Source organism: Xiphophorus hellerii, chromosome 18 (assembly GCF_003331165.1).
Source record: "Xiphophorus hellerii strain 12219 chromosome 18, Xiphophorus_hellerii-4.1, whole genome shotgun sequence".
NCBI classification, from domain to species: Eukaryota; Metazoa; Chordata; class Actinopteri; order Cyprinodontiformes; family Poeciliidae; genus Xiphophorus; species Xiphophorus hellerii.
The window spans coordinates 28208076-28496433 of NC_045689.1; the positions used below are offsets into that span (position 1 = coordinate 28208076).

At 39.8% G+C, this 288358-nt stretch overlaps 1 protein-coding gene across 4 annotated transcripts; it reads right to left on the bottom strand.

The window, feature by feature from the left end:
- Positions 1-275: 275 nt before the first annotated feature.
- Positions 276-198478, bottom strand: lrfn1 (leucine rich repeat and fibronectin type III domain containing 1). Of its 4 annotated transcripts, none has more exons than XM_032545402.1 (6): positions 198098-198478; positions 197439-197807; positions 91190-91235; positions 51939-52051; positions 5573-6968; positions 276-2217 (listed from the first exon to the last, which is right to left on the bottom strand). In XM_032545402.1, exons 5-6 carry the CDS (start codon positions 6946-6948, stop codon positions 1326-1328), a joined length of 2268 nt encoding a protein of 755 aa, XP_032401293.1. In that variant the 5' UTR covers positions 6949-6968; positions 51939-52051; positions 91190-91235; positions 197439-197807; positions 198098-198478; the 3' UTR covers positions 276-1325. The 4 variants fall into 4 exon arrangements, with proteins under 4 accessions (XP_032401293.1, XP_032401291.1, XP_032401292.1 ...); XM_032545400.1 differs by having other exon boundaries at positions 197439-197818; XM_032545401.1 differs by lacking the exon at positions 198098-198478 and adding an exon at positions 146144-146236 and having other exon boundaries at positions 197439-198016.
- Positions 198479-288358: the final 89880 nt, after the last annotated feature.

Consider the following 288358-nt stretch of genomic DNA (forward strand, 5'->3'; position numbering starts at 1 on the left):
GCAGTTGTGTAACAACAGCTGGCTTCATTTGGATTCAGCACCACGTCCAGTTGGCTTGTCCCTCGCAGTCACACATCCCACTCCACTCTATTGGCGCTGTGACGCTTTCACTTAAAGCCTCCAAAATAGCACCGAAGAATCAAATATTTATCATTTTTGATTCGCGTGTCCCTCTCTCGCTCGCTGCAGTGGACACTGGAGCAGCACAAGGCATAAAATAATCCAACCACAACGAAAAAAAACAAAAACAGAACAAAGAAAACAAGCACTACTGATACAGTTAACCCACACAAAAAATTTAATACCCTTCATGAGGGGATAAATGGTTCAAACTTGGACATACTAAATATTGAGAGGTGTGATGACAGGTTTTTAATGTAAAAACTTGCAGCCAACACCCAAATGCTCTGTAAAAAGTCACGTGACGTATGACTTATTTACTTTACATAGTTAGTACACATACACCAATGTTTTAATATACTTATATATGTCTTTTTTTGTTCGTTTGTTTGTTGTCTTTTATCTAGACCAGCCAGATACAGTACCGATGAATATACAGTCACGTCTGGAATAATACCTATTCAACATCGCACAGTCTGACCGTCCATGGCAGATTCTCACATCAACCCCTTTTTATCCACTAACATTAGAAATGAGCATTCGAAAAAAAAAAGAAAACTCATTTTTTTTGTTATTAATATTGTATAGACTGGTGTTGATACTTGTCCTTGTATCTCGTGTCTTCTGTGCAAAAGTTTTTTTTTTTTCCTTATCAAAAAAAAAACCATAAACATGATTGACATAACAGGGTACCTGGCTGTTCACTTTACAAGTTACTGCTTAATGAAGTTTTTTTTTTTAATGATTATTATTAATTTTTTTTAACAATTAAACAGTCACATCCAAATGCCCCCCCGAGTTGGTGTGCCACAGAAAACGGTGAGAAACCGAAAAGCCAAAAATCAACACTTCCCACCGCCGTCAAGAGTGGGAGGTTTGTGACTACAGTGAGCAGCATCCTCCATTCATACATTGAAAAGAATAAGGCACCGCTGCAAAAACAACAGAAAAACAAAACAAAAAAAAAAACAAAGAAGAAGAGTCATGGCCCAAATAAACCTCTCTGGGAGCACGATGGGGGGGAAGCAGGATGACAGGATACTGTTCTCCTCCAGCAACTCACAGGAAGTCAGCATGAGTACATAAATGTGCTTGTTTTTAATCATCGTTGTGCTGTATGGCATGTAGACGTTTCGTGTTTTTACATGTTACGTTTGTGCCTTTTTTAAACGTTTCTTTGTTTTTTTTTTGCTACACTGCTTTCCTCAAACCGTGCTCTCAAGCATCCACTCAGTGCTGCTGAATGTAACTCTCCTGTTGGCGAGCGGCGATGACTCCGTGTTGAGCTGGTTGGTGGACCTGTGCCACCTCGTCCTCGCTCTGCGCGGGTAACTGTGACTCTGAAATATGGAGTAATCCCCGCCATCGAAAGAGAATCTGTGCCTAGTTCGTGCCAGCTCGTTGGGGAGTAACCCCACGCTGGCCAGGGCGCTTTTCTTGTCCTTAAGCCTGGGAGCCTCCTTAGTGCCGGCATTGGGGCCTATGAGGCAGAGGGACATGGTGGAGCCGGTCAGGCTGCTGTCCGTCTGCGTGTCCTCAGATGGCGGCCCGGAGCGCTGAGCATCCAGGCTGCTCCTTCTCTTCATCTTGTCCGCGTTTGGGGGCAGCTCCACTTCGAGGACCGCAGTCGCGGCCGCCAGGTCCTCCTTCTTCTCGCTGTCCACCCTCAACACCAGAGCCATGCACTCTTTGGGCGCCGGCGCGTCGCCCTCGTCGGACGGCTGCTTGGACGCCGAGCGCTGCAGCCGATGCTGGCTGCCGTTGGTTTGCGAGTGCATGGCGAAGCTGGCCTTGGCCTTGGCATCCACGGGGCTGCCGTAGGCCTTGTAGCGGATCATCAGGATGATGATGAACACCAGCACGGAAGCGACGATGATGCCGCCGATAATGATGATCATGGTGCCTCCCAGGAACTGGCTGTGCATGAAGCGGCACTGGCTGACCTCGTTGGCCGTGTGGAACTGCACGCAGCCGACCACGCGCGTGGCCGTCAGCGACGTGATGCCGTCGTCGTACACGGCCAGCACGCAGAGGTCGTACTCCCGTCCCGCAGCCAGGTCGTTGATGAGGAAGTTTTTGCTGGTGGACGGGATCATTCTGCGGAGGAAGAGAGAAACGGTGCAGTGGTTATGATGTAAAGGCCTTATAAAAATGGAAGCACGACAGCCACGCATTCTGATTTGCATACAGTGATAGAAATCACTAAGAAGTACATTTAATATTCAGCCCCTCCAAGTCTTCTGGGGTGAACCTCTACCTGCTGAACCGTTCTTACTGTCTTGGCAAAATAGTTCAACCCAAGCCAAATCTAGCAATTTTCAAGTCTAGAGAAGAGTTCGTTTTAGGTCAGGACTTGGACTGGGCCATTCAAGCCCATGATAAGCTTTGCTCCATCCCAGCCTCCAACAACATCTCTTCAAGACTTGCCATGTATTTAGCCAACGTTCAGGTCAAAAATAATTGATCAATTCCAAAGAAAAAGTAAATAATGTCCCGTATAATCCCATGTCCAATCAACCTACCACACGATGCGGAAACCCTCATGCTTCACCACAGGAACGGTATTTTCAGGATTATCTGAAGTTAGTACTCTGCCACACAGTGTTTTGTGCAAAGGTCAAAATATTCTTTTTTTTTTTGTCTCATATGACCAGAGAAAGCTTTTTTGTAGATGGAAACTTCTAATCACTTTTGTTTGACTACGACTTTTTTTCTTTCCCCCCTTCCATTAAGGCCAGATTTGTGGCGTTCAAGACTAACAGGACCGCCAGAGTGACCACGGGCATCTGGTTTGGTAGGACTGAAGTGCTACGTTAGATGCTGAAATCCGGTGACATTGTTCAGTAACCCTACATTAAACCTTTCCACATCTTCATCCCTGATCTGTCCGCTGTGTTGTTTGAGCTCTATGAAAACTTTGAGGCATTTCCTTTAGGGGTATCAGAGTAATGCCGACTTCCCTTCCACCTAACCATAATTTGCAACAAAATCCCAACAGAACATACTGAAACCTGTGGTCGTTATGGGACAAAATGTGAAAAAGTTCAAGGGTTATGAATACTTTGGCAAGACATTGTACGAAAAAATAACTTATGCTCTTTAAGGCTTGTTTATAAAATGAAAGCAAAGGTGTTAAAAGTATAAAAACGCTTTATTGTCTCCCTACAACAGCTGCAGGCTGCAGGACAAGTGATGAGTGCTGGGAAGAGGGTGTTTTGTTGTGTGATTACCTAAGGTCAAGTGCAAGATTACGCTAAATACGCAGGAGAAAGGCATTGTCTTCGGGTCAACGTTGCCGTTAATATAATTAGAAGCCTGTTCCTTTTCCCTAACGGCGGACTTTGATGGTTATCATTTTGTGGGCAATAATGTACCACCTAAAGACAAAATAACACTCAGCTCCACGCTGAAACTGAATGAGAAAATTATACAAGAGAGCTCCTCATTATACCTGATAAAAGATTAAAAAAAAAAAAAAAAAAGAGGGCGCGAATGAAAGCATGTAAACCACTATTATTAGTTTGCTCTGCCAAAATGAAATCCTGAAATACAGTAAATTTGTGTCACAGAATTCAAAAGGAACACATGAAGCTTAATCAAAAGACTTTCTGTTGGTACTTTCAGCCCCGTGTTTAAGGGAGAGAGATATTTCTACTCCCGCATAAGCCTTTGTAAGCTGACACTAAAAGCTATTCAATTTTCAGTTTTATCCTATCTACTATGAAATTCAACTCTACATACCTTTTTTTTTTTTTTTTTTTTTTTACTGTGACTAAACATTAGCATTGCACTCACAGTTAGATTGCAGAGAGAAATTATGATTCTGTATTAACATGGCGTTGTTCCTCAAAGTCGTTTTAATCCTATAATTTAGTCGCAGCTAATTGCAAACACTTGGGTCTGAATTTTAAGCGCCTGTGTTGTACTTCGGTAATTACATTGCCTAGCAAAAGTATTCCTACCCATTGAACCTCATCAACAGTTTGTCATGTTACAACTACATACATAGGTGGATTTTTTATTTTATTTCGGGAATTACATATGATAGATCAACGATAAGTTGAGCACCGCAATGAAGTGGAAGGAAAATGTTCCAAGTTGTTTTTTTTTACAAATAAAAACAGGGGGGGGGTGGGGGGGGGGGTGGGGGGGGGGGGGGGGGGGACATGTTGTGCATATATATTTAGTCTTCTTTACTCTTTACTCTTTACTTCTTTACTGAATAAAATTAAATGCAGCAAGATACCTATAGAAGTCACCTTATTGGTAGATAGAGCTAAACTAATAAATGAATAGAGTTAAAACCAATAAAACATCTAGATTCTGAAATGTGATGGGGGCAACATCATTAACCTTTTTATTAAGGTTAAAAAAAAAAAGACTCGAGACTGAGGAACATATTTTCAGATGAAAATATGTCAGAATGTGGAAACAGACTTTTATCAATTTTCCATATTTTCACAAATCAAGCAATTTAGAAAGCTGTATTTAGAAGCATACATCAAAAACTGTACAGCTGTTGTTGCACCGAAAAGTTATTCTGCGAGGTATTTGGCTTCCGATACTGGTGCATGCAATATTTCTATTTGTTAAAAAAAAAAAAAAAAGTCTAAGCTTGAACGTGACAAAGAAAAACATTTACTATTGCACTTTATCTTGGGTGTTTGGGCAGCTTATATGCTTTTCATATCCAACTCAGAAAGCAAAAATATTAAAGGTTTAAGCTTTAATTTGTAACCTTTTGGGCATTAGAGAGAGAATAATACCAAAGGGGGAAAAAAAAGCAATTTGTCAACCTAAAGCTTATTAATTCTCTCAAGGCCAGTCTGTTCTTTCATTGTTTTAACTTGTTACTGTAATGTGATAGTTCTGTTTTCAATTTGCAATAAGCAAATGATGTGAATCCTCTACAACAAACCTCAGCTTTACAGAGTTTTTCTAATTTATTTCTGTGCTGCAGCCAATTATTTCCAATCCTTTCTAATGATACAGTTACATGGAGTGAAATACTTATTGTGCTATTGTTGCTGTCATATTACATTCTAATGATGCTGATTAAGACCATTTTGCTCTTTGGGGTAGTTGGACTTGCAATGCAATATAAGCGTTTTACTCAGTTTTGGCGCCAATGTGGGGAATACACTGAATCAATTTGATGCCACTTGAGTTTTTTTCTTTTTACTGTGGTTGCTCTCCAAGAGTTTTGGACTTGTGCTCTTCTTACTTCGTTAATGGGAAGTTAGTTCGTTAGGGACCGCTGCCATGCATGTTTTAGGTGTTTCTGCAGCACTATATGGCGTGCGGAGGAGGTCAATCATTTGAATCAGGTTTTCTGGAACAGAGGAATCTAAAATACGCAGGGCGGTAGTCCCCGAGGACCAGAATTGAGAAACACTGGTCTACTGGAACACACTTTTCTCTCGCTGTTCATCCCGCCTCCACCCTGGCTTACCTGTACACCAAAGTGTCATCCGCAGTGCTGTTGTACTGAATCTGGTACATCCTGATCCCAGGGATGTGGCGTTCAGACGGCCAGCGGATCACGGCGGAGGACGAGGTCAGCTCCGTGACCAGGACCCTCTTGTCCTGCTTGTCGTAGCCTTTTGTGTCATTGCCAGCTTTGGAGGAAGTGGTGATGTCGGAGAGGCCGGGGTCCTCGCGCATGTGGCCGGTGTTGTTCACGAACAAAGGTAAGGGAATCATGCTGATCTCCACAGCGGCCGTGGCGATGCCGGCAGCATTGGACGCCACGCAGTTGAACGACCCGCTGTCCTTCAGCGTGGTGATGAGAATGTCAAGGGTGCCGTTGTCATACAGGATGGTGCGCGAGTTGTTGTGCACCAGCTTGCCGTCCGGTGACCTCCAGTGAATGTCTGGATCTGGGTCCCCGATGGCTTTGCACTTTAAAGTCACACCCTGGCCCTCCATCACATAAGGCTTAGAGGAGTAGTGCTTGGTGATCAGCGGGGGCTCGCAGATGAACTCCTCCTCCTGTATCGACCAGAAATATTTGTCCATGAGGTGTTCCGGCGAGGCGCAGGTCTCCAGGTCGTCCTCCCGCGTCAGCCGGCGCAGCCACAGCAGCTCACAGTTGCAGTGGAGGGGATTCCCGTCAAAGCTCACCGCCAGTGTGGACGAGCTGAAGCCCTTGGCATCTGACAGAACCTGGGAGTGCTGGAACAGGCTGTCCGGCGGAAGCTTCTGCAGCCGGTTAGAAGTCATGTCCAGGCGGACCAGCTTAGTGAGCAAAGTGAAAGTCCCCGCTTCTATGTGGTCGATAAGGTTATGGTCCAAGGTGAGCGTGTTGATGTTAGTCATTCTGGCTATGGCCTCCCAGGGAAGGCTGCGCAGATTGTTGTTGGACAGATCCAAGTCCTCGATGGTGACGACAAACTCGTCGAAGGAGGTCGAGGCCACCTGGTGGATCTGGTTGTTCCCGAGGATGAGGTGCCGCAAATTGACGAGGCCTTTGAAGTGATCGCTCTTTATGACGCTGAGCCGATTCCCGTCCATGTGGAGCGCCCGGAGCGAGCGCAGGCCCAGGAAGGCGTGGGGCACGATCTGGCTGATGGTGTTGCGGGATAAGGTGAGGTGGACCAGGCTGGTCATGTTGAGGAAGTCCTTCTTACGGATAATGGTGATGAAGTTGTCGGTGAGCCGCAGCTCCACGGTCTTGCGGTCGATTGTGGGGGGCACGAACAGCAAGCCGGTCTTTGCGCAGAGCAGAGTCAGAGTGGGCGAGAGATGCTGGCAGATGCAGCGGCCGGGGCAGCTGTAGCCTTTCACCAGAGCTGCACACAGCAGCACGCACAGAACCAGCCGGTCCATTGGTGATTATTTTCCAGGCACTGTGTGAGAGGCAGAGAGAGGAGAAGAAGAAGAAAAAAAAGAGAGACGGTGAGTTAAAAAATAAAAAGATCTCTGAATTAATAAATAGCATCATAGCCTTTTATGAGAGCCTGCTGCAAACATCCAGAGTCTGACCAAGATTGCTGAGACTGCCAGGGAACCATCAATCACAAAATGAAATAGAGCTTTGCTGAAATAATGGCACCTGAGATGATGAAAGGCTGTGCCTGCACAGTAAGAAGCCTCTGCAAGCCTTTTTAATGGAAATAACAGAATGTTTTTGCTTTTTTTTTGGTTTGTTTTTTTGGAGCTGCATCACCACCATATAATATAGCAGCTTGAGTGATCACAGCGCCTATAACAGGCAACCATACCATCATCTGACAAAGTGTATTTGTTTTTCCCCAGACTGCGTTTTACATCGGGGTGGAGGAATTAAAGCAGGAAAAAGGGCGCTTGTCAGACAGGGCTGGAGGATTTCTATAACCTTTTCACATTCCGCCGCCGGTGCTGCGAAAAATTAGACAGCAACCTGTCATGTAAATCAGAACAACAAAAAGCAAAGGTGAAAACAAAGTGAACAGGGGTTGATTCGAATCCATCTCTTGAAGGACTTTCTAGATGATTCTCGGGTTTTTAGGAATGTTCTGATTCTCTGATTCCCCCTTCATCGATCTCAGCCTGTGAAAGAACTCGCCTCTGGTGACCGGGGTTAAGGAGTGATCCTTGGTTGCAGGAGCAGATGCCATTTTGCCAGTCGTGTTAGTCTCTTTGGCATCAACCTCAACTGCAAATGCCTTAAGCTTCATTGCTGATGTGAGAGCTCGTTAATGCTGATTAGGTAGAGAGATGCCAACTTACTTTGCCTGTCTAGGTGTGCAGCCTGACACATGGGCTTCTGCAGCCTGCCACTCCCTCTGATCTCATAAGGTGATTTTTTTGTCCCCCCCACCTCCTCCTCCAGGTCTGGAGTTCCAATCCGAAGCCATGTTCAGTATAATTATTCTAATTGACCGAGGAGGATTTTCTGTGCCTCTTTCGGGATTTGTGACACTATGTGCCGTAATTTTACAGCGCTTTTATTCATCACAGACGTGGAAAAATTACATTTGCTAAACAGTAGTCAGACCGGATGGAGCTCTTTAATGACCAACGCTTTGTTTTGGTTAGACGTGACACAAACCATGAAGACATACCAAAGAACCTCACGCCACATTATATGTTTTTCTAAAATTGTGCAACTCTTCTATGGTCCCTTCATGGTATTGTCAACTTGGTGTTGGTGTTGTGTTCAAGGATCATCTTTGTTAGGTCATACTGCTGCTCAAAAGGTATGTTTGGAGTGGATCAGTGAGAAAGAATGAGTGTTATGCCAACGATTGTTACCAAAGGACCCTGACCACTGGTCCTGGTCATTAACCCAACGGTTAGGAAACCACTGATCTACAGAGGTTGACCTTAAGAGGAATGCTCCAAGATGGGAAAGCGTCATGAGAGAAAACTGAATTTTGTCCTTTTGGCTAAAGGTAATTGTAGAAAGTATTGATAGCAAAGTTGTCAAAGATTGTGGCCATTAGTGATTTTGTTTTTTAAAAAAAAAAAGTTATTTCATTCATTGAAAGTTTTTCCTCCCTGAATAAATGTACGCAAATGAAAGGGATGATTTTTCAAAGATTTTCACAGCTTCACCCAATGACTGTTGGAGATTGGCATCAGCCCCCCTGCGTCCCCGCAAGGATAAGTAGGTGAGGACGGACTGTATGCTACTGCATAAAATCAAAATGTATTACTTTTACATCCCTTTACCAGAAGTGCTATCAATTATGTCCAGCATACTGAAGGAGTCAAGGCAATAGTAATGAATGCACAGATTGTCAGTAGCTCTGAATATGATTTGAATTCTTGCTGTGTGACTCATGCGGCATTTTAAATGTCACATATCAAATTTCATTAAAAAGTTGGCGTCGGCCAGTTTTCCTTCCCTCTTTCATGTGTTGTCTCTATTAAGAAAAAAAAAAACAATCCGATGATGCAGTGAGACAAATAAGACTGCAAGTACTTTGCTGTCATTTGACTCTCACCTAAATTGAATTCACGAGACGCTGCTGCACTCACACACACATTCACACGCGCACCCATGCTACAACACACTGCAGACTGGATGGCCACTCACAGACAGACAACAGGGCATCTTGTTAGCCACAAAATACTGCCACCCAATCAGAGCTCTCATTAAAATCTGGACTCCTATGATATCATTATCTAAGGCCGGCGGAACAGCTTGAAGCGCAGGTTCAGGCCGGTGGGAGAGTTTTATCAAAGGCTGCTGATCAAATTTACTCAATGCTGGCAGCACTGGCTCGACTTCATCCCACATTTCTCTTGACCATTAGTGTTGAGAGAGGAACTGGAGGCAGACCTCTTCTTGGTTTTATGTGTGTGCACTTTTCTCTCACCTTACTCTGACTCATTGAGATGTAACTTTCTTCAACTAGACCAACATGCAACTGGATATATATACACACACGCACACATGCACGCCCACAGTCGTTTTCTGAAATCAGATACAAATATTGTGAGATTAAGCCTCGTGCAAGTGAAACACACTATTGGAATTGGATGATTTATGAGCCACCCCCTTTAGAATAAATTTATTTGCAACGCTTTTTACCGCTGGCAGCAAAGTGTGACAGAGTGAGCGAGACTTGGGGGAGTATACCTTATCCTTTCTGTGCATTAGGTTCCCTTCAGAAGAGCTGGTTAAGCTGTGTTAAACTTCGACACATTAGTGACCTTGCTCGATCGCGTTAGTATTCCGATGCTAACTAGGACACGAGGCTCATGGTTTCTCACAGGACCATCTGTGCCTGAGCACTTTCTGCCACACCATCAAGGATACTCCACTGAGCTCTCCGCGTCTCTGGGAGAGGGGGGGGGGGGGGAAACTTTGTTGCCACAGCAACTCTCGTTCAAAATGTAGGTCTTTGAATTGCAATAAGATGAAGACGAGCTGCTCAAAATGCGAAACTCCAGCCCTAATGGGTTCAAAGCAGGCTTGAAGTTGACGTGAATAGATGTATAAATGGCCAAATGAGTTAGATGAAAAGGGCAGCTCCACCTCACGTTCCGTTTATTGCTTGATATTAGTGCCGGTCACTAAATCCAATAACTGGAAAACAGGCAAAATGAACCAGAGTTGAGGTTAATTCTTTGTGGCCAGCCACCTGGGGGGGACAAAATCTTACGAATAAATTACATTCAGACACAATTTCAAGTTTGTGTCTGCGTTGTTTGTTTTCAGGAGCTGCAGTGCATTCAGATGGATTGATAGTTTATCATGCTGTGACTACTGTTTCATTGGGAATTTATGTGCTAAACTACACTGAGCAGAGCACAATTGGGAATTGGAAGGAAAACATTCATCCAAAGAAAGTGTCTGCCAGAGAAAAATAACCCTACGCCGGGGGTGGCCAACTTCGTTCCTCAGTTTCCAGTCTTGGAAGTTTCAGATGTTTCTCGTCTCCAACTCAAATCAAACCAAAACTACAAGCAGTTATCTGCGGGTTCCAAGATGACCCAGTAAGTCCGCCCCTCGCATCCTGGTCTGTGATACATGTCTGAAATAGTCACATGCTGGTTAATTTGTATGAAGAGAAAATTATCTAATATTTATGACAGTAGTTTGGCTGTTTGCCCGCACATGCGCCAACGTGGATTCCCAACTTTGGAGAGAATATCAAATCTTTACAAATTGAAATGCGAATACAAATAAGCATTTTTTGGGGAGCCACTTAGACTCAAGGGGACTTTGGTTTTATCACATAAAACTCTAATGATACTTTGAGGTTGGGGTTTGTGACAAAAATCAAGTGGTGTCAATACTTTTGCAAAGCCCTGCAAGTCAAGAAAATTATTAATGCTAAAAATGTAAATGAAAAACAACAACAACAAAAAGCACACTTAGTTTAAAAGGAAATTGCCTTTACAGCTTCAGAAAATACAGTCCACTGTTAGGGCAGTGGTCAAGTCCTTAAGATTTCTCAAACAGCAGCTGGGTGCAGAGACCGTAGCTGGGTGGCTTTTGTCTCTCAGCACCCTTTGGGCTCTGCAAAGACACATGACCTCGCTGATATAATTGATGTTTGCTTCACGGGCTCCCGGTAATGTTCTGGGCAGTCGTAATTACTCGCTGCTGGGGCTTCCTGGCTCGGGCCGTGCACAACCCGAGCCAGGTTTGTTCTGTTTCCAGTGCGGATGCTTTTGTTGTCACGCCTCTGCGCAATTAAAAACAACACACATCGCGACATGGCTCGGCCTCCCTAAGTTTCCTGAGGAAGTACAGTCATTTTTAACAATTTATATAGTGACACATGCCAAACACCCACAAGCATACAGAGCAGTGAAACAAACTGCTACAGACTGTGTCACAACAAAAAGGCTCCTTGTACAATTAGCTAATGTGTAAAACCTGCAAAAAAAAAAAAAAAATCTATAAAAATAACTTACTGTTTTGTCTGAATCTAGCTAGTCATCAGGAAAACGTAAACGAGCAATTTTATCCAAACGAATTTTATGTTGCATTTACACTTTTTCTTGCCTTGTCATGTTTCTTGGTGTATCTCTAAATAAATGTTTTATGTTGATGAAAACATGAAGAAAATAAGGGGTATTATGTGAAATATTAACCCATGTTAGGCAAATGAATCATGTGTGTTGCTATGGCGCTTCTTTGTTATATTAGGTGTGTATTAAGATTTGTGTCTGGACTTTAACACATTAATTTTGATGAATTAATGACATAGATTTTAACACATCAATTATTTTTTGTTAAACACACGAGGTTTCTGGCCGGAGCAGTAGTATTGGCGCGTTTCTGGTAGTCCCTTAGAGCGCACAAGCAACATCCGCAAATAACAGCGATGGACGACAAAGCCGCCTCTCTTGGCCCACTGTGGGTTCAAATTGCCCTTCAAAAAAATCTTGAAAATCAGAATGGAAATTATTGATCTAATTTTAATTAATCATGTAATTAATTGCTTACTTGCAAATTACCTGTGGCTGTAGTTTTGGTAAAATGTGGTTGTGAAAGAAACAAAACAAATATTTGTACTTTCTTTCCACCCCTAAATTATGTACCACTGTTGGTCTGTTACATAAAGTGTCGATGAAATGCCTTGAATTTTTAAGATGAAACTTATTAAGAAATATTTTAAAAGAGGTTCAGAGGTGTGAATACTTTTGCTGGACTTCTTTTTTGCTATTTACTAAAAATTGACAGAGTGGAAGATGAACTGCAGGGTGACGAGGCATCGCTCAGATCCTGCTGCAAGTCTTTGCTGGAACCCATTTTCTGTCTTATTTTCAATACCCAAGTTCATTTTTAGCAGATGAAGTTTAGAGGACAAATATTTCCTCTTTTGTAAGTTTTCAAGGTTTCTCCATGTTTAAGTATGCACGGATTGAAAATCCAAAGTAAAAACTAAAAAAAGAAAAGACCTTCAGAAAACCAGGTGAACTCTTGCCCAAGACCGCTTTTAAAAATATTACAACAAAGTCTACAGAAGGAAATTAGGGATATTTCTTTTGCACTGTATTAACCGCTGATAAGTCTGAAATAGCTATAGCTTCAGGGCCTTTCTCCAGCAGGGCTCATTATGCTCTGATTAGCCTGCAGTGGCTAAGTTGGCAAACCTCAGGAAGTCTTTATTAAAATGTGTCTCCTGATATTGTAAAGTAAAGAGGGGGAAACAAGTCAGGCAGAATAAGAACAGAGGAGAAGTCTCATTCCTTCTGGTCATCAAAACCTTATACAACCTTCTAAGTGAAAAAAAAGATCAACCATGCTTCAGAACTCTTTTATAATAATATAACATATGGTTTTCCAAGGGTGAAGAAGATCTCTTTGACCGTAGTCATCTTGCTAGAGTTAACGCCCCATGATTAACACGAATAACCGCGTTATTCAAATTTTAAAGGCTTTTTCCATCTGATAGTCTGGTAGACTCGGTTGCTACCTTTGCTACACTTTCAACTGGGGTGGTTTGCTTTCACACTACACTGTGTCAAACGAAGGTATGGCGCTAATGGAAACAACATGAAAACATCTTAAGAGGACAACTTCCTTCTTCACGAAATGTAGATGGAGTGGCGTCAAATTTTAGTGGCTGTACGATTTCTCTCTCGTCTCTGGCGAAAGACCACAATCTACTTCTAGCTAGCGCTAGACTAAAGCATTTGTCTTGGTCGTGTTTACCCAGAATGCCCTGCGCTACGGTTCGCTTCCTGCTTTTTGGAGTGGTCTCCGGTCCGCTCGACGTTCCCACATGCATTCGAACTGTAGCAGAGTTCACTTCAACCAAACCGAGACCGAGGTTTTTAGGCGAATCACGGTTATCACGGTTCGATTTTTTTTTTTTGGTCCGCATCGGAGTTCGATTGCGCTTTCACGAAGAGAATTTTTAGACAAACGAATCAGATTTTGATTAAAGCGGAGTAAACAGGACTGGTGCGAACGCACCCTCTGACGCTTCTCAAAATATTTCAGAAATGGATGCTATCCAGAGCAAGATAAAAAGTCTTCCAAACTTCATCTATTGTAAAAGTTGACAAGCTTGGGTGGTGAACGTGATTATTTGTTTTGTTTTTTTAAACCTACTATACAACACCTATACATTGACCATCTGCTTGTATAAATTTCAAGCAAGTTTTACAAAAGTTACATCTCCATATACTTATTTAGCCTATAATGTGCCTCTGGTTTAGTAAATGAATCTCAGTGTAGAGCAGATGGGAGCTAAGCAGGTCTACCTATGGACAGTGGTGAGTCATAACTCTTTCTGCATTATAGGTTTGCTTTCGGGGGTGGAAAAACAAACGCATATAAAATATCTTCATTTAAATACTGGAGGGAGAATGAGAAAACTAGGAGCTTTGTGAAGATGATGCTCACTCTGATGACGGCTCCACAGGGAAACTAATTAAGAATCATACATCTTTTGTTTTGCCCCTTCCACCCTGCCTTTTAAAGATAAGTAATTACTAATGCACTACTTTGACAGTTTGGCCCAGATACGTTTTTTTCCCTTTACCGTGTGGATAATTAAATGTATTGAAAACTGACTGAAGAATGTGGCATCTATCCCCACGAACCCGAGACAAAAAAATATCAGTTGATGACTGGAGATGATTGTTTTCGGTGAAGCGTTGACCTGTTGGTACTGATTTCAGCCGATTCTGGTTCCTCTTTAGAAACTGTAATATCAGAAGAGAAAAAGAACAGCATTGAGAATAGGTTTAGCCTTTCTCCTTCCTGTCCAGAGTAGTTATTAATCATTTAAAGAGCAGAGGCAACATCACTTCACGTGTGTTAGAGGGCTTTCAGGTGAAAACTGAAAGCCCTCTCATTCTTTAGTCTCGTATATTATATCGTATATCGTATATTAGCCTTAGCAGGACTAGCAAGCTTAGCATGGCTAGCATTAGTGGTGTCGCAGTCTTTGTGTGTATACTCCAGAAATTGTGGAGCAGGGTTGTACCACATGTGGCCCAGTGGACATTTCCGACCTCCGGACACAAATGTCCAGAGGTCGGAAACGATGCAAATTTAAGAATTTGTATCGTTTAAAAATGATACAAATTTGGCCCCCAGGTGTTTCAGTCATCTCTGAATCCATTGTCCACACCCACTGATACATGTTGTGTCATGGGGTGATAATCTCCAGTAGCCATTGTGCGCCACCAGTGCTGCCAACCCTTCAGCCATTATACACTAGAAAATGTTGGCGACATTTAGAGATAAAATACAAAGTATTTCATCTCTACATAGCCACGTTTTTAGCAATTTTCTTGCGTGGACCACATCTATCCAGTGACTTTTGCTCAAAAACAGACTTTGGTGCATAGCTACTTTTTATTAACTTATTAGGATTGGCTAGATACAGCAAAGAAAAAGGAACCTAAATTTTGTTATCATTGAGAAACAACATTTTTTTTCCTTTTCTTTTCAATCAAGACCCAAAAGTTGGATAGCTTTCTTTACATAAGAAAAACCTCCAAAAAATTTAATTACATTTCGGATCCATAATAGTTTACAACACATGCCTTTCCTAAAAAAAACAAAAGGCATGAAAAAAAGGCAAAAAAATGACTGCTTGTTTGCTTAATTAAGGTATTGCAGAGTTCGTTTATTGTTATGTAGGTTAAAAAATATCATTATAAAAGTGTGTGTGTGTATATCATATTTTAAAAATTATTAATATTGACTTGTGAGTCCTTTTGACTTGAAGATTTTGTCCCACGTGACAAAAACTGGTTTAGATTCTTTCCCTAACTCTCTTGATCTCTCACAGCCTGAATTAACCCAAAAAAGAAAGAGAGAAAAAATACAGAACCAGAACCCAATCTGGAAATAATGACTTGCTGTACCAGGGCCGAGTCAAGCCCTGAGTCATGTAATAAATTAAAATTTAATCGAATTATGTCAGTAATAGCTTATTCCAATCATGAAATTACTATCACTGAGATTAGTGCAAACCCACATCTCACAAAGTCCCCGGCCTCACAAAGCTTCATGTGAGTCACAGACCAAGCTTCGGCATGCGTTTCATTCTGTCCAGGCCTTACCGTGGACACATCTTTATTAACTGGGAATGCAGTCATCTTTGCTCCAAGCCATACTGAATATGTATTATAAAGGAAACTCTCTTCTGAGCCCCAAAAGTCTTGGAAAAAAACCACATAAGGCATGCAGAGGGCGGTTATAAAAGTTTAAAGGTACAGTCGATTAAGGCAGCCGTCCAAATTTTGTGGAATAGCAACTAAAGTTGGTGTTAAAGATTCTGTCTGCAGAAGAAAAAAAAAAAAAGAGGTTCTGTCTGGGTCAATGTTTTTGGAAAGCAAAAAGATTATGTTAGCGGCACAGCTAACTCCCAACATATCTTAATTTATAGTAGGAAAGGAGAGCAGAAAAAGTCCAAACTGGGCTTTTTCTGCACGTTTAGAATAAAAGTGCAGTATATAAGTTCACATACACTACTCATCTTCCATGGATGACACGCTAATCTCAAAGCAGGCAATCTATTCTGTAAATACGCCCTCAAACACATTCATACATCTTTTATAGTTTGTAGAAAAGCACCACTGAGTGAGACACAGACAAACCAAATGCTTTTTTCACTCAGCTGGATGTCTGACCACTTTTCTATGCAGAATTGGTAGCATGCTGCCATCACCTTCATTGACAGCTGGGCCGATGTTTTTAGGTTCGAGAGCCTCACCTGGACCCTTCCATTCTTCTTCTTATTGTGGTCAAACGGCTCAATCTTTCTTTTTCCGCCTGACCGTAAAGGTTTTCCGCAGAAGACAGTCGGCTCGTCAAAACTTCAGCAGCGCTTCTCTCTTGATAGGCAGCCTCTCTTCCCATTTTAATGTGAAACTGACCTCGCCGTGGACGGCAGCACTCATGTCTCAGCTGTTGCCGATTTCTATCATCCGTGGTGCAAAATCTCAAAGAGATGTTTGACCCAATATCAGTGTCAAAATCCATTGTAAATTAAAACTTGTGTGCCAAACTAGTCTCCTTTTCTTTTCTAAAAAAAAGTCACACTAAATTGACCAAAAAAGTAACTCTAATGTATAAATATGTTGTGATAAATCAAGTTATCAGAAGCAGAATCTGAACTAAATGTCTGTTTTTTAAGGCAATCAGCTGCACCCAGGAATGTGCCTCTTTTTTATTTTTTTTTTAAATTTTATTTGTTTATTTAATTCATTTAGTTTAAAATGAACGTGTGCCATGCTAACAAAAACAAATGTTTTGACCAGAAAGGAGCAGTCTGTAGAAAAAAAGTCTTGTATAGTTTACCGGTTCTCTCAAAATAGTAATAGTAAAATATAGACGCATCTTTAAACACAAAACAGGCAATGTTTATGTAGAGAAATAATAATAATGAAGAAATATAATTTTTTTACTTTGCAATGAATCAATATACTTCACAATACCTTGAGATAATATGATATTCTATTATTTTCTTAAAAGTAAAAATCCAACTTCACCAGTAAACCAAGAACTTAGCATTAGGTAATGAATTCTTATGGGTCTAATAGACCCACAAGTGTCTTAATTACTCTCTTGATCTCTACCTCTGAACACATCTATCACATTTGTATCAATTTAAGAAAAAAAACAACTAGAAAATGCATTTGTATCTACGAAAATGCTAATTTTCACCAAGGCAGCATGTTTTTACACAGAGCACACATACGCCGGTACGTTAAAAGACACACTGCCCACGCATATACACCCTAGAAAACAGCGCATGCATGCACAAGCACACACGCGCACCGCCACACGCGCACACAACAACAAAGTGAGTTGTCAAGAGGACAGAACAGAGATGGGGGAATAAATTAATGCTACACGTGCCTCTTTTAGCTGTGCTTTCAAACTGGTGCTGGAGGATAGCTGCTGTATCTTTAAAAAAAAACAAAACAACCTGTTCCTACTGGTTCACGTATCGTCACAACGGGGATTCGTTAGATTATAAAAGCAGGAATAATCTGGAAACATTAAGCTGCTGGAGTAAAAACGCCTAAAAATAAGAGGAACCCAGCAGGAATCAAACAGGAAGTGAAAGTTGCTGTCTCTATTTATCACTTTGTAGCTGCTTTCTGCCGCCGCAGCCTTCCAAATGGGTAGCATCCAGAGTTACAGATCCGGGAAGACGTGCACCTGGAGGCATCGCTGCTCGTCTTTGAAACTCTTGAAGAATAATAAAAAAAAAAACAGGAGTTCAGGTGTCAATCTTTATCGTAGCGTTCACTGGGAGAAGGAGAGCATGCTTCTTCACCCCTTCGGCTGCAAGCTTGTGGTGCGAGTTCATGTTAAGATGTTTTGAAAATGTAATTAGGGTACGCAAACTAAAAAGACAGAATAAACGCCACGCCAAACAGGCATTTACCAACCCATGAATTCAAGTGGAACAAAGATTTTAAAAAGTGCGCCATCGCAAGTTAAAACATAGTATGTCTTAGTGGATCTTATTGTGATAACATGATCATTTTGAGGGTTTCTTTATCAGCCTTGCTGAGGTTTTTTCTTTTTTAGGCGTTTAAGTTTTTGGTCCTAAAAATTCTAATGTAGCAGAAGAGTTAAAAGGCAGCAACATTTCAACCAACTACGTTTTCATTCTCCTGAATTAAATTTGTCTTTTTCCGACACCACTAATTATCTTGGATTTAATCGACCCCAAAAAGGTAATGAAGGTGTTTCTCTAGAATGCTTTGACTTTGAATAGATCACTAGTGAATAAATGCTTTGCTCTGCAGGCACAAAAAAATACAAATATAGAGACAGTTTTCTCCTTCTGATTGAGGGAGAGTGAAGCAGTGATAAGTAAATAGACTTCTAAAAACTACTTCATTGTTTTTGCTTAAAATTGTGCAAAATTTAGAGGAGTTTGTAACATCATCCATGTTTCTGTCTTGACTTTTTATTAGCTTCAGTAAACCGATTGGTATTGTCCACCCTGACCCACATTTTCTTAAATTATGAACATGTTCTCTCTTCAGTGTACCATGCTATTTACGCAGTGGTTTAGGTATTTGTTTTGTGCCCTTGTCCAGACTGATACCTTCGTAGAATGAAATCCTTCAAATTCTTTGCAAAGTTCTGCAAACAAAGTACGCAAATCTCAAGGAAATCATACACGAAAGGCTGAACTTTATATTTAGTAAATATGTGTGCCAGAGAAAATCTGTGCTACAAAATTTGTTAAAGAGTTTTTGAGTTTTTGTTTCGCTCTCACATCTTCTCACCCCAAACCAGGCGAATGTAACGTCAAACGTGGAACAAGTGTTGAAGTTATTAATCACGACCTAATTTTTTTCACATCACACAGAAAATTGAGACTTTAACAAGTGTTCACACGTACTTTCAGAAAAATATTTACCTGTTAGCAGCTGCTTCACTATAAAGCTAAAATGACATTGTTGCATATTCTCACCTTCCTAAAACAATCCCCCAAATCATTTTCTGCCAGACGTTATTTTTGCCAATAAATCGCCACCTCTGTGTCGCCAAAAAAGTAATTTCATTCAAAAATAAAATCACTTTTGGCAAAAAACGACATTGGCCATTATTTTAGGAGTGTATGTAGAAACGTAAATCTGAAGTGACTCTCTGACAAACAGTGTTGTCCGTCATCTATAACTAATGAAAAACTCATCTGCCTATAGCCGTTCGGCTGCAAGAGCGTTTTCTTGACAACTTTGCCACTCAGGAAGCTGTAAATGCCAATTAGAGCGGGCTGGCAGAGCACAGCTAGGTGCCCTTGTGTGACTCCTGTCAGAGAGCAGGCATAATTATTGACAGGCAGAGTTCATCGGTGTCAGTTCGCTCTCCCACCAGCGGACGCCTGAACCCAGGCTGCGGGCCCCGGGAATTTCTGGTCACATCTCATCACGGTGGGGTAGGGGGTGTTTCAGCAAACAGGAGGAGGATTTGCATGTTATAATTATTTCTGCATGCCAACAGTCTTCTCAATTAGATCCCACAAAGCACTGCGGCTGCATAAACTTTAATTGTGAAAGTCTCCTTGAATGAGGGAAGAGGGGAAAAAAAAAAAGGTCTCGATGGCATTGTGAGCTGTACTTCCACATGCTGCCTGTTGATAGGGTCTCCAGGTTATAGATTTGTATTATATACGTATAAAATACTGCAGTATCATTTTATGTGTCACCTACAGAGGCCTCCGCACTTAGTGGTGCCTTAGCTGAGGATGCAAAGGCGGTTCTCTTGTGAACGGTTCTGTTCCTTTCTGTCGGCCTCCAACCAATTAGAATGAAAACAAAAAGAGATTTTTGTGTGGGATAAAATGCAGAGCAGTCCTGCACCAAGCATGCAAACTGGCTTCCCTATTCTCAGCAGCAAGTAGGGTACGCCTACTGAACATATGCGGATGGCAACTCTTCAATGACAAAATGTATAAATGCAGCAGGAAAATTGTTCAGTGCAAATCTAATAGATTAGTTATATAGAGTATATACTGTATATATACTGTATATATATAAATATATATATATTTTTAATCTGGTGTTTACATATTCATCTTTCAAATGGCACACAGTGCAACATCCCATATGGGAAAAAAATTCATTGTGCATTTATAAAATCTCTGAAAATAAACTGGAAATATAATCAAAACGTTTTTTTAAACATCCAACCTTTGAATAAATACCTTTACTCATCCATCAAAAAAAAAATAAAAAATTGGACGCGCCGTGGTGGCGTAGGGCGTAGCGCGACCCGTATTTGGAGGACTTGAGTCCTCGACGCGGCCGTCGCGAGTTCGACTCCCGGACCCGACGACATTTGCCGCATGCCTTCCCCCATCTCCTTCCCTGTTTCCTGTCAGCCTACTTTCGTAAAAGGGACACTAGAGCCCACAAAAGACCCCCTGGAGGGGTACAAAAAAAAAAAAAATTAATTACCAGTGGCACAATCATTCCAACACATAACAATTCCTGTACGCTAAATGCTAAAAAAGCTTTTTGTCTAAGTTTTAAGTTTCTAGAAGACTCTAACTAGTCAACCATGATTTTGTTTCTGTGAGATTTAAATGTGACACTAATTGATGTCGATCCTCTCCAAAATGAGAGGAAACCAAAAGAACAGGCCATTTCAGTAAGGCAAATATGTTTCAGGAGCAACTGTTACAAGAAATGAACTATTCGCCCTGACTTACATTTGCAGTTCAAACCAACTGCAAATGTAACAGACTAGGATGTAAATTTATCTACAGGTCAAATTGGGAAGGGTATTTTTTTTTCAACTGCCATGGAAACAAATAAGCTTAAAGCAAATTTTTTAAAAGAAAAAAAAAAGAATTAAAAAAGAAGCAGCAACATCAAATCTCTGAAAATAAACTGGGAGGTCTGATAGACCGATATTTAAGAGAGGAACTGCATGTTAGTTGCTAAATGATAAGTAAAATTGGATTACATAGCTGTAATTAGTGCCAGTTTCACCTATTACACTTTCATTAAATGTTTACTTGAACAGAGAACGCCATGACTAAACGAGATGAAAACGCAAAAATTTTGTACATGTAGAAATTCATGTTATATTCAGGTTTCAGCAAGTCAAATTGAAGACTTTTTAAGACCTTAAAAAAAAAAAATCAAACTTCAAACTATAAATATAGGGGATGGTGCGAGGAACTCGCTGCATTACAATCAAACATAGCTCAAACTCTGGACCCAGCTTTGTGTTTCTCAGACTACATATGGCTCTCTACAGCTTTAACCCCCATAGCGCTACATTTAAAACGTTTTTTAGCACCTAACCTTCAATGGGTTGGCAGTAGAAGTCAGCCAGTGGCAAAAACAAACGTATTTCAGCCAACTGCTGATAAATTTGCACCTTCCCATTATAGAGACAAAAAGGCTAGCAGGCAAGCTAGCTAGCAAAGGTCTAACAGTAGCTAGTTAGCAGTAGCTTTAACCGCCTTGAGTCCCAGAACGGACTGAAGATGTTTGGGTGCGACTCAAACTTTTGCTTGACAGCAAAGGCTCTGCGAGAAAATAACACTACATTAAAATAAAACCATATCATTTCCTGCTCTGCATAAAGCCTCATCAACATCTGAATAAGAGGAACTGGCTGCCCGTTCTTCAATGCCTCAGTTTTATCGGTACCTTTGTGTTTTTCCTTGTAGCGTTATGCTAACGTTCTCCTGCGCTCCATTCTTGAATGCGCCTCTCTCTGTTTCACCAGCACGTCACTTCCTGGATTCCTCCGCAATCAAACTCTCGCTCCTCAACCTTCTGGATCGTCAACCACAGCCAGCAGCCACTAGCTTCTCCAACACATTTCCCTCCATCGAGTTGTACACAAAGTTGTTGAAATATCCAGGTGTATGAAAAAAAGAGACAGTTGCATAATCTCACACTAAAAAATTGAAAGAAATAATTTCATTTCATTACGTTTATTCAGTCGGGAAAGGAAATGTGTTTAATGAAACAGCTTCTTTCTGAATTATTGGTATCTCTGCTGTTAATACCTCACCAGAACCATTTCTCCAATATAACGGCGCCAAGTCTTCGCCAATAATCTCTCAAAAGGTTGGAGGACACAGAAAGGAATATTTCACCATCGCTCCTCCTCATCGGCTCACTCCACAGGTGTTGTGGAGGATTTATGTCAACAGGACGGAGACTGCCATATAGAAGGTTGATTTTGGTTCTGGTGAAGAATTTCTTTATTAATATGGCCATATGTTAAATGGACTGAATGTACTGTAGCTTTTCTAGTCACTTTTCTATTAACCCGCTCAATCCGCTTTTGCACTAGAGTCACATTTACCCGGCCAAAGTAATAAAACACTTTCATACATCAACACGAAGATTGAGAATTACGATCAAAATTCTGTTTTTTGATTTTTATGACGCCGCGTGTTCAAACACACCCACGGCAACAGTAAACTCACTGGAAATGCTTTTTCACGTATATCTTCTCTCCTTCACATCAAACTCACCTGGAGTGTTTGCTACTGAGAAGCTCGATCTTAGTCTAATCTGACCAAAGCACATTGTCCCAGTTAAAGCCCAAGTAAAATGAATAAATTCAACACTGCTACATTTGTTGTGGCAAAAAAGAAAATACTTTTTTTTTTTCCCTTTTTCTGGCACTACTTCTAAGCAACGGGTCGGCATGTCCGAAGCGTCCGATGCTAGTTTTCTCACACTGAGATTTAAAGAGTTTTTATGAAGGTGTGCCTTTCATGTGTTCATTTTGATTAATCAATCACAGAAAAAAAAAGACCCATTTCTTTATAACTTTTCCTGCTTCCTCACTTCCAGCGGACCAGAAATACTCCAGTCTGGTAGGGGGTCGTAATGCCTCTAAGGGTTGTTGACCAGACCGTACAAGTAGAAGCAGGTGATGCATCGATTACAGAAGCAGCTAAAGCTCATCAATTAGATGCAAATATGTTATAGCTATTGTTAGCTACCATAGTCCTGGAACCAGGTAAAGCTGCAATATGTCACTTTTATTTAAAAAAAAAAATTTCTTTACATATTTGTTAAAACTGTCGATGCTTTGACAGTATAACACGAGACAGATAAATATGAAAAATGAAGCTTTTCTGCCTCCTACTGCTATTTGCATAAAAACACAACTCTGTCAGAAACGACCAGTCAGAGCCAGGAAGAGGGTCTTAGTGTCATGCTAGCTAGCTTGCTAACGATGCTAACGATGACGGCAGACAAACCATTTTCCTCTAATGGCAAGTTGTTACTCTGCCATAAGCACACTGAGCAGCGCATACCCCACAATGATTGACAGCAAACTTTTTACAGACTGCCTCATACCATGCTGTCATGACGCAGTGACAGTTTTAACAAGTGTGTAAAAAAGCATATTTGTAAAAGTTACATGCTGCAACTTAAGGGCTGAAAAAAAACGTTTATTTTTACTGTAAATGTCTCTTTGTCGATTCACTTGTCAATCAAAATACGAGGAAAGAAACTGGTTACTGTATATAAGTATTATAGTTTGATAAACATGTGGTTATTTGGTGCAAGTTAATTATGAAGCCTCTACTTAATTAGATACCGTTTTAATTGCGCCCTATCACTGTTTTTTTCACCTTCCTTAGCAATTTGATTATTGTGCCTGGTGGCAAGATAATACATGTCCTCATTCAGCCTAGTGGGCAAAGGCTAAAAGAAAAAGCCTGAGTCACATCATATTTATACGCCAGAGAAACAGAAAAGCAGGAATTGCTAATTAGAATCATGGAGAAACTGAGGGAAATTTAAAAGTGAAGTACCGAGGCTTTAAATTTGACAAAAATTTCTTTCTCAACATGGATAATTTTTCTCTCTCTCATCAAATAAAACCACACAAACCACGTTATATTGTTTAAACAGAAACTGAACTGAAACGAGCTTGTAATGCCACTTAATATCCTTGATTTTTTTTTTCTCCACGCATTGTTGAAGCTTTCTCTTCACAAAAGACGTCGCTCCGCGTAACGCTACCTTACAAATGTCAAGCCACTCGAATAATCAAAGGTAAATCATTCTTGATAAAAAAAAAAAGAAAAGAAAAAAGATATGCAAATAATTTCACTTTATGTGAAGTGATTGTTTCTTGTTTTTGGTGTTTTGTTCAGTTTTTTTTTCTTCTTTTGCTTCCAACAGCTGAATGCTGATTACATTACTGTATATCACCTGTACCTTTCATTGAAATAACTGCGCTAATCAGAGGGACTTGTAATGAAATGATCAAATGCGGCTTGTTCCAGTCAGGTACGGTTTATGCACAAGTTGCCTCCATAAACAAGGAGGTTATAAATAAAAGCAGCCTTTTACTCTCCAGCTGCTCGCTGTCGTGATTTGTGGAATCAACAAGACAATGCGATGCCCCCGGATTCACAATGGCCGCTTGCCGACTTCAGATCTGCTTGTGCTGCGTGAGAGGTTTCCAGGGCGCTTCACGCACGAAGAGGAGCCTGGCCTTTTCTGAGATCCACGTGTCGAATTAAAAACCACTGTAGCGCTAAAGCCAGTGACAAACAGGTTTATGTTGACTGATATCCGCGGGGGTGGAAAGATTTAACTGTTTGCCTTCCATAAAAAAAAACAACCTGACGACGAACATCAAAATCATACTTAAATAAAAGCAATAAAATAATACGGGTAGAAGTGCCGTAAAGTAAAAGTAATGGCTGCTTGTGGTGTCACATAATATTTTTCAGTGTTATTGCAGAAGTGCCTTGCGGGGTTTTTTTTTTCCTCCTGTGTTTTCAGAAAAACAATAATCATAGCGGAAAATAACGGCATTGTTTTCGTGGTATCGCAACGTTAACGGCGTCATTGCATTATTACCATTTTATGCTCTGTGACATGGTTCATCTATTGTGGTTTCAGGTCTGTTATGAATGCTTGCAGCCTGCAGCCAAATGCAGATGTATTCATAAGTCGCGTCTAAAATGGGAACAGCATCATTGGAGCTTTCATTCAGAGATTCAGGTTGGAAGTCGCTCAGAGGGAGGATTTACCAGGATTTGGAGGCTGCAATCAACACAGTTTTGCTTTATGTTCTTTATATACACTTGAACGTTGCTATGGAGAGGGTTTGTTGAAGGCAAACAAGCTACAGTAGAAACATCCTGCTGTAATAAACACTTATCCTCTTGATTAATGTATTTGTTAAAGGAAAAGGCAATCCCAGCTGAGCCTATGTGGGGAAATGATTGCTCCCTACACTTGGTAAGCGCTTGTAACCGTCTTGAAATTCTTGGTGGAAAGAACGTCGCTGTGGAGGAATATTATCCAACACTTTTTCGCATCATGTGAATCACATGGCCAACAACCGGACGTTGGCAGAAAACACGAAGAAAAAGACAACAGGAAGTAGCTGGAGGATGACGTCGGCATGATTTTCTAATGACTCGTTGCGAGAACAAACCTATTCACGTGTGATTTGAATTTTATTTCTAGTTTACTGGAAACACCGCAATTGCAAAATTGTGTTTGTTTTTGATAACAGCGTAATATTACCAAAGTTTTGCGCGCATATGTAATGGAAATGCAGCTGTTGATGGGCTTACCGCAGCTTGTTTTAGGCCATGTTACACCATCTCCATCCATTTAAATCTGGACTTGGTCTAGGCTACTCCAAAAAGAGGTGAGTGAAACTGCATATTTTGGTATCTGCCTTATACCAAAGCAAATAAGAAGACAGTATCGCCAATACCGATACCAATACTTATTTATGATGCATCATCAAACTTGTAGCCCTTAGGAGCTTTTGTGGTTCTTCCTTTCTACTTCTATAATTTCTTTATTCTGGGACAAAACTCAGATACAGTTTATAGATGTCTACAGAATATTTTAGTTACATGTTAGCATGAAACACAGAAACGATAGAAGAACAACACAAATTTGTGTGCATTTTTTATCTAAAGTAAAAATATATATATATTTGAGAAGCCCGAATGCAAAAGCAAAATAAAATGTCAAGAGAGAATCTGAAACTAAGGTATCGATCTTACCAGACCCGTATCAAACTGATACTGGTATCCATTTGGAATCGATCTGACATAGTTAAGTATGACGAAAAAGCAAACCCAAAAGAAATCTGTGATGGAGCAAAAACTTTGTGAAAGCGTTATTTATTAACTAGGTGCTTGGAGTTTGATGTTAACTAAATTTAGTGACTACCAAACATTTGGGCTGTCAACAATACAGAAGTGCATCGCCACTCCAAGCTTAAAAGATCTAGGGTTTTGTGAAAGTAATTGCACTTTTATTGGATTTATTGGCACAAGTGTTTAATGGTACGGTGAGATTGCACTAATGCATTCCAGCTTTAACAGCCCTCCTCAAATCCTAACGCTTTTAATTAAAAGCAGGAAGCTGTGTTAAGATAGCTTCTAATTTATTTGTTTACTTCAAACAAAAAGGAAAAAAACTAACAAAAACAAAACGAGAGTCGTGTTTTAAAATGTACATAATGCATTCCAAAGTGGGAGCCATAAATCCTTATTCAAGCTGTAAGGACACCGATGCCTCGCTTCCACCGAGAGCTACGACACGGGTCAGTGAAGTTTGGTGATCTATGTAATCAGGAGATTGTTTCCATTGGCAGGTGGACTCTTATTGGGATGTTGATGAGAGTGTCCCAATGAGACAGACAACTGGCTGTTAAACCCAGTTCTGCCTAACAAGTGTAACCACAAACTTTTACGATTTGTTGCAAATTGCTGTTTTTCTGTCCCCCCAGTCGGTGGACTGTGCGTTGTGACACCATAAGTTCCACGTTAACCATAACCGCACCATTTGGTCCTGTGGACCTACAACGGGGGGCCCAGGAATGTTGCGTTATGGTTTGGTTTGGGTCGCTTTTACAACAGAAACAGACAAAATGGCGTACCAAACCATACCGGCTTAAGCCATACTGCTGAAAGGACAAGAGGCGTAAATGCACAACCAAGAGTTCCTTCATCAATGTCCCATCAGTGGTTCTGCTAAACTTTGACTTGAAGAAACATGTGTTTGCTGATTCTAAATTATTTTAGAGTTACAATTAACAGCACTCATATAAATGATTAGCTGTCTTGCCATGAGCAGTCGCTTATTATTATTATTATTATTATTATTATTATTATTATTATTAATAATGTCTGGAGCAGGGGTAACATGTGAGATAGACAAGTGGCTGTAAAGCATAGTTTTGCTAATATTTTTGATATAAAAACAAAATTATTACACCTTAATTTGTAAAGAATAAAAATAAATAAATACAGAAGAAAACCAATTACAAAAAAAAAAAATCACTCTGGGTGGGTTTGCTTCTACTATATAATTGCAGAAATTGAAATTACAAAAATAAATTAGCAAATTTTGAAAAAGCATTTAAAAAAAAAGTTTTTGCACTGGGATGACAATGTTTTTTGGCTGTAACGGAATTAGTGTATTTTACAAAAATGCAATGGAAACACTTTTTCCGCGTCTCGCGAGTCATGTGATCGACAACCGGATGTTACCACTGGCGGAAACGACGAAGAGGACGGCAGGAAGTGGCAGGAGGATGATGGTGCGGCACGTTTTTTATAATGACTCATCGCGTGAACAAACTAATTCAAACTTATTTTTTATGTAATGGAAACATCGCAATTATGAAATTTTGTTTTTTCGACATTAGCCGAATATCAACAAAGTTTTGCGCACATTTGTAATGGAAATGACGGTCAACACGTTCCGTTTCGGAGCATGTGTTTGACGTGTAACAATGTCGTTAAAAACCTGGAGAAAAGCTGGTTCCAAATTGTAAATAACTGTGTAAATCTATGAAAAATAACACTTTATAGACACTTAAACGCAGAAATAATTCATAGCAGATAGAAAACATTGGTTAATGCACTATTTTTAAATCTTTTTTAGAAAAATGCGAGAAACCCAAAGTGGCTCTAGTCTGATTCAAGTTATGTTAACTCTTTGTGAAGTGGTCACTGCTCACAGCAAATCTGCAAAAGCACATCTGAATACATTCCAGACTATTTAGCATCAAGACACCAACAGAACCGGAATGATTGGATACGCTGGCCAGATTTTTAGCTTAGTAGAGTGACGACTTACAAGGTCAACTGTAGCTGCCAAATTTTCCCAAAGAAATTCCCACACTGGGAAAAAAAAAACCAAGAATCAGCTGTAAACACTTTAATAAAGTCGGATGCTGCAAGCAAACAATTTGTGTAGAGGCAATAAATCTGAGCAACTTGCTAATTTTAGACTCCGTAAGCCTTGGAAACCAGGAACTGTTGGCAACGAAAATCAGTAATTCACAAAACTTCATTATTTCAGTCTCGTCTGTTTGCAGTTTCTGCATAATGTGATCATTTGCTTGTATATTTTCTTCTCCTCTGTCCTCATCATTACATTTATTGACTTGCTACTTTGTTGCTCTTGTTCTTTGGTTCATTAGCAGAGAGTCCTTCACAGACTTTATAGACAGACTGAAAGAGAAAAAGAAACAAATCAGATGGATTTTCTTTGTCGATGCCTCTTTGTTCTGTCACAGGAGAGGAATTCAAACTTAGTTTCAAATCTTCTTTCTGAGGCTCCTATGGCGCATGGGTGCCCTGCTCTGGATGCCTTTTATGTGCCTCAGTGCCACATCTAATTCAAGCAAGTGGCTGATTTACGCCCTATAGGGAGCGTTTATTAAGTGGATAAACTAAGAAACTTTTCCTGCTGAAAAATGAACGGAATTAATTGTACAACAAGGCTCCCCAGCACAGATCTATCATTAATATAAAATGTTTTCTGTAGCGAAGCTGGTTTTCCTTCTGACTGGTTTATTATTCAGCGACTATTCGTTTAATGAATAATGCAGTTCGGTGATTTTTACATCTTTCAGAGCTGCTGAATTTTGCACCAGCAGCCGGGGTTTCTGCATGGTAATTGCAGTTGCTGGCTTACGCCGACCGTGTGCTGACATTTGTATTTACGTAAAAAAACTAAATTTGAACTGAACGGAGGACTATACATTTTAACAGAAACATCACATTATCCTTTCCCCCATCGAAACAGATTAAGTAAGGACACGATGAATACAAATTAGCTAGTAACTAAATGGTCTCTGCAGAGTCTTGGGAGATGTTTTCTGGGGTCTTATGTTCCTTTTTTTTAATTTGTGATATGATAAATCAAAAATACAAGTGTTAGAATTGGGTATACAACAAAGACAAAATAATAAAATAAATAAAAATAAGCAAAACAGGAAAAGAGTCCAGTGTAGTACTTTGGATATTTGTAGTGTTTGTTAATATGATAGAGGTGAAAAACAGGACAATGTTAAAATGACTGATTATAGTTACTACTACTAAAGAAAAAAAAAAGCCCTGATAATAACAAATTATTCAGTTTTTTGTCGATATTTAATTAAGGAAGCGGCTGGGGGGAGAGGACTTTCTATGACGCAACACCAGGAAGTGGAAGAACTGATTAGTATCGTGGAAGCAGAGGATTTGACTCTGGAGAAGATCTTGAAATTCTAATGGGGGGGAAACTTTTATGTGTTCACATTAGTTTGTTTTTGTGCTATAGTTATAGTATTGTTTTGAATTTGTTTGTTGGGTTTTCCAGTGTTGGTTGTCTAACACCCCTTCTTCCTTGTAGGTTCGTTTTTGTGTTTACAATCCTTTTGCTATTCTTAGTTGCATCTTTTCTCATTTAACCCCTTTTCTCGATTTTTTTTTTTTTTTAGAAAATATTTGCATTTCCATGGAGTTCTAAGAATCTTTAGAAAAATTTAATTGAATTTTTGTATATCTTTCTCCTAGTTCCTTGCTGCTTGGTCCCTGACGAAGCTCCTTATAGGATTCCTTACATATTCTTTCAATAGTCACAACACGTTTCATCAGAAACACCTTCGGGCCTGGGAGCCTTAGCGTCTTCAGAGGGATCAGTCAAAGAACTCTCCGACTGCATGATTCCCTCCATCTGCACTCACATGAATGCGTTTTCACGCAACTGTGGGTCAAGGTTGAAGTTCTTGCACAAACACTCAGCAGGGCTCTGCGTTCTCCACAAAAAAAAAAAAAAGAAACGCATACACTTGCATCTTCTGATGCTGATAAGTTGAAGAAAAAATTCTGATAATTGACCTTCCTGCAGCACGGCTGGAAACTGACGGGAGGCGCAGAAAACGTGCAACTCAGAAAGGAAAATTCAGCAAATTGCAAGGAAACGGCCTGGCGCAGACTGTGAGCCGCGTTTAAACAAGGTTTTCCAACGAAAACCTAGTATTTGAATGATCTTTTTGTTTATTGCTTATTAGCAAACACTAAAACTAAAGTTTTGAGTTGGTGAACCTGTTAATCGCATCGTGATGCCAACCTGAGAGCATTAAAATCAACACAGAGCTCGTTTTTTTCCCCCCCTCCCTCTTCCCAACCAGACCCTCAAGATTAAATGACCTCATTTATCATTTTCAAATATCGCAGGCTTTCTCCTTCAGAGTATCATTTAATTAAAAAAAAGAAAGAAAAAAAAAAACAATTGAGATTTATTACTAACACGATCCACATGAATAAATCTTCTGTGCTAACTGGATGCAATAATAGAAAATGTGTACGGCTCTAATTGACGCAGACGACGGTATTTAGAAACCTCGAAAGGCTCTGATGCTCGTCTTTATGCTGTAACCTTCCTGGCAAGCTAAAGAAAGAAAGAAAAAAAAAACTTGCATAAATGTGGACAGTGCAGCTTTAATTCGACACACTTGGGTGAAAAGCTGTCGCAAAGCGGCGTTACGTAGGATATCTTCCAAAACATACGCTGAAGGCTCTAGCAATCCCGTTTCTTTGTCGAATAAAGCACATTGCAATGTCACGTCGTTCAGAGTTATAGTGGGTAAGCAAATTCCCATCAAGTTTTAATCTATGCACTATTGGCTTTCAGAAAATGAACGAATCAAAGTGCTGGCCTTCAGTTATGATCAACTTGCCACCGTATCTGTGCTTATCTAGCCATTGGGGGTGGGAAAAAACCCAAAACACTCAAACTGGTTGTTTGCTTTCGTGCAAACTCGCATACTCAATTTGCATCTTCATGTGAGAATGTTTACTCGAGCATTGGCGCTGTCCTGACCTTGATTTGCTTTTATTTTCTGCAGCACACAGATGTGATGAAATGTCGGTGTGTTTTTTTCCCCCCTGCTACTTTTTATGTAATCTATGAAATAAGAGCTGAATCAATGTACTGTGTACAGTTGGAAGGTTGCAGTATTAAAAAAAAAACCTACGCTCTCTATCCCCTTTGATGTCCTTCATACCCTGACTTTAAAACTGACCAAGTTGAAAATATGCAAAACGTGAGCAGAACATCATTTGCAAGATTCATTTAAAAATATGAAGTATTTTAAGCATTTCGCCAAAACCTCCTGAAGGTAATTAAGGGCTAGAGGCCGCATGAGTGTTTTTGATGAGCTTTTCATGAGGTTCCTTCCATGGGTTTTTGCAGAGTAGATTGTTTCATTTTATCTGCGGTATAAGAGGTCAATATATCTTGTAATATAATTATTCTTTATTTTTCTTTGTCACATGCCTAGTCCATTTAAACCAGCTTTAAATTTAAATGGGCCATTTATCGTATCGTTTGTATCATTTATTGTGATAAATTTCCGAGAAGAAATTTATCTACAAATGTAATGGGGACAGAAATCTGCTGTGTTTTCACTGCTGCTAGGAATGCTAAGTTGAACGAACACCTAAGCTGTGGGAGAAACACACAGATCTGAAGTCACTCTTACCTTATTCCTGCATTTTTCAAAGCTAATGGAAAAAATTGTTCTCTGTGACTGCCTTTTTTTTTTACGAATGTGTTTTCCTGCTTATACTAATACTACTACTCTACTAATATTCCACAAGCAGTTAAAGTTAAAAGCTAAAAGCATCCATTGAAGTTGAAGCACACTGGCCTGATTCCCTTAGGGTGGCAGAGTCACATATATAAAAGAAATATCTACGAGGAGCAACGTTGTGTTTATTCCCAGGAGGTCCGATAGTAACAAAAATACCACCAAAAAAATCTTTTTAACCATGCATGTTGAATAACATTTTGAACAGATTAAGAATGAACAGATGTGTTGTTTTTTTTCTAAAGCATGTTTCTGTTCTGTATTTCAGTTGGGACGTATTGTTTACAGTGGAAAAGTGCTCTGTGTGTCTTTTTTTGTTGTGGCTTAGCAAAAACTGCAGAGAATACGCTAACTTTAACAAATGGGTTTATCTGACAAGTACAATAACATTTTCCTGCTGTGGGACAAAAAGTGAAAACGCAATTTTGACACCTGCCATCTTTGAGTCTGCAGGTGTCACTTGCCATCATTTTGTAAAACTTGGGGTCTTTGAGCAGATGGCAGCCCTGGGAATGCTGCGCTGGTGTTTGGGGGACCAGCAGCTCTGACAGAGCAGAAAGAGTGACTCCCAAACTGTTTTCATCCTATCACCAGATTACACAAACTTTTGTCTTTGGAACCACTTCGTGTCTTTGAGGCAAAGATTCAACAAAGTTTGAGGAAAATTCCTCAAAGATTTCGTACCATATTGACACGATAGCAGCACACCTCTGCTGCAAATTTAACAGCTGCACATTGGTGTTGCTAATCTTCCATTCCACCAGATGCCATGTTTGGAATGAAACCTGGTGACTGGAGGCCACCAGAGTACAGTGAACGTATTATGTTTAAGAAACCAACTTGAGGTGCTTTGAGCTGAAGTTGGTGAAAGTAGCCATCATTAGATGGTAGGTGAAGGCATTTGAACAATGTTCAACTTGTACTAAATGACCCAAATTGTGGGTTGACACCATTACACACCAACTATACAAACCTATATCATTGATCTAAAGAAGAATGGATCAATGTTTTCTTCAATTTATGCTTGAATTTAGCCAATGTTTTTCCAATCTGTCATTAACCGGTTTTTGTGAGACAGTGGAGTTTAGATTTATAGCCCAAGTCGAAATTTGGGCCAGTTTGGGTCGGGCTCGGGCTTTGGTGGTGCACGTAATAAACCTGTAATACACTGCAGAAGTTAATCAGACTGCAGCAAACAGAGATAAAATCCAACCAATCACACATCCCACAGGATTTGCACCTGACTCACCCTGTGGTTACAACGCACGACAAGATGGAGCTGGAAGACGTTAAACAAAAGCTGAAAACAGGAGACGTTACATTGCTTACTTAAATGGTGGTCTAAAAATGAAAGCGTAATTAAAGTTATATATCAGGTTTACTTCAGGCTCAGGAATATAAATAAAGTTAATTAGTCGGGTTGGATAGCTCTCGGACACAAAGCCTATGGGATTAGGGCGGGGCGGGTTGGATTTTTTCGGCCCAATCTAAACTCTTTGACTCTCCGAGCCTCAGGATCCTGTTATCTGAGGACAGGAGTTATGATGTTCTGCTGCTATAGTCCATCTGCTCCAAGATATTTGGTTTTGTCCATTCAGAGGTCGTATTCCTTGGTTGTAAAAGTAAAAAAGGTATGTCTATCTTATTTATTTTTATTTCTAAGCCGTTTCGGTCTGACTGCACTCCTCTGATCCTCTGACATCAACGAGGCATTTTCTTCCATTCACCTGCCACTGCCTGGACATTTTCCGATCATTGGCCGATTGTTCGAGAATTAGTCATGAGTGAAAACCTCAATAGGTCAGCAGTTTCTGAAATACTCGGGCGAGACTGAGACAACCAAACACAAACAACCACAACCCCTTAAATCTACTTCCTCCCTAATTCTGATCATCGCTTTGAACCCCAGCGTGTCGTCTTGGCCACGTTTAGACTCCTAAATGCAACGTTGTTGCTGCCGTGTGATTGGCCGATTCACGATTTGCTGTCCCAAACCTTCGGTTTTTCTAATACTAATCCACCACTTTTGGATACAACAAAGCCGAGTTGTTGCCCTCATCGCATATGTGCTCAGCTTGCGCACATTTCAGAGGTGAGTCAACAACATCCAGCACTGCTGTAATTAGAACAGATGCAACGTGCATTATCCTCTGGCCCAAGTAGATCCTTATATGACATTTTCTGCCTCCAATTACATTTCGCAGGGAAAATGGGGTCAATTTATTTAATCCATGACATATCAGTATAACTGGCAATTATGGGAATGAAATGTTTAGAGTGACTGAAGATAAGCTTGCGCCACACTTGCTGAGTCCCTAATCGCGAACCTGCCAGGCCCAGTATTTGAGTGAACGACGTATTTATCTCTCTCGCTCGCATCAGTCACGTAATTATCTTTTATCAATATCCCTTTTTAAATGGCTTTGTGCAAAAATTAATATAGATGACTGCTGCATAGGGCCGTTTCCTTCAATAACGAAAAGGCCACAGTTACACAAAACAGATTAGCTGCTTTGCAGAAGTGCTGGTGTTTTACTAATTTTACAGCAGAAATGAACGTTAATAAAAGCTAATCTGGCATTAAACCCCCAATCTTAACCACTCTGGTAGATTCAATTTAACTTAATAACTGTAATCTAGTAATAATAATAATAAAAAAGAGAACGGGGCTACTGATGGAAACAATTGTTAAGGATAAAGGCGTTAAATACTGCACATGTAGTGACTTTGCCACCAGCTACAGGAAGTTCATTACTAGTCGCTGTTGTTGTAGCTTTGCTATAAATAATGAGTTCACAACCTATTTGATTGAGGTTGCTTTATCAGCAGTTGCGCTTTATTTTCTGCCTTTAGTTAATTAGTGAATTTGATACATTAGCCGACGAACCAAATTGCAGTCCGAAAGCTATCAAGCTGGAAACAAATTAAGGCTGAAAAATGAGGACATTAGAAAACATTCTGTGGAAGTGAGCTAAAAGGGCCTTTTTTTTCTTAGAGAGGAAATGTGACTTCACTTCTGAGTTATACAACAGGAAGTTTTTTTGTTGTTGTTTTTTCAAACTGTCTCCCTCTCAAATAAATGCAGCTATGACGTTCAAAAGCCAAAACAGATTCAATTAGGGAGATGGCGCAAACAAAGCTGCCTTGAATTTTAATGAATTTCCTAATGAGATTTGATGATAATGTTTCCGCCTTGAACTCCAATGACAAAAAGACAAGGCAGTACTTTAAGTTTGTTCTTGTTTTTATATGTCATCCTCTGGCATTATAAAGTAGGAAATGGACTGAACTCACCAACCATACTGACCACTTGAACCTCTTAACACTAGAGCCGAATCCACCAATTCGCAGTTCCAAACACACATTTAGCATTGATACCGTTTTTTAGTGCAACAAGAGTCTACACCAAGTATCGACTGCATACAGTGAACAGGCTTTTTAGTAGAGTGACATCTTTGACATCAATATATTTTGCATCGATCCGATACCAAGTAAATATAGGGTCGGCATCACCAATACCAATGTATTGTTGATACCGATATCGATAGCTTGGGATATATCATCAAAATGTCATGGTGAGGTCTAATTTTCTTAACCACATGCAGAACACCACTGGAGAACAGAGATCAGCAAAATATAGTTTATTAATGTAAACACAGGTTCGGTGGGTAGAACGACGAACTGTCAGGGGAGGGCTTCTGGGGGAGGCCGGCACACTGAGAAGTAGCAGAGGGAATGGTAAGTTCAGGGGTAATCGGAAATGGGAGCTGTGAGAGTAGTAGCCGATCTTACTTGGGAAAATGATGATGACAGTCCTGGAGGCACTCCGGTGGATACCGGGTCTTGGCTTTCAGTATGTTCGAGTGGCATCCAGGAGGATCGGAGGAGGCTGCGGCAGAGAGCGGGCCAGTGTTTTCTGTGGTGGAGGACAGACGAGGAGCGGATCCACAATCCGCCGAATAATCCGGAAGAGGCTTTGAGATCCGGCCGAAGGAACGGAAACGGGGCTCGGGCAACCCGTGGGTAGGTGGTGTCTCGAGGTGAGTCAAACCAGGAAGGATTCTTCAAGGAGGCCGCTTGGCGTCACGAAGGAATAGCTGTAGGAGGAAAAACAACGAGAGGGATATTTAGAGGATCTTTCTGGAAAGGCTCGGAGGTAGCTCGCTAGGGGCTTAGAGTACCATATAGGCTAACACTCAAGCGACGAAGTACTGGTAGTCCGCTCCTCTTAAGCTCCATGACTGAAGAGGTGATTAAACACCGGTGCGCTGAACCAAGGCCCATCCCTCCAGAGAAACCTCCGCCTGTAGACGCCATCTGGTGGATAAGGGATGAAACAGCAGCAAAAAGGAAACCCCCCAAAACCCCGATTCCCAACAGTACCCCCCCCTCAACGGTCGCCACCTGGCGGCCGGGAAGAACAAGAAGCCCGATAACCCCTAATGAGAGACGGGTCCAAAATAAAAGAGCCAGGGACCCAAGAACGATCCTCCGGACCGTAGCCCTCCCAGTCGACGAGGTACTGCCACCCACGACCTCGCCGACGGGAGTCCACGATCCGGCGGACAGAATAAGCTGGGTGACCATCAATGTCTCGGGCGGGAGGAGGGGGCTCGGAAGGAGGGCAAAGCGTGCTGGTTTGGACGGGTTTTATCTGTGAAACATGAAAAGAGGGATGGACGCGCAGAGAGGCTGGGAGGCGTAGACGAACAGCTGATGGATTAATAATGGACTCTATTTCAAAGGGGCCGATAAATCTGGGAGAAAGCTTCTTGGACATAGACTTCAACGGGATATCACGGGAGGATAGCCAAACCTTCTGACCAGGAGCGTAGGAAGGAGCAGGAGTTCGTTTGCGATCGGCCAGCCGCTTGTTCTGTTCAGCCGTGTTGTGGAGGGCGTGTATTGTGTTCCTCCAGATGTTCTGGCAGCGACGGATGTGGTGTCGAATGGAAGTGACAGCGATGTCGTCTTCCTCGGATGAGAGTAATGGTGGCTGGTAACCTAGAGAAATTTCAAATGGAGACAGACCAGTAGCGGCAGAGACATGGCTATTGTGGGCATATTCCACCCATGAAATGAATTGACTCCAGTCAGAGGGATTAGTTGAGGTGTAACAGCGGAGTGTTGACTCTAATTCCTGGTTCATACGTTCAGATTGGCCATTAGTCTGTGGGTGGAATCCCGAGGATAAAGAAACTTTAGCATTGAGCGCCCTACAGAAGTTTTTCCAGACTTGAGAAATAAACTGAGGTCCTCTGTCAGATAGTATTTCCTGAGGAATGCCATGCAAACGGAAAACATGCTTCACTAGAAGTTGAGCCGTCTGAAATGCGGTTGGCAGTTTACGAAGAGGGATTAAGTGACAGGCCTTAGAAAAACGATCAATAATTGTAAGAATAGTGGTCATGCCATTAGACGGAGGTAGGCCAGAGACAAAATCGACAGAAATATGAGCCCATGGACGTTTAGGAACGGGTAACGGTTGAAGAAGCCCTGATGGAGGTTGATGGGAAGCTTTATTTCTAGCACATACTGGGCATGCCAGAACATATTCTTTAACGTCTTTGTGAATAGATGACCACCAGAACTTACGGTTTATAAGCGATATAGTGCGGCTAACCCCTGGATGTCCAGAAAACTTGGACGCATGGATCCAATTAATAAACCTGGCCCGGACCGCAGCAGGTACATAGATCCTATTAGAGGGGCAAGAGACAGGAGCTGGTTCTGACTGTTGGGCTTGTCTGATGAGATCCTCAATTTCCCACGTTACTGCTGCAACCGTGCAACTGGGGGGCAGAATAGTGGCTGGAATCTTCTCCGAGTCATCCGAAGAATGCAGGCGAGACAGAGCATCAGGTTTGACATTTCGAGTTCCTGGCCGGTATGAAATAGAGAGGTTAAATCTAGAAAAGAATAAAGACCATCGGGATTGCCGGGGATTTAGCCTTTTAGCTGATTTAAGATATGATAGATTTTTATGGTCAGTCCAAACCAGCACAGGATGTTCGGCCCCCTCCAGCCAATGCCGCCACTCCTCCAGGGCCAACTTAATTGCCAGAAGTTCACGATCGCCCACATCATAATTGCGTTCCGGGGAAGATAATCTGCGTGAGAGAAAAGCACAAGGATGAGTCTTGTTATCTAACTCGGAAACTTGTGAGAGTACAGCTCCAACTCCGGTATCAGATGCATCAACCTCGACGATAAACTGTTTTGTTGGGTCTGGTTGGATGAGTACGGGCGCACTGGCAAAAAGGGTCTTAAGTTGTCTGAAAGCCGCATCTGCCTCTGGGGTCCAACAGAAAGAGGTCTTGGTTGATGTAAGGGCAGTTAATGGCAAGGCGGTTTGGCTGTAGTTTCGAATAAATCGGCGATAAAAATTGGCAAACCCGAGAAATCTTTGTAGTTGCTTACGTGTCTCGGGAATCGGCCACGCCAAAACAGCCTTTATTTTCTCCTCCGTAGGTCTGATTCTCCCACCTTCAAGAACAAAACCAAGAAATGAAACTGATGCTTTATGAAATTCACATTTTTCAGCCTTTACAAACAGTTTGTTTTCTAAGAGTCGTTGTAAGACCAGACGGACATGTTTCTTGTGTTCTGCGAGGGACTTAGAATAGATCAGGATATCGTCCAAATACACAAAAACAAATACATTTAGGAAATCTCTCAGGACATCGTTAACGAGTGCTTGGAAGAAAGCCGGGGCATTAGATAATCCAAAAGGCATAACCAGATATTCATAATGACCAATGGGTGTTTTAAATGCTGTCTTCCATTCATCCCCTTGGCGGATTCGGAGTAAGTGGTATGCGTTTCTGAGATCCAATTTTGAAAAAATAGTGGCACCATGAACCGGTTCGAAGGCGGATGACAACAGGGGCAGAGGGTACTTGTTTTTCACAGTTATCTGATTCAGTCCCCTATAATCAATGCAGGGTCGAAGCGAGCCGTCCCTCTTGCCAACAAAGAAAAAACCTGCGCCCAAGGGAGAGGAGGATGGACGAATTATGCCTGCGGCTAATGAGTCCCTAATGTAACTTTCCATTGTCTCTCGTTCTGGTCGAGAGATGTTATACAGGCGGCTGGTGGGTAGTGGGGCACCTGGGAGAAGATCAATAGCGCAGTCATACGGGCGGTGCGGCGGTAGAGAAAGAGCTTTTTTCTTACTGAAAACTGGTGCTAAATCGAGGTATTCAGGAGGAATGGATGACAGGTCTGGAGGGTCTGCTTCGGGTGGTTCTGCTGGTGTCTGAACTGGAGAAACTGCTGAACGGAGGCAAGATGAATGACAGAACGTGGACCAGGATTCAATATGTTTGTCCAGCCAGTTTATGTGTGGATTATGTTGTTGTAACCAGTCAAATCCTAGAATTATGGGGGAATTAGCGGTGGGAAAAACAAAAAATGAGATTAGTTCGCTATGATTTCCTGAAATAGTTAACTTCAACGGTTTAGTTTGGTGTGTAATTTGCGGTAAGGCTTTGCCATTTAGCGCAGAGACTCGGAGGGGAACCTGAAGTGACACTGTTTCGATCGCCATCTGCTGGACGAATGACAGATCTATCAGATTTTGTTCGCAGCCGGAATCAACGAGAACAGACAATGGGACTGGCTGATCTTTGTAGATCAGAGTAGCTGGAAATAAAAGGCGAGGAGAATCCTCCCTCCGAGCTTGGTCCGCCAGCCTCCTCACAACTACTGGCGGACCTGGGAGTTTAACCGGACGGGGCAGTGAGCGATGAAATGACCCGGAGACCCGCAGTATAAACAGAGACGGGAGGTCATCCTTTTATGTCGTTCCTCCGGCGTGAGCCGAGTATGACCGATCTGCATCGGCTCGGGCTCCGTTGGAATCTGTGGAGGTGTTACAGAATGAGTCGGAGCGGGAACTGAATATGCTCTAGCTTGCGGTTCTCTTCGGTTTCTTTCTTTAGTTCGAGAGCGGATCCTATTGTCGAGGCGAATGGTAAGACTTATTAGCTCTTCTAAAGTCTCCGGTTCATCTAAGGTGGTCAATTCATCCTTGATTTGTTCATTTAAAGCGTGGAAATAGGCACTCTTTAACGAAGCCGCATTCCAGTCTGATGCTGCGGCCTTTATTCTGAAGTCGATTGCGAAATCCGCTACGGTTCGCTGCCCCTGTTTCATTTTCCACAACTCCCGTGAAATAAACGTCTTGTCCGACTCTTGACTGAAAATTAGTTTGAATTCCCTTAGAAATTCAGCAAAAGTGCACCCATAGTTGTCGGGGATGGGAAATCTGGCTTCAGCCCAACTTAAAGCTCGACCTGACAGTAACGAAAGGACATAGGCAATCTTCGCGCTATCCTGTTCAAAACTTTGGGGAGCATGATTAAACATTATCGAGCACTGTAAGATGAAACCCCTACACTTGTCTAAATCACCAGAAAATCTTTCTGGTGTAGGTGGTCGGACCTCGGAAAACGTGGGGCGGACCGACTGAACCGGATCGGGAGCTGGTGCAGGAGTAGAGGGTGGAGTTTGTGGAACGGAGTTCTGCAAGAAGTTTGTTAGATCTAATAAGTGCTGGTTGGTTTCGGCCTGACGGGTGCACAGCTCACGTAGGGCGGATTCATGAGATTGAAGTAGGGCCTGTTGTTCTGACAATGTTCTCCTAATGGCATCTGCAGGGTTTGACGGTTGGCTTGAGTGTTCTGTCATGGTGAGGTCTAATTTTCTTAACCACATGCAGAACACCACTGGAGAACAGAGATCAGCAAAATATAGTTTATTAATGTAAACACAGGTTCGGTGGGTAGAACGACGAACTGTCAGGGGAGGGCTTCTGGGGGAGGCCGGCACACTGAGAAGTAGCAGAGGGAATGGTAAGTTCAGGGGTAATCGGAAATGGGAGCTGTGAGAGTAGTAGCCGATCTTACTTGGGAAAATGATGATGACAGTCCTGGAGGCACTCCGGTGGATACCGGGTCTTGGCTTTCAGTATGTTCGAGTGGCATCCAGGAGGATCGGAGGAGGCTGCGGCAGAGAGCGGGCCAGTGTTTTCTGTGGTGGAGGACAGACGAGGAGCGGATCCACAATCCGCCGAATAATCCGGAAGAGGCTTTGAGATCCGGCCGAAGGAACGGAAACGGGGCTCGGGCAACCCGTGGGTAGGTGGTGTCTCGAGGTGAGTCAAACCAGGAAGGATTCTTCAAGGAGGCCGCTTGGCGTCACGAAGGAATAGCTGTAGGAGGAAAAACAACGAGAGGGATATTTAGAGGATCTTTCTGGAAAGGCTCGGAGGTAGCTCGCTAGGGGCTTAGAGTACCATATAGGCTAACACTCAAGCGACGAAGTACTGGTAGTCCGCTCCTCTTAAGCTCCATGACTGAAGAGGTGATTAAACACCGGTGCGCTGAACCAAGGCCCATCCCTCCAGAGAAACCTCCGCCTGTAGACGCCATCTGGTGGATAAGGGATGAAACAGCAGCAAAAAGGAAACCCCCCAAAACCCCGATTCCCAACACAAAAGGTTTGACCTTAAGGGTTTTTTGTTTTTTTTTGGTCGAACCTACGACAAAAATTGGACAAAATTTAAATTCGCCTACAAAATAAATCTGTGAGCATCCTATCTATCTATCTATCTATCTATCTATCTATCTATCTATCTATCTATCTATCTATCTATCTATCTATCTATCTATCTATCTATCTATCTATCTATCTATCTATCTATCTATGCTAGTAGCTGGATATTTTCGACATTTTGGATCTCTATTCATGCTAATACAGGTGCATCACAATGAGCTGATGCACCTGTACTTGCCTGAGGGCCACGGCTCTCCGGGAGCTGGAAGCACAGATTAACTGAACAGACCGTCTGTAAAGCCTGCAATACCAACACTGAATGTGACTGATGGTTTCCAATTGCACAGTTCTATAATTTACTTCATGCACTAACACAAACCATAATCTTAGTCAGCAGGACAACCAGCACAATCCCATTATTGCACTTTAATATAGCTCTGCCCATGCCACTTGTCCATAATAGTACACCCATGCAGATTCATTGTGCTGCCAGGACCACTTATAAGATCCCTGCCTCATGTGCAACTCCCCCACCTCCTCGCTCTCCCCTGCCTATGAGCCAATGCAAATTACAGTAACAACTTGGACGTGAGCATAATCTCAAGTGGTGCGAGCTGGGCTCCACTGCGAGGCATGCAGGCAGATGGAAGCGGAGCCTTTGCCAGGTCTCTCTCTCTCTTCAGGGGTTCGTCCCACTCGTTCTGCAGCACGGTAGACAATGGAAGGAGCCGTAGCTCGTGAGCACATATCGTCTGCTGCTATCCTGCGGCCCATATGCTGCATACGCCGGTAGATGATGTGAAAGGGAGAGGTTCCCCCCCCTGTCACGGCGTCGCTCGGAAGAAATGCGCAGATGGACGCCGTGTAGCAGCAGCAGTGCGTCATGAGCCACTTACAGAGCAGAGCAAAGGGTGGAAACCTGAGGAAGGACGTCCAGATGTTCACATTTGCGACGAAAGTGAGAACACTCAACTTGTACCGCCGTGAACTGGGAGGTAGAAAGAGCTTCGCTCTATGGTGATATGCTGCATATTCATAAAATCGTACTTTGAAAAAGGCAGCCACTTGTGTTCACATAGCCGTTCTAAAGAATTTTAATTTCACTAATTAATTGAATTACTGCTAAATTTTTTTTGTTTTAATCAATGTGTCAAAAGCTTAACATATATTCTTTTTCTTTTTTTTTTATCCCAGCAGCATTTGCCACGCTATGACTTTATCTGAAAGACCCAAGCTTTAAATTACATTATTCATGCAGCAAGGAGAGTAACCCCAAGTTAATATACGATTGATTTTCACAAAAGTAACAGAGAGCGCGGTAGATGGTGGCCATGCTGTTAATGCTCTGCTTGAGCCCTTTTTGCCAGATCCGCAGGCCCGAATGTTTGAGAGCATTTCTGCTGGTGAAAGCAAACGGAGAGAGAATTGACCGTTTCTCTAGTTGCCATCTCAAAATCTAAGTCCTCAAAGGTTAACCTGGTGCAACTTTTAGAGGTGTTTCCGCTTTATCACACCTGCATCAAATCAATTGGTCTGTGTAAACTGACTCCATGCTGAAAGAAAAAATCCACAATTGCAAAGCTCCTGTATGACTTATTTTCTCTTTGACTTAAACTTCTCAGTTGCAAGGCACCAAAAATACCTTCGTATGAGGTGATTATGCTGTACACCGGGGTGTGAGGTATTACTGGGAATGTAAATTTAATTACGTAATCTCACTTTTCTTGAGCGTATCTCACAGGTTTTCTATAGAATTTACATCAGGGGACAATAATGGAGTAATAATAGGCATGTATTTTATAGATGTCATAATGCCATGCACTCTAATTACCATTCCCTCCGGGATGTTGCAATGTTTTTTTTTTTTGTGATTGCAGAGGCCTGACATGACTGATTTTGCAGCACTTTTTTCAAAAGGTTGTGATCAAAGTTGCAAGTTTAAGACTTTATTTTTGCCATAAGATGGTCTTGCAAAAAAAGTTGGAATTGCTGCACCTAGCCTTTCCAAAAAAAGAGACAAGATTTGAAGGAAGTTAACATTTAAAGTGCAAATAACATTTTCAAGTAACTTCCTGAAATAGCAATCGAATTACAATCATGTCCCGAGGAGTTTCAAAGGGCTAAAGAAGAATTCCACATATGATCATTCAAACCAGCAAGGACTGTTTATGTAGTATTACATCTCAAACCAAAAAAGACCAATAAGGCAAGCGTTACTGTTTAGCGTCACACATGTGTTCATCTTGCAGGTTTGGTGTTCAAGAGACCTGGTGAAACGGGAAGTTAAATTAGCATGCAGCTAAGGGGATTGGTCAGAAAGAAGGAAACACAGGAAACGCTAAAGTGATTGGTCAGGTTTGCGGAAAAGTTGCAACGATTGGTGAAAATTGCAAGTCTGTGCAAAATTTGCGCAAAATGAGAATAATGAGTGAATCTACAGTATATTAATAGTTGGAATCGAAACATCGCAACTTCCTGGAGGGACTGAATACGGTTCTCAAAGCCTTTGAAAGAGAAAACACGTCCATAGTTCCTCCTCCTGGTATGCGAGGGATTTTTTTATTTTTTTTTCCCAAAAAACTAATATGCTCAAACTGAAGATTTTAATTTTAAAAAAATTTAAAAGTGAGAAAAGTAGATTTTATTTTAATGCTTTTGGCACATATTTACAAGAGAGATAACAAATTGGCCTACATCAGAATCTCATAGAAGTTTTGACACACACACACACACACAAAAAACCCCACACACTTGAGCATGCGTCTGTCCACTCTGCTGAACTTCTACCACCGACTCTAATTTGCCGGGTCTGAGAGACGAGACTCTCTCCTGCTCTGCAATTTGCGACGCCCCACCGATTTCTGCACAGGCGAATAAAACAAAATGTATGAAAAGTGAGCCACAAGTAGAGAAAAAAAAATCCTATTGTTGCTTTATTAGATGGGAAAACTTGCCTGTTTTTGTATCCAAGCAAAAACAGGCAAGTTTAAATCAAACATTAATCCATATTTGATACAGGATGAATAAACTGGAGGGTTTGAGGATGTCTACACGGATCACACGCTCCTTTTTGTTTCAGAGGCTTGTTTATGCTCTCTAACACTTACCGTGCTATTCTTGGCCATGAACGTAAATGGATTTTTAAAACTCAGTTGTGGGGCCTTGTAACTAATGAGGATACTTATGGGATAAAGTTGCACCTCCACGAGTCATTAGGCACGGCGTCGAGTTTTTAATGTGCAAACCAGAGTGCTCGAAGACAGACACACGTGCAGAAAGCCTCAAACAAAGCCCTTCCCTTCCGCCCTGCACGCAACAAAGATGGCAAAAGAATATGACGTACGAGGAAATCAATGGACAGTGAATCAGCTGCCTGTCAAGATGTGGATGTTTGAGTGACTCAGCGTTCACTGTGTTTGCCAACCCTGAGAGCATCTGCGGCGAACAAAACGATATCTGACTGACAGGGGGGGAAGAAAAATAACAGAGCGCTCCAAGACGGCGAGCACGGCTCCCCCCAGAGCCAGGCGTCTGCTGCGTGCCACTTGGCGCGCTTGCAGGTGTGTCTCACTTTGCCAAATTTCTCCTTCCACCCCCCCATTTAGATTTCCGTAGACGTTGTTGTAAGAGGCGGCAATCGCCCGGGTGTGTCGCTTAATTTCTTCGGATGATTAGAGCCTGCGGTAACAAGTATCAGGTGCAGAGATGGAGGTGATATCTTCTTCTGAAGCCTGAAGAATGTCCCCGAGCTTCCCACTCCACACCCCCCTCTGTCACTGATCTCGGCACTTGGTATTCTGGGAAAGACTTGCCAGCGAAGATTCAGATCGCTTTGACAAGAAAAGTAGACCCCGAGACACGAGACAGGGTTCGGGGAGGTTGAAGACGGATGTGCACTTGAATTTTAAGATAACACCTTGACCCACCTCCCCACCCCTCCTACCCTCGTCATTAAAAATAATAATATTCAAAGCATGCGTACAGAAGAGCGTCTCTGCAGTTTGTAGTGCCATAAATGTGAGCAATGGAGGATAAAGGTGGAGAAGCGGTTCGCTGGCCGCCTTACTGCCCTCAGACTTGACAAGTAGGATAAAAAAAAGAAAAATGCTTAAAAGAGCATCTGGGCTTATGCCCAATGTGTGCACAAGCAAGAGTTGCCTGTTTTCTGTCGTCAGGAAAGGATGAATTTAATTCATCAAAGAAAAACAGACTTAATGATGGAAATAAATGTTTTTGGGGACACACAAACAGCAAGATGTCAAAATATGCAGAGTTATGCAGGCTGTTGTAGATGCTGCTCGTTATGCATACAATGAGGAGGAAGAGAGGGAGGGGGAGGGGGGAGTGTTGTTATGTTCAATGCTGTTACACAAGCTGGGTAATTAGCTTTGCTCTGGTGTTCCCTTTGAACCAGAAGAGGACAAGTGGCAGCCATCATATTTTTCTGTTCAGTCCCTGACCAATAATACCACAGAGGTCCAGACCACAGAGGTTCAGAGGTTCACAGATCATCGAAATTCCTCACACATTTCCCCCGGAGCCCGGGGTATACACTCAGCAACGCAAAGACACTGGAAGCAAAGTGGATCAGATGCAGCAAAAAGGTAACTGTGCAGAACCTGGTCAGAGTACCACGTAGATCAGTGTTTCCCAACCCTGCCCTGCATGTTTCCCTTCTTTGATACACCTGATTCAGGTAACTGCAGTAAATGCCGTCAATGGAAATCAGCTGGGGCCGAAGCAAGGACACACCCAAAACATGCAGGACAGTGCGTCTCGGAAGTCCAGGGTTGGGAAACACTGACATAGATCCTATCCACGTAGTCTCTGTACCTCGCATGCCTACGGTTGCTGTGAGCTGACTGCCCTCCGAAGAGACTGCAAGGATCATTTACTCTATCCCTTCGTGCGCAGAGTTTTAACTTATGATTTTATACCGTACTGTACCATTCAGAATAGAGTTTATCTAGTGCAGCCGGCTTTTCTTTGCATTTTATAGCCAATCTAAGATCAATCAATCAATCAAATTTTATTTGTATAGCACATTTCAGCAGCAAGGCATTTCAAAGTGCTTTACATCATAACAAACACAGAATCACAATGCAATATAGAATCAATCATTAAGTCAAGTTACATCAATAAATTTGTAATTGATTACATTTCAAATACAATTCTAAACAGGTGGGTTTTCAGTTGAGATTTAAAAGAAGTCAGTGTTTCAGCTGTTTTACAGTTTTCTGGAAGTTTGTTCCAAATTCGTGGTGCATAGATGCTGAAAGCTGCTTCTCCTCGTTTGGTTCTGGTTCTGGGGATGCAGAGCAGACCAGAACCGGAAGACCTGAGAGGTCTGGAAGGTTGATACAATAAAAGCAGATCTTTAATGTATTGTGGTGCTAAGCCGTTCAGTGATTTATAAACTAACAACAGTATTTTAAAGTCTATTCTTTGAGCTACAGGGAGCCAGTGGAGGGACTTTAAAACTGGTGTTATGTGCTCTATCTTCCTGGTTTTAGTGAGAACGCGAGCAGCAGCATTCTGGATCAGCTGCAGCTGTTTGATTAATTTGTTGGACAGACCTGTGAAGACGCTGTTGCAATAATCAATACGACTGAAGATGAACGCATGGACGAGTTTCTCTAGATCTGGCTGAGACATTAGTCCTTTAATCCTGGAAATGTTCTTCAGGTGATAGAAGGCCGACTTTGTAACTGTCTTTATGTGGCTCTGGAGGTTCAGGTCAGAGTCCATCACTACTCCCAGGTTTCGGGCCTGATCGCTAGTTTTCAGTTGTAATAACTGAAGCTGTGCATTGACTCTAGATCGTTCCTCTTTAGGTCCAAAAATAATAACTTCAGTTTTGTTTCTGTTCAGCTGGAGAAAGTTTTGGCACATCCACACATTTATCTGTTCTAAGCATCTGTTCAGTGATTGGATGGGCTCTGAGTCACCTGGTGACATTGTAATGTAGAGCTGTGTGTCATCTGCATAGTTATGGTAGCTAATATTATTTCCTGTTATAACCTGAGCTAGTGGGAGCATATAAATATTGAATAAAAGGGGTCCTAGGATTGAACCTTGGGGTACCCCACATGTGACCTTTGACCTCTTTGATGAAAAGTTTTCAATTGAAACAAAGAAATCCCTGTTCTTTATGTAGGATTCAAACCAGTTAAGCACTGGACCGGAGAGTCCGACCCAACTCTCCAGTCGATTCAGTAATATGTCATGGTCAACAGTGTCAAAAGCTGCACTGAGATCCAACAGAACCAGCACTGTGGTTCTGCCACAGTCCGTATTTATATGGATGTCATTGAACACTTTTACCAGGGCGGTCTCTGTGCTGTGGTGAGCACGAAAACCAGACTGGAAGGAGTCAAAGAGGTTGGTTATCGTTAGGAAGATAGTTAATTGTTTACACACAGCTTTTTCAATAACTTTGCTGATGAATGGGAGGTTGGAGATCGGCCTGTAATTCTGCATTAGTGATTTGTCCAGATTGTTCTTTTTTATAAGTGGTTTGATTACTGCTGTTTTCAGAGCCTGGGGGAAAACGCCTGACGAGAGCGATGAGTTTACTATTTGGATCAGATCAGCAGCAATAACAGGCAGGACTTTCTTAAAGAAATGTGTGGGTAAGACATCCAGACAGCAGGAACTGGAGCTTATTTGACTTATAATTTCCTGTAGGGTTTTATAATTAAGTAGTTGAAATTGGGTCATTTTTCCTGTATTTGTTTTGTTTGGTCACAGCATTGGTACTGACTTTATAGTGGATGTACAGATTAATCCTCTGATTTTTTGAATTTTCTCTGAAAAGAAGCTGGAAAACTGGTTGCAGGCAGCAATACATTGGAATTCAGGCGGTAACGTCACAGGAGGGTTTGTGATTCTGTCAACTGTTGCAAATAAAGCCCGAGCGTTGTTAATGTTTTTGTTTATGACATCTGCAAAGAAAGCCTCTCTTGCATGTTTTAGTGTTAAATGATAGTTACGTAGTCTTTCTTTATAGATGTCACAATGAACGTGGAGTTGAGTTTTACGCCATTTTCGTTCTGCCCTACGGCAGAGTTGTCTTGCAGATCTAACTGTTTGTGCATTTCTCCATGGAGATTTCTTTTTACCAGACACAACCTTCATTTTAATTGGGGCAATGGAATCAATAATATCTGAGACTTTAGACTGAAAATCATTTACCAACTTATCTACATCATTACAGCTTAAGGGTGAGGAAGAAGAGTAGATTTGATTAAAAGTTTCTGCTGTGTTTTCAGTGAGAGAACGTTTTGTGATGGTTGCTGTTTGTCCAAGTGGGTTAAAAGATAAAGAACTTTCAAAGATAACAGCGAAGTGATCCGACAGGGCGACATCAGTTACAGAGACATTGGAAATATTCACACCCTTACTGATAACCAGGTCCAGTGTGTGTCCTTGAGTGTGTGTTGCTTGTTTGACATGTTGTGTTAGACCAAAAGTCTCTAAAATATTAGCGAGCTTTTTTACAGTCGGTTGCACAGCAACTTTACATGGGAGCTCATCATCACAGCATATGGATTGAATCAGCGGAAATACGTAGCTTAGGGTTAATAACGTCAACACAAAAAAACTTAACTTAAACCTAAACCTATTGATGTCGTGGTTAATTGTACAGTACTTTTTATAGCAAGTGACTGTCTCTCGAAGCACCGTCTACAAGCAGCCAGTAGACAGCTGCTAGGAGCTATATATTAGCTACTAGCAGCTAATAAAAAATGTTTTTTAGACAGCTGCTACTTAGACTTTTGAAGTTAGTCTCAGTTATTATTATTATTATGCTCAACTCACTCTCTCATATGTGTTTGAGATTCATATTTTGAATTTAAATGTTTTTTAGGTCACACTATTGCACTATTGCATAGTTATTAGCTAAGTTAGCCAATAATGACTATTTAGGTTAGCTAGCAACAACTGGGAGCAAATCCATCGTTGAAACTTCCTCTTCTAAAACCTTTGTATCGCAGAATGTAAGACGTAAAATATGGTGACCAAGTGACAGATAAGATATGATTTATAATTCTGGGAGAATATCATGATTTGCTCAAAATTATCCGCTAACGTTAACAATGCTAACGTTTGCGTCTGCTTTGAAGCTGAACTAAGAGCTATTTCAGTGTCTGGATTGCATTTGATAACCTGTATTTAAGAAAAATATTAATAATTAGACTGATTAAACCATAACTGTGTAATTATTTACTGATTTGTTTATTTGAAAACACGACTAATTATTTAAACCATATTCTCTTATTAAAAATAAGTGTTATCCCAGAATACTGCTCAATCTCATCTTATCTCTTTAATCTAATACGACGAGTCGTCTGCTGAATAAGTGACGCCTTGTTTTTTTGTTCAAATGTTAATTTTTTTCAAATTTTTTCAATCAATAGTATTGATAAGATAAAGTTTGGAAAATACATTACAGGACGAGAAGACAGTCGTACTGTTTTGCCTTTCATCCTATATATAGCATGCTTACATCCCATATTGTTGGACATCGTTTGTTTGTTTGGAGGAAAATCCTTTAATCTTTACATATTTGAAATCTCTCTCAGTGGGATACAAATCTCTTGAAAGCCGGCATCCACAAATCATGTTGCTGCCAAGTTGATGAGACTTCATGAGCAGCTACTACATCAAAATCCCAAAGATTTAAGGATCGCTTTGTTGCTGTTAGTCTGCATCTCTTCCACTTCGGAGCTTTTTTTTTGCATTTCCTTCTTTCGTGAATGCGTAGAAGGAACACGAGCTGTCATAAATCTGAGCACACTGAATCTAGTCTGTAAAAACAAATTGCGTATACGGCATCATTATGTACATTATATGACATACACTCATCGGCATGAATCTCCTAATTAATGATGTGCTTTTGTTTAATTTAAACCATTTTCTTGGGTTCATTAACCAACTTCAATTAATTTTATAAACAACAATTTGGCTCATAAGGTAGATCGATGACTCCCTGCGGCCCTGCAAGGAAAAGCAAGTCTGCTCATCCTGTTAGAATCGATGGACGTCTATTAAGTGAGTTGGTTTCTTGCTGTTGATCTTACTTTTAATCATAGGCCACATATTGGCTTTTAACCTCAAATTATTGAGGTTAGAGTGATTTATTTATTCCAAAACCAGCTCTGATGGGTGTTTGGGCTCATTGTGCTTGGACATATTTTAGTCCATATTGCCAGGAAGGAAAAAAAAAACTATTTAGAAGCAATGGCCAGAGGCATAAAGGTGAAGTTGTAAGACCTGAAAGTGTTGTATTATTAAACGGTATAATGGCAGAATCATGGTCTGTTTTTTTTTTGTTTTTTTTTGCCATGGTTCATTGTGGTTAACTATTAAAATGGAGACTACCACCAACTTAGTTACGAGATAATAAAATGTTCCAGTGAAGCAATTATCCTCAAGCAAACATAAAAACTGATTTAGGAATAAATGACAAAGACCATTTGGCTTTTGGAAACCAAACACCTTAACTATATTGAAAACGTATCAAAAGGGCAGAAAAGACCTGAGGTTGAAATGAATTCTGATATTGTTTTTAATAGAAGAAAATCCAGTGCAAGTTTATATTTGCACAATTCGTTTAGTTTTAATTTACTGTAGTTTTTTTTTTCCAATTGACATTTTGCATTAAATTTCCATCTTTTCAGAAATACAAAAGCAAACCCCAAACATTGATGAATTGCAAAAGAGCAAAACATAACAAGCACTACACGGTGAGCTCTCCAGCTCATGATCTATTAAATCATATGAATCGTCTCCATATATGGTTCATTTTTACCTGAACGTTGTTCAAATTAACTTGATTTATTTTCCGAATAATCAATTAATTTTCTGCAAAAAAAAAAAAAAGGTTAAAAGAAATCAAGAAAAACATAAAACCTCATACTTTTAATGAATATATGAAAAGTTTTCACTGGAACAGTTTATTGCTTCATAACATGAAGGGTAACGCAGCATCTTTTACAAAAATAAAACCAAGCTATAAATTCTGTCTAAAAACAGCTATTTAATCTGCCGTAAGCAAGAAGCATTATGAACAAATCAACTTTAATTAGCCAGATGTAATCCACTCACCCCTCCTAATGCACGTCACTGAGATGTTTGTATTTCAGAATATTCATTTCTGTTTATTGAGCATCTATTCCCAGGCAGTCTCTCGTGTCTGTTTATTCCCCTCGTGTGCACTACACATACTTTCTGCGCCTCAACCTGCTGAGTAACGCTGGACACCGGACTTAAAATTCCAGAAACAATAATTTGACCCACTTCTTCTCGCACCTGCAGTTTTGCTCGACATTCCATCTGAAGTTCCCATACTGTCCCACATGGCACCGCAGCTTGCCGCTGCATTTTTCACTTTTTTTTTTTTGAGCTGCCAGAGCTCACTGTGCACGGGGCGTGAAACCACTCACTGTCAGTGTGTAGATATTCAGACAGAACTTACCAAATATCAAGCTCTTGTGTCCATCACAGGTTCAGCTGCAGCATCCTGAACAGGCAGCTGCCAGACAGTCGGGGTGATGCCAAGGACTCCAAATGTTATGAAAAACAAAACTCCTAAGAGACAAAAACAGGAGTGTGTGATATTCAACACAAACACCTCAACTACAAGAACTACCTTTCCTTCAAGGCCCTTCAAAAGTGTTCCTAATGTTTTTATTTATGATTATTTACCCACCAGAACATCTTATGATGTTTCATAGATTGAGATGATGCATCTCAATCTATGAAACGTGTTTTGTTAATGTCCTTGATTTATTATGCTTTGAATCTCATTGAAATACACATCAATGTTTCTCTTTATGACTGGTCTTACTGTATTTTGCTAATTTAAAAAGTTTTAACGTGTTCATGGTAAGTCATATGTTTTAATAATGTTTACCTCTTATGTTTCTTTGCCTTGTTATTCAGTTGGGTGACTCAGCATTTGAAACCTTGAATGTAAAAACAGCCACGGGCTTTCGAATGCATTTTATCCATAATTATACTTTGTTGACATGCTGGTCTTTCTCTAGCTGGAGGAACAAAATAATATTATCCCATTTTTATTTCTGGTTGCTTAACATGACAAGCTTTATGTGCTGAACTAAGATCTGTCCTTGTTCGACGACCAACCTGTTGTAACGTCTCATCAAATTTTGACATTCAGATCTAGACAATTTTGCAGCACTTGATTGTGCTGCAAAATTGCAGCACAAAATTGCAGGTATAAAAAGGTTGTATTTATCAAACATTACTTAAATTACTTCGCAATTTGACGCCTTGAAATTGGCCTCTGTCTCTTTAAGAAGCTTCTGCTTATTCAAACCCCCCACCTTCAAGAAGTCCTCATAACCATGCCTCTCATTGCTGTTTGCATCTGTTCTTGTGGTGCGTTCACACGGAACGCGTTACGCGCCTCAAAAACGGGTCCCGACGCTACAAGTTCGAGACGCGTGTGCACTTTGAATGCAGACGGTTGACATTTTGACCTACACCTAGCATTTCACTCGTCAGAGGTGTCTGGTGTACATTCAAAGCACATGTGGAGGACCGTCGAGGGCGGGTCACACGCGTCAAAGTCGCTCTAGTCATTGTTTTCCGTTGCAGGCCTATTTGTCGGAAGAATCAAAATGCTTCAAATCGTGCCGTGCCAGATGCGCGAACTGCGACGCGCCTCTACATAGACTTTGAATGTAAACCAGATGCACCTGACGCACGACACGCTTTTGGTGTGAACGCATTAGGATCTTTGAACTCAGAATTAGTTTGTATGATGAGCTCAGCAGACTTGCCGTTCCACCAGGTGTTTGCTGATTGCTGGTAACGCTAGTCTGGAGGAACTGAGTAGGCTGAGAAGGCTGCCATGGTGAGTATTTGTAGTCTTTGTGTTTGTAGACTTGAATTTATGTATGTTGGTAGATAGTCCCTGCTTTGCAAACCTAATAATTAGCACTAAAGAAGAGTAGGGGTAAATAAAGGAAACTCCATTATTTTTCTGTCATCCTTTTACATCATTTGTTATTTATATTGATTTATATTTAGATGTTTTAAATAATTAGTCTTTATTAAAATGTTATTACTTTCACTGTCACAAAATAAATCCTATACTGAGAAATGCACAGAAACCACCACGCTTTCTTAAATGTGTGATTGAATATGTTCAATTCATTTCAGACCACTTTTTTTTTAGTATGTGATGAATCCATTAATGTATATTAATATCATGAACATAGTGGATCAACACCATGCTTCTTTTTAATTTTTTACATAGGGAATAGCTAAATGTGAACAAACCATTATCGAGAGCTTTTTTTTCTAGCTAAGTTTAGCAGGCCTTGAAACGCACTTCCAAACAATATTCAAGCAACAAAGGAGGCCGCATTTCTCAACACACCAGAGATGCTGTCATACATTCATAATCTCATTGACTGAGCTCGCTCCTTTTTCCACTTGGCAGCTTTGGGCGCGATATGAACGCTGATCTAATTATGAAACAACAGGAAAAGAAACATAAGCAGCAGCGGAGGCAGCGGAGAAACACAGCCGAAGATACCACGGCTATGAATGTGTGTCCTGACATTAATATTTCACTGCATCACCGTAGCTATAAGAGAACAAAGGAGCGCGTTGAAAAATGTATTATGTTTTGTTTTTTTTTTCTGTAAAGCTTTGGAATTCATCTGTGCGAAACAGAACGGGCGAATCTTCTGCTCATGATGAGGTTTGTGCCAAAACAAAAAAACAAAACAAAACGAAAAAAAATCGGTGAGTAATGCCTCTGGATAATTACTGCATGCTTTAAAGTGAGGGCATCGCTAGTACGTACACACACTGATAAAGATACTCAACGATCTCTGAGAGAGGTTATTTTTTATTGCAACATTCCTGCTTCCTGTTTGTTTTTTGTTTCTATTTTTGTCTTGCCTTTTATGACATGGAAAGGAAGGTGACTGTCAAGGTCGGTTTCTCACTTGTCCCAAAAAAACCTCAAAACATTCGACATGACACCGTCATGGCTTCACTTGCGTCACGCAATCCATGTGAGATCACCAAATCAGGTGAGCCTTCGCGCATGAAAATACACAACTCTGCACTCAGGTTGAAGCGTTTCTGCGCATCGGTTCGCATTCCGACAGACTCTGAAGCCTCGTCACCTTCCGCTATTCATCCGGACGATGAAGCACTTATGACGTAAAGCCTTTGCTCTTCGATACATCGTCACAGTCCCACTTCCAATTCCACTTCATCTCAGGCTACACTTGTATCGGAAATGAGGAAATTAAGGAGATACAGGGAAAAGCGTGGGGGTTGATGGTGTTCAAGAAAACAAAAGAGTAGAGGTTCCAAGCAAATCATCACTTAGGCAAGAGTGAACGTTCTGATGTTGGTTTGGAAAACACTCGTTCCGTTTTATCTCTGACGTTTCTGTGAGAAACAATCCACTCTCTAAAGCTCTACAGCCACACCATTTGACCTCTCTCTCTCTTTCTCTCTCCTTCCTTTTCCCCTCGCAGGTATATGAAGCAAAATGATCCGCGGTGGCACACAGCTCTGGCCAAAGGACACACTATATCAAGTCATTATCCATCAGAGCGATCCCTTCGTATCTGTGCCAGACAAAGACAGTTGTTAGGGAAACAGTCACTCTCTTGTTCTGTCAGCTGTTACTCAACGTGCCAACGGGAGCGGCTGAGACTTCCGTCTTTGGCCGCGTTCTGTCGCAGGAGAAGAACGGCAGTGGGTGGCATCACAAGAGGGAAAGAGAAGAAACGAATCCAGCAGGCCAGCTGGGCTGGTGGAACAATACTAACTATTTCTTCCAAAATAACCTCCACCTTGAAATTCATCTTCGATATCAACGTGTTTGTTGGACATAAGCAATCCTGACAATGTTTCTGTTGGTTGTCTCTGAAAGTAAATGGAAAAACGGTGAGCGTATTAATACTTTATAGCAACCTTTCCTGGAAAACGCGCAAAAAATGGAAAAGAGCTGGGCTTCAAGACGGACATGTTTGATGATGCAAGAGAGATTAAGCTTTTATCTTAATCTGGTGGTTTTGCTGAAAGAAGAGAATAAATAATTTCACATTTTAAAACACACAAATGGTAAACCTGGAAGATATTTTGAGAACTACATTGTTATCAATCATGCTTTGGAAATGTTCTTTACTCAGGGTGGGATGATGACACAATCTCTTGAATTTAGCTTAAAAACAAGAGTCGGATGCACATGTTTGAATTTGATGTAGGTTTTGTTCCCAAACCATACACACACACGCAAACACACCCCGGCAAACTAACACATACAGGCTCAAATACTCCACTAAAGTTCTGGTTAAAACACAAGTGTCTTACTTTGAACTTACAATTATTGTAGTCATCAACACATCTCTAGCATAATTCTTGCTGGTCCTTTGACCTCTCTCCTTGGCAGAATTGAAAGTGTTTCAATAAACTGGTTCGTTTCCTAGCAGTGACCCAGCACTAAAGCCTGGTAAAAACCAACATACTGTTGTGTGGTTCGCTTCATCCAGAGGGTCTGGACCCTCGGCTATTTAGAAACAATTGCTTCCTGGAAGTGTGGACTCTGTTGAAGTTTTAAATTTTACCCAATCGCTAACATTTGACCGTGACGTATGCAATGCGCCAGTTTGACACGATGAGGCTTACCGGAATGTGCGTGCACTGTAAGCAACCGTCCTTCACTGCAAACAGAGAAGTGCCAGGCTGAACCTGATGGCTGTTAATGTTGGTTCAGTACTTGAAAGCGTGGTCAACATGGACCGAACATCTTTGTTCACCTCCTCCACTGCCTTTGCTAAACTACAATCAGAGGCAAAATAAAATAGTAAAACAGTGTAGAAAATCAATGTCGTTGATCTCAGCAGCTGAAGCTGAACCGGAGAAATCGAATTCAATGGGAGAAATCCCAGGCATACCACTGAAGGGAGATGAACATCAAGTGGAGTTGCATAGGAAGGCAATGGTCAGGCTACACCTCTTAGGCTTTGCCTACAAAATCTGAAAATGGTAAAAGGCTACTCCAAAAACCTAATGTTGGCCTGATTTTTCCATTGTGAAAGACAAAATTGAGATTGTGTTGAATAAATATGAGATCTCACTCACCGTTGTTTCATCTACTGTGTGCAACAGTCCAGCTGGTAGTATTTTTGTTTTGAAAGCCTCACCTTGAGTCCATACTTCACAACATAAACATACTGTGGTTCTTTGTAGTTTGTAGCTGCCCCAATTTTGGCTAGCAAGAACTGTTTGGCTAGCTTTGCTAGCTTGACTGGCAGCTAGTTAATGCTAGCTGAATGTAGCTAGCTGGTACTAGCTGCCAGCCCAGTTAGTTAGGACTAGCCATCTTTTCATGCTTTGTCATTCCAACTTCAACTATACTGAAATTGTAAAGCATCAAAGTTAATTCTTCTAACTCAGGTGAAACATGCAGCCAGTATCAAATACATATAATTTTGACAATGTAGAGGATAGAGAAAATCCATAATAATTCTAAACCTATGAATTAAATTGTTTTATTTTTTTGTAAAGCGTTTGTTCTATGATCATTTCACCCTAAAACAATTTAAATCAATTTTAAAGTAACCAAAGTAATATGAAATTAAAATCTATGAGTGCATGAATATAAGATATCCAAAAATCAAAAGAGAAATTCTGGAGCTTACACCAGCAGCTGGGTAAGCACAAGATGATTTTTAATAAATCACACACAGCGGTATGAGAACTTCATTTTAGCACAGACTCCTAACGAGGTTTCTCTGTTTGTATTACAGGCCTTAATTATTTTTAAACCGCCTGACCGGGAGGTTAAGGTCTGAATTGAAAATTATTATTATTCTTTCTCCACGGAGGAGCTTCGTTCTCCAACTTCAGCGATTGTGGCGTCGAGATAAAGACGAGCAATAAAGCAGGGCGCAGCTGTAACACGCTTGTTAAAGGACAATCTCAATGTCACATCGGCTTTGCGCGCAAGTGACAAACCACTCGGTCAGATAATAGTGACACCGCTCAGTAGTTCAGCACAGCCTGATAGCTTTCATAAGCATGGGGGTTAAAGTCGTCCTCAGCAGATCCGTGAAGGCGCCTCCTGTCAGGCCATTTCCTATTTTTACCAGCTGTGGTCACAACTTCCCTTGTCAGCACTTTGATTAATGGGCTCCTTTTCACATGAGATCATGGCCACTATATGGCAAAGTATCAATTATGCGCTGTACATGTTCATGTTTTCTCCAGCTGTGTACCCGCATTCAATCACTAATTACACGACTAATAGGGTTTTAAGCTAGCAACACCCCAAAACGCCAAACTAATGGGATATATGTCACTTAGTAAATTAGATATATCCTGCTCGCCCTGATCTCTGACAATAAAAACCGAGGCTAAAACCACAAAAGTGAGGTAATTATTTCAGACAAGCAATTGTTTTTCGTCTGAGCTCCCATTGCCCCACAACCATAGATAAAATGGTTTGAAGGAAAATGGCTTGTCGGAGAAGAATAATTGAATAATTAGCTTTTTATTAGCTTCTACAAACCTTTGCCTTTACAGGTCAGGCAAAAATGAATTGGTTCTACGTGTGTGCTTCCCCACCAGACAATCGATACTCATGAATCTGCTGGTGGAGGAAGGAGAGGTTACCAGGAGAACAACAAGGAGGATTGAACTGAAATAAAACACCTATCTCAGTGTTGATTGAGGCTGGTTATTTTATGCTCACAGACCAACCAATTCACAGTTCCTGTGTTGCTGCAGGTGATATTTTGCCTAATTTTAACATACAAGTAGGGGTGGAGGATATGGACTTAAAGTTTTATCCTGATATTTTTGTGGGAGTATTGTTGTAAAAGCGACTATATCAACTATTTATGTCATCTTTTATAGTTAACTGTGTGGTGATGATTGTGTGTCGTAGCAATTATAGTCCCACAAACACAAATACTGCTCTTGAAAAACCTTCCCATTCATAATACGCTTCTTTTTAGGACACCAGTCACATAAAGAAGTATGATTTGTGTCACTAAACACACACAGTAACTGCATTTTGTCATATTTTTAAAATATATTGATACAAATTTGTTGAACAAAATGTGAGAAAACAGTTTTAGGGATTTTAAAACATCATAAATTGGAATTTATTGTCATAACAATAAATCAAAAATCTTATAATGATATTTATCACGATAAATGATAAACGATACGATAAATGCCAATTCCTGTGTATAAGTTTAAGGGTGGAGCCAAAAAGGTGTTGCATGTTTTGATGTGTAAAAAGGTGTGTAAACAACAACCACAGCAAATATTAGGCTAAAAATCTGCAACAAATCAAACAAATCATATGGAAATACAACAATATCAGCACTTCCTTCGTGTGTGCAGCTATGTAGCGAGGCGTGCCGAGAATTGCTGAGGTTTATCAGTTTTCAAACATCATAACTGTATTATATAACAGACAATAGGAGGGGAGATACAAGTGATAACAAATGATGAAAAAAGCAAACAAAATTGTGCATCTCTGCAGAGATATGTTTCAGACATACATAACAATCTAAGATGAAAATACTAACCCTTATTCATTCCCATGGATTACTGCCTCATGTTATGGCGTTGGAGCTGTTTAGCGGGTTCGGGTCATGATGTGGATCTAAATTTATTTCCAGCTGCTGAAAATTCCTGGCATTTTTGTTACCATGGACCAGTGAAGGTTTTATATTTGTGCCAACGATTTAAACTCTGACAATATTAAACTGATATCTTCAGCTGCATTAAGATACTTGTCTTATTGATCAATCTAAAGACTGTTCGCTCTGCTCATATAGTTTGTTTATAAGGATCCTCATTAGCCGTTGCCGTGACAACTGCTGCTCTTCCTGTGGTCCGCATTGTAAAAAACACATTTATTACAAAAACAGTTACACACGTAACATTAGTAGCGCAACATATTAATTCATTCATATGATGAAAACTAAACTGGACTCTTTGAAAAGCTCTAGCTTTTGTTACATTTAAAAAGTTTGAAAGAAGGGAGCTCCATGTTCTCATTCTTCCAGAAATAATAGACTTTAGTCCAGCAATGTTGTTGTATGATGGAAAAGTAAAACAACCTTTTAAAGCATTCCTTGTGTTAAAATGATAGATGCACCGATCCGATGTTATCTGTATCCGTCCCAGTCAGGAAAAAAATTCTAGATTGGTTACCCGGTGACAATTGCTGTGCTGTACAAGTGCAGAGTTATCAAATAAATTTGGAATTCAGCACATTTATGTACGTTTTAAAACAATATATGTTTAAATCAATTCAGCTGCTTTTCTGTATCGGATCAGTATCGACTGATACTGATCTGATGTTGGTATCGGAAGTGACAAAAGTGGATAGGTGTATCCCAGGCATGTCCAAAGTCCGGCCCGGGGGCCAATCATGGCCCGCAGTCAGATTTCATACGGCCCGCAGCTTCAGTCTTATAATGTATTATTTATGGCCCGCCTGCACTGTCAAACAGAATAAATAAATCATAAAACTTGAAACTGTAATTCCTCCTTTCACCAAATGGTGGCAGTACCACTTTAATACTATCAGTCTGCCTTCGTGCAGCGAACCGCTCTCCGCTCATTTCTGCCATGGCCACTGCAAAGAAAACAAGTTAACAGTGAGGGCCGCCGCTTTCAAGAGAGATGGGAATTACAATACTTCTTCACTGAAAATCAGGTCAATTGTGCTTGTGTAATTTGTGAGACGGTTGCCTTGTTTAAGGATTTCAACGTAAAGAGACACTACCAGACTAAACATGCTAACGCATACAACAAGCTAACAGGGAGTCACCGTGCTGAAAAACTGAAGCAGCTCCAAGCTGCACTGGCATCACAACAGCGATTCTTCACGCAGGCCTGAGTCAAAAGAAAATACCACCAAAGCAAGCTACGAAGTGGCCATGTTAATAGCTAAACATGGCAAACCTTTTACTGAAGATACTTTTATCAAAGACTGTGTTATGAAAATGGTGGAGAACATTTGCCCTGAGAAGAAGCAAGAATTTGCGAATGTTTGCCTGGCACGTAACAGTGTGGCACTGAGAGTTGAGGACATGAAATTGAGTATTTTGAACGATAACATCTGTCACTATCAACAGTGAAGAGCCAAAAGAACATTTATGCACTTGGATTTATGGCACTTATTTTTATTAAACTCTTGAGTAAGATTTGGTTATTACTGTTGATGTTATGAACCTGTAGATGTGACACAAACTATTACTTTCTGAAAGATATTGTAAATGACAAGAGCAAAATTAACTTGTTTTAAGATTTAATAATAACAGACAACTTTGCATTACTTATAACTCCTGTTTAAAATGTTCTTGAGGCAAAGATATTTTTAAACTCATGTAAATTTAAGGTATTTCATACAGTTTGTTCAATGTTATCTGACTCTCCAGATATGAAAGAATTGCAGAATTTGTGTTTTTAGAGTTGTTCTCATCTGCCTGAGTGGCTTATATTTGTTTGAAAGATAAAGATAATTGTGACAATGAAAATAGTTTTATAACAGAGTGTATTTGCATGAAACTTTTGTAGTTAAAAAATGTCCGAACAAACTATTGGCCCCCGGGCATCTTCACTTGATCAAATCTGGCCCTCTTTGCAAAAAGTTTGGACACCCCTGGTGTATCCTATCCACTTTTAATTAAAATTGTGTACAGTGTGACTAAATGAAAGTTGATTACACAAAAAAACATTTGTATAAATACTACAATGTTTCTAAAAATATTCGATGGGGAATTCACCAAGAGCCAATGCAGAGATTATAAGGCAAGTGAGACAAGACAGCAGGGTTAATGATGAGTGACATATAAACTGCTGCATTTTGAACACGTTTAGTCAAGATAGATTAGTGCATTTGTTTTTCAACTTATTCATTTCCCTGCCGAAGCTTGTCGTTTTGCCAATCAGATGAGCAGAAGTTCATGTGCTACATCAGCAATGATTTGTTCCTCTATGATTTGTGTTCAAAAGATTGTGAGAATTGATTGTTTTTGGACTCTGTCCCCCTCTCTACATGTGCTTCATGTGTTTTTTGCTCTGACTCATGCTGACACGCTGGAACAAATCTGATTATTGTGAACAACCAATGAGCTGAAGTTAAAACAGTGATAATCGACAGGCTCACTTGTAGATTTTTACGCAAAGATATTTAGTCTTAAAAGTAAGGTGAACACTAAATGCTACAATTGCTTTAACTTTCATTTTAGTTTAGTGGGAAACTGAAAAAACAAAATCAGTTTTCTGATAAGTGAGCGATAGCACTGACATGCTATACTAATTGCAATTGTGATTAACATCTGTTTGTGTGTTTTGATCGATTATACATATATAATTTTGTCTTATAAGCTCAGAATTGAGCAGGAGACTTTGTATAACTTTCATAGTTCAATACTTGTTATATAATACATTACTCTTCAGCAACTATTAGCTGCTTTGATCCCTACCTTGTGCTTAAATCTTTTACAAAGATTTTAGGGTTGGACAACTAATCGACAAAATCAACTAATTGATTAATCAATTTTATTGATTCATCGCTAAAATCGATTAATCGACAAAATAGACAAACTATTTTGTTAATACTGCTGATTAATCAAATTTTCTGTTTTGAACATTTAATTTTGAAGACTTCATTTTTGGAAAATATGGATTTTTTTTTTTTCTCTATCAAAGCCCTTCCTGGCTTTCCAGAGGGATATTAACCATTGAAACAAAAACAAGTATTTTTAAGATATTTTTTGTAATTTGTAATTCTTCTTTAAAGAAATTTTCTTAAAATTGGATTTGAAATTCGGAATAAAACGAAAAAAGGAGCAATTTATTTTTACATGCCATTTCATCCGGCACTAACCGTTTTAAATTATTTCTCAGCAGTGGACAAGCAAGTGAATAGAACTATTGTGAGCAGCAAACCCAAACATGACTGAGAGTGAAAAGTTGTACAACTTAAGGCCTTTTCACATGAATGTTGGTTAAAAAAAAACTTCCCCATCATTTCAAACATCCCTTGATAGAAGCTAAGCTTATAACTCTATATGTCAATTGCTTTGGATTATATTGAGTAAGGGTTTGTAGAGGAAAAAAAAAAAAAAACAGCGAGTGAAATAAAAAACCTTAGATCCTCTCTTGATTATTAAACATGACTACGTTCAGGTCTCAACGCATTAGCGCGTGGCCCGACACTGATCAGTCTGTGAGCTCATAATGAGAAAAGACAGTGCTGATATACTAAATGAAGGTTTTATGACTACCTCTGCCCCATTGAGCCTTAACCAGAAAACCCAAATGGGCTTCATGAAAAACCAAGTGATTTCACGCTTTACCGGATGCCGCCACACATGCATATGGTCTTAAGTTGCAGTAAAATGAATTAAAGTTACCAAGACAACATTACATAAATCCGGAGTTGCTTATCTTCTTAGCTTTTAGTCATATTTAATGCACTTGTGTGTCTACGCGACAGAGTCACAGGCGGCTGCGAAATAGTCTTTGCGATTTTTTTCTTCTAAATACGCGGTACTTTACGAGCTACTTTTCTCCACACAGCCACGCTATATAATGCTGCCACTATTTACAGTGCGCCGAAAAGACACGGCCCTCTGTTCACAAATTCAAGCATGAAGATTACAAGGGCTTAGTACGGCGAGTATTACCATATCCTGATCCATACAAGCCTTTAAGCGGGGTTATGAGAAAGTAGCAGAGCGGGCTTCAGCTGGATGAAATTTTGCACAATTAAATATACACTAAAAAAAGAATGATAGGGAAGGGAAAAGAAAGACAGCTTTGCTGCATAATTCCTTCACAGAGATCAATGGCAGAACAATCCCAAACTGAAAGGTAAAAAAATAAAAGATAAAAAAAACCAACTCCTGGGATTATCTTTGTTATCCCCACTACATCGCCAAAAGTGGGAGGGCGAAAAAACACTATGGAGAATCTTTGCTGCAATCCCCCAAGTTCTCAAAAACGAGCGTGAAAAAACATGTCTGCACACAGGAGCTGGGACTAACTATGAATCATGTGCGCTGGCGACATATTTTTCCTTATTTACCTTCAGCAAATAATGTCAGAGTTGTGCCCAAGGACTGTCAGTGCTGTCACTTTGACAGGTGGTGGGAGGTGGTGGCGCAGCAGTCACTAACAAAACAGGTTTAAGAAAAAAAAAAGGGAAGAAAAAAAAAGCACCCTTTACTTCCTCTCCCTTCAGAAAACATCTCAATTCTCTCCGTGCTGGGTGACACTCGGTCTTCTGTAATTTGTGTTATGTTTTTGGATTTATAGCCAACTACTGTAGAGCGGGGTTTGTCTGTCGCGAGAAAGGGTCAGATCGAAGAGGACAAACAGGGGATGAAAAAAACGGGATGAAATCACTTCCAGTATGTCAACACAGGAAGCTCCTGTCTCAGCTGTGTTGTGTGAAAGGAAGAACAACAACTTTGATTTACTTTCCCCTCCAAACTATTTCAGATGACTATGTGAACTTAATTTTGTCACCTAAACTAACTTCTTCTTCTTTTTCACAGTTTTTTACAGCAATGAATGCAATTCATGTAAAATTTGGCTTTGACTTTATCGACGATGTAAGTCTCGGAAAGGTCTTGGTGTTGCTTGTTTTTTTTAATAAAATCGCAGGACATTTTGACAACGGAGAGAGAAAATGTGAGACAAACAATGCAGTAGAATAAAATGCGGAGCCAGATGTATAGAAAACTCCTTCTGCTTGTGTTTCTTTCCATTTTATGGGGGACTTGGGTAAATAACTTTGAAGCAGATGTCAGATGAATAAGTTGAAATAGATTTGTTGAACACCAATTGACTTAGCAACACAGAAAGTCCCAACAATGTCATGGCTGATTCACTATCTGCGTTTCCATTACAAACGTGCACAAGTTTTTGTCTGGATTCTGCTAATGTTGAAAAAAGTGCAATTTTGCAATTGCGGTGTTTCCATTACATAATAAGTTAAATGAAAATCACACGTGAATAAGCTAGTCAAAATCATGGCAGCAATGGATGTAAACAGTTACATGAGATATATTCATAACTTAGCCATGGCGCTAGTGCTCATCATCAGAGGGAATTGTCAAAGTTTTATTCAGCCGTTGAAGCGACCGACCCGTTATACTTGGCAGCGGATATGTATGCAGCTTTTTAGGGAACTTGTTGTCTACAGTTTTACAGGAGATTCAACATGTTTAAATGACACAAATGTATGAAAAAACATACGTTTTATCGACATTGCCGTTTCCTTTAAGCTCATTTATTTTCGTAGTTTCAATTTGGGCAATTTTATGTTTAATGGAAACTCACTTTGTCACAACCAAAGGCAAAGTGAGGACCACGTTGCTGAAAAAGTTGCCTGTACATTGTAGCAGAAAGGTAACAATATGATAATAATATGTTAAATTGGTCTTTCTAAAGAATCTATGTGCTAAGAGTGAATGTATAACTGTTAATACTCTGTGTGTGGGTGTGTGTGTGTGTGTGTGTAGCCCAGCGGGGGTGATCTGTACAGGGTGTTCCCCACGTCTCACCCAAAGGCCGATGGGGACAGGCATCCGCCCGTAACCCAGCATGGATAAGCAGGTGTCGACACTGTAAGCATTGGCTTGTCTCACATTCTGGTGATATAACAACATTTATTAAAAGTACCATAACTTCAGGGTAATAAAACTTTTTTGTTAAAACAAAGTGCAAATCAAAGCAACATTCCCACTGCAGCTGAAACTAACTTCTTCTTCTTCATTTTTTTTTTTTTTTTTACAGTTATAGCTTAACATTGTTTTAATTTTTTTTATAAACAAACTTAAGCAAGCAATAGAATTAACAGATGCTAATGAGGGAATTTACAAGTGCTTCCTGTGCAAAATATTATAACTTATGGCAGTTCTGCTTTTTATAGCATAACACAACCCAATATTAGCAGGATAATTAATGTGCCTGTCTTCTCATGCAAACAGCCTGCAGTCGGCTGTTTCACAGACACTGTGGTCGTAGCTTCACTACCGACGTTTGTGAGGCTAGTGTAAGCTAACAGTTACACTAGCTAGAGAGTGCAATGTCTATGTCGAAGACTTTGCACATTTTTCGTCAGGTTTGCTCCGAGTTCTGAGGTCTGTTTTTGTGTCTTTAGTCATTCCAGGGACTTAAACGATGTTAAGTTGTTTAATTCCCACAGAGGCTTTACGTAGACCTCACTGTGACATGAGTTAGTGTTAGATGTGGATTGTAGATATTTCATTTAGACAAAGTAAAACGTCGTGGTCTAAAGGTTTAAACCTATCTGTTGCGACATTGCGGCAGTAATCATCGTCTCTCCTTTAGTTTTTGGGTTTGTTGTCTTGTCCGCTTCGGTCTGAGGCCTGTTTTTTAGGGTAGAGAGTTCTGAGTAATTCCCATGATTACTCTTCTTGTTTATCGTCCTCTTTTTAGATAGTGTTCACTGGGTCTCTCTTCTGTCTTATCACCAGCCCACAGTGCCCCCACACTGCAATCGCTCAGCTGCTTTCACTCCACCAATCACCCTGCTCAGTATTTATACTCCTCAGAGAAGTCGTTTGTCATCAGGGTTCTGTGTCGCGCTCCCTTGGTGATGCTGCCTGTGCCCTGGTTAGCATCGCCTCCGCTTTGTTATTTGTAAGCTCTTGTGTTCTTTTAGTCCCATTGTTCAAATTCATGTCATGATCTTCCTGTCATAACTAGTTTCAGACAGAGTTGAGACCAATAGAGGGGCCGGTTCTCAAAGTTAAACGTGGGGCAAATAGAAAAAAGACAAACACCTTACAACAACATAAGAACCGATATTCATTAGGAATCTAATATGGCGTCACATCCTGTCATATCATTGTCGTAATGCGGGAAGAATGCAAAGCAAAGGTAGCTAATGTTTTCCCTGTTCAGTGCTGAGACTGTAGTTCTTAAAGAGAAGACTGTGGGAGAGATTATTTCTGATTAGACAAGAGTTATGAAGTACATTAATGAATAATCTAAATTGCTGCTGTGTCTTACTAAATAAACTCTAACAATATTTGACTGGTGAACTTCCACAGCAACCCAGCTGCAGACTGCTTTAAGGACCAAATTACCTCAAGGGGCTACCATGCAGCTATCATTCGGTAGGAATGCTAGCACCTCAGAAAGTCTGAAATTCGTAAGGTGGAGAGATAAAATATACTGCTCAAAAAAATAAAGGGAACACTTTAAGTGTTAAACACCTGTTTAAGTGTTCCCTTTATTTTTTTGAGCAGTGTATATATTCAATAAGACCTTGAGAAACTCATCTGTATGTTTACCTTTAGTCTAATTCATTACTGCAACCTGGTCTTCAAAGGTATCTCTAAAAATTCAATCCTCCAGCTGCAGCCGTTCCAGAACTCTGCTGCTCAAGTTCTCACTAAAACCAGGAGGACAGAGAACATCAGCCCAGTTCTAAAGACCTTCCATGCAGTAGTAATGCTACTACATTACTACTGTATCCCATCGGCTCCCTGTAGCTCAGAGAATAGACTTTAATATACTTTTGTAATTTAAAGCACCAGTCGGTTTTGTGGTCCTCGAATCTGGATCAAACCTACAGAAAACTGCCAAGACGCTGAAACACCGAGCTCCTGTAGATCAGGGCTGCCTTTAACTAAAAACACCTGGAAAATTATAAAGTGTCGTATGTCTTTGAGCCTGTCATGATTTTCCTTTTACTCTGCCACTGCAGTGCAATGGATTTTTGTTCTTTTTTTGCTGGTCTGTTGTTTTATTTTCCTTCTAATCATGTAGAGCAATTTGAATCGCCTAGTTGCTGAAAGTGTGCTGTACTAATAACCTGTCTTGTCTTGGCATGACTTCATCAAAGACCAAAAAAAATTAAATATTTAAAATAATTTGAATTAAAAAAAAATCTCATTTATATATGACTTTATTAGGGTAAAAATAATTAGATTTGTTTGACATGATTCTCAACTTTCATTAAAATTTCACATGTATGGGTGTCAACTTTCAGACATCTTGATTAATTGAACTGTGGCAAGTTTGACTGCGGCCATAATTGTTATGTTGTTATTTTTGCTGCAGACTGCACAACATTAGATGTGAGCTCTACATCTAATGGCTGAACCTTCCTTTAGCAGGTCAGCTTCTGCAGCGAGTTCATCCCGTTCGTCGCTCGCCTCCAGCCCAGATCCCGTCTGATACCAACTGTAAGGTGAAAGTGGAGCAGAGCGCGACCTGAAAGCAGTACCGCTTCATTACACCAAAGAGTCGGAGGCTGCTCCCGCCCAAAGCGGAGAAACCGACTGAGGCTGCGTATGTAGCGCAGCGGGCAGTTAGCCTGATGAACGCAAAATCAGAAGCTGTCTCTGTGGTTGGACCATTTCTGTCCGGAACAGCTAGGAAAAGAAAGAACTGTTTTATGGAACTTCGATATCAGGCCCATGTTCTTCACTGTCAGGTCTATGTTGAAAGAAAATATATATTTTTGCCTACGTCAATCAATCAAGTTTATTTGTATAGTACGTTTCAGCAAATAGGGCAGTTCATCAAAAAAAAAAAACCCACAAAAATACAAAGTCATTCAGCACATAGTCAATCTGAGGAGTTATATTTTGTCAAGTTAAACATCAGAATGTTGATTAATGTTTCACTGATTATGGTTCAAAAGTAACTAAACAATTTTGTTTTTAGTCTAGCTGTAAAGGCACTCAGTGTTTCAGCTGCTTTGCTGTTTATATATACTTATAATTTAAGGGCCCAGTTTTGCACACTACACCTCTCTACTATGGCTCCAGAACAAGAAGCTAATATCTAGCTAAAATGTTATTATCAATTAAATTTGAGTATTATTGTTGAGGCCTCCACCAACACACACACACGCACACCCCCACACGCATAAAAGAAAAAGGGGGAGACAAAAAAGATTACAATATAAAAGAAAGAAAAAAGCCACTTGGGGCATCTCCAGGTTCCTGGTTTCTGATAGGACATTGGTGTAGGCAGACCAGAGGCAGAGAGGTAACATAAATGTGGAAAAACAGGACACATTGACCACAAAACGGCACTAAACGAACAGAACATCAGACCGGAAAGTATAATAGAAGCTCCTCACAATGGGAAGCAAGAAGCTCCAACACTGAGGAAAAGGAGGGCGGTGTGATAATGAAAGCAGATGAGCGTAAACAGGTGGATTCAGAGCAGCTCTGGGAGAGCTGGACGTAGATAGACTGAGAAAAATAATATAATTAACACAGATAACACAGAAGGAGCTGAACTAAGACACAGAAAGGATGTACAAATCACCAGGGAACAAGACTAACGCTAACGTGAGACAAGAAGCCACACAAGAAATAAGGAACTAAAGGAAAATATTAACTACTGTGGTAAGAACAACCGCACAGAGATAAACTGAATACGGCAACACCTTGCTGACAAAAATAAGCCCAAAAAAGATCAGAACACAAACATAAAATAAAAGTCATCTGTATGGAGGGTTTTCAGAAAAAGGTATATCTGGACTAAGGCATATTTCTTAATTAGCATCATTAAAAAAAAGATCAATAATCACATTTGTTTTGGAAAGCTAAAGACCTGGGTGCCATGTTGTCTCCTAGCCATGCTTTAACAGGTTTTTGATGTTCATTGACTAGCCCCTGAAGGAATTAAAGAAAGAAGTTTTTGCTTAGAAAACATTGCTTTTCACTGCCAGAGCTGATGTCCGGCGTGCGGCAACAGAGGGAACTGGTCCAGGTTTTGAACTGGAACTGGTTTGGTAAAAAAAACAAACACACACAAAAAAAAATAGAAGCTGGCAAAACAACATTTCTTTTAATGTTGATTTACATTAAAAAAACAACAACCATGATGTAAATCACCATCATTTTAAACTTCCATGAGGATTTAATCCAATTTTCAGACACAAAGAAATAAAATCTAATAGCATGTTCAATGTGGACTTCACCCACTAACCTTTGAAGAGATTCACTCAGAGTTACAGAATTTCACAAGGAAAAATGAATATAAAGAGAGATAAATCTTTCAGAGACATGGGAACATACTCTATGGCTGTTCAATAAATAATATGGAGCTTAGAATAAAAAAAACCACACATATATATATAAACCTCAGTAAGTTTAAAATATCTTCATAGCTCCTTAACAAAAATACAGAGCTTCAAAGCCACCAGCCATAAAACATTAAAACTATGTGCTATGTACTTAAAAGTGAAATACTGATAACACCTCAAATCGTCCGCCCGATTTCAGCGACTCAGTCAAAGGCGTCGTGCAGAACCCCGGAGCGTTGACGCAGCCCACGGAAAACTTTTAAGTACTTCACTGTAATCTCCAATTCTGTGTCACCTTATGCTTCAGTGGCATCCTTCAAAAGAAAAGCTCAGCCGTCAAGCCCGTTCATTCCGGTTTTTTAGACAATGCACAACGGCAGTCTTTTTTTTAACCTCTGCTCTCATGTGACGGCATTTCGCGACAGGAAATGTTTTGCATGGTTTTACTCTGCAGAAAGTGTTTGATAGACGCCAAGACATTAATGTTGAAGTACAACAAAATCTGAATATGAGTGGGAAAAACATCTGAATTTGCATAGGTATGCTTCAGCAAGTTTAAATATTATTGGATACATATTTTATTGTAATTCAAATTGTCAAGTGACGGGTTACATAAAGCCTGTTGACATAAGTGCTTCCAATAAATGTTATGGCCTCGTTAAGGCCTACACACAGTCACTGGGAATCCTGCTGACTAAAAAGTTGTTCTGTAGAAAGAAACTGAGAGCAAGACAAAACACAACACAGCTACAGAAGCTGGATTTTGACAGAAAGATGCAAGCATTCTTATGGAAAGTTATGCGAAAGGAAAAAAGTTCAGTGGGAAAAAAAAACGATTCTAGAGTTTTTACAACTAAGTCAAACGCCCACTTGTTTACTCTGTCATATGTCCCTTAGCTTCACACCTGTGGCTCTCACTTCTTTTGTTGATATTTTATTTCTTTTTAAACTGTACTGTTTTGTTTTGGTTATTTTTATCTCATTGTGATTGTTCAGCACTTTGTTTGAAATCGCCATTTGAAGGGAGTGTGCATAAGACTGATGTGACGCTGTCATAAAGATGACATAACTCCTGTCATGAACATGAAGGCGTCTTCATGAACGCTTATGACTGTTGTCATGAAATAAATAGACACTTTTAATGCAGAGTTGACATTTTACCTTACTCCCCCCCCCCTCCAGGGGGTCTTTTTGTGGGCTCTAGTGTCCCTTATATGAAAGTAGGCTGACAGGAAAGGGGGATTCAGGGGGGGGAAGACATGCGGTAAATGTTGCCGGGTCCGGGAATCGAACCCGCGACGGCCGCGTCAAGGACTCCAGGCCTCCAAACGTGGGTCGCGCTAACCCCTACGCCACCACAGCGCACCCTTAACTTACTTTTAATGCAAGTTTTAATGGTACTTTACATTGAAAATGTAACTATTTACCAAACCACACTTCATGACAAGTCTTAAACATTTATGAAGACCCCATGTTCATGACAGGTGTTATATCACGTTCATGACAACGTCATGTCAAGTCTTATGTACACCCATTTAAATAAAGTGTTACCAATAAAGTTATTGATATTATTATTTAATGATAATGGTTTCACTATGTTTGTAAAGCCAGCTAACTTGCCGGATATAAACCCCATATTGTCAATAAACAGCCATGCCAGACTGATCGCCTTAATTCATGCAAAAACGTTTCCGAATTAAACACAGCACATAGACATACAGTAGATTTCAGTAGGTTGATGTTTATGTATGCAAATTAAAGGATGTTTCTATAAGCTTCTGACACTAATATTCAACACTAAAGCAAATGTTTCAAGCATTTAAGTCTCATTTCTGGCAGTTTAACTATTTGATGCACGTATGATGTATTAAAATCTACTTGTCATTGAGGATCAGCTGAATATGAGCGATATTGGTGCGACTTCCCCCTCTCTGCCGTCATCAGCAAGCTGCTTATTTCTCCTGGCTCCCCATTTGTTGCCTTGTTTTTGATCCGATGCACTCGGGCGCATTTATCTCTGTATGTATTATTGATGTTGTTGGGAGAGCTGGTGTAGGAACAAGGTCTTCGGGAGCCATCCAACTTAGATGGATGGCTGTTTTTTTGTGTTTTTTTTTCAGGACTTTTAGTGACTCCTCTTGGTGAATTTGACAGTTGTAAACATATGTATACCACCGCCGAGGTTGAGCCAGCCATCTATTATGGATGCGGAGTAATGCAGGGTGGAAACGAGTCACCTCCAGTGAGGTACTGGGACTTTATAAAATGTTAAAATGGGACCTCTCGAAAATCTGCCTCGCATTACCATGAATAATATCTGGAGCTTGAAGTGTGAGAACGCAATCTCGGCCCGTCTGGCTTTTAGGGATTTCAGGAAGTGACAATGAAAGGCGTCTCTTAAAAGCACGTCACCTCGGAAATCTGTTCGCAACTGCTGTGCTTTACTATTTAATAGCCTAGACTGAATCATTCTCATTTTAAGATGCAAAAATGGCAGCCTAATCATAACCTTTTATATTGCTCTGTTTACGCTAAAAGCTGTTGTCTCAAACTCATTTTTTCACCCCAAAAGAATCTAAGACCTTTCCTTGAGCTGCTGTTTGGGCTCCTGATTTCAGCCCCAGTCAAGCAGTCGACACCACACACCGGGTCATGCAGCGTGAAAGCTGCAAAAAAGTGTTTGTGTTACAGCCGCTGCCTTTGAAACGGATGAGAGCACGTCTCGCTGATAGATCCTTTCCTGCTGCAGGAGGTGGCGTACCCTCCCCACGATGATGCGGCGGCGTGGCGTTTCATTCGATTTGGACGGTTTTATCATCCCGCACAACAGCCCTTAATCAGCATTTGAAATGTTTGCAATATGGCTCTGACAATAATTGGATTATTTTAGAGGGAATGTTCCATCAATGTTCAATATCATTTGGTACAGGACTCATCTTTTACCTAGTGAAACTGAGGGGAGAAGTGAATTGCCTCTAATGCCTACCTCCTCAATTGTTCAGGCCCAATTTCCCCTGTGTTTGCAAGTCGGACCCAACGAGGTGCAAAGAGGTTGTTTTTTTTATTATTATTACTATTTCCTTTGGTTAACAAAGTTGTCTTATAAAAATAACAAAGCAGGTCATGTATTTTCACGGTAATTTCCTCAAATGTATACAATTACACTTGATGAAAATGATCATAGCAAAGGAATTAATCTCATTAAGTGACTTTTAAGGGTCCTAATAAGCGCCATATAAATTTGATGTATTATTAATATTATTATTGTTAGAGATGCATAAGGTAAGAAAATGACTAGGTAATCTGTGATAAAAGTTTTGTTGCCGTCTTTCCATAATCCATTCCAGCCACTTCATTTTTATCAATCGCCTCCATTTGGTCAATACACTAATTCAGTGCAGACCCAACTCTGAGTGTGTCCTATAATAACATTTTGAATGAACAGACTATATTTTTTGGATAGAATTAGTCTAAGTATTACCAAGTACTTTTGGTCCAGTGTCTAGTGCAAATATCATCGTTAAAACTGCCCGGTTGTCTAGTTATCAAGCTTTGACCGTCTGACTCAAACTCAAGCACTTTGTATTGCCTTGTTGCTGAAAATAAAATGCTATGTAAATAAAATTACCTTTGCCTTCCCACAAGAATTTCTTTGGCAAGACAGAAATTCTTTTCCATCTGATCAAAATGACTCTTCTGATGAAAACTAAAATGTACATAGGCCACTAATGATGTCTAAAGGCTAACCTTTTTAATGTAGCTGAAGTAGGCTAAGCTAGCCTGACTATTGACATCTTTTGTTCAAAATTTGCTTTGTTTTAAGTCAATCAGTTCTGTCTTATTTCAATTGTACCAAGATATGTGCAGTAGAAGCTAGACCAAAACTACTTGGTAGGATTTTGCTTTTTTTTTTTTTTTTGCAGTGTAGAATTGTTTCAGGAGCTTATTGATGTGGACAAAAATCCTGTGGTTAATGTGCAACTTGCTAATTTCAGAATAAATTAAAATAGTTGACGCTCTACATTTCCAGCCTGTGTCGTTTTGACAACACATCAGTAAATGGATGCATATTCCCAATTTTTAGTTCAAAGACTTGTTGACGATGTTGCGAATGCAGCTTCAAAAGTGTCATTAATAGGTCAAAACGATGAGCGTATTTAAACGTCTGACTGGTGCTGAGAGGCCTAATCACAGGCTGATGTGCTGCAGAGCAGACCGTGGCTGTAAGATCCTTCTCTTCTGGTATAAAGAAAAAAAAAAAAAAGAAAAAGAAAAAAAGTGTAATGCCTCGGAGTGACGATGAGCAATATATGTGCATGGTGCAGCGAACCATCTCGTACGTGTCACCTGCTGTTTTGCCGGCCACGATTAATTGAAGTCAACATGTCTGGTTCTTGAAGTTTAAGCACTCGAGTTTTTTTTTTTCTTTCTTTTTTTTCTTCTGTGCACACCCGACGAAAGGTCACCTCTTTCTAATTTATTTGCCAAAAGGAGAGCGTGCAGGGGAACAAGCAAAAAGGCAAGAGATTTAATCAGAGTGTTACTCCGACGCCGACACCTGGTTCCGCCTTGCTGAGCAGCCTGCTTCACAACGGCACACACACACGCACACACACCCCCACACACCCCCGCACATCCAAATGTGGGCAGCCGAGCGGGACTAATGATCAATGAGGCTGACAAGAAAAACTCAAATCATAACACGCAGACAAGTTTCGATGACAAACATTTCACTGATTGAGTCGCTTTCAAGTAATGCGTAAGACGGTACGGGCTTTGTCCCACGGAGCCGGGTCTGTTTAAACAAACGGGACGACAGGAGCTCATTTGGATTCAGGAAGGAGCGTATCACAGGCAGACAGGATCAAGTACCGAAAGCAATAAGGGGAGTTATTGATCCATTTATTTGAACAAACTTTCTTGGTACAGGGAGTGAATCTGGCCTCCGTTGGTGTTTGGAATTCCCATAATGTCTGCAGGAAACTGGCTAAAGACTTGAGCTAATGATGCATCTTCATCCTACTTCCTGGTCGGCAGTTTGACATTGCTACTGCTGCTGTTGTGAATTTTGAACATGCAAAAGGCATTTAAAACATTTTTAAATATGTGCAACATTTAGGTTCATTGGTAAGATCTTTGATTCTCTTTCCTTGCTAGTTTACCTTCATCAAATTTCATGGCTGTACAGTTTTGAATGGGAACGTTTTAAATCAGAGTGCACAAATTTAGCCAGCACAGCTGATTTTGATTCCGTTGTCTACTGTTCACTTAATTTGCACGTGGCTAATTAACAACAAACATAATCTCAAGACCTTTTTGAAGAAAAACAGGTTCGACTCAATTCAATCACAATTTCAACCGGTTATCAATGAGAAAAATGTACTAGTAAGATGGAACTTTTGTATTTTTTTGTTAAATTTTGTTTTCCCTTTTGGTACGATTTTGTGCATCCTTCACTGTAAAAACAAAATCTTTCCAAGTATTCTTTGCCTAGTTTCTAGTGCAAATATGTTAGCATACTTGAAATAAGACAAAACTACCTTACAAGTAATTATTCAGCAAATATAGACATGTTGCTGTTAGACGTCAGAAGATCCCACCGCCATGTGGGCCACAACTACCACTGATTTTAGATGTCAAGTTGTCAACATAACGTGCTAATTCTTAAATGTACTCCTGATATATAAAACTATGACAACTATATAACATGGTCAAGAAAAAGTTTTAATTAAAAAGAAACAGGGAATGAGAGGGAAGTAGGTCAGCTATGCTAGCTTGACTTTGACAACCTTAACATGTAGATGTGCTGCAGAATTCAAAAAATGAAAATGAAACAATGTTCACAGTTCTCTAACAGGTAACTTGGTTGAACTTTAAATTTTCCCATAATGTCACGCAAGGAAGCGTCAGGCCTGAGGCGTTGCCTCAAACTACGTCCTCCAATTAACTCAAATATTCTGAATTATCCCCAGTCAGAAGCTTGAGATCTCACAGATCAATAGTGATCGGTCCATATCAAATTGTGAACTGTAATCTTACCATAACTGAACATAAAGATAGTGGAAAAAATTATCGCAAAAGAACTCTCACTAATCTGGCATTAAACAAAGAAATATGATAGTAATACTAACTGGCCGAAAACTGGAAAAGTCAAAACAAAAATCATGTGTTTTTTTTATATGGTGTATGTAAATATGTAATTTAAGCTGAACATAAATATCCTAATTATATCCACTCCAGATGACTGTATCTGAATCAACCCATAAACTTACGCATATACAATCTAAAGAAAAGGAGCAGTCAGTGCAATAAATTGGTTTTAATACTTTCTGACAGGGTACAGATTTAAATAAACAGGATTTTCTGCAAAATGTAGAAGAAATGAACCGGTCCTTTCTCTGTGACTGATGGGTCCAGAGGTGGCCAACTCAGGAAACCACAAATTATCAAGTCAAAACACCATCCAGTCACATCAACCACGTCTTACTTTCTGTTGTTGCTCTGTGGTGTATATCTGATGTGTCTCTGTGCTTGTTTTCATGTCAACATAGGAATAAAGAGCTTAAAGGACATCAATTTACAGTGTTTTATTTTATATTTTTAAAGAATGTCAGGCTTTTATTTGAGCTCACTGCAAAAAGACAAAATCTTACCAATTATTTTCATCTAGTTCCTACTGCAGATATCTTGGTATGCTTGAAATAAGACAAAATTAAAAGAAATAATTCTGCAAGATATAAGAGCTTGTTTTAAATCAATAATTCCTTAATATTGATGAAGAGGTATTAGTTCCTTTGGAAGATTATTTCACTTATAACAAGGCATTTTTGCGATAAGTGAAACAATCTTCCAAGGGAACACGTATTTTTCCGTCAACATTAAGGAATTAACGTAAAACGCGCTCCTACATTTTCCTGAAAAGTTACTTTAGTTTTATAGAAAATATTTGGCATTTTCTGTCCCACGTTAAATAATTGGTTAATAAAGTATCTAGAGGCACAGCCACCAATTTTTCCATTGAAATGTCTTGTGATAAAAAAAAAAAAGAATATATACTGTATATCAAGTTGCTATACACTAACAAAGTAAACCTATTGGAAGAAATGCAAACCCACAGGGCCAAAGGTTTTCAGTTTAATACATTCTATATATTTTTTTATTGCGCCTTATTCTTTTAAAAGGTCTTTCCTTCCTCTTTATTGTGCTTTTTGTCGTATATTCTATTATGTTATTTGGCCCGGTTGCACAGCGCATTGGTCAACTATAGTTGTGTTTAACGTGCTGCATCAACAAAATTGACTCCGGACTGGAAATAAAGTGTTGTCTCCCGACTCTTGGCTATGTTTTTGTTGATGCATTCATCCACCCACTGCCTCCTCCCCTCGCAGAGCTTGCCACTTTGTAACAATGTCACCGCATTCTCCCGCCTTTGCTTACCCTCATGATTACTACAGGGCTTACAGGAGATTTGTTGCCTGGAAGCGAACCGTTCCCCAGCACCTTGTGCTGCTTTCACACGGAGTCTTTGCACCAAGATAGTGCATAAAAAAACAAAAAATCTGCACCAATGTAATTACGAAAGGTGAACACACACACACAAAAAGAGAGATTATTTTCCAACGTAAAAAAAAAACAATGATTGCATCACGGAAGAGTGCAAAACACAAAGTCTGTGCAAGTATTTTTGGTCTAGTTTCTAGTGTGACGTCTGTTACTGGTTTTCACAACTGCTGACTGTCTATGTTTATGTTGTTTTTTATATTTTCATAATGTAAAGCACTTTAAACTGCCATGTTGCTGAAATGTGCTGTGCAGATAAACTTGATTGATTAACTGGCTGATAGCGCAGATGTCTTAGTTCACTTGAAATAAAACAAAACTAACTTACAAGTAACTTTTCACCCAGATACGGCAAATTTGTCAGAGTTAAATCAACACCGTGTCGAGCCTGTTTGGTCTTCGGCAGAATTGGTGTTAATTTAATTTAATTTAATTTAACACGTTCAGAGTTATTTCAACTAGCGACTGAGAAATTTTAACATTTGAAATCGTAAAAGCAACTCAATCTCTCGTGGAAATATCTCTGAAAAAGTTAAATGAACACCAATTCTGAGAAGGACCAAAAAATTTTAAATATTGATGCAAAAGTACTAGTTTCATTGACAGATTTTATAAACTCATAACATGACATTTTTTACGTTTCAAGTGAAATATTCTCCTAGTGGAACTAGTGCTTTTTCCACAATATTGAGGAATTATTGACTTACAACAAGCTCCAATATTTCGCTAAAAAAAAAAGGTTATAGCGCAAGTTATGTTCTGTTGAGAAACCAGACCCGAAATACTCAGTGTTTTTTTTTTTCTTTTTGTCTTTTTTTGCGGCGAAAGCGAACAAAAACACACTACAAGTCACATTTTGTTCAGCCAGTCCTACATTCTCAGACAATCCGCCGTCACCCGCCATTTTCCACCGTCATGAACATCCATCTGGGATGAATTGATTGAGCCCTCAAACGGTATTGGCAGCTCGTCTCGCAGATGCGAGCGTTAAATCTCGAAATAAAGCGTCGCGGAGAAACCATCAAGCATCGTCTCTTTTCCAGGCAGTCACTGCAGGCAGCCTCACAGCGGCGTGATTGAAGGAGCCAGCGGTGAAGAAAAATGACATGCCACGCTGCCCGGTGGGGGGAGGAGAGGGATGGAGATGCCCTTCATGGATTACAGTACGGCAAATCGAGTTATTATCTATGACCACTGCATTCTGTTATTCCTCCCTCGCCTCCCGCCTTGTTTTGACTCGCGCTCTGATGAAGAGGGGAGCCGTATTTCCCCTCGGTATTTCCATACGGCGGTAATAATCCTCGACAGATTCGTTTTGATATTCCACGGTGTTTACGATAAGGGGCTTTTGCTGTACCCGACGCAGGCGGAGGGTTATGAATAAATTAAGACGCGGACGGATGGTGGAGTCCTACTAACTCAGAGGTCACATGTATCTCGCTGCCATTTAAAAGCAAAAAAAAAACAACCAACAAACACACAGTCTGTTGAGGAACACGGCTGGAGAATGCATGGAGTCTGCTCGTGGAAGGAGCGGCTGTAAATGGGCAAGCCATCGGGGAGAGCCTGAATTATTCATGGCTCCCCTTTTTGTTGTGCAACACAACAAAACAAAAGGAATACGATGTTGGCAACAAGTTTCCGCGGCGTCTCCGCGCCACAGATCTTCATTCCGCTTTGATTCGATTTATTTGATCGATCGAGCCGTTGATCAGCAGTTGCGCGATCCAGGATGCCGGCGGTGCTTTTAACGACATTTTCGGGTAGTTTAACTCCGATAAATCACCCTCCTGCAGAAAAGGACGCCCTAACATATCTACTTCTGAAGGTGCAGCGCCTCACTGACGCTGTTCCCAGCATGAAACATTAAATATGGCACTTTTCAAAGACGTCCTACAAAGAGACAGTTCATTTGTTCCTCTGCGGCTACAAGGACAGTTGAACATATGAATTACCTCTTCTGGATGTGCAGTGACTGACAGACATGCTAATCATGACTTTCAAGTGTATCTGTATTCACATTTTGGCAGCCAAACCATCGTGCAAGGCAATAAATATATGTACATATAAATATTCATTTTGTCTAGGTGAAGTACTTGGTGTGAAAACGCACCAAGAGCTTCACTGCCAACGTGGCATTAGCATATTTGAATTTTGTCATATTTCTACTTTTACCTCATGTCTAAATGAATCAGACCGTCAAATAAACTCTAATATATGCAACAGAGTATCAGAGCCGCTGCAGATAGGAAAATAAAAGGGGGAGGAAACTTCTGCCAAAAACCTCAGAGACTTTGAAATTAATTTCAGAAAGTTTTCTAGCAAATTCTTGACTTTTCAAACTCATAAATGTCCAAGTTTTGTCCAGAATAATTCAGAGATATTTTAGTGGAAATTCCCCCTAACCCCTTTTTTATTTCTATCTACAACGGCCCTAATAAGGCGTTATAAACACAAGACAAAAATACCATGAGTAAATACTAATCGCAGTTTAAATTTTATTTGTTGAAACTGGGAAAGCTATTCACATAAATCTGCGAAAATATAATTGCCATTCTTGTTAAATAAAAAATTCCTTTGGCAAAATATTCTGCAAGCAGACGGAAGCTGTGTGTCGCGCCACATCTTATGTAAAACCAGCGCTCTTCACTGGAAAGTGTTTTTATTTTTATGTCACATAAAAATTCCAGCGTCTAATCTAGTAGAGATTATTCTTGACATGGGTAGTGTCATTATTCGGTGTTTTTTTTTTTATCCAAGATTTTTCAGTGCTACACGCATCCGTGAAATCTCTGATTTTAAAATGCAATAAAGTTTCCTCAATATCACATTATCCATGATCCAGAGCAGCTCCAGGTCATAACACCAGCACCCCCAGGTTTGACGCTACTCCCCGAAACGCCTTCGTAAACTCAAAGTGTTTTAGAATAAATAAAAATGAACATGAAAGCCTGAAAGGTTGTCTTTTTTTTTTTAGCGCAACCACCAAATAAAATTTTAAGTGCTTAGAGGAAGAACAAAACATCCAAGGGTTTCATTTGATGATAACACCGTCCAAAACGCCACCTGAAATCTGTATACAGTGTATAGCGTCAAATGGAAAGGAGCCATGGTGCAGGAGAATGTATCCAGATAAGATTGGTGAGTCATGGCATGCTGAAGCCCTTCAGTTATTGGCTTAAAGAGAACGTCCTTGTGAACCCAGCGGGGTTCCTCTTTCGTATCTCGCAAAGACCCAACAGAGCCAGGTCAGAGTAATGTCGCCGTGGGCTTACACACAAGCAGCAAGCATAAAGGAAGGAGTTTTGTGATGGCAGCCTGACTGGCGTCACCCGCCGCCTCCCCGCTCTCGTCGCCTCATACGTCTCTCAGCGACGGATCGTCTTCACCCGACAAACCGACGCGCCTCAGTTAGGGAGAGTCGATGTGGAAGTTGATCAAATCTGCTAGTCAAAGCTTTCACTATCACTGCTGTGTCACGAGCGTAATGTCGAATAATCTAGTCTTTGTCTTTTTTAATGAAATCGGGTGAGTTTGCTCTCGTACGGTAATATATTCACAACTGTATCTCTCGCACGTTGGCTACAAGGGCCCATTCCTAAAATTTGGCAGCGGAAAGAATATTAATGTCTGCCAAAGCACCAGGAGGAGTAGATGCCACTGGGAGTACAATTTGAAGCGACACAAACAAAAGAACTACACCAAACAATATCAGCTTTGTTAGTTAGGATCCCAGAAAAAAAAAAAAAAAAAACAACAAAGAACTGAGATGTTGTTTTTTTTTGTTTGTTTAATTAATTCCCATGCAAGCGAGCACAGTCCTCTTCCTGAACCAAGGCATTTTTAACAAGATATTTAGAAAAGAAAAAAAAAAAAAAGCATTTGTTTTCCTGCAGTGTGAGGTTCTCATAAAGGAAATATCCTAAACATTTTTTTGGGGCTGGGATTTAGTGATTGGGTTCCTACGACATGAACGCATTACAATTTATGATTCTGTTTGTTAGTGCTGTCCCATGTTGAGTCAAAGTCTTATCTGTAGAAAACCTATTGGAGTTCTGGTGAAAAAGCAACTTCAGACGAGGTTAAATTCGTCAGCGTTTTCTAATAAGTTCCACTTTCGCTTATGATGAACGTAAAGACCTTCCAGGAAGCAGCCTTTCAGCACAACATTTGAACTCGTTACCGATGCTCTTCCTTTGTTCTACCATGTGATAAAAAACTCGCTCAACCAAAACATCATTCTGAGATGAATATTCATTGAATACCTGAAATGTTGAAGTACATAATCAGATGTCATTGAAAGCACAGGGACACGATACAAAGCTAGAGTTGATCGTATTTTTCTGACTTTAAAGTTGTTTGTCCTATTTCAACAATACATGGAGAATGTATGATGTTGATCCTTTTAGTCAGTATGCTGCAGTCAGTCTTTTTGTTTTATAACATTTCCGTTTGGAAGCATTCTACATTTATTGCTCGGAAAATAAGAGCGTTGATGCCTTTTGTGTGTGTAAATTTTCTGAAAACTATATTACACTCAAATCATCTGCATAATCTCTATAATTCCATGAGTCCAAAAAGCCTCCCCCAAAATTTTGTGGATTTAAATAAGCTTCAGAGATGTGAACCTTTCAAAACTATTTTGTAAATTAATTCTGTCTTTTAAAGACATTTCATTTCAAAATCAAAGCAATTTAGTTATGAAATGATCAAATTCCACCTGCCTTCAGTGGGTAGTAAATTAGCAGGACACACTTCGCCAAATGGCAAGCTGAATTATTTTCTATGACAAAAGTCATTTAAAGTTGCAGGATGTAACTTTTACAAAAATCACCCGCTTACACGAGGGTGATTGACAGCGCCGGCTCTGATTGGTTGTTTCTGACTGAGTAGGGCCACAGACAGGAGGAGGAGCTCCATTTTTCACAGATTATCCATCTCGTACTATTCTGTGACAACATAGTGACAGTTTTAATAAATATGTAAAAAATATGTTTGTTTTTTTTTTAAAGTCACTTTGCCAATAGAGCAGGTCTGTACCTTTCTTTGTGAAACTAATAAAACAACATTTCTTTTTTTTGGTTTTGTTTTTGCATGTCAATTCTGCCTGTGCGTGGCTGCATGTCTAAAATTCTCTTCTTCTCCGTGTCGTGCGGAGCAGTTCAGTGACTGGAGGTGCACCTCTCGCCAGCGGAAACGGAGAAAACATCCAAGGTGGCCATTTAGGAAAAAAAAAAAAAAACAAAGCACAAGAAAACAAATGTGTTTTTGAAAAAGCATTCAGGGTGGTGAAGATGGTTACACCGCCTCTGTTGCTCCTTGCTGCTGGGTTAGCGTTATTGGTACAGGGGGAAGCAGAATGTGGAAAAGAAACTCTAGTCATTGCCTTCTATCAGTTTCATTGGTTTTTTGCGTCATCCCCTGGGACTGAAACGAAGTGTAAAGTTCCAGGTAATAAAAAGACTCCCCCTCCCCCACCCCCTAAAAGATTTGAACTGAAATGAAAAGAAAAGCTCAGACGGTTTGCAGAGTTTTCTTCTTTTTTGGGGTTTTTTTTTTTTCATCTCCATCTTCAGTGTGATTTACCAAACAACATCTCGCGCAGTTCAAAGCTTTCAGTTAGGGATCGAAAGCGGAAATTATTTTCGAGGCTTTAAGAAACAACTCGTCTCGGAGAGAATCCTCGCTTCGCAGCACTTTAAAGTTACTCGGCATCGAGATGCGGAGCCCAACGGGGACAAGGTGGATAAAATGGCACGCCCGCGGCCGGCCGGCCGTTTCAATGACGTGTGGGATGTAAACAACGCCTCCAGAGAAACACAGACACAGCAGCTCCAAAGTTCCTTCGCATTAACTTGGGTGGCACAACAGTTTGTACACAGATGAATAATCACACGTTGTCCTACGGCGATTGAAAAGAGATTTGGCTCGTGTCTCCTTTGTTCTGACAGCCCTTCTCCCCCCCCCCTGTTTGGAACCCATTTCTCTTTTCCTCATCACTTCCCTCCGTCTATGCTTCGCTGGATGTCATTTCTGATTTCGGCAAAGACGTCCGCTGTTTTTATTCCGCGCCACGCGACAGCAGCCGCTGCCGCTGAATAAAAGCAGTAATGGCATGCCGCACGACAAAAAACAACATAAGTCCCACGTCTGGCGGTGTGTGGAGATGGAACAGCTGGGGGAACGAAGCTCGGCTCCCGAAGTCCCAATAAAATTCCACAGAGTTTATTTTGTTGCTTAGGGAAACTTTGACAAAAAATAAATATATATATATATATATACATATATGTTTAGGAAAAAATTTGCAACACCAAATCTACTTGGGTATTTTTCATTAAAAATTTGTCTTATCCACCTTTAAGTTCTCCATAAGCATCTAAGACTTACAAATAGTCTGAAATTGTAGCAGATATCTAAAGCTAAGCATGTATTAGCAAAGACCGGTGAAAAATAAGTAAAAAACAGAGTCATAGCTAAGTTTTAGCTGTGAGGCGCAAGAAGTCTAAGAAGACAAGGGGGCAGAATCCAACACAATGACTTGCAAAATGATTCACACCTCTTGCACTTTGTCAAGTTCCAACATAAATGTTAACGTTTTTTTTTTTTTATTGGGCTTTTAGGCGACAAAGAAGAACACATCGAGATCCCAATAAAACGCATCGTATTCTGTGGTTGTAAGGTGACAAGGAGTGAAAATGTTGGTTTGTATGTGGAACACTAATATTTCACCCAATACGTTACTGAGTAGAGAGATATTCTGTGATTTCAAGCGTATCTGCTGGTTCACAGATCTCAGTAGTTCCACTTGTCCAACTTGGCTCTTTCTTATGACAGCAATATAGTTTGTGACCAACTTTGGCTTTAAAAATAAACAGTGAGCACGTCGATGAATATCAAAGCAACTGTTGTCAGTTGTCAGCTGATCAAACTTAAATATACTGCGTTAATTGGTCATTAGGGATCAAATGAAGTTCATCCAAGTTGATTTAAGTCGACAAGTAAAACTTCATTCAATTACTTGCGACCAAATTAACACATTTTTTAAGGTTAAAGCGACAGTCTCTTTTTTTCAGTGCACAAATCCCTGCTTTCTGATTCTCACAGATATAAAATCGCAGTCGAAAGTTTTCATCAACACTCGTGATATCTCACCGTTCACTCTGATCTGCATGAACGTTGCCATCCTAAAGAGCTAAGCTGCTAGCATGTTTCTAAGTGCAGCAGCTGAGGGGTCACATTACAAGTGAGGCCGTAGGAAGCTGCAGGTCCTTTCATAACTCACACATCTCAGCAATGTAAACATAAGTTGATAGTCAATGGATGTTGTATGCAATTACCCAATTATTGAAAGAATATCTAAGTTTGATAATGCAATTATAAAGTCGAGAGCTCCCAGGAGGAAAATGTCTTCATTTCTCTTTGTATTCACAGTGAAAACGATTCACCTTTCCCCTGCTGAACGAGGATCCAAAAAGATTAAAATCCCATTTCCCCGTTAGTCTTCTTTGTGAGGCGTAGGAAGTCTGGCTGGACTGTACAAACGGAGGCAAGCTTGCTCACCTCTTCATGGTAAAAAGTGGCTCATTAGAGGGATCAGTTTTCTGCCCCCTTTGTAGCGTTTCGCCGGACCGCTGGCTCTGATAAACCGCCTGAATCGGCGCTCTTTAATAATGACATATGAGAGCAGGTCTGGGGATGGTGGCAGGTCAGAGGATGAGGTGGTGGGGGAGGAGAGACAGGGGATGGATAAAAAAGAAGTAATTTAAAAACTTGTAATGGGAGAACAAGTAAAATAACCTTGAGCTGTTAAATTGATCATAACATTGACTATTGACCTCTATTTTCCTGTGTTTACCTATAATTGAGTGAGTCGTGACTTACACTATTAACAGAACAAAGGAGCAAAGAAGTTAAAAAGCAAACCCTGTTCGTAACCCAACTATTGACGCAGAACTGGTCAGTTTTCCTGTTTTTGTTTAGCCCTACAAGATCCAAGTTTCAATTCTCCAAACGTTGCCACCCTAAAGAGCAAAGCTGCTAGCATGTTTTTGCTTAATTTAATTGTATGCAGTCCTTTAAGTGTCCTGTGAGTAGACATATTTGCCAATTTATCCATAACAACTTGAACTTTCAATATCTATGAAGTTATTTTTGCAATTTAGAGTCTATTAAAAGAGCACCCCTCAGATTAATTTCACTCCCTGCTTTGGCATTACCGTAGTAACCCGAGATTGGATGGAAAGCGCAACGTCCCCTTTTCAAAGACCGTTGGAATTTTTCAGACAGCGCAACGTGTGGTGGAATTACGGTACTGCAAATTTGTCTGTGTCATTGCCAAAGGGTTAATATTATCACAGTTTAGAAGAGTCATGCTTCTGGAACAACAGCGGCTTTTTTTGGTCATATTTTGTATTTTTCCCAATATGCAAAACGTAAATATTTGACAGCATTCAGGAGCTGCTGTTTTACAGCTGATTAATAAATATTAAAACAATATTGCATAAAATACCTAATATTAACTTCTGTTTCGCTGCTTATAATCAGTCATTTATACAGTACTTTGCTTGGAGCTGCTTCATTATATTAATAAATATGTTAATTTATCGGATTCTATACAGACAACACTGGATACTTTCATAACCTCGGGTAATTCTCATGAAGCTTTTGTTAAGTTTTGGAGAATGAGAAGTTAAATAGGCATTTTAGTGTCCTAAAGCAGCCACACTAATTCAATTCAAAGTATTTTTTTTTTTTGCTGTAACCTTTGATTTTTAATTCATATTTCTCTTTTAACTCAAAAACCACTTTGCTTAAAAAGTTGGAGACAAGCATAAATGATAAAGCTATTTAACTAGCTGATCAGTGTGATGCTGGACATGATTCTGTCATATTCTTTATGAGGTTCATGTGTGAGAAAACATGGTTTTATTCAGTAAGGTATTAAATTATTAAATGGGAGTTAAATATGCAATTCTTAAAGAGTCGTCAAAGAGAAAAGTATGTTAATATACACTTCAGCAGTTTTGCAGTCTTTATTATTCCATTTGAAATCATAAGTTTATTAGAAAGCTAAATTTTCCCCCCATCTGGAGTTGCCCTCATTTTTAAACTGAACCCTACTTTTTTCTATTTTTAGATCAGTCTCATATCTTAGGGAAAGCCAGAACTTATTCATTATTCATAACAGGCTAAATTTTCAGGGATTTTTTCCCACTGAAAATATACACATGTTAAAAGTTTCCTATTACTTCTCAAATTAAAGAAAAGAAAGAAAGAGAGAGAAAAGAAATAAAACAACAAATTAAACTGCCAATGAGTACTTATGGGTGAATTAGCTGCTTATATTTTGAAGCAACTGTAGTCAGTAAATTGATAAAAACTCAGGGTACAGCTTCCATCTAAAGAACCATAATTAACATGTAATTACACAGTAAGCATTACAAGAAATGCCATTCAGTTGCCATTAGTCTAAGTGAGTGTCTGCTACTGCAAGCTATTGTCTTAAAGTCTACTAATTACCTACTCAGCATTTACCAGTGAAGCGCTGCTGCATGTTTACATGCTAAATATGGAGCTATTAAAGATATTTCATTAAGTCAGTGTGACTAGTACGGACTAAAATGGCTTTACTTTTTAAATGTAAACAAGAAGGAAACCAGAGCTTGACTGTTCCAACTCCTCAAAACCCAAATAAATGAAAAACCGCGACGACAACTGTTTTCACACGAGAATCTAAAATCTAGAGTGTTTTTTTTGTTTGTTTGTTTATTTTGTCTTTTTTGGGGGTTTTTTTTTTGGAGCTGCCCATTAGACAAGCTCTTCAGAGCAAGAGATTTTGTGGCGCAGATGTGCTCTGAAAGCCAGCTACGTAAATGAGGTGTTGTACGGTAATGGATCTCTTGAGTGCACAGGAGACGGGCCGTGATGCAAAGAGCATGAAAATCACTGTTTATTTCTTTACAACAAGCCGTCAAGAGTGTGGGATGAGGCTGACTGATTGCTGTTTGTGTTGATCAGCGCGCAGACGTGAGGCGCGTCTACGGAAGCAAAATAAATAAATAAATAAATGGGAAAGAAGCACAGCAGGACACTAACTAAAAAAATAAATAATAAAAAAAAAAAAAACAATCCCTGAGAATAATATTTCCCAATTTCAGGCAGTTGAAAGTGAACCTTTACAGACAGAAGAAGCAGCAACCGACTAGCTTAAAATTATGAATTCACACCATTTTCAAACTATGAACACGTTTAAAAAGTATTTACTTTGATGTAATTTATGTTTCATTTGAGCCACAAAAAAAAAGAGATTAAGGGAAGATCCCATGATGGATTATTGCTGATAATCTTGTCATTTATCTATAATCTTTATCTTATTACCTCTATCAAACAAATCAAAGCACAGACTCTGTTTGATGCCTTCTGATATCACAGGAATTATTAAAACTGTACAAACAATTTACATTTTTCACAATTAGAAGCTTTTATGCCATCGCCGCTCCACAGAGCTGCTCCGGTGTACGCTGATGCGATCCTCTATTTAACTTGCAGATGCAAAATTCAGACGAGACCGTAGAAGGTCACGAACACAACCGAGTCCATTAGCACAAACGGGAACATCCCAAGCAAGTGAACTTAAGGTGAACTCCGCTACATTAATTAGTTGTGGTGTTGAGATCCTTTTCTGTGCAGTCGCAGCTTTAAAGGAAACCTGATAGAAGTATTTTCATCAAGATCTCACATGTAGCAAGATGTCAAAGGTGCCAAAATGCTGCTGGGCGCAGTTCATTACTGAGCGACAGCAACACTGACAAGTTAAAAAAAAAAAAAAAAAAAAAAGGGTGGGTGAAAACAAAGATATCATGACCGCTGCCCGGCTGGTGTTTGATTCAACGCCACATGCTGAAATCTTTTGTGTGGAAGATAATTCAGAGAACCAGGTACTCCACTGATGTCATTAAATCGCTATGTCTTCTTTTGTCCATTTCCAGGCGAGTTCAGTAGCTAATTCCACGGTTTTGCCTTTAAGGACTATTTGTCGATGCCCATAATATGGATTATTACCTTTCTATTTGCCATTGTAGCTGCTCTGAGCTGCTGGTCTGTGCACTGCTAAAGTAACAGGCACTCCTCTTTTTGCAAGACGAGCATCCTGCAGGACTGCCGGCTAAAAGCAACGGGGAAAAAAAATCAATCTCCTCTCTGAGAGCTGCGTTATGTAAAGCCCAGTAACCTGACGACGGTCGGGGTTAAAAAAAATTCAAAAAACGCAGAATGTGTTATTCCTGAGCTCTTTGAATGCTTTTCTGCATTTTCAAAGAACAGCAATGCGCTGGCTAGTCTGCACCAATGCATCCCTAACACACACACAGACACACACACACCAAAGTGATATGGGCTGTTGTGTTCCAACTCCTATCACCCTCAGCAGTAACGTTGTCAGTAATGTGAGAGGTCTATCTGTTGGATTAGACTGTACAAGAAAATCTTTGATCCCAACATGCATCAGTGAGCCTTAGCTACTCAAGACCCTGTCGCTGTTTCATCACTATTCCTTCCTTGGGTCTTTTTTTTCTTCTTTTTTTTTAAAATACTGACCTGCTGCAGCCTGGCAACAGCCAAGTTAACCTCTGTCACATTCGAGGATATCCTAAAACTTGCCCGTTCATCCTGCTCCTAACGCATCGACTTTGAGGATAAAAGTTAACTTTCTGACCGATATACCGCTAAAGCGTACAGTCCAATGATGCGCAGTCAGAGGAGGCAGGCGACGAAGTGTCTCACCTGTGATCCTAAAAGCTGCTAAAACTTTCTGTCATCTGGTCCCTACAGTACACAGTTTTTATGCTGACTAGATATTTTAAATTACCAATTGACCCAGAATGCTTTTTTTTTTCCCAGAGGAAACTGGAGTACCAGAAGAAACTCACAGGCACAAACTTGTCAATATGAGCAGCCATCTGCCTTACAGGCAGTACTCACCACCGCGGCTCTTTGCAGTGCAGCACACAATTCAGTTACACAGCAATCGCATTACGGGGCGGCCATGCTGTACGGACGAACGACAGCGATAGCATCACGTTTAGAAGGCAAAACGTGTTTGAATATGTTTTGTCTTTATGCATTTGGGTGACGCAAACTTTATCGAGCAAGCTGTTTTTGCTTCCGTCACGTTGTTTGCTAAAGCTAACTTGGGTGCATTTTTAAGCTAGCACTGTGTGCAACACAAGTTTACCCTGTGGTTGGCGGAGTGGTTGTTGGGGACCCAAATGCATGCAGGACACAGGCAATGTCATTTTGGGTTGAGTTTAGCCAACTAAAACGCTAATTCTAACACAAAGGAAACAGGAAGTACTCCTGAGAATGATTGGAACGGCGAAAACCAGTGAACTATTGCACCGAGAGGGAGAAACAAAGGGAGCAAAAATCTAAACAAAACAAGTTAGAATCAAGAAAATGAAGAAAGCTAAGCCACTAAGGCAGGTATTACAATAATGACGAAACACCAGAATCTAGTAAAATACAAATTCAACCCAAAATGGCACAGAACTCAAGACCACGTCAGAACCAATGGTCTTCATATCATGGCTAATACTTTCTGTCTTGTAATAAGGAGTTGTTGTTTTCCTTCCTCCTATTCCACTTTATTCTGCAGGAATTAGCTATTTAGAAGTAAATTATTATGATTTTTTTTATTAGACAACAGGTAAAAAAGCATTTCTGTCAGTAAGAACAGGTCTGTCAGATGATTAGCATAAAGTGAAACAAAAATTATTAGCATGGTAACGCAAAAACCTTTTCCCTCACAAGTCTGCAACAGGTGACAAATTAAAGCCCACTGCTGGTTTTTCATGACATTTTGACGAGACTGTGAGCGTAGGTCTGTGAAAGCAACCAAGTCTAACTTTCTTTTTGCTACCATTACAGGCGCGACCGTTCGCCACGCCACGTGAGAGGGAATTGGTTTAATCACAAACTATATTTAAATAAAAGAGGAAGAAAAAAAAAAGAAAAGGTAAAACAGTAAGGGGAACAAAAATAATCTCCAAAGTGATGTCACGCCGAGAAGACTTATTTTCCCCTCGCAGAAGTACATTTATGAAAAACTTGTCATTAAGAATACCCTGCTGTTCCATTTTCTAAGAGGTGATAAAGTGCTCATGCAAGACTTTTAACAAGAGGAGCACACACGAGGCTGCCGGTTCACGCTGAGTTTCTGTCATCTGAGAGTTCAGCAGCCTGTCGAAGCAGCTATTGTTAATCTGCAGACAAAACGCGAGGACAACTCTTTGCAAATACATCCGGCGCATCGCAGACATTTGTGGGCTCTGCAAGCGGGCTTCAGAAACCGTTCCTTCAATGAACTTTAATAATTGCTTACTGTACACAGAAAATTCCTTTACCGATCCGTGACCTTTCACCGCGCGTCTTCTCGATGCGCCGCAAACGACAACTTTATCGAGGCGTCTTACTGTATGCGCGCCCGCTCCATGCCCGTGTGCACACGCAGCCCTGGGTGTTTTCTGCTCTCAGTCACACGGTCTGTTTTCCATATTGAGATAAGGAATTAAATCTGCAGGAGCAGAGGACTGCTGGGGCTGCTGCAGGGCGGCGAGGCAGCCGCTCTGATAATGGAGCCGACTCCCATTGAGCGGGCCGTGAGGCAGCAAGTCGTGGCGCCGGGCCAGCCCAGACTCCGTGAGAGGAATCGCCTAGCGCAGGCCCCTTTCTCTTCCTCTCCCAGAGGTTAGAGCGAAAAACGCTTTATTTCCCCTCTGCAGCTCCGTTTGAGTCTGGAAACGTGGGAGCCGAGGCACTGAAAATGGCGGGAACCGGAGGCTTAGCTAGCTCCAGTGATAAATGGGATATTCAAACCCCGAGGGCGATCGATCGTGTCGAAGGACGATAGCGGGCTTTCAGCCAACTTGAGAGGGGTTAAAGTCCTTCTGATCTGCATAATGGCAACATAATAAAAATCACATCCTGTTTCATGTTTGGAGCCTGAATTTCTGGTTATGCAATAGGTAAAATGTAATTCATGTTAGGGAACTCACCCGAACACTGGCCGGTGGTGGATCCGCTCACCGGGTTCTCTTCAGTCTGCAGAGAGAAATAACAGGTCAGAGTTAATGTGAACGCACATTACACTCAGGGCTGCGGCAGTGGGTTTACAGCAAAAGGTTCTGTTCAGGACAAAGTTATTATAGTACACTAACATGAAAACTGAAGTAGAGAACACACTTTCACTTGTTGTACTAAATAAAATTGGTAAATATGTTTTTTCTTTTTACATATTTGTTAAAGCTGTCACCATTTTGTGACAGGATATTATGAGACAGACAATCTGTGAAAAAAACGATCTCCTACACCTCCTCACAGAGCTGCTACTGCCGTCTGAAGAGATGCACCGCTCCAGACCAAACGCAACCAATCAGAGCCAGGAGGACGGTCTTAGTGCTGTCCATCAATCTCATGAGCTGCTGCTCGATGTGCTAATGACGGAGAAACAACTTACCGTTACAGAAAAACTGTTTGTCCGTCGTCATCTCTGGCCATGCTAACTAGCCTGAGCATTCAAGGCAAACTCTGCTAGCTGCAGCTTGCTCTGGGCTAGAGCTGTCAAGAGACCCGCCTCCTGGCTCTGATTGGTTGTTTCTAGATAGCTCTGGGAAAAGGCAGAAGAACTTTTTTTTGCAGATTATCTGTCTCATAACATATTGTTGGGACATAATGACTGTTTCAACAAATATGTAAAAAAAAAAAGTTCCATACTGCAGCTTTATTGGTGAAAAACAATAACTTACTGGAACTATGTTGAGTATTTTTAAAACTAAAACATACTGAGATTATAGACCTAGCATTCTTCATTTTCATGTTTATGAGTCTATATGTTAGTCTTTCAACAAAATTTTTACACACTGTTTGAAAATGGCATCTTCTGTTGAGTATTCATTGCTCAATCGATGTATACATAATCACAATGCAATACTTGCATTGTAAATTCTGCACCTAAAAATTAACCAAAGTATGAAAAAATTGAAGGTACCACTACAAGTAATAAAAACTAAACTAAAACCAAACAATATTTAACTAATAAAAACTGTTAAATACACTCTAAAAACTAATTCAGACTGACTGAATTACACAAACAAAAAGTCACAACGAAATAAAACAACACCATAATGAAAAATCCAAAACTATTATAACCGTGGTTCAGAAGTGAAACTTTGACAATAATTTTACTCGTCGTCTATAAGGAGCTGGAATGATTATTTCTCCCCAGATCAAGTAAAGTTTCCAGGCAAAAATATTGTTTTTCCTTCTTCCATAAAAAAAGTTATTTTCCAGGTTTATATACTTTTCTAATATTTTGATTCACTAGCATAATCACTTTTCTTCCCTTTATTCACTTTGTAAAATAGTTGATCAGATCATTAATAAAGTGAATAATAACAACTGCTCTCATTCTGTCAGCCTGTCAAAACTGCAAACCAACCCTTCAATCATCCAATGAGCAGCATGACAGTATAAAACACAGCACACAAACCACTGAGTGTAAAGGTTTATATATAGGTTCAAGCGATAAAATGAGTGTCATAAAACATCTACTCTCTTTGCTGCAGAGGAACACATGCATTTATAGCCCAGGAAGTACATAACCTGCTCTACATTCAGTGTCACCGTTGGTAAAGACATCTAAAAGGCCTTGAAATTATATGAGCCTTTATTTTAGTAGACATTGTGACACTAAAAGATTGAGAAAAATCCAAACTTTTATTTGCGTACATTTACTTAGAGAGGAAGAAAAATCGGCGTGTCTATTCCAGGGGTTTGCAACCTTGGTCCAAACTAATATTTTCTCCAAAGAGGTCAAAATAGGTCCAAAGACCTTCCAAAATGGCTCCTACTGTAGTAATTTCACTAAAACTACATAGATAGAACCAATGCAGATTTTAGCTGTTTGTAATCTACCACAGCGGTGGGAGACTAGCTAATTTAAGAGTTGGTGTGTAGGTCGCCTTTTTTTAAAACATTTTTTAACAGAACCGAAACACACCGAATTCTGCAGCACATCTACATGTTACGATTGTCAAAGTCAAGCTAGCATAACTGACCTACTACCCTCTCCCTCTTACAGTTTTTTTTAATTAAAACTTTTTTCTGACCTTGTTCAGATCTTAAGTTTCTATCTAGCTGTAGTGTTGACAGTAAGTAGCACAGCACTGCGTCCCTTTTTCTTTTACATATCATATCCTGCGTACTTTTAAGATTTAGCGCGTTATGTTGACAACTTGACAGCTAAAACCAAATTGTAGTCATGGCAGTTTTTTGCCCTCTAGCATGGAGATAGGGGGCGAGATCTTCTGTGTTTATATGTAATTCCTAGGTGTTATCTTCAAGAACTGAACGACCAGGAAAGACATTAGAAACAATTTGGCACACCCAATTTCACCCGATCAGTTTTTGGCACAACACCTGGTTTGTTCCTGCTGTCAGCACCTGCTCCAGACCGGGTGGTAGTTCTTGTGAGGCTAGTGAAAAATTTCAGTTTGGAGAGGAACGGAAATGTTGTTTGTTTTTTCTTCAGTTATATTATGAAACAGGAAATTTAAAGGAAAATTTTAGGACAACGGGGAAGAGGGTGAAAATACGGTAGTTTCCCGGCTACACAAGAAGACCTGACACATATGGTGTAGATATTTATTTTTAAAAAAATTAAGTTGACTTTTCACAACAGGTTAACATGTAACATTTGCGACCCTAAAATTTTATTTAGCTGTACTGAGGTCAAAGGTTGGATGGTAAAGGTTGAAGGCCCCTGGTTTAGGCCAAAAACTAACAGTTGTTAACAACATATAGAGTCATAGTTGATCTTGTCTGATTCATAATGCGATCTGTTAAATTTACTAAAATGATACTTTCAATGATTCCCCCCCTCTTTTTCCCCAGACGGCTGTAAACAGAAATCGAATAACTAAAATATTTTGGACCTTACGTTAAGAAAAAGGCTGTTTTAAAGTGACTGAATTATGTTGACAAATTTAACTAGAACTCTCCTGTCACAAGACTCCATCCAAAATACACTTTAAAATAAAAACTACTAACTCTCTGTCACAGTCTATTCTGAGGTTGGTGTCTGGTTATTTATTTCTACCCTAGTAGATGAAGTGGAAATGCAGGAGAGTAATAATGACCCCAGAAAATTGCTCCTGGAAAAAAGGCTCCTTCGGTGGAAAATCAGCTTTAAATAGAGCTAAGACCAAATTTTACAGACATTTTTCCGTGCAATTGCAATTTTGCAATTGCCGTTTCTATTAAAAAAGAAACTCAAAGAAAATCACACTTGAATAAACATGTTCATGCGATAATCATTAAAAAACACGCCGGCGCCATCATCATCCTGCTATTTCCTGTTGTCTTCTTTGTCATTTCCGCCTGTAGTAACATCCGGTTGATGATCACGTGACTTGTGTGATGCGGGGAAAACGGTGCTTCTTTTGCAATTTTACAAATTGCCTCTAAGGCTGAAATCAAAGAACGTGAGTTTTTTTCAAAATTGCCGCGTCTCCATAAAATTTATTTATTTTATGGTTAATGAAAACATGGTTGGTGATGAATGATGTCATGCAGAGGCCCTTTTCATGTACCTACTCCTCAAAATGAGAAAGATAAAAGAACATTCTTTTCAAGAAAAGTAAGTATGACTTTATCCACATACAAATGGCTACAGTAGAATTTTATGTAACCTGTCAGATGAAAAATTTAAAAAATGAACTGAAACTGTGATAAACCATTTTTTTTAGGCTGTACTGAAGAGCTGTTAGAATCAGAGTTCAGATAAGGAAAGGCCAGACATATAATTTTCTGTAAAAGAAGATTAATAATAATGTGGCAGATCACTTCTTGCTCCGTTTCCTGGCCTTTCCAACCGCTAACAGCATGTTGAGAAAAGCAGCGGTAGGAAGAAGGAAGTGCCAGTTTTCTCAGTCAATCACAGAAATAGAACTTCACACCTGGAATGCTGCGAAGATACACCAACGCAACGCTTTCCTGCCAGGCAGCCTTTCCTTTCAGTATTTTATCTTAATAAACTACGCTGCTATTTGTCATGTGTACTGTGACAGGCCCCCCCACCCCCTTCACCTCCGCGTCAGAACAGTCCGAGCATGATGACGGAGAAAGCTGCCTGTCTTGCGGCGGAGACTAAATGAATTTGTTTTGTGTTGGTGTTTGCTCCGCGTGCGGGCGAGCGAGCGGAGAGAGTCAGCCATTCGGGATCATTTCTGCTCCACCCCTCTGATCCGACATGATAAGTGACAGAGGTGCGCGACGAGACGAATGATCTTCTTGACTCCAAAATGCCTCACCTTGACGCCGTGTGTTCATTTGTTGACTTTTTTTTGTTGTTTTGCACAGTAGAAACTCTGCTTACGGTGATTAAAAAAAAAAGATTTTCCACAACAATATTTGACTTCAAACGGAGGGCAGATGAGAGATAATTTTTTCCTCCTCCAGCGAAACAAACACCAGTTTTGTCTGACAATACCAGCTAATTAAGCACAGGCTAGCTGGATCTGGAGGATATTGTTAAAGAGCGTTAAATATGCATGTGTAGGCCGGCGTTAATTGCATAGGCTGCTGTTTTCATTAAGCAGAAAACATAGGATCCGCAAACACACAGACACAACTGAAGTCACCATTCAATTCAGACTGCAGCAACAATAAGCAGTTGTTGTGGTTTAAATAGCAATTACACTTTGAAATGACTGACGACAGGCTTTTAGTGCAATCAATTAAATGCACTCGGAAAGTTTAGCAAACAAGCTAGCGGAGGTCAAATTGGACAAGAGCTGAGTAAGCATTATAGCATAGCATGGTGATGTGGAGTTTGATCATGTTGTTCCTCTGCTCTCGCTTCTTTAGAACTGTAAACAAAATGTCCTTTATACTGTAGAAACACTAAATTGGAAGTATTTTTTGGTGCAGTTTATACTGTGAATGTCTTAGTGCACAAAAAATAACACAAACCAACTTACAAGTAACTTTCCGGCAAGATATAGAAGCCTGTCTTGGGTCAATAATTCCTTAATATTGATGAAAACATACCAGTTTTCAAGTAAAATAATCTGCCAGTGGAACTTTTTCCACAATATTAAGAAATTATTGATTTAAAACATTCTCCTATTTCTTGCTAAAAAGTTACTTATACGTTAGTTTTGTCTTATTTCAGGTGCAGAAATGCTGCAGACAGAGCTCTGATGAGAATTAAAATGAGATCGTATTTCCAGTTTTAGCTTCTCTTCAATAGCTCCTTGTTTAATCCAGAGTAGGTTCTTTTTTAAAAATTCATCTCAGCAAATGTTAAGTCCTGAATAACAGAACAGAATAACAAAATCATTGCACAGATTCTTAATATTGGCCACATGCAGCTTCAGAGCCACAGGTAGCAGACCGCTGGAATAAGGCAGGCTGAAATCTGCTTCTTGTTTGTTTAAAATCTATAAACAGGTACTGGGGGATTTTTGCAGGCCATAACAGTTTCATTTCATTCCGACGTTCCAATGTGGTCTTGATTAAATAACATCTACTTCTGATATTACTCAATGGTAAGACGGCACTTCTTTCTGTTCTGCGTGAAACTCTCTTTTCAGATCGGCACCTTGGTAATCCGTGCGTGGAAAACGGCATCAGAAAACATTTCTGATGGGGTCTCAGGGCATCAATTGTAGTTGCTAAGAAACTCATATTCCACTCAACCGAACCGAAGTGAAAATATTAGGTTTGATTGAAACCATTTTGTAAAATAATAATACCGCATATTCAGCATGTATTTGACATTTGGAGGAGCAAATAGAATAAAAGAAAGAAAAGAGTTTTTCTGAGATTTTGTGCAGTTTCTTTTAAACACGACTTGATTTTCTCATTATATTAGTAGATATAATGAAAAGTCGCTTCAGCTGGAACATTTCTGGTCATTTCTTGTGCGGTTCATTGAAAAGTTATTACACAGCTTTGAACTTTTTTGACATTTTGTCATGCAGCCCTCACAGACTTCGACGTATTTTATTGGCATTTTAGACAAACACGCAAAGTAGCACATAACTGTAAAGTAGAATTTTTTTTCTTCTGGTTTTTCTGCAGTTTTTACTAATAAAAAAAGAAACTAAAATATGTTGTGTGCAACTGCCTCTTTCTGTGTATGGCTGCAAATCCAATGGGCTATGTGTGCAACTTCGTACTTGGAAGAGACAAAAATCTATTGCTCTTCAGCTCAAGCTTAGTTAGGTTGAATTTTGTAAACAGCAATTTTCAAGCACTGCTGATTTTAAATTAGATTTGGGCCACTTTAACACAAATATGCTTCTCTCAGTGTATCTCTGACTGTTTTTAAGGGTCACTGTAGAAAAGCAGTGTTCGTTTTAAGCCTCTGAAGGCTGCAGCTTTTCGAGGGAACCGTTCCTGTTTTTCTCCCAGCTGGAAAACTGGGGACAAACATGAGGAAATCACAGTTAACTGCAGCTTGTAAGGGGAGGGGAGAAGAGAGCTGCTTTCCACTTCTTTATCTCCCTTAATAATGACAACTGAGGAGAAGCTCTGATTCCCCTCCGTCAAATCTAATTGCCGAAGCAGCAATCTCGATTAGAATCTCAACAGTCCTTCTTTTTTGTTTTTTTTTCTTCTTCCTCTTTTTATCAGCAGCAGCCATTGCTTCGCAGCGTGTTTGTCCAAGTAAGACATATTTACCAACCTCTTCCCGAAGTGCAAACAAGGTAAACCTCGACACCGAAAGCTCTGTTCGGAGTTTGTTCAGCCGGGCGCTGATGAAAAAGAAACATGCCTCCTCCTTCACCGCCGCCATCATTCTCCACCCCCTGCCCCCCAAAAAAGGAACCGGCAGCAAACATTTTAAATCCAATCTTAAAGGGATCCACGATTAGTTGCAACAATACACTTTATTTGAGAAATATTGCTTTTATATGTAAAAACAAAACAGTAATAATACTGTAGGCTGTGTAGCTTTTATGAATTTTAATAAAATATTGTCATATCAATGCATTATGGGTAAATGACATCTAAAGGTCCAACTGCGCTAGCTCCGTCCAGCTAAAACAGCAAAGAGTGACATCATTAAGCTTTTTCAAATTGAACCGGAGCGCGTTGAAATGGATGGAAATGTAGAATATGTGATGAAGATAAGGAAGAACAAACAAGGGAAGAGGATGATGTTGGCCGAAGAAGCTGGTATTTGTGTTGCTGTCATCATCCGCTTCATGAATGAAAGTGAATGACATGGACCTCTGGTCAGAGTGTGCAATCCTATAGAACTCTGGACACAGAGTTCTATAGCTCTGTGTCCAGTCCAGTAACAGCTGTTTAGGGTCCAGTCTACGGTTCGGTGTCGGTCTCTGGTTTCAATTTCAGTACCGGCGGCAGTAGCAATAGCTCTGTTATCATTTCAAAGACTTGCCAGTGCTGCCTGTCTGATGTTTCTCACAGCGGGGTCTAGGCGCTCTGTGAATAAAACTTGTCAGCAGTGCATTTGTTTTTAGCTTGCGAAAACAAATGCAAGTTAGGGGCTTCATCAGTTTGCTCGTACAAATGACTCAAAGTCTTCTGGAGAGAAATGTTGAGATGTAGATCCTTTGGAAGTTGTGTTCGGCTCTTTCCCACGACGCTCTGTTTTTTCATGTGGGAAGCGATCCAGACTCACATCACTGTTTTTTTTTGTTGTTGTGGTTGTTTTTTAATTTACCGCCAATAGCGACACAGTGTAGCAATGTCTAAATTTACAGCAGTCAAATGCAATATGATAAACAACAACTCTGGTAAAATTAGCCTTCCTGTGTTTACTCTGTAGATTCCAGTACAGAACATTGCGCAGTTGAAAAAATGGCAAACTCCATGGGAGAAAAATGTAACAAATGGTATACATTTTGTGAAGTAGTTATGAGATTTGATGCATCACAAACAGCAATTTTTTAGTTAATAGGTCAACATGTTCAACCAATTGTGGATTCCTTTAACATGTAAACCAAGGTTCACGCTGCGCAACGGGTTAGTGTTATGGCTGATCCCCGACACCGGAGTGAGAAGAACAAATTCATGGACGTCACTATTCAACGAGACGAGCACGCCGTGTTCAAGTCCCACCGAAGCCCCCGGCTCTCAGGAATGGATGACTTTGCGCTGTACAAACTCTCTCTCACTTCAGTTTTTCATGTTGCTTTAGCTTCATACTGTGAATCCATGCTAACTGGCCCTTACGCCTACCCATCGGGCTCCCACACGTCAAGCACTTGCACATACGCTCAAATGGAGGGAGAAGACGATGACCGTAGGAGGATTTATAATCCATGTTTGGGTTATTGCTGGGTATCTTTTTTTTTTTTCTTTCTTTTTTTTTTTCAATTTAAAAACGTTAAAGTAGTAGGATGTGTGAATTGCTGAGAAGAGAAAACAGGTTCTGCACTCAAACACAAAAGCAGATTTGTTTTAAAACATCTTTTAAGGATCAAATGTCATGGAAACCCACACGCTGTCTCCTGCTGCTTCTTTATCTCTGCCACAAACACACATGGTGTGCCGCTCTGAAAGCTTCCTCCACTGTAGTTTTAAAAACACATTTCTGAAAATGTATGAATGTATATATATATATATATATATACTTATATATATATATATATATATATATATATATATATATATATATATATATATATATATATATATAAGATTAAAAGTGGTATATTTTGGATTGATTACAGGAACCAATGATTAAAAAGTTACAGTTTCTAAAAGTTTTACATCATCAATTTATCTTAAAGACCTTTCAATGAGACGTCAGAGAGCAAGCCAGACTGATTGGACTTTTTTCCAGTGAGTGAGACTTGAAGTACGCCAAATCTGTTATGGACACCGCTCCCGAACGTTTTCCTCACTTACAAAAAATAAAACTTTGGCTGCTTCCCGCAACCTAGAGTCAGCACAAGGCTTCAGTTATTAAAGTTAGAAACCAGCAATCAGGCCCGAAACCTTGGTGTCATGAAGGACTCTGACCGGAACCTTCAGAGACACGTAAAGACAAAGTCGGCCTTCTGTCACCTGAAGAACATTTCAAGGATTAAAGGGCTTATGTCCCAGCAAGATTTAGAGAAACTCATCCATGCATTTATCTTTAGTCGCATTGATTACTGCAGCACAGATCTAACAAAAAAAAAAAAATCAAACCTGCAGCTGCAGCTGATCCAGAATGTTGCTGATCACATACTCAATAAAACAAAGACAGAGCACAGCACCCCAGTTCTTAAGTCCTCACACTGGCTCCCTGTGAAGCATAGGCTTTAAAAAACAGTTGTTAGTGTATAAATCACTAGCAACAGTGATTAGCAACGCAATACATTAAAGATCTGATGTTGTTCTATCAACCTTCCGGACCTCTCGGGTCTTCTGGTTCTGGAGAAACTTGGAGAAGCAGCATTCAATTTGTATGCACCACAAATCTGGAACAAACTTCCAGAAAACTGTAATATGGCCGAAACACTGAGTCCCTTTAAATCAAGATTAAAAAACCCACCTGTTTGGAGTTGCTTTTGCAGGAATAACAAATTAAACATTGACCGACATATTTGATCAACCTCTCTTCTCAATAGCAAGGGAAGATGTGTTGCTTTATGCATGTTGAAAATTCAACAGCATGATCACAAAACTGAGATGTCGTTGTGCTGCAAAAATGTACCAGTGCTATTAAGCTAACATAAATGCTATCATGATTCCACCGACTTGGCCGAAAAATCTCCATTTTATCTCATGCTGAACTATGCACACTCTCTGTCAGCACAAATGAAGGTTTGGTCACTTTGACGTACTAAGTTGCTTGACCACCAAACTGAGGACTTTGCATTTTAGTTACTACATTTATGCCAAACCCAGACATATTCTATAACCTTTATCATCACTAATCTACCCCAAACCCTAAATTTAATTCACACCTTAGTCCTCAACCTAACCCCTAACCCATCTTCTTCTGGGGTCCAGGCTTTGGATCCTCCTCATAATGTAGTATTTTATAGAAAAATGGGCCTTACAAATGCTAACACACACATACACACCCCGTCCAAAACAGATTTTTGTTTTGAATTCATGAGTAAACACTGATATTTCTGCTCGCTTTGATCATACTGTGGGGACTCCATACATGTCCCATCTGAACTTTTCAAATTAAACTAATATTTTATTAAACAGTCATCCCAAAACATGTCGTCATACATAAAAGATCTGTAGATTTGACTATTTAAGAAAAGCAAGCCAGGGAAGAAACAAAAAAGGGTAAAAATACATTTAGAACAACACACACTCTTTCATATTCATATAGCTGCTGACTTTTCCATGATAAATGATTCATTTGGCAGTGCGGTTGTAAAGCCAGCGTGGAAACCTGGGGCTTCTTGGATGCAGCCATCCTCAAGGACAAACATCTATTTGTTCGAACTGTCAGGACTTCAGAAGTTCAAAGCACAGAATAGGGCAGCCATTTGGGAAGCTGGGAGCTTTTATGTTTTGTTTTTTTTCCCCCAAGACTAACAGAATAAATAGTTTACTTTCTATGCTCTTTCAATGTTTGTTTGTTGTTTTTTTTATCTAGAGGAATATTCCTTCAAAAAACAAATGGTTTCTGATTGAAAAACACACTTCTTTTGTTTCCTGTATCTGGTGCTGGGTGTGACCCAAGGCTGCTGCTAATGTCCAAATCAATACCGTTCTGAGTCAACACATCCTTTAAACCTGGCAGAGTGTCTCTTAAAATGCTAAATCAGTGCTGGTGGATAGTTGCATTAAAAACCACGAAACCATGAAATTCCATCTTTAAAAACAGTTCCTTGCGTAAATGAAGAGAGGCTTCTTCTATGGTATTCTAATTTCTGTAAAGGGAATACAACACAGATGCAACGACTGTACAAATCTGAATATTTATCTCAGCCTCCTTTCAAACAGATGTCCTGACATCACCTGTTTTATTCATTAATGCTGTTTTAAGCAACAAATATTTTCTGTGGACACTTACAATCCGGACCAGATGATCTCTGGTTTCTAACAGCAGAAGGCTACAAATAAGAGTTCAAGGCAACGTTTAGAGCAGAATTTATCGAGGCTTTTTTTGCATTGTAAAAAAAAAAAAAAAAGACTCTTAGTGTTATAAAACCGAGTCAGAAACATCTTTTATGTGATCACAGCACTCTGTCACAAATTCACCTACTGGAGCTATCAAAACGAAGCCGGAGGACGTGAGACAGTGACTACATGATATGTTTGTGTAATTGCAATATTCATTACATTTTCAGCTGTCATGGTTTGCTTTCACACTGCACTGTGCCAAACAAACCAAATCCTTGGGAAAAGCTGTTCACCCCGTTGCCTGTTGGGGCGCTGCACCAAGAGCTGCTAAGGGAAACAACACGAAAACTTCAGAAGAAGACATGAGCCCAACTTCTTAAACAAAAATGGAGTGGCGTCAAATTTTAGTGGTTGTAGGATTACTCTTTGTCTTTGGTAAAACACCACAAAACATTTCTGCTGCTATTGCTAGACCCGTGCGCTTGTTTTGGTTGTATTTACCCAGAATGCCCAGTGCTAAAGTTAGCTTCTTTCTTTTGACGTTGACCAGAATTCACTTTAACCAAACCAAGACTGGGTTTTTATTTTGGTTTGATTGCATGTTCACACCTCCACAAACAAACCGAACCTTCAAGGCAAACGAACTGGACTTTGACGAACGCGAACTGAACAGAGCACGAAAAAACCGTGTTCTGTTTTTTTCATCCTGAGTTCTGCTTTAGTTTCTTCTGAACAAAATTTGCTCCCCTTTTATGTTTGTGATTCCACGCTTTGCAAGTCAACGTACTCTAAACATAAAAAAAAGTGTTTATTTTAAAGCATAATTTTAGATACGGACATCAAATTCATACCATATTTTATCAGTATTGGTTATGCCATCTTTGTGATTTGTATCTGAAGGCAGCGTGTGAACAACATTCACCTAAATTCTAAAAGCTAAAGCTAAAACAAGACATCCAGTCCAATGTTCTGCATGCTTTCCTTTTCCTCACATCTTCACCATCTACCAAATTTCCTCAGACAGTCCTGGTACACGGACTCGAAGGCAGCATATGGTCCTCTTAGCGTGCCCACAGTTGGCACGCTGACCACAACACGCACCCTCAGGGCAGCCAATGTGACCTCCAGAGCTGAGAGAGCTCCAGAAGGGAAAAAAAAAAGAAGCAACAACCCGAGGCAAGGCAGCAGCTAGCTGGCTGGCCAGCCGGCGCTGCGGAGAGGCTGGAACACTCCAGTAAACAGAGACAACAAAGGGAATCTAAAGTAATCAGGAAAAAAAATAATAATGAGAAACTGTTTATCTCAAAAGTGGAAAGTTGTGACTTCTGGGTTAAGAAGGGAAGTATCTGAGAGGTGCAGGCAGTGACCGCCATGACGCTGAGCAATAATACAAGTTGCCTGAGAGAATCACGTCAAATAAGGGATGCTCTAATAATTCCTCTGGTTAAGTAGCTATTTTTAATAACCCAGCAAGATCTCCAAGTTTCTACTGAGACACGGATGAAAAAAGTGATTCGGCCAGAGGGAAAGCGTAGAGTACGGCAACATGTTAGGGCCATTGTAAACTGAAAACAAAGAGGAGTACATTTCTGCCATAAAGCGCAGAAATTTTCTAGAAAAAAAGTTTAAAAAAATAAAAGACTCGAGTCTTTTGAAGCCAAATATTTAAAACTTTAGAAATTCTGAAAATGCCCATGTTTTCCTTTTTTTCTAGAAAATTTCTGAGGTTAATCTTAAAATTTCTGACTTTTGCTCTTTTTTTCCTTTCATAGAAAATTCCAGATGTTAAACTCACAATTGCTGAGTTTTTTCAAACAAATTTCAAACTTTTGCAGCTCAAAAATGTTTGTTTTTTTTTTTCCTAGAAATTTTATTCAGGTTGATCTCAAAATCTTTGAGCACTGTCCAGACATTTTTTGGGACTTTTCCAACGCAGAAATTTCGAGTGTTGCTTTTTTTTTTTTTTGTGAAAAATGTACTCCTTTTTGTTTCTATCTGCAATGACCCTAATACGCCGTCATACGTGAAGAACGAATCGACATTGAGTAAAAGTAATTATTGAATATAGACCAAAACAAGACGTGCTTATGTAGCCAAAAAGGTCAGGTCCTGTTATCCATGAAAAAATACACACAGGCCACGGATCAGAGTTCCCCTCAATTCTTGATGAGTCAGGCCGGATACTCTCTGCTGCTAATGATCTGATGCCCTGGTTGTAAGCTCTTCCCCTCCTTTCTCTCCCCTGTGTGAGCTGCAGTCTCTGATGATGTCCACACAGCTATTTATACACTCCGGCGTGCTCAGCACATTTACCAGCACCACATAAATAATCCGAAGGTAGGAGAGATGCTGCATGAGAGGAAAACGTGTTGGCTTTAACACGGCAACGTCTGGCTTTTTCTTTTTCCTTCTTAATATTTCTTGCAGAGAAAAGCGTCGCCGCAAACGGGGAAAAAAGCATTTCATGGCTTGCGTCTATTTAAGCCTCTGCTTCTGTAAAACCGCATATCTTGTGTCATGTATCAGGCTTACATATCGGTAAAAAAAAATAAATCAATAAAAAATACTGCAGGCACAATCGAACAAACTCCTGTGAGGCGGAGAGAGGGGAGGACTGGAGGAAATTCATGTTTTATTTTGGAGCAAATTTCTTCCTCTACCATTACTTCTCATGCTTTACACATTTTTATTTTAATATGTTATTATAATTCCTGTGCCACACCTATTTTTCACACGCCCGATTTTATTTTATTTATTTATTTTTTTTGATTACACAATGATCTTTGGGTGACTTTCAAGATAAAAGTGGAACTTCTAGGAAGGTGTGTGTCCCATTACACTGTAAAAGTAACAGCATTTCAGAGGAAGGGCGTCCAATTTACAGTAAAACATGAGGGTTAGGGTAGGGTAGTGGGTAAGTGGCAGAGTTACAGTCTGGAGCTGCTTTGCTGCTTATGGACCAAAATGAAATCAAATAATTGGCAGAAAGTTGAATTTGCTGAGGTGGAACGTTCATCTGTGATGTTGTGACACTCAGGAACATGCAGGCTATGCAGCAGGACAATGATTACGTCACTTTCATATTATCAGTGAAGTAATCTGCCAATGAAACTGGTGCATTTTCATCAATATTAAGGAATTGTTGACTTAAAACAAGCTCCTATATCTTGCTGAAAAGTTACTTGTAAGTCAGTCTCATCTTATTTCAAGTGTGTTAAGATATTTGGATTAGAAACTAGAAACAAAAACTACTTTGTGTGTTTTTTGCAGATGAACGTCTTGTCTTCATGATGCTGTTTGAATTATAGTATTGTTTAACAAATCTCTGAGGCCCTCACACAGCAACTCAATTACGTTTTGGTGGCTTGCAAAGGCAACTGTTTACACTGGATTTTATTTGGGGGTGTCAGATTTGTAAATGAATACCAATGTTTACCTCATTTCTTGGATTTTTATAAAACAAACCAAAAAAAAGCATAATTTTTGTTCCACCTTCCCCTTTGTGTTGGACTATTGTTTAAGATTCCAAATATACAGATTTAGGTTTGTGGTTTCAGAAGATACTTTTGAATGCTCTCATGACTCCAGATGATCTCAGGCAAAAACTGTCCTTGGCACTGCTGGAGTAGATTCTGTTGCTCTCTTTGCACGAATGGGACTCGGATCCTAAACGGAAGAAAGCGAAGACGGAATTTACTACGACGCGCCACAAGCCGGTTGCATTGGCTTGCAAGCTCGTGTGTGTGTGCGTTCGTCTCATTTAAAAGCAGCAGACTGCGTCCCAAATCGGCTGCGAGGGGAATCCAGTCTGGCTGCTTCGCGTGAGGAAACCGTTCCTGTGCGGGAGGTGCCAAGACCTGCATCACAAATATACCGCGCGGCTAATGCAATTATGCAGCTCTCCCGCCACGCGTCCTGTTTGAAATCTGGGTGACAGCCTGAGATTTAGCATCTCTTTCATGTAAAGGAAGCCTTCTTACCAGACGTTTAGTTCACAAATGTATGTCCTACAGAACATATACGTGTTTTTTTTTTTCTGAGCGCTTAAAAAAAAGCCCCGACAACATGACGAAATCATCACACATGCATTTTTTTCAACTGATAAAGCTAAGTGTTCATGCGCTTTATTATTATTATTTTTTTATCTCAGAATGTGCACAAGCCTCCTTAATTCTCTTAAAACGAGGTTCTTCAACATCAAAGCATCTGTCTTTACATAGCGGCTGCCAGCATTAATAGCATTTAGCCGCCGATGCACCCCGTGTATCTGTAAAACTACCACTCTTGTTATTTTTAACACATCGTCATTAAATGTCAGAATGACGATACACGACTCATTCGGAGCGCTTGGATTAAAGCGAACTTCACAAGCTGCTTAAATTCGGGTTCAAAACGAGAAGAAAATGAACAAAAAATGTAAAAAAAAAAAAAAGTTATTACGTTTTAATGACTCCAACAACAAAAAAAGAGCCAATTTAATCGACGTGAGTGAGTTGATATAAACTAGCACGGGATTGAAAAGATAAACATCGTTGTGAAAGCTACAAACGAGCAGCAGATTTTATTAACCCTCTATGGCATGGCGTTGCCCTCAGGCAACAAACCACATAGCTGTACCTCACATTGCTCCTTTATTTTATTTTTTGGGGGGCATGATTTTTGACATATTTTTGTCCAAAAAATAGTTCTTTTATGAATATAGTTTTTGTTTGATTTGTATTTCATTTCTCATAATCAGTGTAGACAATCTTGGTGTTCTAGACCAATGTTACCCTGAGGCAACAAACCCAAATCTGGTTCCAGGAGGTGTCAGAGTCCGATTTTATGATTGACATGTAATTAGGGACCACCAAGCTCCCAAAGAATGCAGGAAAATATTTCTTCCCCACAAAAATAAAAAGTCATGCCATAGAGGGTTAATGACTCAGATTTAATTATAATAACCACAGCTGGCGCTTGTAAAATGCGTGCAGTTCATGTCGGTTTGTCTGCGTGAATGAGGGCAATACAAACACTGTTACAACATATTCATCCATAAACACAAATCTGCAAAAACACAAAATCTTACCTAGCATTTTTGGACCTGTTTCAGATTATTTCACTTCTGAAAAAAAATTATTTTCATAAGTAAAATAATGTGGAACCAGCCCTTTTTCATCAATATTAAGGAATTATTTACTTAAAACAAGCTCCTATATCTTGCTGAAAAGTTACTTAGAAGTTAGTTGTGTCTTTTTTCAAGTGTAGTAAGATATTTGTAATAGAAACTGGACCAAAAATACTTTGTAAGATTTTGCACTTTTGCAGTGTAGGCGATGAGTGAAAAGCTGTGTACATTTGTTTTGCATGCCAAATTCCCCAAAACTTTCCAAAATGCAACAAGTTTCTTTTTTTTAATTTTACTTTTGCAATTATCCATTGCCGTGCTAAACAATTTAATTCATCTAGACACCTGCATACATTATTCCTTTTTTTTTTTTGCCTAAAAGTGTCATTTCATTCTGAATGCATAGAGCACATGCTTTAAATGAATGACTGTGATGGTCAAATCCTGCAGATGCTCTGAAAGATGCAAAAAGGGCTTCAGTTCTTGGTTAAGGTAGGTATTTCATGGTTCTCACCTCTTTTTTCCTTTACTGTCCTTAACCTCCGCAGCTGTTTTGGAGGTTTCTTTTACCCACCTGGACATCATCTGAAATGTTTTAGTCACATCTTTCAAACTGTGAATAGCTGTGAAAACACCTGAGGAGGAGGTGTGTGGCGTGTCGGAAATGCAAGGCCCGCCTGTTTAGAATAGTTTTCGTTTTTCTATTTTAACAGAGTAACCTTTCTTGTTGTCTCTCTTCAGAATGTGAACATGGCTGTCGTTGAATTTGTCCTTTTTTCTTAAGATGTAGGTACTTCATTCTACTTAATTGTTTGTTAATATTAATTTTCAATGATGCCCTCGTTAAATAATTATTGTTCTAATGTTCATGTATATATATATGAACGTTAAATCATCTATTTAAGAACTATTTAAGTTCTGTCAACTTAAACAGATGACAGAACTTCATGTTTTCAGGTACTAATGTAAAATATTTCGCATTAAGAAACAGCATCAACAGCAGAATTTAAAAGAGTAAAGATGCGACGTTGTTTTGGTGAAACTGGTGACTAACTTTGTGTTCGCTCCTCTCTGTATGGGTCCAGATGTTTCTGTAATTGCCTAACGGTTCTCTCCATGACAACACAACTTGAACTCAACTCATGTGGATTAGTTTGCATCGATGAAGACTCTGCTTCCCCTCCAGATGATCGATAAGAAATGCTGCCGCCTGAATCAGATTAGACTTGTCCTTCCTCCTGTGCAGAACCATGAATATTCAGGTCCTTCTGAGTGTGCGCATGATTATCACCATGCTGTCCAAGCTGCTGAACAGCAGAAAAATCTCTGTATTCATGAGCCAGATTATATCTCTCAGCTCCTCTAAGCAGAAGCGTGCCATTTAAGATCCATTCAAAAATAAACTCAATATTTAGGTGGAAAAAAATGGATTTATCTTTACAAGATTGACAAATCATCCATTAATTTATTGTACCAAGCTTTTCCATATTTTTTTAAAAATAATTATTGCGATACAGAGCTATTATGCAAATACCATACTGCTTGCCATAGTAACTCAGTGTTCACACTTTATGCACATGAAAATGGCTGCAAACAGATGCACAATTGTACGACCGTACAACTTTGAATATTGACTTGAATATTGCACAGCCACACGGCAAAAACACCAAATCTTACCAAGTCATTTTTGTCTAGTTTCTGGTCCAACTATCTTGGTACACGTGAAATAAGAACAAATCTAACTTACAAGTAAGTTTCCAGCAGGAGATAGGAGATTGTTATAAGTCAATAACTCCTTCATATTGATGAAAACGGACTCGTAAATTATTTCATCTGTAACATGAAGAAAATATTTTTTGTTTTCAAAAGATTTGTGCAAACTGGAATCCTCTTTGGCAATGTGGCTGGGACATCGGCATTAAAAAGTGAAATGAAGCCAAGCATTAAATAATATTAATTGCAAATAGTATTTGCAATTAATAACAGTGATTTTTTTAAACAATATAAGAATGACTTGGAGAATCTGCATGGAGCCGTTTATTGTAGCTGACAACGAAACACTCGTCTTCTCCAGTGGTAAAACCAACCGACCGAACGTCCTCTATATAATTAGTCTTCTAATAATCAAGTGAGCACAGCTCCGCTTTGGTTAGTGAGGGACTGGGCTCTGTGAGGGCAACGCCCGCCCATTGTGATGTAATAATCAGGACATTTTCGAAAGGGCTCGTTTTCCAGACACCAATGAACAACTTAGTTATTGCCAAAAAGAGGTTGGATGGTTTTTAGCACTTGGACTGTTTCTAGAAGCAGTGGAAATCCAAATGGAAGTACAGGAATGTGCAAAAAAGACAATTTTGCATAATAAGTCATTTTCAAAAGGTCTTTAGCTTCTAATTTGTATGATTACTCTGAATGTGGCACAGTCAGCACTACCAACTTTACTCTGATAGATAGTCTGTGTGCGTTGGGCCATGTTGCACTGTCATTGCTGCGTGTTTTACCGGGTATGCCTCGTTAGCATCTAATAAAAAAATTTTTAATCAAGCTGCTTAGTGTTGAAGCTGGGAGTTGTTGAGGTAGAAAATATTGTTTCAATCATTTAGATGAGCTTTTTCCTGATACGTGGTTATGCAATATGCCTATGTTGGTAAATGTATAGCATGTGTTTTTAATTGGCCTTGTTGGGGCAAGTGCTGAGGCACCAAATGTGGGTCCTCATGTTACCATAATTACTGGCATCCCGAAGAATTTCTACAAAGAAACAATAAATGTGTTTCAGATTTCCTACTATATGCTACACTTTTTTATGTTGAAATGTTAGGAAAAACGTTAAACCCTCTCGTGGCCTTCAGAGACGGTTTAATTTGGTTCCCACCAGCTTTTTACTCTTGTGCCGTTCAGTGGGATTGGACTGACCCCGTGTGCGCTTTTAGGAGTTTTTTTTTGTATGGGTGTGGTTTCGGGGACATCAGGACGTCATGGGGAGCGCCTCATCGGGACCGCACAACTGAGTTAATGCACCACCTGCTCTTTCTAAGGGGTATGAAAACGTCCCAAAGACAAATAATAAATATATATGGAGCAACAAGCGGCAGCTAAAAGCAACTGTTTTCAACCTTTTAAGGATGAACCCAACACACGCTCGAATTTCGCCGGTCGCTTGGCTGGAGGAGGGGAAGTGATTCTCGCTTTATGGTGCAACTTCTATGGGTCATAAAGCGAGGTCGCCTCCCGTGTGTCGAGATGTGTGTGGGTCTTTACAAATCCGCAAAAAGCAACAAGGAACGTTGTCAACCTAAAAAAATGGCCAGTCCTGAAGTAAGAGACAAGATTAAACAGTTTCACCACGAGAACATCAGCAAACCAGGCTGGATAAAAGCCAAATCTTGCCACTGTGAACAATGAGGAGAATGGTGAGAGACATTAAAGAAACTCTAGGAGACTTACTGGTAGAGGACTACAGCATAATTTGAGTGTCAGATTGTGCTACTTGAAGAAAAGATGTATTTAGTTTCAGGCTTTTTACACATTCTTTTTTTTTCCTTTTTACCAGGCACTGTTGAGTGTTTTGCGGTTCATTTGTAAAAGGCAACATGTTTTAGGGGTGACATTGTGCACATCACAGCTACAACATCCAACAGACATCCTCCTTAGAAATAGAGAAGCCGTGAGGTGAAATGTCTTACTCTGAGACAGAAAGTCAAGCTGTCTCTTTAGGAGTTATCGTGACCTTGTGTGTCTGCCAACCCACACAGACTGGAAAACCATGCACATTCCACAAACGCATAAAACAATCACTACTTGTGCTGGTAAAATAGCTCAATTTAAAATGAGAAAATGAGAAAATTTCGATGCTTAAACTTTTTCGAGACAAACGGATGGTTGGAGTGAACTTTCCAATACAGATGCCTTCCCGACAGAGAGAGTAAAATTCTAATGTCAAATTTTATCCTGAAGCTTTTGAGCCCTCGAGTCTCACTTTCTGCATTTTGCAGTTCATCTTCCCAGAGACTTTTCAGCACCCGCATACCAAACTTCTTTTCGAGGCTTACCGTCCTTTCCCCTAAACTTCCGCAGTCCAGCCTGAAGTCACAAAGTCGCAACTCTAACTCGACAGAAAGCAGGACCATGCATCACGGAGACAACACCGCATTTGTATTGCCACAAGAAAGAGTCCCCAAGGCAACTTCCTTCCTTCTTTCCTTCACATAGTTGTTTACAGAGGTGAGGGGGGGAGGGAGGATATGATAAAAAAAAAAAAATCTCTCTGCAAACTTTATTTTGACTCAGGAAGTCATTTCCCTGATCACACGTACCATTTAACGTTAAATGTTCCCCATTCCGTGAGAAAAAACAAAAACAAAGTCTCATTACAAGTCTGATGAGACACCGCCTGCAGCACTGTCTGAGTTCAGAGTGAAAAGTCAAAATGTCTCCTTTTAGGCCAGCGGCGGAGGCGAAGACAAAGGCATTCTGAGGATGTTTTTAAAAGAAGCTATTTATTACCCGCAGCTTTTTTGGCACTTATCGAATGAAGCAAACGATATTACTGCTTCAACTTTGCAAATTTCCAAGACATAATCCGCCGTGGCAAATAATCAAGTATGCAAATGCAAACAGGCCAATTATCCTTGCAGTAAAAATGATTATTTTAGTCTCTTATCACCTGCTTAATAAGCACGTCAAACCTCAAAAAAGTAATTTGGATTTAAATAGTAATTCCAGCTATGTTTTTAGTTTAATTTAAACATTTAAAATAAGCTCCATAACTACTGCGATCAGGTTTTTTTTTTTTTTTTATGTTTCCAGCGCATAAGTGCTTTTGCTGGTAGAGCCTCAGGAACGACTATAAGGAACATGGACGGGTGAACAAATTTTAGATACTCCATTTCAAATTTCAAGAGGTCCCATATTCTAATCTTTAAAACATTAGGTTTTATAATCATTTAGGCATCAGCATCCATAACCCGCAGAATCCAAGGTCCATGATGAAGCAGTTGTAAGATGAGACACAATGAAAGTTTAATGAGCTCAACGAAAGAGCTGGGCTGCTGCAGCACCAAATATTGATGTTGGATATAAAAGGAATGTCCTGAAATACGTTTTCTACGACTCGGAGCATCATTTCCTGTATGGTAAATGTAGCGGCTCAAGACACTTTGCAGCGTAAGAGCAACAAAAGCGAGATCGTTTATTTAACTTTTAGCAGCATTAACAACAGTAAATAGCCGCAGAGATTTAAAGAGAGAGCTCAAGACTTTCTAAGTGAGCTTTGCTCGTCCACAGGCTGGAAAGTTTCTGCCGTTCTTTTCAAACTACGTTGGATAGGAGGAGGCAACTGTGAAAGTACGTTTTTGAGTTTTGACACAGAATTAGATTCATGGAGGCTGTCATTTAGTTTATGAATATGCTTGGTTGAAACTATTACTCTTTATCCCAGGTTGTATGTTCAGAGATTTTATTCCTGCTGGAAGTTGAACCTCACCCTCAGTCAGAGGTCAGGCGAACCCTCCAACAGGACCGACTTGAATTTGTCGGACCAACTCCCCTCTCCCTGCTAACGGGGTTTTCCAGCCACACAGAGCTTTTTTAACTTCAGTTGATATAAAGATGCTTTATATATCAAACATGGGAGAGGGCTGCTCTGTAATGAAGAAGCTTGGAAACTGCAGCTCCGAGGAGGAGCTTTGTCCTCGAAGGAGGGGCTAATTCCACCCAGGCGTTTTGCAGAGCAGACTGGTTGCCGTGAAGATCAAAGGTTTTCTCAAACATGCATGAAAGAATCAAGGCAACACTCCAGGAATGTTTTTGATGAGGGAATAAAGTAATGTAAAGCTCAAAAAAGTCAATTTTACATAATACTGCCCCTTTAAAGAAATAGGATTTGGTGAAGCTACTACAATGTTTTTGAGACTGAAGTTTTTAACGTTGTACTCCTTCTCAGGCTTGCACCCCAACTAATCAAGATTAAGATTAGAGAGTTTACTTTAGGAGTTTAGAGACTTTATTCCACCATTTAACTGAACTTTACCTCAAAAATTCTAAGCCATCTCCAATTTCTGTTTCAAAATATCCCCTCAGACATGATTAAACAAGTCTCACATACTCTTGCTTAGTCATGCTGACAGAACATTTTATTATTTTTTTAATGCAATCTCATTTGAAACTTGGGCTCCAAAACATGCAGACAGCAACATTATTTGTTCAACCCTCGAGATGCGCTTGAAGCGTTATCTTTCTATGTCCAATTATTTCCTTCGATATCTGCCTCACGCACGCTATATCAACATCTTTGGGGCGTACACAATAAAACCCGACATGACAAAGTGTTTTATCACCGCCTTAATTGCTCTCTGTTGTTAAAGAGTCGAAGGATCTACAAGAGCCAACAGAAGCCAAACCGACAACAACCGTAAAAGTCAGTGATGAACAAGAGAGAGCCCTAAAATAACACCACATCCAATCCATTTTGCGTCGACGTATTGACATCCTTTGCCGATACCGAAAGGGATTATGTCTCGTAAGTCTCGCTCGCCTGGAGAAGTGTTCCACTTGGATGGAAGCAGATCTTGGTGTGCCAGTCGGCGCCGTTCTGACGTCTTCTTCTTCTACAGGTAATCCCATGAGAAGACAACTCTTTAATGTTTAACATCCCTAAACACGGCTCTCTCTCAATTCCCTGAGTCAGAAATGGCCACCCTGGATGGACGCGCCGTACTCGGTTTTGTGCCTCGACATAGACTTTGCTTCCCGTGCGAACGACGAACACGCACCAGATTTAACCCGGTCACAGTGGAAAGGTATCGCAGATAAGCGCCGCCGGTTCTGCGATGGACACACAATGGCGGAGATGAAAATAGTTCAGATTAGATCCGGGAGTTGATGTGTTATGAAATGTAATTTATTTGCCACTCATTTTATATTGAGTTAAACAGAAATGCATCGCAGGTTCTTTCTTGGTTCAAAGAATAAAAGGAAAAAATACCTGCAGATTTCCATTAAGATAAACAGAACAGTGCTGACAGAAAGGTCAGGAGGAAAAAAGTCCCGCTGCAGTTTTGTAAAAAAAACAAAACAAAAAGAACAGTGCGTGTATATATATATGTATATATATCACGAGTGACTCCTTAAATTTTACAGTTCAGAGTTTTTCTTTGTTTTTTTTAGAGGAAAGGTTGGTACAATCTGAGGCTTTAACCTGATCTGAATCTTTCATGGGACCTTATGATGAGACAAAGGGAAAACTCATGTCCTCTTTTATATGCTAAGTCCTCTCATAAAATGTAAAGTCGAGCCCAGTTAGGACATTTGCGGCAGGCAAAAATGAAAGAGGGGAGAAGGGAGCGCTGTGGGCATGAGTCTGCATGAGCGATTGATATTATTGTCCAGATGCTCTCAGCATGTCCAGCAGATTCTGAGCAGGGTGCAGAGAAAGGCAGCAAAATGGGATCTGAGTTCACTGAGTTTTTGTTCCTTTTTTTTTTTTTTTAAGAAATGTCAGTCAAAATGTGCAGGTGGAGGCTGTTTGATTGCACACTGTGTCCTTTGGAAAGAACAAGTGGTGAAAAAACCCAATATATATATATGTATAAACAAGGGTACTGGTATTATTCTACAGCCAAAGAATCAAACAACAAACAGTTATTAACCAATTATGTAAACGGCTCCAGTTTTAGAAAATTATCAAAAGAGGATTTATGCTATTTGGTACGACTTTTAGGTTTTAGGGCCACGCTAGGAAAAAACAAATCTAATAAAATTCAGAGTATGAAGTCCTTAATTTATGAGAAAAACATCATAATATTAACATCATAATATTACTAGAAAAATGTCCAAATAATACAAGAATAAAGTTGCATGAGAATAAAGTTGTAAAAATATGAGAATAGTCATAATATTTCAAGAGTAAAGATGAAATATGACTTTATTCTCAAAATACTACAGTTTATTCATACATTACAACTATTCTCGTGCAATTTTATTCTTGGAATTATATGATTTTATTCTTTTTCACTTTCCTAATTCTGGCCCTAACACGCCATCGTAATTGGCTAATACTGGGAAAACGTGCAGCTGATCTATTTCTGGCTTGAAGTCCGTCTTCCCCTTTTGTTCATGTTTACATTGATGCGACATAAACCGCACAAAACAGTCGCACAGAACAGCAGGTATTCATCCAGGGCTGCCGGGTCAACATTCTCTCCATCTATGATTGCTTCAATGACAAACAAAGTGCTAATGTTGACACATGAACCTTTTTAAAAAGTTCACCATTTCAATCAGAAGTGCTTTTATAGTCACAGAAAAACGTGTAGCACTCTGGGGGGGGAGGGGAGTCATTAACTATTTGAATAATCTGTGTGCAACGTGTAAATTAAAATGTGTGCAACAGGCATTGATCTGTGACTGATATTAATCAATAAACTAGAATATGCGTACAAATGAGGCCCGTTTATCCGATTAAAAGTACCTTTTGAAAATAACCTTTCAGCAGGTAGTGAACATATATTTCATTAGCCCACTTTTTTTTTTTATTGATCTGATGTAATACTCTAATTTTAAATGTCATATTTTCAATACCTGCAAGTGGAAAATCACCACAATTAACAGAAATGAAGGCTTCCAAACATCCCTCTGTGTGCAATTAATCTACATAATGTGTTTCACTTGGTGATAAAGTTCCTGAAATAAGCAGGTTTTTCAGCTGTATTCTAACTTATTGAAAGTGTCTGTAAGTTTTCAAACAGAGCGGCACTGACAGATATGTTTTCACTGTATTTCACCAGGATTTGGACCTTAAAAAGCTCATCTTTCGGGGCAGTTTATGCCTATTTACTTGAAACCACAGCTAGCATCACCACAAAGCAACCAAAGTTACCACCTGTGTACATTTGCATCATGAAAACAGACAATATGCTCAAACTATAAGGGAAAGATCCATGTTTTTCACACACCGGCCATTTTAATACAAATCCATCATCTTAGGATGGTTAGCATGGCTGCTCTTTGCAAATTTCCATTTTGCTGCCTGATCCTAGAGATGGCTAAATTTATTTATTAAAAAGATGTCGGAGCTTATTTCCTGCCTTATTGCAGGTGCAGAGCGGTGCCACTTGAGCTTTCAATTTTGCAATAATATTGTAGATCCAGGAGGGTTAATATCTGCAGCAGCAGAACGGCGCACCCATTGCAAACGAGGAGAAATGGTTCAATCATATTGTTTGTTGTATGATAAACAGGACGACAATGCACACTTTGGCGAACACCGACACACAACGATAAGTGCAGGAAGCTAAAAGAAAAGAAAAAAAACACTCTCAAAGTGAGGGCCTAGCAACTACTTTTAAAGGTTTGCGTAGATAATTTCCGTGTCTAGCAAAACCTCAAAACATAAATTTGCGATTGAAGTTTAATTTCATCTTTAGGTGACAGCATAATTAGCTGTGCTGTTGACGACTGAGTTCAAATTCCACAGATAGTAGTAGCTGTAAAATAAACACATACTATTTTAAGGTTTTCTGAACATAAATTCATAAAGGAAATCTTTTTGATGCACTAATATTAAATACACTTTCTCTTATGTAGTGTTACCAAATCATGCATACCTCAGGCTTTACCTTTCACCATTTTCCCCCCCCAAGGATCTATTGCAGGAAGACTATTTTCCTGTTGTTGCTTATTTGTTGGATTGCATTTTTCCCCCCTGCTAGAGAAGCTACAGTACGTTATCATGCTCCTGGAGCGAAAATCTGAGTTCTGAATCCTTCGGAAATCAGTACGGTTTCTGATTTCCGTTCAGAATGAAATCATCCAGATGATGTTCATTGAAGTGAAGAAGGAGTTCCCGTTGGTGGGAGTAATGTACACTTAAGGTTTTTTTCTCAACTGCCAAAAAGCCCTAAAAGAAGAAGAACTGAAACAGGAGATTATAGAAAAACATGAGCATATAGAAAAACTGGCAAGGCGGTACAGGGTGTCGGTTTCCAATGTAAGAACACTTAAAACATTTTGATTTTATTTCATGTATTTTATTACACACAGGCAAAGTATATTTGTTAATAAGAAATTATTTTTTTTTTCTCCATAATTTGGAATTATGGAAAAAAGATCATTTTGGGAGATGTTTTACAAGGCTGGAATGGATTAAAATTAGTTAAGTTATTTCAAAACGGAGAAAATTCATTTGAAATACAAATCTACTGACTTGTGAACTTAGTCACGGAACAAATTAAACTCCTATCTTGAGTTTCCACTTGCCTTTGCATGTGGGGCACCCGCTACAAACTGCCTAGCTTTATAGCGAGTTTGGTGAGCCACCTAAAACATTAAAAACACCGATTAACATTAATGATGAAGGATTTGTAGCAACTCTTCATTATGTAAAAGATCTGAATATATTTATTTTTAATGCAAAATGTCATTGTGTTACAGACAATAAAATGTAAAAGGCCGCCCGGCCCAGGTGGAAATACTGCTGCTCCATCAATCCTAGCTGAAAAGATTCACTGCGGATTTGTTGCCGTCCTAAAAGTGCGGTTTGTATTCAGTGCAGGTCTTTATATATTGCCAAACTGTAAGGTGTAATCGGCTTTCCTGCAACCACTACGGTATTGGATCCAGATGGCTGGTGTGATTCGATGACAAATCATTGGCACCAAGAGGAAGACGGCTTACTTATCAGAAGTGAGAGACTGAATTGGGGCTGAATTTAAAAAAATAAATAAAAGGTGATAAATAGGAAATAATAACATATAGGATGAACGAGAAGCATATAGACAGGATTTTTTTTCACCTTTGCTGGCATTTACCTGGTTTATTAGCGTGTTATTTTACTCACCATTATCCCATCCGAGGATTGCTAGCAGCTTTTCACACAAGCAGCTATTTGTTGCCAAAATGGACCCTCATGATGGCTCAGTGAAATGGTGACTGTAAAATAAATTGGCCCCTATTCCTTCTAAATGTTTAAAAGATAGATTAATAATCACCATTAAGATTTGTAGGATTAGAAGCACAGCATTGGTTCCATAAGATCTTACATGACCCATGCTAATGCAAACATGCGCACATTTTTAGCACGTATATTATGTTTGTCGTGGTTGCCATTTTAAACAAGACAAGTCATCTTATCCAGAGTTTTATAAATAATAAACGGATTAATGTAAGAGGCATTGCTCCATATTTGTGCATCACACGCAGAAAACAAACGTTCTTTGTTTTCTACGATTCACAAAAGTAGCACGAAACTGACGTTACGCTATGAAAAATGACTTAACAGTTGTGTTTAGTGCTGGTCTTTTAGTGCCAGCCTCTTTAATCACTCAATGCTTTCCCAAGTACAGTATAAACAAGTCCGGTCCAGTCAAGCTTTTAGCATTTACTGTAATTCATAGCCAGATGTTTCGCCAGATGCTTGCAGTAACATTTTAACTGTTGAAGCAACGAGGCAGATTTCTTCCATGGAATGTGGTGTTTGCATTCACATACTTTTAATTAAGCTTCAAATATGTCTTTATTGCAATGAGGTAAACATTAAACAGCTGATTCAGTTCATTTTGTTTTCTTTTATATTGTGTAAGATCATGACAAAGTGTTGAGATAATAAGCTACAAGATAAGCAGGGACAATTCATTTGCTAATAAATGATCCGGTTCATTCTAAATTCAGTTTACATTCATTTCACTGATTCGTATTATCATAGAATCAGAATAAAAACATTTAAAAAGAGGCGTTGAGGAATCCAGTGCAAAAATCAAGTGAATAGTGGGAGCAAAACACACGCATAAAATGGAGGATACCGCAAGGCAATACACACAGCTGAGCACTGAACCGATGAGCCAGGAGTTTCCAGACTTTCTCTGGAGATCGAAACCGTATAAGATTTGGGCTTACTCTGATTTCTGTTCAATCAAAGGGAAGCCTATGACATGATTTTAAAAAATGTATTCAAATGACCCTTGTTTACCTTTGCTTTCAGCTGCGTTCGTTTCTGCATATTTCGGCTCGATAAATCGAATTTACATGCACCCGCGCTGTGACACCTACGACCACAAAGGAGCCAGAGGTCAGGGCGTCGGGGGTTAAACCTGACAATTTGCAATAGTTAATTGTTCTGGAAACTTGACGTGACTGAGCAGAGAAACGGCTCCCTAATGCCTCCCAGTTAGAGCACAATGATAAGCGAGTGGAATGAAAGACTTTTCGTTCTGCCAAGGTCAATTGTTTCCGCGTCGATTTCATTATGTAGCGGAAAGGAGCCGGGTAATATGCTTTCTTAATAGCCGTTTCTTTTTTCCCAATCTTATGGGTAACCACAACAACAACACGTGAGAATAAACCTCAATTCGCTTTTCCTTTTGGTCACAATAAGCTGCCTTACTTAACAGCGGCCGACCCAATTAGACAATCTGACCGGTGATTGACGGCGTCCATTATTTTTGGCAGGATCCTCTCAACATATTCGAACAGACACATTAATTATCGCGGTTTGTCACTTGCGTCGCAAGTTGCTGGAGGCCTCTTGACCGGACTGGCACAATACATGAAGTGCGTGCACCGAGCCGTTTGTCGCTAATTTGTCATCATTTAAATTTAGGCTGCGGAGAGGAATCTAATTATGAAACCAAAGCCACATTTTATCCCTTCTGAAAGTAAGTGATGAAGAAGAGTCAGCCTGCAGAGTCTAAAAGCTATATTTAAGAATGGTGTCACTGGAGTTAATCCCATTACAGGGCCAAAAAGGAAGCCATGGTTTGGAGGGGGGAAAAAAGCAGAGAAAAGGGGATCAGGGTATGAGATTCAGTCATCCAAGCTTACATAGAGGTGAAATTACAGTTTAATGGATTAAGCCTAGGCGAGTCGTAATGATAACCCTAACTCCGCCTCTGTAGAGGTACGCTCTCACCGCCTCAAAGCTTGACAAATACACATCGGGTCTCTGCGTTTTCTAATTGAATCGCACGAGACTCGAACATAAAGCCCCGTCTAGCACACGAGATAAAACCCCTTGGACGCCCAGCGGATCCATCTGGGGGAAGGCAGATGACTTGTACAACCGCGCCATGCCTCGACTCACAGATGGGAAGCCAGCCCAGGCGGGATTTGTCACCATAACGGGAAGTCGTCCGCATACGAGGGCCTTCCTTTCCATGTGTGTGTGTGTATTCGTGTATACGAGCCTTCTCCTTCTTCCGCATGCAAAGCATTTGCGAGGGTGTCTGCGAGAGCGTACGTACATGTGTGGTGAGACCGTGGTGTCGACTCTCGGCGGAAAGAGGGTGGGTGGAGGAGAGGTGCTTTGACAAGTGTGTGATGCATGCTAGTGTGACGGCAGCAGCCGTGGGAGAGGGCTGGGGCTGGTAACCCGGGAAAGAGAAGTTCGCAGACGTCCTCGTTACCTGATTTCTCAAAGCGGTTTTTGGCGAAGCCTTCCAACACGGATACAATTAGCTCCACGGTGAGACGGTGCATTTGTTTGTCCTCATTAAAATCTTAAAGTGCAAACATGTAATAGGTTGTGCTTTTGGAAGAAGTAGTAGGATGATTGTTCGGAAAGCTGAATAAAACATTTTGCATGCTCACATTATAACCCCTCTAGGAGGGTTACAGGCTCCTTCTCCCATTAAGTCTGAAAGTACCTCTGAGAACACATGGCTTTATCTGGCATGTATGCACTACTCTCAAATACATGCATGAATAAATCATTTTTAGTCATTGTGCTACGTTTTTCTTATGTGGTTTAGTATTTATGAGCTAAAATACAACATACAATACACAGTTGGGGATTTTACTGGTTGGCTTATTCCAGTGAAAACGATTACCATCCTACCATGACCAGTGGAGCTAATTAGTGAGAAAAACAGGCTTAATGTAATCTGTCAGTTTTATGGATCACAATGCAAATTTACATTAATGTAGGAAGAATCGTTTTAGTCTGTAATTAAGGCTGCGGTATGGATTTCCACAAGACTAACACAAACAAACAAAAAAAAAACCTTTTTCAGGAATTTGTCATCACTCATCTTTGTCCATGCTCTCCATGTCTTGTTTTTGTTTTTTGTGAATTTGGTGTTGATTGACTGTCAATGTGATGCCCGAAGTGATCCAATATTAGTTCACATGAACTGATTTACTCTTTTCTGTGTCAAATACCAGGATGACATTAAGGGTGTTTTCACAGCTGATAATCAGATAGACTCAAAATTGCAGCTTTTGTTACATTTTCAGCAGGTGCTCGCTTTCACACTGCGTTGTGTCAAACAAACCAAACCAACTGGAAATCTGTTCACCCCCATTTGCCTGTGGTGGCGCTGCACCAGGAAGTACTGAAGGAAATGATATGAAAACCTCTGAAGAAGAAGAAGACATGCGTGCAACTTCCTTCGTCACAAAATTGAAACAAAAATGGATAGCATCAGATTTTAGCAGTTGTACAATTTCTCTTTGGTAAAAGACATTTCTTCAGCTAGCGCTAGGTTGTACAGTATTTACCCAGAATGCCTTGCGCTATAGTCTGATTCCTGCTCCAGTCAGCACAAGCCATGCAGAGAATCTTGCAAGCGGTCGCCAGTCCACTAGCATCCACATCACTTCAACTGAACCGAGAGCTAGATTTGTAGGTGGACCAGAGGTTGTTTGTTTGGCATCAAAGTTCAATTGACTCTCTCCTACCCAAATGAGCAAAACTTTCTAAACAAACTAGAGTTGAATTAAAGTCGACCAAACAGGGCTGGTGTGAAAGCGCCCTAAGGATCATAATGATCAAGACGTTCCCTAAACAATTTGACAGTGCTTCAGAGACCTAGCGAATGTCTAGTCTCTCTGGTATTTTCTCTGCTATGATATGAACAGGACAGTTTTTAGCAGTTTTGAAACTATACGTTTTAAAAACCTTGGTAAACCCCATTACAGGTAGCCTGCCCCTGTCTACATCAGGCAAAAAAGAAACTAAATTATAAGCTCTCGTGGCAAGAGATATTTATTAATAAAGGAAAAGACTTTTTGGTGCTAAGATAGAGAGCTAATTTATATAGCTGTAAAAACTGACCCAGATAATCCCGCAATGAAGAGTGATTCTGAAAGACACAGTTCAAAGTTTATGCTTTACTTGCTTTTCACCTTAGGATTAGTCAATCATGATAATAAAATGTATGGGAAATGTATGCAATGAACATATGAACTTGTAAAACCTGAACTAAATCCCTGTACACTGGAAACAGAATATTTGTTTGTGATTTGTGAAACATGATATTTTAGATTAATGTGCTGGATGACACACTTTATGATTAATTGAGTGCAAAAGCAAATGGTTCAGATAAAAATAAAACCCCAAAAAACAACTATCTTCAAAGCAGCATCAGTGTCCAGGAATATCATAAATATTAAAGAAAGATTCTGCGTCCACAAGCAAATGGAAGCTGTAAGTTATGTAAACTGGTTTTATAGTGTGAGATATGAGAATTACAAACAAATTAGAAAGTCGTTTGCCTTGCTGTTAATAAAGAGCCGCTGTAATTTCACTGATTACAACATACAGACACTTCATATGGCCCTTTAAATGCCTAATTAATCAGTTCCTCCAGTCAGCACAAGCAATGCAGAGAGTCTTGAGCTGGTCTTTAGCTGCCTGACCTCAGAAAGAAAGTTAAAAATAATTACACTTTTGAGATCTCAGCCGATCACTGGAGCTTAGCATCTACAGTCGACATGAATGGTCGTAACTCAACAAAGACTTGAAATGCTTACAGATGCTTGCAGCACTGCTGCAAAGCTTAAAGAAGCTTAGTTATGTTGATGCAAGTCTTCAGAGAGCCACTGTGGGGACTCTGCGAATGCTGGTCTGCACAAAATACTACTAAGGGAGGATAAACAAGGGCCGGTTTCACTGCATTTTTAATGCCCTCCGTAGCCGAGCAGGAATAATGCAAAGAGGCAGGTTGTAAAATGCACACAGGTTGGAGCTGCTCACATTAGTGTGCAGGAGATAACTGAAAAGCTCATTTCAATAAAGGAATTTGTCGCAGCTTGTTTCACTGTAAGTGACATTTAAAGTGGCTATATGAATTTTAATTCATCACAATTCCGAACGTGCATCCCGAGATACAAGAGACACTAATTCCTTTGTTTCTCAGTAATACATCTACCAGCTCAAATTAAGGCTAAGTTGTTTGACAATTTTTTTTTTCTTTTTTAAAATTTTTTATTTACATATTGTTAAAATTGGGCACAGATTTGCATACGGGTTCTCTAATCATTTTTATTTAACTCAAAACGAAGAACCAGCGGTGTCAGGGCAAATTTACAGTACAAGAAGAGAAAGTGAAACATCTTGTTGGGACGCATGACGATATTCTGTAGAGTCTTGGATCTCCAACATCGCTAGTTGTTTTGGCCCTGATGCCTACGCAAATCATTAAGGAGTAAGTACATGTTGTTCTTCACTCCAAATCCTTTATTACGTTAGGGTAAAACAAAAAATTTGAGAAATGAATAATGTTTCCGCAGCTGTCTTCCCAGACAAATCCCACAAAGGTGTAAGGGGTTGAGGTTTGTCAGGGAATATGATTTGAAATGATGCAACAATGTTACAACTAAAAAAATATTACTCTGTTTAGTATTTGTTTGTCATCCTGATCTGTAGCACAATAGTTTTCCACTAACTCCCTCTTCCAGGTATATTTTCTGTATCACCATGAACCTGCTCAGCTTTTTTGAAGGGCTGGGGAAGTTAATGGGTCACCAGTTAATTAAAGGGTGCAGCTATAGAAAGCAATGCAATCAGACATGTACACATGTTTTGGTGCTGTGGAAGGAAAACTGACTACTAAGAGAGTCCCACACTTGAAATCCCACTGAAAAGCAGAAATCTTTTTGTCTTGAGGCAGCAGTGCAAACAACATGGTATCACGCTGGGCAGAAAACACTTCATTTACACACAACATGCTAATTACAGAACAGTAAAGATGAAGCTCACTGATAACATGAAAACTCCTGGGGAAAGCATTTTTAAATTATTCATACATTATCACAGCTAAAATCAGAGCAATTTTAGTCATAATATGTAGTTTAATCCAAATTATGTCGACATACTCAATTACATACATTCCAATGTGATGAAAACAGGCAGAGTTTGAAAAATGTCTCACTATTATTAAAAGTCTCTAAAGTGATGTTAAATTTTTTTTAAGGTTTTCTGTGTTGTCCTTGCTAGCTATGGCTTTCCTTGCAACACAAACATGTTTGTCAGAAATATATTTGGTTGTATTTGTGATCATGGTCAGGGCACCAAAACAGTGAACCACTCTTATCGAAAACTACAAATAGCTCGGTACAAGTGGCATCTCTGTAGCTAGCAGAAATGCCACTATAGCTAGTCAAACATATGCTCTGCTGGCTACAGTGGCTCCTATGCTAGCTATATTAGCATCTATGCCAGCCACTCTAGAGAAGCTACTGTAGCTATCATAGATGCCACTGTAGCTAGTCAAAAATCTCCTCTGCCAGCTACAGTAGTTTCTCTAGAGTGGGTATGCCACTGTAGATAGCATACATGACACTGTACTACTGTTGATCTAAGCTAGCTCCAGCATAGATGCAACAGTAGCTACAGTGACATCTATGATATGCTACTGTAGCTAGCATAGATGCCACTGTACCTAATATTTAGCAGGTGTTTAAAACTGTATGTTAAAGTATAAATTGTTCTATAAATATAGTTACAAGGAATACACAATAGAAACATTTTAAGTTACATTACTGCATACTATTTAACACAATTGTGTTGTGTGTAGAAAATAAAGGCAATAGGATCAAGCAATACATAATGTATAGTGGCAAGTTCCTATTTGTCCAAACGTGACAAAACTACTCCACAGCAAAATCACTAAGAGTTTTGCTGTAACAGCACCACAAAAAGACGACAATTTTTATTTTCCCTACTTCACTCAGTTTAGTAATTTGTTGAAACACCTGCTATACAACCTTTGTTTCAATTATGATGCAAACTAAATAACCCAGCAGAACGTCATTTCATACTGAAAGCCGGCGTGTGGGAGAACTATTTCAAACTTAAATGCGGATGAGGAGGAATTAATTTACAGCTAACAAGAAAGGTTTCATATCTAAAACGCTTAAAGAGAGCAGAGGATTCGCAAATGCTATTCTGACTGTGCATTCCTAATCTATTATTAACGCCGCAAAACAAGTTCCACTGAATGTCACACACCAAAGACCCTCAATGTAGATTTTGCTATGAAAATATTCCCTTCCTAGAGGGATCTTCTTAAATAAAGGCTGCAAGGACTGGATAAATTTAAAGTTAAGCTGGACATGCAGTGAAAACAGCTACAGAAACACGTTTTTAGAAAACAGCAGGCAGCTTCCCAAAAACATCAAGTCCTCAGTTCCAAACCAAGAATTAGAAAATCAGTCATAAATTCAGAAACTGTCACTCGGTTTGGCACAGAGAGCTTCCATCATCAAATAAAGACACTGAATATTCAGCACTCAGCTTCAAAGAATCAGAGTTTGAATACAGCATAATGCGATGGCAATCAAAGGTTTGGTCATCCCCGGACAAAATGCGTTTCCCAGAATGCAGAGAAAAGAAACTCATCTCTGAAAGGCATAAAGCTGGACTCAAAAAAAGTTGAAGATCTTTTTTACGTTTCAGCGAAATTATCAAATCTCTTTTGATCTTATGTAAGTAGAATAAGTTATTAAATTTTGAATGAAAATAAAAGATTTTAAAAGGAGCCGGAAAAAAAAAAACAGAGTAAACCGGGATTTTCCAGTTTAAAAACTTAGCAAGCAATAAACAAAGGTTGCATTTAGTCATTAGCTTACAATAGATTACCCTCAGATGGCTAAACATTAAGCGATAATTTGCCTTGTGGGACATTTTCCAGTTTTGTTAGCATAATGTATTTTGGCTAACTCTTTAATCTAGAGAAAATCTGACTGAAAAAAACACTTTAAGGATGCAGTTAGCATTCTATCTAACCAAAACAAAAGCCTTTGGAGAAAGAATATAAGGGCTAGGGTTGTCTCAGGCTATTTAAATATAAAAGAAATATTTTCTCTAAAGAAAATTTACCCTTTCTGGAATCCATAGTATGGTAACATTTTACACAATTAAAACTGAAGAATTATCTTTTTGTGTGACGGCATTTTGGTATCAGTTTAGAAAAAAAAAAACACTGTGAAGGAGTGACGGACAAGACAGAAACGTTGTGTAAGTCAGTATTGCTGTTCTGTGTGACGGGCTAACAATGCTGCGCCGGGCGTCTGATTCACAGCTTCAAAACTGTCGTTTAAAACCGTTGCAGTGACGCAAATGAGGACTAAAATATTTTAGCATCCAACTTTTGAAAACACAATCTATGATTTTATAAACCTATATCGTACCAGGTAATACACCATAAAAGTTGATCTCAGTGCTTTTTTTAAGGTTGTAGATTTGAATTCTGCTGCTAAACTTAGGTTCTTTTTCATAATTTTGAAAGAACTTTTATCTGGTTTATTATTTACTGACAAGAAATGTAATTATGCATCATTTGTGATTTATAAAACCTTTATTTCTCAAAGTAAAAAAACTATCTTGTACCAGTAGGATCCTGCTTTAAGAAGTCACCTAAACGGAAATATTATAGACTAAATAAAGCTTCTTTAAAATAGTAATTTGGGATTTCTCAAAAGTTTGTAAAAAGACAGAAAGTAGTTTGAATTTATTTTTTAAACACATTTTTCTGCTCTGATGTATATAATGCTTAATATTGTGTACTATCTCATCTAGTGCTACAATCTATTGCCTAATACCATTTCCTTCAAGTGAAAATAGTACAAAACATGATTTACGTAACAAAAAACTATAATGAATTGGACAGTGAGTTCAGCCTAAAGTAAATTCAATCATGTTTAAATTGCTTTACAGCTGTAAGAATTTCCACCAAACCAAACCTGTGTATCATGTTTTATACGAGCTCAGATTGCTTTACTAAACAAATGAACTAACAAAATATTCATCTTATTCCAGTTCCAGACGTTCATCTTAACCAGGTCCTATGTATTTCTCTAAAAACCTTTTGACGTCAGAAGGACTTGCTCACGGCTTCATTGCAATTAAAGAACCACATATTGCTAGGAAACAGTCGAGAGTTTCCTCTGACTTAGCAGGACTCATTATTTTATCGGTGCCTGACTTGTGATAAGAATGTTTTCCGTGAAGTAAATCTCAGTGACCTCCACAGTTCCAATTTAGAAAACCTTCACATTTTCCCTTCTCACATAGAAAAAAAAAAACAAGTCAGAAAAAAGTTACATGACGTTAATTTATACTACCGCGAACTGAAGGAAGATCTCAAGCTATTTTCAGCATTTCTATTTTAAGAAATCACTCTTCAATCACGTCGAAGAAAACGATGAGTCAGATGAGTATGAATAGAAAGGCTTGAAAAAATAAAAATACTTCTTGTGACCCATGAAGTGACCTGAGCAGCATACTGAAAATGCTGTGCTCTTATTTACTCCCCGCGCTGGCTGCTGCAGTAAATTTTCATGTCTGATAAATGGCCGTGCAGTTTGAATGGACTCGCCACAAAATGAATCTAAACTATTTCCTTGAAATCCCAGTATTTTCAACAGGCCGCAGACATATTTTTACGCCGTGCCCTCCAAACGTCTGGAAAACGGCCAGCTTTGAGTATATTGCGCATTTTTTATTTGATGATTTTATTGCTTCCCCCTGCAGCCATGCAGCTCGACCCACAGCAATGCCGCAGCTGGGCACGGAGAAGGGCTAACATTCAACACAACTTCTGTCTGAAATGGAAATGTAACACAAGTAGTCTCATTTACTATGTATAAGAAAAATTGGAAATTTTTTGGGAACGGAAATGTTCTGTGTTTTTTCACGGAATCCTTACCGATGTCTACCGTAAATGCTAATCTTAATAGAAATTCACGTATTTGATCAAAAAGTTTCATTTGTGGCTGGGATCTTACTGTGTGTCAAAGCTCGTTTTCTGGCTCGCTTTGAATTTACAGTCAACACGGCGCTCCTCTGAAGGAAACTAAAAAAAGAATGAAATTTGGCATCTGTCTGCCATGAAATCAAAATTCCCAGCTCAGGTCCAAAAGCAGGTCTGAAAAAAAAAATATATATATATACAACTTGGAATGGAAACAATCCTCGTTTCTGACTGCTCCTGCGACAGATTCCAGAGGAGCTACAGCATATGTAAATAATGGCAGGGCCCCTACGCGGTGTGTGTGTGTGTGTGGAAAGAGAAGTGTGGGTGTACAGTAGCACTAATGGAAAGCTCCTTTCCATCAGGAAGCTTTCAGTCTCCTTATGAAAGCAACCTGCTTTCATTTTATTCCCTTCTTCTTCCTGCAAAGGTGAGTAAAGCGCCGTGTTTCCAGGAGAACACAAACGGGTTAAGGATTATTATTCCTGTGTTGCTTATTTCTTACAAAAATAATTTATTCTGAAAATATTTATTTTCACATTTTGTGCTATTACAAATCAAACCTGAATGTTTTTTATCGTCTTTTTTTTTTTTTAAAAACTAGTAAATGTGGCGCATATTTAGGAAGTGGATGGAAAATGATCACAGTCACAATGAGTTCCAATTAATGAACCACTAAAATTGGCCGATTGTTATTGCTATTACAAATGTAATGTAATGCAGTCACAGTTACACAGCTACCTAAAAAACAGTAATAAAACGTTCTTATCACTTGTATCGTTATCACAAGATCACCATAAAATATCGTAATAAAACCTTCAGTCCATATCGCCCACCCTCAGTCATCTAACTGAGCTTGAGCTATTTGAGAAACAAAAGAATGGACGTACATTATAGCGGTACGCAATCTATCGCCTACATTTCAAATAAAGTTTACTTAAGTTCGCAGTCATGACGTGTCAAAACGTAAAAAGGTTCTCGGGGGTATGAATATTTAAGGCGGAGTGCATCCTACAGTGTGCTTTCAACCTTGTTCCTGTCTTTCCCTTAGACTTTTGGGAAAATGATTGCTCTGAATAATTGATGATAATGAATCATCCGTAGCTCCGAAACACTTGAATGTGTCACATTTTGAAAGCAGCGCTTTGGTTTTCCTTGTCTAACATCACATATTGTCACAGATACTGCTCATCTCACCATAGTAGCTCACACTGATCACTGGCCCATGGCTGCAAACTCATTCATGACTAGGTGAGCCCAAACAACAACCCTGCACAACAAGAGACATGGAGTTCCTAAACTATTTCTAAACAACCTCAGTTAGCAAATTACTGGCTGGTCCTGGCTTAATATATTTTGACTGGGGCTGCGGCTATCAGTTATTTTAGTAATCGATTATTCTGATTGATTACTTAGTCGATGAATCGTATGAAGAAATTGGGACATTTTGCAAGTTTTTCACTAAAGCACATCAGCTTCTTTTTTTTTTAAATGCAATATCAGAGATACTTTGAAAAGTGCAGATAAACAAGTAATTCAATCCCTTTTCAAATAAGACAACGATCATTTTTATTGCCCAAAATCCAATCAATCAATCAATCAGTCAATTTTATTTGTGTAGCACATTTCAGCAGCAAGGCATTTCACAGTAATTACATCATAACAATAGAGTAGCCCTCCTTGAGAACGCTTGGAAATATCTGCAGCCAAATAAATTCTTCTAACATGGGTGGAAAATACTTGCAGACAATGGTTTTCTTTCATATTAAATGCAAAACTAATATGTTTTTTAGTAGTTTTAACCTAATTATTGTTCCGAGTTTGTTGGCCGTTTCTTGAGTCCGTATATCCCAGTTAGGCCTGTCACAATCATTTTTGTTGGACAATAAATTGTCCCAGAGGTTATTGCGATAAACAATAATATTGTTGCATTTTTAAGTAATGCAATGGTAATAAAACACATCCTAAAATATCAATAAACTTTAAATTCTAATCAACATTTAACACAGAAACTGGAAGCCATTTAGATATCCAAAATAAATTTTAAAAAAAACAACAGAAACAACAAATGAACTGAATTGTAAAGTATCTGGAAACAAAACTGTTCTTGATGGAAAGAAAAAAACTATAAGTCATGCAAACAGAAATTACTGCGCTCGTTTTGACTAATCATGCAATCGATTGATTGTTTTGCTTATTGCCACAGGCCTAACTCCAGAAGACAATTAATCCATCACTAAATTAGATGACGACTGTTTAAATAATCGATTCATCACGATTAATCCAATAACTCATTTCAGACCTACTTATTGAATTGCCTTGTTGACAACGAAAACTACTTTTGGACGGTAAAGAAATAAGACATGAGAAATAAGACCCAATGGGGAAAAACTACCTCTACCTTTTTTTTCCCCCCCAAGCACTGCGAGTTTGAAGTGTGCTACATGCTCTAAATTTATGACAAAGAGAAGGTGAATGGGAGCAGCAGACAAGAAAGAAAGAAAGAGTACAGACAATCAACATAAATATCCTGCAATGGGGTCTGAAGGGAATGCAGCAGCAGCAGGGACCGGACTGTCAGCCAAGGCTCTGATTAATGACAGCTCCACAGTCCGGAGGTGGTGTTTATTCGCAGTCATACAGCTCTTCACTCGGCCCTGGGCATCGCAAAAGTAGATTACTCCTCTGCACATTCACTCATTATAAATCAAACGGCCTGACATTACTTCCAGGAATTATCCTTCCCCTGTCTGCACCTCGGCGGGAACGTTTTGCGAAATAAATATATCACGTCGCGTACAAGACAAATAGAATTAGCTTTTCACATTAATAGCCGGAAGAGGGATGATCCTTTTCATTCCAATAAAAGAGTTGCTCCGTTCTGCCTTCGACGTAAAAAGGGTAAGAGGTGGGACGCCGCCCAGGTAAGCAGGGTCATTTTTTATGGTAGCCACGTATGCTAGCAAGACGAGCTTTTTGGGGGGGGGAAGGGGGGTTTAAGCGTGTAAATAAGGTTCTTAAAACTTTGGAAATCATTTATTGGCATACACTGACATTAACTTGAGCTAAATGGTAGTTAGAATAAAAAAAAAATATTTCTATTTGGTAAATGTTGAGCCTGCCTCCAACGCCAGAAGAAAGCAGTCTAATATTAAGCTAGCAAAATGAGCTAAACAGCTGCACTCTGGCAGAATGGGTTTGTTTTTATGACAGGTAATCATTAAGAATGGATTGCAATTTTCAAATCAAGCAATTTACTCTTGACTGGTGTTTGGGCATATGTGGGCCTCTTTAATGAAGAAAAGCCAGGTTCAGCACTGGCTAATTTTTGATCAATTTTCACAAACTACATACCGTACACCACCGATCCGAGTTCAAATTACACACAGGGTGTTTGGTTCCACCAGGTCCGGTGCTAATACAAGTGTGGAAGTTGTTGGTCCTCTGTCCTCCTCCGGTCTGGCCCTGCTGTTGGCGTGAGTGGATGTGTGTGTGTGCATGAGTGAGAGGAAGTGTAAGTTTTGCCTTTCTGTCCCTGCCATCCCTGCACAAGGTTCCAAAATTATCACAAAATTCAAACACCAGCTGTTCTCGCATTCCTGCACATTTACTCTCTGTCTGTGCATGAACCGATTTTTATGCTCTTATTTTCAATTTCAACCACAAATGAGACAAACAAAAAAATATATCAGTAAACAAGGCTTTCCCAGTGTGTTTCCTAATCACAACAAATCAAAATTATTTGCTTAGAAAGACTTGAATTTTATTGGAGGACAGAACAACTTTTGACGATGATGCAGAGGAAGACATTTATGAATGAAAATGTTTAGTACAGGATGAGATTGAAGATCAAATAATTACCAATTGAACACAAACTAAAAGACGCAGCCACTTAGCAGTTAGCTGCTAACTGTTAGCCACAAAAAGAAGAAGCGCAAACTGATTGTGGATGACATTAATTTAGAAGGATAGCAGAGTTTTGGAAAGATGGAAGTAGAAAGCAATTTACATGTTTCTCATTGCGGGAGAAACATTCTAGCTGGAGTTTTAATGCATCAAGTGTAAGAAATGTTGTGCATATCCAATCATCCTTTGTGTGTTGCATAGGTTGGCATGATGTCCTTCACACAAATCCTTTTCTCCAAACTTTATAGACCCCTTATGCCTCATTTGCAATGAGGCATAAGGGCGGAGCTACGTCCACCAAGGTGTTTTGCACAGCTGAATGGCTGCCACGGGAGATTCAAGTATTTCTGAAATGGTAATGAAGGAATCAAGGCAACACTCCAGGTATGTTTTTTTTTATCCTCCAGGGGGTCTTTTTGTGGGCTCTAGTGTCCCTTATTTGACAGTGGGCTGACAGGAAATGGGGAAGGATAGGGGGGGAAGACATGCGGCAAATATCGTCGGGTCCGGGAGTCGAACCCGCGACGGCCGCATCGAGGACTCAAGGCCTCCACATATGGGTCGCGCTAACCCCTACGCCACCACGGCACGCCCCCCAGGTATGTTTTTGATGAAGTAATAAAATTATAACATGATATAAAGCTATATATATATATATATATTGTATATTGTGTATAATCTGTATAATCTGTGCATATAGCTCCCATATTTATATTTATACACAATATCTATATCTCTTGCTATAACCCCTTATAGTCCATACATACATAGTCTTGTACATCTGTAAATAAATATTTATATCTCGTAGAGCACTTCTGGGTAGATGCAAACTACATCTCGTTGCTTGTACTTGTGACAGTGCAATGACAATAAAGTTGAATTCTATTCTATTCTATATATACAGTACAGACCAAAAGTTTGGACACACCTTTTAATTCAATGAGTTTCCTTTATTTTCATGACTATTGACATTGTAGATTCACACTGAAGGCATCAAAACTATGAATAACACATGTGGAAATATGCACTAAACAAAAAAGAGTAAAACAACTGAAAATACCCCTTATATTCTAGTTTCTTCAAAGTAGCAACCTTTTGCTGTGATTACTGCTTTGCACACACTCTGCATTTTCTTGATGAGCTTCAAGAGGTCGTCACCTGAAATGGTTTTCACTTCATAGGTGTGCCCTGTCAGGTTAATAAGTGGGATTTCTTGCTTTATAAATAGTCATGAAAATAAAGAAAACCCATTGAATTAGAAGGTGTGTCCAAACTTTTGGTCTGTACTGTATATATATAAGGAAGTCAAGAGAAGAAAGTCTACTAGGTCAACTAGAAGGAAACTTCGGCACTCTTTCATTACACATCCTGCTCAAAAGCAGGGCTGCTTGGATTTATATTGGATTTATAGTGATGGGATTAGAATCACAATAAGACCTCTGACACAAACGGCAGATAGCGGGAGAGATGAAGAAGCCTTGTTTTGACAGGCAATTGCAAGAAGCAGCATATTTGTAATCTCTGAGCTGTAAAGTGTTGATATTAAATTGTCACATTAATGCCAAAGTTGTTACAGTAAATGACCACCCTCGAAGCCGTACATTGGCACGGCATTCTGCACCACAATCATTTATTTTTCATCTCTGCAGCTGTCCGTGTTGATGCTCATATCTGCGGGCTGATTTAAAAGCACAGCCTCAAATGTTGGCCTACGCACACTGGAAGAAATCTAAATCCGTATTAAATTACGGCCCTGTTTGCAAACTCGGATCGTTTGTTGTTTTTTTTGTTTTTTTTTCGAAAACGCCATCACCGTCAAAAGGTTTATGACCTCTGTGTTCATTTTACACACTTTTGTCCTTTCAGCGCAGACAGTAGCGACGAACAGCATTTGTCACATAGCCGTCTTTCAAAAGAACGCTCAGACGTAGCTGCGGAGGTTTTTGCTTATAATAATCTGTAGAGTAATCCTACATGAAAATGCTTTTGATTTCTGGTTTTGTTTGTTCCCCACAGCTGCAATTGTGAGATTACAAGAATTACGCACAAGTTCAAATATTAACAGTGTTGAGCTGTGAGAAGCAAAGAACAGTGTTTTGTCCACAATTGCGTATTACGTGTGTCAGCAGTGCTTCAACTCACCTCTTCATCTGTTAATGCCTTTTTTTTTTTTTTTTTTGAAGTTCTTGTAGCTAAAACGGTCTAATTTGACTCTTGGGATCGTCTCTGTTGCTAGAATTTTGAAGCCATGCTGCCTTCCTAGAAGTGTCTCATTGTGTCGCCCGACATTAGCAGAGCTCATTGGCTTTATTTCTGAAATGGCCCCACTACAAAGGCTTCCCGCAGTTTTCTAACAAATCTATTGTTAAACGCCTGAGATGTTTGGCTGGTGCCAACGGGAGCGCTCTGAACGGGTGCTCGCTTGTACTGGAGCAGATGAACAAGGCAGGGAAGAGGGAACACGGCCAAGGATATTATTAATTGTGTGCTATATGGTTTTAGACATAGAAATTTGATTGATTATTGGGTATTCAAACAAGCTGGAGAACCACTTGGCTGAATGAATCGTGGAGGCCACAGTTTTGGCCTCTAAGCAGCGTTTTGTAAAAATCAGTTTAGATTTTGTACAATGTGACACGCCCACATCTCACTCAGTTACATTTACTATGTTTTTCTTTTCCCCAAAAAGTTACTCTATTTTTTTACATATTTTTAAAAGTAGTTTTACTCCACCCCACCTTTTACTTTTACTTGAGTGAAATTTCTGGATACTCTACTCAATTTGAGAAACTTCACCGAATGAAGAACAAGCATATTTTAACTAAACAAGCATTAAAATTTGTTATTTGTCAATGTGCTAATGGCGGAAAATACAACTTATTGTTACAGGAAAACCTTTTCTCCGGCATCATTGTTAGCTATGCTAACTAACCCTAGCATTGTTGGCAGGCTACGTTGTGGAGAACCAACTGTAGCTTAGCAACGAGCAAACAGGAAGGAATGAACATGAGAGTGATTGACAGCAATAAGACCCTCCCCCTGGCTCTGATTGGTTGTTTATGACCGATCAGAACCAGGAGACCACTGGAAGCACTGGGAGAAGAAAGGAGCTTGATATTTTTTCTCAGATTATCTGTCTTATACTGTCACCACAATAACAATATCAACTGCTATGTAAAAATGTATTTTTAATAAAAGTTACATACTGCAGTTTTATTCCTTTCTCCTAGTTGCTTTTAGGTAAAAAAAAAAAAAAAAAGTCAATGATTTTGCAGTTGCACTTTCGTTTTAGATTGTTGTGGCACTCAACTACTTCCACCTTGACGATTCTGGCCCACATGGCAAAAGCGTTTGCACTCTTCTGCTTTAAACGTTCCATTAACATGCAGCAGCAGAGAATAGAGAACGGATGAGGGAGAGTAAAAGCAGACGGGAGCTGGGAGATGGAAAATAGCTGGGAAGGTGGGAGGGAGACCAGGACGCTGCACGAAGAGAGAAACCTGACGCCAACATGCACAACGAACAGAAAGAAACATTAATCGAAAGAAACAAATCCAAAAAGCACAAACAGTAATAACTGCGCAAGTGAACTAACACAAAGAAACAAACTGAAATTGCAAGATCTGGTAATTAAGCAACAAAGAAATAATCCAAACAGAAACCCAAAGTTCAACCGCCCACATGTAGTGACAAAGTTAATCTCCCTCTCTGAATTTAATAACCAGAATAAATAACTTTCTCATTTCTACTCCAATTTATTTAAGCATAATCAATTTTGGAGATACAAAATTAACTTTTTTTTTTTTTTTAAGCTACTCTAACTTTGTTTGTAGAAAAATCGCTCCAGCAGCTGCCTCCGAGGGACCGACAGACGCTCAGCAGCGAGAACAAAAGCCAAGGTGGTGAATGTATTTTTCATGCAAAGCCGTGCCCTGTCTTTCACATGCGCCACTCAGATGCATTGACAGCTCTCTTTGCTCTCCTTAACTCATGAAACATTTAGTGTGTGTTTGTTGTTGTGCGCCGGGGAGATTCAAAAAGGAGTAAGCGGTTGTTGCTGCTCTTCCCAAAACTGTACTGCCGGATCTCTGACATATTTCATTTATCTTTTAATCTACCATTTCTGTTTCACATTTCTGCTTTTTTATCCATTCTTTTTTTTGGTGTTATAGAGAAGTATGTGTTTAAATATCAAATCGAGACGCACTGCAGTGATTTGTTGTCCTTGACTCCTCTAATAAATCCTTCCACGTTCAATTAGCCGGCGCATTTGTTTTGATTATGAGCTAGCTACAAAGCGACGCGGTCAGGACTCCAAACACCTGACCTCAAACTCCAGCCAAAGTTTTTTTTCGTCATGCTCCAGCTTTGAAATTCTCTTTTTCATCTGGCAGCAAACTCTCCCTTTGTGTTCTCATGCGTACGAATTTTGTCCCAAGTTCGACGCTTCTCGTGAGCCGCAGGCCTGTGTAACATTAAACCTGAATTGTTGTCCTCATGTCGGCGCTTTGAAGTGAAAATGGAGAAACGATTTAGAAACAACTTACCATTACAGCAAAACTCTTAATCAGCCATCATATGTGGCTATGCCAACTAGCCTGAGCACTCACGTTAGACACTGCTATCAGAAAAACGCTACAGCGTACCCGAGAGCAAGGGGGAGTGTTTGAGCATGCGTACACAAGCATGATTGACAACTCTAAGGCCCTCCAGAGCCTTTCAAGATGGCTCTGATTGGTTGTTTCTGACCTAGAGGTGTATTTCTCCACATGGAAATAGGACCACAGGGAGAAGGCAGATGCGCTTGACTTTTTCCACAATTATCTAGGGAAAGTTTTAACAAATATGTAAAAAAAAAAAAAAAAAAAAAATATATATATATATATATATATATATATATATATATATATATATATATATATATATACATATATATATATATATATACATATACATATATATATATATATATATACTGTAAGTTACACACTGCAGCCTTAATGGTGCTCGTAACCCAGAGTTTGGTTTTCTGGAGACTTACTGTATGACCATATTTTATAAGGTTTTTCTGGCTTTTGTACACCCAAAGTGAAAGCTGTGTCCGGTTTGTTGGCCCAACATCAGATGAGACCCTGAGGGTTTGCATGGGAGACACCCCTCTCCCTCAGCCGCGTTGCTCATGAACCATACATAGGTTTAGAGATAAGGAACAGCCCTAAAAGAGCCCAACCTTCACTGGAAACAAGTCTTCTTAGACAGGCAGGTTGTTTGGCATCTCCAGGCACTGACATTCAGCTATTACTGGAGCAATCCACACCTGACTAAACGGCAGCCAGGATGAGCTGTCTCCACCCCAGGTGCAAGGCCATGCTTCTTGACCAGAAAACACAGGCCCCTTTAGGGTCGGTGGGTGTTAGTCTCAAGATCAAAGATTTTGGTGCATAGATGCACATCAACTTGTGCCTTTTATATGTGTTGGATACGTAGTAGGGTTGGCTCTGATTTCCTTAATTTTGGGACATCGGTGACTGGCCAACCATTATATGTGAAACCGGTCTTTTCCTCTGATCTCATCTACCTCAACAAAGGTCTAAAAATCAGCCACTGACCTTATTACTACATTTAGCAACGTTTCAGACAAAGAAAACCGGTATCAGCCAAAATCGGAATCAGCAGGTCAGGCTTTTGAAAGATCGGTAATCCGTGATCAGCAAGAAAGTTGCAATCAGTGGACTCCTTATCCGTAGTGCTGGACAAGATCACTGGACTTCAACCGAGGAAAGGTTTCTCAGAAGTAGTTTAAAAAGAAAAGTTGAAAGAATTGTTGGAATTTGTCCTTTGGCATGTCGGTGCTTTGACTGCTGGCCAGACCCACCTGAGTGGGCTGTTTCATAGAAAAAGATACGGTGGTATTTTTTAAAATTCCTTCATCCACAAAGAGTTTGGAGTAGAACTATTGCTATTCTATGATGAAATGAATCAACTGAGAAGGTTCGGGCATCTGGTCAGGATTTTTTTCTAGATATATCCAACTGAAGCAGTGCTTCAATCTGGGGTTCTCTATGTCTCAAACGCAGATATATATATATATATATATATATATATATATATATATATATATATATATATATATATATATATACAGTACAGACCAAAAGTTTGGACACACCTTTTAATTCAATGAGTTTCCTTTATTTTCATGACTATTGACATTGTAGATTCACACTGAAGGCATCAAAACTATGAATAACGCATGTGGAAATATGCACTAAACAAAAAAGTGTAAAACAACTGAAAATACCCCTTATATTCTAGTTTCTTGAAAGTAGCAACCTTTTGCTGTGATTACTGCTTTGCACACACTCTGCATTTTCTTGATGAGCTTCAAGAGGTAGTCACCTGAAATGGTTTTCACTTCATAGGTGTGACCTGTCAGGTTAATAAGTGGGATTTCTTGCCTTATAAATAGTCATGAAAATAAAGAAAACCCATTGAATTAGAAAGGTGTGTCCAAACTTTTGGTCTGTACTGTATATATATACAGTACAGACCAAGGTTCCATCCATATATATGGATGGAACCTCACATTTCTTTGACTTGTGGACAATAAAAATTTTTAACTATGTTGAACTTTATTACTACCAGTCATGCTATGCACACATGCAAAAGACCACCAGCAGTCGTTTCTACCTGCACATGCTGACACCCTTAAAGCTTCCAGCAATTAGCTTTTTATGTCACACAACAGACGGACATTAATGTGAAAAGTCTGAACTTTTTTGCCAGCAGAAAACCGATGCCAGTTACTCGACTCCTCAGGTTTTATTCTGGCTCTGTCTCAGGTGCGGGATTCCTGACACGACGCCGGCTCCTCGAGATGAGAGCCCCGGTTTGATGAGGATGGGAGATATCGCCCCACTTTCTGTTTATCCCCCCACGGGAGCGGTCCTCGCTCTTTCCTCCTCGCCTGGCTGAAAACAGAGAGCCGCTCGCTCGCTGCACGCACGCTGGAACAACTGCACTAAATACAGCCCTGCAGTTACCATAGAAACCAGCCCTGGTGCACCCTGACTAGTCCCACTGTATCTCATTTTGCAATTGACCCAGAAAAACACTGGGAGGTTGATGTTTAGTTTTCTTCGCAGTCGAAATGGTTTTTGGGGGGTGTTTTTTTTTTTTTTTTTTAAAGGAGAGGCGATGCAACGGGCAGAAACAAAGAGCTGGCCGGCGGGATGACGGATCAGCGCAAAGCAAAATGTCTTCTAATGGAGACCGAAGGGGGAGGAAGTTGATGTGGGGGTGTGAGAAGGATAGACACGTATACACGTGAGAGCAAGTGATGAAGCCAAAGACGCTGCAGGGAGAGTAGATTTACACTGACAACAAAATCGAAAAGCGCTGCAAGCCTGGCAATAGCTAAACTGAACCGGACAGCACATGATCACACTTGAAATAAATCAACTTCAACTCCTGCTGGCACCTTTCGGAGGATAAAGGACAAAATGACACCATTTTTTCCTCTTTCTTTTTTAAGAAATTGTGTGGCAGTGCTGTTTTAAAAGTTACATAAGGCAAGGTGCTGCATTGCATCAAAAAAAGGGTTGCTTTAAGCCCTTTTTTTTTTTTTCATTTGTACACGGTTAACACAATATAGTGCTAACAACACAACAAATTTATCGCATCCTTGAAGAGCAAACAGCTTTACCGACAGCAATCTCTGATTTTAACGACACACTTTCCTTTTTATGTTCCTATGTTAGGAGCCCGGAACGTCCAGGCATCTCACAAAGTTACCTCATTCATACTGTGCTCTCTGGTCCACTGGGACGTTATTACACTGTTCAAATAGGTCACAGGCAACCCATTATACCGCAGCCGAGCAGCATTCTGCTAAACGCCATAAAGCATCTGCATCATCGCCGCTCCTTTTACGAAAATAATGCCACGTAATTGTTGTTCGTTTTGGGGGGCTGTGGGGGTTTTAGCCATTTTTGTCTGAAGGAACTGTTAATATTTAGATACATACAACCCGAATGGCAAACAGATCTCTGATCGTTGCCAAATTTTTCATCAAGGAAAGATAGCTTGTGGTTATCAACATCCGCCGCCAAGATTCAACTGTCAATAGCATGTTTGAGATCGTGTCGTATAGTGGTGCGCAATATGGACTTTAAGTTCTATCCTGATATTTTGTGGCATGACTGTGATAATGTTAAAAGTGGCAATAAGACCTTTTTACTGCTATTTTTAGGTACTGCTTTTAAAAAAGATACAATTTGTAAAATGCTTCATCGGGACACCAGTCACATAAAAAAAATTTGATTTGTATCACTAAACTGCACACAGTAATTGCATTTAATCGTATATTTCATATTTATCGATACCCTCATTGAACAAACAGTGGAGAAAATAGTAAAACTAACAATCCACACAGTTTTGGGGGAATTTAAACATCAATAAGTGGCATTTATAAAAACAATAAATCAATTATTTATCACAACAAATGAGAATTGATAAATGCATAACACCTTCTTGATCAATTTAAAGTCCAGGGTTTGACTATTCAACTCGAAAACTTTAATTGATCAACTTTAGCTTGCTTAGCTAAAGTTGAACTTTAGCTAAAAAAAAGCTTTAGCTAGCTTGCGTGGGCCAGTGGGAGTGAGAATCTCCCATCAGCGCATTTTTACAACTGATGCTATTTTATTTTTTACTGAGTAACAAGACATTTGCAGGTAGATGCTCTGTTTTGTCTTCCTTAGGAAACAAACCACAAAGAGGAGAACACTGCACAACAGTCTCTCTTCTTCCACAACACCCAGCTAACCTGCAGATGCTTTCCACTTCAGAACTGCTGCTGGTACATTGCAGTTTTACACTTGTGGTTGGATGGTATTCTGTCAAATGATAACATTGGTGATTTACTAAGTAAACAGAACTCAAAAAGTCAGATAAGATAATAAAAAAAAATTGAATAAGGGAACCCAAAAACACCAATGAGGAACTTCTGGATACATTTTCTATGACAAATGTTTAGGCTAGAAAACAATAACAAGCTAGTAGTGCTGAAGAAAGAATAGCTGCATGTTGCATGAAAGGGTGTTGGTAAAGCCTTCGTTTTGTACACACTCATACTAGGTTTGTGATAATGGAAGCTCATTTGACTTGTTGGCATTTGTATATCTTCAAGACTGGCTGGAGTGTGTTACAAAGCAAAAACTTTGAGATACAAATGAAACAATAAAAAAAAAAAAAAAACGATAGCTTCAAAACAGCAACAATTTTAAATGATTGAGTGAAAACACAGACAAATTTCTAATTAATAGAAATTTGCCTCTATCACCTTAACCAAGATAAGGTACTTTATAAACTTCAGGAACAAAGCAAAGTATGCAGGCTTGAGACTTGAGCCTATATACTAAAGTCCCTAGTATGTAGGCTTACTTTAGTCTATAAAGTGCAGAATGGCAAAAAGTATTGAACTGTGATTAAATTTATCAATTGTTTATTATAAAACTGAAGTCACATTAAATACTAATATAGAATATAATTTTATTTAGTACACTTTTATGTCATATTTTTCATCTAAATAGCCTCATATCCTAAATCTCTCACATTTCTATTCCAGGTTATAAAAGTCCCATCAGCCCGTTTTTATAACTGATGCCATTTTATTTTTCACTGAGTAACAAGACATTTGCAGGCAGATACTCTGTTTTGTCTTCCTTAGGAAACAAACCACAAAGAGCAGAACATTGTACAACAGTCTGTCTGCAAACCGTTTCTTTGGTCTTCTTGTGCAACAGTCACTGCTGAGGAAGAGAAGACGACCTCTCATTCCCTCACATGTTTACAGACACTAAAGGGATTCAAACCCCCGATGCTCTAACCTTTCGCTGCCCACAATTCTATTATCTCTTTTCTGCAAAGAGGAAAATGACTGGCATCATGCACATTGCAGGACTCCCAGCTAGCTGTTGAACTTTCAGACTGGCTATTCCTTTGTTGTTGTAATAGCCTAGCAAACACTGAGCAGCTTTTAAAAGCCACCCAAACAAGCTTTTAATTGATCAAGTGCACTTGCAAATTAGGGTAATTTTCTTCCAGTCGTTTTCTACCATTGAACGGCAAAGCAGCACCATGTTCCCCGCTTTGTTTCTGCCTTAGCAGTGAAAAATGAACAGTGCTTGCCGTGGGTTTTTACCCTGCAGGATGGGGCCAAGCCATTCCTATGCACTTACGACCTGACAGGATCGCATTACACTGCAGGAAATCTTCAGTACTAAGTACTATAGCCTAAGACAGTGGTTCCCAAAGTGTGGGGTGCGCCCCCTAAGGGGGGCGCCGTGCCATTGCAGGGAGGCACAGGAAGCAGTATGGATGAATGAAAAAAACTAAAAAACAAAAACAGTTACATAAAAGTGTTTCACTGTAAAGATGGTTTGTGGTGTGTTTTGTTGCTCGTGTGAAATAAACTTCTTCTGATTGGTTTATTTATCTATTATTTATTACTGGTTCTGCAAGATAAAAAATCTATCTATCTATCTATCTATACATTCATATCCACACATCCACATATATGCTGACTAATTCAATAAAGTTCAATATTTTAGAAAAGTTTTTTTTTTTTAGTAAAACACTGTGTTTAAGTTAATTACACGCAGACAATTCAAAACATGACCGTTACTCTCTACTGTCTTCAGGTGTGAGTTTCTGTGTTGGGCTGTGATGGACTGGCAACAACCTTTAAGCAGGTATTAGGCATTCTCTTCACTAAGCCCACATTTCTAAATAAAAAAAACAAACAAAAAGAAAAATAGTTTTTTATTGGTCTGAAGTGATATTCTAATCCTAAATGTTGTGTTTTCATTTGTTGTAAATAGGAAATTATCATAATTAAAGGTGTGGTATTATGTATTTTCCATCCATTTTAAAGCACCATCAAATAACTTTGTTACCTTCAGTTGTTATGAAAATGTTGTATATATATCAAACATAACTTAAAAAGACAATTCCAATTGGGCAATTTGACCAATTGCCCAATAGCCCAATTTGGACCAATTGGACACATAACAAAACTGCCTTCCCATTATGCCGTGCAGAACAACTGTTCTTAGGAGTGTTGGACTAAGAAATAATTCACATAATGAGCTCAGCAGATGCTCCGTTCCACCAGATGCTTGCTAAATGCTGCTAGTCTGGAGGAGCTGAGTGAGGGAGGCGCAGCTCCAAGGAGGGGCTTTGTGGAAGTAGGTGGAGCTTTGTGAGAGCAAGTGTTTAGATATTCCAGGAATTCTCAAAACACAGAAATGTTTCAGATGATTGATAGAATGTCATTGTAACATGACATAAAGCTCAAAATAGACGATTATATCCCCACACCCAGAAATAAACTCTTGAAAAAATCCATTTGTGTGTAATTAACAACATTTTTGCATCTAGAAAAGACGTTCCTTTAGCCAAGATAACTGTTTATTTTCTAGAAAATGTAGAACTGCAACTTTTTAATTGCTTTTGCCAAAAAAATGAAAATCCTCCTGATTCAGTGTCTAAAAAGATCACAGCCAGCTTTAACCCCAAACCGTAACAATGATGTGAGTAATGTCAAGCAGCCTCATTCTTTCAGTTTCAGTCATTTCAAATCCCAATCACTCAAAGTCTTGATCACAGGATTACAGGGGAGGAAAAAAAGACATTAAGAGCACATAAAAGTGGACATGTCTGTATGGAAATGTTTAATGCTAACTGCACAAGACGGGCACTGACAAAATGAATAAAGCAGAGTTCCATTTAACATAAATACATTGATAAATCCTGCAAAGGTGGGATCCAGTGGGATGTAAAAGTTTCCTCCGGGGCTCCAGAGTAACCTTTCCACTAGTAGGACCAGAGTGCATATAAAGCGTGGAAGAGCAAGGGACACGAAAAAGGGAAATTGTATTTTCAACCACTTTACCAGGCACAGTAACAAGGATGCAAGAGAAAATAAAATAAATTCATATACATGTTATACTTGCGCAATAAACTAAACATCAGAGCTTTTAAATCTTACATCCACAAACAGGTGTGTGTTTGCAGCTTGAGATCTTGTCCTCGGTATTATACCAAGAAAAAAGTAGAAAACTTTTTGTCAGAAATTAGAAGCAGAAACTTTCAGTGATAAAACAGAAATATCCTTAAGTTATTTTTTTCTCTTTTTTTTTCAAAAACAGAATAATTTTCCTTAACACTCTCAAATTTCCAACTAGAGCCCATTTTAAACTACTAAATCTGACAATGATACTTGTTCATTGGAATCCTGAAATCTGCTGACGAGAGAAGCCACTTGATTTCTTTTGTTTTATTTATCGCATTCTTACATAAGGTCAAACATTAATTACCGTAATTCTATTCTTTAAAGATTCCGTCTGAAAAAGTAACACAAAACGCTCACCAATGACTCCCGAGTCTTTGAAACAACCTTGGAAAAATAAATAAATATTGAGAGAAGAACAAATGAAAACTGCTGGTGGCAAAATAAGAAATTTAAGCCATTCCAGCTTTCATCTTTATTTATTACCGAGTCTGCCTATTTCCTGACATTGTTGAGTCATCATGTGCAATTTATCAGGTGACTAATACCTGATCCAACAACACGCACGCTGTGATTATACAGTACACATTAATTCGTGGATTAGATGAAAGCTGTTCGTTGTTGGCTGCTGATGTACAGCATATGGAGTCACAGCAGATATAATTAGCACGGGTGATTAACTGGCCAGGTTAAGCGTCTTGCACCATGAAGGCCCCCATGAATCTATCTGCATCCAGGTATCAAATGGCCTGTTCAGCACATAATGTTATCTCCGAAAGTCAGCGGAGCAACTAGCGGCGGTGACACATCCGCCAACGGCTTGTGGTTACGTGGCTGAACGTGAGAAGACGGTGAGACATGAGCCGGCGTCACCGGAAAGTTCCACAGGACGACGGAAATGTCACAATGCGACCACTAAAGGAAGCTCTCGTGGGTTACATTGAAACTTAATGAGCACAACCCGTCCGGTTAAGTCACGGGAGTGAAAGGATGCAAGTCCTAAACCACTAGAGCAGGGGTCGGCAACCCAACATGTTGAAAGAGCCATTTTGGATCAAAAAAACAAAAAAACAAATCTGTCTGGAGCCGCAAAAAATTAAAAGTCTTATATAAGGTCTATAATGAAGGCAAAACAAGCTTTAAGTGTTTATATTAGCTATATTAGCCTATTATCAAAATGACTAAGTGCATACATAATTAGCATTCATGTTTAAATGTTTATTTTACTGCTGTGCGTCCTGGATGGAATGACGCACCACATGACTCTGTTGTTGTGTTGCTGCTGCCGCTAGTCTGGAGGAGCTGAGAGGAAGAAGGTGTGAGGTAGAGGCGCTCTGTGAGGCCGGAGCTCGACTGAGGACTTAAGCTCCACGGCAGCGTTTTGAGTAAATAGGCAGAGCGTGGCGTTAAGGCGCCCTCTCAATGGTTGCCAAGGGAGATTAAAGGAATCCTTAAAAACGCACAAATGCATCACAGCAATACTTCCGGTATGCTATAACGTGACATACAGCTCAAAAAAGACAATTTTGCAAAAATACCTCTCATTAAGAGCAATGAGAACTATTAAATAGGGTTAAATACACAAATGATATGTTATGACCGAAACCATTATGTGTAAGGTTGCTGATTTGACAGAGGGCCAGCACTTATTTTGTGGCTTTTTCTTACAGGACAGACCACAAAATACCATTGCTATAGAACCTGACTATTCATACAGTGCCATATCCAATCAAATTAATGTAAAGTTTATTGCACTTCATGCTTCACTCCACTTATGAGCTTTGTTAGGACGACAATTTCATTTTCCACTAGGGCGTGGCACCCACACACACTGGCAAAATACCTGGTTTAATGACGACGGTATCACTGAGTCTGACTGGACAGGAAACCTACTGGAAGCCACTGTAAAAGCCATCTGGTATTTCCATTACTGTATCTGTAAGAGAGATGCACAAGGAGGCCTATTGAGTACATATACTAGGCAGCACACTGCAAAAACACACAATCTAACCAAGTACTTTTGGTTTGGTTTCTAATGGAAATATCTTAGTACACTTGAAATAGGACAACTAATTTGCAAACAACTTTTCAGCCAGATATAGGAGCTTGTTTTAAGTCAACAATTCCTTAATATTGATGCAAAAGTACTAGTCCCACAGGCAGATTATTTCACTTATAACTTTGTAAAAATATCTTGTCATAAGTGAAATAATCTACCAGTGGACTTAATATCTTTTCATCAATACTAAAGAATTATTGACTTGAAACAAGCTCCTATATCTTGCTGAACAGTTACTTGTAAGTTAGATTTGTCTTTGTTTTTTCAAGTGTGCACTAGAAACTAGACTAAAATACTTGGTAAGATTGTGTGTTTTTGCAGTGTACATGAACATAATTTTTGGAGTTGGCCAACATTTCTGTCTTTAATATGTTTTTATTGATCTAATATGGCGAGCATTTGAAATTCGGGATTTCGTCACCGGTAAGCCACCCGTCTATGTTTAGAATAAATAATCCTGAGTCGGTTTTTGAATCGAGTCAATAAAATGAACTGACTTTATGGGTTTGATTTTAATCTACTGAGATGCACCTGTGTATGATGAGTGATTAGCTTCTGTGTGTTTTTGGCCTTTTTTTCACCCACATTTCCTTAAAAAAAATTTATGTGGAAACATGATTGCCCCATTAACACAGTGCTGTCCAACCACAAAGTGGAAAGAGTGGACTGCATGTAGAGGTGAGAGGTCACCGCACTGCCAGAGGCTGCAGTGGCAATTTCACAGAGTAATTTCGGTCCAAAAAGACGGACGCTTTCACCATTAGATGGTGCTTTTGTGAGGCTCCTTAAGGGCCAATCGGTGCCTTTAAGTGTCACTGGATACGTTTTGAGGAAAGGTAGAGCTCCACGGCAAAGTGAACTCCAGACTGCTTTTACTTTCTCAAACTCGCTAAACCTCTTAGCGCCTGCTGGTCAATTGACTCCTCTTTTTTTATTTCTCCTCTTTTTTGGGGGGGGAGTGGGGGAAGAGAAAAAGAGAAACCACACTGTCACTCTGCTCTTTCGCTTCTGTGTCTTTTCTGTGTTCCCACTCTTACGTTCAAGTGACTCCAGCGATGAATCCCTTCGTACCCAAAAATCCAACCTGTTCTCAGAAACAGCAGGATGATGAATATGCAACAGGACAATGATCCATTATCTAAATGTCAGTCAGTAAGCGTGCGCTGACAGAGACATGCCTTTCGACGGTGCTACACTGCATGCAGGAGGACCCTTTAGTTAGACTTGAGTCACTCAAAGGATAATTTAATAACCTGCCATAATGGCTGTGTTTTGATACTAGAACTATACTTCTAAGCCTTTGGCCTCTGTAAAAGGACTCTGTGACACTTTATTTTATTTTATTTTTTCTGATTTGAGTAAGAATGAGGACTGGTTTGGATGTGAATGAGCTCATCCATGAGTCCACAGAACCTCAAGGACGGCTGCCAGTGTATCATGGACTGCTACCAGTAAGAGGATTTTGTGTACAAAACAGAAAAAAAAAGGACATTAGGCCAAAAATCACCACAGTACAAGTCGAGCACAACCTCATTAGAAAGCCACAGTTGTGCTATTTATCTTTGAATATTTTATCTTTTTGTGTTCTGTATCAGTATAAATGGAGTGTAGAGGAAAGTGTAGAAGAGAAAAAATAAAAAATAAAATAAATGTTCATGGCTTCCCCATCAATATATTCCTGTCTCTGCACAGCAGTAAAGCATGAATAGCACCAAGCTAAAATTGGAAGCTGCTCACTTTCCACTTAGTTAACCCTTACATGGCAATTAGGCCAAATTAGAGTTAATGACAGCAGATAGTTTGTAATGATCACCAGCAGATGGAGTTTGCCCATCTGTCAGGCCACTTCGTGAATTAATATGTTCTTTCTTTTTCTTAGATATTTAGTTCAGTGCAGGATAAGGACCATTTTTTCCACTCTGCAGGCCTTTGTATGCAGACTGGGTGCTATCTGTTGAGAAAGCCTTTTGCTGAGATAATAATAATAAAAAAAAAGGAGGATGAAGCGTTTGTGTGATTCATTTTAAGTTTAATAAAGATGGAGAAGAAAACTTTTTGTACAGTTTCAGCTCATGTCTAGTCTTGCAATTTGCATATCTAATTGGGCACGCATGAAATATTTTCCATTTTCGTTGGGATTTCTTTTTCCAGTATAGTTCAGGCCTGGTAATGAAGATAAGAAGAAGTTTCAAAATGTCCTCCAGTATTTTTATTTCTTTTTCCTCTTTATCCAGAATGCCTACGGCTCTTCATTTCAGCCATGCAGTTCCCAGAGATGTCAGTGTCCGAATTGGAACATGCTTTTCCCCCGGGAAGACGTTTAAAGAAAAAAAAAAAATGTCAGCAGAAGACAAGTTGAGGAGTGATGAAAGAGCGTCTGAACATCGACAAAGTCGAGACAGCTTTAAAATTTGAGGGATTAAATCCGAACTCCACAAGAGCTGAATTAGTTGTTCAAAAATGAGATTACGTAGCAAGTTGCTAATTTTCAGCTCTAATAGCAGTTATTACAATCACACCTAATCACATATTTTACATCAAGTTTGGCCTGATCCTATTAATCCTATGCACACAATAAAATGAATTATTTTATTGCAGCAATATACTGTATATATATATATATTTTTTACATGCAGTGTTTCTGTAAAAACAGAGAATAGTGAAATCCTCAGCTGAATGCCTGCGGCCTTTTTCTGTGCGGTAAAGAGACCCGTCCTTGGCACGGGTAAGAAAAACACCAAATCTCTTTCTAATACTTAATTTTAAAGTCACTGCTGGTGAGTGAGTTCGGCAGCTCCTGCATACCAATTTGCACAGACGTCGTCCTTGAGAGGCATTTGATTAATAATGGATACAGTGTGACTTTACGCCCGTGGCCGAGGCCAGGCTGCAGAACAATGAACTGCGACATCGAGTTTGAAAACATGCCCTTCCTCGGTTCCTGCATCTAAAACATGAAGCATTTTGCATTCGCTTGGACAATAAATGGAGCAACTAAAGAGTTTTTCATATTCAATTGATTCTCTCTTGCGGTTAACCCCTAACAGGACACAGGGAAGGAAAATACATGTCACTTACGCTACTAATAATGGAGTATATTGGCTAACATGTTCTCATTAATGAATGATAAAGCCCTGATCTTTAGAGATGTTTTGCTGGTATGTTATCAGCAGTGTGAGATTTTTGAGAGAAAAAAATAAAAATCACATTACAGGCTATTTTAATAACGCTTGTCATTCTTCCCCTCTGTGGACCTATTTGTACAGCATGCTGCCCAAGTGCCGCGCATAAATCTGCTCCTAATCCGAATTCATGCAGACGAAAGTCTACAGATAAGAAAATCGTCTTTAAATGCTTTTTAATTAGTGATTAAAATAATGTGCCTCAAACTACGGCTGATCGGTTCTAAAAAAAAAAGAAAATATTTTTTTTTTTTACCCAAAAACATAATTGAATATAAATATTCGAGATGCTCTTATCCCAATATTTGAATTTGAAAGTCTGTGATCTGATATTTTCCAGTTCAGAACAGTTTCAGCTAAACAATTAGTGTTGTTTGTCAGATGTACTGCTGCATTAGCTAATGTTTATATTTGCAAGATTAACTGGAACGGAAAGTGGTTATCGTGGGTTCCTCGCCCGACTCACCAAGATGGACACAAACCAAACTTATTTCATCGTAGATGTGGTGGCAATGCCGAGCAGCCATCAAACATAAGGACTGAAAGCCCTCTGTGTAATTGCAGATTTGCAGAAAACAGTTTTTTTTTTTAAGGTAAGAAGAAGAATGTTCATATACTTTATAATTAGCAAGATCCAATCAAATGTTGCATTATGGAGAAATTAATTCATAACCATGGAGAAAATGGCCTACCCTCATGCAGCCTAGCATGTACGAAAAAAAAAAAAACTGGTTAACATCTAGACTTTTGTACACACAGGTCTGCTCCGCTGTGAGAAGAATCGCTGATTGGCAGTATGAATCATGTGGCATAAATTCAAGGAAAAGTCGGCGATTGGATTAAATTCAACAAAATGGGTTGGTTTGTAAGCTAGCTGTTCAGCCAACACTTAGTGCCAACTAGATGTTTAGTGCCAAAGATTAGCTTAGCGGCAGAGCTCAGAGAGACAATTCAGCTCAACTTGAACAAGTAGAAGCCGTGGCTATATTAGCAAAAGCAACTTGGAAAAATATTGGCAGTTGTTCTGATCAGTAGCGCCGCCCCTCACGTCCGGCGTCCATCATGGCACGTCGTGTGACTAAGGGTCCATACAGTGAGTGTTACAATGGCCCTTGAGTGCTTTTTACACTCTTGCAAGCTGCAGAGCCACAGAATGCGAACTGTAGAAAGAGAGGAGGTGGGACGCACCGTTTCCAACTTAGCAACTTTTCTGCTATTTTTTGCAGGCATTTCAACCTTTCAGGTGACTTTTCATAAAATCAACAACAAATCTAGCTACTTTTTCAGATGTATTGGAGGCTATTAGAGACTGTGACAAGAGAGAACATTCTGTTCTTGCTCTCCTTAAGACGAATTGGGTGTTGCTGTGTGGCCCTTCCCCCCCCCCCCCCGACCCAAAGCACTCACAGTTCTCAAAGAGCCGTCCCTTCCAGCTGCAATCGGGACCCCTCAACATCCTGCAAGTACCTTGCATATGTGCAAAAGTCGGTATTGATACGGACTCTTACCATCAAGGTGGGATGTAAATGTTGAAATGCATTTGTCTAAGATAAATAACAGAATTTCTATTGTGACTTTCGTTAACTATTTAGCAGGCATGGAGTCAAGACAGGTTGTTCTGAGACTAAAACTATGTTTATAGTTCCACTATTTTAGGACATTGTTAGTTTTACGTACAGTAGAAAATGCAAAAATTAATAGAAAAACACTTGCTCAACCAAAACTGATCTACTTATTTGTACTAAAGCAATAATTGTCATAATAAACAAATAATTATATGCAGCCACACATTGATGAACAATGTCTAAACTGACTTCAACAACTTACATTTTACAATTGTTTTATGAAAAAAAACACTGTAAGAGATTAATAATGATTTGCCATGTATGTATGCTGAATGCAATGATTTGCATTCAGCCCATCATCCATCCCTACTATTTAGATTGAAAATTGAATTAGTGTATGGAAAACTGAAAGTTTAAAATGTGGTCAAAAATATTGAAGACTCCAAGGTGGTTCAAGAAGTTAAAAAAAAAAAAAAAAAGATGAATAAAAAATAAACCATTTTTATAAATGAATTTTAAGCAAAATACAAAGTTAACTAACCCAAGAAACAAAATTTGAAGTTTTATGCTTATCAAGTGTGGTTTTTATTCACTTTCTCCTCTCTCCTGCTGCATAACAATTACCTGCAGATGTGATGAAAGTTGGATGTTTATACTTCTACTTTCAGGAGAGCAAATAGTTACTTGGACTCAGTTGCTTGTCACAGAAGCGATAAAGAAAGGTAGCAAAAAAAGTGAAAAGATCAGTTATCTAAAGCCATGTAAACACACAAAAATACTCACATTTTGCTTCATGTCACTTTTGATTTAGACACACTCACTGTTTAAAGTGTGTTATCACCGAGATGTAAAGAAAAACTTTAATATTGATCTAAATAAAGACCTTATGGGGAAACGGAGAGACAACATCTTTGTCTCCACAAATAAAGACGCATTTTATTGGCACTTTGCTGGATGCTGCACTATGGAACGGAGACGGTGGTGACAAGGCCCATTAGCTCTAATGGTGGGGAGGTCTTAATTCTCCATCTCCTGGAAATAGAAAGCTTTGCTATTCTTATTCTGTTTAATTGGAGTAGTGAGCAAATTAGAAAAGCAACTGCACAAGAAAACCGAATTGTAACACAAACCTTTTACTATGTTAGAGCGGAAAAGCATCTCGGTGCTGAAGCACCTTGCAGGTATTTGAGAGAAACCACTGGAAACAGAGAGCTATGCAGAGGACAAAAGGCAGATCTGAAGAATTGGGGCTGCCAACGATTTCCCCCCGCCCCTTTGTGTGCAACCACAAGACTCACAGGTCATGTTGATGTACTGACAAAACAAGGTCCCCTCTTCCGCGTGCCTCAACCCTGGCGAGGAACACACGGCCCAAAACGGGATATTTCACTCTTTGCCGGCGCTCATTTCTCAAAGGTAATGGCTTGGAAAATCTGGAAATCTTTAAAAGGCGACAACGGCGGCGGGCACAAGGCCATTATGCATTCCTGACTTTAAACCCGGCACCATCGCAAGCTGAGACACTCTCGACACGGAGGGGTCACAAGTATATTCACAAGTGTATCATTTTCTCATTACTTTACAGTTCCCTCGAAAGCCAGGACAATCAGAAAGACTTTATTTGCCGTAACGATGGTTGGAAGTTTGAGGGAAATCCTGGGCAGCGACAAAACCAGAAATAGAGGGTGGTGGGTGTTTGTTCAGTCCTTCATATGTCGGGGCATTTCAATACCTTTTGTCTTCAGTTTCAGAAAACTCTTTTGATGTGATGACCAGACTCCAGCGAGCCTACCTACCCATTCTCAAACTATACAGTATCAGCGAGCCACAAAAGCATGTGGTCAGAAGTCAGTGCACAGGACTTATCCCACTAAGCCGGCTTATACTTTAGCTCATAGCACTCCTAAGCTTGTTAAAAAAAGTAAGCTCAAACTGAGCTAATTATTTCCAGAAAATCTCTGGGAAAACAGTCATAAGAAAAATATTTTCACGGGAACATTGGAAACTTTTTAATTACCTTTTCCATAAGATTCAAGTAGAAAGAGAAAGTTTTGTTTTGTTTTTTTAAATTATAAGCACCTTTTCTTTTTCCCAATGGGCAATTTTCAACCACAGTCTTCAGCTTCTGTCTTGGCCAACAAAGCGTTAATTGTTGCAGCTGTGATATCTTGATATTTTTGTCAGCTGGCGTTGGAATTTCTTTCATGTTTTCTATTTCAAAGCACGCTCCCATCCCCAAAGATTTGATAGCTGACTCATGCTGCTAGCTGTTATGCATCTTAATGTGTCTTTTTCCGGGCGTTGCGTTCATTTCAGTTCAGTTTCCAAAGATATAGTTTGCTTCCTTGTGCTTTTCAGCTGGAGTGCCTGCTGTCACCATTAAATGAATCAGACTAAAGGGAAGTCAAGAGTTTATATTGTGACTAAAGGTTTTTAATAAGTGCCTTATTGCATATAAACATTCATTGAATGTTAAGTGCGATGTTTTGTAGCATGCAGGTGCATCCCAATAAGTTAAAATACCTGTGTGAATTTATTTGTTTTAATTAAAAAGCTTCATTTGTACTATACAGATTCATTACAGTGGTAAATTCTGAGTAATCCTCTTTGTTAATTCTGATGGTTCAGGCTCATTAATAAGGGAAACCCAACATAAGATCATTAAAGGGGCGTTTTGATGCATCTTCGAGGCCCATAGTCATTTTATAGCACAATCAAGTACCTACATTACCTTCAGTTGTTATAAAAGCTGTTGGAAGATGCATTTCGACGCCTTGAAATTGGGCCTCTGTCCCTTTAAGAAGCTCCTACTCTTATTGAGACTTTGCAACAATACTCCTCACTGTGCCATTACCAACCTTTCCTAAAAGATTGGTTGTTAACGGGGTGAGAAGAAGTTTGTATGATGAGCTCAGCAGGCTCACAGTTCCACCAGGTGTTTGCTAATTGCTGCTACCACTAGTCTGGAGGAACTTTATGTTAAACTGATTTTTTTTTTTTACATCTACTCCAAATATAAGCTTATTGTGGTCATTTTATCCTCCTGAGACCCAGCAATACATTTTTGTCCTCTGTGGAGGACATAGGTTTTTTTGTTCATAACTCTGAAACCATACATGCCACTGTGTTAAATCCTGTTGGTCCTTAGAGAGGACATCCTGGGCCTCGAAATGTGTTCATATTTGCCACAAGAGAGTCCCGATGTCCTCTCCAAAGGACATACTGTAATAAATAAATAATAACATGTTTTGAAACTTTTTCAATTGTAGTGATGTTTTTTCACTCCAAAGAGTCATGTAGTGAAAAAAAAAAAAAATTCAAAAACTTTTTTTTTTCTGGGTCTCAGGAGGATATTACCACAGTGATGCTACATATTATGAGTTCTTGAATGAAATCATTTAAATAAATTACCATTACTCCAATCTCCCATTTCCATATATTTTTGTATTTGTCAAAGATGGTGCAATCAGTAAATGAATTCTGCTCCAGAGCAGAAAAACAGGCCCATTAAAATCGCTCACTGTTAACAGGAGAACCTCGTTACATTTATATTCTAAATCCTGCACCAGTTCAACACTTTCTCTCTCTCTCACACACACACACACACCCACACACCCTCCCCCTCCGTAGATCTACATTGATTTTTTTTTTTTCCCCCACACATGTAACATGCCTGCTGAAGCATTTTATCACCTGCCACACTGACATATTTTATAACTACATCTCAGTTATTACCTTATAACTGGAAAAATCACTGTTGCATAAAATAAACACGATTGTCTAAGTAAGCCTCTATAGCAGCCTGATGCAACTGGAGAGTGGAAGACAAAAATGATTAAAGTTCGAAAGAAACAATTACGTTGCTCGTCGGAACCTTCTGCCCGTGAGTTGATTGAGAGCGGCCGGTGAAATGATGGAAATCGCAGAGCGCCAGAGCGGTTTTTATGGACGGCATGCTAAATGATGGGAAATTTAATGCAAATGGTATGCAAAATACTAAGGAGAAAAATCAACATCACCTTGCTGTGGAGCATGGCTGGGTATCAAAGCAAACATCATTTGGAAAAGCTTATGTTTGCTCAGAAAAGCAGAGCAAGGTAATAATGTATGAACTGCAAATAAATTATGTACAGCTCATAAAGGGAGGTAAAAAAACACACACACACACACACGCACAAATTTAAAATAATAAAGTTTAAACTTTCATATAATTTCCAGGCAATTTCCAGCTTTAAATATAGAAGTAAGCCAGATGTAAACAGCACTGCTTATGGGTGACACAGTTCACTCTGCGTACATCTGTCCAGGGGCCAGTGTCTTCCACGTGTTGGAATATGAATATGAATCGAGTTGTTTGATGTGTTTCGGGTACAACTGTGAAGAAGCTGAAAAGCAAGAATAATCTTCAAGATGTTTACATTTTGCATCCATCACATACGGAATAAGTTATTAAGTCCAAATCCGCGTGGCAGGATAATTAGAGCCCAAACACGGTGGAGTGAGTGTGAACTACTTTCAGGCAGGAAGAAGACGACCAGGGTCCTGCGGCAGATGGCGAGGGCCTCAGAGCTCAAATCCACAGCCTCGATTCAGATCTATGGCAAGCCCTCCAAGACATTTTGGAACACCTGTCTGCAAGATAACTAGAATCACTGCAGTCTAAACTAGTAAAAACATCTTAGTTTTTTTTTTTTGTTAAACAACCTCCTTTTGTTTTAGTCCCAAAAACTGTAAAGTAGAGGTTTAGTTGACCTGGTTGTGCCATTTCATCTCAAAGTATACACTTTAAAAAGCATGAAGCTTTTAAGACGTTGCTCGGTCGTAGCTAAACATCAACATCACTTTAAACGACAACCCGATCCTTACAAAAATAACTATTAATGTGGAATCGCAGTTACACCGCAGGGAGCGAGTACTGGATCCCTGCTGAGCTTACAAGTTTGCTCAAAAACAAATCAACGAAGAGTGTTTATTATTTATGGTGTAGTTCCATTTCAATGTGGAGAGACAGAATATCAACCAAAAACCTATAAAAAATGTATTTTATGTAAAAATATCCAATTGATGGGCATGTCGTTGAGTTATCAACGACTGGAGATGTTTCCTCATCTCCAGTTGAAGAAACATTTGTTATCGAGGGGTTTGGTGGGACAGCAGTGGCTCATCAAGTTGGCACAAATCTCATGGTGGATTTAATATTACATAACATAACATAACATTTCTGATGGTATGCACACATTTCTGTTATTTAGACAATTTTTATTTTCATAAACTGTAAATAGTCTGGTGTCTTCAATGAAAATACACATGCAAATTTTGGACATTCCTTGGAACAGAGTACGCTCATTTTGATAACTGCACAGTATTTTATGTTATGACCTTACTGTATAGAATATTATTCGTAAGTTTTGCTTTCTATATATTTCAATACTTGTATCTATGTGGGAACCTTTTATGCCTCCATGCCTTGTTGCGTTGCTGCTGTTTCCCCTGAATTTCTCCACTTGGTGACAATAAAGGGTATCTCTATTCTATTCCACAGCTTTCTTGTAACATTTGGTTGTTTCTCTGCCAGAAGTACAGCTGCCTCACGCCTGCAAACTTGAGCTTTAATGACAGCATGTGCTGTGTGTGCAGAGCTGATTGACAGCGCCAAGTCCCTCCTCCTGGCTCTGATTGGTCGTTTCTGTCTGGGAGCGATGCATCTCCGCATATGGCAGTAGGATCACAGAGGAGTCATCTGACTCATGTTATACCGTCATGACGTAGTGACAACAAAATATATATTTATTTTTAGGTTACCTACTTCATTGAGCAAATATCTTCAAGATTTACAAGATAAATGTAATTAAAGTTTTGTTGCTTTGTTTTGCTTTAATTTTAAACGGTGAAATGCAGTCATATTTATTATAAAATACTATTATATATATATATTTTTTTTTTAAATTATTATTATTATTATTTTTCTTTTCTTTTCAGGTATAATAATGTTATCTGAAGCAACTATTTACTGATGTTGTAATTATGGCACACAGTCTTACCAAAAAAAAGAGAAAAAAACAAAAACAGCTGAAGTGATTGTTGTGCAGAATAGTATGCTTGCTGGTTCTTCTGCTTTTTTTTCTGCCTTTTTGGTTTAGATTCAAACCTGTCTTTCTAGTCTTTCCACATCAACATGACCCACCTTAAATATATAAAAACTCTCAGGAGGATACAATGGAAGTTAGGCAGATTGTAGAGTATTCTTCATGAAGTAAAGAAAAAACAAAAACGCACATAATTAAAGATTCTGTATTTGTCATTTTCAGCGTCTCCTCATAGATTTATCCCCCGAAAAAATCTGTATTCAGGAAATAAGAAATGACAAGCAAGGAACATTTACATCAGACCAAAGGGCAGATTTAAGTTGTATTAACGCAAGATGGAAGAAAAGGTCTATACGTGCCCAGAGTCTGGTCAATAAGACGTGAAAACACAGGCTGTCCTGACCTGGCTTCTGTAGAAACACTGCGAAAAGGGTAAATGATGTCAAAAGAAGTGTTTCAAAAAGAAAAAGAAAAACTCAATTTATGGTGTGGCTGTAGCTGCACTGTACAAAACTCAGTGAAACAAGTTTCTGAAGAGAAGTATGAATACAGCAGCCATGGGTGTTTCTAAGGAAACATTTCACTTCATCAGAAAGAAAAACTGCAGATGAACTAACTAAGTAATGATAGAAGGTCTTACAGTCTAGACATTCACTGGATTTATAGCTTATGTAAAATAAAGACTTCACATTTTCAATCTTTTATTTTTTGTGTATTTATGGGAAGTAGATTAACTGACAAACTGTTTCTGAATTCAGCATGAGGAACAAACCTGCAGATTGAGAAATTCTGGCTGGCATCGTTTAAAATTAAACTAAGCCCAACTAAGGACATAAATCACAAATCAGCTTCCATATTTGTCGATAGTTAAAACACTTGTCCTTACAAAGATAAACTACTCAAGAGTTGAAATTGATTGATCTCAGAAATTTTCTAGAAAGAAAACTGTTGAGTTCCAAAAGTCGTACATTTTCAAATTTGCTAGAAAGAACTCCAAAAATGATCAAATCTCAAAATTCCTGAGTTGTTTTTTTTTTTTTTTTTTTTTTTAGAAAATTGACAATTTTTCAAACTCTGAAATTTCCATGTCTTTTTCTAGAAAATTTCAGATTAAATTTTCAAGTTTTCTGGTGAAAAATTCAGTCTTTTACACCGCCCTGATACGCAGCACAGATAGCTTGACTTTAAGAGTATTTTTTTCTGAAAGACATATTGTAAAAAATTCATGTTGTAATATTCTGCATGATACCTTGTCAAAATGTCTAGTCGCTTTACTTTCTACTATTTGTTTTTATGGAGGCTTTAATAAAATTTTTATGTTTTTGTTTAGTGCATTAAACACTTTCCTGAACACCCCTTAATACTTTCCTGTGGGCGTAAACTATCGATACAAAACAGTCAATTTCTATGACTTTTTTAAAAGCATAGAAAACATCAATAAATGTTTGTGCGTGTGGGGGTGTCCGTGTGTGTGCGTGCGTGTGTGTGTGGACCCCTGCCCTCTCTCTTTTTTCTTCTGCCAACAAAAATGTGCTGCTGGTTTCCTTTGCTCTGCGGCCCTTCAGCTTTTTAACTAGATGATCCGGTTGTGTGAGAGTCTTCACCCGTTGCTAAACAGCATGTCTAACGCTCTATTCTGTGCACAAAACCACACATTACTTTTAATATAAAAGAAAAATGGAAAAAGTGAAAAAAGCAGCTCACGGATTGGAGCCAGCCCCTTATCCTTTACACACAAACACACACCCCCGCACAGCTTCCTCTGTGACAAACACCACCTCACAGTGAGCCAGAAGTTTACCTTTTTCTAGCATCTCTAAAGCGTCGCAGATTTGGCAAAGCAGGTTAACATGCTTGGAGCACAAAGGACGGGTTGTGGTCACGGCACAGAGCAGAAGGAACTACGTTTGTACACACAGCGCAGCCAGTCGCCCTCATGAGAATACATCCTTGGTTGATAAGGCCGTTCTCTGCTCTCCAATAGCAGAAAAATGGCCTCTTGCTGAGTTCATTTCTCACTTAAGGCTACTATTTCCTGTGCTGGCTGCTTGCCTGAACGCTCAGATTTCACGTCTGGTTCCGCCATGACTTCACGCCGGTGTGATGCTAGTGCAGGTGCATCACGGGAAATGCCAATAATTTAATCATTTAAAAGGAAGTACAATACAATTATATTAAAGAGATTGTAGATACATTCCCATTTGTAAGTTAATTTCGATGATTAGAATCTCAGAAAATGTAGACGAGATGAGTAAAAGATTTAAAACAGCATGACCTACATTTTCCATGGGGAATACTGCTTACTTGACAGTTTTCTAACAGGCAGTTATTACAGACACCCCCTACAAAAGTGCAGCAATAAAATCTCATCACTTAAAAGTCTGGGTATTTGCATAAAAACGCTTCACTGCATGCTCATAGGTGGTTGAGTGAAAGGAAAAAGTGTTTTGGTCAAAAGGAATAATCAAATCTTTGATTGGATTATAAAGCGCTTTTCAGCAGGATGCATTTCTGTGTAATATTTACAATATTTTATTGTTTTTATCTAATCTTTTTTCTTTGAAAAACTAAGGTTCAAGTTTTGCTGTAAGCTGAACTCTTCAAATAAAAATAAAAAAACCCTGAAATATATTGTCATATGTGCAGTATAATGAATCTATATTAAATATAACTTTCACTTTCTGAATTCTACTGTTAAAATAAATGTACATTTCGGTGATACCCCACAACATTTGACTATGCCCAAAGTTTTAAATGACATGTTCAATTTTAAAAACAAAGTCGGGATGAAAAACTCACAACGTACAGAAGCAACAAAAATAAGGTAATTCTCCCAACTACTTTTCTCGGCACAAAGATTTGAAGGATCAAGAAAAATCATCAAATGAACATAAAAATCATAACCAATATTGATGAGTTTGGACATAGACAAGTGTCAAAACATATTTTTCAATCACATTTTTAGCCTGATGTTGAAAACACTCACCAACATCAGAGTCATAAGCCCATATCCTATTAGCAGAATTTAGCTAACCTTAGCACCTAAGCTAATTTTAGCTTATACACTGTTTGAATGTTAGAAAACCTGCTTTGCTAGTGCTAGTGAGATGTAGAAAATAGGCAGGTTGTAGGTTTTCACTCTAGTGTTCACAAAAAACATAAATTTTTGTGTTGGAAATAAGACAACTCATTCTACTGTTGTATTTTGAGGAGACATTTAAGAATAGTGTGAGAACAGAGGAACATCAGTCCCGTCTCCCGATGCTGAAGCAGTCAGTGCTTAAGCTCAGAGATGCACTTCGAATTTGAAGTAATTTAAAAGTAAGCTAACGTGCCAACACCTCCTCTTATAAAAATGTACATTATGTGAGACTGAAAGGTGAGTCGACACAAAGCCACATCAGCAGAAAAAAAAACAAAAACCAACAACTGTGCTGTTCTCCTAACTGGTCTGACTAACAGCTATGGTGTCGACAAAATTGAATCACTTCATTCGGTCTGGTCATCATAAAGGACAATAATCATTCTCCGCCCATTCCTGAGAGCTTTCTAGTCATAAAGGACAGAGCATGGAAGCCCGCTGTAAAAACTACCACTCACCTCACATAATAACCAAATTTACTACAAATGACCCAACAAAGCCATCACCAGGAGATGACTCCTCATTCAGCAGCTCAGTGAGCTCAATATTCCCGGTTTTGTGGCGCATAGATCCTCTTAGTCACCCCTGGTCTGTTTCCAAGAAGAAATCCTTGGAGTATCCTGGCGTTAGCTCTCCTCTCTGCTACCTTTTTTTCCAGCAGAAAGCTATTATGCGGCTGTGTTCACAGCTGAGCTGTCTTCCACTCACTGTGCTGAGCCCACCGGCGACTTTACGTGAGAATTAGGCTACTTCCGCTTCACTGTCACATTTTTATCAATTCATTTTAAAAGCCAGTGCACCGCCCAACAAGACTGTGTCAAGAGTTCATTCTTGGGTCAAAAACATACAGAACAGTGGATGAGGTGCGTGTTGGGGAGGTTAACGAATTGAAATAAAAGGATTTACCAAATTTAGCCATGGAGAAAACTTGTACAAACATTTTCATTTACACCTGCCTGACTATAACAATTACCAAGAGAAACTATGATGTCCACATTTGGTGTCTACACAACAACATGGCTTTTTTTAGTGAGAGAAACGATTTCAATGTTCGTCATGTCATTCACTGTTTATTAAGATAAATTGGACTCGTTTGCACCATATGCTCAGCAGCCATATGCTAGGACACAGATTAGAATGGAGCCATGCTGAGATTAATGCCATCCGCCCAAGTCAACCGTGTTGGTGTGTTTGCTCTCAACAAGGGTTATTCTACACTTTCAAGCCTCTGCACCGCAAATCTAATTGAAACAGACAGTTGATGCCTTGACAACGAGCAGCCTGCACTGAACAGCGACATGTTATTTCTGTAATCGTCGTTCACAAATATGTGCATTGTCAACTGTGCCAACACAGATCATTTCCGATCCAAAGAGCTTTGCGCTCAACATTCAGCGTTTCGTGTTCTGATCTTGACGTTTTTAAAGGTAATATGTAAAGATGCAATGTTCTCACATTTTTTTGGTCTCCAGCTACATTTATGTTTACAAAATTGAATAAGTTGGAGTTTCACAATAATAATTCCCTGCCTTTATTCACATTTTTGCCAGCTATTTAGTTAAATCTGAGCTGTAGACTATATGTTGGCATCTCAAAGCCTTTCAAAATGAAGACAGTGTTTCTATATAGTTTCGTTCATGCAAAACAGAGGCTAAAGGCTGAAAACCACCATGTCCTATAACCTAGGTTCAGGTTCAGAACAAAAAAAAAAGTTTTCTTTCAACCAGGAGCTTGTTGTGGTGTTAAGGGTTGGTAAAAGAGTGTGAAAAGCGGCAGTGGAAAAAATAAATCACATTATAATGGGGTATTTTTTTGAGAAGCAGTGACTTTGCATATCCTAAGCCAAAACCCATTTTTTCCCTTTTCGGTCTGCCAATTCTAGTTTTCTGATTTTGACTGATTGCGATGACTTTCTCTAATAAAAGTAAGAGGGAGAAAAAAAAAATGGATGTGTTGTAGGCGTTTTGGTTGAAGCAGTAATTTTAAATCTGACAGGAAACAAAAGAATTACATAATGCATCTCATGAATAGGAAAATAGTATCTAGCATGTTAATCACCATAAGAGTAAAGTTAAGGAAAAGTTATCCAAGTATAATTCTAGGTAAATCCAAACAAAACAAATACACTAGCGGGAGAAATGGTTTGTGGTCTTTTACCGAAGACAAAAGAGAAATCCTACAACCGCTAAAATCTGACGCTACTCCATTTTGGTTTACAGTTGCATATAGGAGAAAGTTGCGTCTTCTTCAGTGTTTCTTAGTACAGCGCCACCACAGGCGAGGGGTTTTCCAAGGATTTGTTTTGTTTGGGACAGAGCAGTGTGAGAGCGAACCACACCATCTGAAAATGTAACAAATGTTGCATTTTTGGTCCCCAAATCAAACAGAGTCTACCGAACTATCAGGTGTGAAAACGCCCATCAAAACAACCTTAGTTTTGTTCGCTTTACCAAAAGGCTGTAGATCCTACAAGCTCCACGGCAAATCAAGGATGAAAATTCAAAAGAAAGAAGGAGAGCAACTTCCTCTTATCCAGTCAACCTTCCTTTCGCAGTTGTTCCTTCTCTGTAACGCCGAGTGTTTTCTCTCCGGTCATCATAGCTGTAATAACCCAACATAACTGTCAATGCTATAAATGTTTGCACACAACACATAACTACCAGCTGTCTTGTATTTTCTCCCTGTCATCACTAAAATATCCCCAAAGAAGCTCACGCTGAGCAGCAGACAGTCCACCAGCAGTAGGTTTTTCTAACAAGCTCTGCCTGCATGTTTGAACATTTATTATCCTGGCAAATCCGACAACTATTTTTGACACTGGATTTGAGGGTAGATCAGCCCTCGTTTAATACTAGTCAGCTGTTTTCCTTTGTCTACACCTTCTTGTGTCCCTTCAAATCAAATCTAACCGAAACTGTTGTTCGTACCGATAAAATATGATTGCGCTGATTTCTGCAATTATATTCTCCAAAAATATTTACTCACCATTTTGTTAATTAGTCAGATTAACACAAAGTATGCTCAAGCAGAACGTTTGTCAGGTCTGGTGTTTTCATTCCCCCTCCAACTCCCCTTTGTTGTCACATTCGGTGTTATTGTCGTGATTAAACAGAGCAGGCGGAGAAAGAAGTGATTGTGATATCTAAGAAAGCATCCCTGCCGGATCCAAACACAGCATATCACGATTTTATGACACACACACACACACACACTGTATCCAGCTGAGCCACCGGGATGTCACAAAAAGGTTTGTAGGATGTGCGCAACCATGGCAACACAGCAAATAACACCTATGTGTATTATCAGTGAGCACACAATCGAAGGGAAACCAAAATGCTCAAGCCACCGGGCCACACAAGAGAAACGAGGGGAACGCTTCAGACTGAAACAATGAGGCGAAAACTTAAGACTTCTGTCACTTCAGGTTATCAGAATAAAAAAAAAAAACTTAAACAGCAAGTAATGGCAGCAGATTTACTGACAACTAAAGAAAAATTAATGACTGGAAGAGTGTAAAATTTTCACTTCCCGGGGCAAAGTGTGTGATGATCACAGGGGATCTGAAACCTTTAAATGCGCAGCCGATTTTACTGTCTAATGTGACGAAGCCTCGTTCCCACAGCAACCCAAATGACAGCCAGCTGTCAGGCATCTCCACTTTGCTCAGCTGTGTAATCGCAAAATTACTGACATGTCAGAATCCAAGCAGTTTCACAGCTGCGGAGATGTTCACAGGAACTCCTTCGTTTCGTGTTCGACTGCGACGCTGGAAAGGTTGCATTGTGTTGCAAAATTTAACGTCAGGATACTGTACGTCAGGTAAAGGATGGCAAAATTTTAAAAATGTGATTATTTTTATTAAACTTAGTGTACGCTTGGAGTTCCAAACAATGTAAAAAAATACAGGTTTAAAAACATTTTGGTAGACTTATCTACAAAGTTTAGCATAGATGATAGATCTCTCATTTCTGTGCGCACCATAGCCATTACATAAGACTTCAGAGTAACATTTGTAAAACAAAACAACAACTTTTGTATGAATCTACCCATTTAAATCTCATGAATGTTGAGTTTTTTAATGTATATATGATTAAAGAAAAAAAAAACATCAGTTAAAAACTGCCTCTCCTGTTGCTGCAGATGTGCCGATAAGAAAAAAGAAATCCTTGACACTTAAAGTCAGAAAGCAAAAATATTTGTAGACCAAAGAGGGAAAAAAAATAAAATATGGCAGCAGTTTGACTTGGAAACCCTTGTTGAACTTAAACTGAGGGATCTGCTGGTAATATGCTTTCTGGAACAAAGTTCACCCAACACAGATAACACCGGGGTCGTATTCGAGGCAAAGGTTTTTTTTTTACTCCTTTTTTTTTTTTCTATAAAAGAGATTTTGGTTATTTCTCAGAACATAAAAGATAAAACACTGAAGAAAATCAATTTGCTGCGTTTTTTTTCCCGAGCATAAGACGTTCTAAAAATCATGAATAAAGCATGAAGAAACCTCTCGGTAACCTATAATCTGTTAGAAAGTAAGAACAAATGAAACCATTTCTGTTTCGCTAAGTGAAATTTCAGCTCTGGGACACACAACATCCAAAGATCTTTACCGCAGATTTAGATGCCAACTACAATTCTCACTATGAAACGCCACAAGATTAATATTTAACCAACTTTCTTTTATTTGAACATCTCTAATTTTCTTCTCCCCAAACATATAAACACGTCTCATTAAATATGTGCAACCAGCAAAAAGTAGTAAGATAAACACGTCTAGGTATCCTATTCGGCTAGCGGGGTTGTGAAAATGCCCGTGCCGTCTAATTACACCTGAGTCAACTTAAGAAAGCTTAACTGCTGAATGTCTTATCACAGTCTCTCCATCGACTTCTCTTCCCAAACCGCAGGACCAAAGGGGGTATCCATCTGCTATTACCAGGCTCACGCGATGCTCTCTGCCAGTTAGAGGATTTCCCAGGCATTATCTCCTTTTCATCCTATACTGGAGCTTCCTTTTCTCAGAGACACGCATCAAACACGGAGCAGCGCCCAATCCCCCGGCAAAACAAACAAATGGTCTTAAAAAAATGTCAACCAAGTAATTCACACTTCTAAATTCATCCCAAAATACGCCATAGTTTGTTAGTTCCATTAGGTATTTGGGAAGGAATGAGGCAAAGAGAAAGTGAAATGTTTTCTAATGGTAATTCCTCTGATAAAATTCCCGAAGGATAAAAAGAGGTGATGCAAACTTGTCGTCACCTCGGCTTTTCACACTGTCCCACTTGTGTACGTTAGTGGGATTATCTAAAGGTTACGTTGAATGAAATACTAAGGAGGAGGATAGGTTCCTTGAAAGTATATTTAAACGTATATGACAAATAAAATGCAATCTTTAAAGCAGTTCCCGATGCCGATTTTCTTTTCTTACGTAGCACCACAGCATACAACAAACAACATTTGTAAGGTTGAAAAGTCTGCTGTGTATTCACAATGACTGACAGACACACCATTTAATAACTGTGACATTTTCTCATAAACCTCACTGGGCCTTTTCTTAATCTCACTCAGATAAATGAAATAAAGGTTACCAGACAAAACCAAAGCCAGCCCCCTCAGTCACGTTTCAAGTCGGAAAGAAATTTATCGGCACAGATTTTTTAAAAATTCTTCCCATGTTGCCGTTTGCAGGTTGCCAGCACAGCAAGCATTTGGTTTATCAGCGCAAATATTATTCTGAATTTTCATGTTGTCGCATTACGAGCACAATCCTCCTGGAAGATGAACGTCAACCCGAGTCTGTAGTTCTTTTTCAAAGGATTGTTTTGTGTTTAGCGCAAAAGTAGCATAATGTTAACATCTACAGGTTCTACCACGTACACCACCCACGTTTAGCCTGGCCATTGCCTTCCAACACAAAACCGCTCGACTCCCATCTCCTCCTAGTAATTCATATGAGATTTCTCCCTTTGAGCTCAATTTCTCCAGCTGAATTTCAACCAGGTCAGTCAGGGAACAGAAGGAGAAGTTGTAAACAACTGATGTTGATTTTCTGCACCATTTTATATTGGAGTCAGCCTATAGTTTTATCAATAGTAGCAAAGAAAGTGAACAAAGCCGTTCAGTCCCTGTTGGCCACTCTTCCAAATATTGAATTAATGTCAACAGCCGCCTCATTCGGCTCGGCACTTCTCTCTCTCTCTCTCACAGTGGAGGATGGTGTCAAACTTTACATAAGTCACGGCTAAGCGTTAGCAACTGGGTAAAATTTAAAACCTCAGCAGAGTCCACACCTCCAGCTAGCAATCGTTTCTCAAAAGTCAAGGTTCCAGACCATCTGCACGAAGCAAAGCGTAGAACAAAAGGCTGTTTTGTACCAGGCTAACTCATGTTACATCCAGAGGTAACCGTTTCTTTGTAAAGTTTGCTTGTTCAGGTGGACGGCCATATCTTGACATCCCTGCAGTTATAGTAAACTCTACTTCTCCAGACAGACTGAGTTTTTCCATAACTTGCGTCACTTGTCTGGCGTTTGTCTTTGAACTTCATCTTACAAATGTTCCTATTACAGTAAAAAGGGCAAAATTCAAGTTGATGCCGGAGATTTGTATCTTTTTTTCTGGTACTTACTAGTGAGGGGAGTTGTAAAGGTAAGTAGTTGTACTGGGTATTTTTTACAGGTATCACTCATAGTACAAGCTGAAAACAAGTATATGTCTCACTTTTTAGTCAAAGATGTATACATTTCTTTCCACCATACAGTTATGCACTACCTCATTTTGTCCAACCCCATAAAATCCCAATAAAGTACATTAAAGTTTGGGGCAATGTGACAAAACATGACCTTGAGGTCGCCTTATCAAACATTTTAGTAGCGTAGTTGATGTAAAACAGTCCACCCAGGCTCCCAGAAGGAGCCTGACGGGCCTTATGAATGTCCCAACATCAGCAATCCTGCTCACCATAAATGAGCCTCTTTTAGTCTACATCACCCAACGCCCGGCGCACAACTCCATCCACTCCTAATTTATCAAGTTTCCCCACAAAGAAACACACTTTCGCAGTCCAATCTAATGAGCTTACACCGCTGGAGCATGTCGAAGAGCATCATCAATAACTCTGAGAGGCTATTCAAAGATAATCACTCTTTAGCAAGGTTATCTCTACATTGCTGAGCTGGTTGCTAGCTTGCGATATATTGATATAAATATCAAACCATAAACCCCTTGATGTGCTTCACATCTCAGTGCACAAGAGTCAGAAATACAGCCGACCTTCTGATGTTTCCCTCTGACTAGCTTGGACGGGATGTCTCATTGTATCTTGATAGATGGGCGTGCGGAGGATTGAGACGGTTATGTCACTACCGTTTTCCTGAAACACGCACGGACGGACCTGACCTAGCTGATGTTTGGCCGGTTCAATGTCAGTGTCTTCCACGTGCCCCTCGGTGGAGGCCATTATGGACGGTTCCCCGTGCCACAAGAGATTCGGCCGGGAAAATGACATGCAAATTGTCCTGATGTGCCAATGCCGATCTGTCTCATGAAACCTCGCTAAGAAAAAGTCCAGGGGCGATCCTGAAGGTTAGCAGCACCCCAGAGGGACATTTTAAAAACAACACCACTCTTACTGGGATATTACTGTTGATTAGAGGAGTCCCTGCACACGTTTAGTGGCAGAAGGTTCCTTTACATTTATTGCGTTTGGCAGACAGACACATCCAGAGGGCTAATCTGAGTGAACCTGATTGTAAAAGTCCAACAGAGAGTGAAAAGGGTGTTAAGACTAACAAGGTTCAACTCATCTAGGTGATCTGATTCCTGTTGATGTCGGACTTCATTAAGATACGAACACAGCACTCGCACTTTATCAAGACAGGGGTTCCCAAACTTTTCAATGCCATGACTACCCAAACGGCATTAGCTTCCAGCCAAGGACCCACAAACAATGCTACAAAATATGTAAAGAAACACTGAACTTTACCCTTTTTTTTGCCAAATTTTGTTTAATTAAAACTGACTAAGTTTTAGGGTTTTAGGGTTTAGGGTGTAAGACAGCAGAACTGGACAGAAACAGTACTTTTTTCGTCAGATGTACATTTATCCAAGGAAAAAAATATATCCGTTAGACTAGCTTGACTCACATTGTGTAGCTGCTTTTAACTCCGCCAACCCTTTTTGAATGATAATAATAAACTTTTGTACCAGCATCTGTTTTTTTTTATGGTTGTTTATTGCGCTTTCTCTTCTCTGTAGCTTACTTCTTGCTAACAGGGAGTCGTTTCTTTCAACTGTCACCACATGCTTGAACTCAACGAGAGATTGCTGTAAAGTCAAATAGACATTTAAAGGCTGCACTACTAGGCTAGGCTTTTACTAGGCTAACGTTTTATCAATTAGCATCAGGTGGATTGATTTGACTGACTTGATTTACAATGAGGATCACCTGTAACTATACTGATATTAAAATGCATAGGCTGAATATCTACTAATTAGGTGAATCCTAAAGGCAGTTGGCTGCAATAGACTTTTCTGAAGGAGAGCAGATTAAAGGCCCACAAATGCAAGCAAAACTTTTTTTTTAAAGAATGTTGAAAGCCATGCATCTAATTTGTATTAATTTTATATGCTAACATCTATTAAGTACATAAAATCCACTCAAATGTGCGTCTTTAACCACAAAATGTCGTAAAATTTGAGTGAAAATTATTTACCATCGCTTGCATAAAACCCACAAAAATTCCAGGAAATACAACTATTCACAATCTTTTTGTGTGATTTTCTGTTGCATTGTTTCCTTATAAAGGCCTAAAATGACGTGAAGGTCGGAATCAGACGGCTGAAGTCGGCAAAGGGCTATTTTTGTCCAAAGCTCACTTGCCGGTAGCTGCACAAGGAATGAAGTGCACTTGATCCACTTCACATGGCGCTCTGCTCCAGGAATACTAAAGAGGAATATACACTTTTTGATACTGTCAGAGCCTCACAGACAGAAAGTATCACCCTGAAAAAGGTTTTGACAGGATTCCTGTTAGAAGCTTTGTTTCCCCATTTCCTCTGAAGCATCTATTGTTTTTTTTTTTTAAACAATGTTCTTGTCAATTGTCAGAGAATGGTATAACAAATGAGTGGAAGTCATATCACATTGTGACTTTCAACGCAATTTAACAATCTCATAGTTACACCCTCATTTTTCTTCTATATGGCCAGAGCAGAGCCAGATCACTAAATTAACTAAATCGTAGAAAAAAACACGCTAGATGTAAAATAGCCGTCTGACAGTCATTTTGGGGACAGGCTTTGAGGGTAAACAAAGGATTCACCCAGACCTGCTACCATTTTTAGGCAATGTAAAATAATTAGCAGTCAAATCGCCCGGCAGGTAAAAACTCTTAATGACACACTGATGTCTGCGATCTGAAAATAATGACTAAAATATATGGAAAAACGTCAAATTCACAGTTGGCACTGTTTGATTTTCAGTGTAGCTGGAAAATGATGGAAGTGATTTTTTCCCCCTCACACAATGCACTGATCAAAGGAAAAAAAGAGGATCCGTTCACATCTAAATAAGACGAAAATTAATTATTCATGGTATAATGACAGCCTCTGAAAAGTCTGAAACAAGCAAAAAAAAATTTAAAAAAACATTCATAACATTTTTAGAAAGATTCCTTTTTAATATTCTTTGTAAAGCTGCAATCCAGTCGCTAACATTGTCTCACTTTCTGTTATTATGAAATATGATCAACTTGCAGATATTTTTTAGTTTGTTTTCATGCAGGCACCATGTGAAAAACCATACATAAGGCCCACTATGTGCGATCAGTCCGCCATGTTAAACTTTGGGTTAATTGCTACTGTTTTTGTGGCTAACAAATCTTACAGCCAGTTTGCAGAATGCAGTCGATAAAGCCACACGACAAAAACTTCTTAATGTTAGTCCGGTTAGTGATCCAGAGGAACCAAAAGCACATTTTATGTTCTGTGGTTTTTATCATCTCTGTTAAACAATCAGTCAGCTTTTGGAGGAGGGATGGGTTTACTCAAAAAAAAAAAAAGTCAAATTTGTATATCTTGATCCCAAAAGTATAACCACACTTACACATCATTGAAACATTTGATGCGACTCATTTTCTAATAAAGAATTTGTCACAAAGCATTTAAAAAAGTTTTAAAAAATGTAAAATGAAGCATACAGTACTTAGAAGTACTCATAACACTTGAACTTTTCCATATTATGTCATGCAGTTATCTAAGCAATTCCAACTCGTGAATTGGTTAGACAACATTTATAATAAAGCAGCATAAGGAAAAAACATCACCAATCAGACAAATCAGGGACAAGTTTGGAGCAGATTTGGGTTATTGAACATCGCTCATCGTTTTAAAGATGAGACGACCGCAAACCCGCCAAGACGAGGTCGTCCACTTAAAGCGGCAGTCTGAGTAAAGAGAGCACTAATCAGAGAATTGGTCAAGAGGCACATGGTATTCTAAAGATCAACAGAATCTGTGGAAGAATCTGTGAACAAAACGTTAATTATTCATCCACTCCAAAAATCAGCAAAATCCACTGAAATGTTCGGTTGCCACATGACTAAATATTAAACCGTTTGAGCGGCATAAATTTGCAAAACTGACAATTTTCTAAGCTGTATTTCACCATATTCATATCCAAGATGTTTGCTTTATTAGGTTTGTGTTTACCTGTGATCAGGTCTGTGTGCTGAAAAAGGTGCTATGCTGCTTACTAGAAGAAAATCACGACCACATAGACATCCTGCTGTGCACAGGAATGTTGTAATGACCTCTAGGTTTAGACAATCGCGACACTTTATCCCCATTTCGTATTAATATTTTCAGTAAATATGTGCAGAGGACAAGTAGTCTGCCTGCAGAGAGCTTTACAGAAATAATATCAATCAGTTCCGCTGACAACAGTGATCGATAATTATTTGTGCTGTATTTTTGCCAAGCCTTCTGATTTATAAAACTGTCACAGCTTTATAACCTGTGACTATTGCCCCTTAAATCCAAGGGGCAATAGCAATAGTCTGCTGTTGTATACGAATGTGGGGGAGTTGTACAGCAAAGATAAAGCTGCCAGAGTAAAAGTGGACAAGAAGGAACCAATAAATCATTGGTGTTTGAACTTCTAATAAAGACTTCACCAAAGTTAGAGGGGTAGTATCATCTAAAACCGACTCCTTTGAGCTTCACATCATCTTCTAATGTTAGATCCTCAACATACTTTGATTTTTTTTCAGGCATGTTTGAGAAATCCCTTAGTCTCCCGTGGCAACCATCCAGCTGCTCAAAACACCTGGTTGGACTTAGCGCCGTCTTTGACGACAAAGCTCCTCCTTGGAGTTTTCTAAACTTCCAAGCTTCGGCCTCACAGAGCAGAACTTTCCCACGACTCCCCCACCCAGCTCCTTCAGACTAGCCATTAGCAATTAGAAAACAGCTGGCGGAACTACTGAGCTCTCTCAATGAGCTACTTCTGAGTGAAATGCTGGTAAAAGGTTGTTATGGCTGAATGGAAAACCATGCTGTAATGACACCCTGAAGGTGACGTTTCAGAAAGAGCAGGAGTTTTTAAAGAGACGGAGGTCCAACTTTGAGGTGTTGAATTACGAAGTCAAATTTCTTGTAAATCATCTTTGATATATCCCGCAACTGAAGGCAACATAGTTACTTGATTGTGCTATAAAATGCCACTATATGCCTTGAAAACACAAACGTCTGCCCCTCCATTTGATTTTATGGATTCAAATATGTCCGGGGGCAAAAGTTGGATTGATTTTCATCTCTCTTACTGTTAAGACAAAAGTACTACATCTCACTGTGGTTGCAAACCATGAAACTGAATAATGTAAATTAAACCAGATCGTTTCATCTGGCGACTCCTCGATCAAACACATCACCATCAACAAGCTTCTTGTTTCCTTCACGGCAGCAAAAGATGACGTGTCTCTTTAGTAAAAATCAGACTCAAAAAATGCAGCAAGCAAACCGCGAGGCCACCTAAATGCCCATTTGACTGGAATAGTTGATGTTTCTGTCGTCTTCCAGCCTGTAGTAGCCCACAGACATAAAGATCCCCAGCGAGGCCGGCGCAGTCTGCTGAAGAGCACGCCATACGACTTTCTGACAAACAAATCAATAAGAGAGGGACAGAACGGTCTCTCATCACAGCGGCGTGTTCGGGAGGAGTAATTCACAAAGGCATTATCTTCTTCTCTCTTTTTTTTCTTTTCTTTTGCTAATGCCTTAGTCAAGATTGAGGAGTGCATTAAATGCACTGCATTGCATCCCATGCCTCTTAGCTCAGAGGCCGAAAGTTTGAATAGGACTTGTGAGACCCGTGGTTGTAAGCGCTGTACAATAATATATCGTCCTTATGCATTATTTAATGGGACTGTGGGGAAGATTGTGTTTGTGCACATTTCGGATTCTGTGCGAGATGCATGCAGCTCTCTTAATTGGCTCGCTCGGGGGAGCTTAAGGGAAATGTAGCTCCCAGTAGAAGTTATTGATCAATATGACCAGATGCAGCAGCTGAAAGCAAAGAGCTAAATCAATGTCACCTTCAGGTAAGCAGCAAAAAATTAAATGTTTTTTTTTTTTTTAAATCACAAGCTGCAATTTTTTTGGGAAGTTTTTGCATGACAATCGTTTCTTTCTTTTTTTGTTTACAAAATATAATATCATTCCAACGCCGAGTGGAAGGCGACGATTTACGGCTGGATGGCTCCACAAAAAGACGCTCACTTAGGATGACCAGGTATCGGTAGCTACTTTGTTCCTCCTTTAGTTAACAAGAAGAGAAAAATATCCTCCTCTGCAGTGTGAAGAGGAGAATATAGATATAGATTAATTTGGGATTAAGTTATTCCGGACAGGTTATGACGGGTGCCTACCAAAACACTACCATAACTCAGAAAATGAGTTGAATTGTTTGATTGATTATTTGTCTGGCTTGCTTTGAGGTTTGTTTTTCCTTGTTTTGTTTTTACAGTCACAGAGTAGCTAAACGACACACATGGTTCCTGGCGGTTTGACTGGCGTTTTATTTATTATCATGGGCCATGGTTACGTAATGCCTGTGCGAGCGATTCAGATCAGCATCTGACTGAAAGGGCACTAATCCTTCACCGTCTTTCTGCATTTCAGTAAACACTGATTATCTGCGGAGGGAAAAAAACTAAAAATCAAAGGAGCAGAAAGGTTATAGAGGGCAGTTTGGTTTTCAGCTAAACAGGAAGAGAAAATTTATTCATTTATGTCCTGCAACGTTAAGCGAGGATATCCATCCATCCGTTTACTATAAGCTCTTATCCTTGGAGGATCGAGGATGGCCTAGCGTCTGCCTCCAGGGCCAGAAATGCGCCAATCAGAGCCAGGATGACTGTCCTAATGCTGTCAATCAACCTGGTGTCAAGAAAATCCGAGCTCATCCCACTTCCCCATGCTGGAGATTTAAGTTTAACAGTAATAATAAATAAAGTTATCTTTAAAATGAATCACTCAAGTGACATCTAGGCCCAACAGTAGACTTAGGTGTCAATAAAATAAATCTGGTTGTGTGTGTTGTTTTTGTCTAAAGCAAACTTTGCTTTAATTCTACTTTTTTCTATCTAATCATAAGAAATCATAGTCAGACAGAAAGAGTCATGAAACAGGAAAAGCAGGTTTCCTGGAAAAAGAGGAAGTTTCCAGCCTGCAGATTTATAAAAAATAGCTGAGACTATTCCTTATTTTAAAGGTAAAGTTTTAAAGAATGAAATCTAAACATTTTGAGTAATTGGATAAGATTCAAAGTAAAATACTTATATTAATATTGGTTTACTTGTAATAATGTTTACACGAACATTTGTGGGAACACTTACAAGAAAAACAAGTAACTGTAACTTTGGCATCAAATAATTAGAATCATGGATTATTCTTGGTTTCTTTTCAGAAAAACATCTGTAATAACTCACATTAGGATTATAATAAGGATAATTAATAAGTTATGGTTATAAAATCATAAATGAATGATAAATCAGAGAAGCTGAAGAAAATAAATGTGATATAAGTTATGGTTATAAAATTATAAATGAATGCTAAATCAGAGAAGCTAAAGAAAATAAATGTGATATAAATGTGATTTTGACATTGAACTTGAAATGGTGTAAAAGGTGTAAATGCAATTAAACATCACTGATATGTTGGAGGTAGATGGTAGGTGAAAGGTGAAAGGAAGGGAAAAAGGGGAACTAACAGGAGAGCAGAGATGATCAACGCCTTATTTAGGTAAAAGGTTGTGCAGGCAATGGACATAGGAGGTTGAGCAACCCTGAGACATTAGCACAGACATCAGGACATAATGTCTGAAGGACAGTGATGGATATGAGATCATCTGTCTAAGCAGACAGCCAATGAAACAAGCCCAGCAACAGTGCTAGCCAAAGAAACCCTATAAAAGGTGAGTGCAAAAGAGGAACCGTTCGTTGGATCCTCCGGGCAGCTTCGAGCCAAGAGATGGACAAAGAACTCTGCAGCTGAAGAAGAGCCGGGGCCACGGAGCCGAAGACTGTCCTGCCATGAGGACCAACCCGTCAGGCCCACAACTTGTGGCTTCGAATCGCACTTCTCTCATCAGCTGGGTTCAGACCCCAAAGACAAAGATGAAGACAAAGGCAAAGACAAAGAAGAAGAACTGGTGCCTTTTTTCCTGCCAGCACCAAGTCCTGTGTAACCTCACCATCCATGCGGAAAAGAAGCTCATCAGACCTACAGAGATTCCCGCCTTCGCCGATCAACATCTTCCTCCTGCTGCAGCACCTTCTTCATCGTCGTGCCAGGTCTGGGGTTCGAAACGTCAAACTCCGTCCGTCTCTCTCAAAGGTTCCCTTTTTTAGTTCTCAGTATCAGCAGTAGGGAAAGATAGACTAGATGACTGATTTTACTTATTTGATTATTTCTGCTACTGAATTAAGCTGTACTGACCCTTGCAAAACTGCCTTACTAATAAAATATTTAGCATAAAGAAAATCTAAAAGATGTTGTGGACATTCAGTTAATGAGTCACCTTAAAGTTCTTTGATGGTTGTAAAATAGCTATGATGTTTGATTCTGGAGAGGAAAAAGTTTTAAATGTTTTTAGGTTGCTGGTAGCCCAAATGTAAAAAACGTCATCCTTGGGACTCGCCCGAGTCACTAAAACCTACCTGGTTCAATAACAAATGCAAGTTGTAAAATAGAGAACGAGCGACCGTTAACAGGTGTGCTCTGTGAAACTAGTTGGCTGTAGGCTGCTCAGTCTGGCTAATTCACAGGGGGAAGAAGGGTGGGACACCTGGATGTAGGCCGTCAGAAAACCAGGCGAATCGTTTCTCGAAACCAGCTTAAACAGAGTTTACTTCAGTTCTGGACAGGGTAAATCCCAGCAGATTTAGGAAACTCAATTAACCCGTTAGAAGGAGAGCTGGTAGCACATCTCCCCTCTCAGAAGAGGAAGCAGAGAGTGAGACAGTAGAGACAGAAGGGGGGGGGAGGGGGGTGTTGCACAACAACAAGTGGCGCCCAACGTGGGGCCCAGTCCAACGGAGTAGGAGGGCCCTATGTGCCAAGTCAGTAAAAACAGATGTGAGGATCTGAATAGCTCACTTGGTTTGTTAACTCTTAGGGAATAGAGTTAATGGTGACTGATAAGGCCGTCAGTCACAACCCTTGCAGTAACTGTATGGCATACAGGTGAGGGAAAGCTTCTACTGAGGATAAATGACCGGATCCAGACAGTGAAGCTAGTAGCCAACATAGTCTAGACCCATCCCTGCTCGAAGGCTAAAGAGAGGCTTTGGGGGATAGACAACTCGAACCGACAGAGAGACGGAGTGATGGATGATCACTTCGAGGAGGAAAATCTGGGGAAGAAACTGGAGGAAGCCGGCTGTCCAGATCGTTTGGAAAATGAGGAGAACTCAACAGAACTGCATCAACTTTCTACACAGCTACTGTGACTCAGACCTGAAGCAAGGGGGGACGTTGGTTCCAAGAATGAGGAACTGAAACATCAACCCCTGACAAAGGAAAGTTGGCTCAGTCTTGCTGGAGTGGTTCGTGATGTAATGCTGACAAGAAAAGAAAAGACCAGCCTGCAAGCATGCACAAGAAACAGAGAAAAGTATCATCAGCTGACGATGGATGAGGAAGCACACCGCGTCCTCCACTGCAGCCATCGAGAAGACATCCGGCAACAGAGGAACAAACACCAGCAGCTGACATCATCACACAGACGCTGACATGGTTAAAGACATCCTGCTGGACCCGGAGCTTGAAATTGGGCCAGCACAACCCACCAGTAAGAAACGACCGCAAGAGACATCTGAGAAGCCAGGACAACTGGAATGGACAATCTACACCGATGGATCCAGAAAGGGGTCCGACCAGTCGGCATACTGGGGATTTATTCTGAAGCAAGACGGCAAAGAGAGATGACGTCAGAAAGGAAAAGCTCCCGGTAGTGCTCAAGCCGGAGAAGTGACGGCAGTACTGGAAGGATTGCTGGAGCTGGTGAAAAGGAAAATCAAAAGTGCCAGGTTAGTGACCGATAGTTACTACTGTGCTCAGGCCCTTAAGGAGGACTTGGCCATTTGGGAAGAAAATGGTTTCGAGACTGCAAAGGGCAAGCCAGTGGCACACAAAGATTTGTGGAAAAAGATTGCTGAGCTAAAACTGCAGTTGGAGATAGAAGTTGAGCATCAAAGAGCACACACGCATGAGGGAGCTCATTGGCGTGGGAATGATGAAGTGGACTGTTATGTCCAACAAAGAAAGATTGTCTCTGCCGGTGTCGAGGTGGGACAGAACACCTAAGGACAGGTGGTCCTAGAGTAGCACGGGGAGCAGGTAGTACGGTGCGTGCATAAGGCCCTCGAATATGCAGGCGTGCTACACCCCCGTGAAGAACTGAGCAAGCAGGACTGCTGGATGTCCCTTCAGCCCATCCTATGCAGCTGTGTGACTTTGAGGTATGTGGTCGATACGCAGGGCACCCAGGGCAGCGGATGGAAGGTTTGTTCATCAAGAGCACAGTCCCATGGGATTCAGTCTGCATGGACGTAGCAGAGCCAATGGGGACAACAGGAAAGAGAGGTGAGAAGTACCTCTTGGTGCTGATGGACACAGTGACAACTGCTAAAAGAGCAGGTCTTCCCCTGCAGAGGAACTCCGTTCACGTCACAGAAAGCAGGGAGGCGAAGACACTTCTCCTTTTTGCTCAGAGGAGGAAAAGGGAAGTTGCAGCTCGAAGTGTCACTGAAAACAGGGCAGAGAGTTTGGATTAAAGCTCAAGATCGGCCTGCAACTACAGGGATCAAGCTGAGATTCAACGCCCGAGTTTTTGTAAAGCAAGTGCTGAACTTCAACACAGTACTACTGATAAAGAAAGGGGTCCATGAGGAAGCAGTGCTCAAGCCAGTTCTTAGCTACAGCGAACCAGAACATTACGAGAAGATGGCCAGAGAATCAAGCACCATGCCATCCTACAGTAGACTGGCCACTATTACGGGAAGGTTGCCGTTCAAAGAACAACTTCAAGGCTTTGGACTGGGAGGGCCGTGAAGAAATTGGACTATGCTAAAGAAGAACTCCTGTCACAACCTGATGGATTAAACTGGAAAAGGGGCTGAAGTCGTGAGGAAGAAGCGGCGTCATAGAAAATCACCAAGATCAATTCTGTAACAAGGCAAGGAAGTCAGACCCAACACCTGGAAGGTATGGATGGAAATCTGTTTTTTAAAGAAATGGAGATGCCATTTGTACACTGTGAAACATTTGAAGGTGGTTTAATTTGAAAATGAGAGTCCACCTGCTGCCTTGAAAATGTAGTTCAAGTCCACAAAATTGTTTTGGTTTTATCTCAGAAGTTAGTTTATGAAGTTGATTTAACAACAAGAGACAAGTTATCTAGAATTTTTTTTGTCTTGAATTCTGCGTTTTACTTAATGCCTTAAATTTAAACAAAATAGTTATTTCACAATAGGAGGGAGAAAACTATTGTCACCTAGTAAAAGAGCAGACATTTCTCTGTTAGTTTCATTCACAATATTGAGTTAAAGTAAATGCCTATTTTACTTTAGAATTATTTAGATTTTTGTTTCAAATTGCATTAATAAAATTTCTGATCTGATAAAAAATTTTTTACATCACAATGAATTCTGCTCAGAAACATCTAGTATGAACAGGGTTTTGTTTTTTTTTGATGACCTAGGAACTCTAGTTTATTTGACTCTTAGAGGATTGCAACATGAATAAATACTTAAAACAACTTACGATTAAAGTTATCTTTAATGGACTCACACATTTAGATTTAAAATCTAAAACTTGCTGAATCTGTTTGACTTAACAAATAGAAGATAGTAGAAACAATTGAAGACGGCTCAAATGTTTTACAGTGTATGTGTGTTATCAAACCAAACGCAAGCCGAATTCACCCCTCAATGCATGGCATCAGAAGCTTATATTACAAGCCTACAAGCAACCGGATGACTTAATTGTGTCCCACACGATGGATTGCATCCACAGAAGGAACTGTTTTGTTTTTGTGTTTTTTCCACCTTCATCACACTTCAACCTGGCTGTAAGTTTTGATGAAGGGGTCCAAAGACTGCAGTTTTTTAATTGGACAATTCCTGATGCCTCTGACAACTCCAGTACCCCTTAACGACCCCAGCTATGGAAAAGGATCATGATTACGTATAAAGCATCACGATGCTTATGCTTTTTGCTTTGCTCTGCTGAACAGCCAGAATTTTTTTTTTTTTTTGAGGCCTTCTGTCTCAGCCCATCTTCCCTTCCCTAAAGAACCATTCCACATCCTGAAGAACCGACAGTTCATCCAGCGAAGGTTCCTGTAGAAGAATCAGAGCGATCCAAGTTTTCTTCGACATTCATCACCTCATGGGGGAAATCAAAACTCCAAGGAGGGGGTGTCAAGAGAAGTGGAGTTTTGATGACTACACTGAGCCCTTTGTGACAACTGAGGATGAAGAATCTGCATCTTCACATCCCAGACGAACATCTTCTCCTTCCAGGGGATGAGGACAGCGAACTGAAGGAGGGTGATGGACTCCCAGCATGTGAAAGGTCTGACCTCGTGGAGGGGGTGTCAAGAAAATCCGAGCTCATCCCACTTCCCCATGCTGGAGATTTAAGTTTAACAGTAATAATAAATAAAGTTATCTTTAAAATGAATCACTCAAGTGACATCTAGGCCCAACAGTAGACTTAGGTGTCAATAAAATAAATCTGGTTGTGTGTGTTGTTTTTGTCTAAAGCAAACTTTGCTTTAATTCTACTTTTTTCTATCTAATCATAAGAAATCATAGTCAGACAGAGAGAGTCATGAAACAGGAAAAGCAGGTTTCCTGGAAAAAGAGGAAGTTTCCAGCCTGCAGATTTATAAAAAATAGCTGAGACTATTCCTTATTTTAAAGGTAAAGTTTTAAAGAATGAAATCTAAACATTTTGAGTAATTGGATAAGATTCAAAGTAAAATACTTATATTAATATTGGTTTACTTGTAATAATGTTTACACTTACATTTGTGGGAACACTTACAAGAAAAACAAGTAACTGTAACTTTGGCATCAAATAATTAGAATCATGGATTATTCTTGGTTTCTTTTCAGAAAAACATCTGTAATAACTCACATTAGGATTATAATAAGGATAATTAATAAGTTATGGTTATAAAATCATAAATGAATGATAAATCAGAGAAGCTGAAGAAAATAAATGTGATTTTGACATTGAACTTGAAATGGTGTAAAAGGTGTAAATGCAATTAAACATCACTGATATGTTGGAGGTAGATGGTAGGTGAAAGGTGAAAGGAAGGGAAAAAGGGGAACTAACAGGAGAGCAGAGATGATCAACGCCTTATTTAGGTAAAAGGTTGTGCAGGCAATGGACATAGGAGGTTGAGCAACCCTGAGACATTAGCACAGACATCAGGACATAATGTCTGAAGGACAGTGATGGATATGAGATCATCTGTCTAAGCAGACAGCCAATGAAACAAGCCCAGCAACAGTGCTAGCCAAAGAAACCCTATAAAAGGTGAGTGCAAAAGAGGAACCGTTCGTTGGATCCTCCGGGCAGCTTCGAGCCAAGAGATGGACAAAGAACTCTGCAGCTGAAGAAGAGCCGGGGCCACGGAGCCGAAGACTGTCCTGCCATGAGGACCAACCCGTCAGGCCCACAACTTGTGGCTTCGAATCGCACTTCTCTCATCAGCTGGGTTCAGACCCCAAAGACAAAGATGAAGACAAAGGCAAAGACAAAGAAGAAGAACTGGTGCCTTTTTTCCTGCCAGCACCAAGTCCTGTGTAACCTCACCATCCATGCGGAAAAGAAGCTCATCAGACCTACAGAGATTCCTGCCTTCGCCGATCAACATCTTCCTCCTGCTGCAGCACCTTCTTCATCGTCGTGCCAGGTCTGGGGTTCGAAACGTCAAACTCCGTCCGTCTCTCTCAAAGGTTCCCTTTTTTAGTTCTCAGTATCAGCAGTAGGGAAAGATAGACTAGATGACTGATTTTACTTATTTGATTATTTCTGCTACTGAATTAAGCTGTACTGACCCTTGCAAAACTGCCTTACTAATAAAATATTTAGCATAAAGAAAATCTAAAAGATGTTGTGGACATTCAGTTAATGAGTCACCTTAAAGTTCTTTGATGGTTGTAAAATAGCTATGATGTTTGATTCTGGAGAGGAAAAAGTTTTAAATGTTTTTAGGTTGCTGGTAGCCCAAATGTAAAAAACGTCATCCTTGGGACTCGCCCGAGTCACTAAAACCTACCTGGTTCAATAACAAATGCAAGTTGTAAAATAGAGAACGAGCGACCGTTAACAGGTGTGCTCTGTGAAACTAGTTGGCTGTAGGCTGCTCAGTCTGGCTAATTCACAGGGGGAAGAAGGGTGGGACACCTGGATGTAGGCCGTCAGAAAACCAGGCGAATCGTTTCTCGAAACCAGCTTAAACAGAGTTTACTTCAGTTCTGGACAGGGTAAATCCCAGCAGATTTAGGAAACTCAATTAACCCGTTAGAAGGAGAGCTGGTAGCACATCTCCCCTCTCAGAAGAGGAAGCAGAGAGTGAGACAGTAGAGACAGAAGGGGGGGGGGGGGGGGGGGGGGTGTTGCGCAACAACACTGGTGAACGCGCTGCTAAATGACACTTATCCGTCATCATCGGGGGCCGTGCTAATTAGCATTCACGATAAGCTCTATTGAAAAATGTATGTAACTTTGTTGAAGTCTCATACTGCAGCTTTAAGGAACAGCTTTATTTACTTCAAACAAGCTCCTATTTATTGCTGAAAAGTTACTTGTAAGTTAGTTGTGTCTTATTTCAAGTGCACTAACGTGTTTGCATTAGCAACTAGACCAAAGATACTTGGAAGCATTTTTTGTTTTTTGTTGTGTTGCTGCATGGCAACCTGGGAAAATACAAAAAAGCACAAATCAAATTTCATATATTAAAAAAAAAAAAAAGCTTTCTCTTATCTCATGGTCTCCTCCATCTTTTCTTTTTTTAAATGAGAACTGTGATTAATCAAACTGTTTTCATTTCGCGAGTCACACTCGGACCTAATTAGAGTCCGTACTAGAAGTCACGATTTTTAAGTTTAGAGGTCAATTTTTATTATATTCCAACCATGAACAGAATTGTTTGCGTAACTTTTCTTCCTTATTAAACAATATGATCATTTAAAAGTGCATTTTGCATTTACTCAAGATTTTTCTTTTTTTTTCCTGCTGTAAAGAAATTTATTTGACGGCGCTGAAGAGCAAACGCAAAGCAGGACCACACTGGAACAGCTCCAGGGGATTTGTTCCCTTCAGGTATCCGTGTATGGTTAAGCCGTTATTAAGTTTACACATGATTACAGTCATAAAACTATTGGTAGCAGACAATATGTTAAGTGCAGAAATTTGCATAAAATGTTGTAATTGCGGCAGCACCAAGCTCAGCATTGTAACACCTCCTGCAGTTTTCTGACAGAATTAGTTCCCCGGCTCTAATCTGCATTTGAAACTGTATTTCCCCCTCAGACATGCATCCGTTTTCGGAGACGCATTGCTTCCAGTAATGATTTTTGACATTCTCTTTGAAGTGCTTTCAGAACTGCTGATAGGAACTGAGAGATTTTGAAAACTTTCTTCTTTTGGTTTTTTTCCCCCCTTATTCTTAGAAAGAACTGCAAAAGGCAAAATGATGCTCAGAGAATTCACATTCCAAAACATGTCGTGTTTTTAATAATAAAGGATAACAATTTTAAATACGTAGTGACACAACAATATGTCCCGTATGCAAAGTGTTGGTGTTTGCTTGAATGCTGCATTTAAGGTGCCCTGCATTTAAAGCTTTAATAAACCGCAACTGACCATTTTGGTGACCGTCTTAACCCCGCACCTATTAGAAATCTTACTCAATAATCAATATGCTTGCTGACACTTGACAATGTCACAAAGTAATGTTTTAATAGCTTCATGAAACACCATTGTCAATTTATGCTGTCAGATGAAATATTTGTCTGCTCTGCCTTCAGGTCTTGGTTTTCATTGTAGAAGCGTTTCTCTCTCTCTCTTCTCAAACTAGGCATTTCCCAAGACAATTTCATGTATAAGGTCAGGATTCCAATCAATGCATTTTTGAATCAGTGCTGGAGTCCCTGACTGAACTCAACACTCACTGCCTGTTGTTGATTTACTGGACGTGATTTCAGCCACAAAACAGTTGGGCTTTTATTGCGCTTAACAGATCACCGTTGCCTCGAGCGTTGATGCAATCGGCTGAGCTTTCTTAAGACACAGTTTACCAAGATGCATTACAAACTGAATTTGACTGACTCGTGCATTTAGGGCAGAAACGATTAATCGGATTAATCGTGATGAGTTGATTATTTAAATAATCGTCAACTAATTTAGTGACTGATTAATCGTTAACTGGAGAATATAGACTCAAAAAAGGAGACCTTTTGCTTAAGGAACAACATATTCACAACTCACCGGAAGCCAAAACTGTCCAAAATCTATACATTTTGATTTCAGATTAAAAAATAAATAAAAATCAAAAACATTTTTCTGTAAATATGTTCCTCCCAGAACTCCTCAACCGGCATAGTTTGAACTTCACTTAGTTCAAATTCTGTAAAAAATAAAACCAATCTCATTAATAACTGAATAGATTAATATATTATTATTTATTACAGAATTTGAACTAAATTAAAGGTATTTTATACCTGCAGATGCATCCGTTCCTACAAATGATCAACAATCCACTAAAGAAATGCCATCTTATTGCCTTTTAGGCAGAATGCAAATGTTTAAACAGAACCTTTAATTAATTACAGACAATAATTTGCAGTATGTGTAAATTTTTTTTGTCCAATTAATCAATTAATCATCTAAAAAATGAAATAGATAGAATAACTGATTACTAAAATAACCATTAGTTGCAGTCCGGCACATATTTTAACCCAGGAGTGAGTCAGAATAATGCAATTTAACTTAAATTTGCCTATAAGATTGGACTAAATTGCATGTGTTTTATTAAATATAGAATTAAATAGATAAATCAGATATGTTTGTATCTGAAATAACTTACATAATAAGTTAATAATAACAAAAATAAATGTAAAATTAACATGTTCCCTCTATAATGATGTTAGCAGTAGAAATGTCTGTATTTACATCTGCAAATACCTTTATTTCTGTCACGCAACCTGGCAACTCTGTGTGCTTTACTGACACAGCTGCCAGTTTGAGGACGAGCAGCTAAATCGACAGACATTAGGTTTTATGACATTCAAAGCAAAGCTCCAAGTTCAAGACGTAGGAGAAGGAGTAGAAGTTTTTGTTTGTTTTTTGGGGGGGTTTTGCTCATGCTGACCTGGAAGGGCAAGAAATATTTCGGGAGCTAGCGTGCGAACAAGCTAGCACATCATCAAAACACATTCTGCTTTGTTTAAAAACTGCAGCTGTGTGTATGAAGTCAGATGTAAGCAAAAATATAATTGGGCAAAATATCTGTAACTGTGACGATAAAAAGATACAGTAGCATCCAGATTTATGTTTGGTGGTTTTGATTCGCTATATTTTAAGGCTAACAAATCTTGCTAGCTTGACATCAACTGTTGACTCTGATCATGGAGACAAAAAAAAAACGTTACCGCCTAACTTAAACGATCTTGTACTTCTCCCAGCACTACAGTCTTTCCACTCAGCATGATTCCCTTCTATTTTGCTCTTTCAAGAGCAATCAAACAGCTCCCAACTTTCCTATCAGCTTGTTCCTCCAGCTTCATTCTACATGTGACAGCAATCAGGTAGCACCAAGCGGGTCAGCTTGAATCTTTTTCATCTTTTCCTCTGCAGCTGTCTGAAGCAAACAACTGCAACTTAGGGATGTCATTAAAAAAACACACACACACACGCCCACACACTCTCCAGGCACACATTCATGCTCTGCGACAATAAATGGCGGTTTTTCTTATTCAGATACACCGCTCAGTAGTCAGAGGCTGAAAGCCTCGGAGATGAAAGGAAACACGCTCGAATCATTATTTTCAAAGGTTACCAAGTCAAAATAGGAATCTCATAAAGAGTGTAGCAAAACACGAGCAGACACAAAAAGCGATGTAGTCTTTAAATAGTACTTTGTGCGGGCTTTGCTGATTGCTCTTATTTTTATTGACATTTTCATGTGATATCGTATCTGCTGAAAGACCTTTAAAAAAATGCTAATAAAATTTGCTGATTCATTTTCACTGAACGGAGCGTTGCCGGACAGAAACATTCGATCCCCCCTGACCGCATTGCATGAAAGTCAAGGTACCCTTTGCACAGTTCAGATCTATGCCCTGAAACTACCAGACTCTTCACTGTCAAGCCCACAAAATAATTTATAATGTACCTGAGATGCCTGCCGGTGTCTCAGGTGTGCAAAAAGCAAAACCAGCATCATCTTGTTGTAAAGCAACATTTCCTACAAGGTGCAAGAATAAAAATGTGAGTTTTCTGCCCACAACACGCGAGATATTTCAATTTTATTGATGAGTACGAGGAAAGAATCTATATGGGCCATATCAAATGTGTCACATCAGTAAAAAATAGCTCAATTTATGACTGCGCCATTTAGAGTACCATTGTATTGCTCCTTCCGTTTCCCCTGCTTTTGAAATTTATGATGCTGAAAAAGTTGAGAAGTGGAAAGTGTTTCCTTCCTCTTGAGGCCTTCGTGTTATTTACCTGGGTTCCCTCCAGTTTCCAGTGCAGCGAGTGCACCTCCGCTTTTGTTCCTGTCACTTTGTTACAAACCCTAGAAAGCAAATTCGGGAAGCGTAGCTCTGGTTTAATTGCTTCGGTGCTTTGGTGGCGTACACTTTGATCTTTTTGACTGGTGCGATAATGCCATTTCTTAAACTTTTTTTTTTTCTTAAACATCTTGAGCACTTAAATAACTTTACTCGCCCAGGGAGGAACATCTATCTCACTCCTGCTTCCTATTACTCACTTAATTGGCACTTATTTTCTCCTTTCTTTGCTTGCTCTCGTCCTCACACAAGGTCCAATATTCACAGAATTAACTACTTTTTTTTTGAGGCGCTGACACCATTTATTCTAAGTTTTCGTGGTTTGTATCGCATTATACTCAGATCCTTTGTTGTTTATCTCCACCTAAAGTGGGAGCAGAGACAGGAAAGCGTCCTAAAAGTAAAACATCCTTTAGGAACAACGACCACAGGTCTCATGAAACCAAATCAAACTACCTTTTCGGATGTTTACTTGTGTAGTAAGAATTTTTTTGGAGTTAGTGGACTTCATTTAAGAGGGAAATACATGCTGCCAAGAATCGAACAATAGTGCTGAGGACTATAGCCACGCAGTGCACAATATATAACGTACGTATCATTTCCTGTAATTATCATTACAGGAAACTGAAATATAAACGTTTTTGCTTTAACTTTGCTAGGAATTTTAAAAAATGATGCTTACACTCTCAAATTTTGTAACCAGAGTCGGTGCCAAACCCGTCCAATGATGCTATGACAGCTGGTGCTGGTGAGACTACCAATCCAGACTCTGTATTAGAATACGGAGAACCAGATCCAGATTTTCTTAAAATTCAATCTTCATGAACATAAAATTTGATCAGGGTGATGGTGAGGAGGGTTTCCGGAGTTGGAGTTCGGCTCCAAAGATAAATCGGGCAAAAACAAGCAAAAATGTTCAAAACCTTTTTCAGCAGTTACTAGACCTGTTTGACATTCATTTTTATAATAAATGAGATGCCCTCTTATTTCCAATTATTAAAAAATAATAATTTAAAAATAATTTTACTTCTACATCTAAGAGGCTATAAATATTTTTTGTACAATTAACAATAAGGCCAATGTTTGGCTGCAATCTTCCAGTGTAAAATCAGTTAAGAACATGAGCTGCAGCAACAATGTATCTTAGACTTTATAGGCCTAATTGTACGTAGTGTTCTTATAAACTACAAACCAGATGTTTCACACATACAGTTAAACGCTGATATGAACATTCACTGTGTAAAAACAATCATGACCTTTTTGGTACATACGTTGAGGTTTAGACAGATGGGCTGAGCTGGTTATCTGGGCCGACCGCTAGTGGACAGTCGGCTGCTCAGCACGGACTTGTGTCTCGCTGGATGGACAGGGAAAATGTGAGATAGCCATTTAAAAGTAGTTTTGCATTCTCAGAGCAATATTTGGAGGAACATTCATGCAGCAGCCTGCTCTGTTCTAGAGATAAGTCAGATGGGCAAAAGCAGTAAAGTTGCTCCCAACCTCTATCTGCGAGAGCGCTCAGCTTTGGAAATGTTAGCAGGTGGTCGGAAGACTGACGCAAGTTGGCAGAAAATACACAGCAGCTCTGCTGTTACTGTTACCTATGCTATTGATGTTAATTGCCTGTAAAATTTGGTAAAGATGGCTTACAAAATGCCCTTAACCTAATTATTACATTCAATTAATTAAATTCCTACATCACTGGTGCGACTCTTAATCTGTCTTATGTGGTACATGGGCTTCTAGGCCTGTTTCTCAGATGCAGTATTCAGCTTCTATGCACCACAAACCGGGAACAAACTTCCAGAAATGTGCAAAACAGCCAAAACACTGAGTTTCTTTAAATCAAGATTTAAACCCCACATGATCAAATTGCCTTTGGATCATAATTAGTGGAACATTGACCAACATATGTGATGTGTACTGATGTTCTTGATGATGGCACAAATGTAATGTTTGCTCCTTAATTGGTAGCTATGTGATGTTTTTGTGTTTTATGAAGTAAAGCAATTTGAACCGCCTTGTTGCTGAAATGTCCTATGCAAATAAACTTCATTGATTTTTTTTTAAATATTATTTTAATTGGTAATTTATCTGGAACCATGCACAGAAAACATTGAGCTCAAAGAGCAAAGATGTACTGCACCAGATTATAGCTTAAAGAATGTTAAGCAAGTCATTTTGTGGCTGGATACAGCAGCTTCTTAGACCATTGCATCAAGTTTTACAGACCTTGGTGTTTATAACAGTAGCTGGTTTTTTTGTTTTGTTTTTTTAACTGCAGCTACCTTCTTGTAAAGTCTATGTTGCATTTTACCCCTGCCCTTTCAGCAGCATTGTTTAAATTTAGCAGCTCTGCAGTGGGAAAAAGGTGTGACCAAAGGTAGGGCAGCCCAATACATCACCCTCGCAATATCAGCGTGTGCAATATTAATATCGTTACAGACTGTCTGGAGTGCAATAATTGTTGCCTGATATATTTTTAAGAGTTCTGAAGTTGTATTATTTCATGATAACGCAATATTTAGCAAGTAGGATGGAGTCTTGCAACAGCAAAGCCTTCAACCATGAACTTGAAATTGGCAAAACTGCCAATACAGCATATATATGTAGAAGGACAGATTAAAAGGAAAGGCATATACAGCACCCTAATATCGTCATGGCGATATTTGCATATATATTTTCACCATAAAAAGATTTATGAAATATATATAAAAATGCAAATATGGGCAGAAAATACATAAGACATAATAACTGACTGGTCCAAATGCTGTTTTATAAATGAGCTTTTACGCATTAGCTTTAGCAGGTATTTTAATTCAGGTAAGTGGATAGAATTGGTAAAAATAAATAGATTGAAGTATTACTTATCAAAAATATTACATTGAATTTATCTTTCCAAGCTGGCAAGGGCACAACAAGCCATGTCAAATAAAGTATAGACATCACCCCCAAGTGCACAAAGTTATTCAAAGCACACACTGTTCCAAGAATGGAAAGCATTATCACAACGTCTCTGTAGCAGCCACGGGTCAGGTAGCTAGCTTGTCAGCGCGTTAGACCTCACGCCGCTGGTGTAGTCAGCATGACAAATGGCCTAATTGTTCAGCTGAAGTTGCCCTCTTGATTGTGTTACCTGATAGTTGATTTTTTTGAATTAAAAGGCGAGTTCTCCTCCTTGCAGCGGTTACCGCAGCCCCACCCCCCACTTCGCCTCCCAACAGGACAGTGGGAGTTTAGGAAGCAATAACTACTGCTATATGGGTGTTTATTGCTATGGAAGTGTGAGACCATAAATGCGGTATAAGAATATAGTGATAGATCACCTCTTCTGTGCATCTTTATGTATGCATCTCGATCCGCCTGGTGTGGCGGCTGGGTGATGCTGTAATCTGCCTTAAGAGTCAACCCCCCCCATGTCAACAGAAGATTTACTCCAGGGATACAGAGAAGGACTCCAGAGGTGACCTAGTCGTTTCTATTCCTGCAAATATGTATCCAAGTGATAGTTCTTTGCATTTTTTAATAGTGCTGTCAATGGATTAAAAACTGTAATCACAATTAATCACTATGCTTAACTTTGTAAGCTTGGAATATACATATGCACACAGTTTCGGTTCCTGCAGGAATGGTGCCCAGGCCCCTCCTTCTGCCACACTCCAACCAATTAAAATGCAAGCTATTATCAGCTTTTGGTTTTGTTTTTTGTAGCAGAAAGCAGGTAATTTTGTCTCCCAGTACTCAACAGCAATTAAGGAGAAATTTACTCAGATACACATACATGCAAGTAGCTGGAGACTTATTCATGGGTGCTCCTCCCCTTTCTGATGCCGCCCTGGGCAACTGCCCATATGGCCCGTATCGAAAACCGCCACTGTTTAAAAAAATGTTTTATTGACTCAATCCAAAACAAGTCTGAAATTTATCAGGTTTTTTTTTCATATTCAGGAAGGTATAAAGGAAGTCATTTTGCTTGAAACATTATATAAAAACGTGAAACTGCTCGTCCCTCACCACTCTCAACTCGTGCGACGAGGCGACAATCGCTTACCCTGCGTTCGATATCCACGAGCGGCATAATTCGTTCTTGTGAAATTTCGAGCTCGTAGACGTGCGAACGCGGACTAACAAAGAGACACACGAAGGTTCGACTTTTAATGCTGCCGTCGCCGTCAGGAACGGTTTTTCGGCTTTCGAAGTTGTTCGCCGCTCCCCGTGTGTGGAGCCCAAAAAGTGCTGCTGTGAACTTGGTAACCCTCTGCAATAGAGAGGCTGTTAGGTCAAAATAGATGGTTTTACTAACCTGCATTTTGTAAGTTACATTTTTCAGGTTAATCACATGTGTTAACATTGTCAGCCCTGTTTTTTGTAACTTAATTTACACATTCCATTTATTAGATTCCAACATTACTGAACCGTTTGGTGCAACTCCTCTTAATCTTTCTTTCACGTGGTATATGGTCCTTTACACATATGCATAACTATTTGTTTATTTTAAATTAATTGTGTGACGAAGCAATATCTAATTGTAACAACATGCCAAACAGAGATTTCTACCTACCATTTACAGACCCAAAGCCAAGAGAATCATAAAAGTCATCTTTACTGAAAATAACGCACCCTGCGAAAATGTCAAGCTTTCGACATGACTCACTGCAAAAGGAAAAAAAAAAGCTATTTATATATTGCACATACAACAAAAGCTCTTCTATATGTTGCATTATAAGGTCTTTCATGCTGCAGCATACAGATCAATAGCCTGTGTTTCAGTTATTCTTTCATTCCTGCTGTGGCTGATAACCTTCTCCCAGTCCCGCTTTCATAATGAGAACACATGACACCAGCACCAGAGCAGCAGCTGTAACACAATACAGCAGAACGACAAAGCAGAGGGACCCCATTTATCGCACTTCATAGCTCGCATAAAGCGACTCAGAAAGTAAGAACTGTACGAGTAAAAAAATATACATTTATATATCCACATCTGCTTGCATACATGCCTTTGGAAGGGTTTCTGTGTATTTATTCCGCACAGGTAAGATTTTTTTATTTATTTTTATTTTATTTTTTCTGCCTGGCTTAGCAGCGCTGAAGATGGAAGTGTCGGCAATAATGCACAATGATGATAATGACCATCCTGTCTGATTTCATTAGGCGAACACATGACAGCAAGCTCTTTGAGCTTCTGCTGCAACATCCTGCAACATCCTGACAAGCCACAGACGTGATTATCACCGCTTACTGCATCACACAGCTGGTTGAAAGAGGTGGGGAAAAAAAACAACAAAAAAAAAACAAAAACACATAAATACATAAGAGTCCCACTGCACACGTCGCTAATTCAAATTACCAATCCAATAAGGCTCAAGGGTATCCACCCTCCTTTGAGAGGAAACTCATTAACCTTTGTTTTTAGCAGCATTTTCCTCTTAATAGTCCTTTATGTCAAAACCTCTATGATGCTGTGTAATTTGATTAAGCTAAGTCGATTTAAAAAAAAAAAAAGAAGATTTTACAGGACCATTCAACATAATAAATGTTTCCTTACCGCCGTGTCACATGTATTTGTAATTGCCAAAACATCAAGTCATGAAGACTGATATTGATCATCCAGGATTGCATCACATTTATATAGATGGTGCCTATACAGCAGATGCAGCTGAAGTGTGTGTTCATTTATTTATTTATTTTTAAAACAGCACTGCATTCTGCAGAAACACTCACTCCCTGTCCCGATATAACTACACAGCTGCCTGGTACCTACATAATCCCCAGGGGGAGGTCTTGGAAGGCATTGTGCGAATAAAGCAGAGCTAGATGAGGGAAGCTCTCTTGACTTAAGAACAAGATATTGACATCTAACCTCAACAGATTTATAGTCTTATTCTTGTTTCTTTCTTGGTGCTGGTGTTTGAGTTCCCCTCTCCCCCGGAATAAAGAGATAATTCCAGAGAGCAGCGCCGGCCTCTTTGGCATCACGTACTAAAATTAGGATACTCAGCCTGTACAGTTACCAGCTTCCCTCAAATACCAGCCTGAATTAATGACAGCTAAATAAATGTCTGCTGCACACATAATCAACATTGCTCACCCCCTGCATTAATAACATCACTATCGTGAAGAAGATTTAGAGATAATTTTATGACAGTCTTGCCTTGCAGCCCTGACCCTGTCAAGGACTCCACTGGAAACCTGGAGGTGCTTTCAGTGGTTATTGAAGCTGCACTATGTAGTTTTTATAGACATTATGTTGTTTACATATTTGTTAAAACTGTCAGCATGTCGTGACAGTATAACATGAGACAGATAATATCAAGCTCCTCTGCTATCTGCAGAAACACACAGCTTGGTCAGAAACATCCAATCAGAGCCAGGAGAGGTGTCTTAGTGCTATCAATCTCCCTCGTGTATGCGCTGCTCGCACCCTCCGATTGCTCTCTGATAGGCGACAAATAGTTCCTAGTTAGCTTAGCAATCGACAGCTAGGCCTGTCGCGATAAACGATAAATCAATTAATCGTATGATAAATTAAAACTATCGACCTCATTTTAATTATCGGCATCATCGTCTCTTCCGGCCTTTTTCTCTTTCTGTTGATGACTCTGAACGAAAAATGGCTCAACTCCGGTGCTCTCCACTGACCCTCCCTTCCTCATTTCCTTAGTGTAAAGCTCAGCGCAGACGACACGATCTTAGAGCTGTCGGCCGATTGTCGGCCCATTTTCAAAACCTGAGAGACCACACATTAGCCGACAGAAATCCTAGGTATAACGGTTCGTTCCTGCCGTGTGGTGTCCAACAATGGGCACAAAATAATGGCTACAAGTCCAGTGCACTAATTTTAAAACCAGACATTAATCAATGCTTTACTACAATCTACCTGCAATGCATGTGGCTAGTGCAGGGGTGGGCAACTCCAGGCCTCGAGGGCCGGTCTCCTGCAACTTTTAGATGTATCTCTACTTCCACACACCTGAGTCAAATAATGAGGTCATTAGCAGGACTCTGGAGAACTTGACTGCACTCGTTGAGGTGATTCAGCTGTTGGATTCAAGTGTGTTGGACCAGGGAGACATCTAAGAGTTGCAGGACACCGGCCCTCGAGGACCAGGATTGCCCACCCCTGGGCTAGTGTCAGCATAAAGTCCTGACTGAATGAAAATCATTATAACCTACAGTACAGACCAAAAGTTTGGACACACCTTTTAATTCAATGAGTTTCCTTTATTTTCATGACTATTGACATTGTAGATTCACACTGAAGGCATCAAAACTATGAATAACACATGTGGAAATATGCACTAAACAAAAAAGTGTAAAACAACTGAAAATACCCCTTATATTCTAGTTTCTTCAAAGTAGCAACCTTTTGCTGTGATTACTGCTTTGCACACACTCTGCATTTTCTTGATGAGCTTCAAGAGGTCGTCACCTGAAATGGTTTTCACTTCATAGGTGTGCCCTGTCAGGTTAATAAGTGGGATTTCTTGCCTTATAAATAGTCATGAAAATTAAGAAAACCCATTGAATTAGAAGGTGTGTCCAAACTTTTGGTCTGTACTGTATTTACATCACGTTAACGAAGAACAGCTGAAAAGTTACCGGGTTTATCAACTGTGGTAGCCATTTTGCTCCAACTCTTCCCCTTGTCATTTCTATATTCTTTGCACGAAATGTTGACTAAACATTAATGTTGTTTCCACATACTGTATCATCTCCGATGTCCGCTGGACTTCGGGTTGCGCCGTGTCAGCTCTTTGGGATTCCCCTCTGTAATTTCCCCTCAGAAAGCACGAGAGGAATCTGCGCTTTCTGATTGGCTACCTGTCACAATCCACAAGCTGCCTTAACGCAGTCGGGGAAAACCACCGATTTGGATCGGAGCGGCAACGACGATCTACCATAACACACCACACACTACAGGATAATTGGTTACGAAATCGCAATCTTAGAACGACCAACGTTCTAAGATTGTCTTAAGGGGAAAAATAGGGGCAAAAAATCATGTAGTGTGAACCATTGCATCAGGTAGTCGATGTGCCCGTCTTCTCTATTTAAATTAATTATTACTGAAGGGCAACATAATATACAGACTTCATAATCTGCACTCTTTTGGCTGAATGCAGTATTTATTTCCACTTTGGCTTTATGTTGTTTAGTTTTTATTCAAGTACATTTTTTGTTAATGGAGACTGAGAATCCATTTTATTTTTGTTTTTGGTTGTTTTGTTCATCAGTTCCAGTGTAAGTGTTCTTTTGTAAATAAAGTGTATCTATCTTTGGCAAGAAATCGCATGGATTATTATGTCATTTCCATTAAATCAGTGTAAAAAGGTCTTCAAACAATATTATCGTTTATCGCAATAATTTTTGAGACAATTAATCGCTCAGCAAAATTTGTTATTGTGACAGGCCTAATGACAGCAAATAAACAGTTTACCTGTGACATTTAGTTGTTTATGCACCACCAGAACATCAAGGAGCGCATACAGTACATGAGAATGATTGACAACAGTAAGACCTTCCTCCTGGCTCTGATTGGTTGTTTTTGGGACCACAGAAAGAAGGCAGAGGAGCTCATTTTTTCACAGATTTTCTGTCACAGGTTATATTATCCCAAGACAATGAGTTTTAAATATGTAAAAAAAAAAAAAAAGAAAAAGAAACATTGTTTATAAATGTTACATACTGCAGCTTAATTGAAGCATTCAATTCCCTTCAATAGCCCGGTTCCCAGTTAATCCCAACCCAGTTAGCCTGGTTGGGATTAACTGGGAACCGCGCTATTTTAAGCAAACTATCATATCAAATCCGAAATATAAACATTTTGTTTTGTCACAGGCACACAACCATGCGAATAAGCAATAAGACTAGAAATGAATTACAGTTGCCTAAGGATATCATCAAAACCTACTTCACTTTATGTATTTCACAAATATGAATGTGTCGCTTCAATAACTTTGTGCTCTGGAATCAAAAACGTGGCTTTTTATGTGATGATGGAAGTGCACAGAGCCGATAAGAGCATGGAGGAATTTAACTCCAGCCCTGAAGAGCCGGTGTCCTGAAACTTTCCCATGTGTCCCTGGTCCAACACATCTGAATCAAAATGGCTGAATTACCTCCTCTGTATGCAGTCGAGTTCTCCACAGCCCTGCTAATGACCTGATTATTTGACTCAGGTGTGTTGAAGCAGAAACTCATCTAAAAGTTGCAGAACAACAACGCTTTAAACTGAATTACCCTGATGTAGAGGGTGTGGTAATAATTGCATAAAAACTGGTTGTTTTAGTCAAAATAATGTCAAAGGATATTTTGCACAACAATATTAAAATCCCTGCTCGAGGCAGACCTTAGTTATTATAAATTACAGGGTTATTTCTGTGTATTCCAATTAATTGCGCTTAATTCCTATGTAAAGTTCAAATACTATCCAGTCAATAACTTGGTAACTGTAGGTGATATTCATGAAACCAACATGTTACCAGCAGTTCCTTTAAAGCTGCAGTAAGTAAGTTAAAAAAAATGTTTTTACATATTTCTTAGAGCCTACAGACAAGTTTTGTGAAAAAAAAAAAAATTGAGCTCCTTGTGGTCCTATTGCCACTTGCAAAATTACACAGCTCCCGGTCAGAAACAACCAATCAGAGCTAGGAGGAGGGTCTCAGCGCTGTCAATCATGCTCATGTGCTAATAGGGGAGAAGCAAGTTACCATTACAGGGAAACTGTCCACAGTCACCGGTGGCTAGGCTAACTAGAATGTCCACAGTTACCGGTGGCTATGCTAACTAGCATGAGCATTCATGGGAGGCTATGTTGTGGAGAACATTTTGTAGCACATCAGATAGCAAGCATTTGAGCAGCACAAATGTTACAGTGACTGACAGCCAGTACTAAGACCCTCCTACTGGCTCTGATTGGTTCCACAGTTTACTTGTCTTATACTGTGACAAGATAGTAATAGTCTAATAATTTAAAGAAAAATGTTTTAAAAAATAATTTTAAAAAAACACATTTCATAAAAGTTATCAACGGTAGCTTTAAGTTTGATGCATGGATCAGACTTTATGTAGCACTTCCAACAGATACTTGGTGTAACTGAGATCAGGAGATCTACCATTTTTGCCTCATGGCAGAGCAGTGCGTAATTACACTGTATCAGAGTAACATCCCCACGGGTGAAAGGACCAAAGGTTTCCCACTCAAACGTTGCCCAAAGCGTCAAATTGCCTCCACCAGCTTGATCTCGTCTCTTAATGCACCCTGGTTCCGTATGATTCACAGATGTAAGAAAATGCAGATAGCCATCCAAGTAACAGAGTAAAAAAAAAAAGATATTCATTAGATCAGGTCTTCCATTGCTTGGTGGTCCAGTTCTGATGATCAAGAGACTTTCCACAGTGGACAGGGCTCAGCAGACCACCCAGACAGATCACCCTCCTTAGCAACCAACTTTGAGCATTACGTTCCTCAGCAAATCTGCACTACAGTAGCTTATCAGTTGGATCAAACACCACTATTTGATCCCAGCCTTTGCTCCCTATGCACATCAAGGACCACGTCAATGGTTCACCACTGTCCTGTCCTGTCCTTTAACCTCTTTTACCAGTCTCAGTAGATCAGGTACAACCACCAACAGGTTCTGACCTAGTCGACTAGCCGTCACCTTGTGATCTTTGTCAATCTCTATCAAATCCAATTTTTAGTTTGAAGGGTAAAATGCGCCATAATGAAGAAATATGCCGTTCACTTGTCATAATGTTGTGCCTTACTGGAATATGTTGTTGCTTTAGCTCTTCATCAAATCTAGGCAGATTTCTGCAAATGTGATGTACCACTAACTCACACCAAGGATACACACGCATACACACCCCCACACATCAAGCTGGAGCCTATTACACAAATCACCTGGCTGTACGCCACTCACCAGTTAGCTCTAACAAGTTTTACTCATCATCATCATGATCATCAGTCAGGCTCCGCAACCCGTCCACTCTCTGACCAATAGGAGGGAAATTTCGCTTCTTGCTCTTGCATTGGATTTCAGCTCATGCTGCTGCTAAGTTCTATATAAATAAATATAAAAAGTCTTCTGCGTCTTGCAGATGCAGACACACCCGGACCATTTCCACCATCCATATACGCCTCTGTCTGTGGAAATGTAGCTCATTTGTTACTGTTTAAGCATCTGGGTAGCACAGGTAAGAGGAGCAATATGATGGGGCCCATCATGCACAAACTGATCATGAATGAATAGATAGATAGATAGATAGATAGATAGATAGATAGATAGATAGATAGATAGATAGATAGATAGATAGATAGATAGATAGATAGATAGATAGATAGATAGATAGATAGATAGATAGATAGATAGACAGATAGATAGATAGATAGCATCCACACATGTGTCAGAGCTGCCAAACTCCATTTGACATTCTTGGACACTTCCAAAAGTGGAACCAATAGTGCAGAAGCCAAAGACTCAAGTCCAGTGCGTCTGATTTAACTGGTCACACACTGGCGTCCTTTGATAAATTCACACAAATTCACAGCTGGATGTTGGGAATTCAAAAATTCCGGGGCGGTGGGGGGGAGCACTTAACCTTCCTATTAAGTTACACAGTGCTGAAAAATCCAATGGAAGTGGGGAGCATCTATAGGTTATATACACTGACAGCCGAAATGTCACAAACGACAAAAAAAACAATAAGGTGTCTTTAGTTACCTGTGTCGGGACGACAAAAAACCGCACCTAAAATCCCACAAGGGTCCTGGTTGTGGCTTAAAAGGCTGGAGATGCAAAGCTGAAATCCGCCAAATCCAAAGAGATAGGAGGGGAAAAAAAGGGAGGAAAAAAAAAACTCGGGATAGTCCGAGGTTTGTGTCGGAGCAGGGATGGAAATGTCACCAATAAGTCTCCCGCGTGCTGTTTTATAGCACAGAATATTCCCTCAAAAAAATAGATATAGCAAGGTGGGTTACATTCTCCTTACATCTCCCGTCTCTTATGTATCGCCGTAAGCCGAGGAAAAGAGAGAGGGAGAGAGAAGAGATGGTGTCCGGATGGAGAACTGCAGCCCTTCTCGAAGCGATCCTTACGCTTTCCTGAAAAAGAGAGAGACGTTGGCGTCAAAATTGGAGCCTTAAAGAAAACTCTCCGTAAAAAAAACAAAAACCCAACAAAACAACAACAACAACAAAAAACGCTCCTGCAAAACAAACGCTCCTGCTTCAGCTCATCTCCGGAGCCATTGGTTGTCATAAGTTCCCCCCCTTGTCTGAGGCGAGACGAAGGAATCCCACCCAAGCAAACACACACGCACACACCCCCACGCAGTCTCCCCGAATAGTATGCGCAGTCATGCGAGCAATTAGTTTTCATACACGACTTGCTCCGTCCGCTTCTTTGGTTTCTCCTGGCGGGATGCGGCGGGGAAATCTTCTGTATCCCGGAAGGAAAAATAAACAAAAACAAACAAAACAACAACAAAAAAATAGGCAGCCAACGTCTGATAATGCGAAACGTCCACCTGCACAAACACGAGCCCGGTTAGTCACGCCATGATGATGTCTCGAGCAGCCAGTGGACACTTCCTTGGTTATCACAGGAAACGACTGACACGTTTCGTGGACAGCGCAGCATTGCAGCAATGTGATGTCATTAGGGCTCCGTTTAAAAAGCGAATATACGCGACAGGACCGAGGGAGGGTTGTCGTTGTTTGGTTTGGTTTTCTGTGGAGAGTTTTGTAGGAATTTATTTATTTCGACAGAGAAAGAGAGAGAGAGAGAGAGATAGCGGAAGGGAGGCATGCTGTGGGGTGTTTGTGATACTTCGGGTTGGGCTGGTAGCTCATGGTCCAGCACAATATGATACTGCAACAGCAGACAGGAAGGAAGGAGGAGAGAGGTAGGGGATGGGGGGGCTGAGAGAGATGGAAGGCGTGTGTGTGTGTGTGTGTGTGGGTAGGTGGGAGGGGGGTCGATTCTGCATTTCAAACACAACATTCATCCCCAACTAGTCGGGATATTCGATGGTTTCTGTTCAGGTCGTGGTGATTTTTTAAAAAACACATCTTGAATGAGTTGTAGACAGGATTCCCACGCCTGTCTGGAAAATTGTCGAATTTGACTTAGCATGTTTTTAATGTCTGGCTAAGTATGGAAAAAGAAAAGTATGGAGAAATAAAAATGAACAGCATTCTTTTGCTTGTGTTGTAATTTTCATCTTATTGTACAGTCATTTATTCCTATTTTCTCTTTTCTTTCCTTTGAATTTACATGCATGATTCAATTTACCTTTAACTTGCTGCTGAATTTCCCCATCATGCAATAAAGTTTCATCCATACATTTTGCACATCCATCCATTGGTGAATCAGGCAGTCAGCTATTCAACAATCTGTTCATCCTTCCTTTCTTTCTTCCCTCCAACCTTAAATGGGGTGTATTATGTAAAAATCTACTTATGTAAAAATCTACTGTTTGATATATACAGCATGTATATTACAGTAGATAACAGTAGCTGCGTTTACATTGCAAATGTGCGCAAATCGTTCCCTGTATTCTTTTGATGTCGAAAAAACATTGTTTCCCAATTGCAGTGTTTCTATTACATAATAAATTAAGTGGCTATCATCTGTGAAAAAGGTTGCTGGCGCAATAAGTCATTATAAATTACGCAGCGATGGATGTAAACAGTTACATGAGATATATTCATACTTCAGCCATGACTAGCGCATCATCTATCAGACGTCAGAGGAGACGTAGCAGCTACTTATGCAGCGTCTTGGGTAAATTGTAGTCTGCAATTTTAAATAAGAACTATGTACTTAACACGTGCGAATGACACACAACTTTTTTTGAACTGTGACGCTGGGAGGATTGTCAGAAAAAAGACAAAAACAAACCATCAATCTCCTACTACTTCCTGTCTTCTTCTTCATTTCTGCCAGTAGCAACATCCGGCTATTGATCACGTGACTCGTGTGATGTGAAAAAACGTCTTTCCGTTGCAGTTCTGCGAAATACATCTATTTTGATACGGACAAACAAAAAACAAACAAAAAAAAGACAAACACCTCACCCTAGCCCGAAAACTTTTAATCAAAAGAAATGTCAGTTTTTCGATTGAAACTCAATAAGCAAATGTATTTTTGTAATTTCAAGTTGCTTGAATGTCTGATTAATGGAAACACAACTAGTGATACAAGATAGAGTTATGTCCCTGGAAAATACATAATACTGCCCCTTTAAGTAAAAGTAAGTTATTTGTACATGCAAAATGTGCAGGAGAATGTCCAGATTAAGATAACCAAAAGCAAAAAAAATACCCTAACCACCCACATCTTCCAGTCAGGTGTCACTGCCTATTGGGACAATTTCTCTCTCTCTTTGCCAACAGATATGAAACATCAACACAGCAGAAAAATAAACATAAATATCTAGAAAACAGAAGAAACAAATGAAGAAAAAAAAACCCAACAGCATTGCTTAATCCTCTCAGAGAAGCCAAAGGAAGCCAGTGATCACCTGTTTGTAATCACAGTACAAACATCTGCAGCCTGCTCACAATGTCCTCTTTTGTGAATATTGATCCCCCGCTGCTTGCATGGAGACTTCACAACATGCGAGTACAGAAAGGAATTCTGCTGGACTTGACAAATCCTCTCAAATCAGATTGATTTGGCAGTGGGATTATTGCACACGCAGCAGTTCCAGTTAGAGGCACTGCATTTGAAAATGGGGGAGGTGAGATGCGCAGAAACACGGAGGAGGTATTTCTACCTTGGAGTGAAGCTTAATTTAATTTTTTTCCTTTTTTTTTTTTTTTTTTTACACGTAAAATGCAAAACTGTAAGCCATAGTCAATATATAACAACTAACCGCTCCCAAATGTTCTGCTGTAATAATAGTAAAAATGATTAGAAGTTAAACAGCAGCGAGTAAAGTGGCTAATTCGAATAGCATATGCCCACTTTATGGTCCTAAAGCGACACGTTTAAGAAGGGCAAATCTTAACACAGAGATTTTCACTCTTCTAGTTACTGTTTTGAAATATGATGTTTTTGTGTGTGTGTGTGCTTTAAGGGGTGCTGGTTTCAAACCGTCTACGTCTTACTGCTGCGGTCACAATTAAAACAGCCTGCCGTAATTAAAGGCCACTTCAGAAACGACTGGGCCGAGCGCCCCGTTTCGTTTTCAGACGTAAACTCGTGAGACGATGCGGGCCGCTCATCTGTAACACTTTCGATCAAAACCTACACGGCTACAGGTCGGCTTTAACCCCAACAAACACCCAAAGGCATAATAACCGAGTGCAAGAGAGATCCGGGCGTCGAAGCAGTTTGGTGCCTCTTTGACGGGCACGCCAGTGCGCTCGCAGAAACTGCGAGTTTCATAACGAGATTACCGTGAGGCTGAATGAGGACGTGTGTGTTCATGAGGTGGGTGAAGTGCACGAGACGCATGCGGAGAAAGCTGATGGAAATTGAAAAACAGCCATGAAGGAAGCCAATCTGCTATTTATATCGGGCCGCCTTCCACGGGGCTAAGCTCCATCTCAGTAATGCACTCTAAAAGTGATTGATTAGTCTGTTACCGAGATATTGTCCATCTTAACAGTCCGCGCTCCCTGAAGTGATGAAATTACCGCACTGTACTCTTTGAAAGCATAATAGCAGATTAGGTCAGTGTGATCCATCCGCTCTAATCAGCAGACCTGCAATCGTCTGAAATGCTAAGCATGAAAGCAGGGAGGGGACCGGACTTAGTTCCAGCACACACCACCCAGATGCTAATACCCTCAAAGGTGTGCTTAATGACCTGGGAAACATTACATGCTGGGGTTGCTTAATATGCGTCGAAGTGAGTGAAGACATCTCAGATTGTCTTTTTCTCCCTCTCTCTACTCAAACACTGATGTTCTTTATTGCTGTTTTAACAAATTGTTCAAATCAGTTTCCATCACGTACAGTAAAACACTTTGCCTTTTTTTTTTTTTTTTGCTCCGCTCCACTCCCCCCCCCCCCCCCCCCCGTTCTGCCTGAACCCAGAGGACCCTTAATGTCTTCTGCTGCAGGAGTTGAACCTGTGAGTGAATGGTCTCATGTGTATGCGTACCTTGAAATGGGATTAAAATGAGCGCGGTGACAGGGACAATAAAAAGCTGCCCACAGGAAGAGCAGCATCATTAGAGCACCGACAGAGCTCTGTAACGGATTAACGCGGCCTTATTTCAGTCATTGAATCACCCCGTGTGCTGCTGCTCTCAGTCACTGAGTAAAAAGGTGTTATTTAACATGCTGTAAACGGAACTGGAAACTCTTTTTTTTCCCCATCTAAATCGTAGTAAAGTACAAGTCCTGCACCCTAAAATCTATCTAGTTACAAGCAACATACCTTTTTGGGTTTTGTACGGTAAAAGCTGCTATTTCTGCCAGCTGTGCCGAGTACTTCAGCAATTGGCAACTTTTATGCCTTCTTTAGAGCATCAAATTCATCAAACCTATTAAACAGAATTTGAAAAAATATGTTGAATCACAATAGAAGTATCAAATAAAACAAGATCAAATAAAAAAATGGAAAAAGTTGAATTTAATTTCAATGTGTGAACTGGTTTTGGTGTCAGATGCTAACCCGCTTCTCCTGTTTTTGGAGAATGATCTGAAATATTGATCATATCTACAAGTCTGTATCAGTATTGTATCGATACTAATGTGGATACTTTAGTATTGGCTTCCCTCTTGAAATTTTACTTTATTTCTGTATTGTAGTTTCTCGAGTCCACATAATAAACAGATTTTGCTGTGATTAGCTCTCAAACATTTTTTTACACTACATTTAGAAAACGATGCACACAAATTTGTTTTACTTTTATACTGTTTCTGTTCGTTGTGTAAATATGGACAGAAATTATATTGTAGACATATAAGCTTTATCAAAATTCTCTCCTAGGTTTTAAAATAATTTAAAGGAAAAACCACACAAATGCATAAAGGTCAGAAATTTGAAGATATACTTAAGTAATAAGTATCATATTGTATTGTATCCGTATCAGCGATACTGGCCCTGTATTTATTTGGTATCAAATAGATAAACTATGCAGTATTGAATACATAAAATATCCAGTTGTGTGTTCTTGCTCGTCAGCGGTCAGTTGTCAGATTTGTTGAAATTGCTTAAAGGGGCAGTATTCTGTATCTTCAAGACACAGCAGTAACTTTTAATAGCACAATCAAATAAGAACATCAGTTATTAGAAAATTGCTGTATCTATTAAACATAACTCAAAAGAAATTTGACTTTGCAAATTGATGCTTTGAAATTGGGCCTCTGTCTCTTTAAGGAGTTCCTACTCTTTCCAACACTCCGAGGAGGAGCTTTTGGTAAATAGGCGGAGCTTTGTGAGAGCAAGCATTTAGGCACTCCAGCTACGTTTTTGGTGAAGGAATAACATTATAACATGATGCAAAGTTTAAAAAAAGTCAATTTTACATAATACTCCTCCATTAATAAGGCAACAGCAGCTCAAAACCACTCCTTACAACTAAGATTCTTGCAATATAACGCCACAACACCTAACCTTGAGGCACTCTTGTTAGCAACCTGACGCTACAGCTCCCACAGGCTCAACAGATTTTAACAGGCACAGGTTGCTTAGGACTTAGCATAAACGACATGTAACCCTCCTACCTTTTATTGACCTTTCAGGCTGTTTGAGGTGGTGTAATGGAGCGGGAGATAATCTCTCGATCCAATAGAGCATCATTCAGATGTAGTGGGAATGAGAGATTTACATCATGGATGTGCAGCTAACAAATCTGCAGCAACCGTGCGATGCCACCACAGCGACACTCATCATATCTGTGAATTTATGCAACGTCATGAGCAAGCAAGGTTTAAAAAGGTGCAAATGAATTAAATAACTCACTCCTGCAGATTTGTCACAGCTATAGGTAAAGACTATAAAGCTATCGGTAACGGCAAAAGGCAGAGTGTGATACCAGACATTACATGAACACAACTCCTCTATGCAGTGGGCTTTGTTCATCTTTCTTTTATCAAGCGCCTTCGTGCTCAGATCTTTACAATATAGGGAATCAAAGGCAAAGCAAGTAGGACTGAATTTCATTAATTGCAGTGATTTGTGTCATTGATGTATAGTGAATCCTAAATGTGCCCATGCCTCATACTTTCAGTGTGCCAGTCTGATCCAGTCTAAATAACAAGTACCACTTTATTGCTGTAAGGAGCCCTCAATGTCTCCTCGTATTGAAGATCTTAAAGACAACAACGGGCCATGTGGGGGAAGTGCGACGTACAGCTCACTTACAAGCACGCTTCTCTTCAATGCTACGATGTTGCTTATCTTTAAGAGTGCACGCTTTGCACACAGCGTTTTGTTCAGGGGTAACATCTTAATTTAGTGCATGAGAGGCAATTACTCAGTGGCACCATCTAAAAGAATGAAAAATAATATCACTGGGTGTAATTAAGGAACTGACATTTCTCCTTATTAAAACAGCTAAATGATACATTTAAAAAATTGGGTTTCCCATTTAATGATCTCAAGTTTCAGACTTGTAACATGGAGAGGGATTCAAAAGGTCACTTTTCTTCTTTTATGATAAAATTGAAATCACCTTCTCCCGGACCAACAGATACCCTCTCACTGGCAGTGAAATAAGCAGACACAGGACGTCTGGTCTCCTTTAAAAGGGCTTTTTACATGAATTCCTTTGACACATTTGCTCTTAATGGAGCCACTGCACTTAGTAATTCAGTATTTCAAAGAGCACTCTGTCTCACTTTCCACAAAAGCAAGAAATCATCCATCATTTCTGTTGTTCTGTAGTTAATGAATTTTTCTTTGCCTGCAGTCTCTTACATGCTTTGTGTATTCTTCTATATGGTCAATTAAGGCTGTAGGCATTTCGAATGTTTCAGAATGTCCATATGGTTACCAGTGACATTTGTTTTTGCACTATAAACCTTTTATTTTCATTGTTCTACAGCGGCCCGAAGGATTACTCCCTTTGCTTTTTATAAATCCTATTGAGAAGCTGTGACAAATGGTTTTTACCTTGAATATAAAGATCCACTTCTGTTCTTACTATATGTGGTGACTTATATACAGATATGAAACTATCAATGTACAAAACACCGATTTAGATGAATTTGCCCCTTTTGTGCACACACATTACCATTTCCCAGTGACACGTTTTTTTTATTTCATACTTGTAAACAATTACATTTCACTTTATTTTTCGTAAGTGACTGGTGTTTCAAAGAATGACAGAGCTAAAAATCATTAGAATGTTCAAGTCCATCATATGTTTTTATACATATTGATTTTTAAAGTGAAGACATCTGATGCCATTTTCTAATATTTTAGCTTGTATTCCTTGTTTTAGACACTTGTCATCCTTGTCAGCCAAAATAAATACAATAAACTTTCAGTCCTTTTGAAAATATATATATTGATTTCATATAGCCACAGCTGTTGGCAAGCTTTTTGCTTTCTGTTTTTGTACTTTATTTATCTGTGGTGATGGTTCTCAAGTCTTTAAAAATAGAAAGCCTCTTTGCCATCATCAAAATCTTTATGAAATTCAAGTTCAGGCTCTAATTGGGTCAACACATTTTAAAAAACGTTTCCAATCAAACGAGGCATGCAGAAAAAAATTAAAAGATTACTTTAAAACAAAATCTGTCAATAATGTAAGACTCAACTGTATCTGACAATCAGTGGAAAAATCCATAGAACATTATACTTTTTGAAGGCCCTGTATGTTTGCCAGCTGACATTTTATTCTATTAGCTCATCCAATCTCCTGGCCTTGTTTAATAGGGGACTGGATGAGCAGGCACATAGAGACATTTTCTAGCACAATCAAATAACTATGTTACCTTCAGTTGTTATAATAATGCTGTAAATGTCAAACATGACTTAAAAAAAATGTGACTTTGCAATTTAAAGCCTTGAAATTTGCTTCTGTCTCTTTAAAAAGGCCCTACTCTTTCCAATGCGCCACTTTCAGCATTATATCATCATTATATAAGGGCTGCTCTGTGAGGCGAAAGCTCAGCTGGAAACTACAGATCCAAGGAGGAGCTTTGTGGAAATAGGCGGAGCTCAGGAAAATAGGCGGGGTTTGGGGAAGTAGGTGGGGCTTCGTCCGAACCCCGAATGGTTGTCAAGGGAGATTCATGGATTTCTCAAACATGCATGAAAGAATCAAAGTAACACTCAAGGTATGTATTTGATAAGGCAATAACATTCTAACATGACAACAAGCTTGAAAATTTTAATTTCACATAATACCCCTGTTTTAACCAGAGAGCAATATAATGGAGCAATTGTATCATTTGAAAACTTTAACAAATATTTCTATCAGAAATCTTAAAAATACATGCATTACTTTTACAATTGCCTGTCCAACTCCTTTGCAGCGCAATAATTTAAACAATTAAATATTAATAATAATAAGTTGGATTTTCTTTGTTCAATTTAACTGAAGCATATAATTCTGATCATAATGATGAAAGCAACTGATAATATATGACATCTGCATACACCGTGTTCCAAATTATTATGCAAATTGGATTTAAGTGTCAAAGATTAAATTTTTTGTTGTGCTATTAAATTCATAGATGGTATTGTGTGTCAGGGCTCTTTGAATCACTATAATTAATTTCAGAGAGTTGGGCTGATTAGTTTGTCTAATGAGCTCAATTAAAGGAAATCTACTTAAGAAGGATGTTCCACTTTATTAAGCAGGCCACAGGTTTCAAGCAATATGGGAAAGAGAAAGGATCTCTGCTGACAAAAATCATCAGATAGTGTAGTGCCGTATGACAAGGTATGAAAACATTAGATATTTAACGAAAACTGAAGCATTATCATCATACTGTGAAGAGATTTGTGGCTGACTCAGAACAAAGATGGGTTTGTACAGATAAAGGCACAATGAGGAAGGTTTCTGTTAGACAAATTCATCGGATTAAGAAAGCAGCTGTTAAAATGTCCTTACAAAGCAGCAAACAGTTATTTGAAGCTGCTGGTGCCTCTGGAACCTCAAGGTGGAGGATCCTCCAGAGGCTTGCGGAGCAGGAACCTACTATTGGGCCCCTAACCAGAGCTCACAAGCAGAAACTGTGGCAGTGGGCCCAGCCGTACATGAAGATTAATTTTCAAACAGACTTGTTCACTGATGACTGCTGTGCAGCCCTGGATGGTCCAGATGGACGCAGTAGTGGATTGGTGGTGGATGGCCACCACGTCCCAACACGACTGTGACGTCAGCAAGGAGGTGGTGGAGTCATGCTTTGGGCTGAAATCATAAGGAGAGAATCATTGGTCGGCCCCTTCAGAGTCCATGAAGGTGTGAAAATGACCTCAGCAAAGTATATGGACTTTCTGACTGATCACTTTCTTTCATGGTTCAAAAAGAAGAGCCGAACCTTCCGTAGCAAAATCATCTTCATACATGACAATCCATCATCTCATGCTGCAAGGAATACCACTGTGTCATTGGCTGCTATGGGCATGAAAGGGGAGAAACTCATGATGTGGTCACCATCCTCCTCTGACCTCAACCCTATTGAGAACCTTTGGAGTTTCCTCAAGCAGAAGATCTGAGGGTGGAATGCAGTTCATATCAAACCAGCAGCTCTGGGAAGGTTTTCTGACATCCTGCAAAGAAATTCAAGCAGAAACTTTCCACAAACTCACAAGTTCAATGGATGCAGGAATTATGCAGGTGATATCAAAGAAGGGGTCCTATGTTAACATGTAACTCAGTCTGTTAAGATGTTTTTGATTGAAATAAATTTTGATTTTAGTATATGTGACCACTTAATGCTGCACATTCAAAGAATGACCTTTTGCAGTTCTTTATAATCCATAAAGTGTTTAGAAAATCTGCTGTGCATAATAAATTGGAACAGTGCATTTTGAGTTTTTTATTTTTGAAAAAAATACTGTTCTCATGGGGAGCTTTGTTCAGTAAAATTTGATTTATACTGTAATAGTTCATGACTTGAAAATTATACTGACCACCATTTGCACTGAACATTTAGGAAAATCTGAGAAAATATCACTTGCATAATAATTTGGGGGGGAAATCAACTCAAAAAATGGTGCTATGATGAGTCAAACTGACTAGAAAATGTGAAAAATAAACAGAAACCTTTAGAGAATGTCAGTTTTGAGAATTAAATTAATCCCATCACGAAAAACTGATATTATTTGCTAAATCTAGTCATCTCAGAAATCTTTAAGCTTTGATGGCTCAAAACAGACACAGAGATCAACATTTTATACACTTTTTTTTGTTTCAAGAATTTTGTCTCCTGGCATGGTTGTTTGGGTGTAATATTTCATGTTTGGAGGTTTTATTTTACCAGGCTCCCCCCTCCCCCCTTCAGACACCTGGTGCATTAGCAACCCCCACCGATTTTAGACTAGCTGCTAAGATAGAAGTTCAGACGCCTTCCTATGGGAGTTCAGTTCCCACATGACTCCAGGCCACGGTGTGAAGACAGCGAGGCAAACTCAGTGTGCTCCCGGTTTCTCCTCTGAAGGGGGAATCGTTTTGAGGGGAAGCGCTTAAAGATCAACTAAAAACCCATCATATTTGTTCTGTCTACAGTAAAAATTCTGCGAATACTGAGAATAAGGTGCCTGAGTATTTAACAGCTGGCCCCGCGGAGAGCAATTTCCAACCCTGTTCTCCTGAAAAGTCTTCATGCATTTAAGGTGTGAAATAATTTGACAGCAATCCGGCAGAAGTCGTTCTTTGTCCCAACAATCTGTTTCTCCATTAGGCACCGACATTGAATTGAATTGATTCAAAGTAATTCTATCTGTAGCAAGAGGAAGAGGAGAGAAGAAAAAAAATAGAAAAGGGAGAAATGCCATCTCAGGAAGAAAAAAAAAATATCTCAGCAGCAAATTTTTCAAGGTACCATGGCAACAGATCATTCAGAGAATTTTGATGAGAACAGCAGGCAAAGGGAGGCTGATTACAAGGGAGACAATTTGTTACTCCAATTGCAGGAGCAAAACAGTCTGATTGCATACACACAAGCATTGTGATTTATTCTTCACATGGACCGAAAGTGCAAAAGCACAGTTTTTCCTGCTCCATCGCGGTCCTTCAGACAGAGGATGAGCGAAAGCGGCTGCAGCGCCTCGGCATAGAGATGAAGGGTATCCTCAAGAGCTTGGCGGACACAGACTTAAAAAAAATAAAATAAAAAAATCTCTTTCCAATCACACGAGAGGAAGTGGCAATCAACACAACGCTGCAGCTGTCTATCTTTGGTGGCTATTCTCACCTTCCAATCTCACTCTCTGCTGCTCAGCAAACAGACCACTGTCCTGACAAACATAATCACTTGGAGCACAGATTTAGTGAGCATCTGTCAGTGGGAAATAACGTAAAAAAAAAAAAAAAAAAACACCAACTCTAAGCTGAACACCTTTTTTGGTGCTGAATAGACAACACTCAGCTGCACATTATTAGGTGATGACTGCTCTGTAAAAAGAAAAATCTCCCCTGTGCTCTGGAGCACAATATCCTCAAATATATGATTGGAGACTTTACTTCCAGCAAAGTATGACATAACCCTCCATTCTGCAAAGGTTTAGCCTATGAACTGCAGACAGATTTCGATGTCTATGTAGTATTTACAATGCCTTGAAAAGATAATAAGACCCTTTGAACTTTTCACATTTTACTACATTACAACAGAGGCGCGCAGATACATTTTGGGGGGCGGGTGCTCAAGTGGGAAAAAGAGGAACCTTTTGCTGCAAATGGAATAATTATTACAGGAATTATTAGGATGAAAGAGGCAGTATTATGTGTTTTCCAGGCACATGGTGCCATTTTATAGCACAGCCAAGTAACTGTGTTACCTTCAGTTGTTATAAAAACGCTACATATATCAAATTTGACTTAGAAAAAATCTGACTTTGTAACTTAACACCTTGAAATTGCGCCTCAGTCTCTTAAAAACTCCTGCTCTTTCTGAGACTCCGCCTTCAGGAAGAAGCCATCACAACACCGCTTTATATTAACCCTTTAACAACATATTTACCAGCGTTGACAAGTAGGTAGGCAGTTCCAGCAGGTGTTTGCCAATTGTTGCTGGCTAGTCTGAAGGAGCTGAGCGTGGGAGTCGTGGGAGAGAGCTACTCTATGAGGTGGAAGCTCAGAAGCTTGGAAACCTCAGCTCTGAGGAGCTGTGTCCTGAAGGTGGAGGTAGGTCCACCCAGGCGCTTTGCACAGCTGACTGGTTGCCATGGGAGATTGAAGAGTTTTTCAAACATGCATGAAAGACTCAAAGCAACACTCCAGGTATGTTTTTGATGAGGGAAAAACATAACATGATGTAAAGGCTCAAAAAAGTAGATTTTACATAATACTGCCCCTTTAATGAGATTAACTACTAGTCATGACAACTGTTGATAAAATTATGTCGGGCAGAAATACAAATATGTGGGGCACTGGTAATATAGCCTTTTAAATCCAGAAATGCTCCATTAGGCCACACACTCTACACTGTATAAAACAAAACAAAAATAGAAAGAAAAAGATTTCATAAAGGCACTTTTTTTTGTCCTTTTAGAAAAAAAGGCAGTACTGTCTTATCTGTGCACATCCCTGACTATACTTTTTAACATATTGAATTTAGTATCCTATATGTGACAGACTGACACCATTTGTAGCATGATTAAAAAAGAAATCATGCTAGAAAGTTTCTGAATTTTCACAACTAAAATTCAGAGAGGGGCTCAAGGCATGTAGCAATGTGGTAGCCTTTGGTTTATGAGGATGTCTGAGAGCTTACCTGACCTATCTGGGACTCTTGAATCCGGTGGGATGGCACAGCACTATGCACGTCGGTGGTGACTTTGAAGAAGCGTCAGAGATCCACAGCTCGCACGGGAGAATCTGTTGACAGGACAAATATTAGTTGTACACTCCACGAGTCAGACAAGTGAGAGGCACGTCAATTTAAAACAGACTTGATTTCAGTGCAGGAGCCATACAAAGACCTCATTTAAACATGAGTCAAAGACATGTCTATTCATAGCCATGGCCTACATAGTATCAGACCAAGCAAAGCTGTCTGGGTCTAAAAGTGCTGTAAGTTCAGATTTATTAAAGAATACGAATTAAATTCTTATTTTCAGGTTTGAGTCTGGACACTGTTGCTCATTTTGTGTTTTTTGTTGTTGTTGCTGTTGTACTGCTTAGTCTCTTAGCTGAGAGACCTTAGAGGCCTAAGGTCTACACTTAGGCCTGTAAAAACATCTTAAACCAAACCTAGGAGGACTGAAAGAGATGAAATCAGTTGGTCATTGTTAAGAAAATATTTAACAGAATGTCCTGTTATTTTCCAAAAGTAACTTGTCCAGATTGATCTTTCTTAGCACAGGTTTGGATAAATGCTGTTTTTAAAGCCCAAGGTGGGGGACCACCTGATAACACCTAAAAACACATTAGCTACTCATTCATTGCAGGCGGCCAAGCCAAATGAACTGACACTTTAGAAATATGCTCATTGCTTGAGAATCTTAAGAATGTGCAACATCCTAATTAGGTTTCGTAAGATAATACCAAAAACCTGAACCGTGGCACCTTAATTGCAGCTAACAAGCAGCAGAGAACGTCAAGGTCTGTCATATGCCAGGCGTTACTGTGCTGAACTACAGAGAGGGACTCATGAAAACGAATTAGTCGGACAGCATATCGCTGTGGCATTGCTGATGGAGTTGCAGCGCAGGGAAATGTCAAGCATGTATCCGCAGTAAGGCATTTCTCGTCTCCGGATGCATCTGCCGTGCGAGCTTGTGTAGGTGACTTTCAAGGCTCTGCGCCACGATTTTGTGCTGTAGAATAGAGGAGTGGTAGGGATCAGTGGGTGTATGAAATAGAGGCTAGCGAGGCTGAGATAAAAGGAGGATGCTGGCAAGCACACAGAGGATGGGTGGCAGTGACTAAAGGCCCAACCTGAGCACAGCAGCACCGCAGAGCAACCCGCGTCTCTTCCTCTCAGGGGCAACTCTGATGGAGTGTGTTATCAGCGCGGGCAGGCAGGCTAAATCGCTGGTTGAGTAAAGGTTAGAGCTACTGGTCTGTTTCTCTGCCCGTGATGGCAGGCAGGTGAATGTCAAAGCCGCCTGAATCACACTGGGGGGGGGGTACCCAGTGGGGGCACGGGGTGAATCAGTCCCAGGAAAGGCATAGATTTATGTATTACTCGTGCTCAATGGTGCAACACTTTATTAAGCCGAGCACTTCATCTATGAGCAATATGTCATCCATGGAGACCATTGGCGGGGGGTTCTGGATGTTTTCTATGCCGAGAGCTGTGATTGTAGGTGGGTAGTTTGCGCCGAAGTCTGATCTTTAAGTTGTTAAATTAAACTACGCGCTAGACTGACCACATCACAATGAATTAGTTTAGTGCAAGCAAGTTGAAGTCTGCAGCGCATCACTAATGCCCCACCTCAGAGAGATGATGTTAGCTAGACGTAAGAAGACAGAATATATTGGGGCTTTTTTTTCCTCCAGAAGTGAAAGGTCCTAATTAGTACTGTGTTCCACTTTCTTTACTAAATAAAAGGCGACAACAAGGCACAACCTTTATCACTTATTTAGTTTTTTCTTTAAGTGGCTGTCAACACTTACTGTATATGAGCAGTAATGTTTGTTAGCAAACACTGTGTAGTCATTTGTACACCTTTCACCACATTTGTAAAGCCTAAGCTCCATATCCCACATTAATATTACTTTTTTCTTTAATATATATATAGATTTTTTTTAGCAAATCAGTTCCAATCAGCATGTAAGTCTTGGGCAACCCATTACCTGACGCCGCATAAAGAAGAAATTCAACAGTGCAAATAGAAGCAACGAATGCCAGGTGCTTTATTTATTTTCAGTATCAATGATTGTTATTTATAAAAACCCATTTCACTATGTCATTCAAATTAATCCTGGTTTTCAAACTCAGTCTATTTCTCAAATTATATTAAAAGGTTTTCTGTGTAAGGAAGCCCAGCAGGTTGCATCGAGTCGCTGACTTGCAGCATTCACTCCTCCTGGTCGAGAACACATGGCGACAATCACTTGCGTTTAACTGAACAAAAAAGCACCAAATTCTGCAGCACATCTACATGTGAAGGTTGTCAAAGTCAAGTTAGCATAACAGACCTACTTCCCTCTCCCTCGCTGTTGTTGTTGTTGTTGTTTCAATTAAAACGTTTTACTAACCTTATAAATGTGATACATTTGGACCTTGTTCTCTGTTGACAAGTAGTACCAAAGCACTGTGTCCCTCTTTCTTTTGTGTATCGTGTGTGCATTGAAGATTTAGCATGCTATGTTGACAAGTTGACAGTAAAACCAATGATAGTCATTGTTGGTGAGCAGTTTTTCTACCCTCCAAAAGGGGGGTGGGATTTTGCACGGTTGTCAAGTTGTAACATGTCTGTAGACAGTAAAAAGAATTAGTCTAAGCACGGAACCCTGTGGTACGCCACAAGTGATCCTGCAGTGTGAAGAATCATCATTCACATGAACAAACTGGAAGCTGTTGGACAGATAGGATTTAAACCAGCCCAGTGCTGTTCCTTTGGTCTCGACAGCATTGTCAAGCTTCACTGAGAGAATATTGCAATAGTGTGAAAAGCAGCACCGAGATCCAACAAAACCAGAACAGAAACCAGTCCAAGAGAGGCCAAGAGAATATCATTAGTGTCTTTCACAAGTGCTGTTCAAGTGCTGTCATGAGCTCTGAAACCCGACTGGAACTCTTCAAACAGGTTGTTACTGTTTAGATGCTCACAAACTCGATCAGTAACTATGTTCAAGGATTTTAGATAAAGGGATATTAGATATAGGTCTGTAATTCATTAAGTCATCTTGATCAAAAGAATGTTTCTTAAGAAAAGGTTTAATTAGAGCTATGTTAAAAGCCTGTGGTATGTATCTGTTTGCTAAGGACACATTAATCATTTCTAAGATGGGGGCAGTAATCAAAGGGAACACAATTTGGCTGGGCCGGGGTTCAAAACGCAAATCAAAGGCTTAGAAGGAGCTGATTTCTTTTCATAACTTAGAAAGCTGAATTGACACAAAACAATCCAAACACATATCACGTTGATAAATGCGATTTTCTTTTGTCCGTTTCTGTTGTGCAATAGGTCTTGAATTTCATTAACAGTGGTCTGAAAAAAGGCCTTTAAAAGCCTTAAATGTGAGTTGGTGAAACCTGCAGAATCCCTGGTGTGTGTGTAGGCGTGTGTGCGCGAGTGAAGACTGTCACGTATCCGCAGTAAGGCATTTCTCGTCTGAATCACACGGCAGATGCATCCGTGTGTGGGTGCGCGCGCACGCGTGTGTGTGTGTGTGTGTAAATGACAATGTTTTTGGGTTTTTTCCTGTTTTCTATGTCGCAAAACTGTCGTTATGCATTCGATGGTGATTTTGTATCAAACTGGCAAGCCTGCAGTTGTAGGATTATAGTGCTACAATAACATGACTCATTGTGCAATATATGCCTTCGGGCTCCTCTTCTTCTCGGTTTTATGGCTGGTTGCAGCAGGAGAAATAAAATTGTAAATACACAATGTTTTGTTTCCAACTGGCACAAAAAGTAGATCTGGGACTTGGCTATAATTGAGACAATGTTGGATTCCAACAGTACATCTGCCCAGCATTGAAGGCAGTCTGCTCAAGGTTCCCTCTGAGCAGAAATCCCCCAGCACCGGAGATTTTGTGCGATATCGCAGCCTTGAAGCTCGCTGTTCTTTCTTTCGGGGCATCCTTTTGTTTGAGCATTTTTGCAAGATAAGCGAGAAGTAAGTTGGAGAACAGCTGTTTTGTTCTCCGTACTTGTGATTTTAAACGGGACTAGCGAATGAGGTGAGTGCAACCGCTCGCTCCGGTTTCTCCGCTGACAGGCCTTTATCCATTAATCCCTCGGTTGGACAAAAGTGCTTGAGGTTAAACAGATGTTGCTGCTCTCTTCTCGGAGGAGTCAAGTGTGTACACAGGAAGAGAGAAGGAACTGGAGCCCTACAGCACCTGCAGCTCCACGACTTCAAAAGATAACGCTAAGCATTTTGAACGTTTCCAACCCCAAAGCGCCGTCTCGCCATCTTTCCTGCCACTGTCATTTTAACTCGACTTTTGATGCGGACCGTTTGCTGTGATTCCCTGTTAATTTCCCCCAGGGCCGATCATTCAGTATTCGATACCTTGTGTTATTCAGCGACAACTGCAGATCGAGAGATTGAGATGTCACTCCTTGATCAATATTACCAGAGCTGAGAAGAATGGTGGGTTGCAAAAATCATCCAAAGATGCACAGCAATATCTTTTTGTGTGCGCGTGTGTGTTTATGTTGGTTACAAATTTAGCTCAACCTCATACAAAAGACTAAGCAAATGGGCTGGAATCTCCTACTGGAAAAGTAGTGAAGTGATAAATTATTTCAGAGCAGGCAACTGGTTTATTTAACACAAATTGATCCATTACCTTTCCTTAAAAAACATATCAGAATTGTTATGGTTAAAAAATAAACCTACTATATTCGGGTTGGAAAAAGTTCATTGTATTTTTGACGCGTGGAAAGATCAAGTCTCCAATACTTCCGATTACAAATGACATGATCAAACGTAAATCAAATCCAAAGCAGAGACATTTTTAAGAGACGGTGTGAGGGAGGGAGGAGTATTATTGCAAAATTTTACTTCTATGAGCTCTAAATAATATTATGTCATTCCCTGGAATGACATAACAGTATCTGGAGTGTCGCAATGATTCATTCGTGCATGTCTGAGAAATCCTTGAATCTCCCATGGCAACCATTTGGTGGTTCTTAAGTGCTTGCTCATGCAGTCTGCAGTCCTTCTCTTGGGTCTCCCTCACTCAGCTCCTCCAGACTAGCGACAGCAGCAACTAGCAAACACCTGGTGGATCTGCGGGTCCACTGAGCTCATCATATGAGCCACTTCTTAGTGCACGGCACCTAAGAGCGGCTGTCAGCGGCATAACGGAGAAGCATTGTTGTGATGACATGCTGAAAGAAGAGTGGTGGAGAGGGTAGGAAGTTCTTAAAGAGACGGAATCAATTTCAAGATGTGCGTTACAGCTATGGTGCGAAGTCATTTTTCTTTCAAGTAGTTTTTGATATATTCAGCATAACTGAAGGTAACTTAATTATTTGACTTTGCTATATAAAAAAAGGACACTATGAGCCATTTAAAGTACAAGTTTTCGCATTTGGATGAGACATTTAAGGGTAGAATTGAATACGTTTTGTCTCCTTCCTGCTCCTCTTCTAAATGGATATGAAAGTTTTGTTTATTATGTCTGGTTATCTCGGACAATTAAATCAGAAAAAAGGTTTACGACAATACGTGGACAAAAGCGGACACAGCAGACGTGATCAAAGCTACCTAAGAGCGCTTCGGCCTTATCAAGAGAAAAGAAGCGTGCCTCTCTTTTCCCCCTCGCACCGCATCTCTAACGCAAAGAGAAGGTATTACCGTCTTAATTTAGACAACCTGTGATCCATTTTAATGAGCCGTTCTCCTCAAAGCATATGTTTAGCAGTTACATATCTCTATGAAGCACCGAATGTACTTTTAAAAAAAAAACAACACACACACACACACTCCTCATGACACGGACAGACATTGAGACATTCATCATTACTAAAACGAGACAGGCGTTGTTAAATGCGGCAGATGGTGTAGCAGTCAAAGAAAGGATTTGCACAGGCATCACGTTTCTAAACCAAATATGCTGAGTTTACATGATTTATGTCTGATTAATGTCTTTAAGAGTTGTGTTGAGAGACCCCCCCCCCAAAAAAAAGGGAGAAAAACTGCAGCTCTGTAAAACAGAGTGTGATTAGCGGCAAGGACTAATGCTTGTTAGTGCTTTTCCAGTATACATTAATTGGTAAAGGTTGTCAGTGTGAAGCATGAGGGGGAAGATCAATTGGTGTTTAATCCTGTTTGGGTTTAAATGCGCAGGGACTCTTTTGAGCAATTAACTCCAGGAAGGATGGCTGAGACACTGTGAAATCACTTTACACACCATGACAGTAGAACTATTCAGAAATGCATCAATACGAGCAGAAAATGGAAAAGGACACAATTGATTTGACAGACGCGAACACTGAAGTCGTTTCTTTCAGAAAACAAGAGCAACGACTCAAAAGTCTTCCAGAAACAGAACGGCTGCGTTCTGTTTCCCCCCCCCTGAGTCTTTTCTTGAAATTGAGTCGCGCAAGTCGAGTAACTTTTTTTTTTTTTTTTTTGAGTCCTTGGTGTTCAAAAATGGATTGCTTTCATATGACCGTCACATTAAAGTGTTTGTCAGTCAAACAGATGTGTTTTTCTCCAAAGGAATGGCAGCCTCAGCTGTTTCTGCAAAGGCTGCAGAAAAAAAAAGAAACACTTCCCATATGGAAGACAAAGCTCTGGAGGAAACTATGGATCATTCCTATCTGCTGAGAGGAAATAATCAAGATTGGTGTCACGGAAATGCTTGGAAGGGGTAGACCTTTCTTTGAAACACATAAGAGGCTTTTAAAGTCCCAAAACAATAAGCTACTTCAGTAGTTTCTGTTCAAAAAAAAACCTTGCTCAACTACTGAAATCGAGTAAGGTTTTAGTAACACAAAAGATGTTAATATACCATTGACATCTTTTGTGTTAATGTCATATTAATTTTGGACTTTACATTAAATATTTGAACAGTTCTTTTTTTTTTTGATGCGGTAGCTGAAATGATTTTTAAGAACATGAACTGTTCACAGTCTGAAATGTTTCTGTAGCTGGGACTCCAGCTGACAGTTCCTGTATTTAAGTTGAATTATTCCAACTCAGTCATAGATAAACCACATGTAGGGCTGCAACTAACAATTATTTTAGTAATCAATTATCCTATTGATTTATCAGATTTATTTTTTTTTTAAATCGGCACAATCTGCAGTTTTCGTTTACCCAATGAAGTCTATTTGTACAATATTATAAATACATTAGAAAATGCAAATTAATTCAATTCCTTTTTTTAAATAAGAAAATAAATATTGTATATATATATACAGTTTATACATATACATATATATGTGTTGTACAATTATGTTTCAGCAAATGCTCTGTTTTAACTATATTTACTCCAGTTAATTGATAGCTAAATTAGTTGACGGCTATTTCAACCACTGAGTAATCACTATTAATAGCGACTAATCATGATTAATCTGAGGAATCTGAGGAATCTGATTAATCGTTTCAGCTCTCATCCACACCGGGTGAGAATTATGCATACAGCTTCATTGACACTTGAATAAATTCTGGGTAGATATTCAATCTCTTATCAGAAAATGCAGAACTCATGTAAAAGTTGTACATAAACATCTAAAAGCATTAAAGTTGTAGTCGGTGTCAAGTAGCATTCCAGCTTCCCAAGCTCAATTTTCTTTTGATTGTCTTAGAAACGCTCTTTGGAAAAATCAGTAGGTAGGCAAATTGTACATGAATAATTTAGAGCCATGTTCCACAGAAAAATCCACAAATAGATGAGTCTGCGAATACTAAACCACGGCGGCCATTTTAGGCAGAAGAACAGACCCTCAGAATGATAGTAAACCTCCATGATGAACAGCTGGTCTTTCTAGTCAGAAAGCATCTTCACTCTTTCAAACGTTTTGTCATTGTTGTTAAATAGCTCAATCTTTTGGCTTGTCCAGTTTGGTTGTCGTAAACTTCCTTTAAGACGTTGATTTTGCCGTGTATGTTGATATAACACTTGATTCACCGTGGACAACAACGCTGGCGTTCTCCTGTCAAAGAGCTTGCTACAAGAATAAGAGTATTTCTTTTCGGTCTTGTCTTAAAGGATACATTTTTTGCTCCCTTTTTCACGAGCTGACAGTCTTGTGAGGTTTTATGAAATATCTGGCAGGCCGCGGTAAAAACAAGACTTACAGACAGCAAAACGGCTCCTTCACAATGCATAAATTTCCACCTCTTTTCATAGCAGCCGCATTCGGGGTGTGGTAAGGCAAGCTTGATTCAAACTCCAACATCTTTTCTACAGGGAAAGCCTGTTTTAAGATCACAAGAGCTCAATTGAAGACATTTTACTCATGTAAGTGCATCAGAAGACTTTGCTAAAAACCTTACACTAGAAAACACAAACTTAATTGCATTTTTTCCAACTATAACCGGCCTGTATGAGCTTATAAATATCAATTTCTGAGGTATGATTTGTGTTTCAAATGAATAGTGTTGTACTTAAAAAAAGAAAAACCTAACACAAGATCTACAGTACCTTAGCAATAATACCCATTGAACTTTTCCATGCATTGTCACATTACAACATTGTATTATATTGAGTTTTCACATGATAGATCAAAACATGACGGTGCATTAATACTAAATGGAAGGACAAAAGTGAATGAGTGTAACCTGTCATGTCTTAGTTCATGGTCATGTCTTAGTGAATTTAATTTACTCGTTGAACAGAGCTCTGTGAGATCTTCACAGGATGACATGTTTGTTTTAGAAGCTGACCCTAAACGTCTTCACAACTATTTCCTTAAACCGTGTGCTGGACGAATCATCAGCAGCATCTTTACTGAAGTTCTCCAATAAATCTCTGAGGCCTTCACAGAGCATCATGCTGAGATTACATGTAAGTCGGATTTATTTAGGGTGACCAAACGTCCTGTTTTCCTCCGGATATGTTCTGTCGGACAAACCGGACAAATAAACTTCCTTCATACCGTCCCGGTTTCAACAAATGGGTGGTGGATAGAACCGTGCACATAGCTGACGTGTGTGTCTGTGTGTGTGACAAAGATGCCAAAGATCACATGGAGACCAAAAGTATAAAAAAGGCCGTTCAGAGTGAGAGGTCATCTATTGATGGACTGAGAATGAAGTAGACGGAAACTAAATACTGGAATAGTCCGCAAACATTTATTTAAGTGTTTTTGCTGCTTTTTATTTTAATGTTTGCATTGAATATAAGGTCAGATTTTTGTGTAATTTTTGTCCAGGTTCACCTAAGAAATGAACTATTATTGTTTCAGGTTAATATAATAGGCTACACAAGAGTAATTATTAGGTATGCACCAATATGGAAATTTGGACCGATATGGTACCCGATATATTTACCGATATCATATTATATGTATTTCTCCACACCTTTGACACTGTCAGCAATACTGATACTGATGCCAATATAGACATACTGCGCATCCCTGGTGACTATTTCTAGTATTTATGTACTTGTTGTCTTGTGAACTATTTTAACCATATAAAAATAGTTAAATTGAGAAGGCCCATTTCAAAAGTCTTCTTTAAGTAAACAAAGTTTGACTGAAGCGTTTCAGGGCTGGTTCGAGTGATTTCCTTTTTAGAAATCACAATTGTGTCACCAGGCTTTATTTCCACTGCATTTTTTTAGGGGTGTCAGATTAAATACAAATGCATGCCACACTTCCCAGATTTATTTGTTTAAAAAAAACAAAACGAACATAAAAACAGATGTCTTCCTTCCTCTTCACATATATGCAGCATAACTTTGTTTTGGTCTGTTAAGAAAATTCCAAGGTAAATGAACATGCTAACATGTAGCCACCTGGATAAACATAAAGTTTACCATAAAGCACTTTTCCTTGTTCTTTTATTGAGTTAAGCCATAGATGGGGAAGGTTTGATAAGCTACTCTAAGCTGGAAATGTGTCAGACTACAGGAATATATATAAAAAAAATCTGAAGTAGGCAGCTTCAAACTAAACCCCAAGGTTGTGTTTTTATCCTGTCCGACTTATTTTAAGCTTTTGACATTCCAATATTAGCTCTTAAGCACTGAACATGACTTTCTTGTCCATCTAAACAATGATTTTCTTTTTCTAACGTTTTAAACAAGACACTACACCTTTCCTGTATTGAAAAAGACTTACTGACCATTTAGAAATCTTGTCCGGGGGCTTCCAGCTTCTGCTAGAAATCTTTTCTTAAGTAAGACATTTATCCATAACGTACCTTCCAGTTAAATCGAGGTTTATCTAATGAGAAATTCGGTGAAGCGGAATGGGTTTACATTATGCTAAATCCACACAGTGTCACACTTTATTCTCTTTCTGCTACAAGCCAATTGATTTTACTCACAGCTCAGAGATCTGCAGGGGGTGGTGGAAAAAAAAAAAAAAGCCCCACGAACAAAACAATTTCTGGCTCAGGAGAGCACCAGCCTCGAATCCGAATCTTATCAAGGAATATGGGATTCTTTATGATCTACTACCATGTGTGGAATATTGCTGGCACAAGAGGCGTTCACTTCAAGGGACAAAAGAGAGACCTGGGAAATTCAGAGAGGGAGAAAAAGATAAAAGAATACAAAAGACAGAATAATACAAAATGGTAAAATGGAGGGGGTGGGAGCGTGACTGGGATGAAATCAAGGTTTAAGATTTTAGCAGCTCCAGCTAGCTTCAAACAACTTAGGGAAGCAAATAAGGAAATTGTGTAAAACTGGAAACATTTTCTTACGCTGCTGTGGTTTGTTTTGTACACTGAGATCAACGTGTTATTACACCACCCTCACAACAGTTCTACTGCTTAGAGGTTGGCTTGTTCTGTAACTACCCAGAGTTAAGGGTCCTAATTAATGTCTGACACCAAACTTATACACTTATTTTGCTTCACTTTTGTACATTTACCAAGTTTTTTTTCCTGAATATATTCTATTTTGAACTTTCACAGTGTCCTTATCACAACCCTTTGGGGTCTTCATTCGTTTGTTTAGTCTGAGCTAATCATGGGAGTGAAGCGTGTGATTAAAACATTAGAAATGTGGTATAGTAAAAATGAGTACAGAAGATTCTACAGTAGATAAACAGTATCTTAAAATCTCATGGTTGAACAGCAGCTGGGTGCCTTTCAGGCCAGAATGATTCGTATGTAAGCGTCGAGAGGCTTCACATACAAACATTCCTCTGGAAATAATCTCACACGACTTCAGGTCAACTTACGTCTACGTCCGAAACAAAGAAACTTCCATTCCGTGTCCTTAAACAAACCGCTTACTTCATATGCATGAATTGTTACCTTTTTGTTTATTTCTCTTGTTAAGTATTTTGATTAGTTATAGAATAAAAGGTAACACTTTATTTGACGGGTTGTGAATAAGACTGTCATAACACCGTCATAAACATGACATAACACCGTCATAAACATGAGTAAGTCTTCATGAATATTTATGACTTATCATAAAGTGTCATTCGGTAAATCATGACACTTTTAATACAAAGTTGACATTATTCAAAATGTCTTCGTTATGACAACTTGACATTAACCAAGAAATCATGATCTGACATAAATTTGTTATAAAAGTATCACTGATTGAACTTTAGCTTTAATAACATAAAGCTACATCATTTTTAAAGTAGAAACCAACTACAGCTTCAATCTGTGTCTGTCCAACTTGTTCAAGCATCTGAAAACAAAACTCAAGCTGATTATACAAACCTGACCCAGGACTTGCTATATTTTAACACCAGAGCTTATGTATTCAAAATCCTAAAAGTGCACATAGAAACTTACTTTATGAAGATTTCAAACACAAAGTCAGCAATTGGCACTCATGACCAAGTCAATGCGTATCAACGCAAAGTCATTTTGTAACTCGAGTCACAATCCCCGCTGTCCTTACGGTACACCATGAAACTAGAAAAGAACTTTAAATCACCCCCGTTTCTCAAAGCGGGGACAAAGGGTCCCTTTGTTTTGCTGCTTCAAACGTCCCGTTGCAGGTGACTCCTCTTCAAAACAGCAAAAACATGGAAAATCATGACATTTGGAGGGAACGAAATGTACAGCGACTGCCAGGCACATAAGTGGAAACTGACAAAACAAGCCAAAGTAACTCCCAATAATTAGGACAAACCAGAAAGTCTGGAGAATATTTACTCAAGAAGATTGACAAAAAAAAAAAAGTCTGGCTCATTGGAGGCAAAATGTAAGAGGTATAAAAATAATTTCCACAATGCTGTTACTATAAGCTCTTGCTGATGACATATTTACGATTTTCAGAGTATTGTTGTTTTGTTTTGTTTATTTTTTTGCAGCGGTGGAAGAAGTCCCAGAGCGCCGTCTGCTTGTAGTGGACTCCGTCTCATCGCTGTCAGCACTCGGGATTTCTGTTTAAGAAGCCATACTCCACAATGTGCTCATGCGGTGTAATCTGTATCATTGCAAGGTAAGCAGAGGAGTTGCATTACACACAATGACGAAAGCGTTGCACTGAGTGATGAAACTTCTGCTCATGTGAGTATCATTGCCTGTGAAGTGACCACCAAGCCAACTAACAGCTTGACATAAACAACAAATGTTTACACTATCGACTTCTTACTTTCTTTAATTATGCATGGGGTTGCACCTTGCGTTGCCATACAGTTAAAACGTCAGATACAATAAACCGAGAAACTAATCTTAATTCATGTGGTCATGCTGTGGAAGTCAGAACAGGAAAGTTACACTGATTTAAGTTTCATATATCATAAAGTTTAAAAAAAAAAAAAAAAACAACAACTATGCATTCGGAAACAGTTTGCTTTCTGGGATTTCTCTGGGAGAAAGATCCTGAAAGTCTGTGTGAGATTCTTGAAGTTGGTACCTGCTGCGTTATTGGGAGCAAATCTTATGTCCTTGAAAAATGGCTTCCCTAATTAAAATATGTAAATTTTCCACCAGTACAAAAAATGGAGAGAGAAAACGAGACCGCAGGTTTGTGTGCTCACAGAAATCTTAAAACGAGAGAGAGAGAGGGAGAGAAAAAGAAAAATTGTGAGGTGTTCATGGATCCAGTTTGCTTCCCACAGATAAATACCATTGATGATTTACATTCATTATGTGACAATAGCTAACTTTGATATATCTTTGTAACTTTATATCAGGCTCGTACCGCTGCGTTGCCCCCTCACAATATATATATATATTGTATATCAAAACGTGCGGCTCGATCCTGTGAGGGGAGCTTTTACTTTTGTTGGCATTTTGAGTAGCTGTGGAGACATAATTAACAAAAAAACGAGCCAAATTCAACTCAAAACAAAAGTCTGACACAAACCAGTGTCAGACGGACTCAAAATAGACATAATTTAGTCTGCCTCTCTAAGCTGCTCTTTAGAACCACAGTGACGGCAGAACGTCAGAACTACAGACATGGTGGAACGCTCAGTTACTATCTGAATAGTGATGTTTAAGGTGGTGGCAAAAGCAACAACAAAAAAAACAACCAGTACACTCTGGACTTAAGATGAAGCACATGTACACATATTCATGACATACTTTGATTAAATTAATAAATGTAATTCCAGTACTGAAAAATTAACTATAAACCAGGTGAGTCTCTCTAACCTGAGAATGTGAACCTGTACTGGGCTGATTCTGTGCCTTCAAATAATTCATAGCTTATAACTTATAAGTCTGAAACAGAAACAGGTCTGAAAAAACAGTCTGAGTGCTACACTCAAGAGAGATTCATTTGATGCATCAAAGAGTGATGTCATCACTGCTGAAGTCATTGTTACCAGTGGAACTGAACATTCTAATGGCGCATTCACATCAAACATGTTTTGAGCATCAGGTGAGTCTGGTTTATATTCAAAGTCTATGTGGAGCGTTGGATGCGCTAGATGTGTCAAACGCTCCAAACGATTCAATTTGCGCCGCGCTAGACGCTGGAAGCGCGATGCAATAGCCCTCGACGCGCCTCCACATAGACTTTGAATGCAAACCAGACCTGCCTGATGCTCAAAACACATTTGGTGTGAACGCACCATTATATGTCCAGTGTCACATTAGGTCAGTGCTTCTCAATTCCAGTCTTTAAACCTCCTGCTCTGCATGTTTTAGATGTGTCTCTATTTCAGAACGGCTGATCCAAATGATTGCATGATCTCTTCTGCAGTCATCAAGTACTGCAGAAGCCTGTTAATCACCCACAGATTCAATTCAGGTGTGTGGCAGAAGGTGAACACCTGAAACATGAGCAGGGGGTCTGAGGACTGGAATTGAGAAACACTGCATTAGTTCCATCATAATAGGACCAAATCCTGGTCCTAATATGATGGACTCATTGCTTTGGGTCAGGGGTAACATTTAGAGGTAAGATGCTAATTAAGTTTTAGTTAAGATTAGGGTTGGGAATAGACTAGTATTGGTTAGGGTTAGGGAAAATGTGTGGGTTAGGCAAAATTGCAGCTACTAAAATGAAGGGAAATTAATGCAAAGTTCTAATATGGGTCGAAATAGTTTTGACAAACCTGTACAGCATTTGTTTTCTAAATCATTATAAACAATGATGATATAATGTTAGGTTGTTTTTCTGCCAATTGCATAGCTGCAGTACATTAGTGGTCTAATGTGTTGAATGTGCTGAGACACATTCAACACATTAAAAACCAATCAGAACCAAAAGTTTGTCTTTTGGTTCTGATTGGTTGTTTCTGGACAGTAGCAGAGCCAGAGGACGTTTCACAGATTCTCTGCTTCATATTCTACTGTCAGACACTTTTAACAAACATTCATCCATTCATCATCTAACACACTTCTCCTTGCACACACACATTCATACCTTAGGACAATTTAGAGAGATCAATTAATCAATTAATTTTTGAGAAATTTTACCTGCTGCAGCTTTTATATAGGAAAGTTTTAATACTGTCCTGTATAAAAGCTGCAGCAGAACTGATCAGTTTCAGAGTTTCAGGACTCTGAAACTGATCTTGTGTTTTCTCCATTGACGTTGGAGTCAGGAATTTTATTTTCCTGTCTGTTTTGATTTTCTAATTTCCACAATGCCCAGTGTTAGCAAAACCTGGGTTTGGATAGTGACCTGGGTTAGTGCCACCTGGGTGTGGGTCGGCGTAAAGGTCGAGCCGGGCATAGACTGGCCTTCACGCCAATGCCAATGTGAAGGCCCACCTTGCTACCAGTAGAGGTTGGTCGCATGGACGTCTGTCTTTCCTCTGGCCTCCATGTTTGTGTGGAGGTTTGGCTTTGCGTTGATTCCTCTGTTTGCATCCTAGGACTGGGTCGGTGCAAAGGCCGAGTGAGACTATGCATGGAGACCCCTGGTTGATTCAGGGTCTCTCTTTGCTCTGTCTGCAGGGGGGCTTCTGGTTGGGTGGAGACTCTAGGATGGTTGTTTTCCAGAGCAAGTTTTAACTTCACCTTGAGGTCTGCAACCTGACCCTGCAGAGATTTCACCGTTTCTTCCTGTGCTTTGAATTTGGAAGCTTGCTCAGTGTGACCTTTGAGCTGCTCCTCATATTTAAGTCTCACTTTGTACTCTTCAACCATGACTTCTATCAGACCTTTATTGCGGGAGGCGTATTTTTCAGCCTCCCTCTTGAAGTATTCCAGCTGTTGAAGAATACTCTTGTCAACTGTAACTTTGGACGAGCAAGAAACCTTTGATAGATCTTTAGTCTCTGGTACGTTTCTTCCATGTTCACGTTTGACTCGCAGGTGATGTTCTTTTACTACCATTTTTTGCAGTTTCTCAATCTCCTCTTGCTGTGATTTGACTTCAGCCTGATATGCAATCCTTCGGTCTCTTTCCTTATGGAGATCAAAAGCCTTACTCTGCAGTTGTTTTTTAAGATCGTCTACCTGCCTTGTCAGGTCAATGACGTGTTGGCTTGACTCTTCCACGACTTCCACTGAGGGGGTGATCTTGAAGCCAGCAGAGGGAGTTGTTTCCTGCTCGACTTCCAGTGATGTTGGATTCTCCAAGTCGCCGGAAGGACTTGATTCCCCCTGGATCTCTCCTGATTCATCTTCCGGCTTAACGGGGCTGTCTGTGTCTTCTTCAAAAGAAATGACAGCGTCGTAGTCGACTTGGATGTTGAGGTCCATAATGTCGACCCATGAAAGCTCAGCTGGAAAAGCTTCATGTTCACAAGCAATCTGTTGTTGCTTCATGTCGATGTTTTGGTAAATTCTTGCTACTCTGAAAGGCATGTAATATCTGGAATTGATATCCCGCTTGTTTCGATTAATTTCGAACGTGCTCTGAAGAGTGATCTGTCGCGATAGAACTGAGGAACAGGTCTGAGAAAACTCTGTCTGTGAGCTACATTCAAGAGAGAGACTCCTTTGTGGTATCATAGAGTGACGTCATAACCGCTGATGTCATTGATACCATTGGAACTGAACATTCTATCCACCTTATTCCTGGGAGCCTTACTGGGGAAACGATTATGGGTCTTACTTCCGGCGCCCACCGGAAGTAGCCATATGTCATTGTAATTTGTAGGGTTTTTGGCTAATCTATATTCATGATAGAAGTTACATCTCTCTTTTTGGTTATTGTGCAATATTTAGTAAAACTTGTTTATGGACACGCCGTCTGCTTTCAGCAAGCTGTTAGTTCAGAGGATCGCAATTATGAGTTTAATCACGGGGAGCGACAGAAACACAAAGTAATGACCGTGAATTAACAGCTCGTTTCTCTGAAGAGCTGACAGCAATAAAGAAGAGAAAAGAAGGGATCTTGTGAGCTCCAGGTTTGGGCTGACAGTGTAAAACACCAGAACTACATAATATTAGCTTGGTGTGATGTGAATTTGATTTTTCATTTGAATTTAAAAAATAATAAAGTTCATGAAGTGGCTGCAGCAAGTGTGTTTTATCATTATGTTTGGGCCAGCAATAAATTTCTACAAGACAAAATAAAATACCTGGGTTTATTTAGTCCATCAGAACCAGAACCTCGAGGTTCTCCGTTGCTGAGCGACGCTGCAAATCAGCGGAGAAATGGCCGCAGCTGCTGCGCTTCAGACCGTAATGCAGATAATCTCCCCCCTCTGGACTAGAACCGAACCGAACCACACATTAACCTGTTATAGAGAGCAACTTGCCCCTGACTGTCGTCACATGCCCTTGTGGAGCTCAGGGTAACTCTTGTGCTGTTCGTGGCTGTACTCTAATAATCAGACCATGTTCAATTTGTGGCTGCAGCAGGAAATGTGTTTTGAACGTGCTCCCGAAACAAAATGGCAGAGTTTCTGTGATAAGAGTTGTTTACATCAACCTACCGACAGATGAGGAAACAAAAAAATTTGACTAAAAATTCTAAACTTGAACAGAGAACCTGAAATGCTTTATGTGCTCGTTTCACTGTGTGGATAAAAAACCAAAGGAAGAAAACCCGCATCCGTATCCGAAGCAACTGAGTCAGTGAAGTAGCTAAATATGCTAGTGCGGGTTATTTGCGGCCATTTCTTCAAGTCACCATCACTCTTCGCAATAGCTGTAGGTAGCGGTAAAACAATACTGCCGCATTTAAGCTGATAGTTTATGTTCCCACATATTTTATAGCCTAAAAGCTCTGACATACACCAGTTAGCCAGTTGCTAACATGTGAACAAATGGTGGTTCTGGTTTACGGCGGAAGTCAGGCCCATAAATCACGCAAAGCCTCATGGGGGCTCAGAATAAGGTGGATAGAGGAGGGCTGAGCAGGCAGTTAAAAACTACAGTGATGGTGGAACACCGAGTTACTACAGAAGTCTGAGCTGGCATTTAGAAATATAGAAATAGCACCTTGACGGAACATTTAATACAGACAAGATGGCAGAAGAGTAAAGGAAGTAAGTATTATCTTTTTCTCTCAGGTTAAAAGATATTAACCTGAGAGAAATATCTCAGGCTATTAATTAATAAAATATCTGGGTTTATTTAGTCCATCAGACTAAATAAATGCCGATGGACTAAACTTGCTGCGCAAGGCAGCGAATTAACATTAGCACAAACATTAGCATTTCACTGCCCCCCCCCCCCCATTATAATTAGCCTTTTCCCTAAAAAAAGCTTTTAGCTATTTTTCTTATTTATTAGCCACACGCTTAGTACACTGAATGGAGTGAGTCAATGTAAGACAACATGCTAGTGATGCTCCACATGCTACTGACAGCATTTAGGCTAATGTTAGCAATTTGGCTCATTTTAACTTGTACACCAATTTCAACATACTGAATGGCGTAAGTCCATGTTACTCAACATGTTTGTTACTCTCCACATGCTACTGAGTACATTGTAGGTTACTTTAGCATTGATGCTAATTTGTAGCATCAGAACGCTGGGTTCCAAGCGACGGGCGCACTTTGGCAAGCCCCGGTTAAATTTCTTCAGAAATCTTTTAGTTCATTTATTATTTTCTTGAGGAAGGAGCAACTGTAGCAGAGGGCTGCTGCCATGTTGGGAGTGCGATTTATCCTGCGATATATTTTGTCCCGTTTGATCCGTTTCAATGCGGCGAGTTTCAGTGTTGTAAGTGACTGGCATGCATACCGATTTTAGCACCTTATTTACATTTCATGATCCAGATTAACACCAGCAGTCAAATCTGGGACAGCTGGAAGGACGTATTACAAGATTTATGACTTAACAAATGATCAAATGATGATGCAAAAGTTTAGCTCGTGCAATGGAAGAAATCTACCTTCGCAGTTCCCAACCAGAAAGAGGTCGTTTGGGAAATCATAGGTAAGCATCATGACATGCGAATGTGAGAATGAACGAATAGATGTAGCTCATTAATTATTATAAGTATGCAAATGTCTATTAGGAGTTATTACTAATTGAGAATACGATCCGTACAAAGAACCGCATCACCTCAGAAAGACATTAATAAAACAATCACAGTTTTACTTTGGAATCAGTCGGTTTAAAACAGTTTGAAATTAGAATAAATTAGCGTCAAGCTACAGTCAATTTTATATGAGGCTGTGGAAATAGCTAAACAGAGATCCAACGTTGTGCGTTAACTCATGTATAATATGCACATAATTCATCAAGGCAACATGAGAATCATGTCTGTCGATGTTTATAGAAGCAAACTGAAACCAGCTGTAAAAAATTACACTTTTTTAGGCACCTCCTGTAAAATCTATGCAAAAAACAAAATTGAATAATAATAACACCAGCTCAGGTCTTTTATGAAGGTCTTTTATGTCACTTGCTTTATTCCATATGCAGGAACTTTGCCTCTAGGTGACAAGATAGGCTGAAGACTGGAGCCCTTTGGTGCAGCAGCTTCACCCTTAGCTATAACACGGGTGACAGACAGTTTACCTGAGGTGATCGGTCACGGATGACAGTGATTAGCTGTGATTTGAAACCTGCAAAAAAAAAAGAAAAACGCAACCGATTCCCACCTCCAATACAGGATAAGGCTTGCATTTTGTCACCCTTCTGGATGCCAGAGTGAAGTTTTTGTGTCTCGCACAGCGAAAGAAAATCCTCTTTCATGCCGACTTGAAAGAGGGAGTCTAAAATATTTTCACAGTTTAGAGAATTTGCCTTCATTTAGCAGCGCTGTGAAGGCCTCAGAGGAATGCTAAAACACATTAGTGAACAAAACAGCATCATAAAGGAGGAGGTACACAGCCAAGAGATCAGGGGAAACACTGTAGAGAGTTTTTTTTAAGAAGGCTTAGATTATAAAACAAATATCCCAAGCTTTCAATCTCTCGCAGAGCGCTGTTCAACAGGTTATCCAATAGTTCACCCAATGTGGTACAACTGCAAAATTTATCAAGATATAACCGTCCACCTGAACTGACAGGCTTGGGAAAGGAGATCATTTTTCAAAGAACAAGTCACGATGCCCATGGCAACTGCAGAGAGTACCAGAGAGCCACAGCTCAGGTGAGATTATCTGTTATTTGGCCTTCATTGGAGAGTGGCAAAGAGAAAAATGCTCTAAAAGTCTTATGTTGCAAGTTACAATCCAATTTAAAGGGTGGACAAACCATAACAGGGGAAAGAAGGTGTTCTGGTCAGAAGAGACAAATAGGAATTTTTGGCATACTGTACATCCAAAGCTATCACTACTGATAAACCATATCAATTAACTACACTCAAACACATTGGTGGTAACATTATGATGTCGGGAAACTGTGTACAATTTATTAGAAGATGGATGGAAAAACAGGGTAATTAGATTCTGAGGAGACTTGAGACCAGGGTGGAGGTTCACCTTCCTACAGTGGAACAAATTCATTGCCACATTGGAATGGTTAAGGGGTCAGTATCTTGTAAATTTGATTTTCTGAGATCATGTTGCAATGTTGTTCCCTCATCAAAAACATACCTGAGTGTTTGAGGAATCCTTTAGTCTCCCGTGGCAACCGTTCAGGTGTGCAAAACGACTGAGTGGACATTAAACAAGCTACGAATCAGAGCAACGCTGGTAAAATTGTTGTTAAAGGGTTAATAGAGGAGTAATGTGATGAATGCTTGAAGGTGCAGTGTCAGACAGAGCAAGAGTTTCTTAAAGAGACAGAGGCCCAATTTCAGGCGTTAAATTATGAAGTCAAATTTTCTGTAAGTTACATTTGATACATATAGCATTTTTATAACAACTCAAGGTAATATAGTTACTGGATTTTGCTTACCACTGCACTCTTTGCTTGGAAAACACATGATTTTAAAGTATTACGTTTGTACTTTAAAATCAAAGAAAAACCAAAACATTTTACTGAATAATGATTAGAGGAAGATGAGATTGGTTTTTGTTTTAGAGAATTTTTGTTTTATTTTGTTTTTACATTTTTTCTGTTTCCTATTTTTACTTTACCTTATGCATTACTGTGTCATTATGTAAATTAGGAGGGGCTAGATGTAAAGGGGACTTATATTGCAAAATTCAGTTTTTGTACTTCCATCTGGGGCTCTACAGCCTCTAGAAATGTCAAAGTGTAAAATAGATGTAAAAAAAAAATTTAAGAATGGACCCAGCCAGTTTCTGGCAATGCGTTGATGCTTTTTTGTGTCTGGAAAATCAGCTCCGGATCTGCGCATCTGTTTGAAGCTATTTTCAGGTGTACGACTATAACCATTGAGCTGGGGAGGCGCGGCCGGAAGCAGCTTATTTGGATCTTATTTGGAAAGTGACAGAGCCCTAAAACAGCTCACCCTGAAGGGAGCTCAAAACAGGCAGAACTGAGCAAGTGAAATCTAATTTTCTGAGAAATAGTTTTTTTTTTGCAAAAGAAGTAATGAACATGTTTTTATAGCTCATAGATCTATCTTAATTTGTTCAAACCAAGCGTAATGGCTTCGCTTTAATATCTGCCTAGTGGTTGCTTAGCATTACACTGCCTACCTCAAACCTACATATTATTGGTGGCTACAGTCACAACAAATATAGTGACCCATTGCTATTTACTGGATGAGTTAATGAGTTAATCCTAACTTAGAAAATGGCCACAAATTTATGGTTTTGCCCACATTTTTACATGTGTTTTTTTTTCTTCTTTTGAGACAAACATACCAGTTTTACATAAAAAATGTATTTTAATGTTCACTGTCTAAAGTTGTTGGTATAAAGTCCAATAGTACTGCTTCTATTTCTCACCCAGGTGTTTTGTACTGTTTTATGTTTCCAGATGTGGTTGCTGCAAAATCTTAAGAGGGAGACTTCTTCTGTTTCAACAAGGGTCAAAATTGTGTCTCGGGTTTGTTGTGCAGATACCTGACCTTGACCTCAACCTCGCTCCAACACCTTTCTGATAAACTGCAACATGAAAACTCTTTCCTCGCCTGGTGCTCCGACTGGAAGGCCTTATCGCAAAAGCATCTCTTAACACAGTTCACAGGTGCTTTTGAGTCTTGATGGGAGCAAATCCCTGCTGTCGGGTCCTGAAATGGATGGAGGATCTGGGGCTGTTGGGGATTTGGAAAATAGATTTTTAAAAGTGGAAATGGTGGTTTCACCTTTTGCTGTTTCGTTCACGTCCTTTATTAAATGTTCAGCGATTCTTAAATATTACAAAATCTAAGAGGTTTTAGATTTGCCTATGTTGGCTTTATCACTAAAGAACTGTGAATTTCTGGTTATTAGATTGGTGTCGTCTGAAGCCAGAATTTTCCTGCTGCACCAAAGTGCCTTGCCAAAGTTCTCGCATTTATTCAAATTTTCTCTTTGGATTTTTTCACGCAAGTATAAAATTCAACGTTTGTATTGCTACTTTTGTGATGGACCAAGATTAACAAAATGACAGGAATACAATGTTCTTAAGTTTTATTGCAAACATATATATTTGCATTTCCATCTAGCTTATTAGATACCCTTAGATAATCAATTAGAATCAATTGCCTGCAGACGTCTTCTGCTTGATAACAGCCACCAGACACATAAAGGATAAAGTTAGATTATAAATGAATAAGTGCTCCACAGACCTGGACTTTACAGAAGAGTGACAAGAAGAAGGGAAGTTTGCAAAAGTCATGTTGGGGAAATCGCAACATGTGGAAGAAATTGGTCAGATGAGACCAAAATTGAAATGTTTCACCTATACATACTGTACCTCTACAATCTCTCTTCACTGTTCCATATGGGATTTCTCTCATTGAAGTGGGCTTCTCCGGGGAACAGAAGACGTTGTGAACGTCACGACCAAACGTTAGCGGCTGAGTAAACTTTTAAACGTCAACAGAGTCCACGCCTCCAGGAAGAAATCGTTTCTAAATAGCCGAGGGTCCAGTTCCTCTGGACAAAGTAAAGTGTTTAACAAGGGGTTGAAAAATGCTTTGTGTGGGTGGAAACTAAGATGCCACATCATCAAAACACAGAACCATGGCAGTGGAAGCATCATGCTTTAGGAAGGCCTTCAGAGTTAAACACAGGGAAATCCTCAAACGAGACCTTGTAGAAGCTGCAAAGCATTAGAGCTTGCTTGGAGCATATTTGTGAAAACCAACGAAAGCCACTATTTTCAGATAAGTATATAAAAATATTATAGAAATTTCCTGCTACTTCACAGTTATGTGCTACTTTCTATCAATCGGTCACGTGAAAATACAACTACACCGAAACTTGTTGCTCTACAAGAACGCAAAATAGTCTTTCTCCGATTTAGTAATTAAATAAATGCGGCACAGCAGAACACAAAATGGTGTGTTCCAAAGGACTGGATCAACATAATGGTATCTTTCTACTTATTTTAATTATAGACAAAAAATAAAATGTCTTTGGATGATATTTCAATATTTTTAGCTTGTAAGAGTCTCTTCTGAGACAGGATTTTTTTTTTCTCGGTAAGTGGATCATAATTACTTGCAATTTGCAGCGTACAGTTTTCAGAAGTGAATATGAATTAAACGACTACGCAGCGAGCTCTCACTCAACTCTCCGCTTTCATCACATCTCAGCCCTCGTGACTGCATCACTCAGAAAAAGATAAAAGGGAAGAGTGGGAATCCTCAATCGGATGACTACAGGTAATGATTGTGAATCTAATTTATTTAGAAAAATTTGGAACCTCTCAGCGATTCTTTATTGGACTGAATTTTAAGGCCTAACGAGTAAACAATTTCTTGAGAAAATTGATTTAATTGATCCCAAGGGCCTGCATGCGGATTCTCTCCTGAAATACCGATTTATGGGTCAAACCTAATCAAATCGCATTAGATTTAATAAACCTCAGAGGCAAAAACATCTCTTCAAATGGTTAGTGAAAATAAAGTGTTTAACAAAAACATGGACTGCGAAATGTCTACGGGTGATGTAAAACTCGACTCAAAAGGAAAGGAGTTACGGGGGTAACAATTAAAAATAATTGCTGATGCTCTTTCCCAACCCCATAAGTCTGTTTAATGCTAAATGGAGTGCGGTTTTAAAACACAACATCTATTTAATATTTTAAACTAACTGGATTCAGATCCTTTCAACAACAAAAAAAAGGTTACAAAAACGTACTTCCATCATTGGCAGGAGTGTCACTGAAGTTTAAGGCTATAAATTATTTTTTTTAGGTATTGTTTTTCCAGGGATACAAATTTGCTTACCTACTTTATTCCAAACCCAGTTTTCATGTCTGAACACCCAACAGTGGCCAAGTTTAAAACCCTAAGACAAGAGGAAACTGGATAAGGTGTTCAGGAGCATCCCAGGAACTTCCAAATCTCAAGTCTGCAATCAACTAGAAACATCTGTGTGGCTGTCCACTAGAGGTGTGCGATACTACTTATTTTGGTATATCAAGTAAATACCCGTATATTGCCCATACCATTACTTACACTGATACTTTTTTTTTATTTATTTAAGTTTGACATATCACCAGAGTTCTGACCCTTTAGGTCAGGGGTGTCCAAACTTTTTGCAAAGAGGGCCAGATTTGATCAAGTGAAGATGCCCGGGGGCCAATAGTTTGTTCGGACATTTTTTGATTTTTTTTTTTTTACCCCTCCAGGGGGTCTTTTGTGGGCTCTAGTGTCCCTTATGTGACAGTAGGCTGACAGGAAACAGGGAAGGAGAGGGGGGAAGACATGCGGCAAATGTCATCGGGTCCAGGAATCGAACCCGCGACGGCCGCGTCGAGGACTCAAGGCCTCCAAATACGGGTCGCCCTACGCCACCACGGCACGCCCTGGACATTTTTTAACTGCAAAAGTTTCATGCAAATACACAATTTTCATTGTCACAATTATATTTATTTTTCAAATGACAAAATAACCAAATATAAGCCACTCAGGCAGATGAGAACAACTCTAAAAACCCAAATTCTGCTTTTCTTTCATATCTGGAGAGTCAGATAACATTGAACAAACTGTATGAAATACCTTAAATTTACATGAGTTTAAAAATATCTTTGCCTCAAGAACATTCTAAACAGGAGTTATAAGTAATGCAAAGTTGTCTGTTATTATTAAATCTTAAAACAAGTTAATTTTGCTCTTGTCATTTACAATATCTTTCAGAAAGTAATAGTTTGTCACATCTACAGGTTCATAACCAAATCTTACTCAAGAGTTTAATAAAAATAAGTGCCATAAATCCAGGTGCATAAATGTTTTTTTGGCTCTTCATTACTGATAGTGACAGACGTTACCGTTCAAAACACTCAGTTTCATGTCCTCAACTCTCAGTGCCACACTGTTACGTGCCAGGCAAACATTTTTCTCAAATTCTTGCTTCTTCTCAGGGCAAAATGTTCTCCACCATTTTCATAACACAGTCTTTGATAAATGTACCTTCAGTAAAAGGTTTGCCATGTTTCGCTATTAACATTAACATCGTAACTTGCTTTGGTGGTATTTTCTTTTGACTCACAGGTCCGCGTGAAGAATCGCTGTTGTGATGCCAGTGCAGCTTGGAGCTGCTTCAGTTTTTCAGCACGGTCACTCCCTGTTAGCTTGTTGTATGAGTTAGCATGTTTAGTCTGGTAGTGTCTCTTTACGTTGAAATCCTTAAACAAGGCAACCGTCTCACAAATTAGATAAGCACAATTGCCTTGATTTTCAGTGAAGAAGTATTATAATTCCCATCTCTCTTGAAAGCGGCGGCCCTCACTGTAAGCTTTCCTCGTTTTTTTTGCAGTGGCAGAAATGAGTGGAGAGGGGTTCGCTGCACGGACGCAGACTGATAGTATTAAAGTGGTGCTGCCACCATTTGGTGAAAGGAGGAATTACAGTTTCAAGTTTTATGATTTATTTATTCTGTTTCACAGTGCAGGCGGGCCATAAATAATACATTATAAAACTGAAGCTGCGGGCCGTATGAAATCTGACCGCGGGCCGTGATTGGCCCCCGGGCCGGACTTTGGACATGCCTGCTTTAGGTGATTTCATAGTTTTTCCTTTGGATTATTTTGTTCAAACCTACGTGACAGTGTCACAAAGTGCGGGTGTAGTGACGAGGCAAATGCGGTAGACCCAGGTATAAATGAGAAAAGATGGTTTAATGATGAAATAAGTCCAACAATAGTCCAACAACCAGGCGGCACGGCTGAGCAGAATCCAGGGCTCAACGCCGGTAGCAACTGGAGGATACGAATGTCCGACGGAAGAACAGCTAGGCAGAACGACAGCCAGAGAAGGTGATCAGGCAATGAGCTTAGTGCCAAAATGATCTGTTCCAAGATTTTGCCACAAGCTTGTGGCTGTAAGTAGTGGCTGGTGGAAGTGTAAAATTGACATGTTTGCTGGGGTGTGTGTTTATATTCGAGCCTGTAGGTATAATTTTGGTCTTTTATGGCTTATAAACAATTCTCAATAAATTCAATATGGTGCATCAATTCCATTTTTTATCATACCAGTTAAATATCATTTGATTCTAAATCGCAAAAAAAGTTCAAACTACAAAAAGCTCCAAATTAGTGTGACGTTGAATGCCCACAATGAGTGCGTGTAAACTTCTCACCAGAGCTGCGTTCTCATCTGTTTACTTCCGCATGGTCCAACTTTTTTTTTTCTACAGCGTTAACCTCAAACGCTGCAAAAACACTGCAGCTAAAAGTAGCATACTCATACGCATGCAGAGCATCCTCAAAAAACGATGTTGTGCGAGTGTGGCTGGCCCCGAAGTCATGTGTTTACTCAATAAAGGATTGGATGTGCACAGCTCGCCGTGGAAATAAGCAGTCACCGAGATATGTTTTGGTAAATATAATTGTCGTCCTCCTCCTTTCTGACTACACATTGCTTATTTAGCTGCGAAGTACAAATAGCCCCCACCGCGAGGACGCTGGCTTTTACATTATTCTTCTCCGCCTGATCACATTCCCTCGGCTGGACAGGAGAGCTCCCACTTGAAACGAGTAGCATTGAATTAGATTTGTTACATAAGAACAAGAGGCTTGTGCGTGGAGATTTGACAGCCACTCTTGGAAGAGAACAGCCAATAACACACACTGTGGAGAGGAAGACGGCAAGCCTCAGATCCACGGTTTAACTGACAGCGCAGTCTTCAGAGAACAGCACGCTGACATTTGTCTGCTGTGTGTCTGTCTGTAAAACTGGCTGTGCCTTGTAGGTGACCTTCCGATGTCTATTTTTGTCAGGTGATGATTGTGAATATGAATGCCTTTGGTTTGCATAGCATCAGCGGCGGCCTGACTTGCTCAGATAGAGGCGTTTAAAGCAAACAGAGTTATCGCTCTGATCACAGTGAATATGACCAGCCGTGGCGGAACAGGTTGATGAATTGTCAGCGTTTTCACATCCATGTTCTGAAGTGAAGAAGGGTGGAGGTGCTGCTGCCCTATCAGAACGTGCTTCAGTGCCTCCAGCTCCCTCTTGATTGCCTGACATTCTTTATCAACAGTCAAGTAATTCAGTTCCCTTGGCAACAGTTTCCTGCTGATCCAAAGAATCAGGTATCACCTTGAAAGTTTAAGAGTGTGGTTGGCAGCTGCAGTGTTTCCATATGTGTCTGGCTGCTCTGTTATTTTATATTGAAATAAACAAGGATTCAGTTGTAAAGCTGAAGCTTTGATTTCCTTTTTGCCCTCCACGCACTTTCCCACATTCAGCTCTTGACATTCGTCTTGCTGCGCAACAAATATCTGGTTTTGGTTATGAGTATCTGTAACAGCATCGGGCAGTTATTAATAAAACTTGTATTAAGATTAAAATTACCACCTGATATCAGGAAAATACTAAAGTAGTTGAGTCTCAGAAGCCGTTTCCATTGTAAATGTGTTCCGCTGAACGAGTTGAGATCAAGTGAACGAGGTAAGTTCTGATTAACTTATTAAGTTCTGATTAACTTATTAAGTTCTGATGAACGTTTTAAGTTCTGATGAACGTTTTAAGTTCTGATGAATGAGGTAATTTCTGATTAGCTAGGTAAGTAAGCATTACATTACTCTTTCCTTCCTGAAACTGCTTCATTTCCTGCTGTGGGAACCAAAGTGGGTTAGTGCAGTGCATTGTGGGATTAGTAGTTCTTACACCGTCCTCCTGTAGCTACGTCCTTCATGACTAGAGGCCCAACATCGTGTTTGTTCATTTCTGCCATCTCTTATCACTCACTACAGTACTGAAGAGCCCCTACAACAGATTTCATTTTACTCAGGTAAAGGTGCCGTATTATTTAAATATAATTTGGTTTACATTTAATGAAGAATATGGCTTATAAATCAGACCATCATGAGCGGACAGGTTGCATCAAATCAGTGGCCCTTTTTCCAGCTTTGGGAGGAATAATGGTGAATGAATCACAAACTGAAATTTAAATTGTACCATTTACTCGCTGATATGCACTGACAGCACATCAGCCCTGATGTGCATGAGGAATATTATTTCTCCTGAGCAGCACATCATAAGTACAGGCTTCCTGCATGAAATAAATGAATTCATCTACTGCCAGGGTCAGCTGGGAAAATATATTCCAAGAATCAAAACTGACCTTCTCTTCTTGGAAAGAAATATCTGCATCTAATTTGTTGTTTTTGTTATAATTCATTCACCCTTGTCTCTCTGACTGTATGTCAGAAATATATGTTTGTTTGTTTTTTTTACTTTCCCCCCATCCATAACACAGCCAGTAAAAACGAGAGGAAGAGAGAGGAGAGAGATGGAAGCTTGAGTTGCACTTAATGTATGCCACACAAAGGCTTAAGACTATAATGGATTCAAGTTTCAAGTTCTTAAGTTGTCAACTTGACATCAACTTGTTCTGTAAAAGCCTGAGACTTGGACTCCGGTCAAAAACAAAGGCTGATCATACTGAGAAGACTTCAGATCTGGATTCTAGCAAAACTTAAGCCACAGAGAGACTTTAGACGACTTAGAGACTTTGACCCAAGAAACATTTACACTGCAAACACAATGTCTGGAAACTTGGATTCAAGTGAGAGTCATTCACAGACTTGAGACTTGACTTGAACCCTGAGGGTTGACTTGGAATTAAGTCGTACTTTTTGTGGAACAAAGAGTCTAGACTTTACTTTAAATGCTCGACACTTCATTCATACATGAGCTGCACACAGCCTTCAGAATTGAGTTTTGCTCACAATTCATAACTGAGCCTCGACTCAGTTGAGGTAAAATCATTTAAATATAAAACAAATACTTAATGTTTGTTTTTGAAGAATATTGAATGGAAATACATCCAGCCTGTACTGAAGATCAGCGGTCTTCAAATTCTCATTCCTAATTACAAAAAGTATCAGACATTTTCAGTGCAATAAAAGTCTGAACTGCATTTAGTCCTCTTTGTGCTTAAGAATTTATGCTTTTGTAACTTGTGTTGAATGAAGACACGGAAAAGAAATTTCATTTGTATAGCACATTTTCTTTCTATGATTAGAAGGAAAATAGAACAGACAAGTAAAAATCATTACATTGCAGCAGCAAAGTAAGAGAAAACGATGACAGGTTGAAAAACAGACTCCACTTCATGTTCCAGTTGTTAATAATTGAAGGCAGCTCTAAGCAGGTCGGTTTTTAGCCTCGATATAAAGGAACTCAATGTTCTGCGGTTTTCAGGAAGCATGGCTACACAACTGAATGCTGCTTCTCCATGTTTGGTTCTGATCCTGAGGACGCAGAGTAGACCAGAACCAGAAGACATGAGGGAGCTGGAAGGTTTATACAACAACAGCAGCAGTACCGTATCGTGGTACTGTGGTGCTAAGCCATTCAGTGATATATAAACTAACAACAGTATTAAAGTCTATTCACTGAGCTGCAGGGAGCCAGTAGGTGGCATTAGATGGCGTGCTCCATCTTCCAGGTTTTAGTGACAACGCGAGCAGCAGCGTTCTTCATCCGTTACAGCTGTCTCACCTTTTAGGCAGAACTATGAAGAGACTGTTGCAGTAATCAAAGCGAGTAAATAAGATAAACGCATGAATGAATCTCTCAAGATCTTGTTGGGACTTCAGACCTTTAATCAATGTTATTCACATGATGAAAGGCTGACTTTCTAACTATTTTTATGTGTGTGAATGTTCAGGTCTGAGTCCGTCGCTACAGTAAGATCAGTACTTTCTAGCTATGATAGCTGAAACTGCGTGCCGACAGTTGGTCATTCTTCTTCATGGCCAAAATGGCCGAAATTTATGGTTCATCCAAGCACTGAATGCATCTACTCAGCACTTGGATGAGTTTGTTGTCACCTGGTGACATTGTGATTTTGAGCTGTGTATCATCTGCATAGTTATGGTAGCTAATCTTATTACTTGTTATAGTTTGAGTGAGATTTCTGTATTAAATAAGAAGGGCCTTGAGGGTTGAACCTTGGGTGCCCTGCAAGTGACTTCTGTCCACTCCGATGAAAAGTTACCCTCTGACAAAGAAGTCAGTTTTCTTTAGGTAAGACTCAAACCAGTCAAGTGCTCTACCAGAAAACCAAATCCTGCTCTCTTGTTGCTTCAGTAATGGCCAACAGGGTTACATGCTGCACTGAAGTATAACAGTACTGAATGGTGCTGGCACTGTGGTCGTTCTGCAACTGGTATATATGTGAATATCATTGAACACTTAGTCAAGTCAAGGCCAGTCTCAGCAGAGTGGTGACCACGGAAACGGACTGACAGACTTCAAAGCGGTCGGTCATTGTCAGAAATCTGCTCTGCTGTTGAAACACAGCTTTTTCAATCACTTTGCCGATGAGTGGAAGGTTGAAAATAAAGTGAAACATGCTCTATCTCTAATCTCTGTCTGATATTCCGATATGCCTCTGCATCGCAAGTACCATCAAACAAATGCAAATCATCTACGCCACAGGCTCAAACGCACCCGCTCATCATCGGTGATGCTGCACCTTTTGCTGATAGCAGCACGGTGACTTTTCTCGTCTTCGGCACGTAGAACCTGGCATCCAGATTTTACCTAATTTAAGCTGATCACATAGCAGATGTCGCCTGCGTGATGTCTGAGACAAGCCTGTTTTGTTTCTGAGCACAGTTGCAAGTGAAAAGCAACTGTCTATTATGACAGAATAAAGCTTCACGTTTGAATTCGGGATGCAGCAAAAGAGGGAGCTGAGCGAGAGTGCTTTTCCAAGACACTTCCGATTCCATGTGGCTGTATTGATTGGGATGGCAAGGCAGACTGTCATAGCGTGACCCCCGAGGACTCAAAGATTGCTACCACTCAATAGTCGCTCACAGAACTGGCTGATAGACACTTTGGCCCCATATTTTATTGAGTGTTATGAATTGTTCAGTCTTTTTTTAAGTGTGAATTAAGACATACTGTATATGGTATGTCAATAATTTTTCTAATTAAACTGTGACATTTTATTTATTTTTTTATAGCAGGGCTAACCCAACATTGAATTTGAACCTTTCCTCAGCATAGCACCCGTCGTCCATTTACACGGGGTGGTATCACATATTTTTCCAGTGCCATTTTATAGCACAGTCCAGCAACTGTGTTACCTTCAGTTAGTATAAAAATGCTGCATATATCAAACATGACTTACAGGGAGCTGCAGCTCTCAGAGTTTTCGAATCTGGTTTGAAAATATTATTAAAAACTGCTCAGATATGTAAACATTAACTGTATGACGGAGTGTGTGTGTGTGTGTGTCTTTAAGAGAGAGAGAGCTAGTGTGTGCCAGAGATTATGTCTGTACATGTGTGTTTGTGTACTGTGATTAGAAAGCAATTTGTAGCGTTATGTTTTAAGCTTTATGTCATTATCGCATTGTATATCCATTTTTGTAACCTGTCAAGGGACTGCTGCAATCTGGTACATCGCATCAAATGGTGACATTTAACTTTGAGATGCACGTTGCTCCTTTCTAAATAAATTTGACTTTGTAATTTGATGCCTGGAAATTGGCCCTCTGTCTCTTTAAGAAGCTCCTCCTCCACATCATCACAACAATGCTTTTTATTATGCTGTTTACAACAGTTTCTAGGAGAGATGGACTACGAAGTAGTTTGTATGAAAAGCTCAGCAGATGCTCGGTTCCCCCAGGTCTTTGCTAATTGCTGCTGCTAGTCTGGAGGAGCTGAGTGGGGAAAGCGCAGGGGGAGGGGAATAACAATACAACATGACATAAAACTGCCTGTGACATGATGGGGGGGAAAAGTCAAAGTTGGAATCTTTGCAAGGTACTTTCGGCTTTTTCACCAACATTGTTTAATTTTGTCGAAAATCTGTTGTTTCACTTACAACTAATACGGCTGCACAAACAAAACTTCCAATCTAGCGAGCATCAGTGAGCAATTCCTGTGGAATATCAACACGAAGGGAGCAACTCACAAAGATAAACCTACTTTGTCGATAACAAGCCTGACGTCAACGCAGATGCAGCACAGTCGACACATCAGTTTTGCTCCATCAATCTCCAGTTTCGTCAGAAGCGCAGAGTCACATATGGTCCTGAAACGTCCCCAACTGTTACCAGCACTTAGGTAATTGCAAGTTTAACTTTTCTTTTTTCTACCCCAGATAGTGTGCCGGATAACACGCTGGCGTGCTTTTTGCTACCAAGCGAACGTGAACAGATTTTAAAAAAGGCTGAAATTTGCCAAAGTCCCTTCATGTTTGCTTTGATCTAATGATGGTTGAACTGGAGTGCCAAAAGGCAGCATGTGCCGAACAGATTTGAGCGTTTAAACTATTCCGCAGGACCGTCTGATCATCGCGGCTCGGTAGAGTTTGTAATATTCACTTATGAGCTTGGACTTCAGGTGCATTCATGTCTGCAGAAGACATCAAAATACAGTAAACACGAGAAGACGCAGAGGCATATTTTGGGCCTTCATTGAGTCTGAAGCCAAATGGTTCTGTTAGTTGAAAAAGGTTTATTAATAAAAAATTTTTTAAAATAGGCCGTTATAATTTCACGACCAGTCATTTCAGAAATAACTCGCCTCCAAATGAACCTCATTGCAAACATAGCATGCAACGTCATCGACTCTGAAGCGAGCCAGAGCGGGGGTCACTGCGAGGGCCACGGCGAGCAAATGCCCTTCGAAACACTTGGGAAATATGATTCATACTCCAGGGGAGATTTGTCAAGGCAGCATTGATTGGAGCTGCGCTTGGAGAGGAGCGACATGCACAACATGCTGAAACAAGCATCTTCTCAGCCCCGCGGCGGCTCTGCCGATTTTTCATCCTGATCTCTTTCCAATAGAGCAGCGGCCACGGCCAGCATGGATACACCTGATTTACTGCTGCTAAAAAAAAAAATAAAAATCTAATTACATGTCTTGGCAAATAAAATCTCTCATCTGATCATTTGTTGGTGAGTGTGCTAAATAAAAAATTGTTTAAAAAATAAATAAAGAAGCTCTCACGAATGAGGTAAATTCCCACTATTCATTAGATGGCGCATTGATTATCGTGAATGCAATCAGCGGCCCTGGCAGCGGGATTAGTAAAAGGACAAGCCTGTGTTTTGCTCCGAGAAGGAGATGCCATGAAACGAGTCTCCGCGCTGACTTGTTATAATGATGCAGTTTAGGTTTGTTTTTTGTTTTTTTTTTTTCAAATGATGTCGCGGCGGTTTTTTGTTGTTTTTTTTTTTTAATCGGAGTTGCAGCCTCGGTGGATCCCAGAAATAAGCCAGCGCCCCTTACCAAATACTTGCTAATGAACTGTGCTGGATTTCTTGTGCAGTCAAGAGCGAAGGGGAAGGCTTTTGGCGCTGCGCAAATGAAGGAAACAATTACAAAGAAGTATACATAAGCATCTCTGAGGCGGGAGAGGTATTTATATCCCCATCTGAGGCGAGACGATATTTCCCCCACCCCCTCCCCTCGCCACCCCTTGCTTTTAATAAAATGGTTTCCATTCGTTGGAGTGTGAAAGACATCAGAAAGAATCAGAAAATAAACAGTCGGTTATGAAGAGGTGATTATCTAATATTTCTACACGCCTATAGCTCGTCAAAACTGCGAGTTTCTCACGCAGAGTAAAGTGAGCATATATATTTCCACGAGGATATTTTTCATATTAAAAACGTGCTCCAGTGTTGCCTTCAAGTCAGTGCGTACAAGACTCAAGTGACATTTAAAAGTGTGCAAACGTTTCCCGTTTTTCGACTTTTTGGGGTTTTTTTGCACATGCAGTAGAAAATATGAATATCTCCGGAAATGAACGGAACTAATTACTTTATTTATTAGGCCGCGCTTCACACGCCACACGCCACACACTCCCACTTCCTGTTAAAAGATCTGCGAATGAATGAATTTCTCATTAGCGGAGTGTCTCGGACAAAAAGGGCGCGAACGTTTTCGCGCTATTGCGCGACGTCGACGTGCGGTGACCAAATCCTCGCTTAGCGGCAAGAAAAAACTGTTTGGCATAAAACTTTACAGTGTCAATTTCTTCCAAGTTGGTAGGAAAGAAAGAACACCTTTTTTTTGTAAATTATGGCCTTTTACTATGCAAATGATCTGATAGAATAGAATAGGATGAGGAAAGTTTTGTCTGCTGCATAAACAGACTTAGAACTACACATGTGAACAGAAACCTCAAATAAAAAACACAAAGTACACAGTTGTTGGAATAACAATGTGCAAACATTATTCACATACAGATGTATGAACAACATACATGAGTAGGGGACGGTGATATTGCTAAAAAAAATTAGATCACAATATCTATTTTTTAAATACCTTGATAACAATATAAGACGATATTCCACATTTCTGTTGTTTTTTTTTTTTTTTCATTAATTAGATTTGGCCAAACAAATATGTAACTTTAAAAGAGGGTTGTTGTTTTTTTAGATTTACTTTTCTTTATGAACAGTCATCAGAATAAAAATTTGAATATAAATTCTAATTTATATTTGAACTTATACAATGTATTGTGATTGCATACAAAATCACAATACATATAGTGAGTCAATGAAAATGTAAATGAAAAAATATAAACTAATTTTGGCCAATAAAATACTACTACTACCAAATGTAAATAAAAATACTTAAATATACAAAGGAAACAAACGGCTGTGGTTCCACAGAATATTTGTTTTTACATTATGTTAAGTTTCTCCCTCATGTTTTGTTTTTTTTGTCTGAAGAAGTTAAACATCATGTGCAAAGTTAAGAATATTGTTTTAATTTTAAAGAAAATCTTTCTTTTGAAAATGCTTAACATCAAAATATATGTAATTAAAAAAAAACCCTACAAACTGTAAAAGTTTCTTCTCACTTCCTGTTGATCAGGAACTCAAAATAAGCATCTCAAACACATACAGCTCTGAAAAATAAAAATGAAGAGTCCACTGCCACTGGAAACCTCCTGGTTATTCCACCAAATATTGATTCCTGAACTCTTCTCGAGTTAAAACATTAGTATTGTTGTTTCTAAACGAATATGAACTTGTGTTCTTTGCATTATTTAAGGTCTAAAAACATTGCATCTTGTTTGTTATTTTGACCATTTCTCATTTCCTGCAAATAAATACAAAATTTTTGCTTGGAATTTCAGAGACATGTTGTCAGAAGTTCATAGTATAAAAGAACAATGTTCATTTTACTCAAACATATCAATGTAAAAAGTAAAACAGAGAACGTGATGATTTTGCAGTGGTCTCTTAATTTTTTTCAGAGCTGTATGTCATACATTGTCAAGGTTAAAGAAGTTACATTCATATATCGAGACTCATAACAATATGTTATGCTCTTACTTCACCAGACAAACTCCCATTGAAAACAACCAGGCAGTGCGTCGGAAAACAAACTTCTCCTTGGCAAATAATACTGTTGTGTTAATATCCTGAGATCTCGCTACATCTCTGTACACACGCTGCAGAAAACGAGCGTGTTTGAGTTTGAGGTCACAAACTAACAAGCTGATGTTCTCTTTCAGGGTTTTCTGGCAAGGCAGCCAGAATTGATGATTGCATCAAACATGGCAGGTTATCCAGTTCCTGAAGCAGCAAAGCAGCCGCGGCTCATTACCCGCACTATGTTTGACTGTCGGCACGACGTTCCCTTTTTTTTTAAATACGCGTTAGTTTTGCAGCAGATGCATTGGAACTACACCTTCGGAATAGTTCCTGAAGATGTTTCATGGCAGATGTGTGACGGGCCCTTTGTGTTCTTCTTGCTCAGTTGAGTTTTCAGACCCGAAGCTCTCCTCTGTGACATTTTTGCCAAGTGCTTTTTTTCCCCCCTCAATGTTGAGTCCTGAACACTTAACTTTAGAAAGTGGATGAGATGTTATTCTTGGTTCTTTTGTGAGATCTTGGATGAGTCGTGCTTCCTGAGAAATTTCAGTCTCTCCTCGAAAGGCTCGTCACTGCTTACTGTTTTTGTGGATAATGGATCTCGCCGTGGCCAATTAGAGCGCCTAACCCTTAAAAGTACCTTAGAGCATTTTCCTTGATACAGCTCCGTCACTTTTGTCTCTCATCTGTTCTTAAATTTCTACGGGCCGAAGATTTTTGTGTTGCTTTTTGAGACGTTTTCGGCCTGTTTTGTGTCGTCGGACCGGTTCTGTTTAATCGATTTTTCAAATGCCTGACAGTTATCAGCCCTGACCATACAATTCAGTTGTCAGATTTTTTTTTCTAAAGTAAAGACGATGTTTTCAGTACTGATTTAAAGGAACCAACATGTTTTGCCCATTTGAGATTTTCAGCGGGTTTATTCCAGAGGTGAGGAGAAACTGTGTGCATTTTCAGATCTTTTATTTGCCTGTCAGAAAATCAGTGCAGTTATTTAAGAACAGTTGTGATGAGAACCATGAGTCAAGGATGCATTACCAGTTGTCACAAACAGTTGACTGAAGTCATGTTTATATGGCTTACAGGGCAGTACTGGGCGTTTTCCATCCACCTGGTGCCATTTTAGAGCACAATCAAGTTATTTTGTTACCTTCAGTAGTTATAGAAATGCTATATATATATATATATCAAGCATGACAAAAAGAAATTTGACTTTGTAATTTAGCGCCCTGAAATTGGGTCTTTGTTTCTTTAAGAAACTCCTGCTCTTTCTGACACTCCGCCTTTAGAGCGTCATCATAACATCACCACACTCTGTTAGGCTTTTAACAACGTTTTTACCAGTGTTGCGCTGCAAAGTAGCCTGCATGAGATCAGAAGATGAGCAATTCCACCGTGTGTTTGCTAATCGTTGCTGTCGCTAGTCTAAAGGAGCTGAGGGGGGGAGAAGGGCTCTGTGAGGCGGAAGCTCGGCTGGAGACTGGAGGAACTTTGTGGAAATAGGCGGAGCGTTTAGGCACCCAGAGTGGTTGCCACGAGAGACTCAAAGTTTTCACAAACATGAAGAATCTAAGCAACACTCCAGGTATGTTATTTTGATTAAGGAGTAACATTACACCATGATGTAAAGCTAAAAAAAAAAAAACACCTCGATTTTATACAAACTGTCCCTTTAAGGACTATTCAGTTTTTTATCCTTCAATAAATAATAATTTACAATATTAGTTTTTTATCTCAAGTTATATTTGATCAAAATTTGTTTCATCAGGTTAAATAGTTCATTATTGGGTGAAAAACCCCCGAAAAACATCATGGAGTGAATACTTTTTCACAGCACTGTACACAATTTCAACTCCATATCAAACGTATCTAACGCAAATTAATAAGTTCTTACATGATCTGTAAAATATAGTGCAAAATGTGTACAATAACGTAAATTATATTCACATTAGGTGGGAAAAACACAGGATTTGTTTCAAGGCCAGTACCACTTGGGGCAATAAATGCAGAGTCTCATATCAGTTTGTATGTCATGTATTGGTTTTCTAATCCAAATCTTGCCAACAACAACAAAAAAACACAACATGAAAGCATTAAAGTTTACAATTACAATTTTTCGTTTGGGTAGAAATCTCTCATCTGATGTAAAAGCTTCTAGGTTAAAGTGTTGCTAAAAAAAACCAACACTGCGTATTTAGGAGTACATATGGACATTAGGATCTGTGAACGGCCCTAATGTTTTATAAAATTGTGCCTGACATGCAGCATCTAGCGATCCGTGAATCTGTTCTGACGGTAAACCCAGGGATGAGCGTGTGCTGGCAGCACAAGTCACACACACTCAGCGAAGATCTTTTTACTTTAAACTCCAACAAAGTGAGACAGCCAGAGCGGAGAAAGCCTTTACTCTGGAGAGCTACAGTAACACCGGCAGAAAACTTGCCAACGCTGCGGATGACAACTTAATGACACCCACATGACCAGCTGATAAAGCTGCCCCTGCCCCTCACTCCCCTGACCACCACTCAAAAAAGTATTAAATCAAGTGCCTCAGCTCTTCCAGGAGGGATAACGCCGGCATTTCTTTAAACCCAGCTTCTACTGTTCAGCATTTCTAATTACATTCCACGTTTTTTAAAAAAAAATCATTTTCCCTTCATTTATTATTCATTTGATTTTGTTATTTCCTCTTTCTTCCCCCCGCCCCTCCACATCCCCTAAAATCTAAATGAAATACTTGAAATCACGGTTCAGCAGGCCGGTGGACTGCAGCCGCCCGCCCAGCAGCGCCGTCCTGCCAGTTATTGCAGCAGACATACATTTTTCTAAATTCCAAGGTCTCGAATCCGTCGCTTTGAACAAACGAAAGAACGGATGACAAAAACAAAAATGTCCCGTGGGAAAGAGGCCAAGTTCTTCTGATCTGAATTGACTTGTGAAAACTTCATCTCTGTTTGAACTCGGAACGTCGGCGAACCGCAGCCTAAAGTCGAGCTTATCCAGAAATCTTTTTACTAAATTATGTCCGGTTTAAAAAGCTTCAGAAAGCTTTTAATTCCAACGATAAATATGCTGGATTCTTAAGGAACACCACTTTATAACCAAAAAAACAACAACAAAAAGAAGCAAGATAGAGACATACTTGTCTGCTTGTCGGAGACAGTGCAACCTTATTGTCAGCAAGCAACATATGCACTGGGGCAAAGGTAAAACCCGTGAACAGCACTTAAGACAGTAGAGTATTCCCTGTGGTAGTATGTTCAGTTCACCGGCCAGGCTGAGCGAGACTGCAAGCAGTGCAGTCACTTTACAAATCCGTACACTTGAACGGCGACGTGACGTCAATCCTGAAATATTGAGTGTTTATAAGAAGAAAGTCTGACGTCAGCGGCTTGTTCGTACACTGGTCATGTCAAAACGACCCGCTCAGTGCCGGGGAGGAAATGCAATCAGATTACATCCGAGAGTTTTATACCGAGGGAGATTATTCCCAGCAATATTTCGGTGCTGTTGTGTTTGGAAAGAGTTACTAGAAGAAAACGTTTTGTGCATGCAAACTGGTGAAGTGACCTTTCCTGTTTTATCCAAAATTGATTTTTCGAACTGGTGTAATTTTTTCCCCCCCTTCACAATGTTGTTTGTATCCAAAGAGGCAGCTTTGTGGGGCTTTTATTCAGCCACATGGTGTCATTTTTTAGCAAAATCAAATAACGATGCTACCTTCAGTTATAAAAATGTTGTTTATATCAAATATGGCTTTAAAGAAACTTGACTTTGTAATTTAAGGCCTTGAAATTGGGCCGCCGTCTCTTTAAGAACGTCCTTCGCTTTCCAACTCTTCAGGAAGTCATCTAAACATTGCTCCTCTACTGTACTATCCCTTTAATAATGTTTTCACTGACATTTTTTTGTGAGTTTAGAAGATATTTCTGTGTTTGTTCCCTCATCACTAAACTTCCAATAATTATTACCACAGTGCTGAATCTTTTGTTTCTGTTTTTTCAAATCCTATAATTATTAGTGAATAAACAGTTTGGTGAAACACAGTGATCAGCTTTCAATCATTATTTCAAGTTTGGATAATAAAAAAAAAAAATCATTGTTTCCCTTTTAATGCGTGTCAGAGTTGGCTCAGTGGAGACACAAAAAAATCATCCTACAGATTGATTTTCAGATTGTCCTAAGTCTAACTTATTATTTTCATATTCATAAATTCATATTCATATTTTCAGCTCGCTTTACATGACAGTAAATTTTATCAGCACATTTCAGCTAAAATATTAAACATGGTCCTATAGTTCCCCAGCCACAACATCGGTAAATACACAGAAACCTCAAAACATCAATTTAGGCAAAAAAAAAAAATCCATTAGGAGAAAGTGGTTTGTTGATAAAATGGGTGCAAACTGCATAAAAATAATAAAAAGCATCTGAGCTGGGCAATACAAAGTGTTTTAAAAGGCTATGCATTAGCACCTGAGGGACTGTTATTATAAACTGCCCATAAAGTCTTTGCTTCGTGTTGTTTTTTTTTTTTTTTTACTGTTTGGGTTTTGCAGTAAAAGATTGTTTAAATTTGCTGAACGTAAAAAAAATTTCAACTTTGTCCATTACTTCTGCAGATCGCGTCGTCCTGTATTTGCACTGAACAAAAAAAAAGGAAAAAGAACAATCAAGGGAACTTAAAGTGACAAGACATTTACAGAAAATGTGTTACTTTTCCAAGGTAGCACAAAAAAAACAGAAGATGATGTTTTTATAATTAAGTTAAGTGCCATAAAGCTTCTGTTTTGTCTTGAATTTATCTGTATGACATTTATGCCTGGAGCTTACTTACAGCTGTTCTACATCACTAAGCATGTAATTTAGTGGAGAACAGAACCGGAGAAAACGTAAGGTGATACTCTTCAATGTAAAACAAAATTATTGTATCAGTCATATTCCTGAACTAAATGTCGCACTGTACAGTAGCAGATTAATTGTTTCTATTTAGGAGCATCGCAGTGTAACCGGCGATTTTCACAATTTATATAAAATTTTTAAAAGGACAACAACAACAAAAAAAAGCTAATAAAAAAAAAAAAAGCCAAGAAAAACAAATCCAAACTTTTGATTCAAAAATCATATGCTTAAAAATAATTATTGGTACCAGAGTAAATAAGTATGGATTCTGGTCCAGCCATGTTGCCAGTGGCTAAAAAAAAAAAAATAAAGTCCTCATAATTATGCCACTGGGATACAGAAAGACATGGATTACTAGTAACAAGTTCCTAAAACTTCAATTAGTCTAGATAGCTGTAAACAAATAAATTCAAATTACATGTGTTTGTATTGGTGTGGGACTGTGCTACTGCCATGACCGACTTACTTACGACCTTCTGTGCAACCTTACCAGAGGTGCAGGCAAATTTGACGTAGTGTGAGACGACTGAATAAAAAGGTAATATTTAAAAGACAAAACGCAGCAGGAGACGAAACCTTGGAAACACCTATTAACTCGTCATGGTTGCGTGGGCGTCTTGTATTGTCAACACCATCCCAAAAAAAGCCAAGTGCATAAATAAAACTGTTCAGATCTGTGGGTGGTTTTATCACACCAACTGCAGCCCTGGCAAATCTGTAGCACTGATTTTGATGGGATTATTTTTGATCTTATTTTCTTCAAAATTGTGTGTTTTATTATAAGCCCGGTGCTTTAGCGGTGGGGGAGGTTTCGCCGCGCGTTTTCCTGGCTCAACTTCGTCTTGGAAATAGCCCTCTAAATGTATAAAATTACAAATAATGGGGGCTTTTACGCTGTCTCGATCTTTGTTCAAATGCCAGAGTAAATCACGGAGAAATGGCCAACTGCCAGTGATCTTAAGCAGAGCACAAAATCAATATAACAAGCTTAAAATGCGACTTGACATAAGAACAGAAAACCGTGGAATAATCTTGGCCTGCGCGAGAGCCGTGTGATCACCAACACAACTGTTTCAAATGAAACAAAACGACAAATTGCGGATGATAAAAAGAAGAACGGGGGACGTGGAATTTCGCCGAGCTGTGTTAAACAATGATTAAGCGAGAAGGTCCGCTTTTGAAAAGGGAGATTTCACAGTGGTCTTTGTTTGTCCGGCCTGGTGGGATGAATCTAGTATTAGTCAACAGAGAAGTTGCTTCTTCTCTCTCGCTCCATCTCTCTGTGATGCTTCAGGAAATACACTGATCAGCTACAATGTTTAGGTGGGCAGCATGTCTTGCAATAACACCCACAAGAATTTTAAGACCTTCAGTCACAAAGCAGAACACAGCTCTGAAGGACATGATCAACATTATTTACTTTTTATTCATGTTTTTGATCAGATTCTTGATATCTGTCCTCTAATTTTGGTTAGAGATGAATGATTTTATTTTACCTCAACAAAGGTGGAACATGTCAGGATCTGTGTTTTCTGTGTTCATTTAGAGTTTTTTGTGTCCTTGAGTCTCTTCGTTGTCCTGCCCTCCCCTTGATTGTTCCCAGGTGTGTCTCGTTCTGTGATTACCCTCCCGTGTATTTAACTCCACCTGTGTTCCTTGTCGGGTCCTCGTCAATTTTTCGTCTATGTCTAGTCTATTCGTTGTCAGTGTGTCCTTGTGCCTGCTGCTCGTTGTTTTGGACTGTGTTGTTCTGGACTTTATTCATTAAATCATCTTATTCATCTTACCTGGGTCCGCTGCGTCTGCTTCACCACCAACACCACCCGCACTTCATGACAGTAGGACCCGACCATACCGAACGGTGAGGCTGCTAAAGAAATGGACCCAGCTGGAGTTAGGTTCCCTCCAAGAAGGCAGAGCGGAGGGAGGCGGAGATCTGGCAGGGAGGAGACGGAGCTAACCGAAGCCCTCGCCGACCTGCAGCGGGAGCTATTCCGGGGGACAAGACTGGTGTTGGCACCCCCCGGATATGGCCCCCGTCGATACCTCCGTCCGGGAAGCCAGCGACCTGAGCCGCCGGTGGAGCCGGCCCCTCGTCGCTTTCCGGAGACACCTCCCCCGCTGTCTGCCCGGAGACAGCGACGTGAGCCGCCGGCAGACCCGGCCCCTCGTCGCTTTCCGGAGCCGCTACCTCCGCTGCCAGCTCGGAGACAGCGACGTGAGCCGCCGGTGAACCCGGCCCCTCGTCGCTTTCCGGAGCCGCCACCTCCGCTGCCCGCTCGGAGACAGCGACGTGAGCCGCCGGCAGACCCGGCCCCTCGTCGCTTTCCGGAGCCGCCACCTCCACGGTCAGCCCGGAGACAGCGACGTGAGCCGCCGGTGGACCCGGCCCCTCGTCGCCTTCCGGAGCTGTCACCTCCGCAGCCGTTTCCAAGGCTTCGCTGCGGCTCGCCCCCGCAGCCGGTTCCAAGGCTTCGCTGCGGCTCGCCCCTGCGGCCGGTTCCAAGGCTTCGCTGCGCCTCGCCCCCGCTGCCGGTTCCAAGGCTTCGCTGCGGCTCGCCCCCGCGGCCGGTTCCAAGGCTTCGCTGCGGCTCGCCCCCGCGGCCGGTTCCAAGGCTTCGCTGCGGCTCGCCCCCGCGGCCGGTTCCCAGGCTCCGCTCCGGCTCGCCCCCGCAGCCGGCCCCGACTCCGGCTCACCTCCAGCCGGCGCACCCGAGGCCGAATCAGCCGGCGTTCCAGCCGGCGCACCCGAGGCCGAATCAGCCGGCGTTCCAGCCGGCGCACCCGAGGCCAAATCAGCCGGCGTTCCAGCCGGCGCACCTTCCGAGACTCCCAGTGTTCCTTCCGAGACTCCCAGTGTTCCTTCCGAGACTCCCAGTGTTCCTTCCGAGACTCCCAGCGTTCCTTCCGAGACACAGACTCCCAGCGTTCCTTCCGAGACGACTCAGACTCCCAGCGTTCCTTCCGAGACGACTGAGACTCCCTGTGTTCCTTCCGAGACCCCCTGCGTTCCTCCTGAGACCCTGACCTTCTGCGTTCCTCCTGAGACCCTGACCTCCTGCGTTCCTCCTGAGACCCTGACCTCCTGCGTTCCTCCTGAGACCCTGACCTCCTGCGTTCCTCCTGAGACCCTGACCCCCTGCGTTCCACCCGAGACCGAGACTCCCTGCGTTCCACCCGAGACCGAGACTCCCTGCGTTCCACCCGAGACCGAGACTCCCTGCGTTCCACCCGAGACCGAGACCCCCAGCGTTCCGACCGAGACCCCCTGTGCTCCACCAGAGACCCTGCCTCGGGGGGCTCGTCGTCGCCGTCTGTGGGCGGCCCCCGGGACTCATCGCCACCTCCAGCGCCGCGGACGGCCGCCGGACCGCCTCCGTGGTTCCCGCCTCCAGCGCCGCGGACGGCCGCCGGACCGCCTCCGTGGTTCCCGCCTCCAGCGCCGCGGACGGCCGCCGGACCGCCTCCGTGGTTCCCGCCTCCAGCGCCGCGGACGGCCGCCGGACCGCCTCCGTGGTTCCCGCCTCCAGCGCCGCGGACGGCCGCCGGACCGCCTCCGTGGTTCCCGCCGCCGCGGACGACCGCCGGACCACCTCCGTGGTTCCTGCCTCCTTTGCCTCCACCCACCCTGTGGGTAGTTTTTTGTTTGTTTATGGACTTGTAACCCACATAAAATGGGGATGCCTCTTTAAGAAACGGAGGTTAGGGAAGCTAGGTGGTCTACCTAGCCAATAGGAAGTTTAGTTTCCAGTGAGTTTAAACCAATCAGAATTCGGACTGCCGCTGCAGGACCCGCCCTTCCGCAGCACTGAGTGTGTAAGCGAGAGAGATCCGGAAACGATTAAGCTGGGCAGCGTGAGAGTCTCTGTTTTAAAACAGTTATACAACTCTAAACAAACGCTTTCCCAGATCATCCGACTTCTAAGCTGGACGCGTGAAGTGAAAAAAAAAAGAAAAGGAAAGACAAGTTCACTTTTTCTGCTGAACACCGTTAGAGCTGACTCGTTAGCTCTAACGGCCAACGGCTACTGGTTTAGCTCTAACGGCTACTAGGCTAACGTTTTAAGTTCATCTTGTTCTCCGTTCAGCTGAAGGTAAAACCTAATTTACGTTATATTCTTACTTTGTTCACAATGATAGCTCATATTATCAAGGCTAAAGCATGGAAAATATGCCTTATTACACTATCTAGTGCCTCACGGGTCCGGACTGAGAGCCACCATATTGTTGTCCCTAACGTGTCGCATTGAGATCGGTGAGCATATTCTGTGCCTTTCATTTGGGTTTTTGTTCTGTTTATCACATTTTGTTGAATAATATTGTTTATCTGAACTATTTGATTATTAAAATGTAAACTTTTACTGATTTTGGATAAAATGTAATGTTTAATATTGTTTGAAGAAATGCTTTTGTAATTTACAGTAATTGATGTCAAATATACAGAAACATGATTTAAGGATTAAAGCTAGAACAGCTTAATAAAATCCTATGATTCTGCTGGTCCTGTCTGTTGACAGGTCAGGTTTTTTTGTTTATGCTGGATTGTTCCTGAGGTGGATTCCTCCTGTGACTTTGATGGCGAGCCTTCCCACCTGGACTTAGAAAGAACTGGATTCCTGGATTCCTTCTTTTCCGTTTGGAGTCCTGCTGCACCCCGCGGTGTGGTAGGCTGGTACCACTCACATCTTCACACACAGTTGGTTATGAATGAGACCCCTGACTGACATTTTTCTTTTTATTGTTTAATCCTGGAATTTCTGATCTCACCTTTTGGACTGGTTTTTATTTGGTACTTCGTAACAAACTGCTGTGTAGGAAATTCTCCTCATGTGAATGGTGTTGAGCTGAACCTAATTGGAACTGGAATTGATTGATCTGTTGCCTATTACGATTTAGAATTCAGATTACCAGGGTGCACCCAAAAGATTCAAAACTGAGAACTAGCACTTGGCCAAGTATTTGTATTATTTTTTTGTATTTTATTGTGTGTAATTTTATTTTCATAATTGTGTGTCTTGTATAACTGTTTGTTAATTTCATGGTTTATGTCACTAAAGCCAGTTGTTTTTTTTAAATTCATTTAACTGCCTTTGTGTGTCATTTAAACACCCCACTATGCTCCGATAGTCGAACCTATTGGCCCATTCATCTAATATATAAAATACCCTTCTCATCTGTGTTACAGAGGAAGCTTTGGCGAGCCAGCCAGGAGCTAGAGTGTGTGTTTAAGTGTCAGACATCTTATCCCTGTTGTTTGAACGTCCCAAGTACTTTTTCTGAAAAGAAAAATGGATGTGGTACTCCGGGAGTCCGTACAAATTTCCCATTCTGTGGTTGTTAGTGGTTTAACAGGGTCAGAGACAGATGAGGAAGTGTCCACCTTTCTCCAGAAGTATGGGTCCATTAATCGTTACATTCGCTTAGATGATCCTAAGTCAGATTTCCATAAAAACATGATTATTGAGTTTTCACATGAGACTGCCATGCAGACATTAGAGCCATTGTTGCCTCTTCAGCTTCCAAGCACGACTCAAGCAGGCATTGTGTATGAGTTAAAGGCTTTAGGAAGTGTCTACACATTAGACGCCAGAAGCAAAGCTACTAAGATGTACATGGAACAGCTCTCTGAAATTGCCAGGCTGAGTGGAAATTCATTAGGGGAAATGTTGAAGGAGGAACTTAAAAATCTGGTTTCATCTGCAGAAAGTATTTTTGCCCAATCACCTGAGACTGATCCAGAATCCTCAGCTTCACAGAGTCCAACCCCACGAAAAGACTCAACTAGCCAAAGAGATGTTTCATCTTCTGAAAACCCTCAACCAGTGACGCCTACCAAATCCACGATTTTGACACCGGCAAGTGATCCAAGTGAGCCTCATACCCCTTCCATTTCCAGTAAAAACCTGATTGATCTCAACCCCCCACAGACTTTTTCTGTTTCATCTGCATCCACTGCTATGCCCCTAATCGATGTTAACCCACCTGCAGTTCAGCGAGTGGTGGTTGAGCATGTGGTGCGCAGCAATGATAACTCACCCCAGTTTGCTTCACCCAGTAGACTCAGAGCTTTTTCAGGCAAGAGTCCACGTCCAAGCCATGAAGCAGATTATGATACATGGCGTGCAAGTGTTGAAATTCTTGTCAGAGACCCATCTGTGTCAGACTTGCATTGCACACATCGTATATTAGACAGTCTTCTTCCTCCTGCTTCTGAAATGATCAAACATTTGAGCCCACAGTCTAGTCCCTCAACTTATCTCAAGTTGCTTGACTCCGCTTACGGTACAGTTGAAGATGGTGACGAGCTTTATGCTAGGTTCATGAGCACGTTCCAGAATGATGGAGAGCTACCTTCTGTTTTCCTGCAGAGACTGCACACTGCTCTAAGCAAAACAATGAGACGTGGTGGTGTGTCCGCTCATGAGTTTGACCAACAGCTTTTAAAGCAGTTCTGTAGAGGTTGTTGGGAAAACGCTTTAATAGTCGATCTTCAGTTGGAACAAAAGAAAGAAAAACCACCTACCTTTGCAGAACTGTTGCTCCTTCTTAGGACAGAAGAAGATAAACAGGCTGCAAAAATGACTCGCATGCGACAGCATTTTGGCCATGCTAAGTCTGGCCATAACCCCAGCAGGCAGCGTGCCATGTCACAAGTACATATTGCACATGACACAGTTGATTTGATAAATAAAACCGATTTTGAGATGCTCAAGCAACAAATTGCTGACCTCAGCGTTCAGGTGAAGAGCATGGTGTCCGCAGGCCAAAAGCCAAAACAACCTAAGGAACAAAAAGCAAAGTCTGTTCCTCTAAGTGTCACACATGAAGCCCATGTGGTGAAACCAAAAACAGCCCATCAGCATCCCTCCACATTTAAAGCAAATGGCAGACCACGTCCCTGGTACTGTTTCCAATGTGGAGAGGATGGCCATGTTGTTTCAGTTTGTGATAAAGCACCAAATCCTTCCCTAGTAGCAGCTAAGAAAAAACAGCTAAAAGAAAAGCAGGCTGCTTGGGAAGCCTCTAATGCTTCTCAAAGTGAGACACATTTAAACTAGTGTCGGCTCCCATAGAGGGACGTATGGGAGCAAAGTTACAAAACTCCAGTCCCAAAACCATGAAATCTGTTGTCAAGAGTGTTGAGGTAGAAGGGTCAAAATTACCACATGGCCTTGTGGGAACTAAAACCACAGCTCAAGTATACATTGTAGGGAAAGACACAAACTGTCTCCTGGACACAGGTTCACAAGTCACAACTGTGCCCCTGTCCTTTTATGAAGAACACCTTTCTGATCTGACCATTCATTCTTTAAATGATTTGCTTGAAGTGGAGAGTGCTAATGGCCAGTTTGTTCCCTATTTAGGATATGTTGAGCTTACCATCACCTTTCCAAAAGAGTTTGTTGGCTCTGATATTAAAATTAACACTTTGGCCTTGGTTATTCCTCACCTCCGCTCTGCAGCCCATGAACAGGTGCTTATAGGCACAAACACACTTGACGTTCTTTATGCTGATTACCAGAAACGTTCATCTTTTCAGCCTTTGATGAATGGATATCAGGCTGTTCTCAAAATACTTGAGATACGACAAAGGGAGCTTAACTACAGCAGCCTTGGTTGTGCAAAACTAACGGGCAAGTTGCCTAGAGTTGTCCCTGCAAGGCAGACCGCTGTTGTTGAAGCTTTTGTTCATGTTGATCATTTGAACATTCAAAGAGATGTCATTCTTGAGCAACCATCAGCTTCTTCTCTACCGAATGGCTTACTCGTTTCAGCGATTGCAGTAACTTTACCAAGCAAACGCTCATGTCATATTCCTGTCGTACTAAGAAATGACACCAATCATGACATAGTCATTCCCCCCAAAACTATTGTGGCAGATGTTAATGCTATAGTACAGGTGTTACACAAAGAACACACTGTCAATGAACCAGACTGTTCTCAATTTCAAGCGGAGTCTTCCCCAGAACTGAGCTTTGATTTTGGAGATTCACCTTTATCCACTGAATGGAAAGGGCGAATAACAAAAATGTTAAACACCATGCCAAACGTTTTCTCTCAGAATGACCTGGATTTTGGCCATACTGATAAGGTGAAACACAGAATAAAGCTCAGTGATGAGACGCCTTTTAAGCAAAGAGCACGTCCGATACACCCCAACGATGTGGATGCTGTGAGACAACATCTACAGGAACTCCTTGATTCTGGAGTCATACGGGAATCTGAATCCCCATTCGCTTCCCCAATCGTTGTGGTTCGCAAAAAGAATGGTTCTGTTCGTCTGTGTGTGGATTACAGAAAGCTGAATATGCAGACCATTAAAGACGCCTACGCTCTTCCAAAACTGGAAGATGCTTTCACTGCACTTGCTGGTTCTAAGTGGTTCTCCGTTTTAGACCTCAAGTCAGGCTACTATCAGGTCGAAATGGAAGAAGCAGACAAGCATAAGACTGCATTTGTGTGTCCAGTTGGATTCTGGGAATTTAACAGGATGCCCCAAGGAATAACAAATGCGCCTTCAACCTTCCAAAGACTGATGGAAAAGTGTGTTGGCGATATGAACCTAAAAGAAGTTTTAGTGTTCATTGACGACCTGATTATTTTCTCATCGTCCCTGGAAGAACATGAACAACGCTTGCAGCGTGTTCTTGGACGATTGATGACATATGGTTTGAAACTGGCACCAGAGAAGTGCAAATTCTTTCAAACATCAGTGAAATACCTTGGTCACATTGTTTCTGAGAGAGGTGTTGAAACCGACCCAGAGAAAGTTCAGGCCTTAAAGACCTGGCCAATCCCCACAAATCTTAAAGAGCTTCAATCCTTTTTAGGATTTGCTGGATACTACCGACGGTTCATTCAGGGGTACTCTACTATTGTAAAGCCCCTTAATGAACTAACTTCCGGTTATCCACCACTCAGAAAGTTGAACAAGAGACAGAAGGTAAATGCAGGTTCAGAGTATCGCGACCCAAAGGAGTCCTTTGGTCAGCGGTGGACATCCCAATGTCAGGGAGCCTTTGATGATATAATAAGAAAGCTATCATCAGCTCCAGTCTTGGGATTTGCAGACCCCCAACTTCCGTATGTCCTACATACAGATGCCAGCACTGTTGGCCTTGGGGCTGCATTATATCAGGTTCAAGATGGTCAATCTCGAGTCATAGCTTTTGCAAGTCGAGGACTTTCCAAGAGTGAGAGAAAGTACCCAGCTCATAAGCTTGAGTTCTTGGCCCTTAAGTGGGCAGTCACAGAAAAATTTTCTGATTACCTTTATGGTACAGATTTCACAGTAGTGACTGACAGCAACCCACTTACATATATTTTAACATCCGCAAAGCTTGATGCGACGGGGTACAGGTGGTTGTCCAGTCTTTCTACTTACTCATTCAGTCTTCAGTACAGATCGGGTAAGCAAAATCTAGATGCCGACGCACTCTCTCGCCGACCTCACGATCCACCAAAGGATGATTATGCATCCAAGAAGGAAAGCGAGAGAATCCGGCAGTTCACACTGTACCATCTGAGTAACCTTCAAAATCCAGAAACTGTTTCCCAGGAGGTGATCAAGGCTATTTGTGAACGTCATCTGGTCACTTCATCAGTACCTGATGTTCAAGCTACCACTCCTGGATTGACTTTGGTTGAATCCCTTACTCACCAGTCCTCAGCAATTCCCGACTGCTTCCTGCAGGAGCAAGTAGATGGGTCCCCTCTTGTCCATTCATTTTCAGAAGAAGAGTTGAGGCAAAAACAAACCTTAGATCCTGCTATCAATGCAGTCATTGTACTTTTGGAGACTGGTGAAACTCCATGTCCCAGCCTTAAGCTGGAGTTACCAGAACTACCCTTGTTACTCAGAGAGTTGTCTCGGTTGGAGATGCAGAATGGAGTGCTCTATCGTAAGCGACAGGATGGTCCAAACATTTCATATCAGCTTGTGCTTCCTGAGGAGCTAAGAGCTACAGCACTCAGGAGTCTTCATCATGATATGGGCCATCTTGGAGTCGAACGAACAGTAGATTTGGCAAGAACCAGATTTTATTGGCCAAAAATGTACATGACCATAGAGAAAACGGTTAAAGCCTGCGAGCGATGTATTCGCCGAAAAACACATCCAGAGAAAGCCGCTCCACTAATGAACATTAAGACCTGCCGACCCCTTGAACTGGTGTGCATTGACTTTTTGTCAATAGAGCCAGACTGCTCAAACACAAAAGATGTTCTTGTAATAACTGATCATTTTACAAAATATGCAGTGGCTATGCCAACTCCAAACCAGCGAGCACAGACCGTAGCAAAGTGCCTCTGGGAAAACTTCATTGTTCACTATGGTTTTCCTGAAAAGCTCCTTAGTGATCAGGGTGCTGATTTCGAATCAAAAACCATTAAAGAACTCTGTGAACTTATTGGCATGAGGAAAGTGCGCACAACCCCTTACCATCCCAGGGGGAATCCGGTTGAAAGATTCAATCGCACTCTTCTTCAGATGCTTGGAACACTTGATAAGTCAGATAAACTCCGGTGGAAAGACTTTGTCAAACCTCTGGTACATGCTTATAATTGTACAAAGAGTGACGTGACTGGATTCTCCCCGTACGAATTAATGTTCGGGAGACAACCCAGACTGCCCATTGACTTGATCTTCAGATTGCCCACCAGTGCTAGTAAGCAGACTCATTCCCAGTATGTTGGCAATCTAAAATCTCGGTTGGAAGAAAGTTACCGTATTGCTACTAATAATGCAGCAAAGAATGCAAGTCGCAATAAAGCCAGATTTGACCGGCGAGTGATTGAATCAACCTTGCAGACAGGAGACAGAGTTCTTGTACGAAATGTGAAGCTGCGTGGAAAACATAAGTTGGCAGACAAGTGGGAGGAGGATGTTTATATTGTCCTCAAGCGAGCTGGAGAAATGCCAGTTTATACTGTCAAACCTGAAAGTAAAGATGGACCAGTGCGGACTCTGCACAGAGACTTGCTTCTGCCATGTGGATTCCTGTCAGCAGCTGCAGAACCTGAAACAGTCAAACCTCGTCCAAACAAGGGACCAAGAACAAGACAATGTCCAGTCGTCGAGAGTGAAGAGGAGATCATCTCAGATTTGGATGATGTACCTGATTGGACATTCTTCCCTCGTATTATATCAAAACCTGATACAAATGTTGTAGTGCCTGAAACTCACAAGTCGAGTGAGCCTCCTTGTGCAGCCCAGAAAGCAGCAGAAACAGAGGAGTCTGTAGTTCCCCTCTCACCTGATGCTCCAGCAACTCAGTCCCTTGTAGGAGATGGAAGTACTGGAGATATTCACGGTGCATCAAGTGTCAACTCACCCGAACATGACAACTCACCTGAACAAACAGAAGTTTCACCTGAACTGAACTCAGTTAACAGATCCCCCCAGTGTTTGGATTTACAGCAGTCTGAGGAAACTCCTCCAGATAATGAAATAAGCTCAGATGCAGCATGTGATGATGGGTGTTGTGATGCAACTGCCCAGCCTGAACCCTTAAAGTTTCAGACTGATGGACTTCAAGATGGTGAAACATCCCTCCGTCGCTCTCAAAGAGTGCACACAAAGCCTAATAGATTAGAATATGTAAAACTTGGAAATCCGCTGATAATGGTGGTGAATTCTCTTTTCCAGGGTCTTAGTGAGGCATTGACTAGCTCCCTGAATGGTTTTGAGAATGTACCCCATAATTCCGTCAGGCATGTGCAAGCCGTGTGACACAGTGTCACATTGCAGATGCCCAGGGACGGGCATACCCTTCAGAGGGGAGGGTGTAACCCACATAAAATGGGGATGCCTCTTTAAGAAACGGAGGTTAGGGAAGCTAGGTGGTCTACCTAGCCAATAGGAAGTTTAGTTTCCAGTGAGTTTAAACCAATCAGAATTCGGACTGCCGCTGCAGGACCCGCCCTTCCGCAGCACTGAGTGTGTAAGCGAGAGAGATCCGGAAACGATTAAGCTGGGCAGCGTGAGAGTCTCTGTTTTAAAACAGTTATACAACTCTAAACAAACGCTTTCCCAGATCATCCGACTTCTAAGCTGGACGCGTGAAGTGAAAAAAAAAAGAAAAGGAAAGACAAGTTCACTTTTTCTGCTGAACACCGTTAGAGCTGACTCGTTAGCTCTAACGGCCAACGGCTACTGGTTTAGCTCTAACGGCTACTAGGCTAACGTTTTAAGTTCATCTTGTTCTCCGTTCAGCTGAAGGTAAAACCTAATTTACGTTATATTCTTACTTTGTTCACAATGATAGCTCATATTATCAAGGCTAAAGCATGGAAAATATGCCTTATTACACTATCTAGTGCCTCACGGGTCCGGACTGAGAGCCACCATATTGTTGTCCCTAACGTGTCGCATTGAGATCGGTGAGCATATTCTGTGCCTTTCATTTGGGTTTTTGTTCTGTTTATCACATTTTGTTGAATAATATTGTTTATCTGAACTATTTGATTATTAAAATGTAAACTTTTACTGATTTTGGATAAAATGTAATGTTTAATATTGTTTGAAGAAATGCTTTTGTAATTTACAGTAATTGATGTCAAATATACAGAAACATGATTTAAGGATTAAAGCTAGAACAGCTTAATAAAATCCTATGATTCTGCTGGTCCTGTCTGTTGACAGGTCAGGTTTTTTTGTTTATGCTGGATTGTTCCTGAGGTGGATTCCTCCTGTGACTTTGATGGCGAGCCTTCCCACCTGGACTTAGAAAGAACTGGATTCCTGGATTCCTTCTTTTCCGTTTGGAGTCCTGCTGCACCCCGCGGTGTGGTAGGCTGGTACCACTCACATCTTCACACACAGTTGGTTATGAATGAGACCCCTGACTGACATTTTTCTTTTTATTGTTTAATCCTGGAATTTCTGATCTCACCTTTTGGACTGGTTTTTATTTGGTACTTCGTAACAAACTGCTGTGTAGGAAATTCTCCTCATGTGAATGGTGTTGAGCTGAACCTAATTGGAACTGGAATTGATTGATCTGTTGCCTATTACGATTTAGAATTCAGATTACCAGGGTGCACCCAAAAGATTCAAAACTGAGAACTAGCACTTGGCCAAGTATTTGTATTATTTTTTTGTATTTTATTGTGTGTAATTTTATTTTCATAATTGTGTGTCTTGTATAACTGTTTGTTAATTTCATGGTTTATGTCACTAAAGCCAGTTGTTTTTTTTAAATTCATTTAACTGCCTTTGTGTGTCATTTAAACACCCCACTATGCTCCGATAGTCGAACCTATTGGCCCATTCATCTAATATATAAAATACCCTTCTCATCTGTGTTACAGAGGAAGCTTGAAACACAGATGAGAAGGGTATTTTATATATTAGATGAATGGGCCAATAGGTTCGACTATCGGAGCATAGTGGGGTGTTTAAATGACACACACTCTAGCTCCTGGCTGGCTCGCCAAAGCTTCCTCTGTAGGAGGACCAGCCATAAAATACTAAAGGTGTTGGAGGACATCGAGGGCAACTTGCAAACATAAAAATCGACACACAACGGAAATCATGACACATGCAACAGAACAAAACCGAGCACAACGCAGCAAGAAATTGGAAAATATGTCAGCCAGAGAACATGGTCAACCAGGAAGACAGTAGTGATAAAGTTTAATTAATAATAATTAGTCCACTGAAGATAAGGAAGTCAGACACATTACTGTCCTGGAGACAGGAGTTTTAAGATCTAACAAACCAGAACTCAAGGTTAAAGCTGTGTCTGAAGCTGGGAGGTGAAACGGACAACATAGACACTTTGTTATTATTTGTGGTTTCTTATGCTTATGCTGTTTGCATGTGAGGTATTCAGAGTGTTGTACTCGTACATTAGATGGTATTATTCTGATGAACCTTTAAAAAAAATCACAAATTTCTTTCTGACTTTTGTCACTGTCGGCTAAAGTAACAAATAAATGTTAATCTCGACATTGAGTGGCTGCTGCAAAGACATTTTTAGAATAAACCTTTTTGATTCTAGATGGAAAAGATCATGAGTTGTTGTCTGACATACCAGTCTTTGTTGTGAAGGGAAAAATATCCACTCACTGCACTAAGCAGGCTGATCCATCGGCTAAAACCCAGTAATGATAACATCTCAAAACCCTTCACAACGTCCAGCAGCGTCTACACTTTGCCACAGACACAAACCAGAGTCAAAAAAGGGTTTGTCATGGTTTAATGAGACACCCAAGCAAGTACAACACCAGTCACAGACCCCCAACTGCAAACACCACCACCTGAAGGCCAAACACCACTGAGTGGATCTTCAGCAGTCCACTCCATCCATCCCAGATTGATGGACTCCCCTCCACAGCACAACACCCAAGGGAACCCCCCCAAACCACACCAATGTGAACCCTCTGGCAACACGCAATCTTCAACCACACCATACCCACTTCTGACAGCCCCCATAAAACCTCTGAACCCCCCTGAGGAAGATGTTGACCACCACCCAAGCCACACAGATTCAAGTAGCAAGACAACCAAGGCGACCCATCTGGACCGCCATCAAAGTGGTTCTGCTGTGCCAAAGATGAAAAGTCAGATGGGGATTTATTTAAATCGGTGTTTTCCACATTTGCAAGCTCTCTGGTACTAAGACGTGATGAAACATGCCCTTTAAAATCATCAGCTCAAATCTCAGAAGACCTTTAGAGATACAACAGTGTCAATGTTATGCAGCACGGCTGACCTAGAGAATATTTGTAGCTAGGGGCAATGCTGCAGCATTGTGAGGAGAACAGCAGAAGACACGAAGGCAGCCAGAGGTTTTGTAGATGTGAGCTAAGGTAAAGGCATATTGACAGGGGAAGGTTAAGCACTGTATGATTTTTCTACAGAAAGCAAGTTGCAGGAGAAAGGCTCTGGTAATAGAGGATGTTGAATTATTTCCCACTGCCTTATGAAATGAATGATTTTATGAAAGGCTGCAGTAATTGAAACATCAATTTAAATGTCTGAAGAGGTAGACATAACAGCAGCAATGCAAATAGCCAAGGTTAAGGCTACAGGTTAAGTACAGATGCATTGTGCACAATCAGATGTACTAAAAAATTTATGGGAAGAATAATGTGCTTACTTCCTTCCAGTTAACACTTAAATGGGCATTACATCACAACGTGATGCATTATTAGTCAATAGAAAGTAAAGGGTAAATGGCTTTAAAAAATTTTAGAGACAAAAATCTGACATTTTTGGGGTACTCTTGTTTTCAGGCCCCTTTACTCTGATGCACCTAAATTAACCCAATAACAAAAGCGTGTGAAGAGCCGGTGAAGCCCGGTATGTTCGTCAGCTGTGAATCTTCCCCAGCCACTGAAACGGCTCAGGTTTAATCTGCAAACTGGCTGAATTCAAACACAAAGTATACCTTTTTAAAATCGCTTAAATTTCCATTCAAAGGAAGGAGTGGTTTCTTCATAAATTTAATTTTGCAAGTGAGAAAAAAAAATCTGTTTATAATCGGTTTTCTCTGTTTATGCTGTTACATTTTTATCATTTACATTGTTTTATTTAACTGTCATTTTCTAAAAAATCCCTAATTACTTTGGCTTTAAAGGGTAAATCGAGAAGTGTTGACTCTTACTAGTTCTTAACATACTTGGACCAGACTTTTGAAATATATTGGTGAATTTATTTTAAAACCAACAGACATAAAAACATTGAAATAATGAGATGAAGAATTGAAACTATGGATCAATGTCTCCATCTAGACAAATAGTCTTACTGTGTGAATACTTTCTAGGAAGAAAACTAATCTATTTCCAATAACCAATAAAAGATTAGCCAAAGAACTACAGTAAATAAAAATGATTTCCAGGTTTGTTGTTTGAGTGCTTAGTAACCTTCCCAGAGCTTGCAGCTTTACACCCACCTTTTTTAAGCTTTTGGAAAAATGATTAAAACCCTAACTTTGTCCTTTAAGCAATATGTTAAGAATGCAGTTGTACATGTAGGAAATGTAGATTTTTAAGGTAAAGCTTCAAGGTCTCAGTGACAGTGGAACCAGATGAGAATAATATTATGTGAAAACATGACATAAATATCTGTGAAACGGACATCTTTTGTTTTTCTTTCACCTGGCATAAAATCTGCATAATCAGTATAATTTTAAAAGAGCAACTTTGCAATAGCACACGGGGGCATTTCTTTCATTAAAAATAAGGTCTGTTTTTGCATAAAGGCTTTCCAGAAGTTGCCCTTTAGGATTTATGCTGCAGTAACCCAAGAATAAATCCGAAGGCCACACTAGGTGAAGAACACAGATGGGAAGTTTTATATGAGAAGAAGTATCAACATGATATTGTAGTGCCTCTCCATAACAGGAAAACATGTTTTATCTCAATATGGCTCATGTGCCACGCCCTTGATTATAACCCAATGGAAAGAAGGTTGTCTCGTTTAAAAACAAACTAAGATTATTATTCGATAATAAACAACACAGAGATTGTGTGGGGGTGTGTGTGTGTGTGTTCATGAAGTGTAAAAAGTCTGTCATTTCCTGCTCCCCAGGCATGACTTTTACCATATTTAATGATCCCCGAACCATCTGGGAATGGAAGGTGAATGCTATTAACATAGACAGTTAATTCAAGAAGTGAGCTAATGTGAAATAATGTCAAAGTGTAATCACTCCCTAGACCATCGCTGGCAGCATCCACAATCAATCAATGAAGGATTCATGATTACTGGCAATGAGTCGTTCACATCACGGCAATTCTGAGCGTCCCACCCCGACCACGCTGCAAGGCAAAAACAATGTCTTTACGGTTGCTGCAGTATCTCAATTGGATTTCTGTTGAAATGTTAAATTCTTTTGTCGTAATTGGACCGTATTTATGAAGCGGGTGTGGTTTTTCAAGTGTAATTTTAAGAAATATGATGTATTCCATCCGAAATAGCAATGTACAGGCCTTTGGGTTACCTTATGGCTTACCTGGATATTTGTTTAAGAAAAAAAGATCAAATGTCAAGTAAATTATCCTTGAAATAAAGTAGCTCTATAACTTGAGCTAAGCTTAATCCATTATTCGGCAAGCGGGAAGAACAGTAAAGTCATCAAAAATGATGAAACAGAAAAGCAACACACAACCAACTCTTTCATGTCCCCTGAATATCCTGAAAGATGCTTCAGAAGGACACTTTGTGTTGACAGTATGTTCGGCAATGAACTAAAGAAGCAGATCTACCAACAATGGTTAGCAACACAGCTGTAAACCCCCCAAAAACCGTTTAAAGGAAATAAATTTGACACAGTAATGAAGAACTGGTGTAACATTGAGATATTCCATTTAAAAAGCTTTTATTCTGAACCATTTTTATTCTCCTGTTAGAAAGTACATCTCATCCTTGTGGACATTCTAGGTTTTATTTTCAATCACCGGTTTCAGCGCAAGTTTCCTGAAAATTTTAATGAGCTTTCAAGGCCAATTACCACAGTACTGGGTATCAGTTAAAAGTTGGCTACCTACCCCTTACAGTCCTTGGCAGGAACTCTGTCAATTTGTGGAAAAAAAAAAAAGGAATAATGATAATCTGACAGGTTTTGATGGGTTGACATGCACTGATTCTAGTTCAGGGCCTAAAGGAAAGCTGATCAAGAATCAAGGTCGAAGAGAGGAGATGCTGAATGGATGCTGGGATGGACATCAAAGTAATAACTCATAAAAAAAAGAAAGAAAAAAACCAATAACACTCATGAGACTCGTTTCCACCGCCGTATGACATAGCTATGAACCCACCGCTGGTATTTTATTTTCCATTGGCCTCAATTTGTCAAGAAGGATTGTGAGCATGTCAGGGGTTCCCTGCATAATTGCGGACAAGCTACCAGTGAAGAGAGATGCCCAAACCGCGGCCGTGAAACTGTTCTAATGCTGACACTACTTAAGGCAGAATAATCACTGCCAAGGAACTTTGTTTCCCTGCCCTCTCTCTCTCTCTCTCTCTCTCTCTCCTCCCCTCTTTGCAAGATGCCTACGGGGTTGGTGTGTCATGCCCAGCATAAATAGAAAGCGTTCCATCTGTCTGGTAAACAAGATGGCAAAGCTGTCACCTCAGCTCACTTATTTTGAATCTTTTTCATAGATGAAAAGATTCTACGGCATCGCGCCACTGAAAATCATTTTATCTGATTGAGCTGTTGTGATCTGCTGTGGTTATTTCTGCACTGTGATGCTAGTAAGTGGCTGTACAAAAAGCCCTTTAGCTCACAAACATAAATCACACACACACACACACACAAAAAAACACATCTAATAATCAAATAAGTCTCTAAATAAGTGTTAACTGCTTTAAGCGACTAATTTGGTGCCAGAATTGTTTTTGAACACAGAAGGTCACTAATGAGGTTATGATAAGCTAGAAGAAAATGCACATTTTCCACACCAGATTTCACATAATTTACAGATTTAAAATTGCAAGAGCTGACAATCCATCATCATCCATGTCACTCTGAGTTAGGGAGGTCAGTCTCTGCCTCAAATGAAGGAGGTCGCTGTGTTACGCGAGGACTTGGTTCATCAAAGACGCACAGCGACACGCTACACTCGCAGCGCCCATACGGTGCCCTAGCATGACAACTACAGCGGATTTAAGGTGGCTTGGTGGTCTCGTCCAAACGGTGACGCGGTGTCGTTTAAGCATGAAACTTTTCCCCAGTCGGCATCCGAAACGCCCGACAGAAGCATGCAACATCTGTCGACTCCTGGAAGATGTTCAAAGTCTCTCATACTGTGACGAACACAGTTCCTAATTACCTGAAAATACGCGTTGGCGGAAACAGAAAACTTTTCATGTAATTGGGAAAATGAGGCAAAACATTTATTGAAATACAATCTTACTGGGGAGTTAATGCAGATCGGAGCATGGACGTCAGCGTCTGGCGGTCTACAACTCTTCCTAATTTGCCGCCAGAGTCTGAGACTGTGTGTTTGTATTTGCAGCATGTCTGGGTGATGCAAAAAGTGCAGGAAGTTAGCTGTTCGTGATACACATTTTCTTCTATGACAACCAAAGCCGGCGTATTCCTCAATACCTCTCGTTGTACAAACGTCCTCTCGACAGACTAGAGGCTGAAGATTTGCTGCTCAACGTAATTAGCAAGGCGGGTCAATCCACCCTTCTGCCTGAATTTGTATAAGTGAGTCTTTTTTATATGAACATTAAAGCTTTATATAATAGGCATGACAATAATGTCAAGAGTTTTGAGAAACAACATGGGGGGTTTCTGAAAGAGTTATAAAAATCTCAGCAGGGAGTCCAGTTTAACAGCAGCCACATTGTGAAATGCTGGTGGGATGCTTAGCTGGGTGGGCTGACCTGGATCATACCCTCGGAAAATAGTGACATGTAATGAATGTACTATGGTAACACGAGGCTCCACCACTTCCTCTCCTGTAACTAATATAGATTTGTCATTTGGGTCACACAGTGGAAATGTGTCTATAAGGCACAGTTTTACAGATTAGAACTGCTATTTCCTGAGCCTTATAAGAGGATGGAGACTGGAAGATCTGATTGATCCAGCTTTCTTAGCCACTTTGCTCCTGAAGATTTCCTGCAAAAATACGACGTCTGCAGACAGAGATTTTAAATGACCAAATACTTTTACACACTTCTCAGGTCTGTCCTGTGAAACGTGACTCAGTCTCCGGGAAGTCCAGCTGGCAAAAGTAGGACACATACACATCTTTAGCAAATATAATGAACATTCATAAAGGCATTGAAAAAGAAAATCAGTATAAATATCACACTTTCGTAAAAGCGAGTGCGCAAAATACCACGTTTACTCCGAGACAGCCAGACCATGGAAGAGATTAGCCAACAGTCCCAACATACCGTTTCCTCTCCAATAAAATACATTAACAATTGTGATCATGGGGAAATTTCGACCTGTGCAAATATACCTTCGAGAGTCATGTCCCACTGAGCCAGACGTTACACATTCATGACACAGTCTCAGCTAAAGCTGTAGCTTCTTTAGGAGTAGAGAATATCTTCTGTGAGTCAAAGTGGCCCACAGCCAAGCCGGGAAAGCAAAGCCTGACCCTTGGGTGAGCCTCTTTCAGACCTCCTGAAGTGCCGTCATCACCTCTGCTGGTAAAGCCAGGAAAAATGTGGATTGACCTGCTTTTAAAGCTCAGAAGGAACTACTGATGGGCCAGCTCATATTTTTTTTGTTTCGTCTGGAAGTGATGGAGCCGAGCAATCATAGCGAGTGGGTTTCCATCTATTGATTGAGTTCTAAGGCAATGAGCAAGATCCACCTCGACTGGCTTGAAGAAAATGGCAGTGCCCAGCTGCTCGGACTGACATTTTGTCACAAATGACATCGGGCTTCCACCCAAGGTCTTCTCCAGTTCCATGGGATTTCTGAGCTAAAGTTTGTCAATTGCTCTTCTCAGGTTTATAGGTATAATCTGGAGATTGCAAGAACCAGGGAGAAATGTGGATTTGTTGAATCGAGCTTGTCCACAGCGGAACAACATTTGGATGTTTAAGGCATTTTTTTTTTATTATTCCTCAATTTTATTCAGAATTGTAATACGACTTTAAAAAATAAAATCCCTTTCCTCCCCGTGTGTAATTTGTGTCACTGGCAGAAACATAATTAGGACTGCTGCACACAAAACATGCTTCTTTTTTTTTTTTACATCTTGTATTTTCAAAGGAATATGCCTCTTAGTGTCTATCTTCACATTTCTGACACTTTTGTGATGAAGAGCCAGTGAAGGATTTTTATCTAATTATTCGCCCATGAAGGTAATCATGCATTAATATTTGTAATATTTGCCTCTATCAAATACAATTACCCGTAATTCAAAAGTTTTGACTAAATCTTTTGAAAGACTTTTCTGTAATCAAAGTTTTCAATCCTAGGAGTTTCTGAATGAACGTTTTCTCTGATTTTCAGCTGCCTGACCTCCACAGGTTCTCCTTGCTAAGATTTCTTAATTACATTACAAACTGAGATAATAGGTTCCTCAAACCACTTGGTATCTTTTTATAGTGTTACGCCGATTTGTGGACATCAGTTACTTTAATTTTCAGACAGCAAAGGGACTAACAGAGCAGCTAGTGGCTGTTGATTAATGATAAACGGTTTTTAGGGGGATTTATTAATAATTTAGCTGCATTGTTTTTTTTTGTTTTTTTTAATTAGCTGTCCAGGAAAAAAGAAAGTGTTTTGTAAAAGTGACCAGAAAGCAAATTTTGAATGAAAGATGCCAAAGAAAATTGTGGAGAGTACGATTTCTGACTCCAAAAGGTGCAAAAACATACATCTTAAAAATTTACAGATGAAATAAATCCACTATTGCTGCACTTTTTTTAAATGACACTTGAATGTACAAATAAATCCCAAACTACTAGAAAAGGACATTTATGACAAAAAAGTCAAATGGAAAAAAAAGGACAAACTTTTAGACATTAAATTTACAAAACAGAATTTTTATCCTGTGAAATGAAATGTACATTATTTCTTTGAATTCAACAACAAAAATTTCACCTGCACAAATTTACCTTCAAAATGTCACCTGCAAATATCTTCAGGGAGATGAGCTTAACTACTAATTAGCAAAGAAGGTGCAGCTGTGAAGGGAGAGCAGACGGCAGGTTGAGGGAGAGTGAGGAAGAGATGGCAGGGGAATGAAGAAGAGAAAAACACTAGCAGGGGAGCTGGAAAATTTAAATCCAACTAACAAAGAATAACTAAACACAATAAATAAACATGATTATAGTAAAATCTCTGTGAATGGGCTGGTCGAAAGTAAACAGAAACAAGGCTGGTCTAATCAAAACAACTACTAAGGCAAAATATGGATAACAAAACAACAAATAAAAATAAAAAACTTCAAAAATAAGCCAAGGTGCTGGCATGCTGCTCTTCTTTATTGTCTCTTCTCCTACTGTGATATTCACTATGCTGTCTACAGTATATTCTTTTATGACGGAAAATGTCAGCTGTGCACAGCTGGTGTTTGTTGGACAAGATGTGAGCATATAATATTTTTAAAAGCTTTTCATTACCACGAACAGGCTTGACAGAAAAAATGTTCAAGCCTGTTGGATAAGAAAAAAAAACAAACTAAAAACCTCTGAAATGTTAGCAGTTAAAGTTGCAGTGCATCAGAGTCAAATTAATGTGGTCACTTTCTCCCCGCAGAACCATCATGTCTTTCTCCTTTATTAGATGATTGGTAAATTGAAAATTATTCCAACACTGAACAGATTTCCAACTGAGAAGCGGGTCGGCTTTGATTGGCCTATTTATGTGTCGTCTTGCTGTAATTCTTCTCCATAAATGAGTGAATAATTTTTCTAAAGAAAAGAAATGATAGGAATTTTTACGATTAGTAGCAATTATAGACATGTACTGTACCTGCTCTGCCACTGAGCAATGTGGTGCGCCTTGCTTTGATTTTTGTGCCCATTTAGTTTCGGACACAGAACGTTTAGGATTTTCAACAAAATAAATAAACAAATAAAAAATGAACGATCATACATTGGTAAAGGAGGAGAAAAAAATTAAGTAATGCACGAGAATAAAGAGAGGTTTTATGAGAGAAAATCATACAAAAACCTATGTATAGGTTCCTTATCTTTGCAAAATATGTACATGGGACACAAGAAAAACATCTGGGTGAAAACTGTTGTGGTAGTACTATTTGTGTATATGTTTCATCAAAGTCAGTCAAACAGGGCAGAATAAATGTTGAAATAAATGATGAGTTACGATACCTGGGGGTCAACCATGAATAGTTACAGACAGAATACAAGAGAAGTGAAGAAAATGCAAAGTGGATGAAGAATGTCAGGTTTCCAAGTTAGTGAGACCCGCTATGACGCATCGTTTGAAGATTGGACTCCGGCAAAGACAAGTAGAAGAGTTAAAGACGCTGAGCTTTTTTTTTTTTTGTGGCAGTGACTGAAATGCACAGGATTAGAGTCGAGTACATCAGGACGGCTCTACGTTGAGCGGTTTGGAGACAGAGTTTGAGAGAGAAGGTTGAAATGACTTGGGTTAGTACGTCAGTGTTCCTTTTCTCTACCTTTCTGGAAGGAGAAGAAAGCAAGAGAAAAGGTTAGTGGATGGAGTGAGGGAGGATGGTGCAAGGGATAGAATGCAGTTAGCATTCACAGTATAAGTCAAATAAAAGTACAATCTGCACTCGCACAGTCAGAAACAGAAACACAGACACCTCTGGCGTGCTGTCAGATCAGGTTACAGTTTCGTAAACAAGGTGTAAAGAAGCGGTGACGGCAGCAACAAGAGATGTAAAAACCCAGTGGCTTTGTTGATCCCCCCACCAGAAGGAAATAGCTGCAGATATTAAACATTTATTTTTACATAACCGATTAGCCAAAGTCGTCTCACACTGTTTCTGCAGGGAACGACTGCAGACGGCGTCACGCGGTCCGACATTTCAGATCGTTTCTGCGAGAGTGCGATATGAATTTTTAAAGCTTCTCCATCAATGTGTCACACCGAGAGACCAAAGCACCGAAATCATATTTCCTACTTCCAGCGCAACAGTCTGATAATGTAAAAAGGGGACTGATTTAATGCTGTTTGTTGGAGAAAAGCAGCACATTGTGCATTTTCTCACAATGCAAGTAATTCTTTTATTATTTTTTTTTATTTTTCTCAAAATCAAATCTTTTTCTCATTACCGCGGCTATGTTGGAAAGACACGATACTGCGTCACCATGGGACAATTTCTGACTGTTTTGAATAAAAGCCATGGTCTCATATTTGATTTTAGGAGGGGAAAAAAAAACAACAACTTTATATGGAGTCATATCATTGAGTTAAGCCACATGAACAAACAAATAAGGCAGGAATCATTGGTATTGGTCTTTGTTTCAACAAGAAGAAAGAAATGGATTATTTTTACTTTGATGACTTCACTTTTATGAGCTTTAGATGCTGTACACGAAGACTTTAATAAAGATAAATGAGGGCAGATACTTAAAAATGTTATGCAACTGGAAAAAAAAACATGTTCAGTTCATGAAAGAAAATCACTAAGGTCAAAAAGTTATGCATTTGCGGTTAGTAAACGACAAGAGTTACGCGATGCCTTGCGAAGATATTCGTACCCTTGAAACATTTCCTCATTTTGCTGTGTTAAAATCACATATCTGAAATGAAATTTCAATTCATTATTTTGTTCACTCTATAATAAGTATGAATAGTTCATGTAACAACTAAAAGAAATCGTGAATGAAAAAGAGCAGAAAGAAATACAAATGTAAATCTTATTACATCATTTGTATTTTTATCTTGAAATGAGTAAAAGTCCATCAGCTGATTCAATGCCATATTGCTTCATCATATTGATTTCCAAATGTCTTCTAAAGAGATTTCGATTGTTTGATCTCGCTGTCGAGATTGTTCCATAACCAGACACCTTTAATCAAAACGCACCTTTCCATCGTCGCCGTTCTAAATCAAAATTGCTTCATTTGCTTTCTGTTCGGAATATTGTTAGGTTAAGAAAAAATGACAGAAAAACATTTTTAAAATATTGCTCTATCGATTCGTGAAGTTTCGAATAAAAATTACATTTATGTAAGTGAACAACACAACGTAGCTCATGATCGACAAATGCATGCCCTTTGTAAATATGTATTTGTGAAACAGTGTATTCATTTCCTTCTATTTCACAGAGTTAAGCTGGACGGAGGCGATCCGGGAAGAAAACCTGCCAGACCCTTCTGAAGACGCGAGACTGATGGAGCTCTGAACATATTAGCAGAGCTACAACGAAATGAATCAGAAAGCAAAGTCAAAGTCCACACCTTGATTGACTCGGTACCGAATGAAAACCCATGATGAACGTTTTATACATTAAGTAAACTTGGAAAGCATATATTATTTAGTTTCAATTTAGGAGTACAATGTGCTGCAAGTGTGAAATCCCAATAAAACACATTTAGGTTTGTGATTGCAGCGTGACGAAATGTACAAAACGTTACAGGGCATAAATACTTTTGAAAGGATGTCTGTTTTACTGTGCTTTAGCGCTATGATCACTGACATGATATTTATTTATCCTTTGACTTTTCATAAGGAAGAAATCACTTTTTGACAGCAGACTTTAGTGGTTCAGGCTTCAGGTGTCCTGCTTTACAGAACAGTGTCGTGTGCCGTCATTGGTGAAAGAAGGCGAGTCCAGAATTCAACTCTGTTCTATCCTGGATAGGTTTACACCTATCCAGTGTAGACCTCACTGAGAGTGCAGAGAGTCACATCAATGTTCCCACAACTCACTGGGGACAACAGGTGAACTTAAATACACGGACAACAAAACAGCTGTGGTAATTACGCCCAGGTGGCGGGCATAAAGAAAAAGAGGAACGGAAAAACACACCATCATCTGTGTGTTGTTGTAAATGAGTAGCTGAGTTTCCATTTACCATATAATTGCACAATTCGACATTTCGAAAATAAATTTACTTAACTAACATACACACCAACTAAAAAAAAAATAAGTTGTTCAATAACAGGGTGACACCAGGTTTAGGTGGGCTTTTTTTGGGGGGGTCAAAATTAGGTTATTTCGCAAAACTGCAACTGCATCACATGATCAACAACGATGGTTTTCCACTGAACCGTGAAGAAGTCGACAGCAGGAAGTAGTTGGAAGATGACGGCGCTGCGAGATTTTTTTAATGACTTATTGCATGAACAAATTTATTCACAAGTGCTTTTAATTGCGCTTCTTACGTAATGGAAACACCACATTTCGACATTAGCGGAATATTAAATCTATGCGCACATTTGGAATGGAAACTCTGCTGCAGCAGCAGGAACGAAACATCTGACCTCCCTAATGCCAGAAACTGACTCCAGTTTTAAACTAAAGCTCTGTATACATGTGTAGTTGTTGTTTTTATTTATTTATATATTTTTTTCCAACCACTTCTCCAAATGGCGAAGAGCTTCTTGGTCGTTTCACTCTGAATGCAGAATAAGATGACTGAATTTAGGGAGCAATTTGCTTTGATCTTGCTGTGCTGTCCCCATTTTACAGGAAGCACCTGCCTCAAACGCATTTGCAAAGATTAGAAGTGAGCTTGTTATCTTTCCGCTCCACGTTTGTGTCTTTTTACAGGACCGGAATTTCAATGCAGGACCAGACGCTGCAAAAGCCGTTTCTGGAAGAACAGGCGCTTGTCGTTCCGCCGCCAAAGTGTTGCTCAACCGCAAACGGAAGTGCGTCGACTGTCACGAGACGTTCGGAGACACGCAGGCCTGCAGGAGTATCGATAATCTGTCCTGTACGGCATTGCGATAAACAACTGAAATGTGCTTTCTTTCTTTTCTTTTTTTTTTTTTTTAAGTACATCCCTTTCAAGCTCACAATATCCGTGAAAACGTTTCTCTGAGCAGAATAACTTACTCGAGAGTTTAAAATATGTCTTTTTGATGTGCAGCACAAATAAATCCCAAACCAAATTTTCAGCGAGGCAGCTCGTGATCTAATCGCGAGGGAGAGGGGACAGCAAAGATCGATTCGACAGTATCTTCACTGCAACATAAACTGCTCTCATGGCAGCCAAAACTGTGAGGGAATCTTTTTTTTTTTTTTTTGCCCTCGAAATAATACAGCTGTCTGTGGCCGTGAGCTGCGCTTGCTCCAAGCAAGGTTTCAAGTGTGCGGCGATGTTTCGTGGCGATAGTTTGACAGTCTAATCTAGTTACACATGTAGTTTCTGCCCATTTCATGTTAGCTGTCATTTGCCATTATGTACTCACCAGCCACATTATAAGGCACTGGGATGGGCCTCCACTTCTCCTTGCAGAGCTGCCATCATTCTTTGTGGCAGAGATTCAACAAGATGTTGGAAATGTTTCTAAGAGAATAAGGTCCATATAGTGGTTGCATAAGAAATGGCTCCTGTGCCACTGCATCCCATAGGTGCTTTTATGTATCGAGGTCTAGAGACTGTGGAGGACAAGGGAGCGCGATGAGCGCGTTCATTAAACCAGAGATGATTTGCTGGAAGTAGGCCGCAGAAGACGGGTACACTACGGCCATAAAGGGATCGACATGGTCATTAGCTGTACTTGGGTAGACTGAGGCGTTTCAAGTGATGTTTAGTTTGTCCAAAGGGCTGAAAGTCAGTCAGAAATTATTCCCTTCATCTTAATTGTTGATGCAAGGTAGAATGTATCATTCTTTTCATGCTCATGCCAAAATTCTGTCTTTTCTTTCTGACTGCTGCACCTGAAGCGACACTTATCCGATCTGTTATTGTCCTGCTTTGGCTAGCTTGTGCAAACAGTTGCGTCAGTTTTCGATCCTTAAGCAGCTGGAATGGCACTGAGCTACTTTATTTAATCTGGAAACCCCGAGTCTTTAATTTTTGCCCAAATTAACTTTCCTTTTTGACTTAATTCACAACAAGTCTGGGTTTTCGCCCCGCATTCATTTGAATTCCTCTGACAGAATTTAAACCGGGTCAATTGGCGAACAGAAGAAGTCGTGAACAAGGACAATGATTTTTCTGAGCTCTTTTTGAATTGTAGTTTTTCTGTAGTGCAGGGGTCTCAAACTCCAGTCCTCAAGGGCCGGTGTTCTGCAACTTTTAGATGTGCCTCTGCTGCGCCACACCTGAATAAAATAATTAGGTCATTAGCAAGGCTCTGGAGAACTGATCTACACAAGGAGGAGGTAATTAAGCCATTTCATTCCAGTGTTTTGTACCTGTGGCACATCTAAAAACTGCAGGACAGCGGCCCTCGAGGACTGGACTTTGACACCTGTGCTGTAGTGTAACAATGACAGGAGAAGACATGGACCAAGCTGTTCAGTCTGTGTTGGCCACGCTTCCAAATATTGAATTAACTTTAACAGTTGCCTCATTCAGCTTGGCTATCTTCACAAAGACTCAAACTTTATAGCGTTGCACGTCACCGGCAAATGTTAGCAGTTGGGTCAAATTTAAAACTCCAGCAGAGTTCCCACCTCCAGGAACAAGGTATGGACAGAAGGCTAACACTGTCTGCATGGAGCAAAACGTAGGGCAGGGTCTGGTTTTTAGCAGACAAGTTGTTCAGGAAGTACCACTGAAATTCTTTTCTTCTCCCTCCAGATACTCTGTTTATACTCCAGCGAGTTCTCTGACACAAAAAGATGCTGAAAGGACTCGCTGCCATGTGACTGGCTGATTTGTTGTTTGTGTTAAGTAATTAAAAGGATATGGCGAATAAAGTGGATAGTGAGTGTTCATTAATCTTACAGAACTGAGGTTTTACTTGAGTGACTAGGCCCCTGTAAGGGAGGCTGCACTTACACATGGGAAGAGACTTGGTGGATTTAGGTGTAACTACAGCAACGACGTGACAAGGAGAGAAATAAATGACTAAACTGGGTCTTTCTTTATGGCACTTGAGAGACATTGAGTATCTGTAGCTTAGTGACTTAGCTCACATTAATGGCATTTTTTCAATAAAGACAATATTGTTGAACGGTTGTTTTATTTTAGAGAGCGAAATGATCTAATAGCTAAATTAAGGATTCCTTTTGGTTAAATCCTAGAATCTTGCAAATGCAGCTGAAGTGGGCAAGAGGGCAAAGATTATTTGCAAGTGAAAGGTGTGTACTACCACAACAACACATTAGATGTAAAAAAAAAAATAGTTGAGAATGTTCTGTGAATATTTATGCTTCAAATTTACAACTATGAATTGGCAGCATGGGCTCAGAGCTTTCCTAAGCATTTAGATGCAATTTATTTGTGCAACCTGGTGATTGCACACTCTTTAGTATTGCTTTCCTGAAAGTGTAATGCATCTTTTTGTGCTATAGTAGTAATGTTTTTATTATAATTTTTTTTCCCCCCACTCTGCATTTCACAGTCGCTTGAAGCTAAGCAGCAAGGTGTGTCTAGACTTTTTTTTTTTCCTTAGGGGGGCAAAGCAGAGGCAAAAACTGTATGAGGGTGAAATTTGCAATTTCATCTAAATGCACTGCAGTCTTGGATCACAATGAAACAGTCGGCCAAAACTTGAATAACAAAACTGTGTATTTAATCAAACAAAACACACAGATCTGTTTAGCATGTGAAAACTAAGCAGTAGTCTATCTAGTTGCACAATTAGCTTGTTTAGCTTAGCATAGCTTAACTGGAGGTAATGTTTTTTAGCGCCATTATGCTAAATCTATTCCACTGTCTTATCAACTAAGTGAAAGTTATCCAATAATTAAAGACAAACCTTATTTTGGGTGGTAGTCGGAGGCTGCTTTTACTTTTTATTATTATTATTATTAAACATCATATACTTCAATCTGCCAATGGCACTAGAAATGGAAATCAGCCACTTGGCTATAATCTCATATTTTTTTGCATGCAAATGTTTTTAAAATGTCCCGTTTAAAAAAAACAAAACAACTTGAAACAACAACAACAAAAAAATTAACGTCAGTTGTAGAACAACAAAAGGAGCATTTCTGTCACCTACTGACGTGGAGTGTGGACACAACGCTAATCTGAGTACAGTACGACATGAACAAATTGATTTACAACCCTATTACGGGCGGCCAATCAGATTTCAAAGGTAGCTGGTGGTCTAGCTGGTTGATTTGATCATTTTGACTGATTTACAGGGTTCTCTAAAAATCGTTTGCACGGTAAATTTGTTCTCCCTTTGAGGTTTAAAGAGTTTCCTAGTGCAAAATGCCTCTAAGGGCTTTGTTTTACAATGTAGGATGCCATAGTGAGGTAACAGGTCTGTGCGATTTACAGCTCAATTTCTCAGTATAACGTCGGCTCAATAAAGTTTCATTACCGGTCCATTCTTCAAGGCTTTGTGTGTAAGTTTCTATGTGTAAAAAAAATATGGACTTCGTTAGACTTGCTTTGTACTTTAAAACAAGTTTTATGCAAGACTTGGTTAATGGTTTAGAAGACTGCTAATATGTAACAGATGAAAGCATAATCCAGTTAAGATCAAAGTTACTTAATGTACTTTTACTATTGTAAAATACTCAATGCATTACAGGATTGTTGCAGTCCCAGTTTTGACGTAAATTAAAGACATTTGATTACTGCAACGGTGCACTTCAATCAAAAAGAAGAACACAAACATCATATTTCTACAATCACCCAGTTTTCCAGATTTTGCACCAACCCACTCCACTGATGTTGATATCTTGCTAGTTCCTGCATTTTTTTTTTTTTTTTTAGAGTGCATAAGTCAGGCTATAGGCATAGGCTTTGTAGATCTCATTTGATTTTCACTGCTGATAGTTGAGGCGGCAATTTATGCCAGTGCTCATTCAAGCAGACGGAGATCAAAGAACCTTGTTCTACTCCTCCTCCTCTGCCTCGCATCTCTGATTTCATCAGATCCACAACAGCGTCTATTACAGAGGTCTTCTGATTCACCCACTTAATTGGTCAGGTCACAGTTCATTCCTGCAGAGAATATCTGCGCAAAGAAAATCATAAGTTTTAACAGCAGCCCTTCACAAAATCTGCATGTATTTACATGTTTGTAAAGCAATCTCCCAATCAAACACGATTATGTTAGCGGAAAGCTGCGGCGTGGCATTCAGTTTTTCTTAAACAGGCCAAGAAAAAAAAGTTAGCTGGGTAACAGCTATCATTTTACGGAGGTAATCATGTACTTCCATTAGTTTGTTCAGAGAACAACCCCAGTTACAGGCCTGTTTATTCAGCTGGCATGGAGGATAATATAAAATATCAGTTTTGTTAACACCTTGTGAGCAACAATTCCCCCAAGGCAATAATGACAAGATACTGAACTCACACACCATTATTGCATCTTTATGCCTGTCAAAACACATTATGGCCATATCGGTGTACCCATAAACTGTAGCAATTTATTCTAAGCTATGGTTAACACCTTATTTAACAGTTTTTGTGTTGCTCAGTCCCACAGTGAAAAAACTTCCTGCAAGTTTAGAATTCATATTTGCAGGATTTCTGAATAGTTTGCTTAAAACATACTCGCCTGCTTTTGGAAAACAAAGGAAAAGCTAATTGAGCTCATTTGTGTTTCGTGTGTTGAAGAGTTTAGATTTTTCTCCCTCTAAACTGCAATGAAGTTTGCTTTTGAAACGAGGCTTTTAAAGCGATCACAACCGCAGCGCCGAAACGACGTTCCAAAGGCTTTGCGGCGAAGCACGCAACACTCAGCCCTATCAGCAACAAACACGACTTCGGTTTTCTCCTTTTTTATCCTTGAGATTTGCAGTGCGGCTAGAAGTGCATCGAGCCAGCTGTTGTCGTTCCGTCAGCAAAATCACGCAGAGTTACTGGGACGAACGTCGTACCTTGTTGTAAGAAAAGGAGAGCGAACAAACATTCACACACGAGAGCCGTTTACCAAATAATCCAGGTTAAATGCAGTCATTTGTTGACCATTTACAATCTGCCTGTTACTCTTCAAGAGTCTGTATGATTTTTTTTATTGGCATAAATGATTTTTTAAAAAAGCTAATATTTTACCAGACTATATGGCTACGAAGAGTTTCAGTGGACATCAGGTACGTTGCTTTGAACCACCGAGCTCTGAGGTAATGCACAAAACAGTACTGAGGGCAGACAGAGCAGCGTTGGTACCTCAACTCCTTTCAGACGCGACGATCTCCCGGTTTGCTTTGATGATTTCCAATATATATATTTTTTTTTTGAAAGACGCTCACCAACAAACACGAAGTTCACTCAGTTACAACAGGGAGGAAAGGTACTTTGATGTAACATCTGATCAAAAGCGACACAGGAAAGACGGTGCGACTACAAAAGCAGCTCTTTTTTTGGGGGGGAAAACAATGTCACATTTTTATTTTTTTTTTTATATTTCAGTGAAGAAAGCTAATAAACTTACTGTACTCTGTCTTCCTCTGGGGTTTTATTATCACGTTTGACCAGGTTGAAATTGGAAAATGTTAAGCTCCAAGCTGACGACAAAATACAGCGCAAGTTATTTTGATGTCGCTTCCTATTTTGCACACACCTACATCTCTGAACATGAATGCAGTTCTACACAGCTTATTGTCCAGCTTTGCTCTGCTAGAGGAAGTGCAGCCTCAGCACTTTCTGCCGCCTGTTAAAACTGGCCATTTATGAGAAACTTTAAAACCGTTTCAAGGCGCTGGCCGGCATGAGATAAAAAATAAAATAAAATAAATAAATACAATTCTTGGAAGATACGCATTGCATAAGAATTCGGAAGCTACAAAACGGGGAATTAAAAATAAAAGCAAACTGTCTCTGAATGAACGGAGAAAGGCATGGTGAAATAAAGATAAACGTTATAAAATAAAGCTTTAACAGTCTGTTAAATGGCCAGGAGAGAACATATACAACGCCCAAATATCTACATTCCCCACATGAATTCACAGACGGTAAAGATGTCTAAGGGAAAAGTTCCTGCTCAAAAAAAATAAATAAACAAAAATAGGATGTGTATCAGGCTCTTATTAAGATTTGGCTTTTCCTGAACCTCATTTACAGACTTTTCTTCAAGACTTCCCACATCGACTACCAGACTTTCTTACCTTTTATATAAGCACATTGGTGGTGATGTTAATATAATTTCAATGCCACAATTACTGGCATCCATTAAAACCGCTGTGAAAAAAAAACCCCAGACTTTTTAATGCTGATCAGTGTTTCAGCTTTTAAAACGGAATCCATGACTTCATTCTTCTTAGTCCAAAAGTGGGAAAGACACTTAGCTGTCCTTGCAGGTTTCACTATAAATTTTGCTGGATGATAAATTGGCAAAGAAGTCATTGCGGTAAACAAAGTAATAATATATGTTGAAGTCATATGAAGGGAATGGTATGATAATGCAAGAACACATTGTCAAAGACGAATAAGTTTTAAATCCTAATGAAAATATAACACTGGACCTTTTAAATACACAAAATAAGTAAAACAGAAACAGCAAGAGAATTATGAAGTCCATGTAAATAAAAAAAAAAAGTTGCTAGTTGAGACCAAAGCAGCAGACTGAAGACTTCTGTCGTCTAGTTTTTAGCAGAAAGAGAGAGAGTAATTGAAAAAAAAGCAATAAATTGAGTTTGTTTTAATTTAATTTATGCCATTAACTGATTTATTCATTACTGTTACAGGCCTATGTTCTAAGTCGAAATTCAAAACAACAATTTAGGGGTTTAAAACGACAAGCAGAGCTGGACCTTGGCACAAACACACAGTGAGGAGAACCTAAAGGCAGATAAAACAGTTAGATGATTTCAGTAAGCCAAAAATGCATTAGGTCCTACCAAAAACAGCAAATGGGATCAAATTACTAAAACCCTTCAGGGATCTCATGAATTGAGCATTGGGGAGGATCTGTCAGAGTGCAAGTCAGTTTTTCTTCAACGGTTACCGAGAGTCTTGTTAGAACGCATCCCATCAGGAGCTCCAACTCTGGTGGCCTCTGTGAGAAAATAATCCGTCTCAGAATGCTTCGGGAGAATAAAGACCCAACACACACAGCCCACCACAGAACTGATTCAGCAGACACAAAATCAAACCTTCCTCCTCCACCATCTCAGTCCCCAGAAATAAATCATATGAAATTGGTTTTATTAAAATCAATTGTTTCTTGGAATTCTCAGCATGACTTTGCTGCGCCGCAATAAGCGATGCATTTACATTTCCTACCCATTTGTAAGAGGCGTCAGTCCTGCAGGTAGATCCTTTATTTTCCCCCTTTTTCATAACGGTTTCATCCTGCTGCTGGGCAAAAATCAACGTGTGCTCAGCTTATACTTTAAAAAAAAACATTTTCAGACCTTGGGAACTTAAAACACTCAAGAGCCTCGGCTGCGATGTGCGCGGAGGACGTGAGGCTTTTGTAAGCGGCCTTTAAGATGCAGAGGAGAGCGCGGTAACGAGGAACATGGAGGGCCACTCTGTGATGACAGATTAGAGGCTTAGCAAGGTATGATGAGTCTAAATTTAGATTTTTAATGCCATAAAGACAGCTCTCTGAAGGTGGCTAGGTCGCCATAGCGCCTAATGCTGAGCACACAAAAGCGCCGAAGGAGGCTTAGATTGAAGTTTTTCTTTTTACCAATCTGACTGAAAAAGAGCCGCAGCTGGGGGGGGGTTAAAAAAAATGTATATTCCACAAAGAAAAATTGCATGGAAACAACATTTAGAGCAGAGATATTAAATTACCCAAGCAATTCAAATGTAGCCTATTTGCTGAATCAACCCTACTGAATTAAAACAAACACAGAAAGATCTCGGTTACATTTGCATTTTGAACATCCAAATAAGATCAAACAACCAGCAAGATACTGCTTAAAGCCAAAGGTATTCATAGGGACAAAAGTGGAGTGGAGGGAGCACTTTCCAATTTAAATGCACTCGATATGAATAACTTTGTGGTTGTTGTCAGAAAATCTAACCGAAATTAAATCAATAATTCTAGCCAGGGAGGAGGGGACATTTAAATGTCTTTAAATGGGAAGAGCATACAAGCAGTTCAGACATTTTAAACTCGACTCAACTCGTTACAGAAGATTGAATTTTACATTTAGTAAATGAGAGGGGCATACGATAGGGAAGAAAAAAGACCCTCGGTTCACTACAGAAGAAATTTGTGAGTGTCTGAAGAGACGGAGTCAGCAGAACAAGTGAAGAAAAAAAAACGTCAGTTTGCTTAAGGCCTCTTACATCTAACGATATCTCCCGATTTTCAGAATACAGTCCTGTTGCGAGTCAACTTCAAAGTTAAACACTGCTATTCCTGTGACTTGGATGTGAGAGGTCAGAGCGTTTTGGTGTTAAAAGCAACTTGTGTTCTGTATTTTAAGAGGAAACGAGCTGATGATCCTTTATGCATTTTTTTTTTTTTTTTTAAATCAAAGTGGACGTAAACACTGGCGAAACATTAACCCTAATATCAGTAGTTCTTAATATTGTACTGTGGCCTAGTAAAAACCTGCACATTGTTCTTCGCTTTGCTTCGTACAGATGGTGTGGAGTCTAGGTTATTGAAAAACGATCGCTTCCTGGAGGCGGAGTCTCTGTTGGCGTCTTAAACTTTACCCAATCGCTAATGTTTGACCGTGACGTGTGTAAAGGGTCAATTTGATGCTATGAAGTTCACTGAAAATTGCCTGCCTTGTTAAAAAAAAAAAAAAAACAACAGCTCCATTGTGAAGAGAGACGTACCGAGCTGAATAAGACGGCTGTTTATGTTTATTCAATATTTGGGAGCGTATCCAACACCATCTGAACGGCTTTGTTCACTTTCACTGCTGCCGTGGACGTTTATTAAATGTATAGCTTCATTTATCGTGATAAAATTCTTAGGATAAGGATTTTGATTTATTTGGTCAATTTAAATTATGTTTTTTTTAAGTGTCGGGATGATTATTGTTGCTATTTTTTTTCCCCCATGTTTGTTGAGTGCATCAAAAATGATTAAATGCAGGTAGTGCGACACTAATCACACTTTGTGTTTTCAAGAGCGGCACTTGTGTTTGTGAGGCTATGATTGCTGTAGCTAGGATTTTAACAGTACTGTTATCAGCAATGCCAACCCTGATACAAATACCTTTTTTAAGTTTTATATATCAAACATCTATTTCTCCTAAATAAGGTGCACAAATTTTTTATTTGAGAGAAAATTAAAACAATATTTTGAGGAAGATTTGAGAAATATAAAAAATAATATTTTTTTTAACCAATTTTCAAGAGGGAATCTGTAACTAAAGTATCGATTGTATCATATCAGCATTGATCCGATACTGATACCAACTTGGTATTTATATTATCAATATTTTTAATCAATCTGCCCACCTCTAGTGGCAGCACCATATTCAGTTTTCTTCAGCACGGATAAGAAATAATGACAGAATGTCAGTGAAGACCCGTAGAGAATCAAAAGCCCACCGCACTTTTTCTTTGGAGTGTTTGATGATTTTGAAGTAGTATTTAACTTCACATCCTAAGCAACATCTCGGTTATTTTCTTAAATATGCATTTTCATTTCTCAAAACTGAACAAGACGACTCACATTGACTGAAAATTATCCTTAGCAAACATCCATGGCCTCAGGATTACATCATGGCTTCACCGAAAAAAGAAAAAAAAAAAAAAACATGGCTACTTTAAACTATTCATAGTAAATGCCTCAAGTGCATAAAGTTATTCACAGAGACAGCAATAATCCAAGACAATAAGGTAGGAATATGATTTAAATATAACAAACAAAAGCAAAGAGCATTACAGAGCAGGTGTTTTGAATTCAGAAAGAATGCCCAACATTTGACCCAAGGTGTTTCTCAGTACTCGTATGGAAAATCTCATAAGCAGCTCAACCTGCTGCTCAATCTGTTCAGATGTCAGATGTAGGCTGCAGGCCACGGGATAAGAAACTGGGTTTTTTTTCCCCCCTATCACACATAGTGAGATCTTTATTCCTCTGGTTTGTATCCGATAAATTATATATTATAGTAGTAAAATACAAAGAAAGTGAGCTTAAATTTTATTTTGACCACGCTCAAAATAATATTTCTACTTCCCCGTAGCCGTAGAATGATACTGTGCCAATTAAAAATCTTAGAATAAACCATTTTACACAAATGTGTCGTGTGTTGTTGAGCAACGTCTAGAGAGGTTTAAATGAGCATAACCGTGCCAGCTGTAAATAACAAAAATAATCATTCAGATATGATATATGGCTTCATTGGGTCTGGCCAGGTACTCCCAATGAGGCCGGCAACAACGGTAAGCAAAGCAGGAGAACTGTCCCCACTGTCGAAACAAACATAGAAAGATAAGAGAGCATCAAACAAAATGTGCAGGTGAAATTTAGAAATTCATAACTCCCCAATTAGTCAGCAATAAATCTTTAAAAACAAAACTTAAGACAGAAAACAGCAAACTGTGTAAAATAGTTTCTTTTAGAAAAATGTGACATTTTTAATCGGATCCCAAATATTTTGGGATTATTTATTTGCACATCTCAGTGCTTCTCAGTTCCAGTCCTCACTCTCCCCCCCCTGCTCTGTGTGTTTTAGATGTGCCTCTATACCAGAACAGCTGATCCAAACGATTACATGACCTCTTCTGCAGCAGAAGCCTGTTGTTCACCCACAGATTCAATCCAGGTGTGTGGCAGAAGGGGAACACCTAAAACATGCAGGGTGGGGGGGGGCGGAGCACTGGAATTGAGAAACACTGAGTTAGTGTCAGATAGTTTTACAGGTTTAAGTCTTTTTCTG

Excerpts from the sequence above, each read along its gene's own strand:
- lrfn1 (XM_032545402.1), bottom strand. The coding sequence starts at position 6,948 with ATGGACCGGCTGGTTCTGTGCGTGCTGCTGTGTGCAGCTCTGGTGAAA. Across the intron at positions 2,218-5,572 it reads GATGACACTTTGGTGTACAG|AATGATCCCGTCCACCAGCA; the intron begins GTAAGCCAGGGT and ends CTTCCTCCGCAG.